The 252131-nt window shown below is 43.7% G+C and overlaps 9 protein-coding genes and 1 long non-coding RNA gene across 21 annotated transcripts in view; 6 read left to right on the forward strand and 4 right to left on the reverse strand.

Annotated features, from left to right (window-relative positions):
- The first annotated feature begins 20243 nt into the window (after window positions 1-20243).
- Window positions 20244-21504, forward strand: LOC112247036 (serum amyloid A-5 protein-like). The gene is made up of 4 exons (XM_042321129.1): window positions 20244-20395; window positions 20514-20619; window positions 20827-20965; window positions 21158-21504. The coding sequence occupies exons 2-4, from the start codon at window positions 20532-20534 to the stop codon at window positions 21294-21296; spliced, it is 366 nt and encodes a 121-aa protein (XP_042177063.1). The 5' UTR covers window positions 20244-20395; window positions 20514-20531; the 3' UTR covers window positions 21297-21504.
- Window positions 21505-23647: 2143 nt separating this feature from the next.
- Window positions 23648-33605, forward strand: LOC112247045 (mitochondrial glutamate carrier 1). The gene is made up of 11 exons (XM_042321130.1): window positions 23648-23784; window positions 24002-24078; window positions 24285-24410; window positions 24563-24618; window positions 24742-24832; window positions 25516-25573; window positions 25953-26013; window positions 26257-26410; window positions 26504-26658; window positions 29343-29418; window positions 30569-33605. Exons 2-11 carry the CDS (start codon window positions 24059-24061, stop codon window positions 30720-30722), a joined length of 951 nt encoding a protein of 316 aa, XP_042177064.1. The 5' UTR covers window positions 23648-23784; window positions 24002-24058; the 3' UTR covers window positions 30723-33605.
- Window positions 33606-37955: 4350 nt separating this feature from the next.
- LOC112247046 (synaptotagmin-7) lies at window positions 37956-145008 on the forward strand. Of its 6 annotated transcripts, none has more exons than XM_042321132.1 (12): window positions 37956-38368; window positions 89817-89920; window positions 100421-100506; window positions 103510-103644; window positions 112691-113044; window positions 115857-115982; window positions 132330-132435; window positions 139309-139573; window positions 139876-140045; window positions 140282-140396; window positions 140635-140834; window positions 141631-145008. In XM_042321132.1, exons 1-12 carry the CDS (start codon window positions 38335-38337, stop codon window positions 141733-141735), a joined length of 1800 nt encoding a protein of 599 aa, XP_042177066.1. In that variant the 5' UTR covers window positions 37956-38334; the 3' UTR covers window positions 141736-145008. The 6 variants fall into 6 exon arrangements, with proteins under 6 accessions (XP_042177066.1, XP_042177065.1, XP_042177067.1 ...); XM_042321131.1 differs by having other exon boundaries at window positions 37957-38368; window positions 132327-132435; XM_042321133.1 differs by lacking the exon at window positions 103510-103644 and having other exon boundaries at window positions 37958-38368; window positions 132327-132435.
- Window positions 145009-158005: 12997 nt separating this feature from the next.
- Window positions 158006-162066, reverse strand: LOC112247042 (succinate dehydrogenase assembly factor 2, mitochondrial). The gene is made up of 4 exons (XM_024415685.2): window positions 161938-162066; window positions 161015-161238; window positions 159022-159131; window positions 158006-158815 (listed from the first exon to the last, which is right to left on the reverse strand). The coding sequence occupies exons 1-4, from the start codon at window positions 161962-161964 to the stop codon at window positions 158685-158687; spliced, it is 492 nt and encodes a 163-aa protein (XP_024271453.1). The 5' UTR covers window positions 161965-162066; the 3' UTR covers window positions 158006-158684.
- On the forward strand, window positions 162063-167891 carry LOC112247041 (cleavage and polyadenylation specificity factor subunit 7). 3 transcript variants are annotated; one of them, XM_024415684.1, is made up of 9 exons: window positions 162063-162141; window positions 163220-163429; window positions 163600-163703; window positions 164119-164264; window positions 164374-164728; window positions 166468-166589; window positions 166757-166904; window positions 167043-167277; window positions 167461-167891. In XM_024415684.1, the coding sequence occupies exons 2-8, from the start codon at window positions 163316-163318 to the stop codon at window positions 167275-167277; spliced, it is 1224 nt and encodes a 407-aa protein (XP_024271452.1). In that variant the 5' UTR covers window positions 162063-162141; window positions 163220-163315; the 3' UTR covers window positions 167461-167891. The 3 variants fall into 3 exon arrangements, with proteins under 3 accessions (XP_024271452.1, XP_024271450.1, XP_024271451.1); XM_024415682.2 differs by lacking the exon at window positions 162063-162141 and adding an exon at window positions 162321-162861; XM_024415683.2 differs by lacking the exon at window positions 162063-162141 and adding an exon at window positions 162321-162861 and having other exon boundaries at window positions 166471-166589.
- Window positions 167892-168209: 318 nt separating this feature from the next.
- On the reverse strand, window positions 168210-169327 carry LOC112247043 (DNA-directed RNA polymerases I, II, and III subunit RPABC5). Of its 2 annotated transcripts, none has more exons than XM_024415686.2 (3): window positions 169186-169327; window positions 168660-168776; window positions 168210-168494 (listed from the first exon to the last, which is right to left on the reverse strand). In XM_024415686.2, the coding sequence occupies exons 1-3, from the start codon at window positions 169248-169250 to the stop codon at window positions 168386-168388; spliced, it is 291 nt and encodes a 96-aa protein (XP_024271454.1). In that variant the 5' UTR covers window positions 169251-169327; the 3' UTR covers window positions 168210-168385. The 2 variants fall into 2 exon arrangements, with proteins under 2 accessions (XP_024271454.1, XP_042177071.1); XM_042321137.1 differs by lacking the exon at window positions 169186-169327 and adding an exon at window positions 168986-169131.
- Window positions 169328-170482: 1155 nt separating this feature from the next.
- Window positions 170483-174005, reverse strand: LOC121846387. The gene is made up of 2 exons (XR_006083300.1): window positions 173807-174005; window positions 170483-172970 (listed from the first exon to the last, which is right to left on the reverse strand). It is a non-coding gene; the product is annotated as an uncharacterized LOC121846387 (long non-coding RNA).
- Window positions 174006-176862: 2857 nt separating this feature from the next.
- On the forward strand, window positions 176863-221247 carry LOC112247044 (diacylglycerol lipase-alpha). Of its 3 annotated transcripts, XM_024415690.2 has the most exons (22): window positions 176863-177459; window positions 177536-177644; window positions 194642-194743; window positions 194929-195140; window positions 198702-198803; window positions 199012-199150; window positions 199239-199298; window positions 199425-199512; window positions 199657-199791; window positions 199934-200011; window positions 200105-200229; window positions 200634-200784; window positions 201489-201572; window positions 202969-203046; window positions 203329-203409; window positions 203600-203742; window positions 206353-206421; window positions 206512-206584; window positions 206722-206930; window positions 209440-209566; window positions 216555-216727; window positions 217771-221247. In XM_024415690.2, exons 3-22 carry the CDS (start codon window positions 194649-194651, stop codon window positions 218840-218842), a joined length of 3294 nt encoding a protein of 1097 aa, XP_024271458.1. In that variant the 5' UTR covers window positions 176863-177459; window positions 177536-177644; window positions 194642-194648; the 3' UTR covers window positions 218843-221247. The 3 variants fall into 3 exon arrangements, with proteins under 3 accessions (XP_024271458.1, XP_024271459.1, XP_024271460.2); XM_024415691.2 differs by lacking the exon at window positions 199239-199298 and having other exon boundaries at window positions 176866-177644; XM_024415692.2 differs by lacking the exons at window positions 216555-216727; window positions 217771-221247 and adding an exon at window positions 213245-215453 and having other exon boundaries at window positions 176867-177644.
- A 458-nt stretch (window positions 221248-221705) lies between these two features.
- Window positions 221706-243846, forward strand: LOC112247034 (exostosin-2). Its single transcript, XM_024415675.2, has 15 exons — window positions 221706-221899; window positions 222526-222862; window positions 223038-223261; window positions 223469-223558; window positions 224616-224732; window positions 224915-225110; window positions 225856-225995; window positions 226146-226239; window positions 230606-230737; window positions 235860-236049; window positions 238563-238729; window positions 239392-239535; window positions 239842-239970; window positions 242343-242425; window positions 242598-243846. The coding sequence occupies exons 2-15, from the start codon at window positions 222533-222535 to the stop codon at window positions 242734-242736; spliced, it is 2175 nt and encodes a 724-aa protein (XP_024271443.2). The 5' UTR covers window positions 221706-221899; window positions 222526-222532; the 3' UTR covers window positions 242737-243846.
- A 4011-nt stretch (window positions 243847-247857) lies between these two features.
- Window positions 247858-252131, reverse strand: part of alx4a (ALX homeobox 4a) — a 25678-nt gene continuing 21404 nt past the window's right edge. For both annotated transcript variants that reach the window (XM_042321139.1, XM_042321138.1), the window contains 2 exons: window positions 251804-251932; window positions 247858-248742 (listed from right to left, as the gene is read on the reverse strand). In XM_042321139.1, the coding sequence (XP_042177073.1) occupies window positions 248422-248742; window positions 251804-251932 (450 nt within the window). In that variant the 3' untranslated portion in view covers window positions 247858-248421. The remainder of the gene's footprint in view (window positions 248743-251803; window positions 251933-252131) is intronic.

Raw genomic sequence — 252131 nt, forward strand, 5'->3', positions numbered from 1 at the left:
CTCAGCAGTTGCACTCAGCATCGATGTGATGAGCCCTGAAATGCAGCAAGGAAAACATAAGCATCATGTATTGAATACCCGATCTGTGTATACATTTATGTGGAAGGTTCACCAGGTGAGCAATGATGTGTAGTTAACGGGGTGAATTATGTTAAGTCAGGTTTACCTGACAATCATAACACTCAAATCTGAATGTGCAAGGCAGGTAGGTGGTGGAATGGGTAGAGTGTTACGTGGAAGTATTTATTCATGATGTATTAACAAACTAGATGTGGTAAGTCTCTCCATTACCACATGTAATCCATTCCTGGCAATGAAAAAATACATGAGCTCATACTGTACATATAAATGAAAAGCAGACATTGAGTAGACAGACCACTCCTGTGCCTTCTCTTAGGTACTATTCTATGACCAAGGTCCCCCCCCCACACACACACACACACACACACACACACACACACACACACACACACACACACACACACACACACACACACACACACACACACACACACACACACAGTAGATCCTTTTATAAAGACAACAAAGTGAAATATTCTGGCAAAGATATATTGTTACATGCCTGCAAAGAGAGAAGGAGTGCTGTGAGCTGACAGAATAGACCTCAAACAGATATACACCCATATTTCTAATCACAGTATTGGATGTCCCATCTCCCTCTCTCTTTCTCTGCTTTCTCTTGCTCCTTTCAAATACAATGCACACACACACACATCAGGAGAGATCTGGGAGGAGTAGGAGTAGAGGAAACAGAAGAGTTTGGGATAGAATTAGGGTTGAGAGAGGAGTGGAGGGGAAGGATTGATGTGATTGGTCCAGAAGGAGGGTGGCTGTACAGTCATATTCTTCTGAAAGCATGGCTCAATAAATGAACACTCTTCATTTCAGGTAGCCAGCCAACACAACATTGAGGTAAATGCTACTATGCCCAGGGATAAGCCAAGTACTTTCCATGCACAGATGTTTCTCAAAGCTAATTCCTCCACCATTTTTCAGCTCTCTCATTCTTGTTTTTAACTTTTTTTATTGATTGGTCATTGTCACCTTTTTGATCCCTTCTCACCCTTCTCTCTTTCTCTCCCTCTCAGTTTACCTGCCAAATTGATCAACGGGGGAATTGCTGGACTGATTGGTGTGACATGTGTATTTCCTATTGACCTAGCCAAGACCCGTCTCCAGAACCAGCAAAATGGTTCCCGTCTCTACACCAGCATGTATGTACAATGTTGTTCAACACACACATTTAACCATTCTCATTTAGAAATTATAAAACAAACTTGCAGTTTGCTTGTAGTATCTGCTTACCTCTGGTTGATTCTCTGAGGTCTTTGCACAGTAATCCTTTGTGTTCACAACACAGGTCAGATTGCCTTATCAAGACCATCCAATCAGAGGGGTACTTTGGCATGTACAGAGGTCAAAATTGTGTGTGTGTGTGTGTGTGTGTGCGGGCGTGCGTGCATGCGTGCGTGTGTGCACACAGGTTTGAGCATGTTCTTTGTTTATGACTCTGTGTATCTCTATTTCTTTAACCATTAGGTGCTGCTGTGAACCTGACTCTGGTCACTCCAGAGACGGCCATCAAACTAGCTGCCAATGACTTCTTTAGAAAGCACCTGTCCAAGGATGGGTGAGTAGTGCTCAGAGGCGTCTTTCAAACACCTACCTGTAAAATACAATCCTACACCAGTCTTAACTGACTGGTACACCAACCTCTTGCCCACTCTGATCTCTTTGAATAGATGTACTTGAAAGATGTATTATATACTATATCAGCTTTAACTCTCTTCTTGTTTGATTTGATATACACATCACAAATAGGATTGTAATAATATCTCACTATGTGCTGGGATCTAGTGGTAATACGTAAAAGTATAAATATTTTGTAAACACACAGCACAGTTGATAGGACCAATCCCACAGGCCCCTGCAGCATTATCCGCATGACATACCTGGGCTATCTTTAGCATCCCTCAACATTTCCATGGGGACCAACAACATGGCTGATAAATTATTGAGTGACCTGCGCTAGTGAACTGGTGAATTATTAACATGTTTCTAAGACTGTGAGTGCGTGTGTGTGTGCATGTATGTATGTATGTATTTGTGTGTGTGTGTGTGTGTCTTTATTTATGTTTCTTTATGTGTATGTTATGTTTGGTATGTTTATTGTTTCATGCATGTTTATGGTCATGGCCTATGTGTATAGAAACAGAGAGTTTTATGTTGTATGCCTTTTGTTTAATGTAGGGAAATCACTTGAGATAACACCAGAACATCCAGGGAAATGAGCAAAGTCATTGAACCAAAATAATTATGACATTTGTTCTCTCTCTCAGTCAGAAGCTTAGCCTGCTGAGGGAGATGCTGGCGGGTTGTGGTGCTGGTACATGTCAGGTAAGATCAGTTTGGGTATCAGCCTCAGACAGCTTTCTACTACCATCTTGTGGCTCAACAGTAATTATGCACAATAGTTGTGTGTCTGCCTGGGTATTTGAACTCTTCTGAAACACAGTCACACTGTCTCTCCATCTCTCTGACTCTCCATCTCTCTGTCTCTCCATCTCTCTGTCTCTCCATCTCTCTGTGTCTCCATCTCTTTGTCTCTCCATCTCTCTGTCTCTCCATCTCTCTGTGTCTCCATCTCTTTGTCTCTCCATCTCTCTCGCTCCATCTCTGTCTCTCCATCTCTCTGTCTCTCCATCTCTCTGTCTCTCCATATCCCTGTCTCTCCATCTCTCTGTCTCCATCTCTTTGTCTCTCCATCTCTTTGTCTCTCCATCTCTTTGTCTCTCCATCTCTCTGTCTCTCCATCTCCCTGTCTCTCCATCTCTCTGTCTCTCCATCTCTCTGTCTCTCCATCTCTCTGTGTCACCATCTCTCTGTCTCTCCATCTCTCTGTGTCTCCATCTCTTTCTCTCTCCATCTCTCCATCTCTTGGTGCAGGTCATCATCACCACTCCCATGGAGATGCTAAAGATTCAGTTACAGGATGCAGGGTGGATAGGTGAGAGATGGGTAGAAGAAGGAGAGAGGAGGTTGTATTTTCCCCTGTTCCCAGTCAATGTTTCATGACTAACCAATGTCTTGTCAGCCAAACAAACACAAACAGATCACAGAGATCTGATCAGTTAGAACCCGTAACAACCAGCATTGTTTTTGTATCAATGTAAAATAGTTATTCTCCCCACATACTCCCCACATTTAATTTTGTTTGCCAACTACTCCTGAGGCATTCCTGCTTCTCTGTCCTTGGTTAATGATGTCACACTGATGATATTGATGATGTTTTGTGTGTTATGACAAAGGTAGAGGATCAGAGGAAGCTGATGTCCCAGGCTGCTGTTGGGGACCCTGGGGGCCCAGTGGAGTTGAGGTCCCATACAGCAATGCAGCTCACCCGGGAGACGGTAAGAACATCTCTGTACAGCAATGCAGCTTACAAGTGCATGGTAAGGACAGTTGTGTGTGTATACATGTATGAGTGTGTATACAGTTGTGTGGTTTTTTCCGTGCATCGGCAAGACAGAACAGCTGCCTCCGGTAAGACAAGGGGTGGAGGTCTGTGTCTATTTGTCAATAACAGCAGGTGTGCAAATTCAAATATTAAGGAAGTCTCGAAGGTTTTGCTTGCCTGAGGTACAGTATCTCTTGATAAGCTGTAGAGTACACTATTTACCAAGAGAGTGTTCATCTATATTTTTCGTAGCTGTCTATTTTCCACCACAAACCAATGCTGGCACTAAGACCGCACTCAACGAGCTCTATAAAGCTATAAGCAAACAAGAAAATGCTCATCCAGAGGCGGTGCCCCTAGTGGCCAAGGACTTTAATAAAGAAAAACTCAAATCTGTTTTACCTGTTACATGTGCAAGAAGAGAGGAAAAAAACTCTAGACTACCTTTACTCCAAACACAAAAATGCGTACAAAGCTCTCCCTCATCCTCCATTTGGCAAATCTGACCATAATTTTCCCTCCTGATTCCTGCTTACAAACAAAAACTAAAGCAGGAAGTACCAGTGACTCACTCAATATGGAGGTAGTCAGATTACGCAGATTAGAGGTCGACCGATTGTGATTTATCAACGCCGGTGCCGATTATTGGAGGACCAGAAAAAAGCCGCTACCGATCAATCGGACGATTTAAAAAAAAAAGTGTATTTGTGATAATGACAATTACAACAATACTGAATGAACACTTATTTTAACTTAATATAATACATCAATAAAATCAATTTAGCCTCAAATAAAATGAAACATGTTCAATTTGGTTTAAATAATGCAAAAACAAAGTGTTGGAGAAGAAAGTAAAAGTGCAATATGTGCCATGTAAAAAGCTAATGTTTAAGTTCCTTGCTCAGAACATGAGAACATATGAAAGCTGGTGGTTCCTTTTAACAGGAGTCTTCAATATTCACAGGTAAGAAGTTTTAGGTTGTAGTTATTATAGGAATTCTAGGACAATTTCTCTCTATACGATTTGTATTTCATATACCTTTGACTATTGGATGTTCTTATAGGCACTTTAGTATTGCCAGTGTAACAGTATAGCTTCCGTCCCTCTTCTCGCTCCTACCTGGGCTCGAACCAAGAACACATCCTGCTGCTGCCTACCATTGCTCAGTCAGACTTCTCTATCAAATCATAGACTTAGTTGTAACATGATATCACACAGAAATACGAGCCGTAGGTCATTAATATGGTCGAATCCGGAAACTATCATCTCGAAAACAAGACGTTTATTCTTCAGGTGAAATACGGAACCGTTCTATATTTTATCTAACGGGTGGCATCCATAAGTCTACATATTCCTGTTACATTGCACAGGAATATGTTGCACGGTTTTTCTGATGACTGCCTTGCCTGGTTCACCAACTACTTTGCAGACAGAGTTCAGTGTGTCAAATCGGAGGGCATGCTGTCCGGTCCTCTGGCAGTCTCTATGGGGGTGCCACGGGGTTCAATTCTCGGGCCGACTCTTTTCTCTGTATATATCAATGATGTTGCTCTTGCTGCGGGCGATTCCCTGATCCACCTCTACGCAGACGACACCATTCTGTATACTTCCGGCCCGTCCTTGGACACTGTGCTATCTAACCTCCAAACGAGCTTCAATGCCATACAACACTCCTTCCGTGGCCTCTTAAACGCTAGTAAAACCAAATGCATGCTTTTCAACCGTTCGCTGCCTGCACCCGCACGCCCGACTAGCATCACCACCCTGGATGGTTCCGACCTAGAATATGTGGACATCTATAAGTACCTAGGTGTCTGGCTAGACTGTAAACTCTCCTTCCAGACTCATATCAAACATCTCCAATCTTAAATCAAATCTAGAGTCAGCTTTCTATTCCGCCTCAAAGCCTCCTTCAATCACGCCGCCAAACTTACCCTAGTAAAACTGACTATCCTACCTATCCTCGACTTCGGCGATGTCATCTACAAAATAGCTTCCAACACTCTACTCAGCAAACTGGATGCAGTTTATCACAGTGCCATCCGTTTTGTCACTAAAGCACCTTATACCACCCACCACTGCGACCTGTATGCTCTAGTCGGTTGGCCCTCGCTACATATTCGTCGCCAGACCCACTGGCTCCAGGTCATCTACAAGTCCATGCTAGGTAAAGCTCCGCCTTATCTCAGTTTACTGGTCACGATGGCAACACCCACCCGTAGCACGCGCTCCAGCAGGTGTATCTCACTGATCATCCCTAAAGCCAACACCTCATTTGGCCGCCTTTCGTTCCAGTTCTCTGCTACCTGTGACTGGAACGAATTGCAAAAATCGCTGAAGTTGGAGACTTTTATCTCCCTCACCCACTTCAAACATCTGCTATCTGAGCAGCTAACCGATCGCTGCAGCTGTCTATAGTCTATCGGTAAATAGCCCACCCAATTTTACCTACCTCATCCCCATACTGTTTTTATTTATTTACTTTTCTGCTCTTTTGCACACCAATATCTCTACCTGTACATGACCATCTGATCATTTATCACTCCAGTGTTAATCTGCAAAATTGTAACTATTCGTCTACCTCCTCATGCCTTTTGCACACAATGTATATAGACTCTTTTTTTCTACTGTGTTATTGACTTGTTAATTGTTTACTCCATGTGTAACTCTGTGTTGTCTGTTCACACTGCTATGCTTTATCTTGGCCAGGTCACAGTTGCAAATGAGAACTTGTTCTCAACTAGCCTACCTGGTTAAATAAAGGTGAAATAAAAAATATAAAAAATAAACAACCTTCAATGTAATGTCATAATTATGTAAAAGTCTGGCAAATTAGGCGGCCCAAACTGTTATGCAGTTTGCACTGACTCTGCGTGCAATGAACACAAGAGAAGTGACACAATTTCACCTGGTTAATATTGCCTGCTAACCTGGATTTATTTTAGCTAATGCAGGTTTAAAAATATATACTTCTGTGTATTGATTTTAAGAAAGGCATTGTTGTTTATGGTTAGGTACAGTCGTGCAACGATTGTGCTTTTTTCGCAAATGCGCTTTTGTTAAATCATCCCGTTTGGCGAAGTTGGCTGTCTTTGTTAGGAAATAGTCTTTACAACGAGCCAGGTTAGCAGGCAATATTAACTAAATATGCAGTTTTAAAAATATACTTGTGTATTGATTTTAAGAGAGGCATTGATGTTTATGGTTAGGTACACATTGGAGCAAGACAGTCCTTTTTCGGGAATACGCACCGCATCGATTATATGCAACGCGCTTGACACGCTAGATAAACTAGTAATATCATCAACCATGTGCAGTTAACTAGTGATTATGATTGATTGATTGTTTTTTATAAGATAAGTTTAATGCTAGCTAGCAACTTACCTTGGCTTCTTACTGCATTTGCGTAACAGGCAGTCTCCTCGTGGAGTGCAATGTAATCAGGTGGTTAGAGCGTTGGACTAGTTAACTGTAAGGTTGCAAGATTGAATTCCCGAGCTGACAAGGTAGAAATCAAGGCAGTTAACCCACCGTTCCTAGGCCGTCATTGAAAATAAGAATGTGTTCTTAACTGACTTGCCTAGTTAAATAAAGGATAAATAAAGGAGTAAAAAAAATCGGCATCCATAAATACCGATTCCCGATTGTTATGAAACTTGAAATCGGCCCTAATTAATCGGACATTCCGATGAATCGGTCAACCTCTAACGCAGATGCTAAGATACAGGACTATTTTGCTAGCAAATACTGGAATATGTTCCGTGACTCATCCGATTTCATTGAGGAGTATACCACATCAGTCACCTGCTTCATCAATAAGTGCATCAATGACTTTGTCCCACAGTGACCGTACGTACATACCACAACCAGAAGCCATGGAATGCAGGCAACATCCACACTGAGCTAAGCTGTTCCAGCGTGTGATCACACTCGCCGCAGTCGATGTGAGTAAGACCTTTAAAAAAAAAATGTAACCACTTTTTTAATCTTGTCTCGTCGCTGCAACTCCCCAACTGGATAGGGAGGCGAAGGTCGAGTCATGCATCCTCCGAAACATGACCCACCAAACCGTGCTTCTTAACACCCGCCCGCTTAACCCGGAAGCCATTCACACCAATGTATTGGAGGAAACAGCACCAATTGTGCGCTGCCCTATGGGACTCCTGATCACGGCCAGTTCTGATACAGCCCGGGATTGAACCCAGGTCTGTAGTGACAAATCTAGCACTAGACCACTGCGCCACTCGGGAGGCCCATGGGTAAGATCTTTAAACAGGTAAACATTCACAAGGCCGCAGGGCCAGAGGAATTACCAGGACGTGTACTCCGAGCATGCACTGACCTACTGGCAAGTGTCTTCACTGACATTTTCAACCTGTCCCTGGCCAAGTCTGTAATACCTACGTGTTTCAAGCAGACCACCATAGTCCCTGTGCCCAAGAACACTAAGGTAACCTGCCTAAATGACTACTGACCCATAGCACTCACGTCTGTAGCCATGAAGTGCTTTGAAAGGCTGGTCATGGCTCACATCAACTCCAATTCGCATACTGCCCCAACATATCCACAGATGACTCAATCTCTACTGCACTCAACACTGCCCTTTCCATCCTGTACAAAATGAACAGAATTACGTGAGAATGCTGTTCATTGACTACAGCTCAGCGTTCAAAACCATAGTGACCTCAAATCTCATCACTAAGCTAAGGACCCTGGGAGTAAACACCTCCCTCTGAAACTGGATCCTGGACTTCCTCACCAGCCGCCCCCATGTGGTATGGGTAGGCAACAACACATCTGCCACGCTGATCCTTAACACGGGGGCCCCTTAGGGGTGTGTGCTTAGTCCCCTCCTGTACTACCTGCTCACCGATGACTGCGTGGCCAAGCACGACTCCAACACCATCATTAAGTTTGCAGATGACACAGCAGTGGTAGGCCTGATCACCGACAATGATGAGACAGCCTATAGGGAGGAGGTCGGAGACCTGGAAGTGTGGTGCCAGGACAACAAGCTCTCCCTCAATGTGATCAAGACAAAGGAGATTATCGTGGACTACAGGAAAAGGAGGGCCGAGCACGTACCCATTCTCATCGACGGGGCTGTACTGGAGCAGGTTGTGAACTTCAAGTTCCATGGTGTCCATATCACCAACACACTATCATGGTCCACACACACCAAGACAGTCATGAGTAGAGCAGGACAATGCCTATTCCCCCAAAGATTTGGCATGGGTCTTCAGATCCTCAAAAAGTTCTACAGCTGCACCATCGAGAGCATCCTGAATGGTTGCATCACCGCCTGGTATGGCAACTGCTCGGGCTTCGATCGCAAGGGGCTACAGAGGGTAGTACGTACGGCCCAGTACATCACTGGGACCAAGCTTCCTGCGACATATATAGGTTCTGACCTATATACCAGTCATTGTCATAGAAAGGCCCTTATTTTTCTTTAAACTACATTGTTGGTTAAGGGCTTGTAAGTAAGCATTTCACGGTAAGGTCTACCTGTTGTGTTTGGCATATGTGACAAATAAAATGTGATTTGATTTGATTATGCCTGCCGTAAGCCAATTGATACAGTATGTGTATTACAGTGATTAAGACCAGAATTCAGACCATGACACGGGGAAGTCAGGAGGACACCTACAACGGAGTGACAGACTGCATCAGGTAACCTCTCCTTCTCACTCTAACTCTTCCACTGCTTCCCTCCTGGTTTTGACAGGTCCTTTCTGATCGATTATATCCATATTATCTGATGGTAGAACATTAAAACATCTACTGGTACTATGAAATAAACTGAGAAGGCATTTTAGACTAGAAAATTCAGTACATGTGGGATAAAAAATGTCACGACCGTCCTGATGGAAACACCAGATTTGTCGTAAACTTTCCAAATATTGAATAAACTAAATACAATAGACAAGGTGGGATCTTTTTGTCTGTAAAATGAATTATGCGACAGATAGTGGCGGAAAGGCTTTTAAGTGCAAATATTGATTTAATAAAGTAATCTTGCAGTCACAAGATGAAATGTGTGGTCCTCCCTCTATAACTTTGGAAAGCATACAGTTTATTAGGCTACAGATGAAATAAACTATGATGCACCACAGCATGGTGAAATTGCAAAGTGATGAGCTTGATGCTCCTTTCCCAAAAATATTGAGGGTCTTATTCTGGTGACAAAATTAACAACCAGTGCTTGGCTGCCATTTCACGATTAAAAAGAATCTCGCTCTCATGTCCATGAACTTATTCTGATTTGTTGTGGCCCCCACAATCATTTAAGTTGCCCATCCCTGATGTAGGCTATACCCGCACTGCATCTACGAGCTGTCGGCTAGAGTGCATGTACCAACAACAGAATGGGCACATCCGCTATATTAACTCAATATTTTTTTAAACAAAACCATCAGTTGAAAATGTAATGGAAACCCTCCCTCCCTGACGAAGGCCATGCTGCCGAAATGCGTCGGGTTAATAAAAAAATTGTTTCTATTGAACATGCCATACTAATAAAGGCATTTAAATTAATTATATGAAGAATGCCTTGTTCCTCCTTTCTTTTTGATGACCAATTTACCCCTTTAACCAAAGAGCACCTTCTGTCTACCAAAATGTACTATTGTGTACCTTAGTAGTGCTTCCCTTCCTCCTCTTTCTACTAGTAATAGAAACCAATTTAACATTTAACCGAGAAAGTTTTTTATGTGCACTACGTCATCATACACAGAATTTTATCTGCAAAAAGTTTATCTGATGGAAACACGTATCTGGTGGGAAAATGCTCAGATTTTATTCATGCGGATTTGAGAATATTCACATGAAAATCTGCCGCAAATTGGATGGAAACCTCGCTATAGATTAAGATTTGAGATGTATATTAAAAAGGCTTTGTGGCAAAACGCTGTATATCTTGCAGATTTGACATATAGATATATTACTTTATTGATAATTTTGTAAATATGTATTTAAAAAAAAAAGATGTCACCAACAGACATATCAGTAGATAGGAATTCTAATGATATCTAGTTTATGTACACCAGTGGAGACTGCTGAGGGGTGGACGGCTCAAAATAATGGCTGGAATGGAGTAAACGGAATGGTACCAAACATGTTGTTCCCATTGTTCCTCAACCAACCTCACTACTCACTGGACCCTTATGATCACTCGGCTAAGCATGCCTCTCCTTAATGTCAATATGCCTTGTCCATTGCTGTTCTGGTTACTGTTTATTGGCTTATTTCACTGTAGAGCCTCTAGCCCTGCTCATTATACCTTATCCAACCTTTCAGTTCCACCACCCACACATGCGATGACATCACCTGGTTTCAATGATGTTTCTAGAGACAATATCTCTCATCATCACTCAATGCCTAGGTTTACCTCCACTATATTCACATCCTACCATACCTTTGTCTGTACATTATACCTTCAAGCTATTTCATCGCCTCCAGAAACCTGCTCTTTTACTCTCTGTTCTGGACGTCCTAGACGACCAATTATCATAGCTTTTAGCCGTACCCTTATCCTACTCCTCCTCTGTTCCTCTGGTGATGTAGAGGTGAATCCAGGCCCTGCAGTGCCTAGCTCCACTCCTATTCCCCAGGCGCTCTCTTTTGATGACTTCTGTAACCGTAATAGCCTTGGTTTCATGCATGTTGACATTAGAAGCCTCCTCCCTAAGTTTGTTTTATTCACTGCTTTAGCACACTCTGCCATCCCGGATGTCCTAGCCATGTCTGAATCCTGGCTTAGGAAGACCACCAAAAACTCTGAAATCTCCACCCCTAACTACAACATTTTCAGACAAGATAGAACGGCCAAAGGGGGCGGTGTTGCAATCTACTGCAGAGATAGCCTGCAGAGTTCTGTCCTACTATCCAGGTCTATACCCAAACTATTTGAACTTCTACTTTTAAAAATCCATCTCTCTAAAAACAAGACTCTCACCGTTACCGCCTGCTATAGACCTCCATCTGCCCCCAGCTGTGCTCCGGACACCATATGTGAACTGATTGCCCTCCATCTATCTTCAGAGCTTGTGCAGCTAGGTGACCTAAACTGGGACATGCTTAACACCCCAGCCATCCTACAATCTAAGCTTGATGCCCTCAATCTCACACAAATTATCAATGAACCTACCAGGTACCACACCAAAACCGTAAACATGGGCACCCTCAAACAACGACCTCCACTCATCACTGTCAAACGCTCCCTGAAACACTTCAGTGAGGAGGCCTATCTAATCGACCTGGCACGGGTATCCTGGAAGGATATTGACCTCATCCCGTCAGTAGAGGATGCCTGGTTATTTTTTTTAAAAGCATTCCTCACCATCTTAAATAAGCATGCCCCATTCAAGAAATGTAGAACCAGGAACAGATATAGCCCTTGGTTCTCTTCAGACCTGACTGCCCTTAATCAACACAAAAACATCCTATGGCGTTCTGCATTAGCATCGAACAGCCCCCGTGATATGCAACTTTTCAGGGAAGTTAGAAACCAATATACCCAGGCAGTTAGAAAAGCCAAGGCTAGCTTTTTCAAGCAGAAATTTGCTTCCTGCAACACAAACTCAAAAAAGTTCTGGGACACTGTAAAGTCCATGGAGAATAAGAACACCTCCTCCCAGCTGCCCACTGCACTGAGGATGGGAAACTCTGTCACCACCGAAAAATCCACTATAATTGAGAATTTCAATAAGCATTTTTCTACGGCTGGCCATGCTTTCCACCTGGCTATCCCTACCCCGGTCAACAGTACTGCACCCCCAACAGCAACTCGCCCAAGCCTTCCCCATTTCTCCTTCTCCCAAATCCAGTCAGCTGATGTTCTGAAAGAGCTGCAAAATCTGGACCCCTACAAATCAGCCGGGCTAGACAATCTGGACCCTTTCTTTCTAAAATTATCTGCCGAAATTGTTGCAACCCTTATTACTAGCCTGTTCAACCACTCTTTTGTGTCGTCTAATATTCCCAAAAATTGGAAAGCAGCTGCGGTCATCCCCCTCTTCAAAGGGGGGGACACTCTTGACCCAAACTGCTACAGACCTATATCTATCCTACCCTGCCTTGCTAAGGTCTTCGAAAGCCAAGTCAACAAACAGATTACCGACCATTTCGAATCCCACCGCACCTTCTCCGCTATGCAATCTGGTTTCAGAGCTGGTCATGGGTGCACCTCAGCCATGCTCAAGGTCCTAAACGATATCTTAACCGAAATCGATAAGAAACAATACTGTGCAGCCGTATTCATTGACCTGGCCAAGGCTTTCGACTCTGTCAATCACCACATCGTCATCGGCAGACTCGATAGCCTTGGTTTCTCAAATGATTGCCTCGCCTGGTTCACCAACTACTTCTCTGATAGAGTTCAGTGTGTCAAATTGGAGGGCCTGTTGTCCGGGCCTCTGGCAGTCTCTATGGGGGTGCCACAGGGTTCAATTCTTGGGCCGACTCTCTTCTCTGTATACATCAATGATGTCGCTCTTGCTACTGGTGAGTCTCCGATCCACCTCCACGCAGACGACACCATTCTGTATACTTCGGGCCCTTCTTTGGACACTGTGTTAACAACCCTCCAGACAAGATTTAATGCCATACAACTCTCCTTCCGTGGGCTCCAACTGCTCTTAAATCCAAGTAAAACTAAATGCATGCTCTTCAACCGATTGCTGCCTGCACCTGCCTGTTCTGACTTAGAATATGTGGACAACTACAAATACCTAGGTGTCGGGTTAGTCTGTAAACTCTCCTTCCAGACTCACATCAAACATCTCCAATCCAAAGTTAAATCTAGAATTGGCTTCCTATTTCACAACAACAATGAGTGATTTAGCAATCTGCACAGATTTTTCAGCAAGGCCATTACTTTGAGGGTAATGTGGGCTTGTGGTGACGTGTGAACTTCCATGCTTTTGTGAAGGATTCAAACTCATTTGATTTTGTAACAGGGCCCATTGTCAGATATTAAAGTCTCTACAATACCATGCCTGGCAAAGGCTGCTTTCAGCTTGTGTATCACAGCTGCAGATGTGGTGCTGTGAAGCTTGTCGAGTTCGAAGTATCTGCTGTAGTAGTCCACTGTTACGATGTAGTCCTCGTTGTTCCATGTGAACAGATCGGTTGCCACGACCTGCCAGGGTCAGTCTGGGATACATGTCCCGTGCTCTCCGTTTGCACTTTTCCATGCCCATGTGTCCGGCATGGCTCTTTGTCAAAATCTCTTCTCTGAGACTGGTAGGAATAATGATTTTCTCTCCTTTGAAAATTCTTCCATTGATCTGTGATAGTTCATCACGATGGTTCCAGAATTCTGAGATGCTCTGAGGGCATTTTCTCCTCTCCTCAGGCCATCCATCCTGTATGACTTTCCTCAGCTGTGCGAGTTGTGAGTCCTTTTCTGTTTCTGCTTGGATCTCCTTCAGTTTTGTGTCACTAACTGGTAAGTTGCTGTACACAGTGTGCACTTGCATGTCCATGCCTTCACTGAGGCTGCTGTCCTTATAGGTAAGAAACTTCCTGGAGAGTGTGTCTGCGACAGGGATGTCTTTGCCTGGACGGTGAGTGATTGTGAAGTCGTATTTCTGTAGTTGAAGGATCATTCTCTGTAGCCTTGGCGGGGCTGCGGCTTGTGGTGTCCTCATGATTGACTCAAGGGGTTTGTGGTCGGATTCCACAATGACTTGTCATCCATATACGTACTGATGGAAACGTTTACATCTGAACAGAATGGCGTAGAGATCCTTTTCGATTTGAGCGTAGTTGATTTCACAGTCCGTGAGAGATTTGGAAGCGTAGCCGATGGGCTTTCCTTCTTGCAGTAGCACTGCACCTAGTCCATACTTCAACGTGTCCACTTGGAGTCTGAGCTCTTTGTTGGGGTCGTAGTAGGCAAGGATTGGTCCTGGTTCTCTCGTGATCAAGTCTTTCACATTCTGGAAAGCAATGTCGTGTTGCTTGTCCCAGAGAAACCCACTGGACCTCTTTAGCAGTTAACGCAGGGGTGCATTAGCATTGGAGAGGCACTGTTTCCAGCTCTGCACAGTTCTTTGATGGCTCCATTTCCTTTTTGGCTAAGATCTTCTGTGGATCTGGCTTGATTCCAGTCGCTGTGAGAAGCTCTCTGAAGTAGCTGACCTCTGTAGCGCCGACTGTGCTCTTCTCTGGGTTGAGCCAGACTCCTCTCTCGGCGGGACCTTTGCAGCATCGCGCTGAGGTTTCGGTTGTGGTCCTCTTTGGTTCGACCATAGACAAGGATGTTGTCCACAATTGCCACAACTCCGTCGAGGCCTTCGTACACTTCGTCAATCTTTCGCTGAAACTCGTCTTGGGCTGAGATAATCCCAAAGGCAGGCGACGGAACCTGTAGCGTCCAAACAGTGTGTTGAATGTTGTGAGCTTAGATGACTCTTCTGTGAGCTTGAAAGCCCAGTAGCCCGATCTAGCGTCCAAGACACTGAAGTAGTGTGCTCCCGCTAGCTTGTGTGTGATGCCATCTAGCGTCGGTAAAGGATAATGGGGGCGTTTGATAGCCTTGTTCAAGTCTCTTGGGTCGAGACATACTCGGAGCTTGCCTGTGCGTGGTTTCTCCACCACCACTAAAGTGTTTACCCAGTCAGTCGGTTCTGTAACCTTGGTGACTATGTCAGATAGCACCATGCTCTCCAACTCTTTCTTCAGACGGGCACGGAGAGCAAGGGGAATCTTTCTCGGTGGGTAGACCACAGGGGTTGCGTCTGGGTCAAGGTGAATGGTACATTCTCCTGGGAATAATCCTATTCCTGTAAAAACATCAGCAAACTCCTCCAGTACATTGTCTGTCTCTACTGGTGCTGTCACTGATAAAACTAGCTTGATGAGGTCCATGTCTAAACATGCTTTAAGACCTTTTACTCTGACACCATGTCTTATTTTGCACGCTTTGTACAAAATAATATAATGCATTACTACAGGATATTTCCCAATGTATCTCTTTATTAGCTAGCTACAACTTGCATGTTCATGTATCTCCAACCATGATCAACTGACCATGACCTAACCATCTGGGTGGTCTTAACCAATCAGAGCACAGTATGATACGGCGGTAAAATGCATCCAATTATAATTCAGTATGTTTACACATATGAAAATAACATATCCCAACACAAATCTAAGGTTGCTCCCCAAGCCGGCTGCTTGTTCGTTCTATGGGTTCGGTTGCCAGTGACACGACTCTGTCGTTGTCTTTTTTTTTGTATCTATGGACGGACCTAGTCGTTAGTATGGAAATGGAACATTTAGTATGAACTGTCAACATTCTTATCCCTTGCTTTCTAGCTAGCTAATTTACAGTCACATCAAACAGTGCAGCCAGAATAAAAGCAAACTAGCTGCATTTGCGTTTGTTTAAGCTGTTTTCTAGTGAAATTTATTTGGATACATCCATAACAACAAGCAAATGATGCACAATTTCCCCTGGCATAGCTCTCTCGTCAGGGCACTGGATATTCAGAGGAGCTAGCCAACAACACAGCTAACACAATCACTTCAAACTGTAGCCTAAAAAAGCCTATTCCTGCTCTTTTCCCACGATGCATCAAACACATTTGGTGTGTCGTCATACTGGTCTCTGACTTGTAGTCAGACTTGCTCGTGTGGAACCACCTTAAATTTGCGCCTTTTTTCAAGGCTGATTTTAATGTCACCGAGAAAACAGCGAAGTGTCAAAGATTTCTTTTTCGCAAAAATCCTTTCTGAATTTAAAAGTAATCCTCGAAGTAATAATCTAGTTTTTCAAAAGTATCTGTAATCTGATTACAATATTTTTGCTGCTAACGAAATGGATTTACAGGTACCGTTTTTTTGTAATCCTTTACATGTAACGGGTTAGATGTAATCCGTTACTCCCCAACCCTGCCCTTAGTGTACAGGGGGGGGGGGTCTATGACATCATCCCATGACATCATCCCATCTAGGGTTCTATATCTATGATCACCAATGTATCGTTTGTACAGGTCAAATATATATATATTTGTCACATTTGACTGTAAAACCTTGCAGTGCTACTGTTTTCTCTGTGAGTGAGGTGGATATATGGCATTTTGCAACAACATGATAGTCTCTCTGAAATGAAACAATCTAATGATAGATTTCAAACAAATACATTTAATAACCATGTGTAGCCGATGTGAAATGACTAGCTAGTTAGCGGTGGTGCGCACTAGTGGTGTTTCAATCGGTGAGATCACTTGCTCTGAGACCTTGAAGTAGTGGTTCCCCTTGCAATTTTTGTGGAGCGATGGGTAACGATGCTTCGAGGGTGACTCTTGACGTGTGCAGAGCGTCCCTGGTTCGTGCCCAGGTCGGGGGTGAGGGGACGGACCTAAAGTCTATACTGTTACACATGCCCTGATAAGATGGGGGAAAACACACCCATCTCTGTCGATATTTCATCATGTCAACTGTCTATTTGGGGCTACTGTTTGTTTTGGACAGCACCATAGTAACACTGTCAAAAGCAGGATGTGATGCTGAGGAAATTCCGAAGTTTCATTTCCAGTCAGAACTGTTTATATTAGTCAGGAACGGCATCTGGCATCTCAGCTGGCTTTCACCACCAACAAAACATTACTGGTAATATGTTCATATGAATTATGTTCGGTTTTAGTGTTTTTTTCCAAACTTTGGGCAAATGTCTCATGTGGTTTTCAAGCCTTTGGGAGGGTTTCAAGCTGCTGAATCTGGCAGGTAAATGCATCCAGGAGATAAAAAAATGTGTAGTTTAAGTATCACTTTCACTAGCTAACAGGGGGGGGAAGCCTAGATAGCTTACTTGTACTACTACATTTGAAAAGCATTGGATTGGTGTAAACATGGGTGAAAGAGTTTACTTCCACCATATTTTTTACACCAGTCTGGACACTATTCCTTTTAATTCCAAGTCAGATTGAGATTGACTTCATAATTTAATTAAACCTAACCTAACTTTAGCTCTTGAGAACCCAAGGCCATCCAGCCATTGGTTCTCATTTGAACAATAACAGCGGGGTCAATGTTTTGTGTAACTGTTAATAATCACAATACAGTTTCGGAAACCTCAGGAAACAACAAAAAAACATTGGCTTGAAGCTGTTACACAGAACACCTCAGTGGAGATCTGTGGTAAAACAGTACATTTATCTTTTGTATTTGTAAAGTTATTTATGGATAAGTTGAGTATTCAAGGTTTCCAAAACCATATTGCAATCAGGGATAAAATTATTTCTAGGGAGGGGTTGGCCGGTAGTGATATCCTTGTCTCATCGCGCACCAGCGACTCCTGTGGTGGGCTGGGCTCAGGGTTGCCAGGTGCACGGTGTTTCCTCCGACACATTGGTTCGGCTGGCTTCCGGGTTGGATGCGCGCTGTGTTAAGAAGCAGTGGTTGGGTTGTGTATCGGAGGACGCAAGACTTTCAGCCTTTGTCTCTCCCAAGCCCGTGCGGGAGTTGTAGCGATGAGACAAGATAGTAGCTACTAAACAATTACCACGAAATTGGGGATTGATACCAATCCCTAATTAATACCACGGAAATGGATACCATGAAATTGGGGAGAAAATGGGGTAGAAAATAAAAAAAAGAGGCAGTGTCAGTTAGCCATACTCAAGACGCCAGACATGGGTTATATCCAGAAACTGGTAGGCCTCACAAGATGCTAAGAGGCCTATGTACTTTAAACTGTCCATATATTTGTTGTTGTTGTTCCAGTATGCCCCATAAAAGCTAACTAACTGGTCTTTGTTAACTGGTCTTTGTTAATCTTTGTTTGAAATTCACTGCTTGACTAAGAGACCTTACAGATAATTGTATGTGTATGGTCCAGAGATGAAGTAGTCAAAAATCATGTTAAACAGTACTATTGCACACAGAGTGAGTCCATGGAACTTATGTGACTTGTTAAGCACATTTTTACTCCTGAACACATTTAGGCTTGCCATAACAAATGGATTGAATACTTATTGACTCAAGATTTCTGATTTCTGATTTTCATTTTTATTAATTTGTAAAAGTTTCTAAAACCAAAATTCCACTTTGACATTATGGGGTAATGTGTCTAGGCCAGTGACATAACATCTCAATTGAAACTTTTTAAATTCAGGCTGTAACACAACAAAATGTAGAAAAAGTCAATGGATGTGGATACTTTCTGAAGGTACTGCACATGTCGACAGCAGAGGGAACACGCCCCATCCACATCGACGGGGCCGCAGTGGAGAAGGTGAAAAGCTTCAAGTTCCCCGGCTTGGCCCCTAAGACCCACACAAACTTTTACAGATGCACCATTGAGAGCATCCTGTTGGGCTGTATCACTCCCTGGTACGGCAACTGCACCACCCGAAGAGCTCTCCAGAGGGTGCTATGGTCTGCCCAATGCATCACCCAATGCATCACCGGGGACACAATGCCTGCCCTCCAGGACACCTAGAGTACCCGATGTCAGGACACCTAGAGCACCCGATGTCAAGGTCATCAACCACCCGAGCCACAGCCTGTTCACCTTGCTATCATCCAGAAGGCAAGGTCAGTACAGGTGCATCAAAGCTGGGACCGAGAGACTGAAAAACAGCTTCTATCTCAAGCCCATCAGACTGTTAAATAGCCATCACTTGCCAGCCTCCATGCAGTACCCTTCCCTGAAATTAGTCATTGTCACTTGCCCGCTACCACTCGGTTACTCAACCCTACAGCTTAGAGGCTGCTAACCTATGCACATAGACATGGAATCACTGATTACTTTAATAATGGAACACTGGTCACTTTAATAACGTTGAAATACTGTTTTACTAATTTCATATGTACAGTATATATTGCATTCTTAATGCCATCTCATTCAACTATTGCTGTATATATACTATTCTATCCTACGTATTCTACAGATACCCTAAATATTCTATCCACATACCGTCCATAACGTCTATACATCCCATCACACATATATATATATATATATATATATATATATATATATATATATATATATATATATATATATATATATATATATATATATATATATATATATATATATATATATACTTCAGTCTCTGACATTGCTTGTAATATTTATATATTTCTTAATTCCATTCTTTTACTTTTAGATCTGTGTGTATTGTTGTAAATGGTTAGATATTACTGCACTGCTGGAGCTAAGAGCACAAGCATTTCTCTACACCCGAAAAACATCTGCTAAATAGATGTATGTGACCAATACATTTTGATTTGATTTGTAAAAAAGAGTAATTGTGACCAGTAGTAGGATAAAAAGATAGATACTAATGGTAATGGAAATCAATAATCAATGAACAGCAGCATAGGTGTGAGGGGGAGCAGTAATTGTGTAACCCGTAAGATAAAGGTGCCAACTGTAAGATGTGGACATGCAAATTGCCTTTCATGTCTATGTCTATGAAATACCTGTATTCTACCCTATTATAGTAGTCTATAATGAATCATATCATAAGGATTCATTCTCTCATATTAGGTGAGAGGCAAACTTTTGGAACCTCAACCATCAAGACAATTACGACATTTAAAGCAGAAAAACAAACTGCTCCCCCATTAGTCTTATTAATACATACATTTTGATGCCTTGTTTTTTTAAGCTGTAGGCCTAGTTACACAATTGAGGAGTATCCTCCCTATTGCCCAAGGCTTCAGAGCACGTCCTCTAATTCATCTTGTCATGACCTGGAAATTTCTCATCTTGTGTTCCCGGGCACACACTTCTGATCGTAATAGCTTGGGAGGACGAAGTTAGGGAATTCCAGCTTTTGGAAAAACAGAACTCCTCCCTGGTCTGAGTGGAATATAAGAACAAGCTGCAGACCATAAACCAACACAAAACACAAGGGAGTTCAAACTGCCTGACTGACTAACTAAGGAGCTAGAAGGTAAGCGATAACTCTCTTATATGAGGCAGTCTGAGTTTAAGTTGAATAAATGATCTGTAAATATGTTAGCAATTCATATAGTGGCCTATGCTCTCTCTCACTCTCGTGTTTCCTTCAGTTTGTCGCATCTGCAAGTATGAAGCTGCTTCTAGCTGGACTTGTTCTGACCCTCGTTGTAGGAGCTCAAGCTCAGTGGTACCGCTTCCCTGGTGAAGCTGCTCGAGGTCTGTTTATACACTTTAATCATTGTTTCTTCATTGTTGACAGAAATAGATACAGAAACCAGTAGCAACAAATCTATCAAGAGCGACATGTACTGTATTTGAGGACTCCTTTAAAGTAATTGTTATTTCTTGAGGCTAGTGGTTTGAAAAGTTGTAAAGTTCATTGAAAGTGTCAAACTCAACATCTGTGTCCTCCTGACCCTGCAGGTGCTGGAGACATGTGGCGTGCATATGGTGACATGAAGGACGCCAACTGGAAAAACTCAGACAAGTACTTTCACGCTCGGGGCAACTATGATGCTGCCAGGAGAGGACCAGGGGGCAGGTGGGCAGCAACAGTCATCAGGTGGGTGATTCTCAAATATCTGTGTGATGCTTATAATGTGGTTCAGTTGGTCATCAAATTATCTCATAAAAACATTCTCCTTTCTCTAATTAGATCTTTATGCCACTTTTTGTAAAAAAAAAAAAAAATGTTTTACCATTATTGTTTTACTGTGGTTGGCGAGTTACTTATGTAATATTTCTCCTCTCTCAGTAATGGCCGGGAGATGGTTCAGGGTTCCAGTGGTCGAGGACACGAGGACTCAGCAGCTGATCAGAAGGCTAACCGCTGGGGACGTAATGGAGGGGACCCCAACCGATTCAGACCCCAAGGACTCCCCAAGAACTACTGAACCTACAAAAAGGAGGTTACTAGCCAAACTGAAGGACCTCATTCCAATCAAACATATTGGACTTAATTACTGATTTTGGTTAAAAATGTCATATTCTCAAAAATTATTTTGCCCAAATGTTCTGCTAATAGACAGGTACATGGTACTGAAACTTAGTATACAATATATTTCAAAAGTGTTGCGAAAATAAAGTGATTACACAACCAGAGAACTAATGTCTTTCTGTATTCAGTATGATATGACTGGGAAGGCTGGAAAGAAATGTTGAAATCCTGAAATGTACACTCAAATGATCTGGTGTTGACATTTTCCCAGCCTTCAACTGGCAACCGGTCAGCCCTTTACAACTAGAAAGAGGAACTTTTGGACAGTGGGGTAGCCGTACAAAGTACATGTCTTTCATAGGGTAGACATAGAAGAAGCTGAGAAAAACATAGGAGACAGAAGAAGCTGAGAAAAACATAGGAGACAAGAGGCTAAGATTAATGCAGATGACGAGGTGATGTGAACTTTCAGGGTGCAACAACAATTATTTGCCTCTGCACATCCCTAAGCTCCCTATCTCCAACACAACACACACCGTGTCCTCCCCTTCTCACTTACAACCAATAGATGCTGGTTTAACTGAACACCGATCCACCAAGCCAATTTGTTGAGTGTAACGATATAGCAGGGAATCCTGTTATTAGTGGTGCAGGGGAAGTAAGGAGGCCTGCAGGTACCATATAGGCTTGAACAGCTGGTCCAGGAGGATAAAAAGTGGTAGGTCAGTTCATGATAAATTACAATTATAATATTGGTATCTGCCATGTCCATTTCAGTGTATTTGTTAATCATTGAGGGTCACTGATGAAATCTTTGTGAAAATAGAGACATGCTCTGGAACAAAGCTGGTGCCAGGCTATCCTTGTTGTGACATCACAAGAGAAGCATGGGGAGAGAGGCCAAAGAGGAGAGGATGGATGCCCCTCCTGTTAATCAATGGAACATGACAGTTTGAATGAGGATTCAATTCAACATACTATGCAACTCTATTGAGACTGGAGGTGAGATGAGTAGGCTATGTATAACTTGACACAGATAGATAATATGCAAAAAATTAGCATACAGCTAGGCTTTTGAACATAACCACTCATTATTACAGAATGCAGAATTACAGGCGTACTGTAAAATATGCACAGACATACAATGTTTTGATGAGCCTGACCACACCTCCACACAAGCAACCAATGAGAGTATGGTTCAAAGTACTGTATCAGCTTCTTGGAACAGACTTTGAACAGAGTGAGTGAGTGAGTCAGACAGACAGACAGAGAGACAGAGACAGAGAGAGAGAGAGAGAGAGAGAGAGAGAGAGAAAAAAAGAGAGACAGAGAGAGACAGAGACAGAGACAGAGAGATGAGCTAAGAAATTGTAACAGAGGAATTGTAACTCAGGTATTTGAGTGATTTTGCTTTTCTAGATTTTCTCTTTTTTGGATTTTGAATTTGAAAATATGAACTTTAGGGCTCAAAGTGAGGTCAATAGTAATAGATTTCGCAATTTCAAATATCATAGATTTTGCTATATCATTATTAACTTTACCTGAGATGTGAAATGGGTAGCAACAGGGTTCTGCTTCACCAGGTGGAAATAAGTAGCCTCAGCAGTTGCACTCAGCATCGATGTGATGAGCCCTGAAATGCAGCAAGGAAAACATAAGCATCATGTATTGAATACCCGATCTGTGTATACATTTATGTGGAAGGTTCACCAGGTGAGCAATGATGTGTAGTTAACGGGGGTGAATTATGTTAAGTCAGGTTTACCTGACAATCATAACACTCAAATCTGAATGTGCAAGGCAGGTAGGTGGTGGAATGGGTAGAGTGTTACGTGGAAGTATTTATTCATGATGTATTAACAAACTAGATGTGGTAAGTCTCTCCATTACCACATGCAATCCATTCCTGGCAATGAAAAATACATGAGCTCATACTGTACATATAAATGAAAAGCAGACATTGAGTAGACAGACCACTCCTGTGCCTTCTCTTAGGTACTATTCTATGACCAAGGTCCCCCCCCACACACAGTAGATCCTTTTATAAAGACAACAAAGCGAAATATTCAGTCAAAGATATATTGTTACATGCCTGCAAAGAGAGAAGGAGTGCTGTGAGCTGACAGAATAGACCTCAAACAGAAAAACACCCATATTTCTAATCACAGTATTGGATGTCCCATCTCCCTCTCTCTTTCTCTGCTTTCTCTTGCTCCATTCAAATACAATGCACACACACACACACATCAGGAGAGATCTGGGAGGAGTAGGAGTAGAGGAAACAGAAGAGTTTGGGATAGAATTAGGGTTGAGAGAGGAGTGGAGGGGAAGGATTGATGTGATTGGTCCAGAAGGAGGGTGGCTGTACAGTCATATTCTTCTGAAAGCATGGCTCAATGAATGAACACTCTTCATTTCAGGTAACCAGCCAACACAACATTGAGGTAAATGCTACTATGCCCAGGGATAAGCCAAGTACTTTCCATGCACAGATGTTTCTCAAAGCTTTAACTGAGTGTCAGACTACTGTTCTGATATGGATTTGTACTCTGTTCTTTTCCAGTTCTCCTCCACAGCTGACTGAAACTGACAGTTGAACATTGGCTGGTTGACTGAGGTATTCTCCATCCATCTTCCACTAATCCATTGTTTTCCTTGCAGATCACGTTTACAGATACACAGACAGAGAAACTGCCAAGGTAACTGTGTCTCAGATAGATGGCTGACAAGCAGATCAGGTAAGTGCGGATAAGGATATTGATGGAAACAGATGAATCTGAGAAGATTTTATCACATTTTTTTAATTGATGTTCCAGTTTGAGTCTTGAACTAATTCCTCCACCATTTTCCAGCTCTCTCATTCTTGTTTTTAACTTTTGTTATTGATTGGTCATTGTCACCTTTTTGATCCCTTCTCACCCTTCTCTCTTTCTCTGCCTCTCAGTTTACCTGCCAAATTAATCAACGGGGGAATTGCTGGACTGATTGGTGTGACATGTGTATTTCCTATTGACCTAGCCAAGACCCGTCTCCAGAACCAGCAAAATGGTTCCCGTCTCTACACCAGCATGTATGTACAATGTTGTTCAACACACTCTTTTAACCAGTCAAAAAAAAACAAACATCTAAAACAGTTTGCTTGCAGTTTGCTTGTAGTATCTGCTTACCTCTGGTTGATTATCTGAGGTCTTTGCACAGTAATCCTTTGTGTTCACAACACAGATCAGATTGCCTTATCAAGACCATCCAATCAGAGGGGTACTTTGGCATGTACAGAGGTAGGACAAAATTGTGTGTGTGCATGCGTGTGTGTGTGTGCGTGCGTGCATGCGTGTGTGCACACAGGTTTGAGCATGTTCTTTGTTTATGACTCTGTGTATCTCTATTTCTTTAACCATTAGGTGCTGCTGTGAACCTGACTCTGGTCACTCCAGAGAAGGCCATCAAACTAGCTGCCAATGACTTCTTTAGACAGCACCTGTCCAAGGATGGGTGAGTAGTGCTCAGAGGCGTCTTTCAAACACCTACCTGTCAAATACAATCCTACACCAGTCGTAACTGACTGGTACACCAACCTCTTGCCCACTCTGATCTCTTTGAATAGATGTACTTGAAAGATATAGTATATACTATATCAGCTTTAACCAACTTCTTGTTTGGATTTTATATGCATATCACACATAGGATTCTAATAATATCTTCACTATGTGCTGGGATCTAGTGGTAATACGTAAAAGTATAAATATTTTGTAAACACACAGCACAGTTGATAGGACCAATCCCACAGGCCCCTGCAGCATTATCCGCATGACATACCTGGGCTATCTTTAGCATCCCTCAACATTTCCATGGGGACCAACAACATGGCTGATAAATTATTGAGTGACCTGCGCTAGTGAACTGGTGAATTATTAACATGTTTCTAAGACTGTGTGAGTGCGTGTGTGTGTGTGTCTGTGCTTGTTTATGCATGTTTCTTTATGTGTATCACTAATGGTATGTGTATTGTTTTATGTGTGTTAATGGTCATGGCCTATGTGTATAGAAACAGAGAGTTTTATGTTGTATGCCTTTTGTTTAATGTAGGGAAATCACTTGAGATAACACCAGAACATCCAGGGAAATGAGCAAATTCATTGAACCAAAATAATTATGACATTTGTTCTCTCTCTCAGCCAGAAGCTTAGCCTGCTGAGGGAGATGCTGGCGGGTTGTGGTGCTGGTACATGTCAGGTAAGATCAGTTTGGGTATCAGTCTCAGACAGCTTTCTACTACCATCTTGTGGCTCAACAGTAATTATGCACAATAGTTTTGTGTCTGCCTGGGTATTTGAACTCTTCTGAAACACAGTCATACAGTCTCTCCATCTCTTTGTCTCTCCATCTCTTTGTCTCTCCATCTCTTTGTCTCACCATCTCTCTGTCTATCCATCTCTTTGTCTCACCATCTCTCTGTCTCTCCATCTCTCTGTCTCTCCATCTCTTTGTCTCCCCATCTCTCCATCTCTTTGTCTCTCCATCTCTTTGTCTCTCCATCTCTCTGTGTCTCCATCTCTCTGTCTCTCCATCTCTCTGTGTCTCCATCTCTTTGTCTCTCCATCTCTTGGTGCAGGTCATCATCACCACTCCCATGGAGATGCTAAAGATTCAGTTACAGGATGCAGGGCGGATAGGTGAGAGATGGGTAGAAGAAGGAGAGAGGAGGTTGTATGTTCCCCTGTTCCCAGTCAATGTTTCATGACTAACCAATATCTTGTCAGCCAAACAAACACAAACAGATCACAGAGATCTGATCAGTTAGAACCCGTAACAACCAGCATTGTTATTGTATCAATGTAAAAGAGTTATTTTCTTACTTGACTGATGATGTCACACTGATGATCCTGACGATGTTGTGTGTGTTATGACACATGTAGAGGCTCAGAGGAAGCTGATGTCCCAGGCTGCAGTTAGGGTCCCTGGGGGCCCAGTGGAGTTGAGGTCCCATACAGCAATGCAGCTCACCCGGGAGCTGCTGAGGAGCCAGGGCATTGCAGGGCTCTACAAGGGCCTGGGGGCCACACTCCTGAGGTACATCTGCAAGAAGACACAATGGAAACCTTGCAAGAACACACACAAATAAAGATGATTCACATTTGATGGCCCATTCTTCTGTTCTCTTAGGGACGTGCCATTCTCCATAATCTACTTCCCCCTGTTTGCCAATCTGAACAGTCTTGGTGGCTGTGGGGCTGATGGCCCCGCTCCCTTTTATGTGTCCTTTGCATCAGGCTGCATCGCTGGCAGTACAGCTGCTGTGGCAGTTAATCCTGTGGATGGTAAGGACAGTCATGTGTGTGTATACAGGTATGAGTGTGTATACAGTTGTGTGGTTTTTCTGTGCATCGGCAAGACAGAACAGCTGCCTCCGGTAAGACAAGAGGTGGAGGTCTGTGTCTATTTGTCAATAACAGCTGGTGCACAAAATCAAATATTAAGGAAGTCTCAAGGTTTTGCTCACCTGAGGTAGAGTATCTCATGATAAGCTGTAGACCCCACTATTTTCCAAGAGAGTTTTCATCTATATTTTTCGTAGCTGTCTATTTACCACCACAAACCGATGCTGGCACTAAGACCACACTCAATGAGCCGTATAAAGCCATAAGCAAACAAGAAAATGCTCATCCAGAGGTGGCTCTCCTAGTGACCGGGGACTTTAATGCAGAGAAACTAAAATCTGTTTTACCTGTTACATGTGCAAAAAGAGTGGAGAAAACTCTAGACTACCTTTACTCCAAACACAAAGACGCATACAGAGCTCTCCCTCATCCTCCATTTGGGAAATCTGACTATAATTCTATCCTCCTGATTCCTGCTTACAAGCAAAAACTAAAACAGGAAGTACCAGTGACTGCCTCAATACAGAGGTGGTCAGATGACACAGATGCTAAGCTACAGGACTATTTTGCAAGTAAAGACTGGAATATGTTCCGGGACTCATCCAGTTTCATTGAGGAATATTACGTACATAGCCCAACCAGAAGCCATGGATTGCAGGCAACATCCGCACTGAGCTAAAGGATAGGGCTGCCGCTTTCAAGGAGCGAGACTCTAACCCGGACGCAAATAAGAAATCCTGCTATGCCCTCAGATGAACCATCAAACAGGCCATGTGTTAATACAGTACTAAGATTGAGTCCTATTACACCGGCTCCAACGCTCGTCGGATGTGGCAAGGCTTGCATACTATTACGGACTTCAAAGGGAAGTCCAGCCGTGAGCTGACCAGTGACACAAGCCTACCAGATGAACAAAATGACTTCTATGCGTGCTTCAAGGCAAGCAACACTGAAGCATAGATGAGAGCACCAGCAGTCGATGTGACTAAGACCTTTAAAAAAAAATGTTTACCCCCTTTTTATCCCATCGGTGCAACTCCCCTACTGGCTCGGGAGGTGAAGGTTGAGTCATGCATCCTTTGAAACATGAACCACCAAACCGTGCTTCTTAACACCCGCCCACTTAACCCGGAAGCCATCCGCACCAATGTGTTGGAGGAAACCTCGCCAATTGTGCGCCACCCTTTGGGAAGATCATGGCCAGTTCTGATACAGCCCGGGATTGAACATGGGTCCGTGATGATAACTCTAGCACTGCGATGCAGTGCATTAGACCACTGTGCCACTCGGGAGGCCCATGAGTAGGATCTTTAAACAGGTAAACATTCACAAGGCCGCAGGGCCAGATGGTTACCAGGACGTGTACTCCGGGCATGCACTGACCAACTGGCAAGTGCCTTCACTGATATTTTCAACCTGTCCCTGGCTGAGTCTGTAATACCTACATGTTTCAAGCAGACCACCATAGTGCCTGTGCCAAAGAACACCAAGATAACCTGCCTAAACGATTAGCCATGAAGTGCTTTGAAAGGCTGGTCATGGCTCACATCAACACCATCAGCTCAGAAACCCCAGATCCACTACAATTTGCATACCGCCCCAACATATCCACCGATGATGCAATCTCTACTGCACTCAACACTGCCCTTTCCATCCTGTACAAAATGAACAATTACGTGAGAATGCTGTTCATTGACTACAGCTCAGCGTTCAACACCATAGTGCCCTCAAAGCTCATCACTAAGCTAAGGACCCTGGGACTAAACACCTCCCTCTGCAACTGGATCCTGGACTTCCTCACTAGCCGCCCCCAGGTGGTAAGGGTAGGCAACAACACATCTGCCACGCTGATCCTTAACACGGGGCACATACTTAGTCCCCTCCTGTACTCCCTGCTCACCCATGACTGTGTGGCCATGCACGACTCCAACACAATCATTAAGTTTTCAGACGACACAGCGGTGGTAGGCCTGATCACCGACAACGATGAGACAGCCTATAGGGAGGAGGTCAGAGACCTGAAAGTGTGGTGCCAGGGCAACAACACAATCATGTGATTAAGACAACGGAGATGATCGTGGACTACAGGAAAAGGAGGGTCGAGCATGTCCCCATTCTCATCGACGGGGCTGTACTGGAGCAGACTGAGAGCTTCAAGTTCCATGGTGTCCACATCACCAACACACTTTCATGGTCCAAACACACCAAGACAGCCGTGAAGAGGGCAGGACAATGCCTATTCCGCCAAAGATTTGGCATGGGTCCTCAGATCCTCAAAAAGTTCTACAGCTGCACCATCGAGAGCATCTTGACTGGTTACATCACCGCCTGGTATTGCAACTACTCGGCCTCCGATTGCAAGGGGCTACAGAGGCTAGTGCATACGGCCCAGTACATCACTGGGGCCAAGCTTCCTGTCATCCAGGACCTATGTACCAGTCAGTGTCAGAGAAATGCCCTAAGTCTTATTTTTCTTAAAACTGCATTGTTGGTTAAGAGCTAGTAAGTAAGCATTTCACGGTAAGGTCTACCTGTTGTATTCAGCACATGTGAGAAATAAAATGTGATTTGATTATGCCTGCCATGTGCCCTGTAAGCCTATTGATACAGTATGTGTGTCATAGTGATTAAGACCAGAATTCAGACCATGACACGGGGAAGTCAGGAGGACACCTACGGCGGAGTGACAGACTGCATCAGGTAACCTCTCCTTCTCACTCTAACTCTTCCACTGCTTCCCTCCTGGTTTTGACAGGCCTTTTCTGATCGATTATATCCATATTATCTGATGGTAGAACATTACAACATCTACTGGTACTATGAAATAAACGGAGAAGGCCTTTTAGGCTAGAATATACAGTACCAGTCAAAAGTTTGGATTCATTCAAGGTTTTTTCTTTATTTTTTACTATTTTCTACATTATAGAATAATGGTGAAGACATCAAAACTATGAAATAACACCTATTGTAACACCCTGATCTGTTTCACCTCTCTTTGTGATTGTCTCCACCCCCTCCAGGTGTCACCCATCTTCCCCATTATCCCCTGTGTATTTATACCTGTGTTCTCTGTGTATTTGTTGCCAGTTCTTTTTGTTTCATCAAGCCTACCAGCGTTTTTCTTTCGGAGCCTGTCTCTCGATTGTTCCTGTTTCCTAGTTTTCCCGGTGTTTCCTAGTTTTCCTGGTGTTTCCTAGTTTTCCCTCTGCTCTGACCCTGAGCCTGCCTGCCGTTCTGTACCTTTGTCCCACCTATCTGGATTACTGACCTCTGCCTGCCCTTGACCTGCCTTTTGCCTGCCCCTGTTCGAATTAATAAACTGTTATTACTTCGACGTTGTCTGCATCTGGGTCTTACCTGAAACGTGATACCTATGGAATCATGTAATAAACAAAAAAATGTTAAACAAATTAAAATATGTTTTATATATTTGATTCTTCAAAGTAGCCACCCTTTGCCTGACCTCAACCCAATTGAGATGGTTTTGAATGAGTTGGACTGCAGAGTGAAGGAAAAGCAACCAACAGGTGCACAGTATATGTGGGAACTGCTTCAAAAAAGCATTCCAGGTGAAGCTGGTTGAGAGAATGCCAAGCGTGTGCAAAGCTGTCATAAAGGCAAAGGGTGGCTACTTTGAAGAATCTCAAATATAAAATATATTTTCATTTTTTAACACTTTTCTGGATACTACATGATTCCATGTGTTATTTCATAGTTTTGATGTCTTCACTATTATTATACAATGTAGAAAATAGGAAGAATAAAGAAAAACCTTGAATGAGTAGGTGTGTCCAAACTTTTGACTGGTACTGTAGATACACCCCTATATCACGACCCTCTTGTTTAACAGGAAGATTCTGCGCCAAGAGGGTCCCTCTGCTTTCCTGAAGGGAGCGTACTGCCGTGCTCTGGTCATTGCTCCCCTCTTTGGCATCGCACAGGTGGTCTACTTCCTGGGAGTGGGAGAGTTCCTTCTCAGCTTCCTGCCTCAACAGAACAACTAGTCTTGCACTCTCACACACAGCCCACATTGGAGCCAGGTAATCTGTCACTTTCCTTTCAGACACAGCCCATATTAGCCTAAGCCCTAAGGAGTTAGTCAGAGAGAGACAGAACGGTGTGTGTGTTCTAGACCAAAGTTTGTTCTCTGCACCTGTTGAGGGTGTTCTGATAGGTCATAATTTATTATATCCCCTACCTGAGATGAATCACAGTAAATATTTAAATTTAGGTCTGATTTATAACTATATGATAATAATTCAATATCATTTCAAGTGTATTTTTAGTTGTGCTTTATCAAGGTTTAGTCATGGAATTCTCTTTATTGTTTTTACTAAGATGATGCAATCATGATATATAAATCTGTCAAACATGACTGTACTGTAATATCTTCTGTCTGTATTGATGCTATTTTTTGTTGTGGTTTTGTGGCTTTTGCACAGCTTCTGTACCTCTTTCCAAATGGTGTTTCCCTCTTCATCCATAAAGAAGCTTTAGATTTGCATTCTTCTTCCAAGAATGCATTGAGTATTTCATCACAGTGATACTAAGATCTGATCTGAGGTGTATTCACTATTCAGGATTACCAAAGATAACCTAAGATGTTGGCAGATGTTGGAAACGATGTACTCAAGCTGTGGGCCTTGAAAGAGTCAACATTGCCTGCAGAAAACGTCACTGGTTGGTGACATTGGTGACCTACACACCAAACACAATTAGTTCCCCAGCCACCATGTTGGCACCATTTTGTAACTAGATGTCAGTTCAGGGACCTGCCTGAATTTGTCCGATAGAAACTCTCACTTTCGTGGGCAAAATGTTTTCTGTTTGAAGTAAACGGTTTCTGTTAGAAAACATTTTGCAACAGACAAAACATTTTGCAACAGAATCTGCGTAATGAATACACCCCACGGTTCTGAGAGTGGCAATTCACTCACAGCACTCAGCCAGAGTCAAGTCATCAAATCAAAAAGATAAAAACTCACCCTTGACATTTGTGCAAGCCCATCGCCATTATCATTACTGAAAGGTACATTTGTAGACCCTGTATGACCCTGTATCATAGTAACCTAGATTCTATATTGTGCTGGTTCTTCCCTGGACCGTTATTCCCTCTTTTCAGGAGGACAAATGCACGTCCAAGCACTTTTATGTCGCCACCCCTCTTCCCTCCCCTGTAGATATGGTGGGTGTTGGGTTATCAGTTTGGAGTTGTGAATATGGATGTGCACTGAAGGTGTAAAACAGGCTGACAGCTATTGTATTATTCATTTGAGGTAAAATAAGAACAGAAAAAATGTATTCCTCTCGTATATATTGCTGTCTGAAAAAAATGAATGGGATTGTGCTACCCGTGTTGTCTTATGATTCTTTCTCTCTATTTGTGTGACAGCCTTTGGTGTGTGGTTTGTCCTCATTCTACCGTAACAAGTCTCAAGGAAATCTGAAGATTTCCCCTACTGTGGTAACCAAGGAAACAATGGAGGGATTGTTTGATGCATTTGCTTCACCAAATTAATCTATCTCAGTATCTCGATGTCTCTGACGGCCTGTCTCAATCCTAAGGAACCATTGTCATGTGTCCATCCAATAGCCAGATTCTCTAGTTCACATGGGCATGGCTATCCTTGTGTCCTGTTGCTTTCTTGGCAATATCTCGTTTGGAGGAGATCCATTTCCCACCTGCAGTGTTTGTCTTTCTCCACTCCCATGGATACCACTCAGATCCCATTTCAAAACAAGCAAGCAGAGACACTGTGTACAGAGGACACATTATTTACACCTTCCGTTGTTATGTGGTTATTACGGTGTTAGCATCAGTCCAGTAGATGGAGCAGCTGCAAGCCGGCATGCATTTAATGAATACTACATTTCATAGAATTTAATACAATTACAAGAAGGAGATGTTATGTTTGTACTATAATTATTATTGATATGATTAATTATTATTATCTAATATGTTATTATTATGTACTTTGTATGCTGCACAGGAGAATATGGCTAATACAGGGTGGAGTCAAGGAACAGGGTACACCGATAAGAAATGGGAAGAAGGGAAGGGAGGGGAAGAGGGAGAGATGAGAGATGGGGAGATTGAGGCACTCAACCAAATCAGGGCATTGATTACAAAAGAAGTGAGTGCCTGGAGGGTGAGAATCTACTGCCAAGGCCTGTCAAACACACACAGACCAGAGGGGATGTAGGTGCCCCACCATCATTTAGATCAATTTCATCATATCAATCTAGATCCAATTTATCGTAGGCCTACTGTCACAGGCAGTGCCATACATTTCACTTTCATAAGACTTAAATTCCCTTCCTAGTGATCAATTAGCTTATTTACTCTGACATTTCATATGTTGAAAAATTACATTCTCAAGGGGCATTGCAATAGCTATATTATTCACTCTGTTCCAGGGGAATAGGAGAGTATGGTGTGTAAATGGCTCGTGAAATGACCTCTACCTTCTTTGATGGTGTATAACAAGCAGGAATTGTGTCTCAGGGCTATGAAAGTGGAAGAAATTTTACCAGCAAGTATGGCTGAAATGTGTAGGAATATCTACTGTAAGAGATCTAAATCTGTTACGGTTCTGTAAGTCATTATTTGCATTCTACAGTACAGTAAATGGCACTGGTCACCAACAATTAATTTACTGTAAAATTGACATAACATTTTAGAAAACTGCACTTTATAGGTCTACATTAGCTTATTCCCCCATGCAGATTGGTATTGGGGCAAGCTGCAAAATGACATAATGTCAATGAAAACCCTTGAGGATCAAAGCATTGCTGAAGTTGCGTTGATGAAAGAGTTGCCTTGAGTTCAGAGGCGACAGTGTGACAGGTTAATTAATATTCATGCCAGAGATGATGATGATGGGAGAGAGGGGGGGGAGCAAGTGCTACGAGAGATGCAGACAGGGGTATTGGAGTATTTGTTTGAGATCCAGTGTGTAGCTCTGAGTGGGCTGTAACCTACACTCCAAAAAATGCTGGGTTAAAAGCAACCCAATTTGGGTTATTTGGTAACCCTGCGCTGGGTAAATATTGGACAGACCACACGCTGGGTTATTTTGACCCAGCCAGTTGGGTTGCGTTAATAACCCAACATGTTGGGTTGTTTGGATTACCAAATATGGGTTAATTCAACCATCAATTGTTTTTTAATTCACTTTCATGCTGGGTCTTTTTTAATGTAATTCTAGGTTATTTTAAGGAGCCTTGGCCTATTATGGGTGTGGCTTTAATATAGTTATTTTTTGCCATCCATGAGAGTAATTGTCACTCCTGTTCATAATTTTAAGTTTGTATATTGCAAAATAAAATATTTCTTGAATATTGTTGCAAATTACACACTTTAATCTAAAGTTAATAACGTTATAATTGCAGCAGGTAGCCTAGCGGTTAAGAGCGATGGGCCAATAACCAAAAGGTTGCTGGTTTGTATCCCAGAGTTGGCGAGGTGGAAAAATGTGGTGTTCTGCCCTTGAGCAAGGCTGTTAATCCCCAACAACAATTGCTCCCTGGGCCCTGATGACATGGATGTAGATTAAGGCAGCCCCCTGCACCTCTCTGATTCACATTTCAGTTGAATGTATTCAGTTGTGCAACTGACTAGGTATCCTCTTTCCCTAAAGTGGTAACTATCCCAACATTGGGATATACATAGGCTCTTGAGGTACTCATACATACAGTGGGGCAAAAAAGTATTTAGTCAGCCACCAATTGTGCAAGTTCTCCCACTTAAAAAGATGAGAGAGGTCTGTAAATTTTCATCATAGGTACACTTCAACTATGACAGACAAAATGAAAAAAAAAATCCAGAAAATCACATTGTAGGATTTTTAATGAATTTATTTGCAAATTATGGTGGAACATAAGTATTTGGTCACCTACAAACAAGCAAGATTTCTGGCTCTCACAGACCTGTAACTTCTTCTTTAAGAGGCTCCTCTGTCCTCCACTCGTTACCTGTATTAATGGCACCTGTTTGAACTTGTTATCAGTATAAAAAACACCTGTCCACAACCTCAAACAGTCACACTTCAAACTCCACTATGGCCAAGACCAAAGAGCTGTCAAAGAACACCAGAAACAAAATTGTAGACCTGCACCAGGCTGGGAAGACTGAATCTGCAATAGGTAAACAGCTTGGTTTGAAGAAATCAACTGTGGGAGCAATTATTAGGAAATGGAAGACATACAAGACCACTGATAATCTCCCTCGATCTGGGGCTCCACGCAAGATCTCACCCCGTGGGGTCAAAATGATCACAAGAACGGTGAGCAAAAATCCCAGAACCACACGGGGGGACCTAGTGAATGACCTGCAGAGAGCTGGGACCAAAGTAACAAACCTACCATCAGTAACACCCTACGCCGCCAGGGACTCAAATCCTGCAGTGCCAGACGTGTCCCCCTGCTTAAGAAAGTACATGCCCAGGCCCGTCTGAAGTTTGCCATAGAGCATTTGGATGATCCAGAAGAAGATTGGGAGAATGGTCAGATGAAACCAAAATATAACTTTTTGGTAAAAACTCAACTCGTCGTGTTTGGAGGACAAAGAATGCTGAGTTGCATCCAAAGATCACCATACCTACTGTGAAGCATGGGGGTGGAAACATCACGCTTTGGGGCTGTTTTTCTGCAAAGGGACCAGGACGACTGATCCGTTTAAAGGAAAGAATGAATGGGGCCATGTATCGTGAGATTTTGAGTGAAAACCTCCTTCCATCAGCAAGGGCATTGAAGATGAAACGTGGCTGGGTCTTTCACCATGACAATGATCCCAAACACACCGCCCGGGCAACGAAGGAGTGGCTTCGTAAGAAGCATTTCAAGGTCCTGGAGTGGCCTAGCCAGTCTCCAGATCTCAACCCCATAGAAAATCTTTGGAAGGAGTTGAAAGTCTGTGTTGCCCAGCAACAGCCCCAAAACATCACTGCTCTAGAGGAGATCTGCATGGAGGAATGGTCTAAAATACCAGCAACAGTGTGTGAAAACCTTGTGAAGACTTACAGAAAATGTTTGACCTCTGTCATTGCCAACAAAGGGTATATAACAAAGTATTGAGATAAACTTTTGTTATTGACCAAATACTTATTTTCCACCATCATTTGCAAATAAATTCATTAAAAATCCTACAATGTGATTTTCTGGATTTTTTTTCTTCTCATTTTGTCTGTCATAGTTGAAGTGTACCTATGATGAAAATTACAGGCCTCTCTCATATTTTTAAGTGGGAGAACTTGCACAACTGGTGGCTGACTAAATACTTTTTTGCCCCACTGTATGTGTAAGCCTCATTAAAGCAACACATGTGTCGGTGTTCAACCTTAACATTTGCTCACAATACAACAGAGCAAATGAACCAGAATGACATTTACTCTGATGGGTGGCTTAAAAAAAAAATCTGAAAGCCAGTGTGTTCAGTGTCTCAAGAACTGCAACATTGCTGGCTTTTTCATGCTCAACAGTTTCTCCTGTGTCTCAAGAATGGTCCTCCACCCAAAGGGCATCTGTCCCAACTTCCACCGAAGTCGGCCCCTCTCCTTGTACAGGCGACGTCACCGGCTTTCTAGCCATCGCCGCTACATTTATCCATTTGTTTCGTCTTGTTCCCTGCACACCTGGTTTTCATTCCCCAATCACACTACATGTATTTATTCCTCTGTTCCCCCTCATGTCTTTGTGTGAGATTGTTTCGTGTTACGTGTCTATGTTGGCGCGCTTTACTGGTATGCATTTATTCTGTGTTTTATTTCACGAGGTATGTCATTGTGTTTATACAATATTATTGTGACTGTTTGCGCATTTGCACTTTTGCATTGGCTGGAGGTTTCGACCCAGTGGCTGTTGGTTTCTCCTGCCTTAATAAAGTGTGCGCCTGTTCACAACTCTCTGCTCTCCTGCACCTGACTCCGCTCCCAGTACGCACGCCATTGACAGCATCCAGTCAACTTGACACTACTGTGGGAAGCGTTGGAGTCAACATGGGCCAGCATCACAGTGGAACGATTTTAACACCTTGCAAAGTCAATGCCCCAACTAATTGAGGCTGTTCTGAGGGCAGAAGTGTGCAACTCAATATTGTTAATGTTTTGAACACTCAGTGTCAGTGAGAGAGAGATGCGGGACAGACAACTGAGTTCTGGGACAGAGAAAGCATTATCTTGCAGCCAAAAGGCTCACAATGAGACAGGAAGAGGCACATGGCCAGCATCGCTCCAAGGGCCAGCATATCAACTCCAATCTCATGGAGGTGTCATTGGCCTCCGTTATTATTGAGCACTCAAGGTTAAGGAATGGAAGATGGGTGAGACAAAAGTAGATGCTTCTGCATAGACCATCTTGTATGCATACAACCCAGTCTCTTTAGCACATTTTGTTTAAAACATTTAAAATGTAAAATTAGAGTTAAAATGTTTCTCAATTTTATATGGGCTAGCCTACTTATCAATATCAATTAAATGCGTAATTGATAGCCCACGTCATTAAATATTTGGCATGTGGTCAAATGAAGATGCGGAAATAAGATTAGGCTACACCAAACTTGAATAGGCCTTCATAAAATAACAATTATTCGATGTTCTACAACACTAGGGACCGCTGGTGAGCCATGTCAGTCATGTTGCTACGGGTGGACGTGAGCGGTGAGTAAATCAACTTTTCGAATTGGCTATAACAGTCCTATGGCGAATAGAGATTGAGTGTTAAAATTAACAGGCTCAAATAATCGGGGATGAACCAACGTTAATCACACAAAAAATGTGAAGATGGTAGGCTACAGCATGTGCGCGCGAGAAAAGGCAACCGTTTCTCACCCACGACCCCCAATTAATTTTCCACATGCAGTTGGGAGTCACTGACAACCTGTCGCCCATAGACTACCAACCAGACCAGGCTGAGACTACACATCTACAGACACCTATTCGCACATTTCCAGTTTGGTTAACTATGAGGCCACAAAGGCACACACATTTCCAGGTCTCTTTTTGTGGTGAATCAATCCCTCTCTCGACCCCTCTATATTAGCCATCTGAGACGGTTTCTGGAATTCTCAAAGGACATGTTTATGAAATGAAGGGATAATAGTGATTGAGGTGAGGATAAGGATGGTGATTGTAGACTAACACCTAACTTGGTCGAACGAGGGGCGTAACATTTGGTGACGAGGAAATCCCTTTAAAAAATTGGCAACATTAAAGTGTACGGTTCCATCAACTGGCGGGAACCATAGCCCGAACACGGATTTTGACTCCAGCTCGAGTACTTTGCACGGACTGCTGTCACGTCACCCCGCCCGTCTCCTCCCTGCAATCTTATTGCGACCATCCCTTTTGAGCGCATCTGAACTGGAGAGAGAGAGCGAGAGAAAAAAAAGGAGAGAGCGAGAGAAATCCCAAATAGATTCAGGCACCAACATTACCTACCTGCTCGAGCGAAATACGGGGAGGACGCTCAAATACGCGCGCGTCCACGCGCACTCGTTGAGTAGCAAGACAATATAAGGCAGAAATAAAAAGCAAAATTGGAATTGGACTTTTCAACACGAAGGCTATTCCTTAAAAATAAAAATATAAGAATACAGCTTTACTGAAAAAAGCAACAGCCATGCATCTAAACAGAGAAGAAGGGAACAGCAAAGGTGAGATAAAGACCTCAATTTATATTTTCCATGCCAGACTGTCTGTCTCCCTTTTAGGCTAGTTTGTTTGAGGCTCTTGTGATCGTTCAAAAACGCCCTTGAGTATGATTTGTTGGTCTCAAGTAATGATGCTGGGAGTCATCGCCATAACACAAGCAGCATGTTATTGCTGATTTTACTAGTGTCATCTCTATCAGCATGCATAGCCCATGATGTTGTTTACTCGTAACATTCCTTGTCATGTGCCTGGATGACATTCAACGGCTACATCATCGTTCATAGACCGCACCAAAGGCAATTGTGTAGATGGAATGACTACAACAAAGGCTGGCAGCATGGAGACTCGGGTGTAAGATAAAGATGCTTGTGCACTTGTTGTTCTCTCAGTATTGTTAACGTCAGCCTACATGCCGGAGTGTCACCGGTTTTCACGTCAGGTAAACTGAGGGGCAAAGCACACAAGGTCATCTCATCTCCTATCATGTCCACGGGTGTTTGTGCCCCTGTCTGAGAGAAAGAGGGAGAGAATAGCATATTGTGGGGGGGGCACCTATTTAAGAAATGTATCCCACGTGCATCGGGGGCGTGACATGGAGAAGTAGTGGCCCTCTTCCCGCCCCTAAGTGTCACCCCTGGTGGCCAGCAGTAGGCTGCACACCTTGACAGCAAACACCTGCTGCTCAGGGAGAGAAATGTGTGAACTGAATGATCCTCTGTGAAGACTGTCAGTGAAACGTGAAATGGCTGAAAACAGCTTTATTCATTCATGGACTCATTATGGCAGTGAAAAATGCACTTCCAATAAATCACCCAGTTCCAATAAATATTACTGGCTGTAGTCTGAATATATAAGAAGGCCTAGTTCTATAAACACTGTGTCCCTTTGAACATCCCTTTTGTGACAGATCACTTGCAAAATAGGCCTATATATTGAGGGTCATTTGTTGAGAGGATGGTGTCTGGAACAAGTGGGTTTCTGAACACTATACTCTATAAAATTACCTAAATCTATCCACATAATATAGCAAAAGCAAATTGCAAACTTTTATGAACACAGAAAATGTGAGAATTGTTCATTTTCCATCATCCATTCTAGAATTACTGGCTTATTTACTTTTTCACCAAGTCTTCCAAAAAGTTCCTACACTACATGGTCAAAAATATGTGGACAACTGTTCGTCAAACATGTCATTCCAAAGTCATGGGAATTCATCTGGATTTGGTCCCCCCCTTTGCTGCCCTAATAGCCTTCACTCTTCTGGGATCCTGGCATCCGCCAAACCCAGATTTGTCCGTTGGAGTGCCAGATGGTGAAGCGTGATTCATCACTCCAGAGAATGCGTTTCCACTGCTCCAGAGTCCAATGGCGGAGAGCTTTACACCCCTCCAACTGACGCTTGACATTGCGCATGGTGATCTTAGACTTGTGTGCAGCTGCTCGGCCATGGAAACCCATTTCATGAAGCTCCAGATAAACAGCCTTGTGCTGACATTGCTTCCAGAGGCAGTTTGGAACTCAGTAGTGAGTGTTGTAACTGAGGACAGACAATTTTTATGCGCTACACGCTTTAGCACTCGGCGGTCCTGTTCTGTGAGCTTGTGTGGCCTATTATTAGTGTATGAATTATGATGCCATGATATGTGCCTGTATTAGAGGTCGACCGATTAATTGGAATCGCCGATTAATTAGGGCCGATTTCAAGTTTTCATAACAATCGGAAATCTGTATTTTTGGACGCCGATTTGTATTTTTTAACACCTTTATTTAATCTTTCTTTAACTAGGCAAGTCAGTTAAGAACACATTCTTATCGTTGTTCCAATGTGTACCTAACCGTAAACATCAATGCCTTTCTTAAAATCAATACACAGAAGAATATATTTTTAAACCTGCATATTTAGCTAAAATAAATCCAGGTTAGCAGGCAATATTAACCAGGTGAAATTGTGTCACTTCTCTTGCATTCATTGCACGCAGAGTCAGGGTATATGCAACAGTTTAGGCCGCCTAATTTGCCAGAATTTTACGTAATTATGACATAACATTGAAGGTTGTGCAATGTAACAGAAATATTTAGACTTATGGATGCCACCCGTTAGATAAAATATGGAACGGTTCCGTATTTCACTGAAAGAATAAACGTCTTGTTTTCGAGATGATAATTTCCGGATTCAACCATATTAATGACCTAAGGCTCGTATTTCTGTGTGTTATCATGTTATAACTAAGTCTATGATTTGATAGAGCAATGGTAGGCAGCAGCAGGCTCGTAAGCATTCATTCAAACAGCACTTTCGTGCATTTTGCCAGCAGCTCTGCTGTTTATGTCTTCAAGCCTATCAACTCCTGAGATTAGGCTGGTGTAACCGATGTGAAATGGCTAGCTAGTTAGCGGGGTGCGCGCTAATAGCGTTTCAAACGTCACTCGCTCTGAGACTTGGAGTGGTTGTTCCCCTTGCTCTGCAAGGGCCGCGGCTTTTGTTGAGCGATGGGTAACGCTGCTTCGAGGGTGGCTGTTGTCGTTGTGTTCCTGGTTTGAGCCCAGGTAGGAGCGAGGAGAGGGACGGAAGCTATACTGTTACACTGGCAATACTAAAGTGCCTATAAGAACATCCAATAGTCAAAGGTATATGAAATACAAATCGTATAGAGAGAAATAGTCCTATAATTCCTATAATAACTACAACCTAAAACTTCTTACCTGGGAATATTGAAGACTCATGTTAAAAGGAACCACCAGCTTTCATATGTTCTCATGTTGTGAGCAAGGAACTTAAACGTTAGCTTTCTTACATGGCACATATTTCACTTTTAATTTGTTCTCCAACACTTTGTTTTTGCATTATTTAAACCAAATTGAACATGTTTCATTTTATTTGAGGCTAAATAGATTTTATTGATTTTATATTAAGTTAAAATAAGTGTTCATTCAGTATTGTTGTAATTGCCATTATTACAAAAAAAATAAAAAATTGTCCGATTAACCGGTATCGGCTTTTTTGGTCCTCCAATAATCGGGGTTGAAAAATCATAATCGGTCGACCTCTAGCCTGTATCCCGTGTACTGTGTTGTAATTTTTATGTCCTAGGCATGTAAGTGCAGTATATTGAGATGTGTGATTTACAACAGTAAAAATGACACCCTCATTAAAATGACAATTGAACAGGTAAAGGGGTATGCTAGATAACCTATGCAGGTTATAGAAGTAGGCAAAATGATTAAGACTCAGATTGTGTGAAAAAGCTTTGTCAGTTGTTTGAAATACTTTGTGCCCCTGGCAGCTTTGGGCAGAATCTAACTATTTCATTACAGGGATAAGTGTAGGCAGCTTTTCCTTTCCTCACAAGGCCACTGGCACTGCAGTGGATGTGTGAAAATACACATAGTCATGGAATGCTCTGTCTCCCTTTCCCTGTCTCGGGTGGGGCGAAAGGTCTATATTAGACAAGTGTTTTACTGGCAGGTTTCATGGATGGTTGTTGGCATAATTCATGTTTGCCTATAGATGTATCATAATATATTTTCTAATCGTATGATTCTATCTATAACAAGTGGGGAAAAGAACAACATGACACAGGTAGGCCTGAATATCATGAACAGTCAAATAATATTTTTTTAAGTTGATTAATTTTAGCACAATTCTGTCAAATTGCACCACACACTGGATGGCCAATATGACAGTTAGATGATGGTGTGTTTATTGCACAGCAATCCTTTCCAATACAGATGTCTGTCCCTCCGTTATTAGTATATCACATACATCCAAAATGTTGGCTTTCACAGAGGACTACAAAGCTGTGGAATCCAGAATGTCCACCATGTCTTAATTCCACTCTGGAATGGTTTCCACCAATCCATCTCCCAGCGGGGAATCTATTTCCCATCAGGAATGGTTCCCTGACAGGCAGCCTGTGCTGTGCTGTGGGGGGATCCCTGCAGTGGCAGGTGATCTGACATCGGCACACACTGGCGCTATTGACTCTGGTTAATCTCAGCCCTAGGTAAAGATTAGACCACATCTGAACCCTAACTCACTTATCAGACAACAGCAATAACTACTACTATGTAGTCTTGAATTCTTCAACCGCCACAACCAATGGCCTTTCCGTGGAAAAGCAGTTTTAGGGGGTTGTAGGTTTTGGTCAGTGGGGTTAGGTGGAAGCTCAACACGGTGATAAATATTTTCTGATGAAATTCCTACCATTATTTATAGAGGTCACAAAGCCAAGGAAAAAAGTATAGAAGGTTTCTCTGTGATTTCAGAATCTTGAGCCTGCTTGCGGCCAAAATCTAAACATACCATTAATAATGCTATGATAAATGTCATATTAATGGTATACAGTTGAAGTCGGAAGTTTACATACACCTTAGCCAAATATATTTAAACTCAATTTTTCACAATTCCTGACATTTAATCCTAGTAACAAAATCCCTGTCTTAGGTCAGTTAGGATCACCACTTTATTTTAAGAATGTGAAATGTCAGAATAATAATAGAGTGATTTATTTCAGCTTTTATTTCTTTCATCACATTCCCAGTGGGTCAGAAGTTTACATACACTCAATTAATATTTGGTAGCATTGCCTTTAAATTGTTTAACTTTGGTCAAATGTTTTGGGTAGCCTTCCACAAGCTTCCCACAATAAGTTGGGTGAATTTTAGCCCATTCCATTTGACAGAGCTGGTGTAACTGAGTCAGGTTTGTAGGCCTCAATGCTCGCACACGCTTTTTCAGTTCTGCCCTGTCACGTTCGTTATAGCGATGAGACCAAGGCGCAGCGTGATGAGAATACATCTTCTTTAATGAAATGAAGAAACATAAACAAACTTACAAAAACAACAAAACGAACGTGAAGCTATAATAATAGTGCTGACACAGGCAACTAAACATAGACATACAAAACACCTAGACTAGTAAACAACCCCATAAACATACAAAAACCCTAGACAGGAAAAAAACACAACAAACCACCCCTTGTCACACCCTGACCTAACCAAAATATTAAAGAAAACAAAGATAACTAAGGTCAGGGTGTGACATGCCCACACATTTTCTATAGGATTGAGGTAAGTGCTTTGTGATGGCCACTCCAATAGCTTGAATTTGTCCTTAAGCCATTTTGCCACAACTTTGGAAGTATGCTTGGGGTCATTGTCCATTTGGAAGACCCATTTGCGACCAAGCTTTAACATCCGGACTGATGTCTTGAGATGTTGCTTCAATATATACACATACTTTTCCACCCTCATGATGCCATCTATTTTGTGAAGAGCACCAGTCCCTCCTGCAGCAAAGCACTTCCACACCATGATGCTGCCACCCCCGTGCTTCACGGTTGGGATGTTGTTCTTCGGCTTGCAAGCATCCCCCTTTGTCCTCCAACATAGCGATGGTCATTAAGGCCAAAAAGTTATATTTTTGTTTCATCAGACCAGAGGACATTTCTCCAAAAAGTATGATCTTTGTCCCCATGTGCAGTTGCAAACTGTAGTCTGGCTTTTTTATGGCGGTTTTGGAGCAGTGGCTTCTTCCTTGCTGAGCAGCCTTTCAGGTGATGTCGATATAGGACTCGTTTTACTGTGGATATAGATATTTTTGTATCTGTTTCCTCCAGCATCTTCATAAGGTCCTTTACTGTTGTTCTGGGGTTGATTTGCACTTTTCGCACCAAAGTATATTAATCTCTAGGAGACAGAACGCGTCTCCTTCCTGAGCGGTATGACGGCTGCATGGTCCCATGCTGTTTTATACTATTGTTTGTACAAATGAACATGGTACTTTCCGGCATTTGGAAATTGCTCCCAATGGTGAACCATACTTGTGGAGGTCTACAATTTCTTTTCTGAGGTCTTGGCTGATTTCTTTTGATTTTCCCACGATGTCAAGCAAAGAGGCACTGAGTTTGAAGGTAGGCCTTGAAATACATCCACAGGTACACCTCCAATTGACTCAAATTATGTCAATTAGCCTACCAGAAGCTTCTAAAGCCATGACATAATTTTCTGGAATTATTCAAGCTGTATAAAGGCACAGTCAACATAGTGTATGTAAACTTCTGACCCACTGAAATTGTGATACAGTGAATTATAAGTGAAATAATCTGTCTGTAAACAATTGTTGGAAAAATTACTTGTGTCATGCACAAAGTAGATGTCCTAACCGACTTGCTAAAACTCTAGTTTGTTTACAAGACATTTGTGGAGTGGATGAAAAACTAGTTTTAATGACTCCAACATAAGTGTATGTAAACATCCGACTTCAACTGTATGTAAAATGTTATGTAATTGATGGAGGGTTTATCACCTTTATCCATCCTGTTTATTAGTATTCCTGCAGGGTGGCTCTGTCATAGCAGAGCAATAATCCAAACACTGGAAGAAGGTCGGAGGTATTGTGTTAGATGTCAGGACGTTTATCTAACGTGTTCAGGTCTCCCATGTTAGATAAGTTAGATCAGGGTAATATTTCTTCACTGGAAAACAAACTGCCATTCCTTTCAAAGCATTGTGGCCATTATGCATATACAATACATTAATTATCAGCTTAGATCTAGCTACGTTCACAAAGTCTGTGTTTTTGGACATGGACTACTCACATAACCACCTGTACTGCAGATACACTCCATGCCCTTTTTATGACCTTTATCTGATGTGTTCTAGTGTGGATGGAATCTGTGATAGCTTGGCTGCAGGGTGTCTGTAATGTCTGTCTAGTGCGCCCTGTCTCATGTGGGCTGGATCGTTGATAGTGGAGGACAGTGAAATGGTTTCACTCTACTGTGTCTTTAGTGATCTGGGAGTTTGCCATGGCATCGCTCTAGTTCTATCATCCGTTCTGTGGATAAGAGATGTTCTGGCAGATTGTAGCACCGTGACTCTGTCAGGGCCAGACACAGAGGAGAGATGGTGAGGGAGGGAGACAGTAGGCATGGAGGGAGGGAGGGAGACAGTAGGGAAGGAGGGAGGGAGGGAGACAGTAGGCATGGAGGGAGGGAGGGAGACAGGAGGGAGGGAGACAGTAGGGAAGGAGGGAGGGGATAAACGGGGAGAAGGATGCACACACATTGGTCAGTCATGCTGAGGAGCTTTTTCCATCCCAGCAGTTTGTAAATGTCTGAGGTAATTGCCTATTAATACCAGTATCCAGATCCATTGTCAAATGTCTTGTTAATATTACATTTCTTAAAAGGAGAAATAATGAGCTCCAATCATCTAACTTATCAGTGTTTTATATGAGGAGAGGGAGGAGGAGCTGAAAAGAGGGAGAGTAGAGAGAGAGATGGAGGGAGGGAGGGAGGAAAAAGCAGCTATTAATCAGGTGCTGGCAATAATAGCCATCTGAAATGAATGTATTTTTATCCAGTGGTGGTATAACTCTGGTGTGTAATGGGGGGAAGGCACAGAGATCAGTTTCTTTCACTATCATACAGACTCAGGGAGTACAGAGACTGGAAGGCAGGATTGGAGAAGATGTGGTTCTGTTTGTTTTTACACAAAAGGCAAAGATGAGACAGAAAGATGGGAAATCAGACTGGTAAATATATAAAGAAAGTGAGACTTGTGATACGAGGGCAATGTGATTTGAGAGAGACAGAAAGTGAGAAAAGCATGGATGGGAAGCAGGGCATGGAATGGTGTTTTGCCTGGGTCAGACATTGTCCCACACAGCCTCAGTAAACCGTCAAATTGATTAACCAAGACGGAGCCTGACTTGGATTGAACGGAATTTAGATTCAAGAGGAAAGGAGAGAGGTATGCGTGTGTGTTCGTGCGTGCGTGTAAGTGGGTAAATTAGGATGGGCGTATGCTTACACACGTGTGTCTCTACTATTACATAACACTCTCTGGTTCACTAGAGACGGTGGTGTCTCTACTTTTACATAACACTCTGGTTCACTAGAGACGGTGGTGTCTCTACTCTTACATAACACTCTGGTTCACTAGAGACGGTGGTGTCTCTACTTTTACATAACACTCTGGTTCACTAGAGACGGTGGTGTCTCTACTGTTGCATAACACTCTGGTTCACTGGAGACGGTGGTGTCTCTACTTTTACATAACACTCTGGTTCACTAGAGACGGTGGTGTCTCTACTGTTGCATAACACTCTGGTTCACTAGAGACGGTGGAGTCTCTACTTTTACATAACACTCTGGTTCACTAGAGACGGTGGTGTCTCTACTGTTGCATAACACTCTGGTTCACTAGAGATGGTGGTGTCTCTACTTTTACATAACACTCTCTGGTTCACTAGAGACGGTGGTGTCTCTAATTTTACATAACACTCTGGTTCACTAGAGACGGTGGTGTCTCTACTGTTGCATAACACTCTGGTTCACTAGAGACGGTGGTGTCTCTACTGTTACATAACACTCTGGTTCACTAGAGAAGGTGGTGTCTCTACTGTTGCATAACACTCTAGTTCACTAGAGACGGTGGTGTCTCTTATGTGCACGACTCAAGTCACCATCTATCCTCTCTTCCCCCAGTGACCCTCTTGTCCTCAGCTCGGGCTCTCCTGCTTGCTCTTCCCCTTGCCACCACTGCCTCCCTGTCTTCTTGTCTAATGATTATCCACAAGTAGATGCATACATTCAGGCAGAGCACCAGGAAGGGAAGAGGTAATGATGAAATCTGGTGAGGCACAGGCAAGAAACTCTCTCTCAGCAGCAAGTGTTTGTTGAGAATGATATTAGCGGAAAAAAAGGTTTATGGAGATAGATGGAAAATGAGAATTGGAGATAGAGGGAGGGAGAGGGGGTCAGTACTCTGAGAGATCATCTAGGCTATGCCTCCCAGAAGTGAGTGCTTGTAAAGAGGCAGAAAAGAAAGAGAATGTATGCCTTTTAATCAGTGAGCTCATTGAAGGTGTGGTGGTTCCCAGAGACTACATGGACAGTAAAATAGAGCGAGTAAGAAGGGAATGAGAGAGGGAAACGGGAGTGATGCATTGTTTTGTTTCTATTTATAAAAGTTCTTAGCTCCATTTGTTTTGGATGTTGATAATGGTAATGGACTGCATTTAGGTGTATTTTACTGTATCAGACCAAATCAAAATGTATTGGTTGAGTACACAGATTTTAAGTTGTTATCGCAGGTGCAGCGAAATGCTTATGTTTCTAGCTCCAACAGTGCAGTAATATCTAGCAATACAATAATAAAGACATAATCCCCAAAGTAAAAACAAAAAATATGATTCAGAAATATCAGACAAGCAATGTTAGTGTCCGGAATATACAGTTTGTCACGGTCTTCCTCCTCTTCATCTGAAGAGGAGAGGCGAGAAGGATCAGAGGACCAAAATGCAGCGTGGTATGTGTTCATGTTGAATGTTTAATTAAAAAAAGAACTGAACACTGAAACACTATACAAAAAACAAAAGAACAACTGTGAAGCTAAATGCAAACTGCGCTGAAACAAGCAATCAACATAGACAATCACCCACAAACAAACAGTGCAACCCAGGCTACCTAAGTATGATTCTCAATCAGAGACAACTAATGACACCTGCCTCTGATTGAGAACCATACTAGGCCGAAACATAGAAATCCCCAAATCATAGAAAATCAAACATAGACTGCCAAACCAACTCACGCCCTGACCATACTAACTAAATACAAAACAAAGGAAATAAAGGTCAGAACGTGACACAGTTGAAGTCGGAAGTTTACATACACCTTAGCCAAATACATTTAAACTCAGTTTTTCACAATTCCTGACATTTAATCCAAGAAAAAAATCCCTGTTTTATGTCAGTTAGATCACCACTTTATTATAAGAATGTGAAATGTCAGAATAATAGTAGAGAGAATAATTTATTTCAGTTTTTCTTTCTTCACATTCCCAGTGGGTCAGAAGTTTACATACACTCAAATAGTATTGGTAGCATTGCCTTTAAATTGTTTAACTTGGGTCAAACATTTCAGGTAGCCTTCCACAAGCTTCCTGCAAAAAGTTGGGTAAATTTTGGCCCATTCCTCCTGACAGAGCTGGTGTAACTGAGTCAGGTTTGCAGGCCTCCTTGCTCACACACGCTTTTTCAGTCCTGCCCACACATTGTCTATGGGATTGAGGTCAGGGCTTTGTGATGGCCACTCCAATACCTTGACTTTGTTGTCCTTAAGCCATTTTGCCACAACTTTGGAAGTATGCTTTGGGTCATTGTCCATTTGGAAGACCCATTTGCGACCAAACTTTAACTTATTGACTGATGTCTTGAGATGTTGCTTCAATATATACACATCATTTTGTGAAGTGCACCTGTCCCTCCTGCAGCAAAGCACCCCACAACATGATGCTGCCATCCCTGTGCTTCACGTTTGGGATGGTGTTCTTCGGCTCGCAAGCCTCCCCCTTTTTCCTCCAAACATAGCGATTGTCATTATGGCCAAACAGCTCTATTTTTGTTTCATCAGACCAGAGGACATTTCTCCAAAAAGTATGATCTTTGTCCCCATGTGCAGTTGCAAACCGTAGTCTGGCTTTTTTATGCCGGTTTTGGAGCAGTGGCTTCTTCTATGCTGAGCAGCCTTTCAGGTTATGTCGAAATAGGACTCGTTTTACTGTGGATATAGATCCTTTTGTACCTGTTTCCTCCAGCATCTTCACAAGGTTCTTTGCTGTTGTTTTGGGATTGATTTACACTTTTTGCACCAAAGTACGTTAATCTCTAGGAGACAGAACGCGTCTCCTTCCTGAGTGGTATGACGGCTGCGTGGTCCGTTGTTTGTACAGATGAACGTAGTACCTTCAGGCGTTTGGAAATTGCTCCCAAGGATGAAACAGACTTGTGGAGGTCTACAATTTTTTTCTGAGGTCTTGTCTGATTTCTTTTGATTTCCCCATGCTGTCAAGCAAAGAGGCACTGAGTTTGAAGGTAGGCCTTGAAATACATCCACAGGTACACCTTCAATAGACTCAAATTGCCCCGCCCCCTTTCGGAAAAGCTGACCACGACTCCATTTTGTTGATCCCTGCCTACAGACAGAAACTAAAACAAGAAGCTCCCACGCTGAGGTCTGTCCAACGCTGGTCCGACCAAGCTGACTCCACACTCCAAGACTGCTTCCATCACGTGGACTGGGAGATGTTTCGTATTGCGTCAGACAACAACATTGACGAATACGCTGATACGGTGTGCGAGTTCATTAGAACGTGCGTTGAAGATGTCGTTCCCATAGCAACGATTAAAACATTCCCTAACCAGAAACCGTGGATTGATGGCAGCATTCGTGTGAAACTGAAGGCACGAACCACTGCTTTTAATCAGGGCAAGGTGTCTGGTAACATGGCTGAATACAAACAGTGCAGCTATTCCCTCCGCAAGGCTATCAAACAAGCTAAGCGCCAGTACAGAGACAAAGTAGAATCTCAATTCAACGGCTCAGACACAAGAGGTATGTGGCAGGGTCTACAGTCAATCACGGACTACAGGAAGAAACCCAGCCCAGTCACGGACCAGGATGTCTTGCTCCCAGGCAGACTAAATAACTTTTTGCCCGCTTTGAGGACAATACAGTGCCACTGACACGGCCTGCAACGGAAACATGCGGTCTCTCCTTCACTGCAGCCGAAGTGAGTAAGACATTTAAACGTGTTAACCCTCGCAAGGCTGCAGGCCCAGACGGCATCCCCAGCCGCGCCCTCAGAGCATGCGCAGACCAGCTGGCCGGTGTGTTTACGGACATATTCAATCAATCCCTATACCAGTCTGCTGTTCCCACATGCTTCAAGAGGGCCACCATTGTTCCTGTTCCCAAGAAAGCTAAGGTAACTGAGCTAAACGACTACCGCCCGTAGCACTCACATCCGTCATCATGAAGTGCTTTGAGAGACTAGTCAAGGACCATATCACCTCCACCCTACCTGACACCCTTGACCCACTCCAATTTGCTTACCGCCCAAATAGGTCCACAGACGATGCAATCTCAACCACACTGCACACTGCCCTAACCCATCTGGACAAGAGGAATACCTATGTGAGAATGCTGTTCATCGACTACAGCTCGGCATTCAACACCATAGTACCCTCCAAGCTCGTCATCAAGCTCGTACCCTGGGTCTCGACCCCGCCCTGTGCAACTGGGTACTGGACTTCCTGACGGGCCGCCCCCAGGTGGTGAGGGTAGGCAACAACATCTCCTCCCCGCTGATCCTCAACACTGGGGCCCCACAAGGGTGCGTTCTGAGCCCTCTCCTGTACTCCCTGTTCACCCACGACTGCGTGGCCACGCACGCCTCCAACTCAATCATCAAGTTTGCGGACGACACAACAGTGGTAGGCTTGATTACCAACAACGACGAGACGGCCTACAGGGAGGAGGTGAGGGCCCTCGGAGTGTGATGTCAGGAAAATAACCTCACACTCAACGTCAACAAAACTAAGGAGATGATTGTGGACTTCAGGAAACAGCAGAGGGAACACCCCCCTATCCACATCGATGGAACAGTAGTGGAGAGGGTAGCAAGTTTTAAGTTCCTCGGCATACACATCACAGACAAACTGAATTGGTCCACTCACACAGACAGCATCGTGAGGAAGGCGCAGCAGCGCCTCTTCAACCTCAGGAGGCTGAAGAAATTCGGCTTGTCACCAAAAGCACTCACAAACTTCTACAGATGCACAATCGAGAGCATCCTGGCGGGCTGTATCACCGCCTGGTATGGCAACTGCACCGCCCTCAACCGTAAGGCTCTCCAGAGGGTAGTGAGGTCTGCACAACGCATCACCGGGGGCAAACTACCTGCCCTCCAGGACACCTACACCACCCGATGCTACAGGAAGGCCATAAAGATCATCAAGGACATCAACCACCCGAGCCACTGCCTGTTCACCCCGCTGCCATCCAGAAGGCAAGGTCAGTACAGGTGCATCAAAGCTGGGACCGAGAGACTGAAAAACAGCTTCTATCTCAAGGCCATCAGACTGTTAAACAGCCACCACTAACATTGAGTGGCTACTGCCAACACACTGTCAATGACACTGACTCTACTCCAGCCACTTTAATCATGGGAATTGATGGGAAATGATGTAAATATATCACTAGCCACTTTAAACAATGCTACCTTATATAATGTTACTTACCCTACATTGTTCATCTCATATGCATACGTTGATACTGTACTCTATATCATCGACTGCATCCTTATGTAATACATGTATCACTAGCCACTTTAACTATGCCACTTGGTTTACATACTTATCTCATATGTATATACTGTACTCGATATCATCTACTGTATCTTGCCTATGCTGCTCTGTACCATCACTCATTCATATATCCTTATGTACATATTCTTTATCCCCTTACACTGTGTATGACAGTAGTTTTTTTTGGAATTGTTAGTTAGATTACTTGCTCGTTATTACTGCATTGTCGGAACTAGAAGCACAAGCATTTCGCTACACTCGCATTAACATCTGCTAACCATGTGTATGTGACAAATAAAATTTGATTTGATTTGATTTGAAATTTAGTCAAATAGCCTTTCAGAAGCTTCTAAAGCCATGACATCATTTTCTGGAATTTTCCAAACTGCTAAAAAGGCACAGTCAACTTAGTGTATGTAAACTTCTGATCCAGTGGAATTGTGATACAGTGAAATAATCTGTCTGTAAACAATTGTTGGAAAAATGACTTGTGTCATGCACAAAGTAGATGTCCTAACCGAGTTGTCAAAACGATAGTTTGTTAACAAGAATTTTGTGGAGTGCTTGAAAAATGAGTTTTAATGACTCCAACCTAAGTGTATGTAAACATCCGAATAGATGGCATCATGAGGGAGGAAAATTATGTGGATATATTGAAGCAACATCTCAAAGCATCAGTCACGATAACAACACGCACCCGTAGCACGCGCTCCAGCAGGTATATCTCACTGGTCATCCCCAAAGCCAACACCTGCTTTGGCCGCCTTTCCTTCCAGTTCTCTGCTGCTAATGACTGGAACGAATTGCAAAAATCGCTGAATCTGGAAACTTATATTTCCCTCACTAACTTTAAACATCAGCTATCTGAGCAACTAACCGATCGCTGCAGCTGTACATAGCTCATCTGTAAATAGCCCACCCAATCTACCTACCTCATCCCCATATTGTTATTTTTTGTACAATTCTGCTCTTTTGCACACCAGTATTTCTACTTGCACATCATCATCCACTCATCTATCACTCCAGTGTTAATTTGCTAAACTGTAATTACTTCACTACTGTAGCCTATTGATTGCCATACCTCCTCAAGCCATTTTCACACACTGTATTAAGACTTTCTTTTTTTTCTATTGTGTTATTGACTGTACGCTTGTTTATTCCATGTGTAACTCTGTTTTGTTGTTTGTGTCACACTGCTTTGTTTTATCTTGGCCAGGTCGCAGTTGTAAATGAGAACTTGTTCTTGTCACAAACCGACTCGAAGCCCGTAACAAAAAGGGAGACAACGTGGAGATAAGGAATAACAAAATATATTTATTAACTAAGGTAACCTATATACAAATAAACAACAGTGTGTCTACATGGAGAGAGTCTCCCAATGAATGTGGAAGAGGTCTATTTATCCTGGGACACACCCGGGCCCAGGTGTTTCCCATGTCGCTGACGACCCACCCAGCTCCGCCCACCGGCATCCTAATAAGGAAACAAACGCAAAGAGAGAGAATACGGCAGACAGAGTGGGAGGGTCGTCACATTCTCAACTAGCTTACCTGGTTAAGTAAAGGTGAAATATATATATTTTAAAAATTCTCTCTACTATTTTTCTGACATTTCACATTCTTAAAATAAAGTGGTGATCCTAAGTGACCTAAGACAGGGAATCTTTACTAGGATTAAATGTCAGGAATTGTGTCAAACTGAGTTTAAATGTATTTGGCTAAAGTGTATGTAAACTTCCGACCTCAACTATATTTTGATTTGTTTAACACTTTTTTGGTTTCTACATGATGCCTTGTGTTATTTCATAGTTTTGATGTCTTCACTCTTATTCTACAATGTAGAACATTTTAAAAATAAAGAAAACCCCTTGAATGAGTAGGTGTGTCCAAACTTGTAATGTCATGAATGCTTGAACCAGGTTATGTAGACAAACAGTGCAATTAATGCAACCAATGAGGATAGTGAGGGGTGTGTCATTATTTGGTTGATTAGAATGAATTGAGTGAAACTGTTAAAAGACAAAAGTTTACAGCATATATAATATATTAGGCTAGTGTTATCATATGGAAACATAATTAGATATCATACATAATATTCACATCAAAATACATTATTGTTTAATTTAATATCACATATATATTTAATATATATGTTTTCTTTTTTTTTCTTCTCTTTTTTTTACATGTAATCTTATGGTTCAACCATAATGCATAATAAGTATCATCAACAGAGGGAACATATTGGGTGTACGCAGATAAGCTGTAGAAAGAATATATTCATAAGACGTGTTCATAAGAAGAGTGAATAAAGAAGATTTGTTCATAAGAAGGGCCTGAGATCAACGTCAATATTCAGACCACTAGGGGTCAATGTTTTGAGAAAGGAAATCCAGTAGGCCTCTCTCTGTAGTAGTAGGATCTCCACATTACCTCCTCTCCTTGGTAGAGCAACATGCTCAATGTCTGTGTATTGCACTGTGTGCATGAGCCACTTTTGTAGTTCCCATTTGAAAAAGGTGTCAAGAGTGTCTGAGTGTGCTCAGGGGGCAGGTCAGATCTCACTAAGCTATCCCCAATATTGCAACCACGCTTATAGACCAGACTATAACACTCCAAAAAACATCCTTCTTCAGACACCCACATACAGGTCGAAAAATTCCTGTTAGGGGTATTATCTCATCCATGAAGGAATAATACAAGGATTTGTGGTTTTTGGTGTGAAATTTCTGTCAATCCACAGAGTACAGGTGTAACAGTGAGTCATGGTGGCACTCAGGATAGAGGACGAGGAAGGGGAGGACTGTGTGTGTCTCAGGGGAGCAGAGTGGACATCAGAGAGAGATGAGGCAGTGGGGGAGTGAGGTCACCACAGACACATGCACCTGCTCACATTTCAAACTTCACCAGTTCTATTAGGCTTGTCCAGATCCCCATATTGTCATACTGTCCTTCTGTCATCCTGGGATTTACAGTATTAGAACTTACAGTATTAGAACTTAAAAAGCAGCTACAAATGTTCAAATTTATTGAAAGACTTCAAATAAAAAAAATTCCTGTGTCTTTTTTCCAAATATCTCGGTAGACAGTATATACTGTATACCGCCCAAGCCTAATTTCTATGTCACCTAACATACTCACACTACACACAGCATTATGCGATACCATTGTCACCTTTTTGAGTAATGGAAATACTGGATGGATGGATGGATGGATAGATGAATGTATAGATGGGTAGATTAATGGAGGGATGGATAGAAGAGGGAAAATATTTTTTAACAAAATAGGTAAAGATGGGGGCATATTTTAAGACTTGGAATGGTAGAGGAAGCATTTTAAAAACAGCCACAGACATTCATATTGCCAGGAACAGATGGTGGGACAGATCTTCCCACAGACAGACTCAGCCTGCCAATACCAGTCTGACAGAACAAACTCACACCATGCACACACTGTGCCCCCTACCCCTTCACACACACACACGCACCCACACACACACACACACACACAGCTATGTCTTACTATACTTGTGAGGACTTTTTGGGGACCAACAATTGATTCCCATTCAAAATCTTATTTACCCTAACCCCCAAATCTAACCACTAACCACAATTCTAACCTTGCCCCTAAGCCTAAAATAGCCTTTTTATAAGTGAGGGCCGGCAAAAATGTCCTAATTTCTCTGAATTTTAGTTGGTTTAATATTATTGTGAGGACTTCTGGTACTCACAAGTATAGTAAAACACACACACACACACACACACACAGACTGTCAGTCAAACCCAAGAGTGTCTCAGTAAGTGCTATTCCTTCAAACACTTGGAGATGAAAGAGAATCTGGGACTTTGTCCACCCTCCAACACCCTCTTTGTTTCTCTCTCTCTCTACCTCTACCCTTCTCTTCCTCTCTCTCTCTCTCTCTCTCTCTCTCTCTTCTCTTCTATTTTCCACCCCCTTCATCAACTTCTTCCCACATCTCTTTCCTCCCCATCAAAACTCTCCACCCTCCTCTACTTCTAGATCTTTTCTCTACCTTCCTCATTCCCTCTCTTCCTGTCTTCTTCCCCCTGCCTGTCTATCTCTTCCTCCGCTTCCCCTTCTCCTTCCTTCCTGTAGCTCACTCTTCCCTTTGATCTCCTGTCCTACTTCCTCTATTATCTGGCTGTGTTCTCCCTAGGTTTCTAGTAAACAAACACATTTGTATTTTCTGCTCCCCTCCTTCATCAGTAGTCTGCTCACTCTTGGATGACAACGCTTATCGTCTGTTGTTTGTTTTGCCAGTACTGTAAATTAGTGTGGTCTGGTGAGCTGGGAATCAGACAGCCGTGTGCGTGCATGTGCGTGCGTGTATCTGCCAAATCTGTAATCTGGTGGATGGACCCAGCAGTCACCTGAGGCCCAGAGCTAGCTACTCTCCACACTCTATCCTACACCACATGTGACCTTTTAGTGGCGCAGATTTGATATATTATGGTCCTAATTGCTATTCCATCATTATCAGTTATCCATATCCACTCTGTGGTCCCATGGGATGTGTACGGATATGAGGAGACGTGACTTTGTTTTCTTGGTGTTTGTGCACACTAGCCTAATGGATTATTATTTTTTTTTTTACATATCTGGTTGTGTGTGTGTTGTTATTATCTGTGTGTGTGTGAGAGGTAATACTCCTCGATGCCTGACAGAGGGTTTGCATGTATCAATGACTGGTTTGCCAGCTGTCATAACACCCTACCTTTTTCTCTTTCTGTCATTCTATTTATCTCCCTCTGTTCTTAAGGGACTGTGTTTGTACCCGTCTCTCAGGCCAATGCACACACAAACAGTCAACCTAATTACAGAGAACCAGAGAAAGGGGGAGGAAGAGGACAAAGAGCAGTGAGGGATCTCACTTGAGGGTTTGCGGTTCAGAGGGGAGAGGAGAGAGGGAAAAGCCAGGGAGAGGTAAGAGGGAGAGAGGACCGGTGACTAGGAGGAGGAGTTAGTGGGATGGTGAGTCTGAGGAGGCTGATAGAGGAGGTACTGAGAGCTATGAGGGTGCAGCAGTTCAGAGAGAAGGGAGCAGCCTGTGTTTATTTATAAGTAAATGCTTTGAATAATTTAGTAGAACTTTTAAGTGGCCATGTGGGCTCTGCCCAAGTTTTATGGACAGTCAGGGGATGGACCCAGTCACACACTTTTCAGGGAACCACACACTGACACACGGTCAGAGAGACGGACCCAAATACCACAGCTCAGCAGGTGCTTCAAAGGAAACCCAGACAGAGATATGGGGCCTTGGCACAACACATATGCTCAGCAAACACAAACTGACAAACACTATGAGGAAATTCACACTGACACAACAGCAGAACACAGTAGAATCACCAAGCCCCTGTCAGTCTCCTCTATGCTGTCCTCACCTCTCCGTGGCCCATTAATCCACTCCAGGTGTTTTCTATTGACGTGTGAAAAGACCACATATCACGTTAAGAAACCCTAGTCCTTCATGCTGTCAGCTGTTCACTGGGTCTTTGTATATCTCTCTCTTCCTAAATCTCTCCTGCTCACACAGGCGCTCCTCATAATAGCCTCTCCGATCTCTTTGGCACCAAGGCCCATGACCATAAAACACTAAATGGATCAGAGGAGCACCAGTCAGAAAGATGGGAGGGAGAGAGATGAAAGAAAGTATAAAAAGAAAGAAAGAGAATGAGAGAAATTAAAAAGAGACAGATGGAGACTGAAGGACAGACAGACTGAAAGTGAGTAAAAGTTGAAAGGGTGAGTGAGGGTGTGCTGTATTTGTTGTCTGTCTAGTTGTTTCAGTGCCATACATACTCATTACCCACTGAGAGTGATGTGGGGTCTTCTGCCAGGACTATACTGAGGCCTCTGCCAACTCAACTGCTCTGCTTTCAGGCTAGCTGTCTTTAACTATTATTGGCTTTCCATGTTATTTATATGTTAAGAAGACATTTTATCCAAATGAGTCAAAGCTGTCCCAAAATGGATGGATACTAAATGTAAGTCAAGATAAAAATGAATTTTAAATCACTTTACAAAGACATACTACTTTGTGAATTTCTTCAAAATAACAAACATGGCAGATGCATTAAAAATAGATATTTTAGAAGCACCCAAGAAGGAAACATGAGAAAGAGTGTCCTACATTCAAGCAAAGTGTAAAACCTGTTTATACTTATTCAACACGTTCAGATCAGAACTATGTACATCAGATCAGTGATAGTCTGCATTTTCTCTGTCCAGTCTGTACATAAAGTTTCTGCTGGTTTCATCATCAAGTCTCATTAAAATAATTCACTAGCAACTTGTTCAGCCAAGTGTGTTGCCTTGTTGCGTCTGACTAGTGAACAGTACAAGATGATTGAGGACTACAAACTATGTGAACTGAAGAAGTGTCATAATTCTAGGTTTTGAGTAACAGCTAACTGTCTAGGAGAGGCCGGGGGGCTATTATGTCTCCGAAGTATCCACAGTGTCTCCATATTACGATGTCTCTGTAGTATCAATTTTGTTTACATATCCACTGACATCTCTCATTTCTCATTCATTTCAAACCCGTCGTTGGCAGACACAAATATAATCACTGTCTGGAAAAACAGAATGGAACCTGGCATGTAAGAAATTGTTTTTGGACAGCCAGTCAGAAATGGCAGATCTCAAATCAAATGTGATTCCTTACCCACATCCGCCCTGCACATGTAGCATGTATACCATCAATGTTTGGGACGCTTGTTGAGCAAATAATGGCGACTGACACTACAGTGCTTTCGGAAAGTATTCAGGTCCCTTGACTTTTTCCACATTTTGTTATGTTACACCTTATTCTATAGTGGATTTAATCGTTTTTTTTCCATCGTCAATCTACACACAGTACCCCATAATGACGAAACAAAAAAATTATTTTTTTGAATTTTGGGCAAATTTACAGTACTAGTCAAAAGTTTGGACACACCTACTCATTCCAGGGTTTTTCTTAATTTTTTAACTATTTTCTACATTGTAGATTAATAACAAAATAACACGAATGGAATCATGTAGTAAGCAAAAAAGTGTTAAACAAATCAAAATATATTTTATATTTGAGATTCTTCAAATTAGCCACCCTTTGCCTTGATGACAGCTTTGCACACTCTTGGCATTCTCTCAACCAGCTTCATGAGGTAGTCACATGGGATGCATTTCAATTAACAGGTGTGCCTTGTTAAAAGTTAATTTGTGGAATTTCTTTCCTTCTTAATGTGTTTCAGCCAATCAGTTGTGTTGCGACATGGTAAGGGTGGTTACTACTTCTTGCGCCGACAGAGATGGCCGACTCGATTCGCGTTACTAGGAAACTATGCAGTATTTCGTTTTTTTTACGTGTTATTTCTTACATTGGTACCCCAGGTAATCTTAGGTTTCATTACATACAGTCGGGAGGAACTACTGAATATAAGAGCAACGTCAACTCACCATCACTACGACCAGGAATATGACTCTCCCGAAGCGGATCCTGTGTTTTGCCTTCCACCCAGGACAATGGATCGGATCCCAGCCAAAACAATGACGCTGTAAAAGGGGAAAACGAAGCGGTCTTCTGGTCAGGCTCCGGAGATGGGCACATCGTGCACCGCTCCCAAGCATACTACTCGCCAATGTCCAGTCTCTTGACAACAAGGTTGATAAAATCCGAGCAAGGGTAGCATTCCAGAGAGACATCGGAGACTGTAACGTTCTTTGCTTCACGGAAACATGGCTCACTCGAGAGACGCTAACGGAGTCGGTGCAGCCAGCTGGTTTCTTCACGCATCGCGCCGACAGAAACAAGCATCTTCATTGTAGCTGGGGATTTTAACAAGGCTAATCTGACAACAAGACTCCCTAAATTCAGCATATCGATTGCGCAACCAGGGCTGGTAAAACCCTGGATCATTGTTATTCTAACTTCCGCGACGCATATAAGGCCCTCGCCCACCCTTCTTTCGGAAAAGCTGACCACGTCTCCATTTTGTTGCTTCCAGCCTACAGACAGAAATTTAAACAAGAAGCTCCCGTGCTCAGGTCTGTTCAACGCTTGTCCGACCAGTCTGATTCCACACTTCAAGACTGCTTCAATCACGTGGATTGGGATATGTTCCGCATTGCGTCCAACAACAACATTGACGAATACGCTGATTCAGTGAGCGAGTTCATTAGAAAGTGCATCGGCGATGTTATACCCACAGCAACGATTAAAACATTCCCAAACCAGAAACCGTGGATTGATGGCAGCATTCGCGCGAAACTGAAAGCGTGAACCACTGCTTTTAACCAGGGCAAGGTGACCGGAAACATGACCGAATACAAACAGTGTAGCTATTCCCTCCGCAAGGCAATCAAACAAGCTAAGTGTCAGTATAGAGACAAAGTAGAGTCGCAATTCAACGGCTCAGACACAAGAGGTATGTGGCAGGGTCTACAGTCAGTCACGGACTACAAAAAGAAAACCAGCCCCGTCGCGGACCAGGATGTCTTGCTCCCAGACAGACTAAATAACTTTTTTGCTCGCTTTGAGGACAATACAGTGCCACTGACACGGCCCGCTACGAAAACCTGCGGGCTCTCCTTCACTGCAGCCGACGTGAGTAAAACATTTAAATGTGTTCAAATCAAATCAACTCAAATTTATTTATATAGCCCTTCGTACATCAGCTGATATCTCCAAGTGCGGTACAGAAACCCAGCCTAAAACCCCAAACAGCAAGCAATGCGGGTGTAGAAGCACGGTGGCTAGGAAAAACTCCCTAGAAAGGCCAAGGAAGAAACCTAGAGAGGAACCAGGCTATGTGGGGTGGCCAGTCCTCTTCTGGCTGTGCCGGGTGGAGATTATAACAGAACATGGCCAAGATGTTCAAATGTTCATAAATTACCAGCATGGTCGAATAGTAATAAGGCAGAACAGTTGAAACTGGAGCAGCAGCACGGCCAGGTGGACTGGGGACAGCAAGGAGTCATCATGTCAGGTAGTCCTGGGGCATGGTCCTAGGGCTCAGGTCCTCCGAGAGAGAGAAAGAAAGAGAGAAGGAGAGAATTAGAGAACGCACTCTTAGATTCACACAGGACGCCGAATAGGACAGGAGAAGTACTCCAGATATAACAAACTGACCCTAGCCGCCCGACACATAAACTACTGCAGCATAAATACTGGAGGCTGAGACAGGAGGGGTCAGGAGACACTGTGGCGCCATCCGAGGACACCCGCGGACAGGGCCAAACAGGAAGGATATAACCCCACCCACTTTGCCAAAGCACAGCCCCCACACCACTAGAGGGATATCTTCAACCACCAACTTACCATCCTGAGACAAGGCTGAGTATAACCCACAAAGATCTCCGCCATGGCACAACCCAAGGGGGGGGCGCCAACCCAGACAGGATGACCACATCAGTGAATCAACCCACTCAGGTGACGCACCCCTTCCAGGGACGGCATGAGAGAGCCCCAGTAGGCCAGTGACTCAGCCCCTGTAATAGGGTTAGAGGCAGAGAATCCCAGTGGAAAGAGGGGAACTGGCCAGGCAGAGACAGCAAGGGTGGTTCGTTGCTCCAGAGCCTTTCCGTTCACCTTCCCACTCCTGGGCCAGACTACACTCAATCATATGACCCACTGAAGAGATGAGTCTTCAGTAAAGACTTAAAGGTTGAGACCGAGTTTGCGTCTCTGACATGGGTAGGCAGACCGTTCCATAAAAATTGAGCTCTATAGGAGAAAGCCCTGCCTCCAGCTGTTTGCTTAGAAATTCTAGGGACAATTAGGAGGCCTGCGTCTTGTGACCGTAGCGTACGTGTAGGTATGTACGGCAGGACCAAATCAGAGAGATAGGTAGGAGCAAGCCCATGTAATGCTTTGTAGGTTAGCAGTAAAACCTTGAAATCAGCCCTTGCTTTGACAGGAAGCCAGTGTAGAGAGGCTAGCACTGGAGTAATATGATCAAATTTTTGGGTTCTAGTCAGGATTCTAGCAGCTGTATTTAGCACTAACTGAAGTTTATTTAGTGCTTTATCCGGGTAGCCGGAAAGTAGAGCATTGCAGTAGTCTAACCTAGAAGTGACAAAAGCATGGATTAATTTTTCTGCATCATTTTTGGACAGAAAGTTTCTGATTTTTGCAATGTTACGTAGATGGAAAAAAGCTGTCCTTGAAATGGTCTTGATATGTTCTTCAAAAGAGAGATCAGGGTCCAGAGTAACGCCAAGGTCCTTCACAGTTTTATTTGAGACGACTGTACAACCATTAAGATGAATTGTCAGATTCAACAGAAGATCTCTTTACGTGTTAACCCTCGCAAGGCTGCAGGCCCAGATGGCATCCCCAGCCGCGTCCTCAGAGCATGCGCAGACCAGCTGGCTGGTGTGTTTATGGACATATTCAATCAATCCTTATCCCAGTCTGCTGTTCCCACATGCTTCAAGAGGGCCACCATTGTTCCTGTTCACAAGAAAGCTAAGGTAACTGAGCTAAATGACTACCGCTACTAGCACTCACTTCCGTCATCATGAAGTGCTTTGAGAGACTAGTCAAGGACCATATCACCTCCAACCTACCTGACACCCTAGACCCACTCCAATTTGCTTACCTCCCCAATAGGTCCACAGACAACGCAATCGCAACCACACTGCCCTAACCCATCTGGACAAGAGGAATACCTATGTGAGAATGCTGTTCATCGACTACAGCTCAGCATTTAACACCATAGTACCCTCCAAACTCTTCATCAAGCTCGAGACCCTGGGTCTGTACCCCGCCCTGTGCAACTGGGTACTGGACTTCCTGACGGGCCACACCCAGGTGGTGAGGGTAGGTAACAACATCTCCACCCCGCTGATCCTCAACACTGGGTTCCCTCAAGGGTGCGTTCTGAGCCCTCTCCTGTACTCCCTGTTCACCCACGACTGCGTGGCCATGCACGCCTCCAACTCAATCATCAAGTTTGTGGACGACACTACAGTGGTAGGCTTGATTACCAACAACAACGAGACGGCCTGCAGGGAGGAGGTGAGGGCCCTCGGAGTGTGGTGTCAGGAAAATAACCTCACACTCAACGTCAACAAAACAAAGGAGATAATTGTCGACTTCAGGAAACAGTAGAGGGAGCATGCCCCTATCCACATCGACGGGACAGTAGTGGAGAGGGTAGTAAGTTTTAAGTTCCTCGGCGTACACATCACGGACAAACTGAATTGGTCCACCCACACAGACAACATTATGAAGAAGGCGCAGCAGCGCCTCTTCAACCTCAGGAGGCTGAAGAAATTCGGCTTGTCACCAAAAGCACTCACAAACTTCTACAGATGCACAATCGAGAGCATCCTGTCGGGCTGTATCACCGCCTAGAACGGCATCTGCTCCAACTGCCCACAACCGTAAGGCTCTCCAGAGGGTAGTGAGGTCTGCACAAAGCATCACCGGGGGCAAACTACCTGCCCTCCAGGACACCAACACCACCCGATGTCACAGGAAGGCCATAAAGATCATCAAGGACAACAACCACCCGAGCCACTGCCTGTTCACCCCGCTATCATCCAGAAGGCGAGGTCAGTACAAGTGCATCAAAGCTGGGACCGAGAGACTGAAAAACAGCTTCTATCTCAAGGCCATCAGACTGTTAAACAGCCACCACTAACATTGAGTGGCTGCTGCCAACATACTGACTCAACTCCAGCCAATTTAATAATGGAAATTGATGTAAAAAATATATCACTAGCCACTTTAAACAATGCCACTTAATATAATGTTTACATACCCTACATTACTCATCTCATATGTATATGTATATACTGTACTCTATCATCTACTGCATCTTGCCATCTTTATGTAATACATGTATCACTAGCCACTAGCCACTTTAAACTATGCCACTTTATGTTTATATACCCTACATTACTCATCTCATATGTATATACTGTACTCTATACCATCTACTGCATCTTGCCTTTGCCGTTCTGTACCATCACTCATTCATATATCTTTATGTACATATTCTTTATCCCTTTACACTTGTGTGTATAAGGTAGTAGTTGTGGAATTGTTAGGTTAGATTACTTGTTGGTTATTACTGCATTGTCGGAACTAGAAGCACAAGCATTTCGCTACACTCACATTAACATCTGCTAACCATGTATATGTGACAATAAGATTTGATTTGATTTGATACAGAAGATAGCAATATTTGGTAAAAGACCAAGTCCATATTATGGCAAGAACAGCTCAAATAAGCAAAGAGAAACGACAGTCCATCATTACTTTAAGTGCAGTCACAAAAACCATCAACGCTATGATGAAACTGGCTCTCATGACGACCGCCACAGGAAAGGAAGAACCAGAGTTACCTCTGCTGCACAGGATAAGTTCATTGTTCTTACCAGCTTCAGCAATTGCAGCCCAAATAAATGCTTCACAGAGTTCAGGCAACAGACACATCTCAACATCAACTGTTCAGAGGAGACTGCATGAATCAGGCCTTCATGGTCAAATTGTTGCAAAGAAACCACTACTAAAGGACACCAATAAGAAAAAGAGACTTGCTTGGGCCAAGAAACACAAGAAATGGACATTAGACCGGGGGAAATCTGTCCTTTGGTCTGATAAGTCCAAATTTGAGATTTTAGGTTCCAACCACTGTGTCTTTGTGAGATGCAGAGAAGGTGAATGGATGATCTCTGCATTTGTGGTTCCCATTGTGAAGCATGGGGGAGGAGGTGTGATGGTGTGGGGGTGCTTTGCTGGTGACACTGTCAGTGATTTATTTAGAATTCAAGGCACACTTAACCAGCATGGCTACCATAGCATCCCATCTGGTTTGCGCTTAGTGGGACTGTCATTTGCTTTTCAACGGGACAATGAACCAACACACCTCCAGACTGTGTAAGGGTTATTTGACCAAGAAAGAGAGTGACGGGGGGCTGCATCAGATGACGTGGCCTCATCATTCACTCGACCTCATCCCAATTGCAATGGTTTGGGATGAGTTGGACCGCAGAGTGAAGGAAAAGCAGCCAACAAGTGCTAAGCCTATGTGGGAACTCCTAAAAGACTGTTGGAAAAGCATTCCAGGTGAAGCTGGTTGAGAGCATGCCAAGAGTGTGCAAAGCTGTCATCAAGGCAAAGTTGGCTACTTTGAAGAATCTAAAATTTTAAATATATTTAGATTTGTTTAAAAAAAAATGTGACTACATAGTTTTTATGTCTACACTATTCTACAATGTAGAAAATATTAAAAATAAAGAGAAACCTTTGAATGAGCAAGTGTGTTCAAACATTTTGACTGGTACTGTATAAAAAAAAAGAAATCTCACATTTACATAAGTGTTCAGACACTTTACTCAGTACTTTAGCACATTTGGCAGCGATTACAGCCTCAAGTCTTCTTGGGTATGACACTACAGGCTTGGCACAACTGTATTCGGGGAGTTTCTCCCATTCTTCTTTGCAGATCCTCTCAAGCACTGTCAGGTTGGATGGGGGGTGTCACTGCACAGCTATTTTCAGGTCTCTCCAGAGATGTTCGATCAGGTTGAACTCCGGGCTCTGGCTGGGCAACTCAAGGACATTTAGTGGCTTGTCCTGAAGCCAATCCTGTGTTTTCTTGGCTGTGTGCTTAGGGTCATTGTTCTGTTGGAAGGTGAACCTTTGCCCCAGTCTGAGGTCCTGAGCGCTGTGGAGCAGGTTTTCATCAAGGATCTCTCTGTACTTTGCTCCGTTCAGCTTTCCCTCAATCCTGACTAGTCTCCTAATCCCTGCCGCTGAAAAACATCCCCATAGCATGATGCTGCCACCACCATGCTTCATCTTAGGGATGGTGCCAGGTTTCCTCCAGATGTGACGCTTGGCATTCAAGCCAAAGGGTTCAATCTTGGTCTCATCAGACCAGAGAATCTTGTTTCTTGTGGTCTGAGAGCCCTTTAGGTGCCTTTTGGCAAACTCCAAGTGGGCTGTCATGTGCCTTTTGCTGAGGAGTGGCTTCCGTCTGGCTACTCTGTTATGTAATGTTATGTCACAAATGAAATAGCAGTTGTACAGTACAAATTGAAGGATGTATAGTATCATACGTCTTACACGGTTGTACAATATCAATACATTGGACGACGTAGTGTATCATACAGATGCAGGATCTAAATCTGACCAGTTTCTCACAGTAGGAAAATAATCCTGCAGCAACAGTAAATGAGAATATTTGTGTGGATTATAATGAATGGAATTTGTTTTAGGGGTTAACACATTTTTTGTTAGGGCAAATCAACCCTGACATTTTAAAGTTTAAATTCCAAACTTTAGAATAGTTTTTAACCTCCAATAAACACATTTGAGTTTCTTAACTGTGCAGGAAATTTACTGCAACAACAGAGTGATCAAATTAAGATCCTACATCTGTACATCTTGGATGATGTATAGTATTATTAGTCTTGCTCTGAGACCAGGCTGCTTGTTGCAAAGATTAGGAGAACTAACAACAAAGGTTAGGAGAATTAGGTTAAGGTTAGGGGAAGGGTTAGCTAAAATACTACAGTTGTCCCCAACAAGACTCAAGCATGAAACCTTTAGATTGCTATACCCACCCATCATCCCCAACCAACCTCCCTACTTTAGTTTCTGTCGTAAGTAACCAGACCATTATTACATTTGTAACATATCGTAACATATACTAAATGGAGGTACACAAATTAATGTTCTAAAGCCGACATCTGTTTAATGTGGTCAGGCTGAGTCAAAGTATTCAGCTCTCACATTTTGTTGCATATAATGTTGTGAAAGAGGCATAAAAAACATTTATAAAATGAATCTGTATTGTTTATCCCCTTGCTATCTTTCCTTACTATTTTCTGTCACCTAGCTATTTGACCATAGCATCAATTCCTTCTATAATCATCACCCCATTCTCCTCATTATTTTGCTTTTCCCCTCCATCTCTCCCCCCTCTTTTGCTTCTTGGCCTATGCTGGAATCTTCCAGAACAGCCTGGTGAGTCACTTTCCATTCTCTGAGTAATTATACACACCCAGAGGTGCCCCCCCACACACACACACACACAGAGAAATAAACAAATGCATACATTTAGAATTCACAAATGACATATACAGTCAGGTCCATAATTACTGGCACCCTTGATAAAGATGAGAAAAAAAGACTATAAAAAAGAGACACAATGAACGGGGTTCACAGGATGATAGAGAGTACACAAGATCAGTTGGATAACAAAGCAAGCACTCTATTATGTAGAGCACTCTATCATATCTTCCTTTATGTGCAATCACGTGTCCAAATACAACATCTGGAGTGAATCTAACTTATGATTCATGGTTTTGAACAGTAGCGTTACATATGCAAAGAGTTAGTTGTTAATACTTTGATTTCTGATATGTCAATACCAAACTCAATGAGGTTCATCTTAGGGATGTCCATGACAGCGGTGACAAGTCTAAGTTGATACGCCACTGTGCAGTTGATTTATGGTGGTTGAAATTGACACGTAAAATCTGATTTTGGATTTACCGGTAACCATCTTTTGAACAAATCCCTTTGCTTTTCTTCCAAATTTGGTGTCATTTGGTTCACAAGAAGAGGATTTGTGTATGTGCTAATATGCATCTACTGGTATAGTGTGGCCATCTTTGAATGCATCAACGGTATTTTCTCAAACTCTTTAGGGACTTTTGTGATGAGTCCACAGACCAAATTTGGACTCAATCTGACTTTGATGACCCTAAAAAGTTTCAAGTTGATAGGCCATTGTGAACTGGATTTATAAAGGATTTTAATGGACACGTATAATCTGATTTCCTGATTCATCAATAACAGACATCTCTAAGGATCCAACCCTTTTTTTCAATTTTGCCTAAAATGACATACCCAAATCTGACTACCTGTAGCTCAGGAACTGAAGCAATGATAAGCATACTCTTGATATAATTTGAAATGAAACACTTTTGTGGAAATGTAAAATGAATGTAGGAGAATATAACACATTAGATCTGGTAAAAGATAATAGAAAGAAAAAAAACATGCGTTATTTTTTCATCATCTTTGAAATGCAAGAGAAAGGCCATAATAATTCCAGCCCAGGCACAATTTCGATTTTGGCCACTAGATGGCAGCGGTGTATGTGCAAAGTTTTAGACTGATCCAATGAACCATTGCATATCTGTCCAAAATGGTGTATCAAGACTGCCAAAATGTGCCTAATTGGTTTATTAATACATTTTCAAGTTCATTATTGCGCACTCTCCTCAAACAATAGTATGGTATTATTTCACTGTAATAGCTACTGTAAATTGGACAGTGCAGTTATATGAACAAGAATTGAAGCTTTCTGCCCATATGACCCAAGTTATAGACGGTTCTCCTTGCTACACACGGCAAGCGATACCGGAGCGCCAAGTCTAGCTCCAAAAGCTTCTACCCCCAAGCCATAAGACTGCTTAATATTTAATCAAATAGCCACATTGCTGCTACTCACTGTTTATTATCTACGCTTAGTCACTTTACTCTACCTACATGTACAAATTACCTTGACCCCCTGAATATAGCCTCCATTATTGTTATTTTATTGTGTTACGTAAAAAAAATAGTTTAAATTATTTAGTAAATATTTTCTGAACTCTATTTTCTTAAAACTGCGTTGTTGGTTAAGGGCTTGTAAGTAAGCATTTCACGGTAAGGTCTACACCTGTTGTATTTGGTGCATGAAGTATGTGGACACCTGCTCGTCGAACATCTCATTCCAAAATTTCTGCTATAACAGCCTCCACTCTTCTGGGAAGGCTTTACACTAGATGTTGGAACATTGCTGTGGGGACTTGCTTCCATTCAGCCACAAAAGCATTAGTGAGGTCAGGCACTAATGTTGGGCGATTAGGCCTGGCTCGCAGTCGGCGTTCCAATTCATCCCAAAGGGGTTCGATGGAGTTGAGGTCAGGGCTCTGTGCAGGCCAGTCAAGTGCTTCCACACCGATGTCGACAAAACATTTCTGTATGAACCTCGCTTTGTGCAGGGATGCATTGTCATGCTGAAACAGGAAAGGTCCTTCCCAAAACTGTTGCCACAAAGTCGGAAACACAGAATCGTCTAGAATGTCATTGCATGCTGTAGCTTTAAGATTTCCCTTCACTGCGACTAAGGTGCCCAGCACAAACAATGAAAAATAACCCAGAACATTATTCCTCCTCCACCAAACTTTACAGTTGGCACTATGGATTTGGTTAGATAGCGTTCTCCTGGCATTCACCAAACCCAGATTCATCCATCGGACTGCCAGATGGTGAAGCGTGATTCATCACTCCAGTGAACGCTTTTCCACTGCTCCAGAGTCCAATGGTTGCGAGCTTTACACCACTTCAGCCGACGCTTGGCACTGCGCATGGTGATCTTAGACTTAGAACAGTTCTTGTTCTGACGTTGCTTCCAGAGGCAGTTTGGAACTTGGTAGTGAGTGTTGCAACTGAGGACAAACGATTAGCACTCGGCAGTCCCATTCTGTGAGCGTGTGTGGCCTATCACTTCGAGGCTGAGCCGTTGTTGCTCTTAGACATTTCCACTTCACAGTAACAGCTCTAGCAGGGCAGACGGTGCCATGTTGAAAGTCACTGAGCTCTTCAGTAAGACCATTCTACTGCCAATGTTTGTCTTGAATGTCTGTGTGCTCAATTTTATACACCTGTCAGCAACAGGTGTGGCTGAGATAGCCGAATCCACTTATTTGAAGTGGTGTCCACATACTTTTGTATATATAGTGTACCTCATCCCTACTGTATAATACGTTGGAGGATCTTTAATGTTATGGGACTATTTTTGCTTCCAATGGTCCTGGGGCTCTTGTTAAGGTCAACGGAATCATGAACTTTACCAAATAGCAGGACATTTTATCCAAAAACCTGGATGCCTCTGCCAGGAGGCTGCAACTTGGCCGCAAGGGAATCTTCCAGCAAGAAAATAACCCCAAGCAAACATCAAAATCCACAAAGAAATTGTTAATTGACCACAAAATCAACATTTTGTAATGACCATCTCAGTCTCCGGTCTTGAATCGCAATGAAAACGTGTGGTTTGAATTGAAGAGGGCAGTCCATATGAAGGCTGTAAAGGATCTGGAAAGAATCTGTATTGAGGAATAGTCCAATAAGTCCTTTGTTCTTATTGGCAGTTTGAAGTGACTCAAAGCCAATTTTCCATATCCGATTTGAATCTGTTCTTTTTCCTGCGGTCTGAACATCTAAAAAGCACATGGAATCTGATATTTCAAGCCACATTTCAAACCACCTTCATAGGTGGTGTGAAGTCGGATACAAATCGGATTCCTGGCCATGTGACTTGTCTGAACGGTCAAATCTGATTGATTTGCTCTTAAGTGGTTTTTAGACTGTTATTTGGAATATCTTGTTGCTTGCTAGCTACTCTGTTGAGTTTGACAAGAACATGTGGTAGCTACGTAAAAAGCTTGTTAATTGTTTACAAACGCATTTGTGAATGTGCTAAAAAGGCAAACACCTACCTAGTTGACTACTGTGGCCAAAAATGACTTGTTTTGAAAGTTGGATCATCTTATCCTTTGAGGCTTTAGAAGTGTTCTTACACTATGATGTTGACCATTCAAAGCAACTGTGAAACGTACATGGCAGGCATTGTTGTCATCTTAGCTTGCTACATAACTTCTGACTGATAGGAAGCACGCGCATCACCACCAATCAGCCTACACGACTGCACACACACCCGTCGTTACTATGTCAAGTAGCATAGCCATGTCAGCAAATGACTGCTGTCTGAGCACACACACCCGTCGTTACTATGTCAAGTAGCATAGCCATGTCAGCAAATGACTGCTGTCTGAACACACACACCCGTCGTTACTATGTCAAGTAGCATAGCCATGTCAGCAAATGACTGCTGTCTGAGCACACACACCCGTCGTTACTATGTCAAGTAGCATAGCCATGTCAGCAAATAACTGCTGTCTGAGCACACACACCCGTCGTTACTATGTCAAGTAGCATAGCCATGTCAGCAAATGACTGCTGTCTGAACACACACACCCGTCGTTACTATGTCAGCAAAATGACTGCTGTCTGAACACACACACCCGTCGTTACAAGTAGCATAGCCATGTCAGTTGACTGCTGTCTGAGTAGCATAGCCCATGTCAGCAAATGACTGCTGTCTGAACACACACACCCGTCGTTACTATGTCAAGTAGCATAGCCATGTCAGCAAATGACTGCTGTCTGAACACACACACCCGTCGTTACAATGTCAAGTAGAATAGCCATGTCAGCAAATGACTGCTGTCTGAACACACACACCCGTCGTTACTATGTCAAGTAGCATAGCCATGTCAGCAAATGACAGCTGTCTGAACACACACACCCGTCGTTACTATGTCAAGTAGCATAGCCATGTCAGCAAATGACTGCTGTCTGAACACACACACCCTATGTCGTTAGCCATGTCAGCAAATGACTGTGTCTGAACACACACACCCGTCGTGTCAATAATAGCCATGTCAGCAAATGACTGCTGTCTGAACACACACACCCGCCTATGTCAAGTAGCATAGCCATGTCAGCAAATGACTGCTGTCTGAACACACACACCCGCACTATGTCAAGTAGCATAGCCATGTCAGCAAATGACTGCTGTCTGAACACACACACCCGTCGTTACTATGTCAAGTAGCATAGCCATGTCAGCAAATGACTGCTGTCTGAACACACACACCCGTCGTTAACTATGACAAGTAGCAGCCATGTCAGCAAATGACTGCTGTCTGAACACACACACCCGTCGTTACTATGTCAAGTAGAATAGCCATGTCAGCAAATGACTGCTGTCTGAGCACACACACCCGTTGTTACTATGTCAAGTAGCATAGCCATGTCAGCAAATGACTGCTGTCTGAACACACACACCCGTTGTTACTATGTCAAGTAGAATAGCCATATGACTGCTGTCTGAAGTAGCATAGCATAGCATGTCAGCAAATGACTGCTGTCTGAACACACACACCCGTCGTTACTATGTCAAGTAGAATAGCCATGTCAGCAAATAACTGCTGTCTGAACACACACACCCGTTGTTACTATGTCAAGTAGCATAGCCATGTCAGCAAATGACTGCTGTCTGAGCACACACACCCGTCGTTACTATGTCAAGTAGCATAGCCATGTCAGCAAATGACTACTGTCTGAACACACACACCCGTCGTTACTATGTCAAGTAGCATAGCCATGTCAGCAAATGACTGCTGTCTGAGCACACACACCCGTCGTTACTATGTCAAGTAGCATAGCCATGTCAGCAAATGACTGCTGACTGAACACACACACCCGTCGTTACTATGTCAAGTAGCATAGCCATGTCAGCAAATGACTGCTGTCTGAACACACACACATCCGTGTGTGCATCATGCATGTGTGTGTGTGTGTGTGTGACAGCCCTGACCACGAGTTCAAAAGGTCAGACACTCTGGTTGTGTTAGCAGAACAAGTCATTTTATTAGCATGGCCTATTGTTGAGCTCTTTCTCAGCCGGTGGTGAACTGGGGATTCTGTAAGCTGCTTAGCTGTTCATTGAGGGACCCAATCATTTTTTAACTTGGGTTTTATTCATGGTGGTGGTCAACAGTGCTTTGCATATGCCCTTAGAGTTTATTTAATGTTTTTGCACATGTTGCAACTGACTTTAGAAAATGCAAGGTGCTATTCGACATGCTACTAATGGTCTAATTTGGCTCCCTCCATTAGGCTCCACCGCTGTGACAGAAAGTGTGTGTTACAGTAGGACACAGAATTAAACTCTCCGTCTGTTTTGATAAATATATCTCATGTGTACTGTTAGTCACACCGCTTTAATGTGCTGTCAGTTGTTTTACATCACTTGGTCACTGTGCCAAGGTATTTTAATAGCAAGTGGAGGGTAGAAAATAATTACAGTAATATAATTCTGGTAATAGAAGAAGTGTTATCTAATTTACCGTTATTCAGAAACATTTGCTGTGTTACAGGAAGAGGGAAAAGCCACCACCCCCAACACAACAGGAGCAGCCAGACTGTAGAGCGCTAGCTTGGACAAATTGGATACACCTGGATAATTAAAGTCATGCACATAAATGAATGACCTCTTTTACCTATTTATTGGGTCTCCACACAGTCGAGACTCAGGAGTGCAAAGAGAGGTCCCTCGGCAAGGTGGAAATGAGTATTCTTATTGTTAAAACCCAGAGCTTTAGGCCTAGAGGAAATGGTCTTGCCATTAGGCTGATATTAGGATTAGGATTTTGAAAAGGGGTGAAAGTAAGGGCTATAGGTTTAGGCTTGGATTTGTAAGATTTATGATGAAGCTGGGAATAATTATCATTTCTACACTAGGAATGGGCATGAGTAATCGAGTACTCGAGTACTCAAATGGACGTCAAAGCTCAATCTTTAAACAGAGATAAAAAATCAAATACTGTGAAACTATTTGGTGGAATGTGTTTTGTGGCTGCTGGAACGAGCAAGTGAAATTTTTGTCTTGAAGATGTTAATTTGCTTTGACTCTAGTGTTCCATTTGGTCATGGGCATTTGCTGGGCACAACAAAAAAGAAGCCAAGATAAGCATCACACAGTTCTTCTCCCTAAATCCCCAATCCCCTCCTTGTCTCACTCAATTGTGTTCTGACCGCTCCCTCCACACACACAGGCTGAGTTAGTTCTGACCGCTCCCTCCAAACACGGGCTGAGTTAGTTCTGACCGCTCCCTCCACACACGGGCTGAGTTAGTTCTGACTGCTCCCTCCAAACACGGGCTGAGTTAGTTCTGACCGCTCCCTCCACACACGGGCTGAGTTAGTTCTGACCGCTCCAAACACGGGCTGAGTTAGTTCTGACCGCTCCCTCCACACACGGGCTGAGTTAGTTCTGACCGCTCCCTCCACACACGGGCTGAGTTAGTTCTGACCGCTCCTCCACACACACAGGCTGAGTTAGTTCTGACCGCTCCTCCACACACGGGCTGAGTTAGTTCTGACCGCTCCCTCCACACACACAGGCTGAGTTAGTTCTGACCGCTCCCTCCACACACAGGCTGAGTTAGTTCTGACCGCTCCCTCCACACACAGGCTGAGTTAGTTCTGACCGCTCCCTCCACACACAGGCTGAGTTAGTTCTGACCGCTCCCTCCACACACACAGGCTGAGTTAGTTCTGACCGCTCCCTCCAAACATGGGCTGAGTTAGTTCTGACCGCTCCCTCCAAACACGGGCTGAGTTAGTTCTGACTGCTCCCTCCAAACACGGGCTGAGTTAGTTCTGACCGCTCCTTCCAAACACGGGCTGAGTTAGTTCTGACCGCTCCCTCCACACACGGGCTGAGTTAGTTCTGACCGCTCCCTCCAAACACGGGCTGAGTTAGTTCTGACCGCTCCCTCCACACACACACAGGCTGAGTTAGTTCTGACCGCTCCCTCCACACACAGGCTGAGTTAGTTCTGACCGCTCCCTCCACACACAGGCTGAGTTAGTTCTGACCGCTCCCTCCACACACAGGCTGAGTTAGTTCTGACCGCTCCCTCCACACACACAGGCTGAGTTAGTTCTGACCGCTCCCTCCACAAACACAGGCTGAGTTAGTTCTGACCGCTCCCTCCACACACAGGCTGAGTTAGTTCTGACCGCTCCCTCCACACACATAGGCTGAGTTAGTTCTGACCGCTCCCTCCACACACAGGCTGAGTTAGTTCTGACCGCTCCCTCCACACACAGGCTGAGTTAGTTCTGACCGCTCCCTCCACACACAGGCTGAGTTAGTTGTGACCGCTCCCTCCACACACGGGCTGAGTTAGTTGTGACCGCTCCCTCCACACACGGGGGCTGAGTTAGTTGTGACCGCTCCCTCCACACACGGGGCTGAGTTAGTTGTGACCGCTCCCTCCACACACGGGGGCTGAGATAGTTCTGACCGCTCCCTCCACACAGGCTGAGTTAGTTCTGACCGCTCCCTCCACACATGGGGGCTGAGTTAGTTCTGACCGCTCCTCCACACACAGGCTGAGTTAGTTCTGACCGCTCCCTCCACACACAGGCTGAGTTAGTTCTGACCGCTCCCTCCACACACAGGCTGAGTTAGTTCTGACCGCTCCCTCCACACAGGCTGAGTTAGTTCTGACCGCTCCCTCCACAAACACAGGCTGAGTTAGTTCTGACCGCTCCCTCCACACACAGGCTGAGTTAGTTCTGACCGCTCCCTCCACACACATAGGCTGAGTTAGTTCTGACCGCTCCCTCCACACACAGGCTGAGTTAGTTCTGACCGCTCCCTCCACACACAGGCTGAGTTAGTTCTGACCGCTCCCTCCACACACAGGCTGAGTTAGTTCTGACCGCACCCTCCACACACACAGGCTGAGTTAGTTCTGACCGCTCCCTCCACACATGGGGGCTGAGTTAGTTCTGACCGCTCCCTCCACACATGGGGGCTGAGTTAGTTCTGACCGCTCCCTCCACACGCGGGCTGAGATAGTTCTGACCGCTCCCTCCACACGCGGGCTGAGTTAGTTCTGACCGCTCCCTCCACACATGGGGGCTGAGTTAGTTCTGACCGCTCCCTCCACACATGGGGGCTGAGTTAGTTCTGACCGCTCCCTCCACACATGGGGGCTGAGTTAGTTCTGACCGCTCCCTCCACACATGGGGGCTGAGTTAGTTCTGACCGCTCCCTCCACACATGGGGGCTGAGATAGTTCTGACCGCTCCCTCCACACGCGGGCTGAGTTAGTTCTGACCGCTCCCTCCACACATGGGGGCTGAGTTAGTTCTGACCGCTCCCTCCACACATGGGGGCTGAGTTAGTTCTGACCGCTCCCTCCACACGCGGGCTGAGTTAGTTGTGACCGCTCCCTCCACACATGGGGGCTGAGTTAGTTGTGACCGCTCCCTCCACACATGGGGGCTGAGTTAGTTCTGACCGCTCCCTCCACACATGGGGGCTGAGTTAGTTCTGACCGCTCCCTCCACACATGGGGGCTGAGTTAGTTCTGACCGCTCCCTCCACACACGGGGGCTGAGTTAGTTCTGACCGCTCCCTCCACACGCGGGCTGAGTTAGTTGTGACCGCTCCCTCCACACATGGGGGCTGAGTTAGTTCTGACCGCTCCCTCCACACATGGGGGCTGAGTTAGTTCTGACCGCTCCCTCCACACATGGGGGCTGAGTTAGTTCTGACCGCTCCCTCCACACACGGGGGCTGAGTTAGTTCTGACCGCTCCCTCCACACACGGGGGCTGAGTTAGTTGTGACCGCTCCCTCCACACACGGGGGCTGAGTTAGTTGTGACCGCTCCCTCCACACACGGGGGCTGAGTTAGTTGTGACCGCTCCCTCCACACACGGGGCTGAGTTAGTTGTGACCGCTCCCTCCACACACGGGGGCTGAGTTAGTTGTGACCGCTCCCTCCACACACGGGGCTGAGTTAGTTCTGACCGCTGGACTAGTTGATTGAAATAGGAAAAATATGTGTTACAACAATGAGCTGCAGTTTTGGAATAATTGCATCCTGTCTATTTTCCGCTTAGGCTACTTTGCGAACTGCTAGTGCCATTTAGAATTGGCTAGCCTAGGCTACACAGGTTCCACGCTGAAAATATGCAAAAACATTAGTTTGATTAAGACAGAGCGTATTTTCATTAGAATCATTGAGCATAAGGCTACTTACCAAACAGATGTCCTGGTCATAATTCATCACCTTGCAGTGTTCAATGTGGAATTATTTATCCATTTAGAAACTTCCAAAGACCAGACAGAATAAACACATTTTAACTTCTGTACAGTATATCGAAAAGAAGACCCTGAAAAAAATTGTCTTTCAACTCGCCAAATTGAGCGCCGTTTCAAATTATCACTTTTTGAGAATAACTATTCCAGAAGTGAGATGTGCATCACTTCACGCTTGAAACTTTTTTCGTTTGGAAAAAGATTCTGTTATATTTTATTCTGTTATATTACGTCATGTTTTTACTATAAAATAGGTGTGTCTTGACAGTGATAAGGGCTTTGGAAATAAGAGCTTCGTGTCTGCTAAATTAACAAAACAATGCTATGCCATATGCTTCTACTAGCAAGCTCCACTGCTGAGGTTACTTCCTTTTTAAAGATTGTGTTCCATGATATAATATAACCAGTTGATATTACGGTTTCAATAAATTATTATTAAATGGCACTTGCTTTTTTAACCTTTTATTTAACTAGGCAAGTCAGTTAAGAACAAATTCTTATTCACAATGACAGCCTACTCGGGAACAGTGCCTTGTTCAGGGGCAGAACCACAGATTTTCACCTTGTCAGCTCAGGTATTCGATCCAGCAACCTTTCAGTTACAGGCCCAACGCGCTAACCACTAAGCTACCTGCCACCCCATTGACTAAATATTTATATACAGTGCCTTGCGAAAGTATTCGGCCCCCTTGAACTTTGTGACCTTTTGCCACATTTCAGGCTTCAAACATAAAGATATAAAACTGTATTTTTTTGTGAAGAATCAACAACAAGTGGGACACAATCATGAAGTGGAACGACATTTATTGGGTATTTCAAAAAGAAATTACAAATCAAAAACTGAAAAAATGGGGCGTGCAAAATTATTCAGCCCCTTTTACTTTCAGTGCAGCAAACTCTCTCCAGAAGTTCAGTGAGGATCTCTGAATGATCCAATGTTGACCTAAATGACTACTGATGATAAATACAATCCACCTGTGTGTAATCAAGTCTCCGTATAAATGCACCTGCACTGTGATAGTCTCAGGGGTCCGTTAAAAGCGCAGAGAGCATCATGAAAAACAAGGAACACACCAGGCAGGTCCGAGATACTGTTGTGAAGAGGTTTAAAGCCGGATTTGGATACAAAAAATTTCCCAAGCTTTAAACATCCCAAGGAGCACTGTGCAAGCGATAATATTGAAATGGAAGGAGTATCAGACCACTGCAAATCTACCAAGACCTGGCCGTCCCTCTAAACTTTCAGCTCATACAAGGAGAAGACTGATCAGAGATGCAGCCAAGAGGCCCATGATCACTCTGGATGAACTGCAGAGATCTACAGCTGAGGTGGGAGACTCTGTCCATAGGACAACAATCAGTCGTATATTGCACAAATCTGGCCTTTATGGAAGAGTGGCATGAAGAAAGCCATTTCTTAAAGATATCCATAAAAAGTGTTGTTTAACGTTTGCCACAAGCCACCTGGGAGACACACCAAACATGTGGAAGAAGGTGCTCTGGTCAGATGAAACCAAAATTTAACTTTTTGGCAACAATGCAAAATGTTATGTTTGGCGTAAAAGCAACACAGCGCATCACCCTGAACACACCATCCCCACTGTCAAACATGGTGGTGGCAGCATCATGGTTTGGGCCTGCTTTTCTTCAGCAGGGACAGGGAAGAAGGTTAAAATGGATGGGAAGATGGATGGAGCCAAATACAGGACCCTTCTGGAAGAAAACCTGATGGAGTCTGCAAAAGACCTGAGACTGGGACGGAGATTTGTCTTCCAACAAGACAATGATCCAAAACATAAAGCAAAATCTACAATGGAATGGTTCAAAAATAAACATATCCATGTTAGAATGGCCAAGTCAAAGTCCAGACCTGAATCCAATCGAGAATCTGTGGAAAGAACTGAAAACTGCTGTTCACAAATGCTCTCCATCCAACCTCACTGAGCTCGAGCTGTTTTGCAAGGAGGAATGGGAAAAATCTTCAGTCTCTCGATGTGCAAAACTGATAGAGATATACCCCAAGCGACTTACAGCTGTAATCGCAGCAAAAGGTGGCGCAACAAAGTATTAACTTAAGGGGGCTGAATAATTTTGCATGCCCAATTTTTCAGTTTTTGATTTGTTAAAAAAGTTTGAAATATCCAATAAATGTCGTTCCACTTCATGATTGTGTCCCACTTGTTGTTGATTCTTCACAAAAAAATACAGTTTTATATCTTTATGTTTGAAGCCTGAAATGTGGCAAAAGGTCGCAAAGTTCAAGGGGGCCGAATACTTTCGCAAGGCACTGTATATGGGGCAATTTAGCTGTTATGATTTGTTATCTGTAGTGGTTATGATAAATGTACACCTATGTTTTTCATGCGAGTACTCAAACAGTAAAAGAATGTCTAATGCCTAAATTCATCTTGTACTATTTTTGTCCCAGACATAAGACTTCCGAGCATGGTTGGGGTCTTGAGGTCTGTAGATTGGTGCAGTGAAGTTCATAATGCCCACGTTAACAAAAGGTTCACATCTCTCCACCTCGCTGTTTCTGAACATGACCTTGTGAGGCCGAACTCATTCCAGAAATGTTGCCTCTAATAAAGTACTCTTTAAAAGTGCTAGTGCATGTTAATGGGTGGTAATGCTTGTTCAGTATGGCATCCGTTCCCTGTCTGTGACACGACTCTCTCTCCCTCTGCCACACAGACACACAGAGTGATGATCTGATGATCCCCAGGCTGTTTCTGTTCTCTCTTTCCACATTTCTATCTCTGTCTCGGTTCGCCCCCTCCATTCCCCTTGTTCACATCTGTCTCTTTCCACAGAGACACAGAGACAAACCTATTGCCATGCTGATAAGAGGAAGAGAGATGGATATGCAAGATGTTGGCAGAAGGGTTATGAGATGTGCAGGCAGACAGATGTGTGGAGAGATAGTCGACCAGACAGACGAGCTGACCGGATGTGAAAGAACAGACATCGAGCAGACACCCGACAGCAGACACCTAAATAGACAGACTCCTGAAAACAGAGAGAGAGTCAAAGAGAGCGCGAGTGACATATCGCTCCACATACAGGCCCCCAGCCCAACGGCCAGACAGGCTGTGGACGCAAAAGCAGGGGCCAGAGGAGGTGTGTCCATTTGGGGTTATGTTTAATGGACTCCCCTGTCAAAAGCACTCAGCACTCCAGTCCATCACAGTGTTGTGGGGCAGGGTTAACACTGTTCGCGGGTCTAACTGCCAGTAATGAAGTCATAAAGCACTCCACACAGGGACCTTAAAGTGACGGAGCCAGACGGAGGCACCGCCACTGTCTAATTATCTTTGCACTGAGGTTATCAGACCCAGGTGTTTGCATCTGACCACAAAAGACTGGCTTTTCCACATGGCTCTAAAGGCCAAGGCGTCTGTGTGTGTCTGGCTGAGGGACTGAAAAACTGAGAGAGAGATGTGTGTAGGGCCCTATAAAATCCACTATGCGGAGAGAGACGTGTGTAGGGCCCTATAAAATCCACTATGCGGAGAGAGACGTGTGTAGGGCCCTATAAAATCCACTATGCGGAGAGAGACGTGTGTAGGGCCCTATAAAATCTACGATGCGGAGAGAGATGTGTGTAGGGCCCTATAAAATCTACGATGCAGAGAACACGGACAGAATCACAGAATCCAACAATATAAAAAAAATGATTGAACTTAGTAGGGAATCAAATAAATGTATTGGAAATTAATGAATTAGCTCAAGTTGAAATCAAACCCAATGTTATTGGTCACATATACATGGTTAGCAGATGTTATTGCGAGTGTAGCGAGATGCTTGTAAATGCTTGTTTGTCATGAGACATTAACAGAATGTATCAGTGATTTGTATTTCCTGCCACCAGGCAATGAGAATTGCCCCTGTCCGTGTATGTATGGTGCATGCAGCTACCACTTTGTGTCGCCGTTAGTGATGATGCTAATGAAAATTCTTCTGGTAGATGGAAAATCTTTCCCAAAAACCTTCTCAATTAAATGTTAACTACAAAGTAGCCTATGCTTACCTGGCAGAATGATATAAGGATTATTTGCATCAATCCAGTGGGTATTTGTTTAGCAAACTCTACCATCACGTGTGCTACAAAATTCCTAGGTGTGCACTGGAATTAAATGGTAACTACACCCCAAAATCTAATGTACACCTATGTAAAAATTTCCCAGACTCAAAGGTGGTCTCCTGTTGTAGTTTAAGCACTGTTGTTGTTGACTTAGAACATCCAATTGAGTTGTTTTTCTATTAAAAAAGTGTGATTTTGAGTTCAAAAATCTGAAGAAAATGGGGAAAGCGGAAACCTGGAAAAATAAAACAGAGAAAACAGAATGTGGGGAAAAACTAAACGAAATCAGACGAAAAATAAAACACACGTGTGTGTTTCTCTAACAGTCATTGCAAGAGAAAATGAGTCCTGTGTCTATGTATAGTTGAACAGTGCTGCGGTGCTGGAAAGACTCAAACCCCGTAGTAGAAGATGTGTTCACTCACATCAGGTGCACGGATTACGTGATCTGTGTGTGCGAGTGTGACTGATTCACCATGAGACTGGCTGGCACCCTTCGCATAGCCTTGTCACAGAGTCCTGCCTAATGCACCCAGACACCTCTGCCCCCTCTGGGGACCCTCCTATTGAGCAGTAGCAGGACTCTATTCCCATAATTCCTCTCTCGTCTCCAATCATCTCCTCTCTTCTCCTCCCTATGCTCTCATCTCCTCTCCTTTCCCCTCACACCCTGGACCAATCAAGCCCTGCTGATTGGGAAATTATGTGATGTGGTTCAGAGGGTGTGCATAATGTATGTGTGAGCATGCTCCTCCATAATGGGTCTGGGGGGAAGTTGGGATACACAGAGCATGTATGTGTCATGTAATGGGTCTGTGTATGTGTAGGTCTGTGTTCTGTTCCGGTGTAAACAGGATTGTCAGTAGTTTATTAAGGGTTAAGGGATTAATGTTTATCCCTATCTCCCTCTCCAACTCCCCTTCACCATCCCTACTCGCCCCATCTGTGTTAGAGAGAGAGACAGCAGCTAGATTAGACAGGAGAAGGAAAGGGAAGGGAAGAGCTGATGGGAGGATGGTAATATCGCAGTAATGGTGTCACATGCAGAACATTGAAATAATATTTTTTTGGTTTATTTTGGCATTGACTGTAAGGGGACCACGGTTACCATGATGGTTGCTGATTGTGTAGATATAGTAAGCGAGATCTAAGTGAATTTATGTGTTGAAGATACTTTTGTATATATACTGTATGTGGACACCCCTTCAAATCAGTGGATTTGGCTATTTCAGCCACACCTGTTGCCGACAGGTGTATAAAATTTAGCACACAGCCATGCAATCTCGATAGACAATCTTTGGCAGTAGAATGGCCTTACTGAAGAGCTCAGTGACTTTCAGCGTGGCAACGTCATAGGGTGCCACCTTTCCAGCAAGTCAGTTCGTCAAATTTTTACCATGCTAGAGCTGTCTCGGTCAACTGTAAGTGCTGTTATTGTGAAGTGGAAACTTCTAGGAGCAACAACGGCTCAGCTACGCAGTGGTAGGCCACACAAGCTCACAGAATGGGAGCACCGAGTGCTGAAGCACGTAGCACATTAAAATCATCTGTCCTCGGTTGTACCACTCACTACTGAGTTCCAAACTGCCTCTGGAAGCAACGTCAGCACAATAACTGTTCATCGGGAGCTTCATGAAATGGGTTTCCATGGCCAAGCAGCCACACACAAGCCTAAGATCACCATGCGAAATGTCAAGCGTCGGCTGGAGTGGTGTAAAGCCATTGGACTCTGGAGCAGTGGAAATGCATTCTCTGGAGTGATGAATCATGCTTCACCATCTGGCAGTCCAACGGACAAATCTGGGTTTGGCGGATGCCAGGAGAACGCTACATGCCCCAATGTATAGTGCCAATTGTAAAGTTTGGTGGAGGAGGAATAATGGTCTGGGGCTGTTTTTCATGGTCCAGGCTAGGCCCCTTAGTTCCAGTGAATTGAAATCTTAATGCTACAGCATACATTGACATTCTAGAAGATTCTGTCCTTCCAACTTTGTGGCAACAGTTTGGGGAAGGCCCTTTCCTTTTTCAGCATGACACTGTCTCCGTGCACAAAGCGAGGTCCATACAGAAATGTTTTGTCGAGATTGGTGTGGATAAACATGACTGGCCTGCCCAGAGCCCTGACCTCAACCCTATCGAACACCTTTGGAATTAATTGGAACGCCGACTCCAAGCCAGTCCCAATCTCCTAACATCAGTGCCTGACTTCAGTAATACTCTTGTGGCTGATTGGATGCAAGTCCCTGCAGCAATGTTCCAACAAGCCTTCCCAGAAGAGTGGATGCTGTTATAGCAGCAAAGGGGGGACCTACTCCATATTAATGCCCATGACTTTGGAATGATATGTTCGAAGAGCAGGTGTCTATATAATTTTGGTCATGTAGTATAGCTCTGTATAGCTCACTCAGCTGTACATTCTGTTGGTAGTAGGATACTCTCCTGGAGGTGTTGTGGATGTTCTGTGTGGAGTTTTATGCGCATTTCTCTTTGTTGCAACTTGCAATCCGTGTGTCATTATACCCTGATAAAGACAGCTTGTCTGTCGAAACATTGGTTATTAAATTATTGCATCTGTGCTCCTAGAGTGAGGCCTCTCCTTTTATTTTTCAAGTGTTCTACTCTTCTAGCCAGCACCTCGCCTAAACAGGTGTGTGCTTCTTTCACCTCTGCAACGTGCAACCCAACTGTTCCTTGGCTCTACCTGCACTTTAGACAGCAGCACCTCTGAGAACTTTAGCAGTGGACTTTCAGAAATGTTTTTGTTTTATTTGGGGGGAAACTAAACTTTACATTCAGAATGTGTAAGCGCTGCAGGCAAACTGCCAACTGGGCTGAAAACACTCCATTTCTTTCATCGTCCCCTCTCCCCCTTCTCAACCCAACCTCTACCCCTCTCTCTCTCTTTCTCTCCTCACCACCACTAAATATTTTCTTCCTCCTTACTTAGGTGTTATTTTCTTTCTTCCTGATTTAGCATTGTTTTTTGGCTTGGTCATTAAGAAATGCAGTGGCCATGACTGAAGCCAAACGAGAGTTGTGTTGGGGTGGTTTAATGTGGGTGTCTCTTGTGTGTTCGCACATGGCAAGCATTTGCACATTATTTCTGTCAAAACAGTTAGTCATTTACCCTTCTAGATAACTTAACACTCTAACCAGGTCTTGTATCTTGAAATAACCAATGTCAAACCAACGTTGCTATCTTTGGGGATAGTTAGGGACCGTCAATGAATTACCCAATATTTTCATGTTGCACATCTTTTAGTTGTCTCATTAAATGCTTTCAATATTTGTACATTAATTTCCACAATTTATAGTTGGTTTGAGGTTTTTAAGTCTATTGACATTTGGAGCTATTGACATTTTAAAATATTGCCCCATGTAAATTGTGTGATTGACTGATGGTCCCTAACTAGCCTCACAGGGATATCAAATGTCAAACAAAATTGACCATGGTCATTAGGATTCGGTCACTGTGCTCCAAATGGATGATTACTTGGTGCTGCCAGCTGTGGGTATGTGGACAGGATTGAAGTAAACCCAACTGAAGGAAAACTGTTACAGTACTCTTCTTTCTGTAACATACCATTTGTTCCTATCATCTCACAAATCTCAGTTTTGGACAAGACTGACTTTATGACCAGATGTATCTTATTGACACTTTGTAGTACATTTTGACACTAGAATACATCTTTCTGACTCATGTCGATGCCACATAGGCTGTTTTTAAAACAAGAAGTTGCTTTTTAGGGGCAGTCGCTCTTTAAAGCAATTCAACACTCATGATCCTTTCTTGTCTTTGACCTTCCACTCCTCTCCCTCAGTTGACCCCTGACACCTGTAACCCTACAGAAAGCTCATGTTTTAATGCAGCTGCTCCTTCTCTCCTCCTCTCCTCTCAGAATCCCTCGGTCTCTTACCTTGGCTTCTCTGACCTCCACTCCCCCTCTCTCACCTGCAGTCTCTTCACCTCTGTCCCTGAGTTATGTTGACTCAACTGCACACACTCATAGATGGCCTTGTCGCTCAAAACAAACCTTTGGATCCTCCTCAGTGAAGGCATGGCTATGAGAAATGGCCTTTGATGGGTCCTGCCTGTGAACTGCTTGGATGTTTTGGCCGGATAAACACACCTGCCAATCAAATAAATTAGGTTTAAGAGTTTTTTGTTGGGACTGCCAGGGCTCCGGATGATAAGCAATGTTGCCTCGTCGTTGAGGGATCGTTTTTCACCTGCTCGGGGGCTACTGAGTAAATAGATGAACGCATTGGCGTAGGGTGACAGTGTAGAAAGCAGAATAGTTCCAGTGATGCTGGCTCACCCTGTAACCCATCTAACATGTGATCTAGTGGCAATATACTGTTACAGGAATGGATCTCAGGTGCTGGTCCTGTATAACGAGAACAGCCAAGGTGTCAGCTCTTTTTTTCTCCGCTGATGGCTGGTCCTAGTGGCGGGTGGCAGGGTCAAGGGTTCCGCTCCCCAGGTGAGGCTCCACTCTGCTCTGCCTTCCCCGATCCCCAGCCCCCTGGGCCAGACAGACATGCTCCTCTGCTGGTCCCCTGTGACTAATAGCCCTGATTCTGTGTCAGCTTGGGCACAAACACCAGGGGCTGAGTGAGCAGAACACAAGCAGATTAGCACAGCAGGTGAAGGAGAGGAGAGAGAGAGAGAGAGAGGGAAGACAGGAGGGAGGTAGAGAGGGAAGAAGGGAGGGGGCTCTTCTGACAGCGCACAGGAATCTCACTTAAAGCAGCTATAAATAACTCTGGGTCCTCTCCGCGGTGCACTGAAACAGGTCATCTAGTGAATCATACTGAGTCATTTGTAAATATGAATTTTATCCCTCCAATCGATGCTCTCACAATTGACATGGAGGATAAAATACATTGGTAGTTACTATGTACTGCGATTCTCACGATTCTACAGTATACAATGTATTTATTGCTATTCGATACTGTGATTTTATTGCTACTTGATGTTCCAAACATATTGCTCACTATATGTCTGCTGCAGAGAGGCAAGAGAGAGCAGGAGAAAACAAGTGTTGCTTTTGATCAGTCAGGGAAATAAAAGAGCTGAAAAAATGTTGGCTCACTGTTTAAAACAAAGATGGAGAATCAACTATAAGTTGAAAAATACCCGTGTTTTTGCGCCGGTACAGCTGACTAGCACTAGCTAACACTACCCCCAAAAATGTAAGTTTATATCAATATGACATTGTCCAAAAAGAATATTGCCATATGTAACTGGATCGATTCCCCCCCCCATCACTCGTAGTTACAGCAGATGACTTAGTGATTATGCTGATGAGATGATGATGCCGTTATGTGTGTGTGCTTTAGAAGTGGGTCAGTGACCTCATTATGATGGATCCTCTTCATCTGTCTGGCGAGGTGGAGAGAGAGGTGCCTGGGGAAGACAGACAGCAGCAACCTTTAGTTCAGAGTGAGAAGAGGATGAGAGTAGCCAGGTGTAGATGCAGGTATACCTGGGACTTTCAGGTAGAGACTGTTATTGACTGGTTGGCCATTTTGCTTGTGTTTTGATTGATGAGCTTGAGCCACTGGCAGTATTTACTGAATGTTTGTTTGACAGTATGAGACATTCCCTATATTCATAATACTGGTAATCTGGATCTGTTGGCAGTCTGACTGAGGAAAACAATAGTTTTGAGCAGTGCAGAGAGAAATCAGTGTGTAGACGGTCTAACAGTGCTCTCAGTATTCCTCAGCGATTATTTGAGTCTTATTCATTGCTTAATGACATTTTGAATATGCATGCATTTGGTACACTACCCGTCACAAAACAGACGTGAATTGCAGTGTAATTTGGTCATCTTTTTATCTATCCGTACAATCCTTAGATACTAGTAGACCAGTGGAGAGGATGGCTGCATGTGGGGGTTAATAGGGGGTTAAAACCCAGAGAGAGTGGGAGGGATTGTTATGGAGGCTATTCTTTCTGATGAGTAGTTTTAGTCATGTCAGTAGAAAATCATGTAATTACTTGATGAGGGAAAATAGTGTTGGACCGACAGGGGCTCAGAGTGGGAAGATGAGAGAGAAATATCACAACCGAGAGGAACACTCGCTTTATTTTTTGTCGTTTTGTAGTTTGTAGTTTTTTGGAAACGCCAAAGCTCATCCAGTATGTGTGCAATAAAAATGAACTTTCAAGAGGGCAGTGATGACATGAGACAATAAGAGCTTGTGCTGTGTGTGTGCTGTGTGTGCATTTGCGTGCTTGCATGTGCTGTGAATGTCTGGCGCTGGAATTAGCCACAGGAGGCTCTCTGTGTGACACCCAGCACAGCGCTGCATGGGGCCACTCCTGGGGAGAGAGTCAGTGAGAAGGGCCATCCGTGTGACCATATTGTTTTTGCCAGAGCTGTCTTTGTGTTGTTCTCTGTAATAAATCACCTTACTGGGGCAGAACTCATTAGTCTTTATTGATTCATAGTCTCCATGTAAACTATTTGGACCATACAAATATTAGGGGAGCTGTCCCAGTCCTCTTGAAAACATCCCTACCTGCCGCACCCATCCCTGCCCAACAACCATACACACCACAGCTGTAATACAGCAGTCTGATTCAACCCCTTGTTTACACTACCACCACCTTCTGTTAGGCTCGTTGCTATTTTCCACCCTGTTTCCTCAGCTCCATGCAGCCCAGCTGTATCCATCTATCTCTATCCCAGGCTCTTTTACAGCAGCCTGGCTGGGCTGGTAGACATATTAAAGCTGCTGTTTAATCATTACAGGAACTCACCGAGCTAATGACCAGGATGCAATTCTCTGCCCTATCAGAAGCATCTAATGGATGTGCCTCTGGGAGATCAAGATGAGTTTCAATATTAGGGTGGGCCAGCCCACGGTAGTAATTGCGCTGTGTAGCAACCTTACAGCAACCTTACAGAGTCAGGAAGCTAGCTACCTCGGCTTATTTCTACTCCTGGTTATTATGTATGCTGTACTTAACAGCTCCCCTGTGCCAGGCCAGGCCAGGTCATTAACTATTTACTGTTAAATCATGTTAGTGTGTTATTTCTTCCTGGTCTAAGCCTATAGGCTATTCCCCATTTATCTTCAGGGATGGTCATAATGGGGGCTGGTGGCTCCGCTACAACTGTGAAAAACGGTGCCCGGGTAAATTCCACAATGCCCGGGTGAATTCCGATTCTGTCGCTGTCCACACTATTCAGGTGAATTCCGATTCTGTCGCTGTCCACACTATTCGGGTGAATTCCGATTCTGTCGCTGTCCACACTATTCAGGTGAATTCCGATTCTGTCGCTGTCCACACTATTCGGGTGAATTCCGATTCTGTCGCTGTCCACACTATTCAGGTGAATTCCGATTCTGTCGCTGTCCACACTATTCGGGTGAATTCCGATTCTGTCGCTGTCCACACTATTCAGGTGAATTCCGATTCTGTCACTGTCCACACTATTCAGGTGAATTCCGATTCTGTCGCTGTCCACACTATTCAGGTGAATTCCGATTCTGTCACTGTCCACACTATTCAGGTGAATTCCGATTCTGTCGCTGTCCACACTATTCAGGTGAATTCCGATTCTGTCGCTGTCCACACTATTCGGGTGAATTCCGATTCTGTCGCTGTCCACACTATTCGGGTGAATTCCGATTCTGTCACTGTCCATTGTGCTGAATCACTGCTGTTTTTTTTAACCTCCATTGGCTGTTCGGTGCTAATAGATTGTTTGTTTATTCAGTCACACCAACTGGCAACATTGGTCTTCCTTCATAAGTTAGCCTACTTTAAACCAAACAAGCTACATAATGGCTGAAGGTCATTAACAGTGGACTAAATAGGCTAGGAACTGTTTTTCACTGAAACGTATACACTGTAGTCTAATCCACAGCTATGACGAAGGTAAGAAATTAAGAAAAAAATACTCTGCAATTAAAAATGCCTTCTATACACAGATCCTATAGCTGTTTCTACTTTCTTTTTTTTAACATTACAGCAGCATACTGTATATGGTAGGCCTCAGGGTCATCCATTTCATCCCTTCAAAAAAATACTGAAAAGATGAAAGACCTCCATGAAACACCTGCCATTATGGCCACTTATCAGCAGCATTATGACATGTTGAATTGCTGTCTGAGTGAGATGACCAGTAATGGATAGTTACAGTATCATTGTCATTGCTCAGGTTCTGTTGAAAACATAATGTCAACTGATTGCTTCCTTTGATGGATGTGTTCTACAAAGGCTACTCACTGTATTATTTTTCTCACAATAGATAGTAGGAAAATAATTTTAACAACATACTGAGCAAAAGGAGAGCAAGAAAGAATGGAGAAAGGTAGGAGGCCTCATGTGGAAATAGGATGACAGGAAATGAAAGAAAGTGTGAGGGAAGAGTGATATGTGGATGTTTTTACCAAGCTACTCCTTCTGTTCTCTGCCATGAACAACTTACAAGACCTGGAGTTTTATAGGGAGGGATGGAGAGAGAGATGGAGCGAGGGATGGAGAGAGATGGAAAGTGGAAGGGATGTGAAATCGAGGAATTGTGTAGGCAGAGGGGAGAATGTAACAGAAAGAATGGGAGGATGAGGTGGAATTGAAGTCCATTGTTTATGCACAATGTTGTTTGCCAACACGTCTTTGCCTTTTGAATTGTCTTGGCAGAGGAGGTGGGCTAGATGAATAGCATTCAAGAGGCAGTGATGTAGTTATTTTTATCAGAAATGTGTGAGTGAAAGAGCTTTTATCTGTCAAGCTTGGTCTTGACTTATTGAAAGATGAACAAAAGGCAGGAGGAAAAGCTGCAGTACTGATCATGTACAATGAGACACCAAAGAGGAAGGAAGCTGCAGATTACTGCAGAAGACTTGTAATTGAACCCTCTTAATGACCATTGTTTTTCTTTTCCTTCGTTTCAGCAACTCTGTATTCATTCACCAGCTGTAGATACTGACACAGATGGGGAAAGTAGACATGATATTTATACCGGTACACTTGCCCTCTTTTCCTGTCTCTTTCCCTTTTTTGGTTGATAGATTGCTCTGTCTGCAGGTTTGTGATGATGGAGTGGGAGAGAGCATATTAAATAAGCTCATTACAGGCTCACACTTCCCTCTCCTCCCACACTTCCCTCTCCTCCCATCATGATCTGCCTCATTTGTGTATTTTTCCTGTATTTGTTTATTAGATTTTACCAACATATTGCCAAAGGGATATGTAGAGATATTCTTTCAACAACATTTTCTCTCGGTCTTGACCTCCTTCTCCTTCCCCTCTCATGATTGGCATGCATTTTAACAGTAACCTCTATTGCTCTTCCTAATCTCCATCTCTCTCTCTCTCTCTCTCTCTCTCTTCCTCTCCCGATCTCTCTCTTGATCTCTCTCCCTCTCCCCCTCTCTCTCCTCTTTCTCTCTCCCCCCCCTCTCCATCCCCTCTCCCCCCTCTGTCTCTCTGCAGGGTCTCTATCTATCAGTGTGTTCCTAGTATCTCTGGGGCTGACAGTGTGTGCCGTGTGGCTAGTAGCTCTGTGTGGAGTCTGCACCTGGTGTCAACGCAAACTGGTGAGTGGACCACTAACATTTACCTATAACATTATATCCTATTATTTGGTTTTAGGACACACTGGCCTTTCCAGAACAACACAGTACAGCAGGCTTCCATCCACTCTTCCATGACTCAAATTTATTTGTATAACTTTAATTCGACTAGCTTGGTCAGTTATCATCGGCAATTATGACCTGTCTGAGAGGTCATTACACACATGTTCAGGTCATTATACACACCCCAGCATTGACCCACAATATTCCCCAGAGCTAGTATGGATTTATCCTGAGTTAGCTGCCTGGTAAGGTTAGCTTAAGATTAGCCACCTGGTAAGGTTAGCTGCCTGGTAGGTTAGCTGCCTGGTAAGGTTAGCTGCCTGGTAAGGTTAGCTGCCTGGTAGGGTTAGCTGCCTGGTAGGGTTAGCTGCCTGGTAGGGTTAGCTGCCTGGTAGGGTTAGCTGCCTGGTAGGGTTAGCTGCCTGGTAGGGTTAGCTGCCTGGTAGGGTTAGCTGCCTGGTAGGGTTAGCTGCCTGGTAGGGTTAGCTGCCTGGTAGGGTTAGCTGCCTGGTAGGGTTGAACCCCAGAACTGTATACACACACATTTGCACAGACATGCCCCACATCCTCATAATAGAAGTGCAGGATAGTGAGAGAGAGAGGTGTTAGGCTGTAGGTGTTACATACTGCACAAGAGGAAGACTGTGAGAGACCGAGACATGTGAGAGACCAAGACATGCAAAGACATGCTTTGAGGTTCTGTCTGTAATGAAAAGCGCTAAAAAAGTTTTAATCTATTCTCTCCATCTTTTGCTCTCCATATCTCTCTCTCTCTTCATGACAATGCACTGTGTCCGTGCCCCTCTCCGTACCCCATGCCATTAAAATGGTACAGTTGGACACCCAGGTAATTAGCTGTGATTAATAATAAGCTATTGGCTGCCTGTTCCCGCCTTTTGGCTATTAGAGGAAAGCAGAAAGATGGTTCATGGATCAGACATTTAGAATGAAAAGATAGTCTCTTTGATTAAATCCTTTCACCATTCTATATCATTGAGTATATCATATTCTATATAATTGAGTATATCATATTCTATTAAGTGAAGAATGATTTCCCCTCCTCTCATTCTTTCATTCTCTCACCTCCCCCACCCGTACATCTGGTCTCAGTGTATGGCAACAAATATGTGTGCATAAACTCTAGGCTACATTCACTACATTAACATAAGCAAAACAGTAATACACTCATTCCAGGACACTAAAATGCAGACACTGAGGATAGAACATGAGCACATTGCATTTTGTATCTAGCAGTTAGTCAATGGCAAAATCACACTTTGGAGTTCATATTTCAGGCTCCCGAGATGGGCAGCGATCTAAGGCACTACATCTCAGTGCAAGAGGTGTCACTACAGTCCCTGGTACGAATCCAGGCTGTGTCCGTGCCCCTCTCCGTACCCCGTACCACTAAAATGGTACAGTTGCACACCCAGGTAATTAGCTACGATTAAAAATGAGCTATTTGCTGCCTGTAAATAAAACATAAAATACATTTTCAGTCTCTTGCCAACTTTAGTTTCTATGCTGGATGGCACAACTCCAAATTACTATTTTCTGCCATAAAAAACTCCTTGGATAAAAGTTTTCTGGTTGTGTTCTATTTTCTGGAGTTTCCTTCTGATTCCATAACTTTGTGTGTGGACTCTTGGTAGTGTGCAAGGGGAATGGTATGGGGAGATGTTGTGTGGCCATGATGGTGAACATGAACAGAATTCTCCATTAGGTTATGTAAACATGGCTTTGTGCCTAGAGCAGTGCGTGTGCCTGCTTGTCGCCGGCTCCTGGTCCCATGCTAATGATTCATATGCTAATGTACACATCACTCTGAGCTATTGGCTGCTGCCTGAGCAACTGTGATTCTGCCCATACGTTTCATCTGGAAATACGCTCCCCTGCTTTTGCTCCCTCCCTCTCTCCATCGTTCTCCCCCTCCTCTGTCTGTCCACTCTTCGCTTTTCTCTCTCCGCATCTTTCAGTTCTCTCTCTGTCCCTATCTTGGCCTTTCTCTCTCTCTCTCTCTCTCTCTGTTTCTCTTTCTCTCCCTCTGTCTCTCTCTCTCTCTTTCTGTCTCTCTCTCTCTCTTTCTGTTTCTCTCTCTCTTTCTCTCCCTCTTTCCCTCTCTCTTTCTGTTTCTCTCTCTCTTTCTCTCCCTCTTTCTCTCTCTCTCTCTTTCTGTCTCTCTCTCTCTGTTTCTCTCTCTTTCTCTCCCTCTTTCCCTCTCTCTCTCTCTTTCTGTCTCTCTCTCTCTGTGTCTCTTTCTCTCCCTCTTTCCCCCTCTCTCTCTTTCTGTCTCTCTCTCTGTCTCTTTCTGTCTCTCTGTCTCTCTCTCTGTCTAGGAGCATTTGTGGAGTGAGGACAGCACATAGGTGGGTAAAATATGCAGAGGACTGAATTCATCTGAGTGATAGAACGGTTCTGAAGTGAGATGGAGATTGTAGAAGCATGCATAAAGCATGTAAATAATATGTCATATTAGTAACTGGTATTACGCATATTTGTATTGATGCACATCTATGATATATTACCAGTCTGTCACACTCTGTGTAGATTGAGGACTTTCAGTCTGGTCTTCAAAGATGAATCATATCATACCCTGTCAAATACACAGACACACACACAGTAAAGCTACTCATCCCTCACCGTCCATTTCTGTTGTCCTCGCCCTTTCTATTTCTCTATTGACCCTCACACTCTTTGTCTGTCTTTGCAAATACCATGTCTCCCTCTTTACCAGTGTTTCATAACCGTAATTCAGAGTCCACAGATGCTGAGAGACAGGATATTCCAGCGTCCCATTGTGACATAGCTATGCAGCTCTGAGACCACCGTCCACGGGAGAAGCACAGCCCCACCGCACACCTCCCCCAAATTCCCAACCAACGCGGCTCCGTGTACATGTCCTTTACTCATTTGAATGTGGTGACAGTTGGAGAAATTGCTAGTATGAAAACCAGTGGTTGCTAGTATGAAAACCATTGGTTGCTTGTATGAAAACCAATGGTTGCTAGTTTGAAAGCCAACGGTCCAATATTCTAGAAAGGACGCTTACACGTTTGGACTCTGATAAGCGCTTTTATGCGTTTGTCCCTTTGCCACTTTATCTCTATGTCCTTGTCAGTACATCGCTGTCCTTTTTGTTTTTCTATTTATACCTCCACTGTTTCCCCTTCCTAGTCCTTGTCTCTGTGTTATCTTCGGCATCATCTTCCTTCTCTCTCTCTCTCTCTCTATTGCTGTCCTTTTTCTCTCTCTGTCTGAGTCTATTTATACATAGCAGGGTCATTCCACGGAAAGAGTGCTTTTTGCGTATCTTTGATACAGTATTTTAAGTAGACATTGTGCACCAATATTACAGTTTAAAAGCTGGTTATATTAAATGATGTAGAATTCAATACATCTTATTTCATGTTATGTATTTTTATTTTGACATGTCTCTTCGTCATTTGTTGGAAGATTTTAACTCACTTAATCCCAAAATGTCTCCAATTTTCACGATCATTGTAAAGCCTTCGTTACAGTTCATTCGTAAAGCATTCAGATCGCTTGACGTTTTCCACATTTTGTTACGTTACAGCCTTATTCTAAAACTGACTAAATAAAACATTTTCCTCATCAATCTACACACAATACCCCATAATGGCAAAGCAAAACAGTTTTATTTTTATTTTTGCAAATGTGTAAAAAAAACAAACGAAATACCTAATTTACATAAGTATTCAGACCATTTGCTATGAGACTTGAAATTGAGCTCAGGTGCATCTGGTTTCCATTGATCATCCTTGAGACTTGATTGGAGTCCACCTGTGGTAAATTCAACTGATTGGACATGATTTGGAAAGGCTCACACCTGTCTATATAAGGTCCCATAGTTGACAGTGCATGTCAGAGCAAAAACCAAGCCATGAGGTCTCCGAGACAGGATTGTGTCGAGGCACAGATCTGGGAAAGGGTACCACAACAGCATTGAAGGTCCCCAAGAACACAGTGGCCTCCATCATTATTAAAAGGTATAAGTTTGGAACCACCAAAACGCTTCCTAGACCTGGCCGCCTGGCCAAACTGAGCAATCAGGGGAGAAGGGCCTTGGTCAGGTCAGGAAGGTGACCAAGAAGCCAATAGTCACTCTGACAGAGCTCCAGAGTTCCTCTTTGGAGATGGGAGAACCTTCCAGAAGGACAACCATCTCTGCAGCACTCCACCAATCAGGCCTTTATGGTAGAGTGGCCAGACGGAAGCCACTCCTCAGGAAAAGGCACATGACACCCCACTTGGAGTTTGCCAAAAGGCACCTAAAGGACCATGACAAACAAGATTCTCTGGTTTGATGAAACCAAGATTGAACTCTTTGGCCTGAATGCCAACCATCACATCTGGAGGAAACCTGGCACCATCCCTACAATGAAGCATGGTGGTGGCAGCATCATGCTGTTGGGATGTTTTTCAGCTGGAGAGTCTTGGAGGCTAGTCAGGATCAAGGAAATTATGAACGGAGCAAAGTACAGAGATCCTTGATGAAAACCTGCTCCAGAGCGCTCGGGACCTCAAACTGGGGTCGAAGGTTCACCTTCCAACAGGACAACAACCCTAAGCACACAGCCAAGACAACGCAGGAGTGGCTTCGGGACAAGTCTCTGAATATCCATTAGTGGCCAAGGCAGAGTCCAGACCCGATCAAACATCTCTGAGGAGGCCTGAATAATGCTGTGCAGCAATGCTCCCCATTCAACCTGACAGAGATTGAGAGAATCTGCAGAGAAGAATGAGAGAGCGTTGGACTACTAACCGAGCATTGGACTACTAACCGAAAGGTTGCAAGATCAACTCCCCGAGCTGACAAGGTCAAAATCTGTCGTTCAGCCCCTGAACAAGGCAGTTAACCCACTGTCCCTAGGTGTCATTGAAAATAAGAATTTGTTCTTAACTGACTTGCCTAGTTAAATAAAGGTTAAAAAATCTATAATAAATAAATAAAATACCCAAGAAGATTCAAGGTGCTTCAACAAAGTACTGAGTAAAGAGTCTGAATACTTATTTTGTCATTATGGGGTATTGTGTCTAGATTGATGAGGGGGATTTGTTTTAAATCCATTTTAGAATAAGGCTGTAATGTAACAAAATGTGAAAAAAGTCAAGGGGTCTAAATACTTCCTGAATGCACTGTATTTCTTTGCCTTGACAGTCATTTCTGAAGAAGATTATTTATTTAATGTGATTAGTGATTAAATTATGTCTGTCCCTCATTTTAAGGTCCACCCTGTTACGTATTGAACTCTCGTTTTAATATGGTGAAACTATTCCGGTTTTAAATATTGTTTTCAAAAGAGACATTGAACATCTAAAAGTCAAATCATAGAGGCAGGTGAGCAGGTTCTACTCTTTTTGGTCATTGTCTGGTGTTTTGTGGTGGAAAACTACATGTCATCCGTGTTACCCATAGATAGACAGTTTGCATTTAATTCCCTGCTCCTCACAACGAACTTCCATTCCCCCTGTCACAAGGGGATTTATTGCTGATTTAAGAAAAAATCGTGAACCCTGTTACTTTATTTGGCACCTAATAGGCACTTACTAGTAGTCATTCTTTTATTTCATCCCTCTTGAGATGGGAAAACGTGGTTTTTATTAAGTTGAACATGTTCTCATTTTGACAATGTTAAAATAAGGTGAAATCAAATGTTGTTGTTTTTAACCAAGTTACACTTCTCAAAAGGCACCGAGTTTGTGGAACGACCCAGCACATTTCCTTAAACTCATAGGACATGAATGACTGTATAAAAATCAGCCTTGCATGCAACAATGTGCCTAAAACGGGCAACTTACAGTAGTGACATCACCTCTGTATGAAGATAAAACCCCGAATCAGTTACCTGACATGGGAGCTGTGTCACTTCGGTACGCAGTTGATGGCAAATACAAATAACAATTAAGTAAATACATTGGACAGCTACAGAATTGTGTTTATGAGGAAGTACACAGAGGTAGACACAATTAGATAAATACAGTGATATTTAGCTCATGGTAGTTGATAGATGCAGCCCTGTGTAGAGGTGCAGTATATCAGCCCAGCATATGGGTGACGGAAGATGAAGACGTCAGAAACAGGTCTCATGGGTCGATTATGGCAGGAAGGAGGAGGGACGGAGGAGAGGATGAGGGGAGGAGCAGAGAAGGGGAAGGGGGAGAGGGAGGAAGCAGGAGGATGGGAGGGAGGAGAGGAGGAGGGGAAGAAAGAGTTGGATAGAGGATGGGAAGGGGATTAGAAGGGAGATAGGAGTGGTGTTGGCGGCCATTGTGTGTGTTGGACTGTGACAGACATAACGACAGCGGGACTGAGGGCGGAGGACAGATCCTTCACAAGGCTGCAGCATTACGCTGTTCCTAGCGGGGAGACATTCATGATACACTCCACCTCTTCTACCCCACCCTCTCTCCCACATCCTCTGATGTCTCTCCTCTCTCCATCTCACTTGATTCTGTTTCAACCCCGCTCATCCTGTCACTCTCTCTCTCTCTCTCTCTCTCTCTCTCACTCTCTTTCTCTCTTTCTCTCTCTCTCTCTCTCTCTCTCTTTCTCTCTCTCTCTCTCTCTCTCTCTGTGTTGCTTACCCTTCCCACTCAATCCTACATTGCGTCTGCCTTTCTCTCCATCTTCTTTCCCCTTCTCTTCCCTCTCCCTCTCTCTTGTCCCACTCCCTGTCTTCAGTGTTATCTTCTCTCTCCTTCCCCTACTCTCTAGCCTCCTGAAGATTTGATGATAATGTTAAATGATAGATGAGCTCCACTTGATAGCATATTCTTGACTGTTTGAAATCTAGACTTTTCGGAGTCCCTAAAACAACTGTGTGAGTGAATGACTGTGTGGGGTGGATGGGTGGGCAGTGGGGTTAGGTCATTTCCAGAGATCTGCCCTCTATTGATAAGTGTTTATAACAAACAGGCCATGTAATTTGAGACAGAGAATGTGACAGTAAGTCTATAGTAAAACCCTTTCCTGCTCCAAACTGCCTTTTGAAAACCTTTCTTTATAGGGTAAAGGTTTCCTCTACTACATGTGATGTATATGTTTGCAAAGGAACCAAAATTATAGGAAAATCCATCATTATTTGATTTTTACAAGGATCACATTGTAAATATTAGGTTTGGTGAGTAACACCTATTACTCAAGTTAGTTTAGAAACTCTTTAGTATTACTTTGATATGAAACTATAAAAGTATGAGTCAAACCATATCAAATGTATGATCAGAAACACAAGTCATTATAAGATGATGTATTTAAGGCTGATTACCCATCACTCATAGTGCAGGGTTGATGTGACCACTCACTGTGCTCTTACACATTTCAAATGGAATAGCTGTTTTCCAGTCTGTTTGAAGGGTGTAGTACTCTCTTTATTCATTGAAAATGTAATGAGCATTGAAATGAAAAACAAGATTATGTAGCTGTACTTTGTGACAGTGTGTGTTTAGTGTTTACTGAGTGTTTGGCTTCAGTGTACAAATTGTCACACACCCTGCATTCATTTGATACACAAGGCCAGGCCAATCATGTAGCTGCAGTTCTGAGTTCTAAGGTTTATCATATATTTGCAGTCATCAGATTCATCTCAAAATGTTTCATTATAATTCCACTGACTGTTGTGAATTGTGGAAACAGCATCTATTTTAACACCTATGTTTTATGTATGTTTGGGCGTGTACTGTTTCTGAGTGTGTAGTGTTGTATGTGTGTTGGGAGTGTTGGATGTGTGTGGACGTGTTTAATCCCCACTGTGTCTGATGCTTGGTGCTCCATCCGTTCATTCTGTATGGTTAACAGATGTATGGATTATTGCTGTGGAGAGGGATTCACATGTAGATCCTGAGAGCTGGCTGTATGTAGCAACGGTCATCAAAATTGTTAAAAGGTTTAAAATCAATTCTAATAACTGCAACAGTTGGACAATAGATGAAGATACTCCAAAAAAATGTAATGTTTAAAATATTTCAGATATTTACTGAATTATAGCACATAAAACATATTACTGGCACAGACAACTAATGAATGGAGTTCAGGGATTCTGGTGGGAATTCAGGCATTCAATTTATTGTACAATTTCCCTTTTTTATGCACTCATACAGTGCATTCAGAAAGTATTCAGACACCTTGCCCTTTTCCATATTTTGTTACGTTGCAGCCTTATTCTAAAATTGATTAAATCGTTTTTTCCCCTCATCAATCTACACACAATACCCAATAATGACAAAGCAAAATAGCACATTTACATAAGTACCTTTGGCAGCGATTACTGCCTCAAGTTTTCTTGGGTATGACGCTACAAGCTTGGCACACCTGTATTTGGGGAGTTTCTCCCATTCTCCTCTGCTGATCCTGTCAAGTTCTGTCACGTTGGATGGGGAGCGTCGCTGCACAGCTATTTTCAGGTCTCTCCAGAGATGTTAGATCTGGTTCAAGTCCGAGCTCAAGGACATTCAGAGACTTGTTCCAAAGCCACTACTATGTTGTCTGGGCTGTATGTTTAGGGTCATTGTCCTATTGGAAGGTGAAACGTCACCCCAGTCTGAGGTCCTGAGCGCTCTGGAACAGGTTTTCATCAACAATCTCTCTCTACTTTTCTCCTTTCATATCTCCTTCGATCCCGACTAGACTCCCAGTCCCTGCCACTGAAAACCACCCACACAGCATGATGCTGCCACCACCATGCTTCACCAAAGGGATGGTACCAGGTTTCCTCCAGATGTGATGCTTAGCATTCAGGCCAAAGAGTTCAATCTTGGTTTCATTGGAACAGAGAATCTTGTTTCTCATGGTCTGAATGCTTTAGGTGCCACTCAAAGTGGGGTGTCGTGTCTTTTCCTGAGGAGTGGCTTCCGTCTGGCCACTCTACCATAAAGGCCTGATTGGTGGAGTGCTGCAGAGATGGTTGTCCTTCTGGAAGGTTCTCCCATCTACACAGAGGAACTCTGGAGCTCTGTCAGAGTGACCATCGGGTTCTTGGTCACCAAGGTGCTTCTCCCCCGATTGCTCAGTTTGGCCTGGCGTCCAGCTCTAGGAAGAGTCTTGATGTTTCCAAACGTCTTCCATTTAAGAATTATGGAGGCCACTGTGTTCTTGGAGACCTATAATGCTGCAGAAAGTTTTTGGTATCCTTCCCCCAGATCTGTGACTCAACACTGTCTCGGAGCTCTACGGACAATTCCTTTGACCTCACAACTTACTTTTTGCTCTGACATGCACTGTCAAATGTGTGACCTTATATAGACTGGTGTGTGCCTTTCCAAATCTTGTCCAATCAATTGAATTGATCACGGGTGGATTATAATCAAGTTGTAGAAACATCTCAAGGATGATCAATGATCAACCACCAAAAATGTGTCCTGTATATGCCTACCTGCACTCACCTGCGCTGTCTAGACTGGCTCATTAATTACTTGTTGTTGTCACGTTCTGTTGCATAATTCATCAAGTATTTTTATTTTTTATTTAACCTTTGTCTAACTAGGCAAGTCAGTTAAGAACAAATTCTTATTTACAATGACGTCCTACCGGGGAACAGTGGGTTAACTTGTTCAAGGGGAGAAGGACAGATTTTTACCTTCAGGGATTCATTCCAGCATCCTTTCAGTTAATGGCCCAACACTCTAACCACTAGGTTACCTGCCACCCCAAGTATGTCAATAGCAGGATACCCTCAGATTAAAAATCAACACGCTTGGCTCCAGAGTACATACTTTACATTGTTTGCAACATCAAACGTAATATTACTATAATCAGTGTTCATTTTCAGAAGAGGCTTTTATTTCATTTGTAAACATTTCAACTGTATTAAATTCAAACTTTGTTCAATTCCTCAAAATATGAACACCCATCAAAATAGAGGTCTCTTTGTTCTCTTGTGATGTAAGTGTCTAGACGATGCGTTAAATCCCCGACTAAGCAAGCGTTCTTTTAGATGCAATGGATCGACTGTGTATTCCATTGAGCCCATTTCTGTGGTGTGTTTGACAGGTCATTACAAACATTTCCACGGTCGTAACATTAACGGGAATAAAACGACAGGCACAAGCAAGAGTATGAAAGAGTCACAGGAGTAAAATGAAAGCAATCAATCCAGCAAAATTTAAGTGACAAGTGGATTTTTCACCACTCAAACACAGGAAATTGATCCTCAGGTGGGCGGGGCATGCACATGCTACTGTATGTGCTGGCTCGCATCCAATGTGTTGCTCTTCTGTCTCTGCCTGGGGTCATTTAGCATATTTTTGGCACCTGATGGTATTCTAAAGGCTCTGTAATGAAGGCTCCGCTGGTAAAGAGTTTTCAGATGTTAACAGCCATAAAGACAGCTCACAGAGAGACACAAGGCAATGGACATGAAGGAAATGATTTATCTCCTTCTCTCTCTCTCATTCGCTCTCTCATTCTTTCTCTCCCTCTGTCTCTCTATGTCTCTCTCTCTCCAGGGGAAGAGGAACAAGCCTGGTGTGGAAGCAGCCAGCACCCCAGATTCAGTTCAGATTCGTGGCCGAGGGGAAAACAAAGCCATCAAGTAGGTGATGTGGGGGGGGGGGCTGGCTGAGCTACTCACTACGGCACAGCTAACTGGGACTGTCAAGAGGATCAGAGGCAAATACCTGGGTGTGCTTAAATAAAAGGCTAAAACACTGAATCCCGCTGAGATATGGAGGGGAAGGAACATATTTAGCAAAGTAAAGGGCAGTTGTGGTTGTTAAATAAGCGTTTCTTGATAACTCCTCATTTTGAAAACAAAAGGCACAAATTATAGGATATTTCATTTGTCAGGCTTCAGATAAAGAGCATGTTAAAGTCCAGTAAAATGAGGAACTACATGATGTGTCCCTGAAAACTCAATGGAACGGTAATAAAGTCTTACTGACAAAGGAAAGGGGGGACCTAGTCAGTTGTCCAACTGAATGTATTCTACTGAAATGTGTCTTCCACATTTAACCCAACCCTTGATAAGCCACTAGTTTACTGTCCAACTGAATGGATTCTACTGAAATGTGTCTTCCACATTTAACCCACCCTTGATAAGCCACTAGTTTACTGTCCAACTGAATGGATTCTACTGAAATGTGTCTTCCACATTTAACCCACCCTTGATAAGCCACTAGTTTACTGTCCAACTGAATGGATTCTACTGAAATGTGTCTTCCACATTTAACCCACCCCTGATAAGCCACTAGTTTACTGTCCAACAGCAGTGTTACTTTATTTTACAGCCTGAATGTGATTACCTTGGCTGAGTTTCAGTTGAAATTTGCACTACATCCAGAGTTGAAACCTAAAACCAATGTTCTATTTGGATTTCACTAAGGTACCCTTTATCTCAATGCCTTGTAAAGTAAAATAGTCAGAATCACTTAAACAAGCACTATACCTAATATTATGCGTATCATAGTACATTTATAACTGTAGCCCAATCCCAATAAAAAAATAATATTTGATGTCCACTTTAACTGCAGCAATGTTTTGATGATATATTCTACTGTATGATTGTTTGTTGTTAACATTGCAGTCCTGACTGACGGTGGTCTCTGTCTCCAGCTAACCCAGCAGTCCTCTCCCTCCTCTGTCACCATACCACCTGTTCTCCCATTCCCCCTTTCATCACTCTCCTCCCTGTTTCATTTCTCTCTTTCTGTCTCTCTCCCTTTTTCCAAAATATGTTTTATCTGTGTAACCAACCTTTGTTGTTTCACTTTGACTTATAACATACTGTATATTACTCTGTGATTGACGTTGAATATATGTTTAACTCTTTCACTGTTTTCTAATCCCTTGTACAGAGGAAGGTATAATCTATTCATTTGTCCATGAGTCTGGATGCTGTGTAAACTCACAGAATAGATGATATGCTTTTCCCATAGCCCATCCCCTTTAGACCGATAGACTTTTTACCTTCCTTAATTCACTTGTTTTCCTACTTTCTTTTCAAAGACATAAATGTTTTCCTCTGAAACTCTATTAGGAACATTATAATGGAATTACTTTTATAAATGCAGGGCCAGGGCCGGATTACCGAACGGGCACGTGCCCCTAGGCCCCTGACCTCCAGGGGGCCCCTAACCCATTTTTTTGTGTTAAATTGGGGGGCCCCCAGATAGCATACGATATCAAAATGTGTGGAATTGCAGGACATTTGGTTTAAAACTGCAACGTTTTTCTCCGCCTCATGGCAAAATGTATAGAATAACAGGAAATTACCTTGAAAACGGCTAAACCTTCCCTCAGCCTCATGGCAAAATGTGAACAAAAGCATGAGATGAGCAATAAAACAGTACATTCTTCTCTCTGCCTCATGGAAAAGAAGTGTAGAATTGCAGGAAATTAGCACAAAAAAAATTGGCAGCTCATTGCATTATTTAATAATCATGATTTTAGTGCAGTTTGGGAGTACAAGCTAGACAGATCTGGGCAGACAGGGGGCAGAGACCAGCATCTTACCTCTGTGACACTGCAGAAAAATGGGCAAATGAGATGGCAGTTGACGATTTAATGTAGAATTATGAATCCCTCCTATGAAAATGTTACATTTTTCTCTTGTCGACTTTATATTCACTTTAAAGGACCTGTTCAACAAAGTTCTTGATATAGATTTATTACCCATGGCCCTCGCCGACCACCAAGCCATGCTTTGCAGACCCGCTATCAGAAATGACAAACAACTTTTAATTTACAGGGCAAATCCTTCTTCTTTTATTTGCAACTTCACTCTGCCATGCGAGCATATGATGTCCCCTGGGGCGAAACACTACCAACTCACCCCCTCCGCAACATTTTTGAGAACCGGCCTCAACCCAGGGGACTGTTTTCTGATCTATACTTGCATTTCTTAAAAGCATTTTAGAAGCCCCTGCCAATTTACCTACTATAGAAGAGAGACCTCTTACCTTCATTCACTGAAATGAACTGGTCTGTAAATCTCTGTTCTAGAAATCCTAATTATCAGAATATCCATTTTAATTTTGTCCACAGATCTTATCTTACCCTGCGCAGACTATTCCAAAGGAAAATTAATCCAACCCCGAAATGCTCTCTATGCCTTCAAGGTGCTCCTGGTACCTGTGGGTCGGTGCAACTGTCCTGTGGTGGGAGGTGTGGGTGGGCACATTGGTCCTGTGGGAGAAGGTAAAGGTTTTCTCTCTGCATCATGGGAAAATGTGTTGAAATGTAGTAAGTTAGCTGATTTCAGAAATTGGGGCCCACGGAGGTCGATGCCCCAGGGCCCCTACCCCTAATGTGGTAGTCTGGCCTTGTGCAGGGCCCCTACCCCTAATGTATTTCACAATTATTTTCTACAAATATTAGAGGTGTATCTCTATTGCCTGGATTGACATTTCTCTCATTCATCTATTAAACTAAGGTTGTTTCCCTATCCTGTCTCTCTCCAAGAAACATCCTTCAATTTGCTCCACTGTGATTGGCTCTGCTGCTCTGACCTATCTTTCTTTCTGTCTCTGAAACTCCTCCCTCCTACTCCACTGTGATTGGCTGTACTGCTCTTACCTGTCTCTCTCTCTGGCCACAGTGATCTAGACAGGGACTTTTGGAATAACAATGACAGCAGCAACGTGCAGCAGAGATGGAGCTCCTACCCGCCCAAGGAGTTCCTCTTAAACATGTCCCCCTATGCCCCGTATGGAGACCCTCGCCTCACGCCCAAGTGAGTCTCGGTCGCGGCTGGTAAGGGACCCCTCTCTCTGTGCAGGGCTGTAATGAAGCGGGGGAGCCAAGCCTCTTACATTGAGTTCTGTGCCCCCATACACCCTACCCTCCACAACCCCCTCAGACTGACTCACTAGTACGACACTACATTCTAGAAACAGACAAACATTGCAGACAAAATATGCATCCAAAGACATAGTACATTGTCTACATAGGAACATGCCACCCTAGTCCACTTGTATGCATTTCTCTCTGCCGGACATAGACTAAGAGCTACATGGTGCACAAAGTATGTGCTTTATATTCTACACAAGTGGCTCATTTGCCAAACAGTAGCTCTGAACCCAAGGCATAACCTAATGCATATGTCCCGGTAAAGGTCATTGCTAAGGTCAAATATAATAGCCTAAAGGGGCCAAATGGCATTAGTAATTGATGTTATCCACATAACATGCACATCGTACATAAAGTATCTTCTGTCTTGGGAGAGTTCCGTTGATTGGCATTAGTAATTCCTTTTCCTGCAGCCAACAGGGTCTGAAAGGTAAAGCTATTTAGTATGCATTGTTGACCATGCAGAACTAGATTGAGTTGTACAGGGCTGCTACTAGGATGTTTCTACTTGCCTCACCTTAGAGGTGACTGACATCAGTATAGGGATGGCCAGGCGTGAGGTCAGCCTTGTCTCCCTCCAGCCCTCTGATCTTCATCTCGGGTGCGTTGCAAATTTGACCCTATTCCCTCTGGTTAAAATTAGTGCACTACATAGGGAATAAGGAGCCATTTTGGGATACAGAAGGGGGTTGTCTCTAGTGGTGTTACCAGGACAGATCAAATATTAATTGGATGGAGACACTAATAGATGCAGATCATGTCTGAAGCTGCCCCCCACTATAAACACTATAAACACACTATTCATTATACTAGCCTTTCCCATCTGGACACATGAATATGTAACATGAATCTTTAAAATACACACAATATAGACATACTGAAATTGAACATACTGAAACTGAACATACTGAAACTTTACACACTGAAACTGAACATACTGAAACTGAACATACTGAAACGTTACATACTGAAACTGAACATACTGAACATACTGAAACTGAACATACTGAAACTTTACATACTGAAACTGAACATACTGAAACTGAACATACTGAAACTGAACATACAGAAACTTTACATACAGAAACTGAACTTACTGAAACTGAACATACAGAAACTTTACATACTGAAACTGAACATACTGAAACTGAACATACAGAAACTTTACATACAGAAACTTTACATACTGAAACGTTACATACTGAAACTGAACATACTGAAACTGAACATACTGAAACTGAACATACAGAAACTTTACATACTGAAACTGAACATACTGAAACTTTACATACTGAAACTGAACATACTGAAACTGAACATACTGAAACTTTACATACTGAAACTTTACATACAGAAACTGAACATACTGAAACTGAACATACTGAAACTGAACATACTGAAACTTTACATACAGAAACTGAACATACTGAAACTTTACCTACAGAAACTGAACATACTGAAACTGAACATACAGAAACTTTTACCTAAATGCCAACATTTACCTATATACCAACCAACCAACATTTGAAAAGCCCCCTATTCCTTACAGCCCTGCCAGCCTCACTAACCCTTAACCTCTAACCCTTCACCTCCAGCCCATGGAGTGCTACCATGGAGACGGACAACCCTCAGACCATCTGAGCAGAAACCCTTTATAGATCCCACTCACACAGCCCAATATCCACCTTTCCACTGAAACCATCCAACTAACCAACCATCCCCTAATCTTAAGGGTATTAACCGTAAACCCATTGCCCTCGGTTTAAACCGTCCCCTCAGCTCTGTCATTGAGGGTTGACCGTTGTTTTGGGCTTTTGCTCCTAGTTTTTGCTGTTGTCGTTTTTTTGTCACATTCTATAGGAGTCCTGTGTTGTTCCCTAATCACCTCTCCTCACTCTCGTTGTGCCTCGTGGTTTTGTGCCACCACCACCTCCACCACCAGGTGCTATAAGGCTGCCTCTCCTTAGTCAGACCACCTGAGCCCTCTGGACACACCAGTTACTCCATAGCTGTACAGTACAGTACAAATATCACTAAAGGCTCTAATGTCATTGATGTTTTTCCTGCGCTGAGAAAGTCGTTTTTTTATTTAATTTTATAGCTTACCAGAGAAAAGATAAAGGGGGGTTTATTCTCAATGGGTGTTTTGTCTTTAGAGTTCATGGGCTGTGAAACAGTGAACCTGCTAGGATCCATTTATAGCTTACCAGAGAATAGATAAAGGGGGGTTTATTCTCAATGGGTGTATTGTCTTTAGAGTTCATGGGCTGTGATACAGTGAACCTGCTAGGATCCATTGATCCCTTTTTGAGATCCAGTCAAATGTTTGCGCTTTTCACCGTCATGTTACGAGGTCTTGAGCAAAGGGATGGGAAGCCCTGTGCATAAGCTACATATAACTTACCTTTTATCTCCCTAAATGGTCAACTCCATCCCTACCCCTACCCCATGCTCACTGTAGAACTGTTGCAGGCTGGACGCACATATCCTCTGTCTAAAGTGTTTTCCCTCTCGGCCAGTAGCTGTGTTCTGACTGTGTCTGTGTGTCTCCACTGAGTGTAGTGGCCCTGTAGTGAAACTGTGTCTCGTCTGTCTGCTGTTGTCTCTGTGACGTTGTCTAGGTTACGGCTGCTTGTGCTGCTCTGGGTTACGCGGGAGAGGAATGAAGTGTGTACTCAACAGATTCACTGTGCTGATTAACTGCTATACACTACAATGTATTACTAGAAGCTTTCGAGCCACTCACTCCAACAATGTCATTACACACACCATAATCTTTCAATCAAGCCTATCTGTTTCATTTAACGTTGTAGTTCCTACTGTACTTGATAACAAAGTAGATCAACTGTTTCTTTTAAAATGTAAAGAGGCCATAGATAGCTTACATAATTCAATGATCATGACCCCCTCAGTTTTATTGCAAACACCATGAAGTCCTTGATAGAATAATCCATTTGGTCATGTATATTTAATGTGCAGTATAAAGTACAGCTGCAGAATGGCCAGTCAGTCTAACTGACAGGTACTCAAAACACAGCCAGCATCTGTCTGTCTCAGTCCCACTGCACCCAAACACACACCACTCTGTCACTTTTCCCATCTGGTTCAGACAGACAGACAGATATATACAGTGAATCTCAGCCCACCTCCCTCCTGCTAACCCAGCAGCAGCACAGCATACTGACTTGCTGGATCCTCGCGGCTGGCTGCTACTCCTCTGTATTGGAAACCTGTAGCTGGATTGATAACACTACCCCCATCCTAATGCTATTCTGCTGTGTGGTTCACTGTCCGGGCTGTTCTTCCTCACTGATTCTACTGTTACTATCCACCTCTCTCTCTTCTCCTTCTGTCTCTCTCTCTCCTTTATGTCTGTGTCTGTCTGTCTATCTGGTGCCCCCTGTCTCTCAGTGGGGTGGAGAAGGGGGATGGGGGCGGGGCTGGGTGTGGGAGCGGGGCAGGTCCCAGTCGCAGTGACAGCGTGAGAAGCATAGTGACGGGGCTGGGCCCTGGCAGCAAGGCTGGGCGCTGGCAGACGGTCCAGAGCCACATGCATTCCGGAGGCCTGAGGCCCAGAAAGTGAGTGACATGAGTGACACGGGTTGGCTGGGCATGAGGTCACGCATGGGGTTTATTGCTGAGCAGCGCAGAGGCATGGAATGGATGGTTTGGGGGACTGCAGTCAGAAGCAGCAAGGCTTATACAGTGCCTTGCGAAAGTATTCGGCCCCCTTGAACTTTGCGACCTTTTGCCACATTTCAGGCTTCAAACATAAAGATATAAAACTGTATTTTTTTGTGAAGAATCAACAACAAGTGGGACACAATCATGAAGTGGAACGACATTTATTGGATATTTCAAAAATAAATTACAAATCAAAAACTGAAAAATTGGGCGTGCAAAATTATTCAGCCCCTTTACTTTCAGTGCAGCAAACTCTCTCCAGAAGTTCAGTGAGGATCTCTGAATGATCCAATGTTGACCTAAATGACTACTGATGATAAATACAATCCACCTGTGTGTAATCAAGTCTCCGTATAAATGCACCTGCACTGTGATAGTCTCAGAGGTCCGTTAAAAGCGCAGAGAGCATCATGAAAAACAAGGAACACACCAGGCAGGTCCGAGATACTGTTGTGAAGAGGTTTAAAGCCGGATTTGGATACAAAAAATTTCCCAAGCTTTAAACATCCCAAGGAGCACTGTGCAAGCGATAATATTGAAATGGAAGGAGTATCAGACCACTGCAAATCTACCAAGACCTGGCCGTCCCTCTAAACTTTCAGCTCATACAAGGAGAAGACTGATCAGAGATGCAGCCAAGAGGCCCATGATCACTCTGGATGAACTGCAGAGATCTACAGCTGAGGTGGGAGACTCTGTCCATAGGACAACAATCAGTCGTATATTGCACAAATCTGGCCTTTATGGAAGAGTGGCATGAAGAAAGCCATGTCAAACATGGTGGTGGCAGCATCATTGTTTGGGCCTGCTTTTCTTCAGCAGGGACAGGGAAGATGGTTAAAATTGATGGGAAGATGAATGGAGCCAAATACAGGACCATTCTGGAAGAAAACCTTGGAAGAAAACCTGATGGAGTCTGCAAAAGACCTGAGACTGGGACGGAGATTTGTCTTCCAACAAGACAATGATCCAAAACATAAAGCAAAATCTACAATGGAATGGTTCAAAAATAAACATATCCAGGTGTTAGAATGGCCAAGTCAAAGTCCAGACCTGAATCCAATCGAGAATCTGTGGAAAGAACTGAAAACTGCCTTTCACAAATGCTCTCCATCCAACCTCATTGAGCTCGAGCTGTTTTGCAAGGAGGAATGGGAAAAAATTTCAGTCTCTCGATGTGCAAAACTGATAGAGACATACCCCAAGCGACTTACAGCTGTAATCGCAGCAAAAGGTGGCGCTACAAAGTATTAACTTAAGGGGGCTGAATAATTTTGCACGCCCAATTTTTCAGTTTTTGATTTGTTAAAAAAGTTTGAAATATCCAATAAATGTCGTTCCACTTCATGATTGTGTCCCACTTGTTGTTGATTCTTCACAAAAAAATACAGTTTTATATCTTTATGTTTGAAGCCTGAAATGTGGCAAAAGGTCGCAAAGTTCAAGGGGGCCGAATACTTTCGCAAGGCACTGTATGTGATATATGCGGCATTCGGAAGTGCAGAGATTTATGAAAGGAAGAATGGATGGAAAGAGGGAAGAAACTACTGAAGGAAATAATGAGCTGAAAATGTGAGTGCTTGTACTGACATTTTCTGATGCATGGGAACATGTTGTCATGGTAAGGCTCTGTTGACTAAAGAGAACATCCTCTCTCACAAACAAATACCAAAAGTTACGCAACGTCTGCCACTGCTTCATCACTGTATTGGACCACAAAAGATCTACTTTTTGATTGGAATCTTATAGCAGGGCCGTTCTTAAGACGCCTGAAACTCTCCTCATGTACACTTTTAGAAAAAAGGTGCTATCTAGAACGTAAAACGGTTCTTTGGCTGACCCCATAGGAGAACCCCTTTGAAGAACCCTTTTGGTTCCAGGTAGAATCCTTTTGGGTTCCATATGCAGTAGAACTCTTTCCGTAGAGGGTTCTACATGGAACTCTAAATGATTCTACCTGGAACCAAAAAGGTTTCTACTTGGAACTAAATGTGTTCTCCTATGGGGACAGCCAAATAACCCTTTTTCTCTAAGAATGTATTACCATTTTAACACTTTCAGTCAAAATCTAATTCCCTCTTTACCTGCCTTCTTCACTCCTCTACTTTTTACCTCCCCCTCCTCCTAATCAAATCTAATTCCCTCTTTACCTGCCTTCTTCACTCCTCTACTGTTTACCTCCCCCCTCCTCCTAATCAAATCTAACTTTTTCCCCATTTCTGGTCTGTAATTGGTTTCTAATTTAAGGTAGCCATGTGTGTCTATGTTTCTGCTGTAAGATATGTCTCACTCTCCCCTCTCACTATCTCTGCCCCTCCTCAAGGCTCTTTAATTACAAATCTCTCAAGGTTTTTAGTTAGTTTAATTGACTTTCTGGGTAGGAGATATCTGAGAAGCCCTCCTTAAGTTAGCAGGGGGAGGATACAGGCAGCAGATAGAAGGACAAATAGCCTGCTTGTCCATTTGAATGACAGGGTAGGTAAGTAATTTACTATACATGCAGAGAGACAAATTAAATATCTATTTGCAGTTGAATGTATTCAACCTTGGACAATAGAGATATTGAAATAGTAGAGAAATGTACAGTGAAAGAATTAGATGTTGAGCTGGCTACTGGCTACGTGTGGGTAGGAGCTGTAAAAAGCCTAAGACAACTTTATGACATAGGAGAAATGTATTTCTGTGTGAATTGGACTCCCAGATGTCTGGCTGGCCCTATGCCACGTATTCCATCCAGATTTATTGATGAATCATTCTGTCAGTTATGACAAAAATATTTGTTGGACTGTAAAATGTAGCGCATACTGCAGCTGATGTGGAGCACACTGCAGCTGATGTGGAGCACACTGCAGCTGATGTGGAGCACACTGCAGCTGATGTGGAGCATACTGCAGCTGATGTGGAGCACACTGCAGCTGATGTGGAGCACACTGCAGCTGATGTGGAGCATACTGCAGCTGATGTGGAGCATACTGCAGCTGATGTGGTGCACACTGCAGCTGATGTGGAGCACACTGCAGCTGATGTGGAGCACACTGCAGCTGATGTGGAGCATACTGCAGCTGATGTGGAGCACACTGCAGCTGATGTGGAGCATACTGCAGCTGATGTGGAGCACACTGCAGCTGATGTGGAGCACACTGCAGCTGATGTGGAGCACACTGCAGCTGATGTGGAGCACACTGCAGCTGATGTGGAGCACACTGCAGCTGATGTGGAGCATACTGCAGCTGATGTGGAGCATACTGCAGCTGATGTGGAGCACACTGCAGCTGATATGGAGCATACTGCAGCTGATGTGGAGCACACTGCAGCTGATGTGGAGCACACTGCAGCTGATGTGGAGCACACTGCAGCTGATGTGGAGCACACTGCAGCTGATGTGGAGCATACTGCAGCTGATGTGGAGCACACTGCAGCTGATGTGGCGCACACTGCAGCTGATGTGGAACATACTGCAGCTGATGTGGAGCACACTGCAGCTGATGTGGAGCACACTGCAGCTGATGTGGAGCATACTGCAGCTGATGTGGAGCATACTGCAGCTGATGTGGAGCATACTGCAGCTGATGTGGCGCATACTGCAGCTGATGTGGCGCATACTGCAGCTGATGTGGCGCATACTGTAGCTTGGCACTGAATGCATCATTGTTGGAGGTGCAGAGTGTAATTATTTTATTGAAAGACTTTTATATGATGTTGCTATCTATGACCTGCTGCTTTCGTAGATACACTTCTATCTCTGAATCACATTTATTCTTTATATTGTTATATTTTTCTCTTGTCGCTGATAGCTTGGAAGCTTATCCCTATCTTTCATACTTAATGCATCCATCCATATTATTTCTTCCCTACCTCATTCTTTAGATTCTTTATGCCATATAAAAGGTCCAATGATAATACTTTGGATGAGATGAGTGAGAGGAAGGATTTAGGCAGTGGTGATACAGGTGAACAGAGAGAGTGGGAAAGCATGATACTGATGAACTTCAATCAAACCAACCTAATGTCTTATATTATATACAATCCAATCAAATCTGATGGCACTTGTAGATTTTCTGGAATGTTTAAAGCAAAGTACACTCATCAAATTTGCTGGAACCGCTATTAGCACATACCATATACCATCCCAAGACACTTCCATACCCACTGACCATTCATATAATGACTGTAACACTCATTCTCACTAACCGCAGCCCATCTTCAGTCAACACATTGTCCTGAGCTGTATGTGAGCTATCTGAAAGGCCGTGGGGTGGGGGGGAGCAAAATGCTGAAGTATGACTGGTATTAATCTGGTCCACAAATCCCTCCCCTTGGGGTCCTGCCTCTGGTGCTCTCCAGTAGAATTACTACAGCGCTGTGGAGCTAGCCCAGGGCCCACTGAAGAGCACAGTCAACACAGCCAAAGACTGTAAATCCTCCAGCGCTGCACTAGCCTAAGACAGAGGCTGTTTAGCCAGAGCTTACAGTACTCATGAAGGGTATAAGGGGGAGGGTAGGGAAGCACTATTAAACTAGTGTAAAAGCAGATGGATGATTAGAAAGACAGAGAGGTTTGAGGGAAGGGAGAGGGTTGTTTGGTCAAATTAATGGGTTGAACTGATGGGTAAGGCAGGCAAGATGAATAGAGCTGACAAAGACCAGTTGACCTAAGAGAAGCAGCATAGTGTGAGACGTAGCTAGGAGGCTAGTGTAAAGTCATCATGGGTTGGAGGAGGACAGATTAATGGGATGGAAAAAAAGATGGATAAAAGGAGGAGGAAGAGGTCAAGGTAAATCAGGGAGAAAAGTGACATGAAAAGGGTAAGAGCAGTGGATGGAGTAAAATAGAGATAAAGGCTGTTAGCTCCTGTTTGGTGTTGGGCTGAGCACTGTCAAAAACACAAGCCTACCCACAGACTGTCAGACACTCACATACAAGCATCTTCTACAACTGTATAACTGCTGCTGAACTGATTTAACCTGACAATGCTCTATTTCCTGTTTTTCATCTCTCCATACCCTCCTTTCTCTATGTTGAACTCTCTGAGCCCGTCCTCATTTTTGTTCCCTCTGGTACTTGTATTGTACTCACACCATCACTCTCCCTCCGTATCTCCTGTTTTCCAATTATGTATCTCTTCTGTCTATCTCTCTGGTTACCACTATCCTTCTCATCTGTCCCTCTCCTTCCCTCGTCTCTCACGTGCAACTCCTGCAAAACCCTTGTTACCCTCTCTTCCCTTGCTACTCTGTCTGGTCAGTTTTGGGGACCCCTCCCTCTCAGCCGCCTCTACTCTGGAGCACATTCCATCCTCTGCAGCAGCCCGTCCTCGTCCCCTGGTGCGACAGCAGAGTCTCCAGCAGCCTCTCAGCCACCAGCCCCCTCCGGGCCCCAATGACCCCCCAGCCACCTCCCAGAGCCTGGGCCAGCTGCACACAGGGCCCGGGGGCGGGGGGCACCGGGGAGGCCCGCGGGGGGTGCGGGGGAGTCCGGCGGGGACAGGTGCTTCCCGGTACAGAGGAGCAGGAGGAGGACGATCCAGGTCCAACCCAGGCAGCTGGGACCACATGATGGGGCAGATCCGCAACAGAGGACTGGATGTCAAGTCTTTCCTGTGAGTCTGCTGGTCTGGGAATGTTCTAGATTCTGCTCTTGGTTCTATTCTGAACCTGTCTGCACTGTCCTCTGTCTATCTCTTTGGGCTTTCTCAACCTCACTGTGTTGTCCTTATTATATCAATTCTCCCCCTTCTCCTCGGGTAATTGTCTTAAAGAGTTTCATATACTGTAAGATTCACTCCCAAAATGCCAAGCCTAAGCCATGTACTGTAGCTGTAATGACATATATTAACTTCTTGTCTTTTGGCATTACTTTAATATGTTGTGTAATTGATGCATTGTTCTTGGTTATCTGTCTGTATGCCCTTTAGTGCCTTAGTGTCTGTCATTATCTTTGCATAGGTCACACTTGTCTACCTGAGGGTAGGGGACAAACTATTTGAGCTAATAAGTATGCTGCAGCTGCATACCATACTCGTGTGTGTGTGTGTGTGTGTGTGTGTGTGTGTGTGTGTGTGTGTGTGTGTGTGTGTGTGTGTGTGTGTGTGTGTGTGTGTGTGTGTGTGTGTGTGTGTGTGTGTGTGTGTGTGTGTGTGTGTGTGTGTGTGTGTGTGTGTGTGTGTATCACATGTATAGCCTGTGTGCATCAACATAGGTACAGGGGTTAAGCAGCAGCATGTAGAAACTACACTGCATTGATCTTCTGTCTACAGCATCATTACTCCCACGATGGACTGTCACTATTAGATACAGAGAGAGATAAAGCTAGAGAGGAGTAGTGTGTGAAAGACGGAAAGAGAGGGGGTATAGGATGAAGGTTAAACCCAAGGAGACGAGGAGGAGTTGTTGAGGTGGAGAGAGAGTTCAATTCACTGTGTGGATATGGATGAAAAACAACCACTTCCTAATTCAATTTAGCGATAACTTTAACAATATTCTATATGATCTGATAAAGCTAAATGTGCCTAATGTACCACTAAATGTACTTTTCACCATACACTTTATGGTTCCCAGAATAATTAGTCATCAACCACTGTACAAAACAGTAACATTTATTTTTTTATTACCCTGCAGTTAGCAGTACTTCAGTACTTCACAGACCCCTCACAGCATATTGGAGAGAGTAGATCTACTGTAGGTGGAGGAGCGATCTGGAGGCCAGAATCTCCTGACACATTTGATGCTGTCACTGATTTTCCAATGAATCGGGTATTGAAATGATTGGCTGGGGATGAACCATTTGTTTGGTAAACAAAACATTGATTCCTTCTCCTCCTGTGTGTGTGGACGATGATGGATGTCTGAGGCTGTGTAGGGCAGCCTGCGGACACCCCCGACCCCTCTGCCCTCCACTTGAGTCTCTCTAGCCCATTAACACAGGCCCCAGACAAGTGACCGCCTCACTGAATCATCACTCAATAAAAGCAGGGCAGATATGTGGAACATGGAGGGAGAGGTGGCCTTGCCCACAGTCCCTGTAAACATGAATCTTTCTGGACTCGGACCAGGCTCTGGGGGATGGGAGGATGGGAAAAGGTGGAAAGAGCTAGGCAATGGAAAGATCTAGGCAATGGAAAGATCTAGGCAATGCGGACTGTCTAATTGTTATGATTTTCTTTATATTGCGGATATGCAGAGATGCAGAGAATGAAGTTGGGTTACTTTTTTCTCCAACATTGTGACCTTCCATTATAGAGCTTTGCTTTTGGTACCAATGAATGAATCCTGCACAAAATGTGCTTTTTTTTCATGAGGAATGATATTTGATTTAATGTGAATGAAATGGTTTGGTGAACTACCACCTTGGATAGTACTTTATTTTGATCATCATGATTTAGTGACTGTAAAGAACCTGTATTGATCTACTTGGATTTTAAAACACAGACAACATTTCTGTTTTGTCTGCTTCGACTCAAGAGATAAGTAATGGTTGCGTTAATCTTTTTGCAGGCGGTCGTGTTCTTTTGATAAATGTCATTTTGAGAGAGAGAGAGAGATAGATAGAGAGAGAGGGAGGGAGAGAGAGAGACTGTAGAATGGCAGAAATAGAATTGACATGAAAATAAAATATTTGGGTCCAAGATGGAGGGAAAGAGAAACTGCTATAAGAGGGAGGAAAAGAACAAGCAGGATGAATGCCAATACATTTTTACATCGTGATGAATAGCTGTATGATGCACAGACTCCATGTGTCATTTAGGCAGCTGGACATGGAGCAAAACATCCTCAGCCTCCTCACAGACTGCAATAAAATATGATAACTACTACTATTAACTACACACTACGAGTTTGTCCCCCAAAGACAATATGTTGTGATATTCTTGTGCAAGAAGACCGAAGATGATTAGAGAACAATGAAGGTCAGAGTGGGTTTTGTTGAACAGGGGTCAGGAATGTGTTTTGTAAAGGCCCTGTGAGGGAAGGAAGAGAATGATGGAGAGAGTTAGACAGGACAGGGTTCAGAGAAACAGTGACTCACAGCTTTACACAAACCGGGGAAGAGGATCCCTTAGGGGAAGCTAAGGGTGTGTGTATGTGTGTGTGTGTGAGCAGAAGTGTGTGAATGTTTGCTTGTTAAGAGCACTGTGTGCCTGGCCCCTTTCAGACTTCAGCATACTTCAATACGACTAAAGCCTGTAACACGGTACCCTTCAAAGCTCACAGAAAGTAAACCGTCTGTGTCTACAACAGCTTGGGTTCAATTAAATGTTTTAAGGGTGAGGTTTTGTATCAATCCAAGTGATAATATGTAAATGTTTCACCACTCAATATCACATTGACCTTTCTTTACTCTTTACAGTTTTTTTTGAACTACCTGTCTCTACTCTCTCTGTGCTCGTTGTGTGTGTGGGTTGTTGTGTGGAGCAGAGAGGGGAAGATGGTTGTTCTGTCTCTAGCGATCGGGCTGGCTGAACAAGATGACTTCGCCAACCTCCCAGATCTACAGGAAGCACCAGCGTGCCAAGAAAACTCAACTCCACCGGACAAATCAAGGTATCAGCCAGCCTACGAACAAAAGAGTGAAAGGATGAGAAAGAGAGAGTGTGAAAGAAAGAAAGAAAGAAAGAAAGAAAGAAAGAAAGAAAGAAAGAGAGTGAGTGAGTGAGTTGAGAGATAAAGCCCTGGTGAAATGAAATAAGAGAGATTGAGGGAAAATAGTTGGTGTAGACTTCCCAGCACTGTGTGTGATGTTCAGAGCAGATCCTTGTGGCCCAGTTTTGAAGCTGCTGTGTGATCGGCATGATACACAGTGAGAGGGAGCCAATAACGACCCAATGGGGACGCTGTAATTGGATGTCTGACAGAAGCATCTGATTGGTTGGTTTCAGTGTCTTGCTGCAGTTAGAGTCCTGAGTTAGTATATTAGTATCAGGATTGGATATAGTCACCCTGAGAAGGTAGCAGGAAGTAATGAGCTTTATTACATATTCAACAAGTTTCTGCTCACCTTGTCTCTGATCCCAGGCAATCAACCATTGCCCAATTCCCTCTCATGATTGAAATAGGAATTAGCAGGTAATAACACTAGAATGTCCTTTCATCAGGTGTTAACTATGTGTCTACATCCTGTCCCACTTCATTGGTCCTAGCATTACCGCAACATGTTTGTTTACTTTTGCCAGTCTAAGTCAGCTTTGGCTTTGTTTCCTCAGTTTTTCCATCTTTCCTTTTTTATGCTCCCTAGTTCTTTTCATGCTCCCTCTCATCCTGCCTCACCCTTGTTAGCCTGTTTGCCTCCCACTCTTCCTCGCCAGCTCGAAGAGGGTTTGATCTGCGTGTCTCCGTTCCTCAGCAGGGAGCATGGTGGGGGCGGACTCATTATTCTGGAGTGTGGTCCCCCCGCGTGAAATGCCTGTCTAACCCTTCTTCTGCCACCGACTCCATATGCATTCCCCAACAGCTGTCAGAGACAAACACGTTAACAGGAAATAGGAACCAGAGCAACTCTTGTGGTGAGCAAACAGCTAGATAGGCTGCCGTGTTATCACCTAAAACGTTCTCAGGACTTGAGTGCTCTGCTTGCCTCCTGTCCCTCATGGCTAGTGGACTGTACATAAATCCCTGTTATTGGGTAAGGAGTCCTACTGTGTAAGGTGGTGTAGTAGTGAGTGCTCTGCTTGCCTCCTGTCCCTCATGGCTAGTGGACTGTACATAAATCCCTGTTATTGGGTAAGGAGTCCTACTGTGTAAGGTGGTGTAGTAGTGAGTGCTCTGCTTGCCTCCTGTCCCTCATGGCTAGTGGACTGTACATAAATCCCTGTTATTGGGTAAGGAGTCCTACTGTGTAAGGTGGTGTAGTAGTGAGTGCTGTTATATGGTAGCGCTCGGTACATTTCTGTCCCAGATGAGCAATAGAACAACTCTTACATTCATCAGACAATAGTTAGTTTTCACTGAATTTTTCTGATGTAGACTATTTTGTACGGCATCTTATGATTTCAATACCATTTGTAATGCCTCCTGGAATTTCCACATTTCCTTTGTACTGAGTTCTAAAAGGAACAAAATAAGAACGATGGTAGATGGAGTTCTGTGCAGCGGTCAGAATACATATGAATCTTGTTCTGAAGGAACGCTATTGTGCTGTATTGGCCTGTGGGTTTGTCCTGTCGTGATCATACTAATCGTATTTCACGGTCATGCCACGGTTATGACCTGTTCAGCCTTGAAATGCCTACATTGCAGTCACGGTGTGGAGGCACGCCTGCATGCTCATCTTCTCCCTCTTCCTGGCCGGATGCCTGTTCAACACCCATCTTTAATCAAAGCGATCTGGTGCGAGGCACAGTCGCGTGGGCCAACTTGTCTACTGTCCTTCCACAATGAATAACCACTTTCAATCATCATCTCTGTCCATCTCCCAGTCTCTCTAGTTACCCCTGTGTGGGTCCCAGTGCCCCTGCCTTGATGGATCCCAGCAGACTGAAGATGATGGAAATGGATGATGTGTGTGTGTGTGTGTGTGTGTGTGTGTGTGTGTGTGTGTGTGTGTGTGTGTGTGTGTGTGTGTGTGTGTGTGTGTGTGTGTGTGTGTGTGTGTGTGTGTGTGTGTGTGAGTGTGTGTGAGAGAGAGAGAGAGAGCACACATATGCTGTCAGACAAAGAGAGAAACCTTTGCTCTCAGGTTGCTAGAGAAATGTACACTCACTGCCAAAAAGACAGAAGTATTCACTCAAAGAGAAATGGAACCATTCAGATGCCTAGAAACATACAGTTCAATGAGATTAATAAATACACATACAGGATCAGATGAAAGGGTATAAACTGACATTGACAGACAAAGCATATACCCGCTGTCCATACACACACCTTACTGTATATTAGAATAGGATGTCCTTGCATAGACAGAGAAAGGGTCATTGGCAGAGAGGGAAGGTCAATCATTCTCTCAAATGGAGAATATGTTCTGCTGCATCCGTGAGACCTGTCTTGTTTATCCCTGTAGAACCGAGTACAACGGAATATTATCTATTTCGGGCAGAGAGGGAATCTTTATTCAGATGGATGGAGAATGATATGCCTTGGCTCATTCTCAGGAGACAGGAGTGTGCACTCAGATGCTTAGAAGCAGGTAATCAAAGCTTCGTGAGAAGCATAAACTAGAGGCAGCGTAATTTCTGTTCCTTTTGCTATGGCAGCTCAATTAGAAACGAATCATAGTGTTACAGCACAACTCTAAAGCCAGTGATAACCAAGGTCTATCCACAAGGAGATGAGGGAGGAAAACAATGAAATTATCCTGGAAGTAATTTGTATTTATTAGTAGTCTGGAAAAATTTGTGCTGAGAGATTAGTGATGCTCCACAAAGTAGTTTAACCCCAATGTTGTCTGATTCTAAAGCATGCTACTGCAGCTGCTTCTATTGACCATTGTCCTGTTCTCTGACGATACCATTCTTACAGATATGATATCTTATCCAGAAAGTGTTTGTATTGTAAAAACTCGGTCCAAAGGGTGAGTACAGTATTCTGTAGGCTATACCATAAAGCTGGTTATTGAAGTTGTGGTCATCGAGTCATGCACTGGTGGCTGAGGTCCATTGTGTCAGAGGCCTTAAGCCTCACGGCTGACTGGAGTCACTGGACTAACCCTCCCACCAACATGCAGTAGCTACGGAGTTTTATCATGGCAGCTCGATATCATTACCATCTCTGAAATCAACTCTGCTGTAGCATGACAGTGCTAGCCCCCAGACACGCAGACACACAGAGAACACGTAAATAAGGAGCTCAACGCTCCATGCTCTTTGAGCCTGGACCACCAACTCCTTGGAGCCAGAGTTTCTTCATCTGGCCTGTAATCAAACTGAGTCAAGCCTTATAATTACTCTTCTGGCTTGGCAACGGTCTCCATGGCCGCCTCTGGAGCTAGCTCAGGGTAACTTGATTGGCTGGGAACAGCAATATAGGTCAGCACAAAAGAAACATTTTGATAAAATGTCAGCTCTGTCTCAGGAAGTCATTCACCAAGCCTTGCTGAGGCGTTTGAGTCGGAACACAAAGTTGATTAAAGGAAAGCACAGTTATATAATCTGATGGAAAACAGTGAGAAATCCGCTTCGGAAGTCCTGTGTGGAAAAAAGCGCAGCATAAATTCACCTTAATCAATATCTAAGTGAGAAATGACATCACTACCATCTCTTTACTTTATTAGTGTTTCTGCAATAAGAGGGAGTTTAAAGATCAGTTGAAACATCTACCAGCATTCACAGAGGTATCAACCAATCAGGAAAACTCAGAAGTATTCAAACAGCAGTTAGCTGGACAACATATAGTAGATGGCTCCATTAGTTGTATTAAGCTGGAGCGGAGGGAAGTGGCCTGCTGATTTGCACTGAGTGGGCTAACACCAGAGCTCCGGCCTCATCCTTCACAGCTTGGGGATCTGTGCTTGTGTTGCACTGCTCTCCTGGGGTGTTGTATGATCAGCATGCCCATATACTGTATGTTTATGGATACAACTCATCTCTCATGTTTTCATCACTCCACTCCCTCTCCCATCATTAGAACCCACCCCTCACTCCCACTCCACCTCACCTCCATCTCCTCCCTTCATCGTGCTGCCCTCTACAACACCAACCCCGCCTCCTCTCAATTCATCTCTCCATCTTTGTCACTGTCTCTCTCTGCCTCTCATGCAGTCTCTCTTCCTCCCTTGATCTGATTGATCTATTAACCCTTTACTTACCTTCCCTCCCTTTGTCAGCCCTTTCTTTCCCTCCCTCTACCTCTCTATCTCTTTATTCATCTAATCGTGCTTCCCCTGGGGGTGTTGACTGGCGCTCTGATGGGATGATGTCAGAGCTCTGGTCCTCTGTCAGGGTGGATGACTGTCTGCCCAGGCAGCCTGGCTGGGTTACATCTGCATCACTGCTGAATATCACAACAGGGGAATGAGATTCCCCTGTGGGCAGCAAACACACACACACACACACATACTCTCACACACAGATATGGAGATGGCGAAAAAGGAGCAGGGACACATAGACGTGTCTAACGTGTTTTGGGCTCAGCCTGTTTGGGGACCTGTATTTGATACTTAAGCAAGTCAATTGTTTTTGCAGTGAAGCACCACCGTTTCTCTTCAATAATACTATGAAGATGCTCATATCATGCATATCTCATGGAGGCGTGCCTGCTATGAATGGTATTATCAAGAGAACACAGAAAGGTGTTCTGCTCTACCAAACTCATAATTTCCACCTCCATATAACACCATTAACTCTATTTAACTCCATCTAACTCCATTAACTATCTAACTCCATCTATATCAAGGCACAAGGCGAGACCCAAATGCAGACACATGGGGCGCATGGTTGGAGTCTTACAATGTGTATTAATCTAAAGGGGTAGGCAAGAGAATGGTCATGGACAGGCAAAAAGGTCAAAACCAGTACAGAGTCCAGGAGTTACAGAGTGGTAGACAGGCTCATGGTCAAGGCAGGCAGAATGGTCAGGCAGGTGGGCACAAAGTCCAGAAACAGCCAAGGGTAAAAACGGGGAGGACTAGAAAAAGGAGAATGCAAAAAGCAGGAGAACGGGAAAACCGCTGGTTGACTTGGAAACATACAAGACTAACAGGAAACACAGGGATAAATACACTGGGGAAAATGAGCGACACCTGGAGGGGGTGGAGACAATAACCAGGACAGGTGAAATAGATCAGGGTGTGACAATTTAACTCCATTAACTCTGTCTAACTCCATTAACTCTATCTAACTCCATCTAACTTCATTAACTCTATCTAACTCCATCTAACTTCATTATCTCTATCTAACTCCATTAACTCTGTCTAACTCCATTAACTCTATCTAACTCCATCTAACTTCATTATCTCTATCTAACTCCATTAACTCTAACTCCATTAACTCTGTCTAACTCCATCTAACTCCATTAACTCTATCTAATTCCATCTAACTTCATTATCTCTATCTAACTCCATTAACTCTGTCTAACTCCATTAACTCTATCTAACTATATCTAACTCCATCTAACTCCATCTAACTGCATTAACTCTATCTAACTCTATCTAACTCCATCTAACTTCATTATCTCTATCTAAATCCACGAACTCTATCTAACTCCATTAACTCTGTCTAACTCTATTAACTATATCTAACGCCATTAACCTTAACTCCATTAACTCCGTCTAACTTCATTAACTCCATCTAACTCCATTAACTCTGTCTAACTCCATTAACTCTATCTGACTCCATTAACTCTATCTAACTCTGTCTAACTCCATTAACTCTATTTAACTCCATTAACTCTATCTAATGCCATCTAACTCCATTAACTCTGTCTAACTCCATTAACTCTATCTAACTATATCTAACTCCATTAACTCTATCTAACTCCATTAACTCCATCTAACTCTATCTAACTCCATCTAACTCCATGAACTCTATCTAACTCCATGAACTCTATCTAACTCCATTAACTCTATCTAACTCCATTAACTCTGTTTTACTCCATTAACTCTATCTAACTATATCTCACTCCATCTAACTCCATTAACTCTATCTAACTCCATCTAACTCCATTAACTCTGTCTAACTCCATTAACTCTATCTAACTCCATCTAACTCCATTAACTCTATCTAACTCTATCTAACTCCATTAACTCTCTAACTCCATCTAACTCCATTAACTCCATCTAACTTCATTAACTCTATCTAATGCCATCTAACTTCATTAACTCCACTAACTCTATCTAATGCCATCTAACTTCATTAACTCCATCTAACTCCACTAACTCTATCTAATGCCATCTAACTTCATTAACTCTATCTAATGCCATCTAACTTCATTAACTCCATCTAACTCCATTAACTGTATCTAATGCCATCTAACTTCATTAACTCCATCTAACTCCATTAACTGTATCTAATGCCATCTAACTTCATTAACTCTATCTAATGCCATCTAACTTCATGAACTCTATCTAATGCCATCTAACTTCATTAACTCCATCTAACTCCATTAACTGTATCTAATGCCATCTAACTCCATCAACTCTATCTAATGCCATCTAATTTCATGAACTATATCTAATGCCATCTAACTTCATTAACTCCATCTAACTCCATCAACTCTATCTAATGCCATCTAATTTCATGAACTATATCTAATGCCATCTAACTTCATTAACTCCATCTAACTCCATTAACTGTATCTAATGCCATCTAACTTCATTAACTCCATCTAACTCCACTAACTCTATCTAATGCCATCTAACTCCATTAACTCTATCTAATGCCATCTAATTTCATGAACTATATCTAATGCCATCTAACTTCATTAACTCCATCTAACTCCATTAACTGTATCTAATGCCATCTAACTTCATTAACTCCATCTAACTCCACTAACTCTATCTAATGCCATCTAACTTCATTAACTCTATCTAATGCCATCTAACTTTATTAACTCCATCTAACTCCATTAACTCTATCTAATGCCATCTAACTTCATTAACTCCACTAACTCTATCTAATGCCATCTAACTTCATTAACTCCATCTAACTCCATTAACTGTATCTAATGCATCTAACTTCATTAACTCTATCTAATGCCATCTAACTCCATTAACTCTATCTAATGCCATCTAACTCCATTAACTGTATCTAATGCCATCTAACTCCATCAACTCTATCTAATGCCATCTAACTCCATCAACTCTATCTAATGCCATCTAACTCCATTAACTGTATCTAATGCCATCTAACTCCATCAACTCTATCTAATGCCATCTAACTCCATCAACTCTATCTAATGCCATCTAACTCCATTAACTGTCTCTAATGCCATCTAACTTCATTAACTCCATCTAACTCCATCAACTCTATCTAATGCCATCTAACTCCATCAACTGTATCTAATGCCATCTAACTCCATCAACTCTATCTAATGCCATCTAACTCCATCAACTGTATCTAACTCCATTAACTGTATCTAACTCCATCAACTCTATCTAACTCCATTGTATTAAAGTAGAGAACATAATGAAATATTTCAGAATATGTCAGTTTTCCACAGAAGGCTACGCAGTCATTTGTTTATAACTTCTATTTAACTTCCATATAATGGAAGATTTTTTAAAAAATGTTAGAGGTGAGGGACACTTCATCATTTCCATTTCAAACTTCTTTAATCTACCTTTGTTCAATTATCTTTCCGCACAACACTCTCATACCCTCCGGTTGGTTACACTTCAAGAAGTCTCAGTGCATCCTTTGATTTGTTAGTATTGCTGCCCCTTTCATAAAATCAGGAAGCATCTAAAGGCATTTATCTAGTAGATGACATAACATTGTATGCTCCCCTGCAACACAATATACAAAGATATGCACATCAGAATGTGTTTGTTTCACAGTATGTCATCAGGTCCAGGTTCTCTTTAGCACCTTTAGAACAGAGTTAACACTACGTACTCGCTTTTCTTGTTTGTGGAGCAGGGAATTACCGCACCAAAATCAACATTGTAGAAAAAATATGAATAACTCCAGCGTACACGATTTTACCTCTGCATATTTATTGTCAACATTTTGGTACACATCCTTTTTCAAGACCTTGGAAAAGGATGTACACCAAAACGTTGACAGTAAGTATGCACAGAGGAATTGTGTACGCAGGAGTTATTTATGTATTTTCTCTACATCTCTTTCTCAGCTTGTCATGGTGTCCCTGAGCAAGTGAGATAAAGTCACCTCTCTGTCCCCTGGGATGGGACCTGCTGCTTGGTCTAATTAATGGGAGGATAGGTTAGGCTCTCTGACCTGGGGTTAAGGTCATATGATCAGTGTTCGGGTGTCAGGATCTGGCTAGGGATCATAGCATCGATCCTCAGGGGATGTATTTTATCTGAAGTATTGAGTGTGTATTTGTGTTTCGGTATTTGTCGTGTGATGTCATGTGTGTGACGGTGCATATCATTTGTCATTGCTGTATTAAGACCAGACTAAAATTTGGAATAGTAATACCAACATGTACTGTATCTCTTGGGGGAGAGTCATTGTTCTATAACAGTCTGAGGTGTTGCGACGGGATTGGGCAGAGGAGTTAGAACAGGAGAAGGTTATTGTTCTGTCAGAGCCTGTTGTACGAGGGCAGGGTACAGCTGGGGGTGATTCTACAGTTTTCCTATAGACTTTTCCAGTGAATCAGCTGTTTGCTCCATGGCATCTTCACCCCCCTAGGGGCACGGCGGTATTTGGGTATGGAGAGAGGATGAGTAGGCATGACTGAGGTCAAGGGGCCTGATGACAATGTGGCCTACTGTCCCTGTCCCTGCTCCACAGGAGGTTTAGATTGCCTTGGATTCTATTATCTCCTTACGGGAGGTAATGGTTACCCGGCCATATCCCTAGAAATATAATCACGGTACCATACAACCTTCGGTGGGTGTGTACAGTTTGGTAACCATGGTTACTCCAGCCCCAAAAGGATGAATTATATAACCATTGAATTTGTGAGGGAAGGAGAGCAATGGACTAGTCTTTACTTTACAGTAGCTCATATCAATGGACTAGTCTTTACCTTACAGTAGCTCATATCAATGGACTAGTCTTTACTTTACAGTAGCTCATATCAATGGACTAGTCTTTACTTTACAGTAGCTCATATCAATGGACTAGTCTTTACTATACAGTAGCTCATATCAATTGGCTAGTCTTTACTTTACAGTAGCTCATATCAATGGACTAGTCTTTACTTTACAGTAGCTCATATCAATTGGCTAGTCTTTACTTTACATTAGCTCATATCAACGGTCTAGTCATTACTGTACATTAGCTCATATTTCGCTGGCTTCCCATCAGTACTCAGAGCCCATCAGAGCTCTCCTATGATGTTTATAGCGGTCCACTACACACATAACCTCCCTCAATATTAGCCCACTACAGAGGTGTAGTGCTGTTGTTTAGGTGTGTGAGTGCAACAATCTGTTAAAAATGATGTCATAACTTCTCAGTCAAAGTTTGTACCAACAGATATAGCGTATTGAATATTATTATAGAATATGCATAAAATGCATCTTCCAATTGTAACGTCTGCACTATGCCCACACATATTGTCTCAAGAAAATGGTATAGTTTATATGTTTATTCGTCACATGCTTCGTATACAACAGGCGTAGACTAACAGTGAAATGTTTACTTACGGGCCTTACCCAAATATGCAGAGAGATCACCAAGTTAGGCATATGTCATTTCAAAATAGGCCATCATCACTGTCAATCGTTAATAATAATTGTTCACGTTTTACTGGTGAAATGTCCAAACTGCGTGAAAAGGAGTGCGTAGCTGGCTGCAGGGAAGTCAGGCGCAGGAGAGCAGAAATGGGTAGCAAACGGAGCCCTTTATTGAGGCAAACAGAACACGGTACATAGAAACTAAACACAAACGGGTTACAATAACCCGGCGCAAACCAGCCTGGAGTACACATACATTTACACATAACAATTCCACACACAGACATGGGGGGAAACAGAGGGTTATATGCACGGCGAGTAATGAGGGAATGCAAACCAGGTTTGTGGGAAAACAAAACAAATGGAAAATGAAAGGTGGCGATAGCTAGAAGACCGGTGACATCGATCGCCGAACGCCGCCCGAACAAGGAGAGGGACCGACCTCGGCTGAAGTCGTGACACTGCGTCTGCATGCAGATCATTTGATCTCAATCAGTTTCATGGGAATATGCATGTAGAGCTTCTTCAATGACTGTTTTGTGAGAGAATTAGAGCAGATGATTTTAACAAACTATTAGCCTTTCTTGTATTTTGTTTCAATCAAAGCATACAGTATAACCTGCTTAGTGGCGCGTGCTGTGACTATTCAACTTCAGCTAACCATCCTAAAATGTCATTAGAAATGAGGAAGTGTTTTTGGTGTAACAGTATGGTTACAGTGGGGCAAAAAAGTATTTAGTCAGCCACCAATTGTGCAAGTTCCCCCACTTAAAAAGATGAGAGAGGCCTGTAATTTTCATCAGAGGTACACTTCAACTATGACAGACAAAATGAGAAAAAAAAATCCAGAAAATCACATTGTAGGATTTTTTATGAATTTATTTGCAAATTATGGTGGAAAATAAGTATTTGGTCAATAACAAAAGTTTATTTCAATACTTTGTTATATACCCTTTGTTGGCAATGACAGAGGTCAAATGTTTTCTGTAAGTCTTCACAAGGTTTTCACACACTGTTGCTGGTATTTTGGCCCATTCCTCCATGCAGATCTCCTCTAGAGCAGTGATGTTTTGGGGCTGTTGCTGGGCAACACGGACTTTCAACTCCTTCCAAAGATTTTCTATGGGGTTGAGATCTGGAGACTGGCTAGGCCACTTCAGGACCTTGAAATGCTTCTTACGAAGCCACTCCTTCGTTGCCCGGGCGGTGTGTTTGGGATCATTGTCATGCTGAAAGACCCAGCCACGTTTTCACTCAAAATCTCACGATACATGGCCCCATTCATTCTTTCCTTTACACGGATCAGTCGTCTTGGTCCCTTTGCAGAAAAACAGCCCCAAAGCATGATGTTTCCACCCCCATGCTTCACAGTAGGTATGGTGTTCTTTGGATGCAACTCAGCATTCTTTGTCCTCCAAACACGACGAGTTGAGTTTTTACCAAAAAGTTATATTTTGGTTCCATCTGACCATATGACATTCTCCCAATCTTCTTCTGGATCATCCAAATGCTCTCTAGCAAACTTCAGACGGGCCTGGACATGTACTGGCTTAAGCAGGGGGACACGTCTGGCACTGCATGATTTGAGCGTATTGTGTTACTGATGGTAGGCTTTGTTACTTTGGTCCCAGCTCTCTGCAGGTCATTCACTAGGTCCCCCCGTGTGGTTCTGGGATTTTTGCTTACCGTTCTTGTGATCATTTTGACCGCACGGGGTGAGATCTTGCGTGGAGCCCCAGATCGAGGGAGATTATCAGTGGTCTTGTATGTCTTCCATTTCCTAATAATTGCTCCCACAGTTGATTTCTTCAAACCAAGCTGCTTACCAATTGCAGATTCAGTCTTCCCAGCCTGGTGCAGGTCTACAATTTTGTTTCTGGTGTCCTTTGACAGCCCTTTGATCTTGGCCATAGTGGAGTTTGGAGTGTGACTGTTTGAGGTTGTGGACAGGTGTCTTTTATACTGATAACAAGTTCAAACAGGTGCCATTAATACAGGTAACGAGTGGAGGATAGAGGAGCCTCTTAAAGAAGAAGTTACAGGTCTGTGAGAGCCAGAAATCTTGCTTGTTTGTAGGTGACCAAATACTTATTTTCCACCATAATTTGCAATTAAATTCATAAAAAATCCTACAATGTGATTTTCTGAATTTTTTTCTCATTTTGTCTGTCATAGTTGAAGTGTACCTATGATGAAAATTACAGACCTCTCTCATCTTTTTAAGTGGGAGAACTTGCACAATTGGTGGCTGACTAAATATTTTTTTTTGCCCCACTGTATAGGCTTACTATGCTATGCTATTATATTTGGTTTTGTTATGTAAAATACAAATGAATTATTATGTGATCTTGCGGGACATTGATTCATCTTCAGATTTTTTCCCCCACAAATATTAATGGAGTCGTGTATTCTCAACTGTAAAAAGTGAGGGAGCTCCCTCGCTCTCCGGCAGCACTACATCACTGGCCTACTAGTAGGTCTCACTTCAGAGCAGTGAGGGTCTGTTTATTTCAAAGGATCTTTGACCTTCAGAAGTTATTACACTCAAGGGCGTGTCTGTGACCTTCACACCTAACTACAGTATGATACTAGGGTATAACTACCAATATTATTTGGTTACTATTACACTATTCTCTATTGACACTAGGGTATTATGCTATGCTGACTCAGGTTTTTGTGTAGGGCAGTGGATCCAGGGCTGTGTGTATGTGCCTGTCTGTGTCTGTCTGTTGTGTGTGTCTTTGTCTCTTGTATTGGTCTTTAAGTGAATAATGGGGATGGTGTCATGGGGAGCTGGGTAGGGGAGGGTACTGGGAACAGGCGGGCAGGAGGGGTTTTTCTTCTTGTGCTCTCTCTAGCCTTGCAGCGGAGTGTCCCCACCTTTTCCCTTTGGTCTCAGGCTCTGGGCACAGGTAACAATCTATAAGGATATTATCACAGGTCATGGTGAGAAGTAGAGGCCTCGCCTGCCTCCACATGCCCCCGCTAGTGTGTGTGTGAGTGTGAGTGTGTGTGTTTGTTTTCCTGGAGGCACTCACCTGCACCTGTCATATGTCCTCCAATCCCGTTGTGTCTTGCTGTTGATGTGGCTGCCTTTTTGCTGCCCTCTGTGACCCCCTGCCAAGCCCCCATGCTGCACGCCTACCCTCCTTTCACTCCCTCCATCCCAGGTGCTTGCTGTCTCTCCAGCCGTTGCCGTGCCAACAGAGCAGCCCATATTCTTTAGCTGGTGATCTGGGAAGGGAAGCAGCAGGGTTTGGTCCAGGCTCCATCAGCCACCTCTGGCAGCTGCAAGCCACTGCAAGCTGACTGACATGACCCTCACTGTGCCCACACACAAACATGCCACATGTTAGCATCACGTTAGCCCCACGTTAGCCTCATCAGTTAGCCTTAACAGTAACATATGGAAGAAGAGAGAAGATGACCTTACCTAACTCTATGTAGTTAGAGTGCTTTGTATGGAGTCCCTCCTGCTAGCCTATTCGTAGTCATATGTTTTGATGGAAGGAAGTTGATTGAATCAGACTGAGACAGTCATTCCCTGTGGGTGGGACACGAGTCTCTAGACATCGACAGCAGGCTTTGGGTTAGATCCAACCTTTAATGAATCAGCATACAGGGAGATCATAGACTAAGGAAGGAAAGAGAAATGGAAAAGATAGATTAGGACTGAGGGCGTAAAGAGGAAGGACAGCAGGAGATGTTGGATATGAGAAAATTGTGGTGATTGTAACGGTTTTCTAGATGTGAAGGAGAGTCGGACCAAAATGCAGCGTGTAGATTGCGATCCATGTTTATTCACCAAACGTAACACGAATCTAAATACAAACACTATAAAACAAATAAAGTAACGAAAACCGAAACAGCCTATACTTGCGTAAACTAACACAGAGACAGGACCAAATACACTAAGGACAATCACCCACGACAAACTCAAAGAATATGGCTGCCTAAATATGAAACACCTGCTCTGATTGAGAACCACTCCAAACAGCCATAGACTTTGCTAGATAACCCCACTAGCTACAATCCCAATACAAACACACCAGAACCCCAAGACAAAACACACCACAATACAAAAACCCCATGCCACACCCTGGCCTGACCCAATACATGAAGAAAAACACAAAATACTTAGACCAGGGCGTGACAGTGATTCAGTAAAGATAAGATAAACGGAAGACGAGGCAAGATGTATCAGTTGTTGAGATGTTTGGCACTTTGACCTCTCCCCCTTCCATCATCTTATGTCTCCCCTCATTCAACCCCCTCCCCTGCAGTCTATGGTGTGAATCCTCCTGACAGCTTTCCCCTCCAATCACAGCTATGCCAATCAAGAGATCCCCCTGCAACCAGGCTCATCCACATTTCCGGTTTTACATGCCCTTACCTGTCTGTCTGTATGTCTGTCAACATTCATTGTATGTGTCTTTCTCTGTCTGATGCCCCACTCCTTACTCTATACGTGCTCCATTATTTGCCTGTGTCCCTGTCTGTGACTGGGTGTCAACCCGTGTCTGTCTCGTCTCTTTGTCTGTCTGATCTGGATAACTCAGTCTTATCCTCGCCAAGTGGATAAACTCTGTTATTTATTTGTTGCTCATTCAATTTCACTGATCACCTACACCTAGGGTTCAGTGATCAATTGGTTTGCTCTATAAGGCACTAAATGGATGTTAGACAGGAAGGGGAATGACTAAAGAAATGGGGGTAAATGGTGTACGTAGAGTTGCAAAATTCTGGTAACTTTTCCAGAATTCCAAAGTTTTCCAGATATCCTGGTTAAAGGATACCAGATTTCCTGCCTATTCCCTCTTTATTACAGGAATCTTCCAACAGGGATTTCTAGAAAACCAGAGAATTTTGGAAAAGTTACAAGAGTTTTGCAACTCTACCTATACCACTTACCCCCATTCCTTTAGTCATTCTCCTTCTCATTCTCATTCTTCCTGTCTAACATCCATTTAGTGCCTTATAGCGAAAACAAATGGATCACTGGACAGACAGACATGATATGGGACGTAGTCATCCCTAGATTCTCAGATACAGGCAGCAAAAACTAGCTGAGAGATTGTTTTGTATGTGCATGTTGTTGCTTGCGCTATGCTAAACTGTAGTATAATGGCACAGTGAAACTCTGCATGCCACTGTTGTACTGTATATACGTAAGTGACATCCAGCCAGCCAGCCAGTGTTCATGGAAGGACACAGTGCACTAGAGTTACAGTCTCTCTCTTGTGTTAGGCAGCCCAACCCAACCACAGATACTGGATTTGCATTTGTGGACTGACCCTTCACACAGAGAGAGCCCGACCAGACAGGGACATGTCTGCGGTCCTACAACAGTGACTGACCCCTCAAACGACCAGGAACACAGGCATCTGTAGCCTCAACCACAAAATTACTGATACTTCAGGAACCACAGTTACCATCCTCCCTCCTCCTTGATAACCCATATGGCTAACATGCCCACATGCATCCTTTAACATCCCTCTGGATTGGGATTAACCTCACTCAGCCAAACGATTAGTTCCTTGTATCTATTTGGTGGTTAACATGTTGTGTGTGTGTTATGTTTATACCCTCCCACATCACATCTTATCCCCCCTTTTCTCTTTTTCTCTCGCTCACCTACTTCTTTTTCCTGTCAGCCTTTCTGATGTACTGCCTCCAGCCATCTCCCTCCCTCTCTGACTCGTCCTCTTATTTTGAATGCCCATGTCAAGTCCGTTTCTCGTCTCTATTCTTTAGTCCTTATTGTGCTCTCTTACGAAAAGTTAGTCTTGTTTTTTTTGTTTCCAGGCCTCTTATCCTCTCTCATCTTCTCTATTTCTCTTCCAGCTTCAACTGAACTATGTTGTGGTGTCTGTCTCTGTCTCACGTTCATTTGAGTCAGTAACCTCACTTTGTTCATTCTGTTAATCCTCCTAGTCTTAACAAAGACAAATCGCCCCTTTTCTCTGCAGAGATAAATCTTCAAATCTACTTCTTCTTCTGCACTCATCTTTCCCACAGCACCCATTCCTAATCCCACTTCCTCTCCCTCCATTTCTACATTGCACCTGCACTCTGTTTTTCCTCTCTCTTCCTCTTGTCATTTTCCAGTGTGTAACCTGTAATTAGTGTTGTCTGTCTATGTGTCTTGACTAGTGTCACCTGCTATAGCTCAGCATGTCTTCTGCTCACCAGACTGTTACAACATATTGGCTAGGAACACTTTGTCTCCAACACCCAGTCCTCCCCCTCCCTGTCCTTCCTCTTTTACTCTTTCGTTCATTAATTGTGTCGATTTTTGTGGCTGTTTCGCAAATATCACACTGCTACATGATTGTAGTGACTATGGTTTGGAACTAAGTGTGCATGTATGTGTGTGAAGGTGTGAGTGAGAGTGTAAGTCACTAACATTCCCGTGTTACTCCCAAGTCTGGGGACATCATCAGTCACATTCAGATCTGGACTCTGTATAGTTCAGCCTTGACACAAGACCTTGCAGCCTCACCTGTGGTGGGAAGCCATTTGATGAGCTGCAGGTTGCAGCACAGACCTGAGGCTGGCTCTTTGTGTTCAGAAGCAGGATTCTCCTAGTGCTCCATTGGCCTCTCTCTCAGTGTCCGTCCTGACTGTGTCTCTGACCCCCCCCCAAGCAGGAGCCTGGGTAAACCTGGGAGCCAGACCCCAGATGAGGCAGGCCGCCTCGGGAACTCCTCTGTCACAGACCTGACCAACTCTGTCACCACCAGCGACATTCACATGGTGAGAAAACCTGCTCCCTTCCCCCCTGTCTGTGTTAATGATTGTTCATCTGTACTCCTCTCTGCGTGTCTATGGGCTTGTCCACATCCACCCACTTGTGGCAGCATTTAGATGTCTTAAATGACAAAACATGCTAATTACATGACATTTCCCAACCCAGCTTGACTATCACAAAGGAGAAACTCAGTAGAATATGCTTTATTCAGCAAAAGCTGGTAATTACGCTGCGAACACAGTGCTGTGAGTGCTGGGTGGACAGGGCGCGGGTGGGGGATGGGACCTGTGTTATTATGTGGGTTGCACGTCTGCGTTATGGAGGTCCCGATGATGCTTAATGATGATACTTTCACTTTGAGGGGGAGCCAACAGGGCCTGTCAGTTGGATCAGACCTGCAGTTGGCCACGGTCTCTTTCCATCTCTGGTCTCTCACAATGTGAGTCGAAGACTTTCACTAGGCCTAGTTAATATCTATAACTTTTTTTTATCACTGAGGCACAGTTTCTTTTTTTGGGTGGGGGGGGTTCATTGTGATACTACCTATGCAGGATTTTAGAAGTTTTATATGCGTTTATAGAAGTGAATTCATTTGAATAATCCCGGTACCCAGAATCAATTATTGCGTGCACTGGCCAGCTACGTCAGTCTGTCACAAGGGATTTTTTTACATTTATTTTTATTTCACCTTTATTTAGCCAGGTAGGCCAGTTGAGAACAAGTTCTCATTTACAACTGCGACCTGGCCAAGATAAAGCAAAGCAGTGTGACAAAAACAACAACACAGTTACACATGGGGTAAACAAACGTACAGTCAATAACACAATAGAAAAGTCTATGTACAGTGTGTGCAAATGTAGTAAGATTAGGGAGGTAATGCAATAAATAGGCCAAAATAATTTAAATGTAGCATTAACACTGGAGTGATAGATGTGCAGATGATGATGTGCAAGTAGAGATACTGGGGTGCAAAAGAGCAAAAAATAATAATAATAAATTTAAAAAATAACAATATGGGGATGAGGTAGTTGGGTGTGCTATTTACAGATGGGCTGTGTACAGGTACAGTGATCGTTAAGCTGCTCTGACAGCTAATGCTTAAAGTTAGAGAGGGAGATATGTCTCCAGCTTCAGTGATTTTTGCAATTCGTTTCAGTCATTGGCAGTAGAGAACTGGAAGGAATTGCGGCCAAAGGAGGTGTTGGCTTTGGGGTTGACCAGTGAAATATACCTGCTGGACCGCGTGCTATGTGTGGGTGTTGCTATGGTGACCAGTGAGCTGAGATAAGGCAGGGCTTTAACTAGCAAAGACTTATACATGACCTGGAGCCAATGGGTTTGGGGACAAATATGTAGCAAGGGCCAGCCAACGAGAGCATACAGGTCGCAGTGGTGGGTAGTATGGGGCTTTGGTGACATAACGGATGGCACTGTGATAGACTTCATCCAATTTGCTGAAAAGAGTGTTGGAGGCTATTTTGTAAATGACATCGCTGAAGTCAAGGATCGGTAGGATAGTCAGTTTTACGAGGGTATGTTTGGCAGCATGAGTGAAGGAGGCTTTGTTGCGAAGTAGGAAGCAGATTCTAGATTTAATTTTGGGTTGGAGATGCTTAATGTGAGTCTGGAAGTTTACAGTCTAACCAGACACCTAGGTACTGTATTTGTAGTTGTCCACATATTCTAAGTCAGAACCGTCCAGAGTGGAGGTTCGATTAACCTCTCTGGTACACGCTAGCGTCCCACCTCGACAACAGCCAGTGAAATTGCAGGGCGCCAAATTCAAAACAACAAAAATTCCATAATTACAATTCCTCAAACATACAAGTATTATACACCATTTTAAAGATAAACTTCTTGTAAATCCAACCACAGTGTCCAATTTCAAAAAGGCTTTACTCCTAAAGCACACCATATGATTATGTTTGGTCAGCACCTAGTCACAGAAAACCATACAGCCATTTTCCAGCCAAGGAGAGAGCTCACAAGTCAGAAATAGCGATTAAATTAATCACTAACCTTTGATGATCTTCATCAGATGGCACTCATAGGACTTCATGTTACACAATGCATGTATGTTTTGTTCGATAAAGTTCATATTTATATCCAAAAATCTCAGTTTACATTGACGCGTTATGTTCAGAAATATATTGGCCCAAACAAACCTCCGGTGAAAGTGCAGAGAGCCACATCAAATTACAGAAATACTCATCATAAACATTGATAAACGATACAAGTGTTAAACATACGAATAAAGATAAACTTCTCCTTAATGCAACCGCTGTGTCAGATTTCAAAAAGGCTTTACTGCGAAAGCACACTTTGCGATTATGTTAGCACCTAACCACAGAAACCCATACAGCCATTTTCCAGCTAAGGAGAGGGCTCACAAGTCAGAAATAGCATTAAAATGAATCACTTACCTTTGATGATCTTCATCTGGTGGCACTCCCAGGTCTCCATGTTAGACAGTAAATGTTTGTTTTGTTCAATAATGTCCCTCTTTATGACCAAAAACCTCATTTTTGTTCATGCGTTTGGTCCAGTAATCCGAATGCTCAAGGCGCTTGCACTAAGTCCAGACTAAAAGTTTTTAAAAAGTACAATAAAAGTTAGTAGAAACATGCCAAACGATGTTTAAAATCAATCCTCCGGTTGTTTTTGTCGTAAATAATCAATAATATTTCAACCGGACCAAAGCTTCGTCAATAGAAAAAGAGAAACAAGAAAGGCGTATTCCCGATCAGGCGCATGGCTGATGTCTGGAAATTTCCACTGGCCACTGATTGAAAGTGCTGTATCTCCCTTATTTTTCAGAGTAAAATCCTGAAACAATGTCTAAAGACTGGCCACGTGTAGAAGAAGCCATAGAGCTCGTGAACTGGATCCTAAGTCTTTGTATGGTGGATAGGCTTTCAATGGAAAAACAGCCTTTCAATATAATAGTACTTCCTGGTTGGATTTTCCTCTGGTTTCTGCCTGCCATATCAGTTCTGTTATACTCACAGACATTATTTTAACAGTTTTGGAAACTTTAGAGTGTTTTCTATCCAAATATGCATATCCTATCTTCTGGGCCTGAGTAGCAGGCAGTTGAATATTGGCGCGCTTTTCATCCAAAATTCCGAATGCTGCCCCCTACACTAGTGAAGTTAATCGGCATGTCTGATTAATTAGGGGCGGTTTCAAATTTACATAACAATCGGTAATCGGCCTTTTTGGATGCCAATTATGGCCGATTACATTGCAATCCACGAGGAGACTGTGTGGCAGGCTGACCACCTGTTACGCAAGTGCAGCAAGGAGCCAAGGTAAGTTGTTAGCTAAAACTTATCTTATAAAAAAAAATCCATCTTCACATAATCACTAGTTAACTGCACATGGTTGATGATATTACTAGGCTAACTAGCTTGTTCTGCATTGAATATAATCAATGCGGTGCCTGTTAATTTGTCATCGAATCACAGCCTACTTCAACTTGATGATTTAACAAAAGCGCATTAGCGAAAAAAGCACAATGGTTGCAATAATGTACCTAACCATAAACATCAATGCCTTTCTTAAAATCAATACACAAGTATACATTTTTAAACCTGCATATGTAATTAAAGTAAATTAATGTTAGCAGGCAATATTAACTAGGGATATTGTGTCACTTCTCTTGCGTTCAGTGCAAGCTGAGTCGGGGTATATGCAGCAGTTTGGGCCGCCTGTCTCGTTGCAAACTGTTGAAAGGCCATTTATTCCTAACAAAGACCGTAATTAATTTGCCAGAATTTTACGTAATTATGACATAACATTGAAGGTTGTGCAATGTAACAGTAATATTTAGACTTAGGGTTGCCACCTGTTCGATAAAATACGAAACGGTTCCGTATTTCACTGAAAGTGTTTACGGATTTGACCATATTAATGACCAAAGGCTCGTATTTCTGTGTGTTTATTATATTATAATTAAGTATATGATTTTATATTTGATAGAGCAGTCTGACTGAGAGGTGGTAGGCAGCAGCAGGCTTGTAAGCATTCATTCAAATGGCAGCTCTTAGCAATGCTGTGATGCACAGCGCTGTTTATGACTTCAAGCCTATCAACTCCCGAGATTAGGCTGGCAATACTAAAGTGCCTATAAGAACATCCAATAGTCAAAGGTATATGAAATACAAATTGTATAGAGAGAAATAGTCCTATAATTCCAATAATAACTACAACCTAAAACCTCTTAACTGGGAATACTGAAGACTCATGTTAAAAGGAACCACCAGCTTTCATATGTTCTCATGTTCTGAAGGAACTTAAACGTTAGCTTTTTTACATGGCACATATTGCACTTTTACTTTCTCTCCAACACTGTGTTTTTGCATTATTTAAACCAAATTGAACATGTTTCATTATTTATTTGAGACTAAATTGATTTTATTTAAGTATTATATTTCAAGTTCAAATAAGTGTTCATTGTTCATTCAGTATTGTTGTAATTGTCATTTATTACAAATATATATACAAATTGGCCGATTAATTGGTATCTGCTTTTTTCGGTCCTCTAATCATCGTTATCGGCGTTGAAAAATCATAATCAGTCAACCTCTAGTCCAGAGTAGTGATGCTAGTCGGGCGGGAGGGTGAGGGCAGCAATCGGTTGAAGAGCATGCATTTAGCTTTACTAGCATTTAAAAGCAGTTGGAGGTCACGGAAGGAGTGTTGTATGGCATTGAAGCTCATTTGGAGGTTTGTTAACACAGTTTCCAAAGAAGGGCCAGATGTATACAGAATGGTGTCGTCTGCGTAGAGGTGGATCAGAGAATCACCAGCAGCAAGGGTGACATCATTGATATATACAGAGAAAAGAGTCTGCCCGAGAATTGAACCCTGTGGCACCCCCATAGAGACTGCCAGAGGTCCGGACAACAGGCCCTCCGATTTAACACACTGAACTCTATCTGAGAAGTAGTTGGCAAACCAGGCAAGGCAGTCATTTGAGAAGCCAAGGCTATTGAGTCTGCTGATAAGAATGCGGGGATTGATAGACTCGAAAGCCTTGGCCAGGTTGATGAAGACGGCTGCACAGTACTGTCTTTTATCTATGGAGGTTATGATATCGTTTAGGACCTTGAGCATGGCTGAGGTGATCTGTTGGTTAACTTGGCTTTCAAAGATTTTTAGAAAGGCAGGGCAGGATGGATATAGGTCTATAACAGTTTGGGTCTAGAGTGTCTCCCCCTTTGAAGAGGGGGATGACCGCACCGGCAGCTTTCCAATCTTTGGGGATCTCAGACGATACGAAAGAGAGGTTGAACAGGCTAGTAATAGGGGTTGCAACAATTTCGGCAAATAATTTTAGAAAGAGAGATTGTCTAGCCCAGCTGATTTGTAGGGATCCAGATTTTGCAGCTCTTTCAGAACATCAGCTGTCTGGATTTGGGTGAAGGAGAAGCGGGGGGGACTTGGGAAAGTTTCTGCAGGGGGTGCAGAGCTGTTGGCCGGGGTAGGGGTAGCCAGGTGGAAAGCATGGCTAACCTTTGAAAAATGCTTATTGAAATGATTGATTATCGTATATTTATCGGTGGTGACAGTGTTTCCTAGCCTCAGTGCAGTGGGCAGCTGGGAGGAGGTGCTCTTATTCTCCATGGACTTTACAGTGTCCCAAAACCTTTTGGAATTAGTGCTACAGGATTCAAATTTCTGTTTGAAAAAGCTAGCCTTTGCTTTCCTAACTGACTGTATATTGTATATTGGTTCCTGACTTACCTGAAAAGTTGCATATCGCCGGGGCTATTCGATGCTAATGCAGTACGCCAGAGGATGTCTTTGTGCTGGTTGGTGTGGTGTGTGTACATATTATGTTAATAATATGATTAACCTTGTGTTCTGACCCTCACATGGTCTGGGGGTGGAGAGATGTGTATAGTGTAGGTGGGCTCAGTATGTGGTTGTATTTTGTGGAGTTGTAGGTTCTGTATCTATGTGGGTTATGTGGGTTTCAGGCAAAGCGATTGGGCAACAAGTAAAAGAGAATAAAAAACAGATTGACCCTGAAAAATTTTGAAAACTAGGTGGGGCAAATTTCAGGAGCGCTGTCTCAAAGACGATGTGTGCATGCATGCGTCCATGTAAGTATGTCTGTGTGCGCATGTGTGTGTTCATGAAAGACAGACAGACATCAGACACCAAGAGAGTGAACGAGGAGAGATGATCAGATTTAGAACGAGGAGGCAGAGCAACAGCGAGATGTGTGGGAGAGAATACAGAATGTGAGATTAAATTCCAGGAACTGCACCTTGGGCCAAGCCTCTGGTCCCTCTCTATCAGATAGCAGCCTTTTAACTGCATTTCCTTCCCTCCCTCGGGGCCCAGCTCCAGTTAGGCAGGGGGTCTCTCTACTCACAGAATATCTCCTGCCTCTCCGCTCAAGATATGCCTTCTCCCCCATCGCTCCCTCCCTTATCGCTCAGTAAAGCCCAGACATATGACATAACATTATCTGAACGTTAGGCTAGCATGATGGCAGCATTGCACGTGAGTTCCAGTGCTGTTTGACTGCCCCCTTGTGGATGAGAAATAAAGCTCCTTGTTCACCTTGGGTGTTCATGTCCCTGAGTGTTTCATCTGTGTGTTCCATGCTGGGAAAGGGTGGGGGTATTGGGATGAGGGTTGTTGAGTGTACAAAGGGAGAATCTCAATTGCGTCCTCTCTCCTTTCTCCTCGCCTCCTTCTCAAAACCCATTGGATGAGAGTGCCAGAGGTCCCTCCCCTCTGACCTTCTCCAATGTGTTTTGAGATGGAGTCAAGGAGAGAGGACGCGAGAAGTATGCAATTGCGATTCTACCGTCGTATAGACTGGATAAATATTAGAGTTCTCTGCTGCTGTTCTCTCCCAGCTCTCTCCAGGCTCAGAAGAGGACACAGAAGGGCCTGTGGTTGAGAAGCTGGGCCGGATTCAGTTCAGTGTGGGTTACAGCTTCCAGGACTCCACCCTGACCGTCAAGATCCTTACGGGCCAGGAGCTCCCCGCCAAGGACTTCTCTGGCACCTCAGACCCCTTCGTCAAACTCTACCTGCTGCCTGACAAGAAGCACAAGCTGGAGACCAAGGTCAAGAGGAAGAACCTCAACCCTCGCTGGAACGAGACCTTCCTGTTTGAAGGTCAGACTGTGAAATCACCCTGCATACGAGGCTGCGTACCTAATGGCGCCCTATTCTGCACTACTTTTGTTCACAGCCCTATGGGCCCCTGTAGTGCACTACATAGGGAATAGGATGCCATTTGGGACGCAGTGGCAACTACTGCACATTATAAAAACACACATCTGGTCTTAGAACTATACACTGTAGACGTATGGCTATTGGTTATCCTGTATAAAGTCTGAAAGAGTACTCCCTAAATCTCTGTCCAGCACATATCAGACTCTTATCTGTCTGTTTATGTATCTGTCTGTTCCCCTCAGGGTTCCCCTATGAGAAGGTGATCCAGAGGACCCTCTATATGCAGGTGCTGGATTACGATCGCTTCAGCAGGAACGACCCCATCGGGGAGGTGTCCATTCCCCTTAACAAGGTGGACCTGGGCAACCAGCAGACCTACTGGAAGGAGCTGAAGCCCTGCAGCGACGGCAGCGTGAGTAAAGTACACACACAGACTAGGACAGTTGCAGTGGGACAGGGGATGAGGGGGAAGGGTAGGAGAGAGGGAACAAGGAGAAGGAGGGATGACTGGGAGACAGAAGGGGGTAGAGGGGATGGAGGGAGTGAGAGGGAACAAGGAGAAGGAGGGATGACTGGGAGACAGAAGGGGGTAGAGGGGATGGAGGGAGTGAGAGGGTTGGTGAGTGGTGTTGTCATTGTGTTTCTCAGGGGAGTCGAGGAGACCTGCTGGTGTCACTATGCTACAACCCTCAAGCCAACACCATCACTGTGACCATCATCAAAGCCCGCAACCTCAAAGCCATGGACATTGGAGGCACCTCCGGTACAGTACATACAATACTCTGTCATCACCTATTTCCTGTGCTACAGTCTGTCTACCGTAACATGTGTCAATGTGGTTTCAGTATCTCTCCATCCATACGGCATCCAAAATGACACCCTATTCCCTATATAGTGCACTACTTTCTATGAGCCCTGGTCAAAATAAGTGTACTGTATAGGGATTAGGGTGCCATTTGGGTTGAAACCTCTGTGTTTAAGTGATGTGTCTCCCCCGTTAGATCCCTATGTGAAGCTGTGGCTGATGCACAAGGACAAGCGTGTGGAGAAGAAGAAGACGGTGACAATGAAGTGCTGTCTGAACCCCGTGTTCAACGAGTCCTTCCCCTTCGACGTCCCCGCCCACGTGCTCCGAGAGACCACCATCATCATCACCGTCATGGACAAGGACAAGCTCAGTCGCAATGACGTCATCGGCAAGGTACCACCCCCTCGTAACGCCCAGACCACCAGCCACGTACATCACCAGTCCACACTGACCCCTGCTGGCACATACTGAGACACAAGCACACATACATAAACTCATAACACACACACACACAATGATCCTGCTCTCAGACACACTAACACAACGACATATTAACAGTCACTGTCTCAAGATTGCTCTTACATACTGACACAGTAAGATTGATATCCTTTGATTGTGTGGTTTGTTTGTAGCACACAGAGGCACTATCCCATTGATTTTCTGACACACTGTAACCCTCATACAGGCTTCCTTACTATGGATCCAGTGTCTGACAGTGACCCCTCAGTAAACCAAACATGCCTCATCACAGGCGCTGGCCCTTTCACCCATAATCTAATCACCACCAATAAAACACAGCTGCGGCTTGCTTGGGAGCCTCCATCTCTCTACCTAAACATAAGTCTCATTCTCACACAAATCTTTCCCCTTGTTTCCCCTGCTCTGAAAATTGCAGAGAGTAAAACAGCTGTTTCATCTTAATGACTCTCCTCAGCTCCCGATATGAATTAAGTTCAGATTAGGGTGATTGGCAAGCTTTATGGTAACAGCAGGGACACTCCAGACTTCAGAGAGTTTAGTTTACCTCTCTCTGTTTGAGTATGAGTAATATAGATCTCTGTGACGTCAGATATCCTGCTTATCCATCTCACCCCCCTCGTTCTCTTTCACTCCATCTCTCTCTCCTCCTCCCTTCCTCCCCTTCTCTTCCTCTCTTTCTTCCCACCTTCCCTCTTGCTCTCTCTCTCAGATCTATCTCTCGTGGAAGAGTGGTCCGGCGGAGGTGAAGCACTGGAAGGACATGATGGGTAAACCTCGTAATGCCGTGCAGCAGTGGCATGCCCTCAAGGCCTGATACTGTAGGTCCTTCACATCCATCCAGACCATCCCAGCCCCCTGCCCTGCCCTGCCCTCCCACCCTATCGTTATGCACAAGGCTGACTCGCTGCAGAACATGGGTACAAATAGCCATCCAACGCATCCACCCTCTCCTCCTGCCTGTCCTCTCTCAGATCCCTAATGAACTTCTCCTTCCTCTACTCCCCTCTGTTTAGCCAGGTCCTTTCTGAGTCTTGTTGCTTTTAAGTCATACCTTCCTCTCAACCATTGTTTTTTCTCCTTAGTCCACCTTTACTCTGTTTTTACTTTGGAGCAGTTCCCTCTGCCAGCCCTAGGGTGAGCCTCAGCCACCAACAAAAACAGGTTCAAATAGACCAGATAAGAATCCTGCGTAAGGAGCTGGTGAAGGGCCTGTCTTTCAGGAAACATTATATCTGTGACTGTGTGACAGACTGACCGACAAGGAATCCAGTTCCACCATTAATCCTGTGTCTCTCCATCGTTCTCCTGTGGCAGTGAGGGGAGGCTTCTTCTCTCCCTAATCACTGCTCTCTCTGTCGTCAGAAGCAATCTGGTTGGCTGTTCTTTTTTTTTTTTGCTTCCCACGTTGACCTTTTGGTCCGTTCTCTTCTGCAAACACACAGAGAATATAACAGGAAGGATCGATAGAGAGAGAGAGGCAAACCAATGGAATAGAAGAGGGATGGACTGTCTGGATGATAATGGAATTAGACGTGACACTGTCACTCCACCCCGTTCATCATCTCTGATCTCTTTCTCTCCCACCACTGTAGTGATTCTTCCCTGGCTGGACCCCCTTGTTGTCTGTGCGTGCTGTGGGTGATGTGCTGTAACTCCAAATGAAGTTCTAGATGAAAAAAGGAGAACATGACTGATCATTTACACTGGTCCATGGGGGAAATGTAAAAAGACGTTCCTATTTTCCGGAGAGAAAAAAAAAGAATAATGACAGAAAAAGAGTAAAGTCATCAATGTTGTGTTTTGTTTTTAAAAAGCCTAAAGAGACCAATCAAAATGTTCTTCCAGAGACAGTAAATAGAAGCAAAAAGACAGCTATTATTCTGTCGAATTCTCTGTGTGTGTGTGTGTGTGTGTGTGTGTGTGTGTGTGTGTGTGTGTGTGTGTGTGTGTGTGTGTGTGTGTGTGTGTGTGTGTGTGCGTGTGTGTGTGTGCGTGCGTGTCAGCGAAAGTTAGAGCGTGAATGCGAGTGCAAGTGTGTAAAAGTATTGGGCTTGCACTGCTATCAAATGAATAACGACAATATTACTGATAATAATGATGACAATAATAATCATCAGTATTCTACTGGATATGTTTGAAGACTTGGAGAGGTCACAGCAGCTAAGCAGTGACAGAGAGAGAGGGGTACAGTCTGTGGGGTAGTGCCTGCTGCCTGGTGTGGAACGGTAAGCAGAGGAGGAACTTGACATGAACCACCAGTCTTCATCTGAGCTGCTTTCTCTCAATTGCATCATCCACTGCAGATAACCACAAATAAATGCCCCTCTCCCAACCAAGTCAGTTTAGTTTATAATGGAGCACTAAGCCAATTGATCTTGTCCCCATCAAGGTTGGTAACGTTACCTGTTTGTCTCTGTCAGTAATTTTGTGTAATTCTGCCTGTCTGTTGGAACGTGTGTCTGTCAGTTGGTCTGTAAGTCATTTAGTCAACATCTTATTCATTAGTGTGCATGTTACAGAACACATTGTTATAAGAATGTTAGTAGATAAATGTTTAGGGTCTTAGTGGAAGGCTGTTCCATTACTGGCCAAACCCCCTCTGCTCTGTCCTGCTCCAGACGTTAGATAGTTAGGGTGTTAGTGGGTCTTCAGGACCAGGGCTGTTTCATTACAGACCAAACCCCCTCTGTTCTGTCCTGCTCCTGATGTTAGATAGTTAGGGTGTTAGTGGGTCTTCAGGACCAGGGCTGTTTCATTACTGGCCAAACCCCCTCTGCTCTGTCCTGCTCCAGACGTTAGATAGTTAGGGTGTTAGTGGGTCTTCAGGACCAGGGCTGTTTCATTATAGACCAAACCCCCTCTGCTCTGTCCTGCTCCTGATGTTAGATAGTTAGGGTGTTAGTGGGTCTTCAGGACCAGGGCTGTTTCATTATAGACCAAACCCCCTCTGTTCTGTCCTGCTCCTGATGTTAGATAGTTAGGGTGTTAATGGGTCTTCAGGACCAGGGCTGTTTCATTACAGACCAAACCCCCTCTGCTCTGTCCTCCTCCTGATGTTAGATAGTTGGGTGTTAGTGAGTCTTCAGGACCACGGATGTTACGGACCAAACCCCCTCTGCTCTGTCCTGCTCCTGATGTTAGATAGTTGGGTGTTAGTGAGTCTTCAGGACCACGGATGTTACGGACCAAACTCCCTCTGCTCTGTCCTGCTCCTGATGTTAGATAGTTGGGTGTTAGTGAGTCTTCAGGACCACGGATGTTACGGACCAAACCCCCTCTGTTTTGTCCTGCTTCAGGACCAGGCTGTTCCATTACTGGCCCGACCCCCTCTGCTCTGTGCTGCTCCTGATGTCATCCTGGTGTGACCTTTTCCAAGATTAAGTTTCTCTAGCTACAAGAGTAATAATAATAATATCAACTAAACCTATTTTCTGTTTACATTTGACTGTTTATTTGTGTCTACTGAATGTGTGTTTGCAATGTGTGTATGAGTGTGTCAACATCTGACTGTTTGTGTTTACCGTGTATGCATGTGTGCTTGGTGTTCACTTTTGCCATTTTCATTTTCTTAATATGGAATCTGTTTTTGGCTGTTCTTATTCTGTATAAAGTAATTCAGATGTTCAGTTAATTATTTATGTTGTCGCTGATCGCTAAGGAGGAGACACTAATGATTACTGGGATGTTGGAACGTGACAAAGGGCATGTGTCTACTTTCTATTTGTTGGGGTTTTATGGGTTGGTTGGGGAGGGGGCCATAGACATTCGAGAGTCTTGAGTGAAGAGAGAAGGAAAGACAAGGGAGCGGGGAGCTCATTACATCTGACAATACCACATACAGCATATTCTATTCTAGCCCTCTTCTGTTGGGCAGAGGGACCGTTCACTCAGGCCTGTGTGCATCAGGGGCCTTGTGTTCTGGTTTATCATTTAATAGGTGGCTTACAGAACCACAACATGCTGTCCCTCCGCTCTAGGTCTGGCCCAACATGCTGTCCCTCCGCTCTAGGTCTGGCCCAACACACTGTCCCTCCGCTCTAGGTCTGGCCCAACACGCTGTCCCTCCGCTCTACGTCTGGCCCAACACGCTGTCCCTCCGCTCTAGGTCTGGCCCAACACACTGTCCCTCCGCTCTAGGTCTGGCCCAACACGCTGTCCCTCCGCTCTAGGTCTGGCCCAACACACTGTCCCTCCCCTCTAGGTCTGGCCCAACACGCTGTCCCTCCCCTCTTGGTCTGACCCAACACGCTGTCCCTCCGCTCTAGGTCTGGCCCAACACGCTGTCCCTCCGCTCTAGGTCTGGCCCAACACGCTGTCCCTCCGCTCTAGGTCTGGCCCAACACGCTGTCCCTCCCCTCTACGTCTGTCCCAACACACTGTCCCTCCCCTCTACGTCTGGCCCAACAAGCTGTCCCTCCGCTCTACATCTGGCCCAACACACTGTCCCTCCGCTCTAGGTCTGGCCCAACAGGCTGTCCCTCCCCTCTAGGTCTGGCCCAACACACTGTCCCCCCTCTAGGTCTGGCCCAACACACTGTCCCTCTCCTCTAGGTCTGGCCCAACACGCTGTCCCTCCCCTCTAGGTCTGGCCCAACACGCTGTCCCTCCCTTCTAGGTCTGGCCCATCACGCTGTCCATCCGCTCTACGTCTGGCCCAACACGCTGTCCCTCCGCTCTACGTCTGGCCCAACAGGCTGTCCCTCCGCTCTACGTCTGGCCCAACACGCTGTGCCTCCGTTCTACGTCTGGCCCAACACGCTGTGCCTCCGTTCTATGTCTGGCCCAACACACTGTCCCTCCACTCTAGGTCTGGCCCAACACGCTGTCCCTCCGCTATAGGTCTGGCCCAACACGCTGTCCCTCCGCTCTAGGTCTGGCCCAACACGCTGTCCCTCCGCTCTAGGTCTGGCCCAACACGCTGTCCCTCCCCTCTACGTCTGTCCCAACACACTGTCCCTCCCTCTACGTCTGGCCCAACAAGCTGTCCCTCCGCTCTACATCTGGCCCAACACACTGTCCCTCCGCTCTAGGTCTGGCCCAACAGGCTGTCCCTCCCCTATAGGTCTGGCCCAACACACTGTCCCCCCCTCTAGGTCTGGCCCAACACACTGTCCCTCTCCTCTAGGTCTGGCCCAACACGCTGTCCCTCCCCTCTAGGTCTGGCCCAACACGCTGTCCCTCCCTTCTAGGTCTGGCCCATCACGCTGTCCATCCGCTCTACGTCTGGCCCAACACGCTGTCCCTCCGCTCTACGTCTGGCCCAACAGGCTGTCCCTCCGCTCTACGTCTGGCCCAACACGCTGTCCCTCCGCTCTAGGTCTGGCCCAACACGCTGTCCCTCACCTCTACGTCTGGCCCAACACACTGTCCCTCCCCTCTAGGTCTGGCCCAGCACGCTGTCCCTCCGCTCTAGGACTGGCCCAGCACGCTGTCCCTCCGCTCTAGGACTGGCCCAACACGCTGTCCCTCCGCTCTAGGACTGGCCCAACACGCTGTCCCTCCGCTATAGGTCTGGCCCAACACGCTGTCCCTCCGCTCTAGGTCTGGCCCAACACGCTGTCCCTCCGCTCTAGGTCTGGCCCAACACGCTGTCCCTCCCCTCTACGTCTGTCCCAACACACTGTCCCTCCCCTCTACGTCTGGCCCAACAAGCTGTCCCTCCGCTCTACATCTGGCCCAACACACTGTCCCTCCGCTCTAGGTCTGGCCCAACACGCTGTCCCTCACCTCTACGTCTGTCCCAACACACTGTCCCTCCCCTCTAGGTCTGGCCCAGCACGCTGTCCCTCCGCTCTAGGACTGGCCCAGCACGCTGTCCCTCCGCTCTAGGACTGGCCCAACACGCTGTCCCTCCGCTCTAGGACTGGCCCAACACGCTGTCCCTCCGCTATAGGTCTGGCCCAACACGCTGTCCCTCCGCTCTAGGTCTGGCCCAACACGCTGTCCCTCCGCTCTAGGTCTGGCCCAACACGCTGTCCCTCCCCTCTACGTCTGTCCCAACACACTGTCCCTCCCCTCTACGTCTGGCCCAACAAGCTGTCCCTCCGCTCTACATCTGGCCCAACACACTGTCCCTCCGCTCTAGGTCTGGCCCAACAGGCTGTCCCTCCCCTATAGGTCTGGCCCAACACACTGTCCCCCCTCTAGGTCTGGCCCAACACACTGTCCCTCTCCTCTAGGTCTGGCCCAACACGCTGTCCCTCCCCTCTAGGTCTGGCCCAACACGCTGTCCCTCCCTTCTAGGTCTGGCCCATCACGCTGTCCATCCGCTCTATGTCTGGCCCAACACGCTGTCCCTCCGCTCTACGTCTGGCCCAACAGGCTGTCCCTCCGCTCTACGTCTGGCCCAACACGCTGTCCCTCCGCTCTAGGTCTGGCCCAACACGCTGTCCCTCCGCTCTAGGTCTGGCCCAACACACTGTCCCTCCCCTCTAGGTCTGGCCCAGCACGCTGTCCCTCCGCTCTAGGACTGGCCCAGCACGCTGTCCCTCCGCTCTAGGACTGGCCCAACACGCTGTCCCTCCGCTCTAGGACTGGCCCAACACGCTGTCCCTCCGCTATAGGTCTGGCCCAACACGCTGTCCCTCCGCTCTAGGTCTGGCCCAACACGCTGTCCCTCCGCTCTAGGTCTGGCCCAACACGCTGTCCCTCCCCTCTACGTCTGTCCCAACACACTGTCCCTCCCCTCTACGTCTGGCCCAACAAGCTGTCCCTCCGCTCTACATCTGGCCCAACACACTGTCCCTCCGCTCTAGGTCTGGCCCAACAGGCTGTCCCTCCCCTATAGGTCTGGCCCAACACACTGTCCCCCCTCTAGGTCTGGCCCAACACACTGTCCCTCTCCTCTAGGTCTGGCCCAACACGCTGTCCCTCCCCTCTAGGTCTGGCCCAACACGCTGTCCCTCCCTTCTAGATCTGGCCCATCACGCTGTCCATCCGCTCTACGTCTGGCCCAACACGCTGTCCCTCCGCTCTACGTCTGGCCCAACAGGCTGTCCCTCCGCTCTACGTCTGGCCCAACACGCTGTCCCTCCGCTCTACGTCTGGCCCAACACGCTGTGCCTCCGTTCTACGTCTGGCCCAACACGCTGTGCCTCCGTTCTACGTCTGGCCCAACACGCTGTCCCTCCACTCTAGGTCTGGCCCAACACGCTGTCCCTCCGCTCTAGGTCTGGCCCAACACGCTGTCCCTCACCTCTACGTCTGTCCCAACACACTGTCCCTCCCCTCTAGGTCTGGCCCAGCACGCTGTCCCTCCGCTCTAGGACTGGCCCAGCACGCTGTCCCTCCGCTCTAGGACTGGCCCAACACGCTGTCCCTCCGCTCTAGGACTGGCCCAACACGCTGTCCCTCCGCTATAGGTCTGGCCCAACACACTGTCCCTCCGCTCTAGGACTGGCCCAACACACTGTCCCTCCGCTCTAGGACTGGCCCAACACGCTGTCCTTCCGCTCTAGGTCTGGCCCAACACACAGAGACTAAGACAGACGAGGTCTCCATACGTCAGTGCTGACGTACTTCAAAACCCCACTGTGACACACATGCTTTTTGGCACAAGGTACTCTTAAACAACACCCCTCCCCCTCTCCTCCATATGCTCTCACTCCCCAAGTGTCACAGAGAAAAGGTGAGACAGACAATGATCATCACCTCATTTGCATCACTGCAATCTCCAGGCAGAGCAGAACATAGCAGAGCACCTACCTGCTCCTAAAATAACTGGGAACAGAGTCACCTCCCTGCCTCATACTGAGCACACAAGCAAAGGATACATCATTATGTATGCAGACGCAGCATTAAATTGAAAAGATCAGCTAGAATAGGAAACACAGACCAAATGGCACGATACAGGTGAAAATTAATTATTTGTTTGACTTGATTTCCCTGAACTGAAAATAGGTCCAGAAGCCAGGTATGGTCCATTTGCCTGAGGCATTGAGCTTGGATTCTTAGTAGAGTCCTTCCTTGGCCCTAGAAAAGCCCAGTAGCAATTCAAAACACAGATCTAAATAAATCTGAAAACTGATCAGTGGTCACTCAGATTGAAATCACCCTAAATGTCTGATTAGGGCTCTCTACACAGATATTGGTGGAGATACGAGGAGGATTGGCCAAAACAGGCCAGGATTTTGTGACATTGTATAAAGGATCAATTAAAATTGTGTATGTAAAAAGTTTTCATTGGGGATGTTGATATCTGTATGTCCTTGACATCCCTTTGTCCCATCTCTTGCTCTCTTCTGTTCTCTCTTTAGTCACACATCTGTGGGGTGCACAATCTTATATATCAACCATTTATTTTTTTGAAATCTGTACAGTGTATAAATATAGAAATGTGTACATAAAAAGAAGAAACTTCTAAAATAGTTTTTGTTGTTTTTCTAAAGCTGATTTACTGTGGTATTTCATAGTGGCTTGTGGCTTTCTCTCCCTATTTGATTTCCATCAGAGGAACTTAGTAAGGTTTCCAACTGTTCCCACTGGCTAGTACTAGTTGAAACAGTAGTTCTGTTGCAGTAAAAACACTGTTGTGAAGAGTCAAGTCTGAACCTCGCCTTCAAATCTGGCCAAATCTGGCCTTCGACTTGAACATCAAATTCGGTTCATAGAGGAATTATATACTGTACATACACTGCTTTTCTGTCAAACCAAGCTGCATTGATTCCTTTAATTAGATGTTGTTTACTTTCATATTTTTTTTTCCTATTTTGTTGCATTACAACCTGTAATTTAAATAGATTTTTATTTGGATGTCATGTAATGAACATACACGAAATAGTCCAAATTGGTGAAGTGAAATGAAAAAAAATGACTTGTTTCAAAAAATTATGAAAATTATAAAAAGGAAAAGTGGGGCGTGCATATGTATTCACCTGCTTTGCTATGAAGCCCCCAAATAAGATCGGGTGCAACCAATTACCTTCAGAAGTCACATAATTAATTAAATGAAGTCCACCTGTGTGCAATCTCAGTGTCACATGATCTCAGTATATACAGTTGAAGTTGGAAGTTTACATACACTTAGGCTGGAGACATTAAAACTCGTTTTACAACCACTACACAAATTTCTTGTTAACAAACTGTAGTTTTGGCAAGTCAGTTAGGACATCTACTTTGTGCATGACACAAGTAATTTTTCCAACAATTGTTTACAGACAGATTATTTCACTTATAATTCACTGTATCACAATTCGTGGGTCATAATTTTACATACACTAAGTTGACTGTGCCTTTAAACAGCTTGGAAAATTCCATTAAATGATGTCATGGCTTTAGAAGCTTCTGATAGGCTAATTGACATAATTTGAGTCAATTGGAGGTATACCTGTGGATGTATTTCAAGGCCTACCTTCAAACTCAGTGCCTCTTTGCTTGATATCATGGGAAAATCAAAAGAAATTAGCCAAGACCTCAGAAAAAAAATTGTAGACCTCCAAAAGTCTGGTTCATCCTTGGGTGCAATTTCCAAACGCCTGAAGGTACCACGTTCATCTGTAAAAACAATAGTATGCAAGTATAAACACCATGGGACCATGCAGCCGTCATATCACTCAGGACGGAGACGCCTTCTGTCTCCTAGAGATGAATGTACTTTGGTGTGAAAAGTGAAAATCAATCCCAGAACAACAGCAAAGGACCTTGTGAAGATGCTGGAGGAAACAGGTACAAAAGTATCTATATCCACAGTAAAACGAGTCCTATATCGACATAACCTGAAAGGCCACTGCTCCAAAACCTCCATAAAAAGCCAGACTACGGTTTGCAACTGCACATGGGGACAAAGATCGTACTTTTTGGAGAAATGTCCTCTGGTCTAATGAAACAAAAATAGAACTGTTTGGCCATAATGACCATCGCTATGTTTGGAGGAAAAAGGGGGAAGGCCGAAGAACACCATCCCAAACGTGAAGCACGGGGGTGGCAGCATCATGTTGTGGGGTTGCTTTGCTGCAGGAGGGACAGGTGCACTTCACAAAATAGATGGCATCATGAGGATGGGAAATTATTTGTATATATTGAAGCAACATCTCAAGAAATCAATCAGGAAGTTAAAGCTTGGTCGCAAATGGGTCTTCCAAATGGACAATGACCCCAAGCATACTTCCAAAGTTGTTGCAAAATGGCTTAAGGACAACAAAGTCAAGGTATTGGAGTGGCCATCACAAAGCCCTGACCTCAATCCCATAGAAAATATGTGGGCAGAACTGAAAAATAATTTGCGAGCAAGGAGGCCTAGAAACCTGACTCAGTTATACCAGCTCTGTCAGGAGGAATGGGCCAAAATTCACAACTTATTGTGGGAAGCATGTGGAAGGCTACCCAAAACATTTGACCCAAGTTAAACAAATACCAAATACTAATTGAGTGTATGTAAACTTCTGACCCACTGGGAATGTGATGAAAAAAATAAAAGCTGAAATAAACCATTCTCTCTACTATTATTCTGACATTTCACATTCTTAAAATAAAGTGGTGATCCTAACTGACCTAAGACAGGGAATTTTTACAAGGATTAAACGTCAGGAATTGTGAAAAACTGAGTTTAAATGTGTTTGGCTAAGGTGTATGTAAACTTCCGACTTCAACTGTATATACTCCTGTTCTGAATGGCCCCAGAGTCTGCAACACCACTAAGCAAGAGGCACCATCAAGCAAGCGGCACCATGAAGACCAAGGAGCTCTCCAAACAGGTCAGGGACAAAGTTGTGGAGAAGTACAGATTTTAAAAAATATCAGAAACTCTGAGCATCCCACAGAGCACCATTAAATAAATTATTAAAAATTGGAAAGAATGTGACACCACAACAAACCTGCCAAGAGAGGGCCGCCCACCAAAACTCACAGACCAGGCAAGGAGGGCATTAATCAGAGGCAGCAAAGAGACCATAGATAACCCTGAAGGAGCTGCAAAGCTCCAGAGCGGAGATTGGAGTATCTGTCCATAGGACCACTTTAAGCCGTACACTCCACAGAGGTGGCCTTTACGGAAGAGTGGCCAGAAATATGCCATTACTTAAAGAAAAAAAATAAGCAAACACATTTGGTGTTCGCCAAAAGTCATGTGGGAGACTCTCCAAACACATGGAAGAAGGTACTCTGGTCAGTTGAAACTAAAATTGAGCTTTTTGGCGATCAAGGAAAATGTTATGTCTGGCACAAACCAAAAACCTCCCATCACCCGAGAATACCATCCCCACAGTGAAGCATGGTGGTGGCAGCATCATGCTATAGGGATGTTTTTCATCGGTAGGGATTGGGAAACTGGTCAGAATTTAATGAATGATGTATGGCCCTAAATTCTTGAGGGAAACCTGTTTCAGTCTTCCAGAGATTTGAGACTGGGGCGGAGGTTCACCTTCCAGCAGGAGAATGACCCTAAGCCTACTGCTAAAGCAACACTTAAGTGGTTTAAGGGGAAACATTTAAAAGTCTTGGAATGGCCTAGTCAAAGCCCAGACCTTAATCCAATTGAGAATCTGTGGTATGACTTAAAGATTGCTGTAAACTAGCAGGAACCCATCCAACTTGAAGGAGCTGGAACTGGAGCAGTTTTGCCTTGAAGAATGGACAAAAATCCTAGTGGCTAGATTTTCCAAGCTTATGGAGTCATATCCCAAGAGACTTGCAGCTGTAATTGCTGCAAAAGGTGGCTCTACAAAGTATTGACTTTGGGGGGTAAATAGTTATGCACTGGGGGGGGGGTGAATATTTACGCACGCTCAAGTTTTCCGTTTTTTTTCTTATTTCTTGTTTGTTTCGCAAAGAAATAATATTTGGCATCTTCAAAGTGGTAGGCATGTTGTGTAAATAAAATTTTAGTAAATAAAATTGGTAGCTAATCTAATGAGTAGCAACATGATAGAGCTAGCTCAGTTTGGACTCAGACCAAAGTAAAGGGACTATACAGGAGTATGTTCTGACTATTTTTGACAGGCTGTAAAAGGGGTTTCTAAGTGCTGGTTTACACACAGTTGTATAATTTTGTCCTTTTCTCAAGTGTTTAAAAAACACCACAACCCACACACATTGCTTCCCACACAGTTCATTCCTTATGCTCACACACTGTAGTTTAAACCAGAACACAAGAACAGAAAAGATCTTCAGTCTTTTACAAATCCACTTCCTACATACATCTGCCCTACTCCCTCCTTTGGGCTTCTTTTTAATACATTTTATTTTAGTTCATTTCGGAACTATTGATCTTTGACATATGTTCATTTTTGAGTCAACTACAGAAACCCTGTTAACTCTGAGCATGAAGGAGAGGGGATGTGTGCATGTTCGTGTTAAGTATTCTAAACCGGTGCACAACAGAAGTTTTTCCTGACCACATGACCTTGCAGGAAAATTGGCCCTGTATACAGGTTATTAGTAGTAGAATAGTGAAACTACTACAGTATTTTCTCTCTGTTGTACAGCTCCCTTCCTACAGGCTTCTCTCAAGTACAGAGAGAATGAGAAGACATGTTGAGGAGAGGGAGAGAGACGGTGAAGAAAGAGAGAGGGGTACAATTTTAATTCCAGGGGAGCAGAGATTGGCGGTAGTGTAGAGCGGAGGATAAAACTGAGAGCTGTCACGACACAGAGACACAGCGCTAGAAGAAGACAGGAACACGTCAGCCTGGAGATGGGGAGAGTGGGCGGCTGTGGGCGACAGACAGATCCACACTCCAAACAAGCTTAACGGGAATGGAAAAACATGAAGTGTGCAGCACATGAAAGCCTGATGTGTAGAATTCACAGGTGTGGCGTATCATTTGGCGTATCATTTAGTGAGAGAACAGGGATAAATTATATTACAGTAATTTAGTAGATGCTCATATCCAGAGCGACTTACAGTAGTAAGTGAGTACATTTTGGTAATGGTCCCCCATGGGAATTGAACCCAAACCCTGACGTTGAAAGCGCCGTGCTCTAACAACTGAGCCACACGGGACCATTGACATGTGAGGAAAAGGAAACGGGACCATTGACATGTGAGGAAAAGGAAACGGGACCATTGCCATGTGAGGAAAAGGAAACGGGACCATTGCCATGTGAGGAAAAGGAAACGGGACCATTGACATGTGAGGAAAAGGAAACGGGACCATTGCCATGTGAGGAAAAGGAAACGGGACCATTGCCATGTGAGGAAAAGGAAACGGGACCATTGACATGTGAGGAAAAGGAAACGGGACCATTGCCATGTGAGGAAAAGGAAACGGGACCATTGCCATGTGAGGAAAAGGAAACGGGACCATTGCCATGTGAGCAAAGGAAAGTGCACATTGAGTTTGTGTTTGATTAAAGTCACACCCACTTGATCTAAGTTTACCTCATGCAGTACAGGAAACGATATGTTCAGATACACGTGTACAGACGCTCCTACAGAATGTGCGCTCTGAACATCCACATCAGACAACTGTTTCTCAGCAGCTTTCTAATTCTTTCCAATTAAAACCTAATCAAGACAAACAATTAAGAAGTAAGATGATAAAGAAATCAATTGAAGAAATATGAAGATACAAACTTGACACAGGCCAATACATCTTTGACACTAGTGGTGTTGGAAATAATGACACCCAGATGAGTGGCCGAACACAAAGTTATACAGACAGACTGACCGTCAGTCAGGTAAATAGCCGAACACCGGCAGAGACAGATATAAAAAAAGGACAGACAGACAGAGGTCAGAAGATGTGTCCAGTCCAAGTCTCTGAAGTGGGACAGACAGCAGCTGACATCACAAACACACACCCAGCATCTCCACCTCACCCTGTCCATGCAGGAGCTGTACGTAAAATGATTTTGTGTGGCAATTTAATCTATGATCAATTGTGTGCAGATCACCACTTTAACGCAGAAGATTTATGCCAAGTGGTTTTATTATTTTATTGCCAAATGAGGAAATAGACTGGGTACAGACTATTGAAGACTACTGAAGTGCGAATTGTGTTTGTGTTGGTGAGCTGAGACTGTTCCCTCAGGTGATGGACATCATCTTTTAAATCATAAATGTCTTCTGTAATCGCCTGAGTGTCCAGCACAATGGTTCTGGTGACTTGCGGGTAGAACCAGGCAGAGGGAAGGCTTGTCTCATTTCTGTTCTAATTCTCTGCACACCCCCTAGCCAAAGGGCACCTTATTTCTGTACCCCCTTATTGTTCTTATTTGCCTGACCTTCGGCATAGCAAGGTGCCTGAGAGCTATGACTGTGCCAAGGGCTAACATATTGTGTGTTGTCTCTTCGTGTGCAGGGCAAATAAAAATAATTCAACTAGCAGACCTCCAGTTGTGGCAGCGTCCTAATTAAAAGTACACAACGCAGAACGAACCACGCTACATGTGCTTCAGGGCAAATACAATCTGCAATTTAAGTACTGATACTACACTGCTCAAACAAATAAAGGGAACACTTAAGCAACACAATGTAGCTCCAAGTCAATCACACTTCTGTGAAATCAAACTGTCCACTTAGGAAGCAACACTGATTGACAATAAATGTCACATGCTGTTGTGCAAATGGAATAGACAACAGGTGGAAATTATAGGCAATTAGCAAGACACCCCCAATAAAGGAGTGGTTCTGCAGGTGGTAACCACAGACCACTTCTCAGTTCCTATGCTTTCTGGCTGATGTTTTGGTCACTTTTGAATGCTGGCAGTGCTTTCACTCTAGTGGTAGCATGAGACAGTCTACAACCCACACAAGTGGCTCAGGTAGTGCAGCTCATCCAGGATGGCACATCAATGCGAGCTGTGGCAAGGTTTGCTGTGTCTGTCAGCGTAGTGTCCAGAGCATGGAGGCGCTACCAGGAGACAGGCCAGTACATCAGGAGACGTGGAGGAGGCCGTAGGAGGGCAACAACCCAGCAGCAGGACCGCTACCTCCGCCTTTGTGCAAGGAGGAGCAGGAGGAGCACTGCCAGAGCCCTGCAAAATTACATCCAGCAGGCCACAAATGTGCATGTGTCTGCTCAAACGGTCAGAAACAGCCTCCATGAGGGTGGTATGAGGGCCCGACGTCCACAGGTGGGGGTTGTGCTTACAGCCCAACACCGTGCAGGATGTTTGGCATTTGCCAGAGAACACCAAGATTGGCAAATTCGACACTGGCGCCCTGTCCTCTTCACAGATGAAAGCAGGTTCACACTGAGCACATGTGACAGACGTGACAGAGTCTGGAGACACTGTGGAGAACATTCTGCTGCCTGCAACATCCTCCAGCATGACCGGTTTGGCAGTGGGTCAGTCATGGTGTGGGGTGGCATTTCTTTGGGGGGCCGCACAGCCTTCCATGTGCTCGCCAGAGGTAGCCTGACTGCCATTAGGTACAGAGATGAGATCCTCAGACCCCTTTTGAGACCATATGCTGGTGCGGTTGGCCCTGGGTTCTTCCTAATGCAAGACAATGCTAGACCTCATGTGGCTGGAGTGTGTCAGCAGTTCCTGCAAGAGGAAGGCATTGATACTATGGACTGGCCTGCCCGTTCCCCAGACCTGAATCCAATTGAGCACATTTGGACATCATGTCTCGCTCCATCCACCAACGCCACGTTGCACCACAGACTGTCCAGGAGTTGGTGGATGCTTTAGTCCAGGTCTGGGAGGAGATCCCTCAGGAGACCATCCGCCACCTCATCAGGAGCATGCCCAGGCGTTGTAGGGAGGTTTGTAGGGAGGTATATGGTACAGGCACGTGGAGGCCAGACACACTACTGAGCCTCATTTTGACTTGTTTTAAGGGCATTACATCAAAGTTGGATCAGCCTGTAGTGTGGTTTTCCACTTTAATTTTGAGTGTGACTCCAAATCCAGACCTCCATGGGTTGATAAATTTGATTTCCATTGATAATTTGTGTTATTTTGTTGTCAGCACATTCAACTATGTAAAGAAATAAGTATTTAATAAGAATATTTCATTCATTCAGATCTAGGATGTGTTATTTTAGTGTTCCCTTTATTTTTTTGAGCAGTGTATTTGACACTCTGACACACTCACAAACTCCCACTCACCAGCATGCAGCCCTACAAACACACAGTGCAAACATGCACACACACTCGCACAAACATTATACACTTTTCATTATAGCCAGGTCTTCATACGTTTACTCATTCATGGTGAAAGGAGAACCTTGCCTATTAATTTCATGCAGATATCTAGCTACATTATGAATCATCTTAGCCTGAGTAACTGAGCTGAAAGCTAATTACAGACATCAAGGACACAGGGCAACCCACAATAAGCTTAGCTATATTAATTGTTTTGGTGCCTGCATCTCTGCCCTTAAGAGTGAGTATTGAGCTTCATGTTTTTGAATCTGCATTCCCAGTACGTTCCGTTAAACCTGTGATTAGCAGTGTGCAGTTGAGGTGCAAAAAGGGAATGAAACCGTAGTTTTGCTTCCCCCTGGTGTCCATGCATTGACACTGTAACCCAAATTTGTGCACATTTCAGAGAATTTAGCTTTTTTGTGCGTAAGGAACATTTCTGGGATCTTTTATTTCAGCTCATAAAACCAACACTTTACATGTTGCGTTTATATTTTTGTTCAGTATAGTTAACTCACACATCCGTGTACTACAGTCATTATTTTCATTTTGTGTGAATAATGAATAAGGCCGGTGATGCAATGTGCATGTAGCTGTAGGAATTATCCTTGTCAAGGAGGTACATTTCTCTGGTAAATTGTGAGATCATTAGCATTCTGAGGGTGTTTTCACACTTGGTCCTTTTCAGAAAAAAATGTGTCGCTTACTTTTCAGTGCAGTCTGATTGTCTGAAACCCCCAAAGGAACTCAGACCACTCATAGAGCCCCCGAAGCGAACTTAGACCATTTCGAGAGGTAGTCTGAGTTCGGTTCGCATGAATTCCACGGTCCGGCTCCCTTTTTTTTAAGGCTATGTGAACATAAAGCTCCCCAGATTCGCTTGTCATTATTCCCGCACCACACACTAGACTGCAGCAACACCGTTTTCCCTGCAATTGCCCCTCGCATTGGTGCCACAAATTAGATCAATTAGGGGGGCGGGGGGGGCGTGTGCTATTTAAGAATATTGATTAGCGATTGTCAAGGATGCACAGAAATGCCATAATATGCGCTTAGTTTTTAGTTCAGTTTTTTATTATTTTGCAATATGAGATCTATAGGCTAAGAGCTTCTTACGCTGTTTATTCGACTGTGGGGTTTTAATAGTGTGAGGAGACGATAGCATAATTTGGTAAAAATCACAACATAGGGTACAAAATCGATTCTAGCTCTTAAAGGGGCAGTGGCCTACAATGGGTGTAAAATGTTCTACAGCATTATCTTATCGGCAGTAATTATTCTGCAATTTATTCTGTTACCAATAATATTTACATGTTAATAGTATCTTCTAATTATTCAGTCTCATTTTTAACTAAATGCAATCTATTAGCTTCCAAAATGTAAGTAGGTATATGGTATATCTAGCTGTCTGATAGCATATTCTGATGGAATGGCTTGTCCTGCACTTTGTAAAAACCCACAGTGCATTGAATGAATGTTGGAAAAAGATATTGGTTCCTTTCTAAACATAGCAATGTGAATGCAAAGAGGAGTCAGACAACAAAATAGGTGAAGTGAACTGGCACAGGAGTTAAGTCCTCGTTCAAAGGTAAGGGCAGTGTGAATACAAAGAGAACAGATCTTTTGCTTCTTTTTTTACCCTCAGAGTTCACTTTAAAGAGGACTGAGATCAGTTATTTTAAAGAAGACTATAATGTGAAAACACCCTGAGAGGGATGTGTCAGCCAGGCTTCACTGGCTCCCCTTGTCCAGGTATTCCAGGTTGGGTGCGTCCAGCCTTTGTTCCTGATCTTTGTTCTTTGTGAACTCCTTCAGTAGGTCCATGATTTCACCTGCGTACACATCAGGTACAGGCTGGGCCTCTGTTGAGAGGAGGGAAAGACAACACATATTCAGTTAACTTCAACTGACATTTCATATCTCATATAGAATGGGCAAGTCAGCAGATCAGCTGGAAAATAAGAACTATTTCTAAACAACAGTATAACTAACTATTATATGGCTTTGCTTGCCCTGGTGTAGATCAGAGTGGATAATCACAGAAAATGATATTATGTTATCTCCTCACCTGTTGCCCAGTAGTAGATGTCCCAGTCGTTGCTAGGCTCGTTGATCAGTCTGTCATACTGTCTTAACTGGGGCTCGTTCATTGTATTAAGATATTGTTTGGCAAACAGGCTGAAAGGGGAAAGACAGTTTGATTGGCATGTGCAAGTGTATGGTTTTGAAACACGTCCAAGACTCAGATACACATATTGTAAGTTTCACACTAATTAAATCATGCCTCTGCCACTGACCACAAATATGCTGCCTTTCCTTAAACCTGATGGTTTATACATATACAGTGCCTTGCGAAAGTATTCGGCCCCCTTGAACTTTGCGACCTTTCGCCACATTTCAGGCTTCAAACATAAAGATATAAAACTGTATTTTTTTGTGAAGAATCAACAACAAGTGGGACACAATCATGAAGTGGAACGACATTTATTGGAAATTTCAAACTTTTTTAACAAATCAAAAACTGAAAAATTGGGCATGCAAAATTATTCAGCCCCTTTACTTTCAGTGCAGCAAACTCTCTCCAGAAGTTCAGTGAGGATCTGTGAATGATCCAATGTTGACCTAAATGACTAATGATGATAAATACAATCCACCTGTGTGTAATCAAGTCTCCGTATAAATGCACCTGCACTGTGATAGTCTCAGAGGTCCATTAAAAGCGCAGAGAGCATCATGAAGAACAAGGAACACACCAGGCAGGTCCGAGATACTGTTGTGAAGAAGTTTAATGCCGGATTTGGATACAAAAAGATTTCCCAAGCTTTAAACATCCCAAGGAGCACTTTGCAAGCAATAATATTGAAATGGAAGGAGTATCAGACCACTGCAAATCTACCAAGACCTGGCCGTCCCTCTAAACTTTCAGCTCATACAAGGAGAAGACTGATCAGAGATGCAGCCAAGAGGCCCATGATCACTCTGGATGAACTGCAGAGATCTACAGCAGAGGTGGGAGACTCTGTCCATAGGACAACAATCAGTCATATATTGCACAAATCTGGCCTTTATGGAAGAGTGGCAAGAAGAAAGCCATTTCTTAAAGATATCCATAAAAAGTGTCGTTTCAAGTTTGCCACAAGCCACCTGGGAGACACACCAAACATGTGGAAGAAGGTGCTCTGGTCAGATTAAACCAAAATTGAACTTTTTGGCAACAATGCAAAACGTTATGTTTGGCGTAAAAGCAACACAGCTCATCACCGTGAACACACCATCCCCACTGTCAAACATGGTGGTGGCAGCATCATGGTTTGGGCCTGCTTTTCTTCAGCAGGGACAGGGAAGATGGTTAAAATTGATGGGAAGATGGATGGAGCCAAATACAGGACCATTCTGGAAGAGAACCTGATGGAGTCTGCAAAAGACCTGAGACTGGGACGGAGATGTCTTCCAACAAGACAATGATCCAAAACATAAAGCAAAATCTATAATGGAATGGTTAAAAAATAAACATATCCAGGTGTTAGAATGGCCAAGTCAAAGTCCAGACCTGAATCCAATCGAGAATCTGTGGAAAGAACTGAAAACTGCTGTTCACAAATGCTCTCCATCCAACCTCACTGAGCTCGAGCTGTTTTGCACGGAGGAATGGGAAAAAATTTCAGTCTCTCTATGTGCAAAACTGATAGAGACATACCCCAAGCGACTTACAGCTGTAATCGCAGCAAAAGGTGGCGCTACAAAGTATTAACTTAAGGGGGCTGAATAATTTTGCACGCCCAATTCTTCAGTTTTTTGATTTGTTAAAAAAGTTTGAAATATCCAATAAATGTCGTTCCACTTCATGATTGTGTCCCACTTGTTGTTGATTCTTCACAAAAAAATACAGTTTTATAACTTTATGTTTGAAGCCTGAAATGTGGCAAAAGGTCGCAAAGTTCAAGGGGGCCGAATACTTTCGCAAGGCACTGTATCTATCGTGGGCTCTATCATAGTATGAGCTCTGCTCAGGACTAAAAAGAAGACTAAAATATATACAGTATGATTAGTGGTCCACTCACCTGAGCAATATGCAATTCTCCAGCATGCCCCTCTTTCGGCTTTGGAAGAGCAGGCGCCGTCTCTTGATGTCCATGGTCTCACCATCCTTCTCTGTCCAGGGGGGCAGGGGGATCTCAATTATGTCACCCCTAGAGTCATCAGGTGCCTCTCCTTTGTAACCCCGTGTAGTTACTAGTTCTGCCACAGCTGGTCTCAATGACTTCGGGCATACCCCACTTACCAGCTGGACAAGATAAACAACATCATTACCAACAACTGGACTGACTGTACACAACAACATGGAGATGGTTTTAATTATACACATGGTTAGTAGATGTTATTGCGAGTGTAGCATAAGCTACACTCGCAATAACATCTGCTAACTATGTGTATGTGACCAATAAAACGTGATTTCATAGTTTAATTGCTAGAAAAGTAGCTTACAATGACTGTCCTGTAGGGTACTCACAAGTCTGACTGGCAAAGCTCATAGCGCCCCTAGGCTAATTCAGATGACAGTACGAGTGAAGAGTACCTTTGTCCTTGTGCATAATTTTACCTAGCTAGCTACCACTATGTATGAAATGGACTGCTGTTCTTGCCAGACAGCCTACTTCCTTTAGCTGCAAAACATGAGGTTGGTTGCATAACATTATCTGCTGCCCTCCCATGTGGTATGGTTGCACAAGTGTACCTTCATATCCTACACAACTTTACCGTTCAGTTTGAAAAGAGAGAACAGAAAATTACTTGTAAACTACAGTAGGTTTATAGGCAAACTTGAGTTAGCTTCAGTCAGAATAGACAGCATTTCTAGCCAGCCTTGACATTAGTTATCTAGATAGCAAACCGACAGTTAAAAAAAAACAAAAAGTCAATGAGGTTATGAGATTAATTTAGATATTCCGTGTAGCCCCCCGTTTGTATTCAAAATACGACTCACTCTTTTAGCAACGAGAACAGACAGCATTGTGTCTTTCTTCCTTGTGACTGCTGAATCCTGATGTGACTGTTCTTGTTGACTCGAGAGTAACCAGTGTCCTAAAATTATACAAGTCCCTGCTAGCCAAAAACAGTCACATAATTACATGGGGAGCACAGCAAGAAATGTCCGCTCTAGCTTAAGGAAATAATTGGCGCCATATTGGTAAGGGCAATTATTACTTATTCCAAATTATTATTGAAATGCATGTTAAACAATATGAATTGTATCAACATGTCACACATTTACATTATATATTCACGTATGTAACAACATATATTATTTAGTTGATAGCTAAACATTTTTTTTCGGAACGTCGTAATATCATGCCTGATTCACACCGGAGATATTTGAAAGATGCACTCCTCGATTCCGCTTCTGTTCTGATGTAGCAGCAACAAGCTAGCTGAGTGCTTACCTGAGTTATCAGTTTTTGCATGCAGACTTACATTACAATTATATCACATTTTGAAAGTATAATATTTGTTGACATTTTAATCTGGGTTGGTAATTTCTTTGTTTGCCTTTGGTATTCCGTCCACGCCAGTTTCCCTGCAAGGGGAGGGAATGCTAGCTAGCCATTTAGCGAACGTTCGCTACCTAGCTATTTAGTTCAATATTGCGGTGCTAAGTGGGTAACGTTAGCCAGCTGGACTAGCAACATCAATAAAACATAGATGCCCGGAAAGGTGCAAAACATGCACTTTTAGTTATTTCCTTGCGTTTATTGCCAAGTGTCGATTGCTGAGAGAAAACGTTGCTAACGTAGCCAGAGGCTGCACTGCCAACCCAGGACTCGGGATGGCGGCTAAAGCGGCCGATGGTGGTGGTGCAACTGACCTCATAGACATCTACGACGAGAAGTTCAGTCAAAACAACGGGGAGGTGAGACAGGCCGAGGGCGATTATGATAAGTGCTGTAGACATGAATAGTTGTGAGAAGCTAAAAGTGAATGCAGAAGATTATTGAAGTGGGAACTAAAATAACTTGTTGGATGAGGTTGTTTGATTTTTAGCAGGATCAACATGTCAACATCTTAAATGAATTAATGTAAATAGTTACATTTAGAATATATGATAAAAAGTCATACTATTAAATTTCTTAACCTTGATATCAACAATACAAATGTGGCAATTAGTGTTCTCTTGTAGTTTGTCTGATTCTTCAGGGATGGTCATTGTGAGTGATAAGCTAGGCATTGAGGGATGATGTATATCTTCTCTCCATCTTCTCTCTATATAGGATGGAGATTTTGCAACAACGGCAGAGGCAAGTGATCTTTATGATGACGTGCTCACTGGCTCTGTGAGTCGGGAAAGGAAATTCTCAGAGAACGCTATGCCTCTCAGCAAGGACCAGCCAACGAAAGAGGAGAGCAAACCAGCAATACTGTACACTTACAGTGGAGTGTGGAACAAGAGACTGGCTGTATATGTGGGCAACTTCTCCTGGGTGAGTCTCCCACCACCACCATTATCTTCAATCCAGTCTGCTAATCTATTAGCCTATGTTCTGTAATGAGATACAGCCACCTAGGCCTATTACCTTTCTGTCCCTATCCTTAATTTTTACCCATCTTCTCCCTCTTTCTCGCCTTTGTCTTCCTTTACCCCTCTCCTCAGTGGACCTCCGACAAAGACCTTATTAACGTGGCGCGCACCTTGGGTGTGAAGGACATTGTGGAGATCAAATTTGCTGAGAACAGAGCTAATGGCCAGTCCAGGGGGTGAGAGTTAGGCCTATCCACTTGGCATCATTCTAATCTAATGTGATATATTTCTTCACTGTTTATTAACTGGGTGTTTTGTCATTTCATGACTGGGTCTGGCCATGGTGTTCTAGGGAGACCTGGAGACAGACACCTATTGAGTCAAATTAGTCTTCAAATAAATATGATGCTCCAGTAGCTAAGCTAAATACAGATCTTACAGATGACTACCAATGTTTTATTTATTATCTGTGCATGATCCAGAGCCAAAGTGTTGTCTCCAGACCCTGAAGAACTGGACAGGGCTGCTCTGGTGGTCTACTGATGGCTAGTTGATTATGTTGTGATGGCCTTTCAAAGCTCTGAAATAGCCTTTCTTTCCAGCTGGTAACATTAAGTATACTAGCTGATATTTGTCTTTTACTCTCTATAGATACGCTGAGGTAGTGGTGGCCACAGAAGAGTCATTGCAGAGGTTGCTGGAGACATTGCCAAATTGTCATGTTAATGGGGAAAAGGTGGACTGCCGCTTTGCCACACGCCAGAATCTTGCCGTGTTTGAAGCCCAGGCTAATAAACGTAAGCACACATCTACTTACAGCAACTAAATAGGTGGTCAAGTCTTTCTCGGAAGCGATATCCAATACTGCCATAGAAACAAAATCAAACTGTCCCTCCTTTTCCATAGGTGTCCCCCAGCGCTCTAACTCAAAGGAGTCGTCAGATACTGGGGATAAAAACACCTCCGTCTCCCCTCCTGTGCTCAACCAGAACCACTCCACTGTCCCTCACACTATCCACCCCCAACACATTCACAACAAACCTCCCCCTCTGTCAGTCCCATACTTTAGGCTGCCTCCTCCTCTTTTCCCTCACCTTCCCCCACACATCCCTCCTCCCCCCATGCCCCACCTTTTCCCTCCACCACCTCTACGTCTCCCCAGCCATCCTCCACCCTCCCTGCATCTCAACCCCGCCTTCTTTCCTCCAGCACAACATGACAACTACAGTCAACAACACAACACACAGTACAACCGGCACAGGTGAGCTCATCCACTGTACTTTATATTATGGAATGTTTACCAATTAATACAAAAACATGTCTATCACAAGTTGTATGGATATGTACAGTGCCTTGCGAAAGTATTCGGCCCCCTTGAACTTTGCGACCTTTTGCCACATTTCAGGCTTCAAACATAAAGATATAAAACTGTATTTTTTTGTGAAGAATCAACAACAAGTGGGACACAATCATGAAGTGGAACGATATTTCAAACTTTTTTAACAAACCAAAAACTGAAAAATTGGGCGTGCAAAATTATTCAGCCCCTTTATTTTCAGTGCAGCAAACTCTCTCCAGAAGTTCAGTGAGGATCTGTGAATGATCCAATGTTGACCTAAATGACTAATGATGATAAATACAATCCACCTGTGTGTAATCAAGTCTCCGTATAAATGCACCTGCACTGTGATAGTCTCAGAGGTCCGTCAAAAGCGCAGAGAGCATCATGAAGAACAAGGAACACACCAGGCAGGTCCGAGATACTGCTGTGAAGAAGTTTAAAGTCGGATTTGGATACAAAAAGATTTCCCAAGCTTTAAACATCCCAAGGAGCACTGTGCAAGCGATAATATTGAAATGGAAGGAGTATCAGACCACTGCAAATCTACCAAGACCTGGCCGTCCCTCTAAACTTTCAGCTCATACAAGGAGAAGACTGATCAGAGATGCAGCCAAGAGGCCCATGATCACTCTGGATGAACTGCAGAGATCTACAGCTGAGGTGGGAGACTCTGTCCATAGGACAACAATCAGTCGTATATTGCACAAATCTGGCCTTTATGGAAGAGTGGCAAGAAGAAAGTCATTTCTTAAAGATATCCATAAAAAGTGTTGTTTAAAGTTTGCCACAAGCCACCTGGGAGACACACCAAACATGTGGAAGAAGGTGCTATGGTCAGATGAAACCAAAATGGAACTTTTTGGCAACAATGCAAAACGTTATGTTTGGCGTAAAAGCAACACAGCTCATCACCCTGAACACACTATCCCCACTGTCAAACATGGTGGTGGCAGCATCATGGTTTGGGCCTGCTTTTCTTCAGCAGGGACAAGGAAGATGGTTAAAATTGATGGGAAGATGGATGGAGCCAAATACAGGACCATTCTGGAAGAAAACCTGATGGAGTCTGCAAAAGACCTGAGACTGGGATGGAGATTTGTCTTCCAACAAGACAATGATCCAAAACATAAAGCAAAATCTACAATGGAATGGTTCAAAAATAAACATATCCAGGTGTTAGAATGGCCAAGTCAAAGTCCAGACCTGCATCCAATCGAGAATCTGTGGAAAGAACTGAAAACTGCTGTTCACAAATGCTCTCCATCCAACCTCACTGAGCTCGAGCTGTTTTGCAAGGAGGAATGGGAAAAAATTTCAGTCTCTCGATGTGCAAAACTGATAGAGACATACCCCAAGCGACTTACAGCTGTAATCGCAGCAAAAGGTGGCGCAACAAAGTATTAACTTAAGGGGGCTGAATAATTTTGCACGCCCAATTTTTCAGTTTTTGATTTGTTAAAGTTTGAAATATCCAATAAATGTCGTTCCACTTCATGATTGTGTCCCACTTGTTGTTGATTCTTCACAAAAAAATACAGTTTTATATCTTTATGTTTGAAGCCTGAAATGTGGCAAAAGGTCGCAAAGTTCAAGGGGGCCGAATACTTTCGCAAGGAACTGTATGATGATGATCAGTAAGGGAGTGTCTCTTTCTCTAGCAGCAGGGACAGTGAAGCGCCCACCCCCCAAATGCCAGAGGGAGAGTTTGATGAGCTGATGAACAGAAACAGAGCAATCGCCAGCAGCGCCATCACCAAGGCTGTGTCTGGAGCTACTGCCGGTTAGACTCTCACTGAAAAATGCCTACAGTAGACATTCAAATACAGATTCATGATGATAAATCTAGACTAGGGACCCAAAGACATTTACATGTGCAGTACACAATGCAGATCATGGTCATCTTAAATCCTGCTATTGTAATAAACTCTGTAACCTCGCCTCATGTAGGAGACATGCCCCTGGCCATTGAGACGCTTTTGACTGCCATTGCTGTCATCAAGCAGTCAAGAGTGTATGGGGACGAGCGCTGTCGAGCGCTGGTCACCTCTCTGAAAGACTGCCTCTTTTCCATTGAGAGCAAGTCTTACGGCTCCAGGTCAGTGCTGGAAAAATTCTCATGGACTGTTCTGTCATCACAAATGGAAATTGTAATGTGGGAAAAATTCTCATGGACTGTTCTTTCATCACAAATGGAAATTGTAATGTGGCCTCCTAACTTGTTCTATCTTGGTAGGAAAAGACACCGTTCCCGTGACAGAGAACACCGTTCCCGAGATAGAGAGCGGGACAGGGAAAGAGAACGGGACAGAGGCAGAGAAAGGGAAGAGTCCTACAGCCAGGAATGGGAGGCTGCAGGAATGTCCCGCCGGCACCGGGAACGCTCCCTAAGTGGGGAGAGAGATGGGAGAGACCGGGAGCGTGTTCGGGAACGAGATAGACATAGGGAGCACCGCGAGCGGCACCGCTAGGTAAGCTCTCTGGCCCTGTCGTATCTCCAACACGTCTCCCCTCTAATTCTGTAATCTACAGACTACCACCACTTACTCACATCCTGAAATACACCACCACTAATTGCCAAGCACCTGTTTTTTTTCAGTCAACCTTTTGTATTTATGCACTCCTGACAGAACTTTTGTCTGTGATCTTTTCAGGACATTCTAGGTTGTCTTTGTCCCTGTCAGGCTGAGTAGGAGGGGAGGCAGGACTTTATTTCTGCACCAAGCTGCTTAAAAGTCTGGGTTAATGGATGAACTGATGGTGAGACAAAATGAATGTCCATAGCCCCCCCCCACTGCCCCCATCTCCATGTTTCCCTGGTATTCAGCAGCCACCAAGCATTTTATCTTCTAATCTTGGCCATCACCAACCCCCTCTTTCACAGTGATACTGTCTTTGTAATTTTATTTTTGATTATGAATTGACCGTTTCAGGGTCGTGGCTACAACTTTTGTTGTTTGACACACCTGCATGCACAAAGCAGAAGTACATGTTTTTTTATATGTTGAACTGTGTAGTGTTTTTTTCCCTCTTCCCCCTTCTTTTGTATCAAATTTGAACTGATTAAAAAAGGCTGTTAAAATGAGTGGAACAAGTGTTTATTGCAGAAAGAGATTGTAACAAGTGGACCAGGTAGTTTCATTGCCTGACCCGTGCTGCTTAAAGGGGTTGGCCTACTGTCTTGTTTATTTACACAATGTAAATTACATGGCTTCACTTCAATCAATAAGGCTACAGCCACTTGCCATGTTTGTCAGAAAGCAGCAGGAATTCAAAGACACCTAGTGAAATGAGCCTTGCCTACCAGGGTTCATTGTTCTCTCAGGATACAGAGTGCATGCTAGAAAGTGAAACTAGGTCACTGAGCCAACACAAAGAAGCCATATTAAAGAACTGACTCCGCTTTACAAAGCACTTAAGTGAGTATTTATTGCTTTATTCAACAAAACATTTACGATTCAAACAAGGTGTGAAAATAGTCTCTTGGATGTCAATCCATCAGGGTGCACTGCCTCACTGGCAGTCAGCCAGGGCTTGTCCATAAATAAGCCATATGATGCTTGTATGTGGTTGTATCCATCATTTCTCCAGGGGTGCATAATTCAGCAACTTCTCAATGAGGTCTACATGAGCCAGCAGCATCCTCCGACAGCAATACCTCTTCAGACCAAGAGCATCAAGGGCATCACTGCCAACCAAACAAATGGGAGACACTGGCGTTTGTAATAGGTTTGTCAGGAGTAGCCTATGTAGCTACTAATTAAATAAGTGAACACTACAATATTTGGAGAAAGGGATTAATTTTAGGGAAATACAATGTAAACAATGACCACAGCAGACATGAGACTCTCACCCTTCAGTGTATTCAGCTTGAAGGAGGCCAAGGTACGCCTCCCATTTATTCCCAACGATTTTCCCACAGGTGAAGCACCGGACCGGGATAATCATTTTGATCCGATCGACTGGGGCCCTGAAAACAAATTACGAAAAAATGTATGCACTCTACTGTAAATTGCGCGGAATAAGAGCATCTGCTAAATGACATGTTAAAATTAAAATGTTAATGTTAACCTAGCCAGCCAACGGCAGACGGGTGACTTGAAGAAAAAGGTAGATATTAAACGAAAAATGCATACCTACACGAAACCACATAGCCTATCAATTTTGTAGATAACTTACTTTGTTTTACTGACGCTCAGTCTTAGCGCGAACATGTCAACAAGCGTGCTATCTAGCTACACAGTACAAGCTAGCGCACACGTTTTCAAAACCGTTGCATAGAGCTAGCTAATTAACCAGAAAGTGTTAGTACACAACACAGACATGCTTTATATCATGGCGAAATAGAGACTCAAACAATAAAGTAGTTATTGACTCACTGTAAAGTAAAATATGTTCCGCAGTAACCCTTGCAAACAGACAAGAACGCACACAGGAAGAACATCTAGCTAGGCTAACGCGCGTTGCTCCTCCCTCAATACTGGGGCCAGTGTGGCCAACTCCTCAGTAAGGAAAGTAGCTATTGGCTGTCCTAGAAGTCGCAAAATACGTCACCTAATTTGCACAATTGGCAATGTGCATGTAATTGTGACGGATGCTGTAGGAGAGAGGGAAAAACGCTGTAGGAGAGAGGGAAAAACGTCGTGGGAGAGACAAAAAGTGAGTAAAAAAAACACCCTAAATATGTTTAGAACTACAAATTAACTTTATTCTGTCGGTTCTTGTTTTTAATGTCACAATTCCAACCCTCCTTTATTTTAGTTTAGTTTGTTTTGTTTTGGTTTGTAACCTTATGGTCTACTTAGCAGCCTACAACAAGTCACACAAAAAAAAACATTCTGGACGTGGAGGGGTGAACATCTCCTGCTCTGACTGCAGCTGGGAAGGACTGCTGTGCTACGACTGGGTGAATGCATTGGGACGGGGTGGGGCCCACGGCAGCACCCGCTGCTCGTTGAGAAGAGAGCAGTGAAAGCACGTATGGTTCTTAGTCTCCAATAACACCAGAAAAAGTCGCTGGATTTGTCGCTTGTTGCTTTTTTTGAAAATGTGTCGCTAGAGGAGTCTGAATACACGCTAACGACAAAGCCACTAAGTTGGCAACTGACGGGGGCATGTCTAGGGGCTGAAACTTTACAGGGGGTTCTAGAAATGTTGTAATTGAATGAGCTGTGCCTCATTCATAGCTCCATTTACCTTTAGCATATTGTTGTTTTCTTGGTACACATTAGATTTTCCGAATATATAAGGGGTCTGTTTAGAATACGACTCCCCCTCAGTTTTCTATTTTGGACTAGTCCAATACTAGATTCAAATCATGAAATCCAATTTTATTGGTCACATACACATGGTTACTAGAATACTAGATTCACATCTGGAACTGGCTAATGTATCTCTTTGAGAATTCAGATTTTTAAAACAGCACAATGTTTAGAAACCCTATTGGCCAGCATGATAACATTTAAAATGTCTCCTTTTCATGACCGCTAACATGTGAATGGTGGACATAATACAGCCTATAGCCAGTCAGTCCTATTCATATCAGTGATGATGGAGGAAAGGAAACAATGAGAGGAGTGCTTCAATCTCAACACAATGAACCCTAGCTATTTCTATTGGTGGAGAGTGTAGGACACAAAATGATTCACAGCTATCAAAGAGACCCTTTAGTCTATGCAAGAGCGTCCATTGCCTTTAATAAAGGTCAGGTCAAGTCACAAGACAACCATTTGGATTTACACAAGGAGCTTTGGGGGCAGGGGGAGGGAGTGTGCAAGAGGGGAAATATGTCATAGGGAGCTGGGATATCAAGAAAATATAGGTATAATCACCAATATCACATCATCATCATCTGGTAATCATTTTCCATTTACAATAGTATTACCCATCAACATTTCACCATCATTGCCATTTATTTTAATATCATACAGAACATGTGCTAAAATGTGAAGTCCTACTGGAATTATTGCATTTATACGCTCTTTGAGACCAAGGAAAATAACTGCTAGATTTGATTTAGTACTCTGTGACATGATGACTAGGCTATTTGAACATGTGTTTGCAGAATATGTGTCTGTTCTGTTGCTATGCTGGAGGTATTGATATTGCATCATGGTACGCTACATGCCAGTGTTCAAGCAAGATGTTTGATTGGGTGTTGAAAATCTCGTAGGCCTCTTATAAAAAAAAAAACTGTATGTTATCAAAAATAGGAGAGCTTCTCTGTAATTAATAGGGAAACAAATGAGGAAACAATCTCAGTTGATCTACTAAATAAATCCATCTTTCTCTACTCCCATCAATAATGCATGCTTTCTACTTGAATTCTAGGTTCATCAAACTATCAAAAAATATTACAAATACACCGTAATGCATGTATTATCATTTCATCATACTTTCAACGCTTTCCTGGAGGTTGGAGATGGATGTAATATATTTGTGTATATGCTGATTTGCTGAGCATGACTGGCCAAGCTACCACATACATTGGTACACCACATATTGCATGTAGAATATTTTCATTCTGAATCAAAATTCATACAATGTACAGTACTATTACAGTATCTGCACAGTCTCTCACACTAACACTCTCTAACATGTATGGTCTTCAAATAAATAGAGGCTACACTATTGCTCCAGAGAAATTGTAGTAAGCAAGCTGTTAATACATTTGACAAATGGATACACCAAGGGATTTCAGTGTTAACACACAGGGTTAAAATATATATCATATTTTTGGCAATAGGTTTGGCAATTTAGTGTATATGCTTTTGGTTTATACTCCATTTGTGTCACCAGGGCAGTAAACGCAGGCAGCCAGGCATAACTTTGAATATAATCTCAATGTACATATTGATTTGGGATATAGGGGCAATTTGACTATGAAATGTTATTATCTCAGTATCAGTAGAGACTGAAATGGAAGTGTATTACATCCAATTATTTAAGTTACTTCATCTGTCACACTATTATCTGCCATTACTGACATCACACACAGCCTTCCCTAAAACATGCAACTTCCCCTGAATTGATATAACGATATCTCCTGGTCTAAAACCGTTATTCAAAAGGGTTCACATCTAATCTTCAGGGACCAGGTATTTACAGCAAAAGCAATACGAGCATAGAAATAGCACATACTAGGCACCAGGGTTGGGATCAATTCCATTTAAATTGCACTGAGAAATTAAACAAAATTCAAATTCCAAATGTTCTATATTGAAAAGGATTCAAGAGAATTGGAATTTCAGTGTACTTCCTGAATTGACTGGAATTTAAATGAAATTGACCCCAAACCTGCTAGGCACTCACAATAGTATGTTTAATATACTTCATACTTCACTTCATATGACCTTTTTCAAATCAAACAATATAAAGTTACTGCATTTCTACTTCTAATTTATGTATTAGTAGACCCAGAAACATCAAAATGTTTATCAGTGCATACTGGATAAATAGGGTGTTCAAGTACTGTATATATGTGTGTGTCCAGTGTAACTGTTGGAGTGCATTTGTATGGTGATTAAAGGCGTGTAGCCCTATAATAAGTAGGTGCAGTTAGAGAGGTGGAGCAAATTCATGCGTGAGTATACTAGCAGGGGCCCAAAAATATATTACTTGAATGTTCACTGATGTTTTTATTCACTACAAGCAAGGTCAGACTGAAATAAACTTAAGAAGCAAAGTGGCTCCCCATCCCCCATCTCTACCAGCTGCATGATAGTCTATGAACCAATCAGCAAGTGACTTGTTAACCCATCAACCAATATGTTTTTATGATGAGTGGTGGTGATTAATTTCTTCTTGCCAACAACAGTGCCCCCAACAGGATGGCACCAGCAGCGATGATGGCACCACCAATGAGGAAGGGCTTCAGGCTTTCCAGGGAGTCTGTGCTGGCCTCTGCTGCCTCCTCCCCCTCTGGTGCCCCCTCTGGTTCAGCTGAGCCATCCTCCACTGGAGGCTCTTCCACAGGGACCGCTGGGGGTGGAGGCTCTACTGGAGTGGGGTCAACCTTTTTAGGGGGAGCTGTCTCCTTCTTCTCCGTCTTCTCTGCTTTAGAGGATGCCTTGGGCACTGGTGCCCCGCTCTTAGCCTTAGCTTCCATAGGATCCAGAAACAGGTGGGGTTGGTCAGAAGTGTCTTTCAGGTCAGCACTGCTTTACTGATGGAAAACAGCAAACAGAGGCAGACAGATAATCACACAGATTAGACTATCTGCTCTACTGTCCCTTGGTGTTATTATACAGACAGGGAGCATCAACATACACAGGAAGTATTTTACACCTCCTTATTCACTGCAGAATGAAGCATCATGTCATCATTTTTGCTTCATGTCAGTAGAGACAGGGCCATCATGTGACCTTGACAGACAAGATGACATAAACAGAACCATATTATCCCTGCTATATACATTATCTGGTTTGTTTATTACATCTGTAGAGCAAACTTCCAGTGCAAGCAACACTTTAAGTCCAGCATCCTGTCAAGAGCAATCTCATGGGAAAGTTAACTGCACGTTTTGTAACAGACGGAGTAATCACGCTGCTGCAGCTGCTAAAAAAAAGAGCCCAGTTGAGAGGTGCATGCATGTCTTCTGCACTCACCACACTGTCTGATGTGTGTTAATCCAGTCTCAGCAAGCAATAAATATTCTCTGTATATTTATTTATTTCTCTCTCCCTGTCTATCTCTAAAATGGCATGAGTCATACAGTATGTACTGTTAATGGAGGTCAAGATGGAGGAAAGCAGACAGGAATAAGGAGAGGAGAGAGTAATAACATAGTGGAGATACAGAATGATCCAAAGGCAGGAAAATAAGAAAGAGAGAGAGAGGAATTAAAGAAAAAACAGAGAGATACTAAAACGGATGCATCTGAGGATGCTCGATGCTGGCACAGGATATGAAGATAGGAGTTGCACAGGCTGTGATAATCCCATTGACCAAAATACTGAAATAGCATGAAGGGTGAGGAGGTAGAAATCTGAGAGTACATACCCTCAGGCTATTCTGTTCTCCTCTCCAACAGCTCTGTAACAATGGACGGAGGGATGGAATTGCTGCTCAAAAGCTATCAGCCGGAACTCAGTTATGTCCTCAAGGCAGAGAGTGAGAGTAAGTAGAGAGATGGAGGGCACAGTGAAAACAGAGGGAGGGAAAGGAGAAGGACTGGGATGTACCATCTGGGCTGCAAACAGTGGGGGTGTCTGTATCTTTAGACTGCATTGTGTCTTTGTTCAATTTACTGTATCTCTCTCTGCCTAGCCCTAGAGCTTAGGATGTATTTTTTAAAGTAAATTCTTGTAAAATTCTTGTAGAAGCCTACTATAATAATTACTACAATAGTAATTCAATTGTATATACTGTACAAATATATAATAGAAAGATTTGCATACCCAATGCGTGGCATCATGCTGCCTCAAAATGTGTGTATTTGTGAGTCACATTTGTATAGGGGAAAATGTGCTTGTTTGTGTGTTTCAAATTTTATCTCAAGTGTGTTCAGTACATGGATTTAGTTGAGTACTTTCTTGCACCTCTGTCTCTGACTTTATCTAAATAAAATATCTCCCTGTGATGCTAAGGGGATGACATCATTCAAATAATACAGCCCTAGTTCAGTCAAATACTACTGTATGCCTACATTGTCATTTTTGTCATTTAGCAGACACTCTTATCCAGAGTGACTTAAAGGAGCAATTAGGGTTAAGTACTCTGCTCAAGGGCACATCAACATCTTTTTCATCCAGTCTGCTCTGGGATTCAAACCAGAAAACATTTGGTTAGTGGCCCAACACGCTTAACCTCTAGGATACCTGCCTACCATTGTATTCTACCGACACTGTGATTATTGAGCTGTCGGTAGACCATTCCATTCTTGTGGGCCGGCCAAGGAGTATTGGTGTCTCTGAGGGGTCTTTGGGCTGATTTGCTAGCTACCTCTCTCAAAGAGTGCAGTGTATAAAGTCAGAAAATCTGCTGTCTCAGCCACTGGCTGTCACCAAGGGAGTACCCCAAGGCTCGATCCTAGGCCCACACTCTTCTCAATATACATCAACAACATAGCTCAGGCAACAGGAAGCGCTCTCATCCATTTAAATGCAGATGATAGTATTTTACTCAGCGGGCCCCTCCCTGGATTTTGTGTTAAATGCTCTACAACAAAGCTTTCTGAGTGTCCAACAAGCTTTCTCTACCCTTAACCTTGTTCTGAACACCTCCAAAACAAAGGTCATGTGGTTTGGTAAGAAGAATGCCACTCTTCACAGGTGTGATTACTACCTCTGAGGGTTTAGAGCTTGAGGTAGTCATCTCATACAAGCACTTGGGAGTATGGCTAGATGGTGCACTGTCCTTCTCTCAGCACATATCAAAGCTGCAGGCTAAAGTTAAATCTAGACTTTGTTTTGCCTATCGTAATCGCTCCTATTTCACCCCAGCTGCCAAACGAACCCTGATTCAGATGACCATGCTACCCATGCTAGATTATGGAGACATAATTTATAGATCTGCAGGTAAGGGTGCTCTCAAGTGTCTAGATGTTCTTTACCATTAGGCCATCAGATTTGCCACCACTGCACTCTATACTCCTCTGTAAACTGGTCATCTCTGTATACCCATCGCAAGACCCACTGGTTGATGCTTATTTATAAAACCCTCTTAGGCCTCGCTGCAACCCTCATACTCCACATACAACACCTGTTCTGACAGTCCCATTCTGCTAAAGGTCCCCCAAGCACACACATCCCTGGTTTGCTCCTCTATTCAGTTTGCTGCAGCTAGCGACTGGAACGAGCTGCAACAAACACTCAAACTGGACAGTTTTTTATCTCAATCTCTTCATTCAAAGACTCAATCATGGACGCTCTTACTGACAGGTGTGGCTGCTTTGTGTGATTTATTGTTGTCTCTACCTTCTTGCAATTTGTGCTGTTGTCTGTGCCCAATAATGTTTGTACCATGTTTTGTGTTGCTACCATGTTGTTCTTATATTGTGTTACTACCATGCTGTGTTGTCATGTTGCTCCCTTGCTATGTTGTCTTATAGGTCTCTCTTTATGTAGTGTTGTGTTGTCTATCTTGTTGTGATGTGTTTTGTCCTATATTTATATTGTTTTTATTTTTAATCCCAGGGCCCTGTCCCCGCAGGAGGCCTTTTGATAGGCCGTCATTGTAAATAAGAATTTCTTCTTAACTGCCTTGCCTCGTTAAATCAAATAAAAAATAAACATGTTTTCTGGGCCTGGATGCTTTTGTCTTGTTTTTGACAATTAAATTATAACATTTTAAACCTTTTATCACCACTGTAGTAATGCATTAAGGTGGTTACCTCCATGTCCTAATAATACTAATATATGGGAGGAAGCAGGATATAGTAGGGTGACTTAGAGTAGGTGGAACATCATGGCAGATGCCTATAGCAACATTCCTGCATTCCTAAAACACACAGCAGTAATGTACGACATTAACAAGCATGGCCAGCAGGGCTCAGTCAATACTCAAATAAATGTCAATGCAATGCTAATGCCAACAGTCAGGTTTTGTGCCTATGTGCCTTGTAGCCTATACTGTAAGATGGGCTTATGCGTTATATACAACAAACTTACAACTCTGAAAATCAGTATCCATTTGGGATATCAAGTAGGACTATTTTCAACAGTGTCGACATTACTAAGAATGAATATTTCAGCCAGCTTATTTCTATTTTAGGGTGATGCCTGACAGTCTGCCATGGACAGATGACCCAAAGCTGTTGAGGTCGCAGCAGACTGATGGCTATGGGGTAGCCTTCCCAAGTTGTGTAGTCTAATAGTGTTAGCCTATTCATGGAAAATGCATTTGGCTAATTATGTGCTTGTTATAATATTTGTTTTGCTGATATTTTAAAGAAAATGTGGTCTGCCCATGTTTTGCATTTAGAACCAGTCTGAGCGCAGGGCACATCTATTTAATAAAAGTGTAGCTCAGGAAATGACGCGGGTCCACGCCCAAACTCTACAGTTGGAGATTCCTCGATATTCACAAAACACCAGTCGTGCATTTCACAGTATGCCAGCGGTTTATACAGTGCATACAATCGCCGAAGCCTGCGTGAACGACGCAAATCCAACTGGCTCTATTGTAGGGCGATGGATGACGTAAAGTTCATACGTAAATGACGCAGTGGTGATTCGGTGTTTGATCCGCAGCTGCGGAATAGGGAATGGGAATAGAAACGACGTATCTTTTCAGGGGTCTGTCGGCTGGTATTACAACAACCAATTTCTTGGGACCAGCTACTTGAAGTAGTCTGATTGGGTTCGGGAGTTATCCGGTTGGTTGTCACATGATACAATATAAAAAGATTGTGTAGCGATTTATTTGTTCAACTTCACTCTCTGTCAGTGAGAAACATTGCATGGATGAACCTCCCGGCTCTCCTACATGGCGTGAAGAGACATCGGTCAGCGGATATCCTACATATCGACGACATGTTGCAATTTATCGATGAATTAAGACCTTGAATTCCAAGGCAGACTAAATGGAGCGCGTGTCTGCACGGTTTTGACTGTGGGTTAGGGTATGATCCAGCTGCGACCCTTATCTGATTGCCTGGCCCGGATTCCAGTGGAACCTGTCACTTGAAGTACCGTGGTTGGATTCATAGGGAGGTACGTGTGTGTTCTGCCAGCCACGGTTCAGCGCAATATTGTCGCTGCGGAGTTTTACAGGGTTTATCCCCGGCAGAGCACTGGTCCAGGTCCGCGTGGAGGTGAGCTCGAGGTGGACAAGCGTAGGATGGGAGAACGAACAGAACCGATGCAGTGGGTCTTGGCAAGGCATCGTCACAATACAGGTGAGAAAGAAGCCCAACGGCGGATCAATGGGATGGGATGGGGAGGGGTGTCATACAGTGACGGCGTGAATTTCTTACCTATATAGACAATAACCTTTTCTAAAATATCAACGGGGGTAGCAATATTACTCATGCATTCTTTTCTTAGCTTTACCTACCTTGGTGATAAGGAAGAGATTAGGCAAATTCGGACATTCGGTTATATGGCTCAACAATTAGTGGTAGGTCCATTATTGATTTAAGGAAGGCTCAACCCACAGCAAACCTTGCAGATTAGGCTAGATGTATTCAAACCTTTTCTCGACCATTTCTTTACTCCTTTATTATTGCATCATTGTGGAGTCTTTCTGCAGAAAGTGTTTTTGCATTCCACTCAATAACCCTTCAGGACTGGGCAGGCTATGATGCTCATGTGCAGGCATGCAGCAGGCGGAGAGAGACTGGATAAAGAACATGTAGCTCAATGGGTGAAGACTGAGCCTTTTATCAGCCTCATAGCAGGTCCTACAGAGATAAATGCTTGTCATACCAATAGAATGAATGCCCAGTCACAATCACTTTATTTCCAGGAGTGCCAATATAGCTTCCCTAGGAGTGCCAATATAGCTTCCCTAGGAGTGCCAATATAGCTTCCCTAGGTGCTCTGCATGTTTTCATGAAGGCTCGAACATGGACAAGTGGATCATGTAAGATATGTGAGTTTGTATTACAGGTGTATCAAGCATGATCTGTTTGCAGTAGTGTAAAAGTGATGATGTTCTGAAAGTTGTGACTACTTGGAGAGAGTTGTTATGACTGTTGTGTAATACTAGAAGACAAAAGCCAGTGGGCAGAGAGATGCAGTGTACATGGATTACGGTCACATTCAAAGTGTCTTCAGTGGATTTGAGACCCAGTTTGCCCCCTAAAGCTGGTTTAAATCCCTGTAGTAATCTCGCATTCAGACTCAGTTTACCCAGGGCGTGTTCATTATGCTGATTCTGTTGCAAAGCATTTCTTAAACGGAAGCAACTGGAACATAACGGGGCGGGACCCACCTGAAGTTGTCCAATAGAAACTCTAGTTTTTTTTTTACTGTGTTACAGTTCAAATACTGTAAAGATATAAGTTGATCTTAAATAAATTCATTAGGCCCAAATCTATGGATTTCACATGACATGGAGTACAGATATGCATCTGTTGGTCACAGATACCTTAAAAAAAAGATAGGAGTGGTGTGGATCAGAAAACCAGTCAGTATCTGGTGTGACCACCGTTTGCCTCGTGCAGCGCAACACATCTCCTTCGCATAGGGTTTGTCAGGCTGTCGATTGTGGCCCGTGGAATGATGTCCCACTCTTCAATGGCTGTGCAAATTTGCTGGATATTGGCGGAAACTGGAACACGCTGTCGTACACTTTCATCCAGAGCATCCCAAACATGCTCAATGTGTGATATGTCCGGTTAGTTTGCAGGCCACGGAAGAATGGGGACATTTTCAGATTCGAGGAACTGTGTACAGATCCTTCTGACATGGGGCTGAGCATTATCATGCTGAAACATGAGGTGATGGTGGCGGATGAATGGCACGACAATGGGCCTCAGGACCTCATCACGGTATCTCTGTGCATTCAAATTGCCATCGATAAAATGCGATTGTGTTCATTGTCCGTAGCTTATGCCTGCCCATACCATAACCCCACCGCCACCATGAGGCACTCTGTTCACAACGTTGACATCAGCAAACTGATCACCCACATGACGCCATACACGCTCTCTGTCATCTACCCGGTACAGTTGAAACCAGGATTTTTCTGTGAAAAGCATACTTCTCCATCGTGCCAGTGGCCATCGAAGGTGAGCATTTGCCCACTGAAGTCGGTCACGACGCCAAACTGCAGTCAGGTCAAGACCCTGGGGAGGATGACGAGCACTCAGATGAGCTTCCATAAGACAGTTTCTGACATCTTGTGCAGAAACTCTTTGGTTGTGCAAACCCACAGTTACATCAGCTGTCCGGGTGGCTGGTCTCCGATGATCCCGCAGGTGAAGAATCTGGATGTGGAGGTCCTGTGGTGGAGTGGTTACATGTGGTCTGTGGTTGTGAGACTGGTTGGATGTTCTGCCAAATTCTCTAAAACAACATTGGTAGCGGCTAATGGTAGAGAAATTAACATTAAATTCTCTGGCAACAGCTTTGGTGGATATTCCTACAGTCACAACTGCACGTTCCCTCAACTGTGGCATTGTGTTGTGACAACTTCACATTTTAGTGGCCTTCTATTGCCCCCAGCACAAGGTACACCTGTGTAATGATCAAGCTGTTTAATCAGCTTCTTGAAATGTCACACCTGTCAGGTGGATGGATTAGCTTGGCAAATTAGAAATACTCACTAACAGGGATGTAAACACATTTCTGCACCAAAGTTGAGAGAAATAAGCTTTTTGTGCATATGAAAAATGTTTGGGATCTTTTAGCGCATGTTGCGTTTTTAAAATATTTTTAATCAGTACAGTTGAAAAACGTTCCATTTGGACTAATAATTACGCTGCAGTTCTGTGGCTCTGCTGCTTCTCTACCTTAGCAGTGAGAAGAGGACAGGTTTTCTTTACTTTTTCCTTCTCAACCTCTTTCCAAATGTTTATGGAACAAGCTTGATTTCAATACCTGAGATGAGACTGGAGTGTGTATGTGTGAGATGTACATTCATGTTGCACACGCACAGATCTGTTTCCAGTAGAGGTGCTATTGAGATTTTGCTTTGGTCATTTCACAGCAACCACTCCCTAGCCAATAATTCCCATCACAACATACAAGTGTCACATTCTGGACTTGACAACAATCTACACGGATTTCTCCAACATAAGATGAAATCTAATATGGGAAAGATCACACTGGTGGTATGGCCATATTATAAATGAAACTGCTTTTCTCAGACAGAAACCTGGTGTCCCTGTCTGACAAACACAACCATTTAAAAGCCTAATAATCCATTAGATCTACAGTAGGGGGCTAAGAGGTTCCTAGCCACAGTACAACAGAATACTGTCCGTTTTGTTTACACCTGCTTCCACTTACTCCCTCCCTGCCGACTCCTCAACCCCCACAGAGTACCTCTCCTCTCCTGACGGTTGTGTCTTTCACAGTGTGTCTGAAATGGCTCCATATTCTCTATAGAGCCCTACAAACCCTGGTCAAAAGTAGTGCACTATAAAGGGAATAGGGTGCCTCTTTTTGACAGCCTCAATGTGACAAACCACATATAATGTATGTCAATGACGGTTTTTGTATTAAAAGAGGGATAGATTTTATTTGGAGTACTGTGATGGTCATGGCATTTTTGGACTACAAAAAGACTGTAAATGATTGACTTGTGAAGTAATTTACAGCTACAGTTTATTAGGAGCTTATCAAGTCACATATGGTCATACATTAGGACCAAACATTTTGCAGAAGAAAATACTATAAAATAAATGTATACAAATACTGAGCTATATTGTATGCAACATTTTTGAGGGAAATTATATTATTTTTTGCAAATGCATTTTCTCAGAGAAATATATTTAATTTAACAAGTAATATTTCTTCTAAAAAAGGTGGTCAAAATTATTGCTTCCCCTGTTGTCAATACCTCACCCTGTGAGAATAACAGCATTGAGCCTTTTTGTTTAAATGTTTTGAGATATGAGAACACATTGGGAGGGATCAGTCTTTTTTTTCCTCATCTTTATCAAGGGTGCCAATAATTATGGACCTGACTGAATGCTACATACTGTATTTGTTTTAGTGTGTGGTGGTGAAAGGAAACAGGTGTTTGTGGAAGCATAGGGGGAAAACTCCCAGTGCGTTGTGTATTTTGCGAGCCCAGCCTTACGGTGTGAGGACTGAGGAGGATATTAGGGGTGAGGTGTTCAGCATGAATAGGGGAGAGATTGGGACATTATCGAGAGTCCACAGGGGGATGTTAACCCAGGCTGGCAGAGCAGTGCAGTTGCAGCAGGGCCCTGTCTCTCCCTCCCTCTGTCTCTCGGCTCCCAGCCCTGTACCCGTCTGCTCCAGCCTCCATGTGCAGCTCTCTCCCTTTCTGCCTGGGTCAGTGTCACACTACACAGAGCTTCTCTCTTGTGAGTTCCTATATACTCGTCACACGTTCTCCTCCTCCGTTTCTTCTCCTAGTAGGCCTACTCCTCCATTTTCCTCCTTCACCTCTCTTTTATTACGACATTCTCTTCCATGCACCATCCAGCCTACCTTTAACATGAAATCTCTAGCCTATCTCTCCCTCTTTTCTTGTCATCTATTTGCTTTATCCATCCATCTTTCTCCCTGGACTCACTTCTTCTCACTCTACCCACACGCTCATTGTCTATTCATATTTTAGAAGACGTTTGTGACCGCGAAAACAGTGTCATGCGTTTGCACCATTTCCACAGTGAAGAAACCTAGATTTTCTTTCTTACCCCCCCCATTCTTTATCTAGCTAATCCAGGTTCTGGTTTTGGCTTCATGCCGCTCTTTCCCTTTTTTAGACTGAAAGCCATGTGCCACTCACTCCCACTCTCCCTCTGCCTCTTTCTCTGTCTTTCGCTCACACTCCCGCCCACTCAATCCCTTTCACCTCTCCTCCCTCCACACTCTATTCTGTGACTTTGTGTGATAGTATATGCATTTGGATGTATGTGTGTAAATATGAAGTTCAGATTGTGTAGCCCACTTGTTAGTGTGTACTCATTATGCATTATGTGCAGTGAAGTCTCTGTCTTTTGAGTCTGATAAAAAACATGAGCTGGAGCACACCCAGAGAACATTATTTTATGTGGAGATGCTGACTAACGGAGAATAAACTATATGATATAAAATAGTCGCTCACTCAATATATTAACTCTGCATCTGAAGCGTTGGTGATTTACCCAATAAATTACTGGGAGTTATATATATATATATATATATATATTAATTTTGATGTCTGAGCCTGGACAGAGAAAATAGAGCCTTCCTGTCGCATAAATCAGGGAGAAAACACACAGTTCTATGAGAACAAATTGCATTACTGTATTTAAGGATTTATTAGAGGTATTGGATCAAATGTATTATTACAGTTGTTCAATGTCAGTGTTTTCTCTAAATAACTTACTTGAAAGTGTAACAAAAGTCCTCCCATTATGAGGATAACGACACTAAGCCTTTTTCTAAAATGTTTTATGAAATTGAAGAACACTGCTTCCTGAGTGTCATCAAAGTGTCAAAGATCCACCAACATATTTTACAGAATGAGGTATTTTCTGCATATGCATTGTTCTTTTGAAGGGCAAACCCACTTAAAATGTATGCCAAACAAAAACTATTGATTTTAAAGTTTATCAACCCATACAACTCTATGCACAAGGAGTAATTCAACAAATGTACACTGAACATTTTACAAAACCACATTTATTCAAAGAACTAAGCAAAGATGGAAACATCATTTAGGTAAATGGTCACAAACTGAGTGATATTTCTTTTCCAAAAAATGTCTGCTCCAAATTCAAAGATGTCTTCAGAAAGAATGGGGTGTCAGCTGTGACATGACACCTTGCGTTTTGAAAAAATCTCAGTACAGCAGTGTTCAATACAATAGCAGAAATTAGAGTACTACATTATACTCTAATCTTTACTCTACTGTACTCTACTGTCCAAACCTGCGACACATAGACGTCTATGATTTGGTCCAATCATGGACATCTATGTTTAGGCCAGATGAAGGTTGGTCCAGACGTCTGTGTTGAAATAAACTCTCCTCCAGACTGGACCAAAAAACTATGACTGTGGACATTGAAATCAAGGCCAGGGTGGACTGACAACTCTGTCCGGTGTCGGTCGGTGCTCCAGTGGGTGAAGATGCTGGTTACAGTAAATGGAATGAGAGGGAGGTCATGGGTAGATGTCAGTAAGAGCTGGGAGAGGTGACATGCATTGGAGAGCGAGGTACGTGGTCAGTTGCACAAATGAATGCATTCAACCAAAATGTGCCTTTCACATTTAAGGGTGCAATATGCAGAAATCACTCTGCCATTTTGATCCAGCGACCTTTCTGTTACTGGCCCAACACTCTTAACCGATAGGCTACCTGCCTGTAGGGGTTTTCCAGAGTTTTCACATTTTTGCTTTGATGACCAAATGACAGAAATAGAAGGAAAACCGTTATAAGCTGAACATAACAGTATGGCAGTGGAAGGGAGGACAGTAGCAACTGTGGTTTGTGACTGTTAGGATTTCCCGACGTAGCCAATTTAATTGCAGATATTCTGTTACTGATTTGGTAGCACAATTTCAGTTTTTAAAAACCAAATCATTCATAAACAAAATTGATCATAGTAAAAACACTAGCTAATTGATAGGTCTTACCTTCTTACTTCTGTGAACTTTAATTATCCTCCCTTCTCATGAGGGAGAAAGATTTGAAAATATCTTTAAGATATGTGGGGTTTTGGTAATGGAATTTTAAGGCACAAGGCAATGTTTCTTAAACTACTGAACAAAAATATAAATGCAACAATTTCAAAGATTTTACTGAGTTACAGTTCAAATAAGGATATCAGGCAATTTTAATGAATTAGGCCCTAAGCTATGGATTTCACCTGACTGGGAATACAGATATGCATCTGTTAAAAGATACTTAAAAAAATAAAATTTGGGGCATGGATCAGCAAACAAGTACGTATCTGGTGTGACCACCATTTGCCTCATGCAGCGTGACACATCTCCTTAGCATAGAGTTGATCAGGCTGTTGATTGTGGTCTGCGGAATGTTGTCCCACTCCTCTTTACTGACTGCGAAGTTGCTGGATATTGGCGGGAAGTTGAACACGCTGTTGCACACATGGATCCAGAGCATCCCAAACATGCTCAATGGGTGACATGTCTGGTGAGTATGCAGGCCATGGAAGAACTGGGATATTTTCAGCTTCCAGGAATTGTGAACAGATTCTTGCGACATGGGGCTGTGCATTGTCATGCGGCGGATGAATGGCACAACGATGGGCCTCAGGATCTCGTCACAGTATCTCTGTGCATTGAAATTGCCATTGATAAAATACAGTTGTGTATATTGTCCGTAGCTTATGCCCGCCCATACCATAACCCCACCGCCACCATGGGGCACTCTGTTCACAATGTTGACATATGGGTGAGTATTCCGCTCTCCCACACCATACACGCGGTCTGCAATCTGCCCGGTACAAGCAACGTGCCAGTGGCCATCAAAGGTGAGCATTTGCCCACAGAAGTGAATCAAGACACTGAACTGCAGTCAGGTCAAGACCTGGGGAGGACAACGCGCATGCAGATGAGGTTCCCTGTGATGTTTCTGACAGTGTGTGTGTACCAGTGTGATGTTCCCCTAGATTATGCACCAAGTTGCACACAAGGACCAATTCAAATAGGCCAGGTCAAGAGAGGATGATAATTCTGTGTTTTTTAAATTTAATTACAGCTGCATAGCTAATGTTTTTCTTTGGTGTACAAACACTTTTTCATATCAATATTGTACTTGTGATTGTAAAAGTTTTGTATATTTTGGTTTTGCCCATCGTGGGTTATCTCTATTTCCGTACCCCCTTGTTCTCTTTTGCCTGACCTTTGGCTAGCAAGGTGCCTGAGAGCTAGGACTGTGCCAAGGGTTAACATGTGTTGTCTTTGTGTGCAGGGCAAATAAAAATTATTCCACTAGCAGAACTTCAGTTGTGGCAGCGTCCTAATTAAAAGTACACAACAACGCAGAACGAACCACGCTACATGTGCAGAAATTCTTAGGTTGTGCAGGTGTCCGGGTGGCTTGTCTCTGATGATCCCGCAGGTGAAGAAGCTGGATGTGGAGGTCTTGGGCTGGCATGTTACACGTGGCCTGCAGTTATGAGGCCGGTTGGACGTACTGCCAAATTCTCTAAAACAACGTTGGAGGTGGTTTATGGTAAAGAAATTAACATTAAATTCTCTGGCAATGGCTTTGGTGGACATTCCTGTAGTCAGCATGCCAATTGCATGCTCCCTCAACTTGAGACATCTGTGGCATTGTGTTGTATGACAAAACTGCACATTTTAGAGTGGCCTATTATTGTCTCCAGCACAAGGTACACATGTATAATGATCGAGCTGTTTAATCAGCTTCTTGAAATGCCACACCTGTCAGGTGGATGGATTAGCCTGGCAAATTACAAATGCTTACTAACGGGGATGTAAACAAATTTCTGCACAAAATATGAGAGAAATAAACTTCTGTGCGTATGGAACATTTCTGGGATCTTTTATTTCAGCTCATGAAACATGGGACCAACATGTTACACGTGTTTATATTTTTGTTCAGTGTAAATGTGTTTTGTGTTTTTATGATACTTTTTTAAGACTTTTTCTGGATGTTTTCTAAGACTCATTTTTCATATGTTTGACAAGAAATCAACGCCTTTGTTTATCCATTTTTTTAGGGTAACATTTACATATATTTTTAAAAATATATTCCTTAATTTCTCAAATATATATATACATATATATCTCAGTTTTCATTTGACACCCAATTTGACATGCTCCTATGAACTTAACATGTTGGTGCTCATGGGTCATTTTACATGGAAATGACCCCTAGCACCGGTTCCAATCCAAATTCCAATGCTGTTTAGCAAACTCCAGGGGCACTGAATAAGGTCAATAACATCAAGAATTTTATCAAGTACCATGACATTTTAACCAAAATCCTGGTTGCCTCTGCCAGAAGACTGAAACTTGTGAATCTTCCAGCAAGACATTGACCCCAAGCACACAAGTCCATAAGTATAGAGGAAGGATATAGAAGGATTCTGTATGGAGGAATGGTCTATGATCAATCCCAATGGTTTCTTAAATCTTATAAAACATTTTAGAAAAAGGCTCAGCGTTGTTATCCTTGGAGGGTGCTGTATTTTTGAAAACCGGGGGATCCAATAATTTTGAGACCTTTTTCTTTTCGATTTTTATTTTTTATTATTTGTTCAACAAAATCTCTTTGAGAAATTATATTTTTAGGTCATACAATTGTTTGTATTTTTGGGGCACACAATATAGCTCAGTATTTTTATACTGTATTTTTTTTGCTTGTCTTTATCAAGGGATCCAATAATTCTAGATACCACCATATACACAGTCCCCTCCAAAGGCATTGCGATGAGGTGACCGCTAGCTTTCAGATTAAGTGTCAAAGAATGTCAACCAGCCATACCGACAGAGGCTGAAGCATTGGACTGGGGATAATTGGACTGCATTTAAATAACTAATCTACTAATCACACATCAAATTACTTACCAATATACCTCCATCTATCCTACCTCCTCAAATTCATCAGGCCTCAAATGGCTGTGAAATTAAATGTGGGTCCAAGATAGTGCTGATGATTTGGAGTGGGTGGGTTTGGGTCATGGCCTCAATAACTTTACTATGATGAGATTTTCTATCAGGTAAAAGGCCACCTAGGGTGATAGGCAGTATGTTTACAAAATACCTCATTTAATTTGATAAGTTAACCTGATTTTTACCAAGCTTTTTGAAGATGAATTCTCTCTGTAATGTTTGATTTAATAGTAGGCCTAGCCTATATGAGAGCAGCCTTTTTCTAACCTCACCTGAAGGAAAGCTTTACAAATACCACCATTTAGAGCTTTATGACAGTAATGGGAGTGATAACCTGGTTTGTTTATTTTCAAACCAGTTGTATTGCTCTCTGTGTTTGCAGAGATGTCCTAAGGTCCAGAGACAGTCTATTTGCTTTTATGGGCGAACCCTCCTGAGTTGGCCTAAAACGGAGAGAGGGAGGCAAGATGTTTGCTTACCAAACTTAAACATGAAGCATCACTGTGTGACCCACTTACACTTGACCTGATACAAATGGCACGTGGAGACTGCCGCAGTTAGACTCAAAATGCTGTATGAGACAGGAACAGTTTGGTTTAATGTGCTGCATAAACAAGCTTGGCACAATAAACCTGCTGTAACTAGTATGTGAAATAGGGATCTGGTGTTAAACCTACTGTCAAATGTAGTATAGCTCACTAAACAAATGGCCGTGTAAAATAGTTCATTGTGAACATGACTTTACCCATCTGTATGGGCTATTTTTTTTTATTTCACCTTTATTTAACAAGGTAGGCTAGGTGAGAACAAGTTCTCATTTAAAACTGCGACCTGGCCAAGATGAAGCATAGCTGTGCGACCAAGAACCACAACACAGAGTTACACATAAACAAACGTACAGTCAACAACAAAATAAAAATAGATCTATGTACAATGTGTGCAGATGTAGGGAGGTCGGCAGTAAATTGGCCATAGAGGTGAAAATAATTACAATTCAGCATTAATACTGGAGTGATACATGTGCAGATGATGATGTGCAGGTAGAGATACTGGGGTGCAAGAGAATCTTAGAATCTGTGGGATGATTTGAAGCGGGCTGTCCATGCTCGGCAACCATCAAACCTAACTGAACTGGAGATGTTTTGCAAGGAGGAATGGTCCAAAATACCTTCATCCAGAATCCAGACACTCATTAGAGGCTATGGGAAGCGTCTAGAGGCTGTTATTTTAGCAAAAGTAGGCTCTACTAAATATTGATTTGATTTTTCTATTGGGTGCCCAAATTTATGCACCGGTCTAATTTTGTTTTGATGCATATTGCAAATTTTCTGTTAATCCAATAAACCTAATTTCACTACTGAAATATTACTGTGTCCATCAGTTATTTGATAGATCAAAATGAGATGTGACAAGAAGGTTTGCTGTGTCTGTCAGCGTAGTGTCCAGAGCATGGAGGCGCTACCAGGAGACAGGCCAGGAGACGTGGAGGAGGCCGTAGGAGGGCAACAACCCAGCAGCAGGACCGCTACCACCGCCTTTGTGCAAGGAGGAGCAGGAGGAGCACTGCCAGAGCCCTGCAAAATTACCTCCAGCAGGCCACAAATGTGCATGTGTCTGCTCAAACGGTCAGAAACAGCCTCCATGAGGGTGGTATGAGGGCCCGACGTCCACAGGTGGGGGTTGTGCTTACAGCCCAACACCGTGCAGGACGTTTGGCATTTGCCAGACAACACCAAGATTGGCAAATTCGCCACTGGCGCCCTGTGCTCTTCACAGATGAAAGCAGGGTCACACTGAGCACATGTGACAGATGTTAGTCTGGAGACGCCGTGGAGAACGTTCTGCTGCCTGCAACATCCTCCCGCATGACCGGTTTGGCAGTGGGTCAGTCATGGTGTGGGGTGGCATTTCTTTGGGGGGCCGCACAGCCCTCCATGTGCTCACCAGAGGTAGCCTGACTGCCATTAGGTACCGAGATGAGATCCTCAGACCCCTTGTGAGACCATATGCTGGTGTGGTTGGCCCTGGGTTCCTCCTAATGCAAGACAATGCTAGACCTCATGTGGCTGGAGTGTGTCAGCAGTTCCTGCAAGAGGAAGGCATTGATGCTATGGACTTGCCCGCCCGTTCCCCAGACCTGAATCCAATTGAGCACATCTGGGACATCATGTCTCGCTCCATCAACTAACGCCACGTTGTACCACAGACTGTCCAGGAGTTGGCGGATGCTTTAGTCCAGGTCTGGGAGGAGATCCCTCAGGAGACCATCCACCACCTCATCAGGAGCATGCCCAGGCGTTGTAGGGAGGTCATACAGGCATGTGGAGGCCAAACACACTACTGAGCCTCATTTTGACTTGTTTTAAGGACATTACATCAAAGTTGGATCAGCCTGTAGTGTGGTTTTCCACTTTAATTTTGAGTGTGACTCCAAACCCAGACCTCCATAGATTGATACATTTGATTTCCATTGATCATTTTTGTGTGATTTGTTGTCGGCACATTCAACTATGTAAAGAAAATAAGTATTTAATAAGAATATTTAATTCATTTAGATCTAGGATGTGTTATTTTAGTGTTCCCTTTATTTTTTTGAGCTATATATATATATATATATATGTGTGTGTGTGTGTGTGTGTGTGTGTGTGTGTGTGTGTGTGTGTTAGTAATGAAATTGTGAAAATGTTAATATTCCACCCATGAGGCCACTAAATCAAATTTATTTATATAGCCCTTCATACATCAGCTGATATCTCAAAGTGATGTACAGAAACCCAGCCTAAAACCCCAAATAGCAAGCAATGCAGGTGTAGAAGCACGGTGGCTAGGAAAAACTCCCTAGAAAGGCCAAAACCTAGGAAGAAACCTAGAGAGGAACCAGGCTATGTGGGGTGGCCAGTCATCTTCTGGCTGTGCCAGGTGGAGATTATAACAGAACACGGCCAAGATGTTCAAATGTTCATAAATGACCAGCATGGTCGAATAATAATAAGGCAGAACAGTTGAAACTGGAGCAGCAGCACGGCCAGGTGGACTGGGGACAGCAAGGAGTCATCATGTCAGGTAGTCCTGGGTCATGGTCCTAGGGCTCAGGTCCTCCTAGAGAGAAAGAGAGAATTAGAGAACGCACACTTAGATTCACACAGGACACCGAATAGGACAGGAGAGGTACTCCAGATATAACAAACTGACCCTAGCCCCCCGACACATTAACTACTGCAGCATAAATACTGGAGGCTGAGACCGGAGGGGTCAGGATGTGTGATTTTTGTTGTCGGCATATTCAACTATGTAAAGAAAAAAAGTATTTAATAAGAATATTTCATTCATTCAGATCTAGGATGTGTTATTTTAGTGTTCCCTTTAGTGTGGCCCCATCCGAGGACACCCCCAGACAGGGCTAAACAGGAAGGATATAACCCCACCCACTTTGCCAAAGCACAGCCCCCACACCACTAGAGGGATATCTTCAACCACCAACTTACCATCCTGAGACAAGGCTGAGTATAGCCCACAAAGGTTGAGACCGAGTTTGCGTCTCTGACATGGGTAGGCAGACCGTTCCGTAAAAATGGAGCTCTATAGGAGAAAGCCCTGCCTCCACCTGTTTGCTTAGAAATTCTAGGGACAATTAGGAGGCCTGCGTCTTGTGACCGTAGCGTACGTGTAGGTATGTACGGCAGGACCAAATCAGAGAGATAGGTAGGAGCAAGCCCATGTAATGCTTTGTAGGTTAGCAGTAAAACCTTGAAATCAGCCCTTGCTTTGACAGGAAGCCAGTGTAGAAAGGCAAGCACTGGAGTAATATGATCAAATTTGTTGGTTCTAGTCAGGATTCTAGCAGCCGTATTTAGCACCAACTGAAGTTTATTTAGTGCTTTATCCGGGTAGCCGGAAAGTAGAGCATTGCAGTAGTCTAACCTAGAAGTGACCAAAAGCATGGATTAATTTTTCTGCATCATTTTTGGACAGAAAGTTTCTGATTTTTGCAATGTTACGTAGATGGAAAAAAGCTGTCCTTGAAATGGTCTTGATATGTTCTTCAAAAGAGAGATCAGGGTCCAGAGTAACGCCGAGGTCCTTCACAGTTTTATTTGAGACGACTGTACAACCATTAAGATTAATTTGTCAGATTCAACAGAAGATCTCTTTGTTTCTTGGGACCTAGAACAAGCATCTCTGTTTTGTCCGAGTTTAAAAGTAGAAAGTTTTCAGCCATCCACTTCCTTATGTCTGAAACGCATGCTTCTAGCAAGGGCAATTTTGGGGCTTCACCATGTTTCAGGTCATAGGTCATTTTAATACAGGAAAGGGTTTTAATAATTGTTTTGAGTGACGTCACTGGACAGACAAAGCATTATGCTGAAGAGGTTCCTCTGGGTGTGCTGTGTGGGGAACAAAACATTTCTCACATGCAGGGACTTGTCATACAAACATTCCACAAAACACATGTTAGTTGGATTCACAGATCCAAATTAGATTCACAGATCCAAATTAGAATAGATTGTAGTAGTGAGAGATTCTATGACTCACAGTTGACAGAAAATAGAGAACTGTCTTGCAGAGTGGCCTGAAACCACATACACAATACTACATTTCCCCAAAGGGACACGATAAAGAAATTAATTTAATGGACTGTCGTTTCTCTTTGCTCATTTGAGCTGTTCTTGCCATAATATGGATTTGGTATTTTACCAAATAGGGCAATATTCTGTATACCACCCCTACATTGTCACATCACAACTGATTGGCTCAAATGGCTTAAGAAGGAAAAACATTTGACAAATTAACTTAATAAGGCACACCTGTGAATTGAAATACATTCCGGGGGGCTACCTCATGAAACTGGTTAAGAGAATGCTAAGAGTGTGCAAAGCTGTCATCAAGACGAAGGGTGGCTACTTTGAAGAATCTCAAATGTATCAAATATATTTTGATTTGTTTTAATACTTTTTTTAATACTACATGATTCCATGTGTGAAATGTAATAGTTTTGATGTCTTCACTATTCTACAATGTAGAAAATTGTAAAAATGAAGAGAAACCCTGGAATGAGTAGGTCTGTGCAAACCTTTGACTGGTACTGTATGTTCTCTCTTCAACTGGTTTTGGGACATTTCTAACAGCTGAATATGGTCTCTGCATTTCCAAGCTGAAGGTGCCATCCACATTCCTAAAATGTTCTTCTTTGAGGTCTTTATGACCTGGAAGTCTCTTAGTCTCGCCGAGTCTCTTAGTATCACTCAGCTTTCCTGCCAGGTTGTTGATGCTGAGTCTGTTGAATAAAATGTCTCATTATTATATCCATACAATATTTCTCAATTATTTCTTCATGTTACACCACGAAAGAAAACACTTTCAAAAGTTTTCCAATTCAACAGAACCCCAGTTCTACCTACCTAAGTGCATTTGATAAATGTTTACCCAGTGTCTTACACATCTCTAAGGTGATGGATGCCCTATGCTAAGCGCATGTGGTGGCCTGTGGGTTTAAGACATGCACTGATGAGAATGATTAATATCCTCGTTTTGAAGCTACAGTAGAAAAACCTATTTCATCAGAGGTCACTGGCCGGCTGGACGGCGGAACACTGCTTGAGTGGGCTCTGGGGAGGTCACTGCCATATGGGAGGGCTTGGAGTTTGACAGTGGATATTACTGTGAGATGAGCTGGATGTTGTCAGTATGAGCACTAATGGAGTACAGCCAAACCAAGGAGTATGGATCAGCCTGTGTTGTAGTACTTGGGCTTACTATTTTTTTTTTATCATCAAAGGAATTTATCCCAAATGAATTCTACTGTATGGCTGTATTCCATACAGTTTCTATGACCTGGGTATTGTGGATTTGTGTTGACTGGCATACAGTTACATGTGTAGTTCCTAGAATAACCTACCAGTTGGCAAAGGAAAGCTGTTTACACCTGCCATTAAAATCCATACTCTTTGTTAAAAGGCAAGCAATGTTAATAGTTAATATGTAACCTATTATACTTTCTGAAAGACAAAGGGACAGTTAGGGGTTTGAGAACAGAAACTGCTTCTCCCTACAATTGTATTTTATTTTTATTTCACCTTTATTTTACGAGGCAGTTCAGTTAAGAACAAAGTCTTATTTACAATGACTGCCTACACCGGCCAAACCCAGATGACGCTGGGCCAATTGTGCGCCGCTCTATGGGACTCCCAATCACGGTCGGTTGTGATACAGCCTGGATTCGAACCAGGGTGTCTGTAGTGACACCTCTAGCACTGAGATGCAGTGCCTTAGACTGCTGCGCCACCCGGGAGCCTTCTTCTCCGTCATCTCCTCCGTCAATACCTGTCCCAGACTTTTCTAAATCTAGGCCTAATCAGATTCAATAAAAACACATGGGCTTATTGGTATGGGAGAGTGTGCTGCTTCACTGATCCTATTACTATAGCCTTTCCAATTAAAGTGGTAGTGTGTTCCACTGGTAAGATTCCCATGGGGACTGCAACCTGTATCTAGGCTATAACACACGGCCTGTAGGAGAGGAGGGTTTGGAGTGATGACGTCACTGTCTCAAGTGGTGGAGGACAGACCTACATTGTGGCACCTGCTATATTTCATTTAATCTAATTTTGTTTTGGCCTAAATGACAAGCGATTTACTCTTATTCCTTTTTTCCCCCTCTTCTCTCGTTCCCCTTCTCCTTCCCTCTTCTCTCTAATGTGAGTCACACCCACAGGAAGCCATGTGGCAGAGCAGTAATGTTGTCCTGACCTGTAGTGAGACTCTATAGACCTGTCACACTGTTTTAGCCAGCCTTTATTGAAGCATAAACTAGACATAGTTGTCTTGAAAATCATGGAATATGTAGTTGCTGACTTTATCCAGTTTTAGGATCCCTGCCCCCACGCTTTATTTAAATTCTCTATAAAAATGAGACACAAACTTGGTACACTGTTACACTAGGCGTTCCTTACACGGTTTTAACCATCTGCTACCCATGTGTTTTGTGACAGTGGACTTTGCTTCTGTTTTGACAAAATATGCTAACGGCATACCACTATAAGCTTAGGCTGGCCACCTCTCCAGATCCCTCACGCTCTCCCTCTCTTTTACTTCAGTTCAATTCAGGCCCAAGGCACTTTTGACTTGTTTTAGACTGCCCTTTTGGATGAAGGGAAGAATGAAAAGGGGTGTTCACGTTACCAGAGCATATGGTAACAAACAGACCCATTAAAACAAGTCCTCTCTCATTACCTGGGCCACATTATCCACATAAACTATCTTAGCCATTATCCCACTGTCTCCCTCTCACACTCTCTTTACCTCCATATTTCCATTTCACCTCTCTCTTTCCATCTGGAGAGTTTCATTGTGAGAAGAAACAGAGCGTACTGATAGTTCTGCTATAGTCTGACTGATGCTGCAGAGCTTTGAGGAAGTCTTGGCTATTATGAAAGCTGGTCAGTGGGGAAAGAGGGTCTTGCCTTTTGATCACGCCATGATGTGGACATTGCTTTTTTTTATTTCTCGTCCTCTCTTGCTTTCTCAGAGGGCAGCGATGCTGGGTACTGTGGGCAGGATTTGTTAAAGCCAAGGGTGTGTGTTAAACCACTATTTTAAGCGCTCTTTTGTTCAAGGTTGTGAATATTTGTGTCGTAATGTGCTGTTCTTCCTCTCTCCCTCACAGGGCAGTGATGCCTGGTATGGTGATGTTTCGGCGGCGCTGGTCAGTTGGCAGTGATGACCTAGTGCTGCCCGCCCTCTTCCTCTTTCTACTGCACTGCATCTGGTGAGTACTGCGTTTGGATGTTTTTCTCTGTGAGTGTATGTTCCTGTGTCTGTCTGTGGTCCGGAGTCCCCTCACCAAGCTAAAAGTATGAAGCTGTATATGAGATGGAATATTTACCCCCAAAAATGTTGTCTGAACCATGGGTGTGTCATCTGTGGGACCATGCCCCTCCCTCTCCCTCCCAGGCTGGTGGTTCTGTCTGTGGTTCTGTTCGGCCTGCCCTATGGCTCAGACCAGTCCTGCTCGATCACCCTGGTGGACCATGGCCGGGGGTACCTGGGCATCTTGGTCAGCTGCCTGATCTGTGAGAGCGCCATCATATGGCTTAGTATGAGAGGCAGCATCCTCTACACACAGCCCAGAGAAGCTGTGCAATATGTCATCTACATACGACTAGGTAAGTCACACCAGCATGTTATCACAGACACACTATATATATATGTATGTACAGTGGGGCAAAAAAATATTTAGTCAGCCACCAATTGTACAAGTTCTCCCACTTAAAAAGATGAGAGGCCTGTAATTTTCATCATAGGCACACTTCAACTATGACAGACAAAATGAGGGGAAAAAATCCAGAAAATCACATTGTAGGATTTTTTAATGAATTTATTTGTAAATTATGGTGGAAAATAAGTATTTGGTCACCTACAAACAAGCAAGATTTCTGGCTCTCACAGACCTGTAACTTCTTCTTTAAGAGGCTCCTCTGTCCTCCACTCGTTACCTGTATTAATGGCACCTGTTTGAACTTGTTATCAGTATAAAAGACACCTGTCCACAACCTCAAACAGTCACACTCCAAACTCCACTATGGCCAAGACCAAAGAGCTGTCAAAGGACACCAGAAACTAAATTGTAGACCTGCACCAGGCTGGGAAGACTGAATCGTCAATAGGTAAGCAGCTTGGTTTTAAGAAATCAACTGTGGGAGCAATTATTAGGAAGATCTTGCAAGATCTCACCTTGTGGGGTCAAAATGATCACAAGAACGGTGAGCAAAAATTCCAGAACCACACGGGGGGACCTAGTGAATGACCTGCAGAGAGCTGGGACCAAAGTAACAAACCTACCATCAGTAACACACTATGCCGCCAGGGACTTAAATCCTGCAGTGCCAGACGTGTCCTCCTGCTTAAGCCAGTACATGTCCAGGCCCGTCTGAAGTTTTCTAGAGAGTATTTGGATGATCCAGAAGAAGATTGGGAGAATGTCATATGGTCAGATGAAACCCAAATTCAAGTTGCATCCAAAGAACACCATACCTACTGTGAAGCATGGGGGTGGAAACATCATGCTTTGGGGCTGTTTTTCTGCAAAGGGACCAGGACGACTGATCCGTGTAAAGGAAAGAATTAATGGGGCCATGTATCGTGAGATTTTGAAGTAAAACCTCCTTCCATCAGCAAGGGCATTGAAGATGAAACGTGGCTGGGTTTTTCAGCATGACAATGATCCCAAACACACCACCCAGGCGAAGGAGTGGCTTCATAAGAAGCATTTCAAGGTCCTGGAGTGGCCTAGCCAGAAAATCTAGAAAATAGAACATCTTTGGAGGGAGTTGAAAGTCCGTGTTTCCCAGCAACAGCCCCAAAACATCACTGCTCTAGAGGAGATCTGCATGGAGGAATGGGCCAAAATACCAGCAACAGTGTGTGAACCTTGTGAAGACTTACAGAAAACGTTTGATCTCTGTCATTGCCAACAAATGGTATGTAACAAAGTATTGAGAAACTTTTGTTATTGACCAAATACTTATTATCCACCATAATTTGCAAATAAATTCATAAAAAATCCTACAATGTGATTTTCTGGATTTTTTTTCTCATTCTGTCTGTCATAGTTGAAGTGTACATATGATAAATTACAGGCCTCATCTTTTTAAGTGGGAGAACTTGCACAATTGGTGGCTGACTAAATACTTTTTGCCCCACTGTATGCATGTCATGCTTAACATACAGTGCCTTCTGAAAGTATTCAGACCCCTTGACTTTTCCACATTTTATTACGTTAGTATTTTCCTTAAACTGATTCAATTGTTTTTTCCCTTCATAATGACAAAGCAAAAACAGGTTTTTAGAAATGTTTTCTAATTTATTTTTAAAAATCTAAACGGAAATATTACATTTTATTTAAGTATTCAAGACCCTTTACTCAGTCCTTTGCTGAAGCACATTTGGCAATGATCATAGCATCAAGTCTTCTTGGGAATGACTCTACAAGCTTGGCACATCTTTATTTCGGGAGTTTCTCCCATTCCCTGCAGATCTCAAGCTATAGGTTGGAGGGGGAGTGTTGCTGCACAGCTATTTTCAGGTCTCTTCAGAGAAGTTTGATTGGGTTCAAGTCCGGGCTCTGGCTGGGCCACTCAAGGACATTGAGACTTGTCCCGAATCCACTCCTGCTTTGTCTTGGCTGTGTGCTTAGGGTCGTCCTGTTGGAAGGTGAACCTTCGCCCCAGTCTGAGGTCCTGAGCACTCTGGAGCAGGTTTTCATCAAGGATCTCTCTGTACTTTGCTCTGTTCGTCTTTGCCTCGATCCTGACTAGTTTCCCAGTCCCTGCCACTGAAAAACATTCCCACAGCATGATGCTGCCACCACCATGCTTCACCGTAGGGATGGTGCCACGTTTCCTCCAGAAGTGACGCTTGGCATTCAGGCGAAAAATCTTGCTTCTCATGGTAGGAGAGTCTTTTTAGGTGCCTTTTGGCAAACTCCAAGTGGGCTGTCATGTGCCTTTTTACTGAGGAGTGGCTTCCATCTAGCCACTCTACCATAAATGCCTGATTGATGGAGTGCTGCAGAGATGGTTGTCCTTCTGGATGGTTCTCCCATCTCCACAGAGGAGTGAACATTGGGTTCTTAGTCACCACCTTGACTAAGGCCCTTCCCCCCCCGATTGTTCAGTTTGGCTGGACGGACAGCTCTAGGGAGGGTCTTGGCGGTTCCAAACTTCTGCCATTTAAGAATGAAGAAGGCCACTGTTTTTGGACATTCAATGCTGCAGAAATTATTTGATTTTCTTCCCCAGATCTGTGCCTTGACACAATCCTGTCTCGGAGCTCATGTCCTTCGACCTCATGTCTTGGTTTTTGCTCTGACATGCACTATGGGACCGTATATAGACAGGTGTGTGCCTTTTCCAAATCATGTCCAATCAATTGATTTTACCACAGGTGGACTCCAATCAAGTTGTAGAAACATCTCAAGGATGATACATGGAAACAGGATGCAGCTGTGCTCAATTTTGAGTCTCATAGAAAATGTTCGGAATACTTATGTAATGTTGGAATCGGCTAAACTTTGAACATTGGGATATTAAATAAATGATAGAGACGAAGCATTGAGTAGAAAGAATCTGTAGCAACCCAGAAGACTTTAGAATGTGTTTGATGGAGGAGAGGAGAGCGATGTGTTGATATAGGGAAGACCGATGGATATCTGTGAATTAGGTGAAGGAGGGGTTGAGATCAGGAGGTGAGGGGTGAGGTCAGTTCCCCTTAAGGGAGTAATCAGGGTTAGTATCTGGTTACCTTCTTTCTCTTGGGCATAAACTAAGGATGGAGAGAGGGAGTGTCTTAAGTAGGATGTATATAAACTGTGATGTGAGATGTATTGCTGTCTGAATACAGCTGTACAGAACCTTTGGGAATGATTCAACTTGGTTAAAGCTTCTCTAGTGTCCGTGAGTTATTTACTCTGAAAAATAAGAAGCTAACAGTAAATAAGGTATTTTGTTTTTTTGCAAAAATGTTGCTACCATTTCTAAACTTGTTTTATGGGGTATTGTGTGTAGATTGCTGAGGATTGATTTCTTTTTTAAATCCATTTTAGAATTAGTCTGTAACTTAACAAAATGTGGAAAAAGTTGAGGGGTCTGAATACTTTCTGTTGTATCCTGTCTAATTTCACAATATTGAGTAATGTTTCTCTTCCCTCCCTGCTTTCTCTCTTTCAGCCATCTTGTTGGTGGAGATGGTATATGCAGTGGTGGGGATCGCCTGGCTTTTCCAATACTACCAACCGTGCTCTGATGTCACTGCCAAGAACCTTGCTTTGGGTGAGTTAGAGAAGGAGTACGAGGGAGCAGCAATCACTAGAGTAAATATGTTGTAGACTAGAGTAATCTTCAAAGAGAACAAGGACAGACTTGTAAAACAAAGTAATGGAGTATGTAAATGCCCATGGGCATGTTTAGCTTTTCTTACACCATTGCGTGGTTCGTTATGAAGATCACAATATATCAAAACTATCCCGTCTCCCCCCAGGGATTGTGGTGTGCAATTGGCTGGTGATCTTCAGCGTGTGCTTCACCCTCATGTGTACCTTTGACCCCACGGGACGCACATTTGTCAAACTGAAAGCCACCCGGCGACGCCAACGCAACCTCACCACCTACACCCTCAGGTTGGTACCCTCATCCCTGCATACTACCGTCTGTACACCCTTAGGTTGGTACGATCTGCCCTACACACTACCATCTCTAAACCCTCAGGTTGGTACCCTCTGCCCTACACACTACCATCTCTACAGAGTATACCACCTGCACCCTCAGGTTGGTACCCTCTTCCCTACACACTACTACCATCTGCCCTACACACTACTACCCTCTCTGCCCTACTCTGTCCACACCCAGCACAGCACACTAAGGTAACCATCCTGCTGTGCCTCCCTTCCTCAGACACCGGCTAGAGGAGGGCCAAGCCAGCAGCTGGAGCAGGAGACTGAAGTTCTTCATGTGCTGCACCCGAGCCCAGGACACACAGTCTGTGAGGGAAATATAATTATTTTTCCTCTCTCCATCACCCAACGTCCTGTATGATACAATCTATTCAGTGAGAATCAATGGTTGTGGTTGGGATCCATTCTTGTGGTTATTCATGATTCAAACTCTATCTCTCCTCTCCCGTTAGGATGCGTATTCCGAGGTGGCCAGCCTGTTTGCAGAGTTCTTCAGAGATCTGGACATTGTGCCTAGTGACATCATAGCTGGCCTGGTGCTGCTTCGCCAGAGACAGAGGTCTAACAGAGGTGCCATCCTGGACCAGGTAACAGGGGATGGGGACCAGTGTGGAGAGAGAAAGAGAGAGGGATGGGGGGATAGGCTACAGGTAAAATGGTAAGAGTTGGATGGCCTGTTTGTGTTTGACAGTCTTATTAGTGTGTGAAATAGTTGTTTTTCTCCTTCAGGCCAACAATGACATTTTAGCCTTCTTATCTGGAATGCCTGTAACTCGCAACACCAAATACCTGGACCTTAAGAACTCGGTGAGTGTGTGTTTGTGGATTTATATCGAACCTCTAAGGCAGCGGTGTAGCCTCTGTCTCTGATGTATTTTTAACATTGTGTGTGTCCCTCAGACCGAGATGGGCATGTACAAGGAGGTGTGTTACTACATGCTGTTTGCCCTGGCAGCGTATGGCTGGCCCATGTACCTGATGAGGAAGCCTGCCTGTGGGCTGTGCCGCCTGGCCAGCTCCTGCCAGTAAGTCTGCCTGCCTCCCTCCCATCCCATGCACTTACACCGGTTTCACATTTCACATTCATCAGTATTGACAATGTGGTAATCCACTGGGACAATAACACTCTGGTCAGACCCCACTCTCTGACACAGTGGGTAAACAATGGAGCACTGACACACAGCGTGTTCCACTCCACTGTTCAGACAAAACACTGACCCACGCACTAACCACTTGACTAGTGATACAAAGACCTAAATACACTGAATCACACACATGTTTGGGTTTTAGACTCACACACTCAATTTAAGGACCTATTGTAGTAATCTCTTTCCATTTTACCCCTTTCTCTCTCTTCCTCTCTCCATTTTCTTTTCTCTCGTCTCTTTGTCTGTCCTCTCTCTCTCCTTCTCTTCTCCTCCTCTCTCAGCTGTACATCAGGGTCTGGCTCTAGGCTGTCCCAGACAGTGACAGTGGAGGAGGATAACTGTTGTGGCTGTAACGTCCTGGCTATCCGCCGCCACTTCCTGGACAGAGAGCTGAAGCAGGTCCACGTTGTCTACACATCCTGGCACGACGCGGTGAGTACCAACTGGAAGGGTGACAGACTTAGAGGTCAGGGGTCAGTCTGGACAATTACCAGGCATGAGTAGAATACAGAAGATACGACATGCAGTGTTAGTAGAAGCAATTTGCAAAGTACAGATGAACAGGTGTATGATTTGTCATATTGTCTGTCAGTCAACAATTTGCTGTATCACTCCTTGGAATTCTTTCTCGAAATGACTTCTTGCTGATATATTGCACTTAGTTCCCTCAATAATATATGTAATATAACACCTTGCATGTAATATAACACCTTTCATTGCTCTGTACCAAGGGAAGTAAATCACACTGCCAATCGTCTGGCTGGATAAATACTATCCAAATCACGTCCAAAATATTCCACCTGTTAATTATTTTCTGTTCGCAGAGGGACGTTGCCGTAGCGAGAAAACGAGCACTCAAAACACACTGACTGATTTGTAAAGCAGACTTCTCTGTTAACTGGGCCAAGTCTGACTTTCCATCCATTAAACCACACCATGCAGGCTAGCTAGCAGAGAGTGGAGGGTCTGGACTCTGCAGACTCTCATCACAGAGGGAGTTAGGCCAGGACACTCCCTGATGGAAGTCATCATTATAGTCCTTGGCTGTTTCTTCTGCATGCCTTTGATTGACGTGTGTAACCAAAAGAAATAGATTTAGCTGCTACCTCTCACTATTCTCTCTCTCTCCTTCATAGGTTTACGAGACACCTTTCTTTGTGGCTGTGGATCATGGGAAAAAGAAAGTTGTCATCAGCATTCGAGGAACCCTGTCCCCCAAAGTAAGACCGTGACAAACTAATGACTCACAAGTGACTGACCAGAGAGTCATCAAACTGCCATGGTTGTGTCCCAAATGGCAACCTATTCCCTATATATTGCAACACTTTTGACAAGAGCTTCTGGTCGAAAGTTGTGCATGTAGTGTTTAAAAAGAGAGCGAGGGAGAGGGCACCTCCCAAAAAGACTGCAACAACCTACACAGTCCACTATATAGGCCAAAAGGTGCTATTTGGGATGCAGACGATGACTCACAAGTGAATGACCAGATAGTCACAAATCCAAATCAGTCAATCATGCTCAGCTCAAGTACTGTAAAATCACTATACTCCGCAGCACGATTTATGAAGTAACTTTTCTTTAAGTGTCCAAGGAAAGGAGAATATTATTTAACTGGAGCAGAAAGAGAATGTGTTGCACTTGCTAGCAGTATTCAGAACTCACCTCAAATATGTGTCAACCCATCTATTTAAAGTGTCATGGTTATTTTTCTCACATCAAAATATTTTTTTCTTTACTTGAGGAAATGGAGCACATTTTCTCTCTCTCTCACTCACACACACACACACACACACACACACACACACACACACACACACACACACACACACACACACACACACTCTGTCTCTCCTGTCTTTCATCTTTTGTTATCACCTCCTCCAATAAAGACATTCTCTGGCAACTAAAAGTATTTTTTAAACCTCCAGATTTGGTCTAGATGTGTCAATGTGTAGTTCATACATGCATAATCTATGAGCAGAATTACTGTCTCACCTCAAATAGCCACGAAATCCCTAGTTTGAAAGCGACTGTTTCCTTCAAGCTGTGCCGTGCCATTTTCTCTACATTTCCCCCAATGTGGCCCAGCCCCCTAGCAATTTGAGTTCTGGCCAATGAGTTCAGTCCCTCGCATTTGAAAGGGAAAAGGGATACCTAGTCAGTGGCACAACTGAATTCATTCACCCAAAATGTGTCTTCCATATTTAACCCAATAACTAAATCAGAGAGGTTCCGTGTGGCTGCCTTAATCGACATCTGCCTTGATCAAGGACAGAACGGCAGATTTTTCCACATTTCCAACTCGGGGATTCGAACAAGCAACCTTTCGGTTACTGTCCCAACGCTCTAACCGTTAGGCTACCTACAGCTGACTGACAGCTAGCATAGGCCTGCCCAGTGTAATCAAATGAGGTTGCCGGGAGACCGAGAGCAATGATATGGCGCACATATCTGCACATGTGAAGTAGTACGCAGTTTTCAGAGACCACTTTTGGCTCGTGAGTGCTACTTTCAGAACTAGTCGCTAAAAAGTTTACAAAAGTACCAGAGAATCTTTTTAAGTGCAAGTAGTAGTATCATAACGTGTGTGTGTGTGTGTGTGTGTGTGTGTGTTAGGATGCCCTGACTGATCTCACAGGGGACTCTGAGCGTCTGCCAGTGGAGGAGCAGCATGGAAACTGGCTGGGCCACAAGGTAAGAATACATTCACCCAGCCAGACCTAGTCAAATCAGAGGTTCCCTTGGGTGTCTCTTCACCCTTTGTTACAAGCCATCCCCAAGAGATATTGGTCCAATGTGCTCCCAAAGCACAGGGGCCATTTCACTTCTCAAAAGTGGAATGATTTATAGATGTAAAATGAGTGGATATTAAAATGATTTAATAAAGATGCTGAAGCGAAGAAAAAATGAATGGAATATTAGTCTGCCTCTCTCTCTCTCTCCCCTATTCCCTCCCTCCTTATCTTCCTCTCCCAGGGGATGGTTTACTCAGCAGAGTACATTAAGAAGAAACTGGAGCAGGAAATGATCTTGTCACAAGCCTTTGGAAGAGATTTGGTACATGAGTGATGAATATGTGCATATGTCTCAGTGTGGAGTGTGGTTGAAAGGATTTGTGCATATTGATTGAAATGTAATAGGTTTGCATAACTAACACTTTCATGGGAACAGAGCATTAGAAGAAATAGAAGATTTTGTTGAAGGGTGTGTGTGTGTATACAAGTCTAATCTGAATGTTTTTTCTCAGGGTAAGGGAACCATGCACTACGGGCTGGTGATAGTGGGACACTCCCTTGGTGCTGGTACTGCTGCCATCCTGTCCTTCCTGCTCCGCCCCCAGTACCCCACACTGCAGTGCTACTCCTACTCTCCACCAGGTGGCCTTCTGAGGTAAATATGGCCTTCATCATGTCATCAAACCATATGGTAGATGTAGTTGCTCGGCCATTGCTTGTAGCCACTTGTAGCTATTGCAACAGGACAGAAAGCACCAAGACCTACTCGGATCAAGAGAACTTTGCATCAGACATCCATATCCCATTGCTTGTATAGCCTGGAATTGTATTGAGAAAGAAATGACCAATAATACTCTAAACACGCACACTGAAACGTCTCACCGTCATAAGATCACTGTGTAACATGTCCATCTTTCAGTAGATATTAGGCTCTATTATGGGGCTCGTTTCTTTCAGTAGATATTAGGCTCTATTATGGGCTTGTTTCTTTCAGTAGATATTAGGCTCTATTATGGGGCTTGTTTCTTTCAGTAGATATTAGGCTCTATTATGGGGCTCGTTTCTTTCAGTAGATATTAGGCTCTATTATGGGGCTTGTTTCTTTCAGTAGATATTAGGCTCTATTATGGGGCTCGTTATTAGGCTCTATTATGGGGCTCGTTTCTTTCAGTAGATATTAGGCTCTATTATGGGGCTCGTTTCTTTCAGTAGATATTAGGCTCTATTATGGGGCTCGTTTCTTTCAGTAGATATTAGGCTCTATTATGGGGCTCGTTTCTTTCAGTAGATATTAGGCTCTATTATGGGGCTCTCTTTCAGTAGATATTAGGCTCTATTATGGGGCTTGTTTCTTTCAGTAGATATTAGGCTCTATTATGGGGCTCGTTTCTTTCAGTAGATATTAGGCTCTATTATGGGGCTCGTTTCTTTCAGTAGATATTAGGCTCTATTATGGGGCTCTTTCTTTCAGTAGATATTAGGCTCTTATGGGGCTCGTTTCTTTCAGTAGATATTAGGCTCTATTATGGGGCCTCGTTTCTTTCAGTAGATATTAGGCTCTATTATGGGGCTCGTTTCTTTCAGTAGATATTAGGCTCTATTATGGGGCTCGTTTCTTTCAGTAGATATTAGGCTCTATTATGGGGCTCGTTTCTTTCAGTAGATATTAGGCTCTATTATGGGGCTCGTTTCTTTCAGTAGATATTAGGCTCTATTATGGGGCTCTTTCAGTAGATTTAGGCTTTATGGGGCAGTAGATATTAGGCTCTATTATGGGGCTCGTTTCTTTCAGTAGATATTAGGCTCTATAATGGGGCTCGTTTCTTTCAGTAGATATTAGGCTCTATAATGGGGCTCGTTTCTTTCAGTAGATATTAGGCTCTATAATGGGGCTCGTTTCTTTCAGTAGATATTAGGCTCTATTATGGGGCTCGTTTCTTTCAGTAGATATTAGGCTCTATTATGGGGCTCGTTTCTTTCAGTAGATATTAGGCTTAATGGGGCTTTCTTTCAGTAGATATTAGGCTCTATTATGGGGCTCGTTTCTTTCAGTAGATATTAGGCTCTATTATGGGGCTCGTTTCTTTCAGTAGATATTAGGCTCTATAATGGGGCTCGTTTCTTTCAGTAGATATTAGGCTCTATAATGGGGCTCGTTTCTTTCAGTAGATATTAGGCTCTATAATGGGGCTCGTTTCTTTCAGTAGATATTAGGCTCTATTATGGGGCTCGTTTCTTTCAGTAGATATTAGGCTCTATTATGGGGCTCGTTTCTTTCAGTAGATATTAGGCTCTATTATGGGGCTCGTTTCTTTCAGTAGATATTAGGCTCTATTATGGGGCTCGTTTCTTTCAGTAGATATTAGGCTCTATTATGGGGCTCGTTTCTTTCAGTAGATATTAGGCTCTATTATGGGGCTCGTTTCTTTCAGTAGATATTAGGCTCTATAATGGGGCTCGTTTCTTTCAGTAGATATTAGGCTCTATAATGGGGCTCGTTTTTTTTGTCTTGTGGCAAAGCTGAATAACCTCTAAAGCTGCCAGTCCCCTCAACTGGATTTGCAATGTAAATCATGATGAAAGAGGTTGTGTGAACATATGCCATGTTCCAGTGCTGTTCTGAGAAGGTAATTTGTGGTTAGAACTGGTTCTAGATTATCTGTGCTGATCAGATGAGGTAGAGGCATTTTGTCAAGTCCTCCAGTTTCTAGATTATAGCATAAAGCAGGGAACTCAGAAGAATCATCTCTGTATACACCAGTGTTTTCTGTGCTGAAATCTTTTTTCTTCTTCATATTTGTCAGTCGTGACTCGTGATCTAGCCTGTTTGTCTCTGATCTCATCTATTGATATTGATTGGATCCCAATCCCGTTTATGACACCGCTGTCTATCTTGGATGCTTTTTATCGAAGGGCAACTCATCGCGGGCCTTGATGCCTCTACACATCGACGTTTGCTGTGGAGAGATGTTGAATTATTTAGCTAGAATGAGATCAGACTCGTGATTTTTGTGTGTGGAAAACGTCTGGCTGGAAATTCAGCAGCAACAGTTTCAGTGGTGACGGAGGGAAAGAGAAGGGTACACATCACACTCTTACTAGACAAACACTTAGTTTTTCTGACCCGCCCTTCCTTTTTTCACATCCTTTTTCTCTTTTTGTGTCTCTGACAAGCAGTTCGCTACACCCGCTGTAACATCTGCTAAATATGTGTATGTGACCAATAACATTTGATTTGACTCTCCTCATCGTTTTGTTTCTACAGTGAAGATGCCATGGAGTACTCCAAAGAGTTTGTCACTTCTGTCGTTTTGGGAAAGGACCTTGTCCCAAGGTATGTCATCTATGTAGAAACCCCACCTATTTCAAGTATCGTATGTCATGATGTACAGCTGTACTCATTTCTCTCCTGTTTGTCTCATAGGATTGGTCTCTCTCAGTTGGAGGGGTTTCGGCGCCACCTGCTGGAAGTCTTACAGAAGAGCGACAAGCCAAAGGTAGTGCATGTATTTCTAGTTAGATAGCAAACTGTGTGTGTGTGATCAAACCCTGTATATTCTACAGAAAGGACGCATCAACACTGTGCTCTAACCGCTATCAGTATAGGTTGTAACTGCTGATATCTCCCTGCCAGTGGAGGATCATTGCAGGGGGAACTAAGTGCATTCCTAAGTCCGAGCTGCCTGTGGACGACGGCCCCCAGCCCCAGACAGCCCCCGTGCCCCCCAGCACCCGTCTCTGGCTGCATCCCAGTGATCTCAGCATCGCCCTGTCAGCCTCCACCCCCCTCTACCCCCCGGGCAAGGTCATCCACGTGGTCCACAACCACCCCTCAGAGACATGGTAAGAGCCCTGGCATTACAATGATGGCACAAGAAAGTTTATTTGTCACATTCACAGGGTCACAGATTTCATTTCAGGGTACTGTGGAATCCTCTGACCAACAATGCAGGTCAAAGAGAAGTGAGTGAAACAATAGTACAAATAATATTAGTAGTAATACTAATATAGTAGTAATAAAAAGTAAAAAAAATAGAATAGAAAAAGATCACAGGACAGCATATACCTTATATACACTACCGTTCAAAAGTTTGGGGTCATTTAGAAATGTCCTTGTTTTTGAAAGGAAAGCACATTGCTGGAAACGGCAGATTTATTTTTTTAAAGTATCTATATAGGTGTACAGAGGCCCATTATCAGCAACTATCACACTTGTGTTCCAATGGAACGTTGTGTCAGCTAATCCAAGTTGATCATTTTAAAAGGCTAATTGATCATAAAAAAAACGTTTGCAATTATGTTAGCACAGCTGAAAATTGTTGTTCTGATTTAAGAAGCAATAAAACTGGCCTTTAGACTAGTTGAGTATCAGCATTTGTGGGTTCGATTACAGGTTCAAAATGGCCAGAAACAAATGACTTTCTTATGAAACTCGTCAGTCTATTCTTGTTCTGTGAGGCAACTGTTTCTCAAACTAGACACTCTAATGTACTTGTCCTCTTGCTCAGTTGTGCACTGGGGCCTCCCACTCTTTCTATTCTGGTTGGAGCCTGTTTGCTCTGTTCTGTGAAGGTAGTACACAGCATGGTACGAGATCTTCAGTTTCTTGGCAATTTCTCACATAGAATAGCCTTAATTTCTCATTTCTAAATGACCCCAAACTTTTGAACTGTAGTGTATACACACATTTACAGCTAGTTTTAAATGATATACAGCTGCTGCAGTTAAAAGTAGTGAAGTGTATAAACAAGGATACTTCTCTATAGAGTGAGTAACAATGATAAATGTCCATTGTGGGTTGAGGGGGGGCAGGGGGGAGGATAAATGTCTGTTGCGGTGGAGGTCAAATGAAGTCCGGGGGCAGGAGAGGGGCAGGGGGAGCAGGTAGCAGCGTATTGGTGGCTATTCAGCAGCCTGATGATCTGGGGTTAGAAGCTAATTGGCCAGTCTGTCAGTTTTTGCCATGATGCACCTATATTGATTGTTGAAATCAGGGAGAACAGGCCGTGTCTCGGGTGGCTGAGGTCCATGATGATCTTCTTCGCCTTCCTGCGACACCTTGTGTTGTAGGTGTCCTGGAGGGCAGGCAGTGTGCACCCGATGGTGCGTTCGGCTGAGCGTACCACCCTCTGTAGAGCCTTGCGGTCAGCGGCGGCGGAGTTGCCGTACCAGGCTGTGATGCAGCCCAACCGTATGCTCTTGATGGTGCTCCTGAAGAACACTGAGGGCCCTCGGGGACAGGCCAAATTTCTTCAGCCTCTTGAGGTTGAAGAGTTGCTGTCGTGCGTCCTTCAGAGATTACGATCAACTTTATTATCCCACTAGGGGGAAATTTGTTTGGTCATGTGCTTAAAAATACTTTACATAAAACATGAAACGACACAAAATAATTAATTCAAAGTGCTATAGCTACACGTTTAAAGTAAAAGTGCAATATGCCGTATACTGGAGGGACCAACAGCAGACTATCTATTATACAGCCTAATGGCTGTTGGAATGAAAGAGTCCCATATCTATCTGTTTTGAGTGAAGGGGATGAGTAGTGTCTTGTAAAATGCTTTCAAGTTTTAGGAGGATGGGTTTTTGTGTGCAGGTTGGTGGCTGATTCTTGATCTACCAATCCCGCCGCTTTATGCGCTGAAGCATATTCACCACGGTGTCTGTGTGGTTTGACCATTTCAGCTTCTTGGAGATGTTTAGCCCGATGTAACTTTTTTTTGACCGTCTCCAGGGCGGCCCTGTTGATGAGGATGGGAGCGTTCTCAGCCTGGTTCCTCCTGAAGTCCACAACCAGCTCCTTTGTTTTGCTGACGTTGAGGGATTTGTTGTTTACCTGGCACCACGCTGTAAGAATGCCTGCCTCCTCTCTGTAGACCGTCTTGTCACATCAGTAACTTGATGATGGAGTTGGGACTGTGAGGCCACCCGGTCGCGGGTATACAGGGGGTACAGTAGGGGACTGAGGATGCACCCTTGTGGAGCTCCTGTGTTAAGGATCAGTGTGAAGGAGGTGATGTTGCCTACCTTCACCTGGGGGCAGCCCGTCAGGAAGTCCAGCACCCAGGTGCATAGGGAGGAGTTAAGTCCCAAGGCGGAGAGCTTTGTGGTGAGCTTAGCGGTATTGTAGTTGATGAACAGCATCCTCACATGCATTCCTTTCGTCCAGGTGGCTGAGGACAGTGTATACTACCAGTCAGTTAGTACACATCTAGTGTTACATGTTTTATGCTAATTGGATAGAAACTGTACGAGGGAAAAGACTGGCTTTACGCAGACATTACTTTTGGTATAAATGTGCATGCATACATTTTGCTGCGTATATAATTTAGCATGCCCCTCTCTCTGTGTGTAGCTGTGGACAGGAGGAGCCCACCTACTCAGCTCTCTGGGGGGATAACAAGTCTTTCAACGAGGTCATCATCTCCCCTGCCATGCTAAACGAGCACATGCCTCACATGGTGATGGAGGGACTCAACAAGGTCTGTGAATATAATAGATACACTGTCCATGTCTGTCTGGATTCTCTTTGTGTGTTGGATGGGATGAGTGGAGGTTTCCTGTAGATAAAATTAGATTGTAGGGGTCCTGGTCAGATGCTCTCTTGGGGAAGGTGACAGAATAAGGTAGCGGAGCCCTGGTGAAGTGCACTGAGGGAAGTATCAATTAATTAAACCTCATTTATGCACTGAGTTGGCAGGTGATGACACTGGATGAATGTTCTACAGTTGAAGTCGGAAGTATACAGTGGGGCAAAAAAGTATTTAGTCAGCCACCAATTGTGGAAGTTCTCCCACTTAAAAAGATGAGGCCTGTAATTTTCATCATAGGTACACTTCAACTATGACAGACAAAATGAGAAAAAAATCCAGAAAATCACATTGTAGGATTTTTAATGAATTTATTTGCAAATTATGGTGGATAATAAGTATTTGGTCACCTACAAACAAGCAAGATTTCTGGCTCTCACAGACCTGTAACTTCTTCTTTAAGAGGCTCCTCTGTCCTCCACTCGTGACCTGTATTAATGGTACCTGTTTGAACTTGTTATCAGTATAAAAGACACCTGTCCACAACCTCAAACAGTCACACTCCAAACTCCACGATGGCCATGACCAAAGAGCTGTCAAAGGACACCAGAAACAAAATTGTAGACCTGCACCAGGCTGGGAAGACTGAATCTGCAATAGGTAGGCAGCTTGGTTTGAAGAAATCAACTGTGGGAGCAATTATTAGGAAATGGAAGTCATACAAGACCACTGATAATCTCCATCAATCTGGGGCTCCACGCAAGATCTCACCCCGTGGGGTCAATGATCACAAGAACGGTGAGCAAAAATCCCAGAACCACACGGGGGGGACCTAGTGAATGACCTGCAGAGAGCTGGGACCAAAGTAACAAAGCCTACCATCAGTAACGCACTACGCCGCCAGGGACTCAAATCCTGCAGTGCCAGACGTGTCCCCCTGCTTAAGCCAGTGCATGTCCAGGCCCGTCTGAAGTTTGCTAGAGAGCATTTGGATGATCCAGAAGAAGATTGGGAGAATGTCATATGGTCAGATGAAACCAAAATATAACTTTGTTAACTCAATTTGTCGTGTTTGGAGGACAAAGAATGCTGAGTTGCGTCCAAAGAACACCATACCTACTGTGAAGCATGGGGGTGGAAACATCATGCTTTGGGGCTGTTTTTCTGCAAAGGGACCAGGACGACTGATCCGTGTAAAGGAAAGAATGAATGGGGCCATGTATCGTGAGATTTTGAGTGAAAACCTCCTTCCATCAGCAAGGGCATTGAAGATGAAACGTGGCTGGGTCTTTCAGCATGACAATGATCCCAAACACACTGCCCGGGCAATGAAGGAGTGGCGTCGTAAACGGCATTGCAAGGACCTGGAGTGGCCTAGCCAGTCTCCAGTTCTCAACCCCATAGAAAATCTTTGGAGGGAGTTGAAAGTCTGTGTTGCCCAGCAACAGCCCCAAAACATCACTGCTCTAGAGGAGATCTGCATGGAGGAATGGGTCAAAATACCAGCAACAGTGTGTGAAAACCTTGTGAAGACTTACAGAAAACGTTTGACCTCTGTTATATACCCTTTGTTGGCAATGACAAAGTATTGAAACTTTTGTTATTGACCAAATACCTATTTTCCACCATAATTTGCAAATAAATTCATAAAAATCCTACAATGTGATTTTCTGGATTTTTTTTTCTAATTGTGTCTGTCATAGTTTAAGTGTACCTATGATGAAAATTACAGGCCTCATCTTTTTAAGTGGGAGAACTTGCACAATTGGTGGCTGACTAAATACTTTTTTGCCCCTCTGTACATACACTGTAGCCAAATAAACTCAGTTTTTCACAATTCCTGACATTTAATCATAGTAAAAATTCCCTGTCTTAGGTCAGTTAGGATCACCACTTTATTTTAAGAATGTGAAATGTCAGCATAATAATAGAGAATGATTTATTTCTGCTTTTATTTCTTTCATCACATTCCCATTGGGTCATTAGTTTACATACACTCAGTTAGTATTTGGTAGCATTGCCTTTAAATTTAATTTGGGTCAAACGTTTTGTGTAGCCTTCCACAAGCTTCCCACAATAAGTTGGGTGAATTTTGGCCCATTCCTCCTGACAGAGCTGGTGTAACTGAGTCAGGTTTGTAGGCCTCCCTTGCTCACATGCTTTTTCAGTTCTGCCCACACATTTTCTATAGGATTGAGATCAGGGCTTTCTGATGGCCACTCCAATACCTTGCCTTTGTTGTCCTTAAGCCATTTTGCCACAACTTTGGAAGTATGCTTGGGGTCATTGTCCATTTGGAAGACCCATTTTCGATCAAGCTTAAACTTCTTGACTGTTGTCTTGAGATGTTGCTTCAATATATCCACCTAATTTTTTTGCCTCTTGATGCCATCTATTTTGTGAAGTGCACCAGTCCCTCCTGCAGCAAAGCACCCCCACAACATGATGCTGCCAGCCCCGTGCTTCATGGTTGGGATGGTTTTCTTTGGTTTGCAAGCCTCCCCCTTTTTCCTCCAAACATAACGATGGTCATTATGGCCAAACAGTTATATTTCTGTTTCATCAGACCAGAGGACATTTCTCCAAAAATTACGATCTTTGTCCCCATGTGCAGTTGCAAACCGTAGTCTGGCTTTTTTATGGCGGTTTTGAAGCAGTGGCTTCATCCTTGCATCCTTGCTTCATCCTTTTTTACTGTGGATATATATATTTTTGTACAGGTTTCCTCCAGCATCTTCACAAGGTCCTTTGCTGTTGTTCTGGGATTGATTTGCAGTTTTCGCACCAAAGTACGTTCATCTCTAGGAGACAGAACGCGTCTCCTTCCTGAGTGGTGTGACAGCTGTGTGGTCCCATGGTGTTTATACTTGCGTACTATTGTTTGTACAGATGAAGGTAGTACCTTCAGGCGTTTGGAAATTGCTCCCAAGGATGAACCAGACTTGGTCATTGCTAATTTCATTTGATTTATCCATGATGTCAAGCAAAGAGGCACTGTGTTTGAAGGTAGGCCTTGAAATACATCCACAGGTACACCTCCAATTGACTCGAATGATGTCAATTAGGCTATCAGAAGCTTCTAAAGCCATGACATCATTTTCTGGAATTTTCCAAGCTGTTTAAAGGCACAGTCAACTTAGTGTATGTACACTTCTGACCCACTGGAATTGTGATACAGTGAAATAATCTGTCTGTAAACAATTGTTGGAAAAATTACTTGTCCTGCACAAAGTAGATGTCCTAACCGACTTGCCAAAGCTATAATTTGTTAACAAGAAATTTGTGGAGAGGTTGAAAAACAAGTTTTAATGACTCCAACCTCAGTGTAATGTAAACTTCCGACTTCAACTGTATGTATGAATGTGTTTGTATGTTTTCAATTAATAGTTAGAACTAACCTCATGTTTTCTTGTGCTGTAGCTGGTGAAGGGTGCTGTTCACTGATGGTGTGCTGGATGTTCTGTCTGGTCTGCTCCACGCTTAGGCTATACTGAGGTTACTCTGATGGAACTGCAGTGGTGTTGGAGTGTGTCTGCTGTGTGTTGGGTATTGGTGTAAGCATGGTGTTGTGTGATTGAAACTGCAGTGGTGTGTTTGTATGTCTGTGTGATACTTATGATGTCTCTGCAGGTACTGGAACCATTTGGTCTCAGTTCTGAGCAGGCAGGTGCAGAGCCAATGGAGATGGAGGATGAGGGCCAACCAGCCAGCACTGTTGTGGTCATAACCTCTGAAACAGAGCTGCCCTCTCCCTCTCCTCTTTCAGATACCTCCTCTAACCCCCACAAAGACTCACTCTCTCCCTCTCCTCTTTCAGATACCTCCTCTAACCCCCACAAAGACTCACTCTCTCCCTCTCCTCTTTCAGATACCTCCTCTAACCCCCACAAAGACTCACTCTTTTTCTCTCCTCTTTCAAATACATCTTCTGATACCCGCAAAGACCTTTCCTCTCCCTGTTCTCTTTCAGAATGTCCCTCTACCCCCAAAATAGAGCTGCCATCTACCCCTCTTACAGATACCGCATCTGTTCCCCAAACACACTCTACCCCTCCTCTTATGGGTAGTCTTTCCCCCACTGAACCATCAAATACCTCTCCACAAATAGACCAACCCGCCGTCTCCCACATGGACCAACCCGCCGTCTCCCACATGGACCAACCCGCCGTCTCCCACATGAACCAACCCGCCGTCTCCCACATGGACCAACCCGCCGTCTCCCAATTATCGAATGGCCCCTCTACTCAGAAAACAGACTTGTTCTCTACACCTCTGTCACACCCATTCTCTTTCCCTCAAGCATCAAGTATCCCCCAAACAGACCTACCCTTTCCCCCACAATCATGGCAGACAGACCCCCTCCTCTTACAGGTGTACCCTTCCACCAAGCCCCTCTGAACCTGTACTATCCAATACCCCTTCATCTACCCAAGTAGACTCTTCAAATCCACCATCCACCACCCTCCCACTACCTATCCCAAATCTTCTGGTTTAACGTTAGTCTCTGCCTCTCCAGCTCACAGTCCTCCTCTGCCTCTTCAGTCTTACAAACCCTGTCTTGCTCTTTGCTTTAGCTTCAAATTGTTCAGATTGAGAAACCACCACACACCCTACTTACTAACTAATACACGCCTTTCTCTAGATGCAGTGAGGTTTCCATGGTTACCCCCATTTCTCCAACACTAACCCCTCCTCGTTATTCCTTGTGGCCTCCTGCTGTTGCAAATTGGCAGCTCAAGGTGTCCTGAGTAAGGAGGATGTGCTAAGTGTCTCTGAGTGCCCTGATTCCCCCACAGTTGGCATGATGGCACAAACAGACTGGCAACCGGGCTCCTGTAGACCGTGTGGTCACATCAAATAGATTCTAATGGCTGGTTTTAAATTAGAGTAGCCTGTTACCTGACGGTGATGACTACTTGTACAGATTGACCAGCCTGAAATAACCTCCCACCATTCAGACCAGTTCACTTTATATTAGTGAGATGATGGAGCACTAAGCTAGCCCTCGTTTATGCTCAATTCAATGATATAATTAGTCAAAAGATAAATTGACCTAATAATATATCTCAATGGGTTCGTTACAAAGAGGGAGGACGTGCTTCTCTATTAGTCATGGTCAGTGCTTGACTTGGGCAGGAGCTCACCAGAGCTGAATACCTGCACCTCCCATTTTCTACTGCTTGTGCTCCTTTTCCTAGCTCCAGCACCTAAATGTGAACAGTACCAGCACTCAAAATGAGTGCCAGCACCTATTTAAGTCCAAGTCAATAACTGGTCATGGAGGCAGAACAGTACTTCCCTGGTACTGTTCTGCACTGTGGGAGATGCACCTACTGGTTGATTTGTTTTACAGTATTTGATCTTGGTGGCTTTGTTTCTGATTGTGTCCCCTATAGTGCTGCTGGGGTGTTGGTGAGGTGCCTTTTTCTGTTGTTGTTGTTGCTATGGAAATATTAAGGTCATGTTGCTTGCTGCCTTATTGGTCTTTCGCCTGGTTCTCAGTATGTGCTATAATTATGTCCACAAAAGTACTGTACTTCATTTAGTTTTTTCTATGCTGATTGACGCCCATCATTAGCTGACTGTTTTTACTCAAATCCCTCTCTGTCCATCTCTTCCTGTTACATATCATTCATACCAATACCATGCATGTTTGTTCAATGTTAACTCCCATTATCATTTATATTATCATTTATTTTAGCCATTTGTCATTTTCATGTTGTAATGTTGTATTCCATGTCACAATGTGTTTAAGAAAATGCATGGCTTGTGATCCACATGTTTTCATATTTATTAATGATATTGTATATTTTGAATAATGCTTTTTTTCATTTTGTGTTTTAACATTTTGTGTTTTAACTCTGTGCTCTCTGTGTGGTGACGTGATTAAAGACAAATAACTGTTGTCTGTGCTCTCTGTGTGGGGATATTTATCTGTGTGGTGACGTGATTACCATGAGTGTGTAGTAACTGTTGTCTGTGCTCTGTGTGGTGACTGATTACCATGTGTGGTGTTGTCTGTGCTCTGTGTGGTGACGTGATTACCATGAGTGTGTAGTAACTGTTGTCTGTGCTCTCTGTGTGGGGACGTGATTACCATGAGTGTGTAGTAACTGTTGTCTGTGCTCTGTGTGGTGACGTGATTACCATGAGTGTGTAGTAACTGTTGTCTGTGCTCTGTGTGGTGACGTGATTACCATGAGTGTGTAGTAACTGTTGTCTGTGCTCTGTGTGGTGACGTGATTACCATGATGAGTGTTGTCTGTGCTCTGTGTGGTGACGTGATTACCATGTAGTAACTGTTGTCTGTGCTCTGTGTGGTGACGTGATTACCATGAGTGTGTAGTAACTGTTGTCTGTGCTCTGTGTGGGGACGTGATTACCATGAGTGTGTAGTAACTGTTGTCTGCTCTCTCTGCTCTCCTTTTTATTTTTCATCAGTTTAGATGAGTAACCTACTTAGGGTGTACACACCACATATACATCTGTGTAGGCATACATATTATGGAATACTTGTGCAGCAACATGTAAGGTGAAAGTCTGAGATTTGTATCTAGGGGTATAGTGCATGACTTTGGTATCTACTCGGGTTTGGTGTTTGCCTGTGCTATCCAGGTTTGTTCAGTATTCAAATACCATGCTTAAACAAATGAGGGTGGATGGACTTAGTGTTTCTGACCTTCATCCTTCCCTTCACTTGACACAGTATTGACTTGTCTCCAATGCCTTGTTTTCAATAATCTTAACATTCACTTTTTCCTGTACTAGCCTACCTGTCACATATACAGGCAATTCCAGTTCTACAGCACTTAAATTCTCCTTACTGTTCACTGTTACTGCTCTCCCTCCTTCAGTCCTTCCAGAGCCTCCAAATCAGTCAATAATGTCTACACTGCTGGTAGCAGTAAATTGACTGCTCCTCCTACCGTGTTATTGACAGGTGCTGGAGAACTATAACAAAGGGAAGACAGCCCTGCTGTCGGCTGCTAAGGTAATGGTGAGCCCAACCGAGGTGGACCTGAACCCAGAGACCATCTTCATGGCAGCCGCCCCGCCTCCTGCCTCCCAACAACCCACCCCAACCACCCAACACCGCAGGAACAGCAGCGTTCGGTTAGTCCACTGGGATATGGGTGGAGCTTTGGGAGGGTCTGGGCAGAGACTGGGAACATTTATGGCTGACTGACTGACTGTATAATCAAAATCTCATGCATGTGTGCAGGTAACTGCCCAAATAATGGAAACACTTGAGTAAATGAAGGATACAAAGTATATTGAAGCAGGTGCTTCCACATGTGTGGTTCCTGAGTCAATTAAGCAATTAACATGTCATCATGCTTAGGGTCATGTCTAAAAATGCTGTGCAGGGTGTTTTTACATTTTAGCTACCATGGCTCTGACCCCTATCCACTGAATGGTGGATGAGCATGAAATTGATTGTTGCATCCCTCCAATGGAGTTCCAGCATCTATGCCAAGGTGCATTGAAGCTGTTCTGGCTCGTGTTGGCCCTACAACCTATTAAGACACTATTGGTGTTTCCTTTATTTTGGCCGTTGAATGTATGATATGTGCAAGAGTCTGCAAGAATGTACCTAGTCCTTCAAAGTTTGTTCTTCTATGTGTTCAGATAAGTAAAGCATGACAGCATTAACTCTGCCACTACCTTTCTCCCATGCACGCTCCTCGCTCTTTAACCCACAGTCACTAGTCTGGTCTCCAGATCAGTGGCAACGTATGGTAGTACAGTTCCCCCCTCACTCCCCTCTGGTTTAGCCCCTGGAGAACCGAAGTAGTCTAGTCTACTGGTAGTGATTTGTGAAGTGTAACCTTAACCCTTTATCCCTCTCTCTTACCCCTCTGTGCTCTAACCTCTCTCCTCTATCACTCTATCATCTCTACTCTCTATAATACCCCCTTACTCACATCCATCTTATTATTCCTACTGTATTCTACTTTTTTCTTACTTGACCCCTTACAATTTCTGCCTCCATTCTATCCTATTTTTATTTCATTAAATAATTTCACTTGTTACTCTGACCCATTTTTTTTTTTAATTAAAAACATATATGTTCCTCTATTTAGTGAATCTGTTACCACACCCTCCCTCCCCTCTAATCTCCCCCCCTTTATTTTGCACTCCTCTTTCCCTCTCAGTTCCTGTGCTCGCTCTGAGATATCACTGGATGGCTTTGCGGAGTGCCCCCCTCCCCCAGTGTCAGTGGTTCTGCAGGGGGCCAGGGAGCGCCTTACTGTGGAGCTGAGGGACCGCCACGCCCCCTTGGCCGTGATGGAGAGCCTGTCAGATGCAGAGTCCCTCTACAGCCTGGACTCCCGACGCTCCTCAGCTGCACTCAGGGGCTCGCCCATGCTGGGGTGCCTTCCCTTCCAACTGAATGCACCTATCCCTGAGGAGAACCCCTCTCTCAGCTCCCGCACTGAGCTGCTGGCTGCCGACTGCCTCTACCAGGCCACCCCAGAGCACGAGCTGGGAGAGGCAGGACCTTACTTCACTCCTCTGGGATCTGGCTCTACCCCAGACTACCCCATGCGCCTTTCCCCTTCCACCCCGCGCTATAGTGGCCACCACTCCCCAGCACCACTGGCCCAGAGTGTCATAGGTCAGCCTTTCACACAAAAAGAGCCTTGTGCCGCCCCTTGCCATCAAATGCCTGGCATTTACAGCCCAGGCAGCACCCCTAACGCTCCCCTCAACCCACGGATCAGCCATGGGGAGGAGGAGGGAGTAGAGGCAGAAGGGTGGGAAACAGAGACAGGAGAGTCACAGCCGCCCTCCAGTCCTCCAGCCCAGCTGTCCAACGGCAACCCTAGTCAGGCAGTGCTGGAGTTTGCACAGTACCTGGACTCTCTCTTTAGGCTGGATGGCAGTGGCTCACCACCTCTGGAGTTGTCTGACGGGGAGTCTGAGTCCGGTCGGGGGTCGTATGGTCAGGGAGAGGGGCCAGTGGAAGGACCGAGGGGGGGCGATACACAGCTTCTGGCTCGGGCCACAATGGAGCCTAACCTGGTCCCCAAGCCCCCGCGTACCTTTGCTGGATCTGCTGACCCTTCCTCTGGCATCTCCCTCTCACCCTCATTCCCCCTCTCTTCCTCTGGTGAGCTCAATGACCTCTCTCCCGCCGACGGAGCACCTCCTCCCACTCACTCACTACGAACCTCCACTCCCTGTCCCTACTCTGAAGAAAACACACTGGCGTCTATGGTATAGTGGCCCATTCAGTCCCTCCATGACTCTTTCTCTCTCCTCTTTCTTTATTCCGTTGCTGCATCTATCTGATGTTAAAGTATCACTGAACATGCATGCGATGGAATGCAATCTGCTATGCTGTTACAGCACCTTACAAAGACATGGCATGGCAGACCATAATGAATAAGACTGAGATGAAAAACTCTTGTTCCATTTTCAGGTGTCAAAAGCTGTGTAAAGCATTTTCACTACTATTGTAATAATACATTTTAATTTCTGTCTGCATGCCAGGGGCCTGTTCTGCTTTGGAGTGAATAGCCTCACCACTGACTGTCATTCCAACACACACTATCTCACATCAACACATGGTAGCATACAGCCCTGCAGTGACGTGACTTTATCAAATGGGAGACAACTGAACAGGGAAAGGGAGGAGTTAGACACTGGGTGGGGTTTTCATTGGCACATAACTCACCTTCCTCCCTCATCAGTGCCTAAAGCTTATTCATCTTTAATATCAGGAAAGTAAAAAAACGGAGACAGATGCTGAACAATAGAGAGGAGAGAGAGAGCGAGAAGACGTTATGGTTTTGTTTCTCAGGTCTATCAGGAAATGACAGTGTGGAAGAGAAGGAGTGTAGATCATAGAGAATTGATGCGTCTTAAAACAGTGATTGTGACAAATGTTAAGAATGTGGTTTTTGGTCTTAGGTTGTCTTTTATAGCATGAGGAATGTAGTATTCATTTATTTTTTTAAACAGAACTCACTTGTCAGTCAGTAACTCTTACTAACATACAGACCATCTCACACACATCAAAATGCACAATTTGCCCCCTTTTTGCCCAAAAATGTATTGCCAAATGTATTTATAAGATGTGATATTGTTTGTTTGTGAAGTACTGCAAAATGTACACTTTGACAAAACAAAGATACAGGTTTCAAGTTTAACTCTGAGAGGGAGAAGATACATTTTGGTATCGCTCCCTTTTAATAGTCAATCAGTCTATTCCCATTCAAACGGTGTTAAAACGCCCTGGAGAGGATGAGGAAGCTATCCCAACACCACTGCCATGGCACATATCTCCCAAAACATGTCTCTCTCTAAGTGTTTGTACCAAGCCAATTATGCTATTAAAAAAAACATGAGATGCACTGTAGGAGATTGTTCCTCTTAAAGGGGTCTTGCTGAGGTACACAATTATGTCAATGACTTCTATGTCTTTGGTTCCCTTTAAACTGGTTCATCTGAAGCATATTGAGGTTGAACTGTACGGGTTGTAGTGGCCACTTTCACTACATTTTACAAACATATTTCATATCAGTTGTATTGGTTGGATCAAACATATTACTGTTTCTTACTATTATTGATGGTATTATTATCCTTATTATTACTCTTGTAACAGTTTGGTTTGCTTTCTATGAGTTCGGCTTTCAGTTGCTGGGAAAGGCTGGTGCATTTCAGCCGACTCTCAAAATAAGGGTATATCTCTGTGGGAAAATAACTCTGTCCAAGTGAAAAAGTACTGGGTGTGAACATCACAGGAGATTGGTGCCACCTTAATTGGGGTAATAGCTGGAGCGGAATTCGTGTAAAGGTATCAAACACATGGTTTATATGTGTTTGATTCCATTTGCTCTGTTCCAGCCATTATTATGAGCCGTTCTCCCCTCAGCAGCCTCCACTAGCTGCCATTGTGATGGCAGCGAGACAGACTCTGTAATAGGAAGTGGGGTCATTACAGTGACCTCTGATACAATACAGCCATTCTGAAGGGGTTAATGTGGTGACCTATAGAAGCTGTACTCTTAGAAATGGCTTTGCACTCAACAGGCCTCTCTGTGGCCAGATTACAGTTTGACACCACACAAATCCATGCTCTCACAGTAGTCTCTACTTTGCCAGCACAGTGTTGAACAACCAGTGTGAAATAGCTTTGCTGCAGTGGGTCACGCCCCAGTGTAGGCTATATCAGCACCACCATAGGAAGATGCCACATTCCCTTTTCACCATAACATGTACAGCAGTGTCTTATTTGTCATTATTTAAATGCAGATGTCTTGTTTCCTGTCTTTGTTTTATAAAAAAAGATTACATAAATAGAATAACATAGAAAATGACTATGATAACAGGTATATTACAAATCTATATCAATATTGACATATATAGAAAAAGTACAAATGTATGCAGGGAAAAAGGAATCTATTTAGTGAGAAAGATCTATGACTGATTATTGGCAGAATTGAACATAATTGATTACTCATTTTTCTGTGTTGACAGATGATAAATTCAATGATGTCTTGTCCATGTTTACCTGGTTGGCTACTCTTTTCTTCCTGTCCCAGATTGAGAATGTATTTAACCCCCGCCACCTCTCACTGCCCTGCCTGTAATGGAATAAAGCAAAACCAATTTAAGGAAAATTACTGGAACTTTTTAAAATGTAATTTCTATTTGCTAATCTTCAACAGGCTGCATATTTTGAGCTAGATATGCCTACCATTATGGTGATGGGCAGTGGAATAGTGGGAAAACATATGTAGGTTGCTACCAAACAGCCCAGATGTCAGCTGGCTTTAGGGCCTAGAACACTTCAACTATCTGGATGTCTGGGGACATGCTTCCGTTAATTGCACATTCAAGTAAATATTCACATGTAAATTATAAAGTATTATTGTGTTAATTGTAGACCGAGTATATAGCTTAGTATATAGGTATTTCATGCCAGGTTATAGCTATCCATTCACAAATCAAGAGGGTATAATTAATTCAGCAGAGAAAAACAACGCACCTTGTGAAAGATGCATCTGTATGCTACTGGGTGGGTGTAATGATACCCCGCCTTAGTAGGTGGCACTACAGCCAGTGCATGCAGAGTAGCCCGCGGGTTTCGGATAGGCGAAGAAGGGTTCCACTTCCGGAAATCAAATCAGTCACACGATAACATCAACAACGTTTAATTAGCTATCTACCTAACGTTAAATGTATAGAAACTATACACGATTGGCTTGCCGCTTATCTAAGAAGAGGGTATGAATTAACAGTTTGTGATCGACTCTGCACCGGTCAAGCGTGAAGGTAAGTTTACTGATCAAATCAATGTCTGCTGCCGCTGGCTAAACCTGCTACCCAGCTAACGCGTAGGTAGCTAAGCTTGCAGCTAGCTGGCTAACGTTACTTGCGTTTACTTTTCAAGATGTCGGTTTATTTTGAAGTGTGATGTTAGCTAGCTATATACATTTCTTCCGTGGTGTTTTATAATAAACACCGACGACAATAAGTTGGCTTAAAGCGAATCAGTTAAGAAATCATTGAACGTCAATGTAGCTTGCCAATCAGTCTGCTAGCTAAATTGAGTTAGCTAATTTGCTGCCAGAGTATTTTATTAAGTTATATGGTTTGCTACATTAGCTAGTTCAGTTTGGCCTGTTGTCGTTAGCTAGCTTTACCTCACTAGAATGCCTTTGATTGACAGCTAGTGTTCTAAGTTGTCATGTAGTTTTGTATAACGAGACCTGCTTGGCTCGTTTTGGCAAGGCCAAGTAACGTTACATTAACTTGTTTATTTATTGCTGTAACTATGACAGTAGTCTAAAATGGCTTCATTTCCTTTAGGAGAGGAAGCCATTTTAGACTGTTGATACATACCCCGGCAGTGTGTCAATGGACCAGGAGCCATGCTAATATTTCGCTCTCTCTCAAAGTGGTTGAATGGTCAGGCTCAGTATGTGCGCGTCTGGAAAGTACAGTTCACGGGGCCCGGCTCTGATTCCACGGATGAAGACTAAGCACCGCATCTACTACATCACCCTGTTCTCTGTGGTGCTGCTGGGACTCATCGCCACAGGGATGTTCCAGTTCTGGCCACACTCCATCGAATCAACTGCAGACTGGGGCCTGGACCGACGCAGTGTGCACGATGCACCTCTCATCCGACTGCCTGTCGCCAACCCTATTCCTGAGAGAGGGGACCTTAGCTGCCGAATGCACACTTGTTTTGATGTGTATCGATGTGGCTACAACCCTAAGAATAGAATCAAGGTGAGCCTAGTTTCCATCACGTCACAAATTACAGATATGTGAAGTTAGTTTCATCTGCAATTGTTAGTCTCTGAACCTTTGTCTTTTGAACCACATGATTTGAAGGCTTGAAGGATGTTCTTTATCCAACAGCAGCTAAAGTGGACCATCAGAAATGACTGTGTCTGTCTGGCAGGTGTACATCTATCCTCTGCAGCGTTTTGTGGATGAGGTAGGAGTGCCCATCAGCAGCACAGGCCTGTCCCGAGAGTACAATGACCTGCTCAGTGCCATCTCCGACAGTGAGTTCTACACTGATGACGTCACCAGGGCATGCCTATTCGTGCCCTCTATTGATGTGCTCAATCAGAACTCTCTGCGCATCCGGGAGACTGCCCAGGCTCTGGCCATGCTCCCCAGGTAACCTTTCCTGCACACTGCTCGGGTTGCACTGTTATCTCCTCCACCCCGAAGCTGGGAGTTCTCTTCATATGTATTTATCCTTCTTTACTCTCTCTGTCCTTCTTGCTCTCACCTCTCATCTACCACATTGATCTATCAGCCCATTTCAGATATCTAAGTGCACACATTTGTAGGTTTTTGACCCTTAAAGATGTTCGTTTCCAGGTGGGACAAAGGGATGAACCACCTTCTGTTCAACATGTTACCTGGAGGACCTCCAGACTACAACACAGCCCTTGATGTACCAAGAGACAGGTAACCTTAATAAACCCAGCACAGGAAAAAATAAAAGTAAATTACAATGAACATAGTTGGATAAACTCACATTTTCATTTTTTGGTTCATCAACCAACCTTCCAGCCAATATTTACTCTAGTGTGAGTGATCAGTGTTTGTTAGCAGAGTTACTGCCAGGCACATTTTGTTCTACCAAGACACCACTAGAGGGAAGCATGGTGTTATCTTAGCTTTCAGTTTCCTTACATGTCCTTAGTCTGATGTTATGTTCAGAGAATAGTTGTATTTTTATTCTCGTTTTTGTTCAATTGACTCAGTTTTGAATTCATTTTTTGCTCCATATTTTGTAGTTTGACTTCACTAGATAATCCAGATTCAATTCCATATTTTATCTCCAACACAACTACAGAACTTGCATATAATTACAAGGGGGCTTGAAAAATATTCAGCTAAGATGAAAGTACTACTTAAAAGTAGTCCAGAGATGACAGAACCTCTAGCGGCCTTGAGCGGGCAGACATGCCTCATCTCCTGGTATTTACTGCCACAGAGAGAGGCCATGTTTCCCAGCCTTGCTCTTGGCCGCTCGCTCCTTTTGGGTGGAAAAGGTGGGTTTTGTGAACAGAAAGCCCTGAGACGATGAACACTTATCTGGAGCTGTAGGGAATTTCCTGGGCTCATCCAGCTGTGCTCCATTTGGCGTGGGGCCTCATCAGAACCAGCTGTGTGTGTGTATATATAGGCCTGTGTGTGTGTGTGTGTGTGTGTGTGTGAGGTGAGGTTTTGCTTGCATCCACAGGTAGGATGCCATAAAGATTGTTCGTCATTCTCATATAACTCCTACATGCACAGATTTCCTAAAGGATCCATGTGAATACTTCTCATGATCTTCATGTTACTCAATAGCATTGTTCAGCAGATATGACAAGAAACAGCCAGGGCATCTACACATCTGTCATGTATTGTCTTGCTGTAAAGTTCTGTATAGCTGTCTCTTCTCTCCGACTTAACTATGTAAGCCTATGTTACAGTGGTGTAACATTGGATATGTGTGTTTGTTTTGTGTGTGTTATAGGGCTCTGCTTGCAGGGGGAGGCTTCTCCACGTGGACCTACAGGCAGGGTTATGACGTCAGCATCCCTGTGTACAGCCCTCTGTCTGCAGACGTGGAGCTGCCCGAGAGACAGCCTGGGTGAGCAGCAACACCACCACCCTGTTTCAGCACATAGCATAGGGCACTTATCACTTCCTCAAGCAAGACAACAGGCATCATCACTTCATGTGACAGTGGGAACATTTGGGAAGTTATCTTTTCGAGTCACCATCATCAGTCACAGAGTTTTAAATGATTTCTAATGGTGTCCCCGTCTGCAGGCCCCGGCGCTACTTCATTCTGTCTTCTCAGACGGCCATCCACCGTGAGTACCGGGCAGAGCTGGAGAGGCTGAAGGAGGAGAATGGGGAGGCTCTGCTCCTCCTGGACAAGTGCAGCAACCTCTCTCAGGGAGTCGCCTCAGCGAGGAAACGCTGCTACAAGGGCCAGGTGTTCGACTACCCCCAGATCCTCCAGGTGAGACGCACACAGAGACCTGCTACCATTTAGACTAACATGTACACACACTTGTAGACATTACACAGCTTAGGGGGAAATTGTTGTTTAACAGATCAGCATGGCCATTTTCACTTAAATGCATTTAAGAGGGCTCTGCTCAGCTGTGTAGGTCAACTCTAGCAGTCTATGTGGGTAACTTTATGCAGGGTATACCTGGGAAACTACAGCAATGTCTGTGGCAGTCAGTCAACCGGTGTGCTTCTCTGCACTGTCTGCTCAGAGTGCATCTCCAGTCCGTCTCTGGGCTGTCTAGACAGGAAGTGCGCTTATCATCTGGTATGGGTGCAGCGTAGCTGCACATCTGGGAGATGTCCCACCAAGGAGAGGGGGTGGAGGGGTGGGGTGGCAGAATCTCAGTGAAACCACCCTTCTCCACCTCTGACATTGGAAAGGTTTGCTATAAGTGATGCCTGTATTTTAGAATAATATTTTAGGTTGCCTGCTTGTATACTTTTAACATCTGTAATTGGTCCACCATGACATTGCCCTCCCCACCCTAAACTCTTCCATATGGGAGGCAACATCGACAGTTCATGCAGTCATTTTATCAGACTCTGACCAAACACAAGCTGCTCACTAATATTGTGTTAGTCTGTTTTTGACCCGTCTAAGCTTCCTTAGTATGGAGACAGCTATGTCATAAAACCATGTACAGTTGATATGGCTATGATACTGTAATACCTCGGTAATCTGTGTTCCCCAGGAGTCGTCGTTCTGTGTGGTGCTGCGCGGGGCTCGGCTGGGACAGGCCACCCTCAGTGATGTGCTGCAGGCTGGCTGTGTCCCTGTCATCCTAGCAGACTCATACATCCTGCCCTTCTCTGAGGTCCTTGACTGGAAGAGGTACACTAAGACACTGATCTCACTCCAACCAACTTCAACATGTATCTCTGCACTAGATTTTCTGAGCTCGTATTGTGATTTCTGATCTAGTTTAATACCAGTGGCTGTGTTTGCCATTGATACTGACATTTGTGTGTGTGTGTTGTACAGGGCATCCGTGGTCATTCCAGAGGAGAAGCTCCCAGAGATGTACACCATCTTGAAGAGTATCCCTCACAGGCAGGTGGAGGAGATGCAAAGACAGGTGACAGTCAGATCACAGCTTTTCTTCAGCGAACGTTCAAATAGACTGAATCCCTTTACTGGGGATTTTTATATGCACATATAGGGAAATGCAGTCTTTATAGAGTTGTAGGAATAGTCTATTTCCAGATGAATACGCCTCAGGAGAAAGTGCCTCCGGCCCTCTCAGGTTAAGTTAGTGTGAAGACGGGGTCAAAGGAGCTGTGACATTCACGCTCCCATTCCAACCTGGGAGACGCGTGCCTCACTGTCGGCCCAATGGAAGCCATAACACAGGCAGACTGAAGGGTGAGAGACACGTTGTAATGGGCCCTTAGGACGAGAGTTTCTGTCCTGTTGTCTGTTTGAGAACATGAGGAGACAATCTACTTTTGATTAAAAGCTCTTATAAATGTTCTTCGGTGTTAGTTTCAGTCGTGCCAAATCAATGACAAATCCCCTCCTTTCACTGGTCCAACTGAGCCTCAATAAACAAGTGAAAGCCCTCAGAGAGCTCTGCACGTCCAAGCTGTTTCTCATTCCCTTGTATCAACGCTAGTCCATTTACCAATTAGACTGGCCAAACAGACATATCAGCCCCACAGCTCAGACACCCTGTTGGAGTTGTTTCATTCGCCAAGCCTTGAATATGTCTTCACTTGAGGGTCCTCCTGCCTCTGTGGCTGTGGGGATCTGAAATGCTTTAGTGTTTCTCTGTCAGTCTGTCTTGTCTAGCGCTTGGAATTTAGCTATGAGATGTGTAATCAGTTGTCTTTCATAGCTGCAGGACTGTCAGGAAAAGGTTCTCAGTAGAGCTGAGGACTGATGATAAGGGGAAGGATTGTAGTTTGTTTGGGGTAAAACAAATACTGATAATAAACATTGTATCAATTCACTGGAAATCAGAGGAACACAACCAAATCATATTGGTCTGAGTTGAGAAGTGAGTACATCTTAAGCCAGGGGAAGGTGAGGCGTAGGTATGTCACTGCCATGTGCGTGCCTGTGGCCCCTGCAGGACTGACGGGAGGAGGGTGTTGGAGCCGGGCTCAGGACGTGTACGGGTGGGGTGGGGCCGGCGCACAAAGGCCCATCTTATCCATGATTTATGGGGTGCTGTAGAGCCCATTCCATATCAGTCCACACCTGCACACATCTGGAGAGACTCCTCACTCACATTCACTGGCTGGAGAGGAGAGGACACTGGGAATCACTGAGTTGGTCCCCCATAAAGACTCTACATTTTCAGTAGTATAGACAACACATTGTCAACTCTAACTAATTTGGATGTGTGTAAAATGTTTGTTTTTTCTTCTCTCTTTAAAAAAATCTAAGGAGCTTTTTTTTCTTTTCTGATTGATCTTATTGAAGAGCTGAAGTGAAGTATTTACTCACTGTCTTTCCTTCCTCAGCGGTTCTGAATTCCACACTGTCATCTACATCCTTTATGGGTTTAAAAGGTCCATGACCATATTCCTAGTATGACTAAAATACACAATGTTGATCTTTTTTTCACTAATTGGTCTTTTGACCAATCACATCAGCTGTGAAAAAGATCTGATGTGATTGGTCAAAAGACCAATTAGTGGAAAAAATGTCAGAGTAACACAGCCTTACTCATGATGACTCCATGTCAGCTTTGATTGACTATCTGTATGATTTACTAAGTCCTGAATTGAATCATAATTGAGACATTCTGTCTCACTTATGCAGGGCCTCACGACTAAGGTCAAATGTAAAACTCCTAATCCATCAGTAGCCAGCAGCATCATTTCAGGAGAAAAAAATGATTTCAACATTTGATGTAACATCCACATAGGTCCCAAATTGTGAGCTAAGTGCTTAACAGCTGCTAAATGTTAGTGGTGGTCACCTGAGGCTTTCCTCTGAGCCTTGTTTGTCAGACCCTAGGAATAGAATACATGCTTTGTTAGATCAGTACAGCTGAAATTAGTACTTGTCAATCACAGGGCTGCAGCAAAAGTACCAAGCCCAATGTAATCCTTTCTGAACCTTCCCTGTCTGAAAGGAGTTGACAGACAGTAGAGTATAGCTAGAGAAAGAGATGGTAGACTGGGTTGTTCCCTTGACCCTGGTTGTGAAATTCTGGCTTCTAGTATGATTTCTCAGTTCCACAGGAATCACTGTTGATGATCAGTTGAGTGTCATCGTGGTAATACTACAATGGCCTCCTAAGCAAGTTTGTGCTAAATGAAGAATTGTTCACCTTGACAACTTTACTTTTACACTTTATATCTTATTAAGAGGCGCACGTAATTACGTTTATTTTAGTTGCAGTAGCAAAGATTAGCCAAATCAGTTTTAAATTGATGGATATGATCAGCTATGAAAAGTCAACTGACATTTACTCCTGAGGTGCTGACCTGTTGCAACCTCTACAACCACTGTGATTATTATTGTTTGACCCTGCTGGTCATCTATGAACTTTTCAACATCTTGGCCATGTACTGTTATAATCTCCACCAGGCAACGCCAGAAGCGGACTGGCCACCCCTCATAGCCTGGTTCCTCTCTAGGTTTCTTCCTAGGTTCTAGCCTTTCTAGGGAGTTTTTCCTAGCCACTGTGCTTCTACACCTGCATTGCTTGCTATTTGCGGTTTTAGGCTGGGTTTCTGTACAGCACTTTGAGATATCAGCTGATGTAAGAAGGGCTATATAAATACATTTGATTGATTTTGTTTATGGTCCAAGTTCAAGCACACCTCAAAGAGAGTTCAGTCTCCTTATGCCCAGCCTCTTATGCCCAGTCTCTTATGCCCAGTCTCTTATGCCCAGTCTCTTATGCCCAGTCTCTTATGCCCAGCCTCTTATGCCCAGCCTCTTATGCCCAGCGCTGTATGTTAGAGGAAGGGAACGACAGTGCTGCAGTGAAACAGACCTCTGCCCTTTTTCTCTGCTGTGACTCCGTCTCTTCTTCCCTCATAAAAATTCCTGCAGGCGCTGGGAGGGGGCGGAGCGGGCCTCTTAGGCCGGAGCGGGCCTCTTAGGCCGGAGCAGTTTGCTTTTTGCCTCCCGGTCGGAAAGGAAACTTTCATCACTGGCTGATTTATGGGCCGTTGGGTCCCCCTGAGATTAGAAAGTCTTTTTGAATACTCCTCACCCCCTCCATAAAAATAAACGCTGTTTTTGTATTTCTCCAGTGTTAAAGGGGACTAAGGGTGCGGAGTGGGGTCTGGTTCCTTCTCATGTGCTGCTGAGAGCTCTCGGTGGACCATACCACAACAAAAACACTAGGACAATCTGCTCCACTGCTATGGAAGGACAGAGCCCTGTAGCCAGGCCAAGACTACCACAGCTCTAAACAAAACAGTTGGCTCATTGGCTAAGCTGTAGCAGCCTATGCTATTACTGTGTTTGCTGAATTGTAGTTTTCATTTTGTGCACCGTTGTCTGTTCGTTGCTTGATCCTCCTCTGCACCTAATCCCAAACAGAGGAGAACTTCTTCAGCTGGGGGTCTTATTCTCACCCAACAAATATGCTATTAATATCTTGAGTTTCAGGCTGTGCGAATAGTTTCCAGGGTGTGCTCTGGCTAACCAGTCAAATGTCAGTTGGAGTTGAGGGGTCCAGTATGTACCTCCGACATGTGCTTGTTAAAGAGTGCTGCACTCAGGGTCACCTAGGACCTGCTGAGGTGGAGTCGGGTCACACTGACATGGCGCCTCCTGGCAGGAGACATTTCTGTTTTAAGGATCATTAACTCTTATGGGCTCCTCCCTCCATAGCTGTCTCTTAATGGATCAGTGGGTGGGGAGCACCAGGGAAGCTGGGGTGCTGCCTGGGGATGTTGTACTAGTAACATCTGCATTGAAATATGATTGACTGCTAGGCTACACCTTCCCCTCGGGCACCGTAATGCTCCTTGTTGGTGGAGAATTGACTTAAATACATTTTTGATGTGCAACTAAAGGTAGATATGTACATAGTTTGCATATATCTTGGATGAACATGTATTAGTCCCATTGGGACTTAAGCAGGCGTTCCCAACCAGGTTTACTAGGACCACTGGGGGTACTTGAGAAGACTCATGAGACCATAGGTCTACTGGTAAAATGCACATGAGGGGGTACTTCAGGGGTACCCCTGGCAGAGTAAAATTAAGTTGGTGGTACAGTAACAGAGGTTGGAACCACTGGCCAGGTTGATATTTGGCTGCCCTGTGCTTTGAAAGTCAGGTGAGCTGTAGAAGGTCTTGGCCTGCTGTAGGACAGATGATGTTAGAGATTCTAACCATCTAGAGCAGTCCTTCCTGTTCTCCAGTCACTGGGATGCCTTCTGAATGTGTGTTCACGTTCATGACAGCTTGTCTGTTTGTCCAGGGCCCAGACCATATGTTTTTACTCCAAAACAACTCTGTTCTCCTCAGGCCCGTTGGTTCTGGGACGCTTACTTCAGCTCCATGAAGGCCATCGGCATGACAACGCTTCAGATCATCAATGACCGCATCTACCCCTATGCTGCCCGCACCTACGAACAGTGGAACAACCCCCCTCTGGTCGTGAGTATACCTCTAGTTGCTAGGTCTTTAAAGAGTGGAAATATGTGTTTTTTTTAGGCTAGATGTGTTTTAACTTGATTGGATACATCAGTCTTCCATTGGAGCCTGCTATAATCTATACCCCTCTAGCCTACACCACTAATGTTATTGTATTTTTACTGTGGTTAACCACTGAATCTTCTTAGACATACGAGTCATATTTATGGGGGTGCAGTCTGCAGTGTGGTATTGATGTGTGACCTGACACTACTGTGCTGGCTTCACAACACAGTGACTGACTCCCTCAGTGGCAGATATGACACAGTTTTCCCTGGTAAGTCTTTCCCGGTGTATCGGCAGGACAGCTTCCTCTTTATAGGTCCCTCTCTCCACACATGTGGTCTTTGGCTGCTTGATAAACAGCAAGTACTGCTGAAACAGCCAGTGTGTTTGTCAGCAGTTCTGCACTGGGAGGATGCCTCCAGTGCGGTGAAAAATACATGCCTTAGTGTTTGAGTCATTGTGTATGTGTGAGAGAACACTGTTTAAGGAGTGTGTGTGTGTAACCTCTCTGTGGTTGTGGGAGTGTGGGGATGCAGACAGCTTGGCTCAGCTACCACCTCTCAGGGGCTGTTAATCAGCCCAGCCTGATCTGCTGCAGTCCCCAAAGACACCACATGCAGCTCCGCCCTTCCTCTGTCTGTCTGTGGGGTAGAGAAGGGGGGCCCATGTTCCTCCTTATTGGACAGGCATACCCTGTCCTACCAATGGTTGGTGATATGTGAGCCAGTCAGGTTATGTTGGTCTGTTGGTCAAGTCACACGGACTCTGACTGAAGATATGTTTACCACACTTGGCTTCTCAGAGTAAATCAAAGCTCTTCAAGACCTCCGGTCTAATTACTTTCTACTTAAGCTAACTGCTCAATCACAGCCGGTGTTGCCTTTTTTTCGGATTTGGTCGTTGGTTAATCAACAGTTACACTTGACATTACCCACCTCTCTCTGTCAAACTCCTGTCTGCCTTTTTTCCCAACCAATCGTCATCATTTAGGTGTGCTGTCTCAGCCCCTGCTCACAAGAGGTTAATTGTGCAGGGCCACAGACCTGTTACCGTTCCAATGCTAGAGAAGTGCTATCTCTACGTATTCAGTGGAAACACGTCGAGCAGAATTGGAACAGGACACTAAATAAATCAAGCAGCTTTTTTTCTCTACTGTTCTGTATCCTTCGTTCGGGGTCATAATTGAAAGCACATTTCACAGGCTCTCTGCTAGTAGCAGTGCCTTTAGAAGGGTTTTCAGGCTAGCGAGGGACAGACGGGATGCTTTTTGTTCGGCCGTGGGCATAGTTGTAAGATACCAAACGGGTAATCCATGGTAGTCACCTGTTCAGCCTCTGAAAGGTGGCTGAAGGTTAGGAGACTTTGTACCTTAGGTGGCTTTCATATCAGATTGGTTTGGAGTGTTTTCTTCTGAACTCTGGCGTGTTTTCTCCCTTAGTTTGGAATGGTGTGAACACACTATTCGTAATTTGGTGCAGACTAAACAACACACCGTGGTTTGCTCAAGGGTGATCTCGGTCCAATTAATTACATCCTGCATAGTAATGAATATTCATATGATGGCAACTGATTATTTTTTATCTTGACCTTTGGTTTCTAGGGGACATCTAACATTTCAATTTAGGCTAAGTCGGTGCTTGTTCAGTGGTTTAAAACCTGTCTAGGACACAGGTTCCGCTAGCGGAACCCCCCCCCAACATTCCGCTGAAAAGGTAGTGCGGGAAATTAAAAATATTTTTTTTAAATATTTAACTTTCACACATTAACAAGTCCAATACAGCAAATGAAAGATTAACAAGATGTTTATCTACCCATCATGTCCGATTTTTTAAAAATGTTTTACAGTGAAAACACAACACATATTTTTTAGATCACCACCAAATCCAAAAAAAAAAAAGCCATTTTTCCCAGCCAAAGATAGTCACAAAAGCAGAAAGAGATAAAAAAAAAAATAATCACTGACCTTTGATAATCTTCATCAGATGACACTCGTAGGACGTCATGTTACACAATACATTTATGTTTTGTTCGATAATATGCATATTTATATCCACAAATCTCGGTTTACATTGGCGCCATGTTCAGAAATGCCTCCAAAATATCCGGAGTAATTACAGAGAGTCACATCATATAACAGAAATACTCATCATAAACTTTGATGAAAGATGCATGTTTTACATATAATTAAAGATACACTTGTTCTTAATGCAACCGCTGTGTCAGATTTTTTTTAAACTTTACGGAAAAAGCACGCCATGCAATAATCTGAGACGCTCAGAAATACACAACATTTCTCCGCCATGTTGGAGTCAACAGAAATACGAAATTAGATCATATGACATTCTCCCAATCTTCTTCTGGATCATCCAAATGCTCTCTAGCAAACTTCAGACGGGCCTGGACATGTACTGGCTTAAGCAGGGGGACACGTCTGGCACTGCAGGATTTGAGTCCCTGGCGGCGTAGTGTTGCTGATGGTAGGCTTTGTTACTTTGGTTCCAGCACTCTGCAGGTCATTCACTAGGTCCCCCCGTGTGGTTCTGGGATTTTTGCTCACCGTTCTTGTGATCATTTTGACCCCACGGGGTGAGATCTTGCGGGATCTTCCTAATAATTTTTCCCACAGTTGATTTCTTCAAACCAAGCTGCTTACCTATTGCAGATTCAGTCTTCCCAGCCTGGTGCAGGTCTACAATTTAGTTTCTGGTGTCCTTTGACAGCTCTTTGGTCATGGCCATTGTGGAGTTTGGAGTGTGACTGTTTGAGGTTGTGGACAGGTGTCTTTTATACAGATAACAAGTTCAAACAGGTACCATTAATACAGGTAACGAGTGGAGGACAGAGGAGCCTCTTAAAGAAGTTGTTACAGGTCTGTGAGAGCCAGAAATCTTGCTTGTTTGTAGGTGACCAAATACTTATTCCACCATAATTTGCAAATAAATTCATTAAAAATCCTACAATGTGATTTTCTGGATTTTTTTCTCATTTTGTCTGTCATAGTTGAAGTGTACTTATGATGGAAATTACAGGCCTCTCTCATCTTTTTAAGTGGGAGAACTTGCACAATTGATGGCTGACAATACTTTTTTGCCCCACTGTATATTACCATCTGGGACAGAGTAGGAGGCAGTTCACTATCGGCACGCAATTCATCCAAAGTGAAAATGCTGCCCCCTATCCCAATAAAGTTAAATGGGCCAAGAAACCTGGCCAGACGATACCTTCACTGGTAGAGAGCAGACAAAGCTTGCACTGTGAATGTGCTCATATCAGGACTCTTGAGAAGATGTGACGGCTGCACCATCTCTGCTTCTCCTAATCCCTGGTATGCAATCATCACGCATACAAACTACACACTGCACAAATCAAACGCCCCCTGCTGGCTAGATGGACCTGCCTCCAGTCATCACAGGAGCTGCTGTTACTCCCACTTTGCCTTGGCAAATTGTTTGTTATTGAGGGGAGAACACTTTGTCAAACACTCAAATGCCATGTTGTTCTCGATGTTGTATTATGAGAATGTTTACAATGATTTGCATCAATCTACTTTTCCTAACATCACCACAATAATGTGTAGCCTAAATCACCCAAATGGCTGCATGTTCCCGTTTTGTGTAAATTGATCATTGTAAGCAGTGAACTCAATTTAACTAATTAACATTGGAGAAGTGGCTGTCTTTCTTTCATCTTGTTTATGTCATCTGACAAGTGACTTCAGTGGTCCCTTTCCTCTTCATCTCACCACTTATGTGTCACCGTGTTTAGTTTAATTATTTCCCCCTCTGCTTGTATGTCAGTGTGTCACCACCACAGAGAAGTTGAGTTGTTTTATTGGTTAGGACTGACTGATGTAGGGTATATGGGGTGACCATGTTTATGGTGACAGACATGGTGGACGCCGTTGGAAGAGCCACAGAAACACCAGTCTATCTGTGGTCACCTGTCTGCAGCAGAACAGAGAAGCACTTCAAGAAATCCACACTTTTATTTCAAATCTCCATTCCCTCCCTATGAGGTTAGCACATGTCTCTAGTGGAGGTCTGGAGGCTTTGGGGGTCTTTTATACAGTTGATTAAGTCAGCTGCAACCTCCTTTATTTAAGAATGCTACTGTTGTAGTGTTTGACAGTTAATTAAGGGTTAAAACCACATTATCCAGTCAACATAATGCTCCTACTAACAGAACAGTAGTGTTGAAGTTGACCCTGTAGATGAGAGAACCTGCATTGTAGAGCACTTTAAGCTGCTGCAGTGAGTCTCCTGTGTCGCATGTTGACATATTGTTACTCTTGTATAATTGCATTACTCAATGTCAATTGTCTATATGTTAGTTAAGAGGTCTGGATTGAGTGTTTTTCTCTGTCTCCGTGTGTGTGTGCGCCTCCTCGTGCCAGTATTTTCTTTTACAGCGTCACTTGATCTAGGCTAGGGTCTGTGCATCTTCCAGAGTTAACGGGCCATTTTAAGACGGGGCCAGGAAGAGGAGCCAAGTCCCACACTGGCAGTAGACAGCCGCTGACACAGTCGCCTGCCTCGCCCTGCCTCCCTCTCTCCACCCCCTCACCCCCCTCTTGAACTCATCTGGACCCCTGCTGCATGGAGCTCACTAGAGCTTCATGACAAAACATCACTTATAACATCCCAAAGCAGCAGTGTAGAAACAGCAGGAGAGGCCAAGACTTCCAAGTCAGTGTGTGGACTCAACTTACACATGTACCTGAGATGAGGTTGGAGCTCTTTGTCTCTTACACACTCTCTAAGCTGTGCTCCTGAAGCAGCTCAGCTACCGCTTGTTTTTTATAGTGTGCTTGGCATTCCAGATCACTTCACACTGGGTGTTTGGCATTCCCTTTTGTGAATCTATTCATCTTTCAAATGAATTAATAGATGATTCCTGTTCCCTAGTAAAACCATTGTCTGGAAATCACTGCAGGTGATATCATTGCTGAATCAAGAAATGGAATGGCGTGTTTAAATCACGATGGAAAATGTGACACGGGCCAGGATGGCAGACAGATGAAGGCATACGTCTGTATTGTAGAAGAGAGTGACTAACCTTTTTGGTCTCTTGTCCTCTGTAGAAGTGGTCGAGTGTGAACAGCCCTCTGTTCCTGCCTCTCATCCCACCGAGGTCCCCAGGGTTCACTGCTGTGGTGCTGACCTACGACCGTATCGAGAGCCTCTTCCGGGTCATCACTGAGATCTCCAAGGTTCCCAGCTTGGCCAAGCTACTAGTGGTGTGGAACAACCAGAACAAGAGTCCCCCTGAAGGTGAGCCCTAGGCTGTATTCATTAGCGCACACGGTAGGGTAACATTTTGCTTTGGGGGAGGAACTAAAATAAGTTTGTTATTGGACAGGTTTAGGTAGTCCCTCTCCATTTTGGTAGATGTTGTTCTGTTTGGTTCCTAGTGAATACACCTCTGATTCTGACCCTCCCTTCCCCATACTGTTCATTAAACCCATTATTGATTAAAATATTACCCTTAAACAAGCACACCAGCAATAGGAGTTTTCATGAGTTAACCTTTTCAGTGACAACAATGATGCTTTGTTGGATATTCAAAGATGGGATATTAGTGTTCTGTCAGATTGCCTTACTTCATAGCTACCATAGATTCAAAATAAATGTTCTCTGTTTAGAGATCGACTGAAGTTGGCAGATCGATACACACAAGGAATGGGAAAGTGGCTGAACACTCCATGTTAACTGCCAACTTGATGTGAGAAGAAGTGGTTATTTCACCATGCCATGGTTTAATACACAAAATGGAGCTCTTGATGTGTACCAGATGAGTGATAACAGCTTCAGCAGCCAAGACCCGTCTCTCTATAAGTTTAGACCCTGAAACGCATGACATGCTCGAGGCTGGAGCCAAACCGCTCTCTGGCTTTTCTTCGTGTTGAGAATCAGGAAACTGGAGCAGCTCCGTGGCATGTTGCTGCCGGTCAGACAGAAAAACATCCTCCTACCCACCCCACTCGGTGCTGCAGCAGCCACCTCATTCTAACCTTCCGATGTCAACAGGTCTCCTCGGTACTGGCAAGCCAGATGACGTAGAGGCCTTTCATACAGACACTCCACTTCATCAAACAGTGTGCAGTGTTCTGCTAGTGCTGCCTGTCTGTCCTCCTGCCACAGCCCTCATTTAGAGCCCATTAGAGATGTTTCAGAGTAAGCTGATATTAGTCATTATTTATTGTGGCTTTCGCTCTAATGATTCCTCTTAACAAGGCGATTTAGGTATGCGGCTGTTTATGGCGCCCCTTAACACTGACAGCTCAGGGAACGGCAGGGAATTAAATCTATCCTCTGCATAGAGTTGTGTAATGTAATGAAGCAGCGGGCCACTTTGAAGCTCACTCTAATGGCCCAGTGTTGCCTTTGATTAGAGGCGTCAGTGGAGCCTGGCCAGAGCTTTGTGACCCATTAGAATTAACAAGGGGCCGTTCATGGGTCAACTCTGGGTCTCTGCTTGGGATGAGGACGGATTTCCTCCTCATCCTCACAAGGCCTGATTGTGTTTATTTCAAGTGGCCATAAGCTGCCGCCTCAAGTCCTGCACATTTGGCATTTTAACAAGGTGCTGCCTGGGAGCCTAAGTCTTGGAGTACTAAGATAAAATACAATTCTGTTGTGGACTTTATCTTCTGCTTCTGACATGCACAGAGATTGTACTGTGTTTGGATGTCATGATTAACTTCAGTTTATTTGTTCACTCATACAATCTTAGCTTCATGACCTGAAGAAACCTGTTTTTCTCATCGGTCAAAGACAGTTATGGAGCTGCAGAGCATGGAGACAGAGGTAACTACAGGAGAGATGGGGATTGCAGAAGGATTCTGTTTTTCTGTAGTGGAGAGGATCTCCTGGTTAGCCCAGGAAAATGTCCCAAAATGAGAAGCAAAGTAGATGGGCTTCCAGCAGCCAGAAAATGTTTCAGTATGTGTGTGCAAACCGATACCAAAAGAATAGGCCAGGCTGTACTGACTCAATCAGATCTAAGCTGATTTTGCACTGCACTCATCTCCCTGCTCATCTTTGGAAAAGGAAGAGAGGGGGAACGAGAGAGGAAAGCCCTTGAATATATCACAGCAGTTCTCCCGTTGACAGTTTAGTGTGGAGACGTTCAGAGGTCGTCGGTGGGAGCGCTGCCTGCTTGTCAGGCCCCAGTTAGAGCCTTAATGGGGTGACACATTCTGTGCCATCTGTCTGACTGCTCCGTGCCATGGACACTTCCCAAGCTCACTAAACACTACTTTTAAAAAAGCTAACGTTGCTGCGCTGCCTTAAGAGGAATCTTGGTGTGGTCAGGCTTGCACATGATTCAAGTTGGCGTTGCGATTCGAGTCAGTGATTAGTTTTACTGCTAGTGTACTTTTCCACTAGGATTGCCATTTTGAAACATCTCCCTTGATGGCAACCCAACTCCACTCCTCTTCAACTGAAGTCTAGATGTTAGTTTGACCTAGAAAACTGGCAGTCTGTTTTGATGTCTTAGGTGTAGGTGGGTGATGCAATATATACTGTCAGATTTGGAATGTGTGGATGTAATTTTCAGTTTACTTAATGTCTTGCAGCTTCTCAAGTAGCACACAATGCTAACTGACCCGTTTGCCAAGGTCTCCATTTGCATTGATAGAATGGATTTCTCTGACCTGTCTGTATAATGTAGGCTTATCACTCATATTCCCTTGGTCTCTGCACCTCGGTTAGATTCTCTGACCTGTCTGTATAATGTAGTCTTATCACTCATATTCCCTTGGTCTCTGTCCCTTGATTAGATTCTCTATGGCCGAAGATTGCAGCGCCTCTCAAGGTGGTGCGCACCAAAGAGAACAAGCTCAGCAACCGCTTCTTCCCCTACGACGAGATTGAGACTGAGGCCGTGCTGGCCATCGACGATGACATCATCATGCTGACATCTGACGAACTGCAGTTTGGCTACGAGGTGAGAGAGAGGATACCCTGTATCTCGCCTGGGAGATGTCACCCCAAATGTTTGACCTTGGGCTTAGTGCATTCATACTGGCAGGTAAACGCTGGCCACTTAGTGCTGACCCCAGAGTTTAAATTCATCCAGGGAGCTTAAGTCAGCCTCCAGTAGTGGTATTTGTGAGGCGGCTGCCGGGTGCTGGAGATATGTTTGATGTGTGACAGATGGTGACAGGCCAGAGCTGATGCTGTCCATGCCTACAGCCCAGCTTGGCACTCACCTGAAGGCATTTAGGACCTATTGAGACAATTGAGGACAATTTGATGATAATGACATGAAATGAGAGGCAGGCTGCTGTGGGGAAGGAAGGCTGTCTGGCTCTACTGCCTCTCGCTGGGTCCAATAGCGGGACAGGCTGCTGGGCTCCGGTATCCAGTCTCCACACACTTCTCTGCCCATCACAGAGAGGGCCTGTAGCTTTCATCTCTTTAAAGTGAACCTTGGGGCTCAAAATATCTCAGTGATGATGGTCTTCTAGCACTACCTTGAAGAAAGTGAAAGGAGGCTACTTGGAATGTTTTTAGTGTTGCCTAATTCCATTAACTTCGAACTTTCCCCAAATTGGAAAACCTGTAATTTGTGTCTAACCGTCTCTTTCCCTCCCCCATGTCCCTCAGGTGTGGAGGGAGTTCCCAGACCGGTTGGTGGGGTACCCGGGTCGGCTCCACCTGTGGGACCACGAGATGGGGAAGTGGAAGTACGAGTCCGAGTGGACCAACGAGGTGTCCATGGTTCTGACTGGAGCAGCCTTCTACCACAAGGTTAGCCTCAGACAGAAGCCCCTCCTCCCTCTGTCCCCCTGCCAGGCCCAGTATGGGGAGGGGGCAGGGTTAGGATGGAAGAGTCATAGGTGAGGTTAGGTTATCTGTCTCACTGTCAACCAAAAGCTTTCCTTTTGATTCAAAGCAAATACTTCTGAGAAAACACATCTCTCTTTTCAGAGGTTAGACTCATTTATCATGTCACCAGTGAGTAGGATGACAAATGTATTTCAGTATTTATCTGCTTGTAGTTTCCACTGCTTGCTGATTTTGATGTTGAGTAACACTGGCTTCTTTCCTTTCCAGTACTTTAACTACCTGTACACTTACAAGATGCCAGGAGACATCAAGAACTGGGTGGATGCTCATATGAACTGTGAGGATATCGCCATGAACTTCCTGGTGGCCAACATCACTGGTAAAGCCCCCATAAAGGTACAGAACAGTGCACAACGTTGTCACACCACCTGAACACAACAGTCCTACCCAACCCATTATGCTGACATTAGGTCCTTAGGGGGTCAAATTCAATATTTGATGTTCACCAGAGCCATGGCTTGCGTCCCGAATTGCATTCTATTCCCTATAATGGTGCACTACTTTTGACCAGAACCCTATGGGCCCTGGTCCAAATCAGTGAACTTCCTAGTCAATGGGGTGGCATTTGGGACGGAGCTATGTTAATATCTCAGTAGGAGCAGTACTACAACATGCACCACATATCAGGAAGCTGAAGGCTGTAACTCCAATTCCACAGAGGTGGAAAAGTCCCAGAATGCAGAAATATTTGTTTCTTCCTGTCCTGATAGAGGCTCTGTCTCTGATCAGTTCTCACCCCTCTGTGCCCCCTGATACCTCCCCAACGCAGTGACTGTCCAGGTGCAGAGACCGCCCCTAAAGCCCAGCCTTAACCTCTCTTATCTGGGTGTCACTGACTGTTACTCCCCCTCCGACTATGTTTTCCTAAGCTCACCAGGGCTCACTCACCCCACCGTCAAAGCCATGCCTACTCCCTCCATCTCTCTGCGCCTGCAGTAGGCTACCCCCCCTCCCCACATATCTCCCACACGTCCTCCTCAGAACTGATCTCCTGTCTGGAGTAAGATGGACTGGTGGGGTGGGTGAGACGGAGGAAGGCCATACATCACCCCTTTAATGAGCATACAGCTGTTTCTCCTCGGTATGCAAGCAGCATGCCGGGGCCTTTTAATGACCACTCAGGTATACAGCAGCACAACATCCTCCCTCAGCGCAACAGCCCTCAATCACACTCTGCAACAACCACTGCTGGACTTGCTGTCACAACTAGCAAGACTTCATCTAATGGGTTTATCACATTCTAGAGAACTGCAACTTAAAGGGATATTTCGGGATTTGGGCAATGAAGTCCTTTATCTACTTCCCCAGAGTCAGATGAACTCACGGATAACATTTTTATGTATCTGTCTCCAGTATGAAGGAAGTTGGAGGTAGTTTTGCAAGCCAATGCTAACTAGCATTAGCACAATGGTTGAAGTCTATGGTATCTACTAGCATGCTAACAATTGCACTAAAACTAGTTAGCAACATCCTTCAAACTGCACGCAGAGACATTAAAACGGTATCCACAGGTTCATCTGACTCTGGAGAAATATATCCCTTTAACCTGTTGCGTCGAGCCATCCCGGATCCGGGATCGTGAATACAGCCTCAAGCTCATTACCATAACGCAACGTTAACTATTCATGAAAATCGCAAATGAAATGAAATTAATATGCTAGCTCTCAAGCTTAGCCTTTTGTTAACAACACTGTCATCTCAGATTTTCAAAATATGCTTCTCAACCATTGCAAAATAAGCAGTTGTGTAACAGCTAGCGCACCTAGCGTAGCATTTAGCGTTAGCATTAGCAGGCAACCTCTTCACAAAAACCAGAATCATTCAAATAAAATCATTACCTTTGAAGAACTTCAGATGTTTTCAATGAGGAGACTCTCAGTTAGATAGCAAATGCTCAGTTTTTCCTGAAAGATTATTTGTTTAGGAGAAATTGCTCCGTTTGGTGCGTCACGTTTAGCTACCAAAAAAAAACAAATTCAGTCTTCAAAACGCCTAACTTTTTTCCAAATTAACTCCATAATATCGACTGAAACATGGCAAACGTTGTTTAGAACCAATCCTCAAGGTGTTTTTCACATATCTCTTCGATGATATATCGTTCGTGGAAGTGTGCTTTCCCCTCTGAATCCCAGGAGAAAATGCCTGCGGCTGAAGATTACGCACCAATTTACACAAAGGAGACCGGGCGGACCCGTGGTAAATGTAGTCTCTTATGGCCAATCTTCCAATGATATGCCTACAAATACGTCACAATGCTGCAGACACCTTGGAGAAACGATAGGAAGGGCAGGCTCATTCCCGGCGCATTCACAGCCATATAAGGAGACAATAGAAAACAGAGCTTCGAAAATTCTGCCCATTTCCTGGTTAAAGTATCATCTTGGTTTTGCCTGTAGCATGAGTTCTGTGGCACTCACAGATAATATCTTTGCAGTTTTGGAAACCTTAGTGTTTTCTTTCCAAAGCTGCCAATTATATGCATAGTCGAGCGTCTTCTCGTGACAAAATATTGCGCTTAAAACGGGCACGTTTTTTAATCCATAAATTAAAAGAGCGCCCCCTATATCCAAAAAGTTAAGTATCCCTTTAAGCAGTTCTGTGATGGTTATAGACTTGTCTTACCAGTACAGGGATTTGATCTCACCACACAGTAGATTCTGTACTGTATGTGGCGGAATGGTAAAGGTCACTGTCCTGGTTCCATTTAGGTGACCCCAAGGAAGAAGTTCAAGTGTCCTGAGTGCACAGCCATTGACGGTCTGTCCCTGGACCAGACACACATGGTAGAGAGGTACGTCCTGCACTGAGAATGCTCATCTCCTAGCAACACTAGAAATGGTGTGTATATGCCAAATCAATATTCATAGAGGTAGTAGTGGACATACGATACCTGGACGTGTGTTTTTTTTCCTGTGGTTGATTGCCTCAATGTTAACGCCGGTAACTTCTGTACATTTCCCCAGATCGGAGTGCATCAACAAGTTTGCGTCGGTGTTCGGCACCATGCCCCTGAAGGTAGTGGAACACCGTGCAGACCCAGTCCTCTACAAGGACGACTTCCCAGAGAAGCTCAAGAGTTTCCCCAACATCGGCAGTCTCTGACCGGACAGGGCTGTGGCCCAGCAACCCCCAGACACCCATACATACCCCGCATCTTCTAGTTCAGGGGAGACATAGAGTTTATCTGTCCATATAGAACTATCTGAAGGTTGTTGTTGCTCTCTGTTGGGTGGTGTGGGGTTGGGCGCCTGTATTGTTTCCTTTCCTAAATGCTGGTTTGAAGTGGTGAGAGTTGAGGTGTGTGCTCATTGGTTGACTAGACAGAATCCACTGTGCGCTGATGAATCCACTGTGCGACAGAGATGACTAGTCTGTGTATGTCCACTGCTGCTGTATTCGAGTCGGAGGCCCCGTGGGCTCTTTGGCTGATCTGGGATCAGTGTATATAAATCACAGCAGTGCTAAATTTTAATGTAGCATGGTGAGTCAGGACCGCTGTCTGCCAAGCACAGGGTGAGGGGATGTGTAATATGTTGAACACCCGTAGAGATAATATATCCCATGTCATTTATCTCAAACTGATGAATTTTTTTAAAATGATAAATAAACATGGAAAAACAAGGTAGTTTAAGAGGGTGCTTCTCGACAAAGGTCATTTCATGGCATGAGCAATTTTTATTTTAGTGTGAGCACTGCAGAGGTGTATGGTCAGCTTTCTCTGCATAGAGGATATATCGCAAATAATATGTACACTATATATTTACTGCCAATTGTTCTACTGCTAACACTTTTCAAAAGAATGACCGGTATCTGGACATTTTAATGACTTTTTAAAAATTGTTGTGCTGCATAATATATAAACTATTGCAGTAACATCTAGTCTCGTATAGTACGGAAGCTACTGTAATTGATGCGGTGACATTGGACTGTCTGCTTCATGGAGATGTAGGCACCAGGTTGTACAACTCCCCAATTCTGAAGTCCTTTTGTTTTAGTCTTCTGTTAGTCTGTGTAGGCTTGCTCATCTCTCTAAAGGAATGTCCTAAGCATTTCAAATTCAAGTCAGCACACTTTTTAAGATGTCAATATTGCCTTTGTTTTTGTTTTTTTACTTTCGTAAGGATCGTTTGTGATAAATGTGTCTCTAAATATATTGACTTTGTAAAGAAATTTGAAGAAATACATGCTAAATAAAGATGTTTTTCATGGCCATTTTATTTGCCTGTGATTAGAGAAAGGAACAATGGTGCTGCCGGACTCCAACCAAGGTGCATGAATTGTGCAAACTACAGTGAAGAGGAAATTCAGCTACTGGAGAACAGGGGAAGTTGATTAGTGCTTGAAAAAAGTTGTCATCGGAAGTGTTCTAGACGTGGAAGACGATATATGCATGTTTAATGGAGTGGTTTTCTCATACACAGGCAGCAGTAGCAGGCCTCTGTGTCTGTCACGCTCTCCGTCCTCCATTCTGATTTGGTGAAAGCCCAAGTCTGACCAGGGCTGTTGTGACAGCCAGGCCGTGTGCAGCACCACTGTTCAGCCTCGCCTGTCACCTGTTAATATACGCTCCCTAATCCACCCTGTACAATGTCAGCAGTTCAAAAGAACGCTGTTATTATTTTTGTCGACTTCAATTAGCGTGACATTCTTGGGGGTTGTGCGATCTCATTTCAGCCCTCAAGTCTGAAATGCAGAGGGATTTTTAGGCTGTCACTGCAACTGATGCAGTCATGAAACATGAGGTAAATATGTAATGCAAGAAGATGGACGTGCTTCTTTTTTTGGAACCCTCTAGATTTTTATTGATGGCCCTCCCACCCCTCCATCCTAATTATATAGACATTAGTATAAACAGAACAACACCAGAATCACCAAAATCTCCACACACGTTATTATGGTCAGATGTTACCCATTGCTGAGGATATTGTAAAAACTGCTACTCTTAATGACTCCTGAGTCTTGCCATCCTAAAAACATCCCCAGTCTTTAAATGTAGGACCTTTCTGTGAGAATAGGAATCCTTCTGCAGTAGCATCATTCCCACAACAGCATAGAAAAATTGTGAAATATTGAGCTCTGACTAAATGTGTTTTATTGTTTGTTTAAAGGTCCAATGCAGCCTTTTTAATCGCGATATAGAATAATTTCAGGGTAGCAATGAAGTTTCTTAATATGATTTCAATATAAATTGTCAAAAAGAAACAACTTCTTAGCAAAAAGCACTTTCTCAAGCAAGAATTTTGCCAGACTGTCTGGGAGTGGTCTGAATGGGGAGAACTAAACATCAGCTGAAATTGGCAGAGTGGGTTGGAGCTCTCTTTCTTTTCTCATTTTATACCAGGCAGGCCAAAACTCCATCCCACCAAAACAAGCTGAAATTTCAGGCGGTCTTTTCAAACTGCTCTCGCATTAAAAGGCAATTATCATTTTCACTACTTTACAGTATTATTCCAACCTCATCAGGAAATATATGTAAAACCAGGGAAATCACGTTTTGGACTTGCACTGGACCTTTAAAGAATTGGCGGGAACTATATGAAATCATTTGTGACAATTGAAGCTGCACTTCAATTATCCATAAAAATTGTAGTTGATGCTGTTTTAAAAAATAAGTATGTGATGAACAACCGTGTTGCTCTCAATGCTTGTAAAACAATTTTCTAAAATATGTAAGTGCAATAACTTACTGTACTATAGTAACTCACACAAAATATATATGAGAACATGAACACAAGTAAAAGTATACCATCATTAATTAAAAAGCCGTACAATATAGCTTAAAGCCACAAAAACCTTTCAAAATACTTGGAAACTCAACAAACCAAGAACACCCACCCCCTTCAGAAGGATCACTCAAAAACCAACCCACAAGTATCTCACAAAGATAACGCAAAACTTTACATCAAATTAGTAACATTTCAAGGGTCTTTGTAAATTACTGTAAATCAGTCCAATTTACATACAAAAAAATGTTTTTACATGCACACACAACACACAGTTTTATATTATAAGTATTTACTTATTTTTATTGCCCTGCTTCAGTAGTATTAAAAATGATAGGGGTCGTGTGAAAGGTGACATCATCACCGAGGGACAGACTGGGACCCCTGCAGGCTACAACAGGATGAGCTGATATACAAGCTGTTTCGCAACGACTTAAATTCTGCATATCTGATCAGTTAAGGCCCTAAGGCAAGCTGTGCCTCGATTAGGGTAGATGAAAAAGTGAACATTTACATAATAATCTGTGATTCATCCAAGAAGGCTTCATATGGGCTTGTACGTTTCTGCAGTCTTTAACACTGAGCTTTCGGTTTTGTCCTTTTCAATCAATAGAGAACTGCAGATAACAGAACATGTCTATAAATAAAAAAATTCAAATGTTTTCAAAAACATGACGAAAACGGTAAACAAATCAACTGTGTCGACCTGAGCTTCATGTGTGTTTGAGCTCTGAGAAGCACCCAACCCAGCACTATAAACCCCCCAAGCCCTAGTCAGGGACAGCTATAGGCCAACCTGAAGCACAGGCGGCTCTGTCTGTTCTGTCACACAATCCCAGAAAGAATCCCTGTCCACAGATGTCCCAGTGTTAATTAAAAAGGCTGTGCGGCTGTGTATGGCCGGAGGGGCAGGCATTCGGCCAGAGGAGCGAGAGGGAGAGCCCTAGTGCAGTGTGGGGGCTTCTTTGAAAATGGAGCCATGACAGCTGAGGGGAAGCATGTGCGAGGCATGTTTGTTTTGCATTTATCCCCTGAGCACAGCTGTGTGCACTGTCCTTTTCCTAGAACACCAGAACGCCGTGGCCCGTTCGCCCTCCCAGCAACCCCTTAGAGCGGCCTATGAGAGCACAGGGGCCCCATCTCCAGATCTCAGAGGAGCACCTCCAACCACTGAGAGACAAGCCATGTTGTCAGCAGTATGTTCATGCATTAGACTTGAACTGTCATGTAAAACTGGATCCAATCTGAGTTGTCATTTGGAAAGGGTTTCTGATCCACTGTTTGTAGATGTTGACAGTTCATCCTGGATCGTACATAACACTATATCCTAGCAGAGCTACCAAGTGAAAGGGGAAATAATGAGGCTTGTGTTACGGAATTAGAGATGGATTCTCTGCTCAAGGTGCATGGGGTATCATATTTGGCTTCAAATCTATGAGACCTTTTGTTTTGACTTGATCCAAATGGGAACCTTGGGCAAACAGAAAGCCCATAATGCATAAGATGATAGAACACGTCTAGTATTTCTGTCACCTCTGCAAATCGTGACATGGAGCCATCGAAAGCACGGATGCCAGTTTGCCTCCCGCATTGTTCCATGTCCACACTGAGGTGAAGGGACAGGGGATCCGGTTGTTGCCTGGGGGGGGTGAGGCTTTGCATGAAAAGAGACAGTGGTCAACATTGATGGCGTTAGTCAGCATTTTATTATCCCCCTCAATAACTGTATAATCTACAAAAACTGCATAATCTGTATAACATCCACGGCCTCTCTGCTGTTCAAGGCTGCCGCTGGGTGTTATCTCTGGCAATGGGACTGGAGGGCACTTTTCCTGTAACTCCTTAGGTGGAAATATGAGGTGAGGAAATGCCAAGGGAGGAAATGGCATGTCCACTTTGAATCTCCTCCTGCAAACAGAGCTGAGCCTGTCTGGTGCTCTCAGACCTGTAGGCCCCAGCAGGCCTGCTGTGCCTCTCTCTCATACTCACACACACCACTTCCTCATCCCCGTCCATCTCTGGCTCAGTGACGGTGCATCAGCGGTGCAAGTAGGGCTCTCTGTCTGCCCGTACTTAAACAAACCTGGATTGATATCTGACATTTAAATGTTGGAAGGTAGCACCAACCTAAACTATGCTAGTGCTGACCATGCATACCAGAAACAGTAAGCTACTTTTGAAATGGTTTACCTCTTTCCCAAACTGAAGAATATGACTGATTTTATCAGCATTCTTTCAGTTAGTCTGACGGAGATGGATCGGCATTGGGCTTGACCGTTACCTACACCCCTCTCCTTGAAGTGAAGCTGACCAAAATGACCTTAGGAAACCCAAATGTACACACAGACCCAAATCAGGCCGAATGTATGTAAATATGTGAATATCAGTTTGCCATTTATATGGTTAGTTGCATTCGCACACAGTCTGACAGAAAGGGACAAGAGGTTCTGGGACAAAACCAGGATCAAAATTAATTAAAAATACACACTTCAAATTTAAATACCGGAAAACAAGAAAGTATAATAACACCTGAACAGAAAAAGCTATGTTGACTCTCACTAGCAGGTGTGTTAGCAGACGCATCTCAATATCTGTACAAACAGCATTACCTGTATTAACTGAATAAGTGCAGGGATTGGTTCAAATCTATTCAGCTTTTTTTGTTATTTTTGTTGTGTTATAGTTTATAGCTACTGTATAACCAGCACATTGTTTCCAACAAGCAACCAATTCATTTGTCTCTTTAAGGATAGGTCTGATTCTTGATTTCCTGCTTCTTACCTCAAGCTTTGACTACCTGACTGACTGACTGTTGTTCATCTCTGATGTCCACTGGTCTCTCCCATCAGAGACACAAAGTAAAGAAGTTCACTGTCCAGATTTGTTAGTCTCTTTTCTCTCCTCTTCAGCAATTTGCTATGGCTTTTATGGCTTTTATCATCATTATTATTTTAGATTATCAATATTTCTGTTATAGTAGCACAGACTGGCCCCCCTCTCTGCTTTGGCTTGGTTTGGACGTGGTAGGGTTCCCAGAGGCCCCTGTCCTGCTGCTGTTGAGGCATCATGTTGCCCAGGAGATGGCTGCACTGTGCTCCTTGGCCTTCATACGCAAGGCAGCGATGCTGGAGGACTTGCGGTCTGGGTCCATGCTGTTCAGATCGTACCCGTTGATCCCTGACCCCATGCCAGGACCCCCAAACAGGCTGCCCATGTGTGTCTGTCCCATGTGACCCCCAGGGTTCGGGACGCCCAGGAAGTCAGATACGCCGCTGCCGGAGTGAGGGTGAGGGGTCATACAGGATGTGACTGAGTCACAGGGCACTACACAGCCTGGTACAGGAGACGCTCCGCTGCCGCCACCAATCCATGATGGGTTCTGTATCTGAAACGCAGAGAGAGGACAGGGTCACTTTAAATACCAAAACTATGTGGGTGAGTCAGTGCTTCGTTTTTTCAGACACCCTCTGTGGACTGAATATGATTATTGCAGAATGAAGGATGTGGTGTGTGTTTGACATCCTGTTTACAAACAAAAGAACCAACCTAGGATACTAATGCAATACAGCACAAGTTGTAAAATTATTTATTGTCATGTTTTGCTTCTTCAGTGAAGTTCATCAGTCTACAACGCTCACCCCCCAAAAAATGGTTATCTTGTGCACCAGCTTCCACTTGTCTCTTCCTTGGTTTTACCCTGGCGCGCTCAATGGCCTAAAGATGAGGTAGACCTTTAAAAGGGGCGGCAGGGTAGCCTAGTGGTTAGAGCGTTGGACTAGTAACCAGAAGGTTGCAAGTTCAAACCCCTGAGCTGACAAGGTACAAATCTGTCGTTCTGCCCCTGAACAGGCAGTTAACCCACTCTTCCTAGGCTGTCATTGAAAATAAGAATTTGTTCTTAACTGACTTGCCTGGTTAAATAAAGGTAAAATTTAAAAAACAGAAATTTACAAATAGGCTATGAAGATCAAGAAGACTATGACACCCACCATCGTCTGTCAAATCGACTTGAATGATTCATTAACCTATCAACTCTGTGGAGCAACGTTCACATTATGGTCTACTTGTCCATAGCCTGATATTTGAACGTTGAAAACCCTATTGGAGTGTTGCTGCAGGTCGGTACATAAATTGAAGGGAAAGACATTTCCCTCCTACCTCAGTCCTTCAACACCTTGCCTGGCTGTCTTAGAAATCTCCATGCTTCCTGTCACCCTCCTCCACGGACAGAGAGAGAGAGCTGCGGTGGTCAGGGAGCTGATAGGGATGTGGGAGTGGGGTTGTTTGAGGTGGGGGGACGGGGTAGTGCTGCTGGAGGCTTGCATGGAGTGGCCAGATGTGCACAGAGCTGCATTCCATAGCATCACACACACACACACACCTGCCCTCTGACCCTCTGTGCAGATGAATAATACATGGGGGGGGGTTCTCTGGGTCTATGTGAGGGTGTGTCTGGCCTGTCACTGGAGCCAGCCTGACCTCACTCTCTGGGGGGCAGACAGAGAGAGGAGAGAACAGGAAGGGGAGCTGCCTCATCTGGGCCTGCTGATCTGTGTATCACAGAGAAAGGCCTCCCCCTCAGCTTGAACTGCTCTCTCAAATCATTTGTCTGTAACACCCAGAAGATGTAAGTAACCCCACTCTCTGCTCCTCCAAGACCTACCTCACCTCTCCACCATGACAGCTGATGGCTGGTGAGCGTTTTGGCACAAACGGTTGCTGTGTTTCATCCAAGTAGGTGCCACTCATTGGTGGTGGTTGAGGAGAGTTTCCTCCTTACTATGTAAGCATTTTGTTTGAGCATTTAAAAAAAACGCTATATATAGTTGAAATCAGAAGTTTACATACACCTTAGCCAAATACATTTGAACTCAGTTTTACACAATTCCTGACATTTAATCCAAGTATAAATTCCCTGTCTTAGGTCAGTTAGAATCACAACTTTATTGTAAGAATGTGAAATGTGAAATTAATAATAGTAGAGAGAATTATTTATTTCAGCTTTTATTTCTTTCATCACATTCCCAGTGGGCCAGAAGTTTACATACACTCAATTAGTATTTGGTAGCATTGCATTTAAATTGTTTAACTGGGGTCAAGCATTTCATGTAGCCTTCCACATGCTTCCTGTGAATTTTGGCCCATTCCTCCTGAAAGAGCTGGTGTAACTGAGTCAGGTTTGTAGGCCTGCTTGCTCGCCTACACTTTTTCAGTTCTGCCCACAAATGTTCTATAGGATTGAGGTCAGGGCTTTGTGATGGCCACTCCAATACCTTGACTTTGTTGTCCTTAAGCCATTTTGCCACAACTTTGGAAGTATGCTTGGGGTCATTGTCCATTTGGAAGACCCATTTGGACCAAGCTTTAACTTCCTGACTGATGTCTTGAGATGTTGCTTCATTATATCCACATCATTTTCTGTCCTCGTGATGCCATCTATTTTGTGAAGTGCACCAGTCCTTCCTGCAGCAAAGCACCCCACAACATGATGCTGCCACCCCCGTGCTTCATGGTTGGGATGGTATTCTTCGGCTTGCAAGCCTCCCCCTTTTCCTCCAAACATAACAATGGCCATTATGGTCAAACAGTTCTATTTTTGTTTCATCAGACCAGAGGACATTTCTCCAAAAAGTACAATCTTTGTCCCCATGTGCATTTGCAAACTGTGGTCTGGATATTTTATGGCGGTTATGGAGCAGGGGCTTCTTCCTTGCTGAGCGGCCTTTCAGGTTATGTCGATATAGGACTCGTTTTACTGTGGATATAGATACTTTTGTACCTGTTTCCTCCAGCATCTTCACAAGGTCCTTTGCTGTTGTTCTGGGATTGATTTGCACTTTTCACACCAAAGTACGTTCACAGAACATGTCTCCTTCCTGAGCGGTATGACGGCTGCGTGGTCCCATGGTGTTTATACTTGCGTACTATTGTTTGTACAGATGAATGTGGTACCTTCAGGCATTTGTAAATTGCTCCCAAGGATGAACCAGACTTGTGGAGGTCTACTTTTTTTCTGAGGTCTTGGCTGATTTCTTTTGATTTTCCCATGATGTCAAGCAAAGAGGCACTGAGTTTGAAGGTTGATCTTGAATTACATCTACAGGTACAGCCTATCAGAAGCTTCTAAAGCCATGACATAATTTTCTGGAATTTTCCAAGCTGTTTAAAGGCACAGTCAACTTAGTGTATGTAAACTTCTGACCCACTGGAATTGTGATACAATGAATTATAAGTGAAATAATCTGTCTGTAAACAATTGTTGGAAAAATGACTTGTGTCGTGCACAAAGTAGATGTCCTAACCAACTTGCCAAAACTAGTTTGTTAACAAGAAATTTGTGGAGTGGTTGAAAAACGAGTTTTAATGATTCCAACCTAAGTGTACGTAAACTTCCGACTACAACTGTAAATACATTGAATTACTGTATTATTTATTATAATTATTACCTGTGCATAGTTCTCAGGTCTGGCTAGAAGAGGCAGCTCGTATGCCGTGGAGAAGTGTGTCCTGACCTGCTGCATCTGACCAAAGCGCTCCCTCTTCCTCCATTTGGCTCGGCGATTCTGGAACCACACCTGCTGGGCAAAGGTCAGGACTGAGTCACATAGTCACATAAGATCCATAGATATATATAGTAAAACATTTTGAGCATAGTTCAAAATTGAAAGAAGAATATAGTCAGTCATACATTTTTTCCCTGAACATCCAATAGAACTAAAATAATATGTAGGCCTACAGTATAATATACAAAGCACATAACTTGCACAAACATTG

This window comes from Oncorhynchus tshawytscha, linkage group LG04, assembly GCF_018296145.1.
Source record: "Oncorhynchus tshawytscha isolate Ot180627B linkage group LG04, Otsh_v2.0, whole genome shotgun sequence".
Taxonomy (NCBI): Eukaryota; Metazoa; Chordata; class Actinopteri; order Salmoniformes; family Salmonidae; genus Oncorhynchus; species Oncorhynchus tshawytscha.

Bases quoted from the DNA above. Each gene is read 5' to 3' on its own strand.
- LOC112247036 (XM_042321129.1), top strand. From the start codon at position 20,532: ATGAAGCTGCTTCTAGCTGGACTTGTTCTGACCCTCGTTGTAGGAGCT. The intron at 20,620-20,826 runs GTCTGTTTATAC...CTGACCCTGCAG, and splicing joins CCCTGGTGAAGCTGCTCGAG to GTGCTGGAGACATGTGGCGT. The intron at 20,966-21,157 runs GTGGGTGATTCT...CTCCTCTCTCAG, and splicing joins TGGGCAGCAACAGTCATCAG to TAATGGCCGGGAGATGGTTC.
- LOC112247042 (XM_024415685.2), bottom strand. From the start codon at position 161,964: ATGCTGTCTGTTCTCGTTGCTAAAAGA. The intron at 161,239-161,937 runs GTGAGTCGTATT...TATCTTGTCCAG, and splicing joins CTGTTCTCGTTGCTAAAAGA to CTGGTAAGTGGGGTATGCCC. The intron at 159,132-161,014 runs GTGAGTGGACCA...TTCCCCTTTCAG, and splicing joins GAGAATTGCATATTGCTCAG to CCTGTTTGCCAAACAATATC.
- LOC112247041 (XM_024415682.2), top strand. From the start codon at position 162,778: ATGGCGGCTAAAGCGGCCGATGGTGGTGGTGCAACTGACCTCATAGAC. The intron at 164,729-166,467 runs GTGAGCTCATCC...CTCTTTCTCTAG, and splicing joins ACACAGTACAACCGGCACAG to CAGCAGGGACAGTGAAGCGC. The intron at 166,905-167,042 runs GTCAGTGCTGGA...CTATCTTGGTAG, and splicing joins AGCAAGTCTTACGGCTCCAG to GAAAAGACACCGTTCCCGTG.
- LOC112247034 (XM_024415675.2), top strand. From the start codon at position 222,533: ATGGTCAGGCTCAGTATGTGCGCGTCTGGAAAGTACAGTTCACGGGGC. The intron at 225,111-225,855 runs GTGAGACGCACA...TGTGTTCCCCAG, and splicing joins ACTACCCCCAGATCCTCCAG to GAGTCGTCGTTCTGTGTGGT. The intron at 236,050-238,562 runs GTGAGCCCTAGG...TCCCTTGATTAG, and splicing joins GAACAAGAGTCCCCCTGAAG to ATTCTCTATGGCCGAAGATT.
- LOC112247045 (XM_042321130.1), top strand. From the start codon at position 24,059: ATGGCTGACAAGCAGATCAG. The intron at 26,411-26,503 runs GTACATCTGCAA...CTGTTCTCTTAG, and splicing joins CTGGGGGCCACACTCCTGAG to GGACGTGCCATTCTCCATAA. The intron at 26,659-29,342 runs GTAAGGACAGTC...TGTGTGTCATAG, and splicing joins GGCAGTTAATCCTGTGGATG to TGATTAAGACCAGAATTCAG.
- LOC112247044 (XM_024415690.2), top strand. From the start codon at position 194,649: ATGCCTGGTATGGTGATGTTTCGGCGGCGCTGGTCAGTTGGCAGTGAT. The intron at 201,573-202,968 runs GTAAGACCGTGA...TGTGTGTGTTAG, and splicing joins GAGGAACCCTGTCCCCCAAA to GATGCCCTGACTGATCTCAC. The intron at 209,567-216,554 runs GTCTGTGAATAT...TGTTATTGACAG, and splicing joins TGATGGAGGGACTCAACAAG to GTGCTGGAGAACTATAACAA.
- LOC112247043 (XM_024415686.2), bottom strand. From the start codon at position 169,250: ATGTTCTTCCTGTGTGCGTTCTTGTCTGTTTGCAAGGGTTACTGCGGA. The intron at 168,777-169,185 runs GTGAGTCAATAA...ATTTGTTTTCAG, and splicing joins GGAACATATTTTACTTTACA to GGCCCCAGTCGATCGGATCA. The intron at 168,495-168,659 runs GTGAGAGTCTCA...TTTGGTTGGCAG, and splicing joins CAAGCTGAATACACTGAAGG to TGATGCCCTTGATGCTCTTG.
- LOC112247046 (XM_042321131.1), top strand. From the start codon at position 38,335: ATGCATCTAAACAGAGAAGAAGGGAACAGCAAAG. The intron at 100,507-103,509 runs GTAGGTGATGTG...CTCTGGCCACAG, and splicing joins GGGGAAAACAAAGCCATCAA to TGATCTAGACAGGGACTTTT. The intron at 132,436-139,308 runs GTGAGAAAACCT...GTTCTCTCCCAG, and splicing joins CCACCAGCGACATTCACATG to CTCTCTCCAGGCTCAGAAGA.